At 30.8% G+C, this 288,358-nt stretch overlaps 5 protein-coding genes across 6 annotated transcripts; 1 reads left to right on the forward strand and 4 right to left on the reverse strand.

The window, feature by feature from the left end:
• Positions 1–16,161: 16,161 nt before the first annotated feature.
• LOC132937884 (muscle-specific protein 20-like) lies at positions 16,162–25,516 on the forward strand. Its single transcript, XM_061004471.1, has 5 exons — positions 16,162–16,321; positions 21,589–21,670; positions 21,768–21,897; positions 24,074–24,194; positions 24,757–25,516. The coding sequence occupies exons 1-5, from the start codon at positions 16,295–16,297 to the stop codon at positions 24,946–24,948; spliced, it is 552 nt and encodes a 183-aa protein (XP_060860454.1). The 5' UTR covers positions 16,162–16,294; the 3' UTR covers positions 24,949–25,516.
• Positions 25,220–183,148, reverse strand: LOC132937883 (C3 and PZP-like alpha-2-macroglobulin domain-containing protein 8). 2 transcript variants are annotated; one of them, XM_061004470.1, is made up of 25 exons: positions 183,052–183,148; positions 126,648–126,743; positions 81,363–81,547; positions 43,805–43,993; positions 35,225–35,580; positions 34,854–35,009; positions 34,459–34,587; positions 34,174–34,340; positions 33,969–34,086; positions 33,763–33,896; positions 33,526–33,696; positions 32,042–32,270; positions 31,778–31,928; positions 31,493–31,669; positions 31,212–31,418; positions 30,751–31,120; positions 30,512–30,682; positions 30,239–30,449; positions 29,864–30,101; positions 29,655–29,785; positions 29,378–29,590; positions 28,361–28,515; positions 28,154–28,295; positions 27,853–28,063; positions 25,220–27,761 (listed from the first exon to the last, which is right to left on the reverse strand). In XM_061004470.1, exons 2-25 carry the CDS (start codon positions 126,734–126,736, stop codon positions 26,674–26,676), a joined length of 5,388 nt encoding a protein of 1,795 aa, XP_060860453.1. In that variant the 5' UTR covers positions 126,737–126,743; positions 183,052–183,148; the 3' UTR covers positions 25,220–26,673. The 2 variants fall into 2 exon arrangements, with proteins under 2 accessions (XP_060860453.1, XP_060860452.1); XM_061004469.1 differs by having other exon boundaries at positions 29,855–30,101.
• Positions 183,149–212,995: 29,847 nt separating this feature from the next.
• Positions 212,996–230,070, reverse strand: LOC132939891 (uncharacterized). Its single transcript, XM_061007302.1, has 5 exons — positions 229,858–230,070; positions 217,982–218,057; positions 217,411–217,558; positions 213,746–213,842; positions 212,996–213,658 (listed from the first exon to the last, which is right to left on the reverse strand). The coding sequence occupies exons 1-5, from the start codon at positions 229,958–229,960 to the stop codon at positions 213,513–213,515; spliced, it is 570 nt and encodes a 189-aa protein (XP_060863285.1). The 5' UTR covers positions 229,961–230,070; the 3' UTR covers positions 212,996–213,512.
• Positions 230,071–250,987: 20,917 nt separating this feature from the next.
• Positions 250,988–259,851, reverse strand: LOC132939298 (maltase 1-like). Its single transcript, XM_061006389.1, has 9 exons — positions 259,605–259,851; positions 259,355–259,534; positions 259,069–259,244; positions 257,183–257,547; positions 255,940–256,123; positions 255,257–255,449; positions 253,151–253,349; positions 251,505–251,651; positions 250,988–251,363 (listed from the first exon to the last, which is right to left on the reverse strand). Exons 1-9 carry the CDS (start codon positions 259,780–259,782, stop codon positions 251,198–251,200), a joined length of 1,788 nt encoding a protein of 595 aa, XP_060862372.1. The 5' UTR covers positions 259,783–259,851; the 3' UTR covers positions 250,988–251,197.
• A 10,527-nt stretch (positions 259,852–270,378) lies between these two features.
• LOC132939299 (maltase 1-like) lies at positions 270,379–279,589 on the reverse strand. The gene is made up of 9 exons (XM_061006390.1): positions 279,306–279,589; positions 279,056–279,235; positions 278,770–278,945; positions 277,126–277,490; positions 275,953–276,136; positions 275,286–275,478; positions 272,831–273,029; positions 270,894–271,040; positions 270,379–270,753 (listed from the first exon to the last, which is right to left on the reverse strand). Exons 1-9 carry the CDS (start codon positions 279,481–279,483, stop codon positions 270,588–270,590), a joined length of 1,788 nt encoding a protein of 595 aa, XP_060862373.1. The 5' UTR covers positions 279,484–279,589; the 3' UTR covers positions 270,379–270,587.
• Positions 279,590–288,358: the final 8,769 nt, after the last annotated feature.

Raw genomic sequence — 288,358 nt, forward strand, 5'->3', positions numbered from 1 at the left:
CTTAATAAAGTTTTTACAAAGTACCTATAGTTAGGGTTCCGCACGGTAAAACGGGACCAGCTATTACTAAGGCTTCGATGTCCGTCTGTCACCTGGCTGTATCTCATGAACCATGAAAGTTATAAAGTTAAAATGTTCACAGATTATGTATTTCTGTTGCCGCTATAACAACAAATACTAAAAATCCTAGAATATATAATATAAGAAGTGTTGCCAACATGTTTATGGTGATGGTGCGGAACCCTTAGTGCGCGAGTCCTACTCGCACTTGGCTGGTTTTTTAAAATAATAATATATGAGAAATAAAGTAGATTAATCATTATAAGGATTTAAATAAATATATATTTCACATATTATGTCAATAACCGGTTACGTATAGCGATCTCCGCACACTATAGTTCAATGTCTGACTAGATTTGACTGTATACGACAACAGACGACAACACAACTTTGAACGTCCGCTCGCCCTCGATATCTTTAAGTTTTTGTTTGATAGTTGTGCCGTCAACCTAATATTCAATATAATTAAAAAAAAATATAGAATTTTTGATTTCGACAACATGTTATGTGGTAATTTAAATTTACTACTAACTTTTGTTATGTTCTTTAAATTCGATATAATATACTTCTTTAATTGTAAAAAAAGTTTAAAAAAATATTAAATTTTAGATTTTGCGTTGTATACTTAATCGAAATCTGAAAATGTTTGTGCCTATAATTGCTGCAGTGGTTCCCAATGATCTATAGAGTTTGAATACACGGGCTCCTGGCCATAGCACTAAACTGTACGTATAGTTCGCAGTGACCCCTAGCCGTATTCTCAATTATTGGGAACCACTGGCTTATAGAATATACTAATACATTTGGATCTATAGGTGAATGGATTAATCTGGATTAATTATTGATGTTTTGTAATGATATTATACATTTTTCCTTTTTAAAAATTACGTCGAAACTGCAATCGTTTTTTTTCTTCTTCACACTAACGTTGTCATTTCAGGTACTCTACGAGCCTAGTTTTGTGCATACATTTTTAATGAAATTTGAAACGCGTCCACGCAAAAACGGTTGCAGTCCGAGTTGGAGTCCGTCTTATGTTTTCTGAAAATGTACGTCGGTGTTGCTAAATTGCCTGTATAAGTCCCCGTGATAGAATTTTGATTGTTCAAATCACCGACAGTCGAGTAGTGTAGAAAAGTGGCAGACAATATATTTTGATCCGAATGTGTCGTTATAACACGCGATACTTATAATATATAACCTATAATATTTTATTTATTTTGAAGTGGTTCGTTCAAACCATAGTTAGTGGAGGAGGTAGGTAAATTAAAAGTGGTGTGTTGACGGGTGAAGCGAGGGGGGACATTTAAAGAAATGAGAGGGGGAAGGTGTGGTGAGTCAATCTGCCCATTTAATAATTTGGACAGAAATATAAGGTTAGAAGCACGCCTACGATCAGCTAGTGAATTTAGTTTGAGATATTCGCGTACTGGTAAATAATTATGAGCAGGAAATCCAATGCTGACTACATGACTGGCATATTTTAAGAATTTATTTTGGACTAGCTCAAGCACTATCGCGTTTTGTGCAGCATTGGGATCCCAAATGACAGAGCCGTATTCAAGAATAGGCCTAACAAGTGAACAGTATACCAATGCCTTAAGAGTAGATGTTAATTTAAACTCTGATGTTGTGCGCTTAATAAAACCTAAGATTTTAAGAGATTTGCCGCAGACACGCCCAAATTTGGGCTAAGCGTAGGACAGAGAACAGAACCAAGATCGGTGACAGATTTATCAAGTGATTGCAGATATTATCGTTTGTCCGAGACACCACCTATACGCAGCGTGTTGGTTATTATTCTTTGCGACGACGACGACGACGACTACGACGACGGCGACGATAATAATAACAACGACCGTGATGAGCACACATAATATTATAATGCCCTCGCAGTCGTCCTCTCCGCGACCGTTGCAGTCTCCCGCGGACGGACTTAAATACGCGACAACAACCATGTCACCATGGGTCGTGTGTGTGTGATCCTAATAATACTACGCAGCGTCGTCTCGTATGCGGGACAAAGCGGGGCCGCCGGGCTGCACCGGTGCGGCGCGTGATGTGGAAAGCGGACGCGAGCTGATGACGTCCCTCGCAACTATAAATATATAATAATATTATACTTAATATGTTGCGTTCATCTCGGAAGAATTTAGGTGGTCCCTCCGCCATAACCCCCCCCCCCCCCTTCCAACCACGCCGCTGCCCCTGGTGTACGTGTCCGTCGTGCGGTTTTATTTATAAAATCATAATTGACTATAGCGTAGCATATTATTATATTTTCTGTGTACGTACTCGTATATATATATATATATATTACGTATGTAATAATATAATGCGGCGCACGCGCTGGCCAGCGCTTGCGAGTTTGTGTTCACGGTGTGTAGGTACCTACAGTTATATTATAATAATTATAATATTATTATCGCCGTGTCGTGCGCGTTCATCATTTGTTCACCACGGCGTAATTTTGTTTACGAAACATATTATCATCTTTGGCCGCGCGTGGGCATCGGGAAATTCGGATTTCGGGCACGTTCCCGTTTTCGATTGAGTTTTTACCTTTTTACTTTTTCGATAGCTCGTGTCGACAGCGATCATGTTATTATAATCGTAATTTTTACAACGACTGTGGAAACGGAGGCTAACAGAATTTTATTCAACTCCGAGTTGAACCTAACCTAACCGATAACACCTGAGCTGCACGGTATGGGCGCCACATTGGGTGTGACTTTAGGGGTTGCCGGAATCACTTATGCGGTACACACGGATCCGTGCGGGGATTTTCCCCCCACACCTCCTTTACATTACGATAAACTGGATTGCCATCATTTTAGATTTGTGTAAAAATATAATAAATCAAAACTTTTATTCATCATATACCTATAATAGGTATTCAATACTCGTATATAGACAAATCAATAGCAAATAATAAAGTCGAAATCGTATAAATGTATTGATATAATAATCCCTATATTCTCTTTATTCGTGTAATTACTATTAAGCAATTATACACTGTTCATATATTATTATAGTGTTTTACGTATTCAAAATATTTAAAAACAATTATTATATTATAATAATATGTATTCACTAGTTTATAAAATGTCACATACAATATTTAATTGTCTGTTTGGATTATACCACGACTGCGAACGACTTGCCCCACACTTCGAGTGTATGTGCATCGTCCTTCCGCCGGTCGGCCGCGGTTTTCATGAGCCAGAGGGTCGTACTCGTTGGTGGGGGGGGGAGGGGAGGTGCGTTTTATCACCTGCGACGTGTGTATATCCACCGCCGGGAAAATGGCGGCGCTTCAATCGAACGGTTAGTCGCAAATATCGCTATAGCCTGGGAAGGGTTTCTCTTCACGCGTGTCCTCCGGCTTAGGGCTGCAGGTAAGGTCGTCGGTTGTTCGTTGGTTTTAATCGTAAACTTTCGACGACGTTTCACTTGTATTATATCCGAAATCTTAAAATAATCTATCAATAGTTACACCGACGACCGATTAAAAAGGATTTAGACAATCGACTTTATTCGTTGATATCATTTCGCGAATGCATAATATTCATTTGAATCGTTCGTTCGTATGATGGTACGTGGTCGCTATAGATTATTCTGTTTGTCTATGGTCGATCAGTATTTACTGTCATCGCCAATTTTTCTCCATAGATGGTATTATATAGGTATACATGAATGGGACGCACCGCTGTATTCAAGTGTGATCGAAGAACACACTAACTATTAGTTACCAAAATGGTTACATGGCGTAATATTATTAAGGTGTGGTTTCATGACCACTGTGATAGATGATAATGCAAACACAATTCAGAATTCGTTATTACCACCTACCGAAATCGACAATTTAGAAAATAATATTATTATTTGCAATTTACATTCCAATAAAATTGAATGAAAACACATGGACACATTATTTTTTGAAGTGTCTCCAGAGACATGGTCGGGGGTGGGTGCCAAGTCATAATTTTCAGAGAATTTCAATATTATAGTATTATGATTTTTTTTTGTCATTTTATTTTTACAGTGTACAATTCTTTAAAGATACAGGTTGGTGGGGAGGGTTGTGGCCAAACCATATCCATGTTAAAAAATAATAGTATTGATATTGATTATGTAATTCAAAAATTGGGAGATAACGGATTGATAAACATAATTATCTATAACCGTATAATATAACTATTATGGCCATGAACTACTCAGTGTAATAATTCATGATTATGGTAGTCATTGCGCCATTGCGGCAACTAGTAGTAGGCTCGTCTAAATATTGTATATTAGGTATTTAGGTGTATGCGTGGCCTTTTCATGTACCATTATTATTATCTACGGTTTTTTAGCCAGCGCCTATTTGTAGTTGCACTATACGAATTACAATTCATGGCTATTAAAAAAATAATATGGAATATAAGATAATATAACCTATATTATATTATATAATATGATGGTTAAAATATATGTGTTTATTATAATATTATGTTCTTGGTAAAAACTTGAACGATTAGGCCGAACAGGTAGGTAAGTGGGTTTATTTCCGGGACCCAACTTACAAACTACTTTTTTTGGGCATGAACCGGTTGCACCTAAAACAAAATTTGTGTTTTAGTGTCAGTGCATACCAATTGCGCTGCTTAAATTTTAGGTGAGTATACCAAATATTAACAGGCAAATTGTTGCTAATTCTTTAAAAAGAAAATCTGCAATAGATCAAATAACAACACGACCACTGAGATTAATTCGAAACGAGTGCAATCAAGTGCGGTTGATTTAACGTTGAACGATGTGATTATTCCTTAAGACGAAGTGTTTATGGAACAAGGGAATATGAAGTGTTTAAAGTACACTAGGTGTAATGTAGAATAACATTGTAATTGAAATTTATTAAATTGTAATCATATTATATAATAACATGTACGTGTATTATTAGGCATGGATTTATAATGTATACTAATCGTAATGTTAATATTGACGTTCGTTGTATATTTTTTATGTGTTTGTGTGTAATTTTTTTTATTTACCGAAAAAATATATTTATTCATTATACATTTCAAAAAGGTATAGGTAGTAGATGCTGTATTATCAACCATATAACACTATAAACCCTGCAAATAACTGAGCGCAATTCGTCAATCGACCCAGAAAATACCGAGCCCAAATAAATTCGTATATCGACCCGGAAATAACCGGGCGCAATATTGGTACGTTAAAAGGTAATTTTAAGCGCAATTGGTAAACTCCCCCTTTTTTTTAGCCGTTATTCAACTTACCGCTTTTGAAACCTACCCAAATTATCGCAGACCCAATTGGGGTTTCATCGATTCCGCCAGACCTTTTTATACCTGGGAATAAGGTTTATCGATTCCGCCAGGGAAAAAATAATGTTCCCGAACAAAAATTTTGGTTTAATTTTATTTATATAGCTATATTATAAATATTATATGAAATACCTGTATAAAAATGTTATCGATAATTTATTGATGACTTGTATGCGCGTAATGATGCGAAAAACGACTATAATAGTATTGTCCAACACTAATCTGCAGGTTGTTCTCGATTGATCTTCGTGTCGTTATACTTTATAATAATGAATTTCGAAATCGTAGCTGGTGAACGAGAAAATAACTTAGTTATTTATCAAAATGAAAAATTTTTTAAAACAAACTTTGTGAAATATTTATGTACGTATAAGTGGAAATGTGTTAATAAAAAGTGTAACTTAAAACTATATTTGACTAAATTAATTTATATTTAAATGAACTATTGAATTATTTTGTAGATACCTATAATATTATTATTATAACATTTTATTTATTTAACTGTATTGCATTATTTTTTATATATTATATTGTATTGTATTAATTATTATACTGATTATTAATTTATTTTTAATATTTAAATGAATTATCGAATTATTTTTATAATAGAAACAGGCCGACAGCAGCAGTTGCCAGGTTGAGGTGAAAATTGGTGGGTGGTGGAACCGATAGGTTGTTTTTAGACTACCTGCACTGGCGGAATCGATGCTGGTGGAATCGATGAAACCCCAATTGGGTCTGCGATAATTTGGGTACGTTTCGAAAGCGGTAAGTTGAGTAACGGGTAAAAAAAAAAAGGGGAGTTTACCAATTGCGCTTAAAATTACGTTTTAACGTACCAATATTGCGCTCGGTATTTTCTGGGTCGATGTACCAACTTATTGCGCCCGGTTATTTCCGGGTCGATATACCAATTTATTTGGGCTCGGTATTTTCTGGGTCGATTGACGAATTGCGCTCAGTTATTTGCAGGGTTCATAGTGTTATATGGTTGATAATACAGCATCTACTACCTATACTTACCTTTTTGAAAATGTATAGTTAATAAATATATTTTTTCGGTAAATAAAAAAAACCGACGGTGTCGATACTGGCGGAATCGATAGGCCCCCCACCCGATTTACCTGCAGGGTGCGTTACGATTGCGTATGGACCTTTTTCATTATTACGATTCTACCTACCAAAATACTTAGTGCGACGTTGCCGTTGTTCAAAATCGTGAAAATTTGTAACATAACTTATTTTAGGAAACGATCGCTTATATTCGATACAATTTCATAAACGTTACTGTGACGTTATTACGTCCAGGCCAATTGGTACTTTTTGGTAATCTATAAAACACTATGACAGATGAGATTAAATACCGATTATTATATCGGATTTCCTGGCGCGTGTCACACTTAAGCATAATATTAGTATACGCGGCCAACTTGTCATTGGATAAGTGACCGGTTTTAGTTTTAGTATTAGTGCGGTGACTATGGAGAATTCTTTAGAAATTATAATGTCAGAACGTGGGAAAGAGTTAGCTGTGGTTTCTTCACATAAATATCGTTTTATAAGAAAACGCCAAGACGAATTGTTAAAATGGATGTGTTATAACAAGAGTTGTTATGCCAGTATTTTAATTGATTTGTGTTCTGAAACATAAAAATAAAGGGTCATAAAATGTTTAGATTATTACGTATTTATTGTTATTATTATTATTATTAATTTTTACGTATTTTAATGTCAGAACAACAAATGGTCCAGAGAGTTTCTACAGAACTTTTAACGCTCAATTCTATAACGTACGTCCACCAATATACTTTGTGCTTGAGGCATTGAAAGAAATGCAGACTAAAACCAATATAAAAATATCCACTATACAAAAAAATATATCTAAAGATATGCAAAAAATTAACCATGTAATAAAACTATACGACCAATTTAAAATAGATGGTATTACATTTTTTTCAGGGACCGGTTATCGATACCAAGGTTTATAATTTAAATTTTTAGTTGACTATAATAATGGTTTTTTTAAATTATATTATTATTATTGTTTTAAATTTAATTAATTTTATTTTTATCAGGGACTAGTTATTGATGCCAACGTTTTAATTTATAACTTATAATGGGTATTTTTATTGTATTTTATATACCTAAATATTTTATATTGTTTTTAATTAACTATAATAATATAATAATGATTTTTTAAAATTATATTGTTATTAAATTTAATTAAATTTAATAGTACATTTTGGCAACGTTGCACTTATTTTCGTACGCAATCGTAATGTTTTTAAGGCCTATATAGGTAGAGAAATTGTACGCAATCGTATATCACCGATTTACCTAGCCCCCATCCATGACTCTAGGGTCCAAGGGTTGAAGGGCCTAACCGTCGTTATTATACGTAATATTATTTATTTCGATTTAATTCTTCAAATTTCTTATTCAATATTGATTTTATAATAACTGCGTATTATATGCAATGATGATACAGTAGTGCTTAAAAAGTAGCAATCGAAAAAAAATATGTTTTATTCATCCATGATTACCTATACCTACCTAAATCTAGTATCAGTAGTATCACTTGCTTATTGCACAAAAAACCCTAAGTTTAGTTTGTATATAGAGTTTAAAAAATATGATATGAATTTTGAACGACATGCAATTTCATTTTTCTAATCCGTACATTAGACCACATATTTTATCTATTTTCTATGTATCAGACGTACGTTTTAAACTTTGTCCGAGAGCTCTTTGATAACGCTTCGCTCCACTTAAACTATGTGTGTACACACAGATAATAATAATTTATTAATTACATACAAATTTCCATTTGCCAACATTTTGTCGTAACGAATTACACGCGAAGTTCCGAAGACTCAAAGAACCTCACGACACGGTATCGCGGTAAAGCTTTGGTATCACACCGATGTATAATATTTTACAGCCGTTACGGCTGAACTAGTCGAATTACATTATAGGCTATTCGTACGTTATATTATTTACTTACATATATAATCATATGCAGGTAACCTACCTTCTACATAACGTCATAATATAATATGTTTTTATATTTCTACATTTTTCACTGTTGCATATTTTGTTACAATGCAGTTCTCTGATTGTTGTAACGCAACATGTGTGTTGGACAATGTAGTTAAATTCTATTTGAATAGTTTGAGATGAGTACTCATCTGCACGTGAGCGGATAACACATATTGGCACAGATGGGGAAACATCGTTGTAGAAATGCGTATTTGCTATAATAAGCAGTTCCTACGTATAGTATTTTGCAGACTTGGTGGCTCGTATTCTCGAGTATTTTTTGTTTATATCATAACAATATAACGTGCACTTATTTCTAGAGGCCTATCACTTATGAAATATCACGAAAATTTAAGATATAACTGTTTAAAAAACGCACATAGGTGTACGTAGGTACTTGATAAAATATATTACATATTTATTATGAGTTTCCGTTGAAGGGTATACACTATACAGTAAATATATAATACCACATTATCTACAATAATTAAAGGAAGTGCTTCTTTTTCGGAAATTAATATCATCGTTTTGTTTCAAATTAACTACTAGTGTACATACAGTAGTATAGTGATGCATTTTTTTAAGTTTAGCCACAATTTCTGAACGTAGTAAAATAATAATCTACGTTTGTATAACATTTATATTTTTGTATCTTTTTGCTTGAAATCCTACAAAGTTTTTGTTTTTACAAATTAGTAACAATACCTAGTTAAACCGTTAAACTATACATAATATACTGTTATATACATTTATTGTAATTCATAGTCAAGTATTATCAATAGTTGATTATATTATTACTCGTAAACTACCTGCCTATTTAAGGTTTTAAACATATTTCATGTATGCGTTTGCATTTTGCATTTTTAATTTTTGTTGAAAATGTCTTATGTATTTTACGTGCATTAATTAACATATTTTTTACTTTTATTTTACATTTTATCGGTAAACACGTGTATTTTGTTTTATGCCAAATAAACGTGTAGTACGTTCTACGGCGTGGCATTACTCCAAGAGTCGTCGGATTTCCAACGAAGGACGTTATGTTGTCATAAAAAAATACGAAAACGACAGATTTACTGAAAATAATGATGGCACTGTATACAGAACGCTCTAAAAATACTGACCTATTCGCAATATACGAATTCTAAAAGTAGATCACATTTTTGTGTTGTATTGTTTCATAATACTTAAGCTTATCATACTATGAAATAAAATTATGAAACAATATCTTTTCCCCTAATTCATACATTTAAATGCGTAGTCATAAAAAATGATGTTTGATTTGCGCTGAATAATTTTGAATGGGTCAAAATATTATGTTGGGCATACTGTATATAATAATTAAAGAAACAATAATATGTATATAATATAGTAAACTTTTTACTAAACCATGTGGTTGAACAGCGATGTAGCCATGTAGGTAGTAATCTTTTTGATGTTATTAATTTTTGTCATTAATGTATTCGCTGAGATTTATTTATTTTTTCAGACTATTTTTTTGGCTGAAATCACTTTTGCTGAGTTGCAATCGTCAAACATATTTCAATGAATCAATTGTGAGCTAACCGTAAACACGATTCAGTGGCCCACTGCTGGCCCGTTAAATTTTAATGAATCATTAAACGAAGCAAACCGGTATTAATGAGGTAATTAAAAAAAAAAAAAAAAAACGAAAAATATTGTTTAACTGGATACTGCGTTCTAAATAGGTAACTTTATATAATATTATATATATTATAATGTAGATATAAAAAAGAAAGATATTATAATACACATTGGGTTGATCAGGATGAGAATAAAATAATGACATTTTTTTTTAGGCGTTTGCCTATATAGGTCCTATTTCGATTGGACACCGCCCCCGCCACAGCTGGCATGACAAGCATAATAACATTACTCTCGGCGATATAATTACTCTCCTCTTAAAAATATACTTGAGTAAAAATAGTTTAGAGTAAACACAATTTATTACGTAGATTATACTGTGGATTTCACTCTCGGAAATTCTTACTCACGAAATCAAAAATAGATTAGATAATATAGTACACCTATAAATATTAAACGAGAGGATTAAGTATAGTTATATTCTTATATTGTAACAATAAATTTTCATAAAAAATATTAATATGACGTCACGTATATTGTGTTAAGTTTGTGGTTTGTAGTATAAAAAAGACACATTTTTAGGAAATGATTATACAGAGGTTACAACTTGACATAATTGACTGTTGAAGTATTAACGAAGGATAGATAATAATATAGCTTTATAATTTATCTACTAATCGATGGACGATTGATTGTGTACCAACATCGAAAAAATAAAATATGATCTAATATGTTTCCAAACAGTGGCGGTTAAATAATTTAGAGACGGAAAGATAGTTGATTATTTTTGACATAATGTCTATTGGCTATTGTAGAATTATTTTGAATACCTATACCTACTATATTACACGGAGTACTGATTTATACATTGTTTGAATTCCAATAATGGGGCCCATACACGGTCAGTTATGAATGTCAGTTTTTATGATTGTCACTTTTATGAATGACATACATTGTCAATCATGGTTAGAAATACATGGTCAATCATGAATATTGGAGCAGTTCAATGGCAAAATAATATATTTAATTGATACAATTTAAATAAGCAATACTTTTTAAAAATAAATTACAATTAACTACCTAGTATAAATATTAATTCATTTTAAATATGAACACAGTTCGATTTTGTTTTTATTGTTTTAATAAAGGTATTTATAGTTAGGTACTTAGATATATAAGGTTTATTTTATGTAATAAGAAAATCAGAAATCTTGAAATGTTTAAAATAAAATTAATTGAATGTGTTCATAAAGATTTAGAGCAATAAAAGTTTATGTTTAACTACTTATGTAACTTCATATCAGGCATCAACTAACCTAATATATATTACATAATATAATATACAATATATGCAATATACATATATACATATAATAAAAAAAACTTACAAAATTAAGCATGTCTACTTCTATGGATGACCTTCCAATATCCTGACATTCTTGATCTCTTAGCAACTCCATACCAAACAGTGGGCTCATACATATCGTCAGCACCAGCTCCAGATTTTCTACTATTGATTTGTTTCTTCAACTCTCTTCGAAAATTGGACCTTAATGTGTTAATTTTTCTTTTTGTACAATTTATATCTGCAGTTGGTTGAAGTTCTTTTAGTTTGTCTGTTAACTTTACATAACATTCAGACTTTAAATCACGATTTTTATAATCATTACTTTTTATTTTCCAAACTGCGGGTAGTTCGCGATATAGGTGTATAAATTCACGCCAGAATTCTATGTTTTTAGTAGTAGCCATAATTATCCCAGGTACATACAAAAAAAAAAAAAATTAAAAAAATATTATAACTTTATATTAATACTTAAAATAACAATATGTTTAGTTAAAATATACTTACTTTATTAATGAATAACGATTTTGAAAGTGAAAAGTATTGCGCGTATAAGCACGTGGTACAACTGTGATAATGTTTTTGTTATTGTTTTGAATGATAACGAGTATAAATCATTACCACACATGGTCAATCACTCTGATTGACAACAAAAAATCTAACTTGTTTGAAATTCATCAGTCACAAAAAATGATTGACATTCGTCATATACACGGTTCAATCACGAGTGACAATCACAAAAACTGACCGCGTATGGGGCCCTAATAAATATTTAGCATGCAATACAATTGAAAACCAGCTAGCAATGAACAATAGAAATGTATGGGCACCTAAGAATTCTATGTCACCATAATTTTTAATTATACAATACATTTATTTTTTATTACTGATGTTTTGCAAGACATCAACATAATATAGTGTATCAAATAACTAGCGAGAATTAGTGGAGCACACGAGCTTACCACCTATCTTTATAATTAATAATTTTCCGTATACCAGATACGAGCTTAGCTCGGTTGGTAAACGTATCGGCTCTTAATATTATTATAGTTGTTACTGTATCATAATTGAATTACGCTGAAATAAATAAATATTTATATATTCATTCCGGCATCGTCCGTGTGCAGTTTTTTTTTTTTTTTAGCAAGTCCTAGAGAAAACCTTATATAGCATAGGTTTGAGCGTATCTCAGTTTTAGTGTACTTCAGTTCACGGACAAATAGGAGTCAGTGTACCTAGCTTTGTGCAATACTTCGACCTAGATGGGCAACCGCAAGTCGTGGATTGGATTTAGCACTTGGTATATTATTTGACGTAGTTTAAATTATTTACTCTCTAAACTTTTCTAACATCTCTAAAAAAATATCTGTGGTTTTCGTAAAATTTCAATTGAGTAGTTGTTGAATATATAAGTTACACATATACATTTGGTTTTAAGATATACCCACCTATAGTTTCTTTATTCGAGGCCATAAGTGCGTCAATTTGAAGCATGCTTGTTGTAACCCCCTGTAACCATTTATACCAAAAAAAAAAATAATAATAATAATTCTAATTTCTACTATAATACTATTATATAATGGCAACCACTTATGAACAAAAAAAAATTTTCATTTCCACCTTGAATCTCATGTACCACGTTTGACCACCTCTTTAAAATGCGAATATCGGAAAATCCTTTCTTATTTCACATCTAGATCATTAGAGGGACCCCTATCCAAAATTCGTACGATTTGTAGTTTTTGAGATGTAGCGATGAATGAGTGAGTATGGTATTTGGTATGTTAGAGACGTATCTAACCGTTTAAAAAATAATATATTTTGTTAATATTACTTCATACTCGTGAGCATATTATTATATTGTTATAGTACATAAATGAACGTAATAATATTTGGCGAAATAGTTATAAAATATCTACCTGCACAGTATGTCAGTACGACTGTATTGAATGAAAAGAACATCGATGCGCTGTAAAATTGGTAAAATAGACATTCGACGAGAAAATTAATCAACATTTTCTTCCTTCACAGAATTATTATTTTTTTTTGACGTTCAAATTCCAAGAATATAGATGGAATATTGTATCCATTTGTCACTGTTCAGACATAAAATATTGTATTACCTACCTTTAGTCTATACTCTGTTCAGCGAGAGAACATGCCTGGACCGACGACATTCGGTTCTTTCGCGACATCCTGTCTTAGGTGAACCGGTTTCGATGGAAACGTGACGTGGGGGGACGCTCAGAATCGGTGTGTTTTCCCGTCGAACAAAGTATACTTACATTTTTTGTCCATCATCTGTAGTTATATTTATTATTTTTAAGGCCGACGCATGTCCATTAGGTCAGGCCATGGCCTATCCGGTTAGACCCGTAGTCTTACCTAAGGTTAGTTAATTATTATAGATATACCGAGTTCTGGGCATTAACAATATAACAAGTTTAAGTTAAGATGCTTTTGACTAAGTTACCTACGTAAAGGCAATATTATATTTAAATATAAAAATAAAATGGCGATCGTAACGTAGCACGTTACTCGATATTTTCCACTTCGGAGAAAATGTATGAATATGTACTATTAAGTAACCATTAATTGTATATTATATACCTATAGTGGGAATCAGGTCATTTTTACAATTAATTGTTTCTATAGTGATAAACAAAGAGTTAGAAAAATAAAATCTTTGAAAATCTATGAATCATAAATATTAAGTATTTGTTTATAAGTATCCATGACAACAAAAACCTTATGAAAAATCGGTCAGAAACAAAAGCGCGTATCCAGCCAAAAAGTATATTTATATTAATACTTAACTTGTAACTAATTAAACGGGTTACATTAATATATATATATATGTTTTTGGGCTGGGTGCATATTTTTTTTGCTTACCAATTTAACGAGGCTGATTTTCGTAACGCTTTGTATGTTGCCATAGAAACGCAATCAATTAAATTCCTAACAAAATGTAGCATATGGTACTAAATATTTTCCTACTGCAGCACTATACCAAAAAACACATCTATGATTCCTATAATTTCCTTCCAGAGGAAATGTACCTAGTAACATTCTCCATAATGCAGGGGCGGTTCCAGAGGGGGAGAGGGCTAGGAGCAGCGCCCCCCCCCCCAAGGCCCAAAACCCGCATTTCTAAAAAATTGTACATTGCTAACAAAAAATTACAAACAAATAAACATGTTGTAGTACCGACTATTATAGACACGTAAAAGTATGTAATTATTGGAGGTACGTCGGTATATGACTTGTATCATGTATCTGGTATCTGACTTGAATTTGTGTTGTAAAATGTGTTGTTTTGTATTTGTTACTATATGTTTTGTGAAAATTATAGGTATTATGCCCCCCTGCCCCCCAACCAAGTCTCTGGAACCGCCTTAATGTAATATATTTAAATGATCTTTTTTTTTCACGATAATACCACGATATTACCACAGTTATCTACACAGATCGGGGTACGACTATACATGTATATGTATCCAATTGAACTACTAATGCTTTAAAGTTTATACACCGTTCCAAATAAGAAGACACCAAATTTACGTAGCAAAACCGGTTTTGCCCGTGGCTTCTTATTCGGATCAGGCTACAGATATCATCGGTCTGACTTAAACACCCTAAATAATGCGGAAAATTAAACTGTTTTGCGCGGGATAGAATCACCCCCTCGGTATTTATAGTAGAACTACCAAAATTCCACAACGCATAGGGAACAACGTAATCTGTGTCGCAGCGTTGTTATTTTTTTGATATAGCATTTACCAATGATTTTCAGTAATTGAATGAAAAAAACAAAATAAATCCTTATGTTCGCAAACCGATAACTTTGATTTTAATTATGTTATCCAAACAATAAAAACGCTACGGCACAGACAAAGTTGTTCCCTGTGCGTTGTGGAACCTCGGTAATTCTACTAAAAAATACCGAGGAAGTGGTTCTATCCCGAGCAGTATAAATATTTAACGATCTTTTTTAACTATGCAATAATTAGTACCTACCTGCAGATATTACATACATGGTCGTACCATGAAAAAACCCGAACTAATATTGGCAGTATTACTTTAAAAATGAAAGACTCGACTTGTAATGACCACTATTCATGGTCTTGTTTTAAATGATTCATATTGAGCGATAAGGAATAAAAAAAATCATAGATCAAAGAATTAATTGAATAGATTTTGCGATATTTTTTAATGTTATTATAATAATATGTGCCTATAAGGTATACCTAATTCAATACTATATAGACATATTTAAACGTAGTTATTATTTTATTCATGAAGATTGTGTTTTTCCATTTGGACGATTCTTCAATTCAATTATCCATCCTATTACATTATAATACTCTGTTATATTGTTTATTTGTGTGTAACAAATTTTATAAATAATAAAAAAATAAAAATTGTATTATAAATTGTCCAGTTTATCTATCAGTTATAAAAACTTTTAAAACTTTTATTGTATTACTCATATCGGAATTATTATTGATTGAATCTACCGAATTTTACTGGTCTAAATTGCTAAAATAAGGGTATGACTATTAAATAATTGGATCCATGCCCTAAACTGTTCGAAAGTGTATTTATATAATATTTTATTAATGCTTGTTTATTTTATTCATATACCATTTAATTTTTTAGTCGTTCTATTATTATTGTTATTACTATTACTATTATTATTATTAGTTTGGTTGTAAGGTGTATGCGTGTGCGTGGGACAAGGATTCTAGCGTGAACGCGCCCTTCTTAAAACCCAGAAAAGCTTCATTGGCATGACAGTGTAATCGCCTATTCCGCACACAAACAGTTCAGCTATCCAACAGACACGATTCGTTAGAAGCTACTTCAAATATATCTTTTTTTCTCTTCGTTTTCATTAAACCAAACAAATAAAATGCCTAGTGGACGTCCTTTGTGGCAGGTAAAGTAAAATATTTAATGATTTACCTAACAATCATAAAATATATATATATATATATATATATATATTTTTTTATAATATTAACGAACTTTAAGTTTATTAACAATATTTTATATGATCAAAATGATTTAATATTATTACACATAGTATTTAAATCGTGGAATAGTTATTTGAATGACATAATTTATTAATTTACTAGTAGGTAGGTAAGTAGTTGATAAGAGTTTTAATTATAATATTTTAAGAAATATTCATTTAATTCAGTTTAATTTAAAAACCATATTGGTTATAGATATACTGCCGTTTTTGTTATAAGTACAAGTTTGTTTTGGTTGACGGCTAGATTTTTAAGAAGTTTGAATTCTTTTATATTTAATAGATTTTCAAACAATTTACTAGGTACCTATTATAACAAAGTTGTATAATATAGTTTAGCAGACTATCGTTACAAATTATTTTATAGTTATAATTTAAATTAAAAGAACAGTTTTACTATTGAAATAGTTTTGTTGAGTATTTAGGTTTTCTTTCTTAATTGAACATTATAGCTTCGGCAGCATAGGCCATTAGCTTTTGAGGTTTATAAAAATTACATATATACTTTTGAAGAGAAAAAAAAGAAGTTAATACAATATTGGTGATTTATTTCTATTTAATTATCATATGCTCTTTTCTAATTTTAATGACTTGAGGAATGATGTGATGTTTTCTGGTTGGCAGTCGTGACCTATTTAGGTTTTGGTGAAGTATGGGTTATTATATTCATTACATCATATCATATAATAATGTTTTTAATACATATTATACTAGCTGATCCCGTGCACTGCGCAGCCCGTTAAAAATACTTACTCTATATGATTTAAAATTTATGTTCAATTCGTCATTTAATACCATGCGTAGTGATGTTCAAAACTTCTTGTGACAAGTTTCCGTGGATTTACCACATCTTAATCTCCATTAAAGATTTTTAACACAGTCATGCATGTCTAAAATTATATTCAATCATGATAATTGTTTTAATTTTTGTAATCAATATCAACCCTTTAATGAACGAAAATATATTATTTTTGACAATAACCTTAGCAGTTGGGGAGTATATTGTATAAATTTAAAAAAAATGAATAAATAAAAATATTATTATTATAGAATTTTCAAATTTGCAATAAAAAAAATTAAGGGTCACTTATCGAGATAAAATATAGCCTATATATCTTTGGAATAGTGTAGCTTTCTGATGATACGAACATTTTTTAAATCGGTTGAGTAGTTCCGGAGATTACCTCGAACAAACAATTTTTCTTCTTTACATATTAGGTATATAGATAATAATATTATATATACAACCAATTTTAATATATTATGTAATATTGATAAATCTTAAATGTACTATAGTAATTTATCAGCTACCTAGTACGGTACCTATACACTTGCCTATTAGTTTTATATTATTCTAATACGATTTTTATGATATTTGTGGAATAATGCTGATTAAAACAGTGTTATTAGAAAGCGCATTAAAATATATAGGCACTTGGGTATATTTGTGTAATATATATAACTATCTTTAGGATCAGTAATAATTCAGAAGTACATATTATCTAGGTATTCATACAATTACTATTATTGTGCTATTGACGCATTCATCAAAATTTCTCTAAAATATTTTAAAATAATAAAGTCTGTAGTACTGATATTTAATAAAATGTGTACAACTGAATTCGTATTGGACTAGCATTACTGAACAAATTAGTTTCAAGAGATAAAGTAGGCGGTATATCTAATTGTTGGAGATGTTGCAAAATATGATGGAATTGGTACATGTTAAAATATAATAATATGTCATTAAATAGGTATTTACTATTTATTACTTTAATCAATGGTTTTAATAATAACTAATAAAGAAATAATTAATAAGTTCGTTTTAGTCAATGTTAGTTTAAACTTAACGCCTACTATGATAGTTAAGTTTGTATTTTGTTCAGTTAATGATTATCATACGTCATAATATATGTGTATTAATTTCCAATTTTAACAAACCATTGTTATGCATTTTTATATTTCTCAAGGAATACATTTAAATTAAAATTAAAACATTTTAACATAATATCTATTTAATATATTAAAAAAACACATTTTAAGTTTTTATAAAGTTAATTTAATTGTTTGAATAACTGATTATAAAAACTTACAACGATGCTATTGATTACCTATACAATGGAATTGTCATGAACTTTAATTCTAATTTATTATTAAAATATATAAAAGCGCGATCAATCATAATAATATGTAAACCATACAAATGGTTTAATTGACAGCTAAAATGTATTGAATACTTGCCTTTTATTTAGGTGGAATTAATCTTTATTCTATATCATATTTTAATTTTGACAAATGTATTTATAGTTTAAAGTTTTACTTTTTTTAATTCAAGGTCACGTTCGCTAGACTACTTTATCATACTCATCACGTCTAATAAAGTGTCTAAGGAACACCATAACATCATGAAAATATCTTTTCATAGTCATCGTTAGAGGGGAGAGCCAGTCGGTTAGTCTGATGTAGTCGACTTGTCATTAACGATCTAAATATAAAAATCAAGTATATTCCTCATTTTAATTCAGTTCAAGGTGTTGATAAATCAACCGAAGTATAATTTTAGGATTTTTGTTTCGTTGTTATCTCAAAGTTTATGTTTCCAGCTGTAGTGATAATACGTGTTTACGAACAACCACAATTTACGTTTTACATGATAATATCATGTACAGCGTGGGATAAGTGATAACTTGCATTATAGTTAGTTTCTTGATTTTCATTACACGTGTTATTTATAAATAATAATGTTTTAATCCGAGTACACACAGTATGCGTGGTGTAACCTGAGGTGATGCAATGCAGGCCAGTCGTTGATTTATGCGACTCCCTGTTGTATATAAAGATACAAATGTGTGTGAGTGTGCCAATTGAGTGTGCGTATTCAATGCATTTTTCTTCCGATATTATCGGATTTTATTTATATGAAATAAATAAACCCTCGGTTGGCAAGGAATCAAATACGTAGGTAGGTATATAATAATATTATATATGTGCCACGTCGAAGGTCCTCCGCAAAGAAAAGGGGGTTCAGGTTTTATTAAACGTTTCCCTGCAAATAGAACTTGGATCTTAGTCAACTTTTGATAACCATTAAAATTATGATTTAAAAGTTTTTGATTACGTGTGACCGTTGACTATAAAAAGAATAATAACAATAAAAAAATATGTTGATACGATATAAGGTTCACATTGTACCGAACTTCTTCGTGAACGCGTAAGATGTAACTTAAAGCGATCATTAAACCATTTTGAAACTATTTTTGTGTAGGGTACTTACCCAACTGCATAGGTAATATATTATAAGACACACGATTGCGACATTTTCATTTTTATTTAAATACAGTTGAATGTCTGTTTAAAGATCTCATATTTAACAAAAAAATCTATCTGCAATGATTTTTTTAAAAAACGTTTCTATTTAATGAATTAATTTTGAATCATTGTTATAAAATACATTTTAAACTATACTCGTACACAACTGTATACGAACGCGTCCATTCAACATACAGCCTTTGTTAAATTTATTACCTTAGTTTTATACTTGAAATCTGCAATGATAAAAAAAGTCCAACAGTCTTATCAGACAATTCTTATTTATTTAATATTTTATAGACGTTATGATGTAATTTGTAAAATATTTTGTGCATTTTTTGAAAGTTACATAAGATTTAGTATTTTAGATGATATTTTATTTTTCTGTTTTCATTTTACACTTAAAACTACATTTGAAATACTTTTTATTTATTTTTTATTTGCAATTTAAAAATCTTAAGACTTAATTTTATAAATATTAATTTAGTTATTTTAATTTTACATTATTAAATTATAAATCTCAAATAAAAAAATTAAATTTAAAGTGCTAAAATAGTAGACAAATATCTTTATATTTCTAAGTGACTTTAGTTTTTAGACATCTTGTAATTATGACGTAATAATTATATTCACTATGATCGTGAAATATAATATAATGTATTATGATATAGTAACATAACATTGGATAAGTAATACTTTATGCTTTTATATTTTGTGTTGACGTTTAATTTACGTGGGTATCGGCTATACCTACTATTAAGGTCCGGTTGGCTATTGTCACCTTGACAAGATATTTTATTTCTCTGTACCATATACGTTCAGAAACATCAGAACCCAATATGGTAGTAAAGATACAAACCTCAACTACACATACTTGTTTTTAATTGAAACGGGATATTTATATTTTAATCCTTTCTAAATAAAACAGTATTATACGTTCACGGCGAGTTTAATACTCAACAACATTCGATGTTTATATTTTTTGCATATGACATTAAAAATAATACAAATATGTCTCTGTGTTTGGAAATTAGTTAATAGGATTGCAAACGAACAGCTTTAATGAGCTCAATAAGGAAACTAATTGTTGGTCTTGTAAGTCTGCTAAAGATATATGCGTAGTAATAAGTACCAATTAGTGTGTGTGACTGTAATATAAAATAAATGGTGGAGCGCTCCATATAAATTATATTATACAAATAATATGTTTATCGGAATGATTCTATCATAGGCCATAATAAAAATATTCAGAGTTAGGTACTGTATATTTTTCATTCTGACCATTTCAAAACTGAGTTCTTCATTATTTTTTTTTGTCCTTGGGGGGATTTGTACGCCACTGCGCTAAACCTAACGTACAAGTTCCCACCGCGTGAACGATTAAGAATATAATATAATATCGTATTATGCTCATTATTTGTATATTTGAAGTGTACTTTTTGTCAATCCTACTCAAGTGAAGGACCTAACCTAACCTAACCAAATACTCAGGAAAAATACTTCTGAAAACTGATTCGTTGATATGTCTATACTCTTGACATTGAACAGTCCAAATTTAAGGATTTTTAATTTAAATGTTGAATAGTCACCGTTTATAATGCCATGAGTTTTAAATATTCAAACCATATTTAAAGGAGTGAATGAATGAAATTCGATAAAATTGCCTGACTGATCTCAATTAGACATCATAAACAATTCATATCAGTTTTAATGGGTATCTAAAATCGCATGACTGTATCTATCGGTATGGTTGACTTGATATTGGTATATTTTGATTGAAATAAATCACCGGTTGCAAGCAACAGTGTACCACGAAGACTAGTCGAAATCCTATTGAATTTAGTGTGGTAATTTGATTTCAGGTTGCCGGTAAAAGAGACCTGGATCAAGAAGTCGAAGCTCAACAATGGATCGAAGCCGTGACTGGTGAAAAGTTTGCACCGGGTAAATATTATATAATATTATATTGTTATATTGCAAAAATATATTGATACCTTGATAAACACATACCTAACCCGGTCGTACTTGATCAATGGTTTAGGTTTGCCATTCGAGCTAGCACTCAGGGACGGAGTTTTATTATGCAAGCTGATGAACAAACTGGCACCGGGTATTATACCCAAAATTAACACTTCAGGTGGCGATTATAAGATGATGGACAACATAAGCCAGTACGTATAATAATATTATTATAAATTATTGTCGCGGTGCTAAATGATTTTCTATTCGTCATGAAATAAATATTATTTTCTAGTAAAATATCCAGCTGGGATCAACTAGAGGTTTTTATGTTTTATTTAAAACCTCTTATAGTTTACCGACACATCATAGAGCCTATAGACTATAGAGGTATATAATATTATAAAAATTAACTGATTTCTTTACTTCTTTCAAATCGGCTGAAATGTGTTTTAATAAAAATACAAATGCAAAATAGGTATTCAAATTACAATCATTAGACTGTTTTAAATTATTTTTATTATACTATTGTATAGTTATACCACTTATACCATATTGTTTAAATCTCGATTATTTGCATATGATGAGAATTTTTAAAATGGCGTATATACTACATGGTATACAGGAAAACCATTCTAATAATCTTAGCTCAATCTTTTGGCACAACCGTTCGATTGAAAATTCGTCGAATTCTATTTTTGTTTTTAGCAAAAATATTGCAGTTTTTTTTATTGTTATTCCCTCTGTAGTTTATTTAATGCGTTATAGTTTTATGGATTAATTTTTGTCCATCTTGAGCTTAAACTGGTGACATATTTTTTATATTTTTTATATTTACAGTATAGTTATAGACTATATTTATTTATTAACTTGAAATATTTGTTTTACTTACAAAACTGTTATTATTATTATTATGTATTTATTTATATATAGACACGGATTTTTAATTACCTACTTTAGCATAGTAAATATTAAAAAGCTGTGGAGGATGGATTATAAAATAAATTATGAAGAGTGAATACGTATGTTTGAGAATTTGCCAAAAAGAACTAAAAACTGCTTAAAATCGAATAATGAGTAAATCATTCAGATTATTGAAAATTTATTATTAGGTTGTCAATAAATGTTGAGGATAAGATAGGATTTTGCGTTTATATATTAAATTTTTTTGCTGCTCTTGTTCTAAAATGTACCTACGTCTAATAACAGCAATTACAATAATATTAATAATAAAGTAGGTACTTGTTAGTGATTTCTAGAATACAATATCATTTTTATTTTAAGATTAGGGAGGAAGGATTTGGGTTGTAATAATATTATTCTTGAGTATAGTACCTATATTTGGTAATAAAATATCGCAATTATTGGCCTTAAACTATTTTTAATATTGTATACCAGGGGTCTCCAAACTACGGCCCGCGAACAAATTTTAAACGGCCCGCAGCACCCATAAGACGGTAAATAAAATATAGATATCTAAATATATGTGTAATTTAAAAAGTCGTTATCGCGGGCACGTATCATAATTTATGACGACAGACATTGCAATTTCCTTTTATATTTTTAGTTTTAACGTCGATAACGTAGAGATTAGTCACATAGACGAGCGGTACGACGAAATCATTTCATAACGTTTGTACAGTTACATGTCTAAGTTTGCAGTGCCTTTATTATAAATATTATTATTTACACTGAAAATCAAACATCGTGAAGAGACTTTAGTTGATTTTTATAAATTTCTCCCAGATATTATACAGTATCCAAATTTAAAAAAATTTGCAATTGAATATATATCTGTATTTGCTACGACTTATTTGTGCGAACAAACTTTTTCTAAAATGAAATACATCAAATCGAAATATAGATCGGCCATGACTGACAAATACTTGGATAAAAATTATTAAAATTACAATGTATATATTATTATAATTTAAATTTATACCAATTATATTTAAGTATATTGTAGACAATATTTTATAAAAAGATTTAAAGTTAACTTATATTTGTATACCTATATTTTCATAAAATTAAAAATTATGTGTTAATAAACTTTTGGCCCGCTAAGAGCATTTGATATTTTTTGTGGCCCTTCAATAAAAAAGTTTGAAGACCCCTGTTGTATACGAATTAAAAATACATAAACCTAATTACATACTATTCGGTTATTATACAAATTTATTGCAATCATTGTATACCAATAAATTCTGTAAACCTAATGGTTACTATAAAGTGGTTTTAACAGCCGTACACATGAATATTAGGTATATGCCGTAAATGTCTGCTGTTTTTAAACAAATATAATATATTATATACATATATGTACTTGTATAGTGAGTACGTATTAATTAACGATGATGCTTATTAAATCTGTCGTACGTCTTTTTGTAGATTTCAAAAGGCTTGCATTCAATACGGTGTCCCGGACGTCGATCTGTTCCAGTCTGTTGACTTGTTCGAACAAAAGAACGTATACAGAGTGACCATGACGATATTCGCCATCGGCAGGACGGTACGTGACCATAGACCTAATAAGATATTAAATGGTAGGAGGGAGAAAGAGAGATATAGAGAGGGTGAGAGAGGGGTCCGGGGGCTGACGTTGTTAGAAAAACATGTCACACAACTTAGTCCATCTCTACCCATTAATGGTGTGAGATAGAACGAAGTCGAATAACAACAAAGATAGCTAATACACATACGAGCGATCATGTGTACAGGCCATAGGCGTAAATCGGGGGGGGGGAATTAGGGGGACCACCCCCAACTCTTTAAGACCCCCAAAAATATTTCCTGACTTAACCTCGTAAACCATATAATATATTATGGTAATACGACGTGTTAATTGATATTATTGTAGCCCCCATCCAGATTTTTAACCATATTTACGCCCATGTAACGGGTATAGTTGGCTGTCTCTTTCTAATAATGTTGGGAACTATTTCACTGGGGGGAGGAGGGGGTTGCATTCCATAAATTGATATTGATATGTCTGTAACGTGCATGCAACGAACATATTATTAACAAAAAACGGTGACCGGAAGCGGAGTATTTATACCGATCGATGGTTTTAGGCACACAAACACCCAGAATGGAGAGGCCCATCGTTGGGACCAAGGCCGTCCGAGGAGAACAAGCGTGATTTTACTGAAATGCAATTGAGGGCCGGAGAGGGAGTCATCGGACTGCAAGCCGGACAGAACAAAGGTGCCACACAAGCCGGCCAGAACTTTGGAAACACCAGAAAGATATTGCTCGGAAAATGAGAGCGTAAACTCACAATTACGTCCTATACTATACGTTTTCGTTATGTTTTAAAATTGATCTAACATTATTCTTTTGTATGCGTTTTTGTTAATGTCGTTGTGCGGCCTCGTGCACAACAATGACGATATTGTATAACATAATTATGCCATTTGTTTCGCTATCGATGCTAAGAGAGAAGATGAAAATATTGTGTTTATAATTATTTAATAATAAGAAAAAAGAAAAATAATAATTATTATTATAATATGTAATACAACATACTCAATGCTCTTATAGAATCTGAGCATCACTACAACTTTATTGCAACAATATAAGTACAAAAGTCGTAACAGCCAACGACAGCACACTACATATTATATTCATTATGTGTTGAGGTAAAAGAATACAATTTTTAATGGAAAATAATATACATATTACATAGTTTAAATATCTAAAAACTGTTTAGATTAAAAAAATAAATATTGTAATGTTGACACGGAAAATAAAATAAGTGTTTTCGTTGTGACAATAATTTATATAATAATGTTATTATACTATATTATATTAATTATTATATATACGTTAAAAGGTTTGGTTTATTTTAGTTATCCACATTCATAGTATAATTATACTGAAAACGAACTTATTAACTACGAGGTTGAGGCTACACACAACACATGCATACATTAAAAATAATTTTACACTTATAGTAAGTTTCATAACAATAAAAGTTGGAAATAATAATACCTAAAAATAGTATTATTGTTGCGGAAACGTCATGTGTACCAGAATATACGCGTGCATTAATAAAATGTATTTAATAACGTTGTATATTACATTAGAAATATAGTTGTGTCGGATAGTTACCGTGGGTGCAATATTATTGAAATATGAAAAATTCTATTATTATTTTACAATATTACTATAGTAGACAATTCTTAATAGTAACGAATTATGAAATTTATAAAAGCAAAATGTTTTTACGTTACTTCATTCGTTTATTCTACTTGAACTATTTATTTATTTTTATTTTGATATCCGTTTTAGTTTTTCACAAAATCTAATCAAAACGGACGTATTTCGAACGGAAAAACGAATTGACTAGCCAAAAAGCACCAAAATGTGTCTCTAAAAATTGGCATATTACATCTATAATAGTATAATATATTATATATATTATATATTATTTTGAGCATTTTTATGAAATTTAATAATACTTTTGTCGTGAAAATAAAAACAGAACGGCATAAATGTTTACAATACTAAGGTAACATCTGAAACTCATATCTATTGATTGTCACTCAATGTCAAAAACTGTATGTCTACTTGAAGATGTATTATTAGTAAGTTTTTTTTTATTTCGATACCTTATTATGTGTATTTTTATCATTATTTCGATAACACTTAAAAACGTTCTAAGTTAACTCATATCAATATGGACGACGATATGGTTTGTAGTTCACACGTTGTACATAAATATTATCATGTTATGTCATTATGCCCTTGTATATCTAAATAAAAACCAACTCTGCTTGTATAACTAAGTAAATAAATATTTGATAAAATCCCATATCTAAAGCGGTAATGCGCCCAAATTATGTACATCGCAGATTATTATTGCTGTACTGTTAATCTGCAGATAGTGGGTGGTAATAATAATAGTAATAATAATAATAATAATAAAATACATTTTGGAGCAATTCATATTTTAGTTTCGAGCAGCAACCAAACATCAATTACGAGTATTATTCAGAGCCGTTCTTCTTCTGGTCATCGGCAGCGATCTTTTTGTTTCGATTTGCTTCAAGTATCAGGTCGGCGACCGGAGTCGTGGATGGCGCCAGCTGTTTGGCCGTCATGGGTGTCGTGTGATTTCTAGCCACAGTGGTTGTGGTCGCCGCTGAAGGGGGTGTAGCCGTGGTCACAGTAGGTTTTACTGCTGTTGTCGCTGTAGTGGTCAGTGACGTCTTGGCCGTCGTTGCCGGTGACACGGAAGTCGTGGCCGATATTGACGACTTTGATGAAGTTTCTTGCACGGGTTTGACTGTTGAGGGTGTCACAACGGTGGTGGTGGTGGTGGTGGTGGTGGTGGTGGTGATGGAAGCGGCCGTGGTCGTGGATGATCGAGAAGTAACTGTCGTAGCCGAGCTGCTGGGTGTTGATGTTTTAGATGCCTGCAAAGTAGTTAGAGCCATTGGCGTGATGGTTGAAGGCTTCGTAGAAGTTGGCGTGGTCACCGCGGTATAAGTGGTAGTTCGTGCCGTCGTCACGTTTGAGTCGCGCGCAGTTGTGACTTTTGTCGTCGTCGTCGGTTTTGTTGTCGAGCCGCCAACAACCGACGGCCTACCGTTTCTCATCGTATTCATTTGGCCCATATTGGTCATCGTATTCATTTGAGCCATTTTGGTCATCGTCGCGTGGTCGGTATTGACGGTATCTTTCAACGGCGAGGAGTCGCGAATGCCCGAGTCGGGCCCGTTGTCATTCGCCCTGTGCTTGGAATTGGAATCCTTGTCCTTATCGGTTTTCTTGTTGGGTTTTTTCATGTTGCGCACCACATTGCCGGACGACTTCACCGGCGCTCGTTTGATCTTCGTCGGGATCGTCGCGATCCTTGGTTTCGACAGCACTTCCTCCGCCTTTGTCGACCTAGTCGCAGCTGGTGTTCCGTCCGTCGTCACGTCTCCGGTAAATGCGGAAGTAGTGGCCGCAAAAGTCGACGGTCTCCGATTAGGAGTGCTCAATGTAGTCGGCACAACTGTCGTTTTCTCCGTCGTAGGTGGTTCGCAGTGATTGTTACACTTGCACGGGTTGTTGTTATCAACGGGAAAGCCTAAACGTAAAATTAATTGAAAAACATAAAATTAATACATAATATTATAATAGGTGTTACCGTAGGTCATTTTATATTGACGTGTAATTACCGTTAGAATCGTTAGTTATCCAGTCTGCAATTTGCATGTCTGTCAACCCTTCGGCCAGCGGGTTCTGTTCTTCATCTACATGGAACAGTTTATACGAGCTCTGGTCCGGCCTGGACACGACGTACACTTTTGCCACAGCCGGTCGTAGACCAGTCACTTTTTGAATGCTCTTGGCCGTATACGATACGCAAACGATACAGCTACTTTTTACCTACGATTGAATATTAATTTGAATTTAGTTTCAACTTATACGCACACTCTCCGTCGGCGATTAAGTATTTTAAGCAAGTATTGTACCTACCTTAGCGAAAACAAACCAAATATGATTTGAATGCGAGTCGTGATGGACATCCGATACGCTAGCAGACGAAATCTTATCAAAGTAATACCCCGAGAAGAGTTTCACTTCTAGTCTTATAGCATCTTCCGTCTCGTTGTTCATCCTACACAATAGTATGACAAATAAAACAATTATAAGTCATCGGTGTTGAATAATTGTATAATATACCTAAAGCATGTTTTTAGTCTTAATGTTATCGCATGGCCGTATATTTCATCTGTAAAACCTTTACTTGGTTGAATGACGTCAGTGACCCCTGACCATAGATCAAAAGGTTTTTTATCATTTTCTGCAGTAGTATAGGTAGAATACAAAACTCTTCCCTGAAAAATAAATAAAAACTTTTAAAACCGATATCTTTTGTCTTAAATTAAAGGTCTAAATAAATATAAACCTTGTTGTAGTATGATTTAACTACAAACATTTCAATATTACGTATCGATATAATTATATCCGTAAATATAATTTTTACTTATGGGTAAAGGAAATAACAAATCTATCATATTAAGTCTAGTTAATTTACTTAAATGTGTAATATGATGAAATTATACTAGATTATTTATTCATTGTAAATTAATACTAAGATGATATAATGCTTATTAAACTTTTAAAATAAAAAAACACTCATTAAAACTAATAATAGATTCTTAAAAGAAATACGTATTAGTGCTTAACTCAAAGTAGCGGGCTATTTGATATGTTTCCTTTGCAAGAAAAATTAGGAATCATAGATATATTTTTGGGTAGCCTGCTAAATTTTGTTTTTAATTTAATTTAATTTAATTTAATTATTATTATTATTATTATTGTTGTTGATTTGAGTTTCTATAGCAACAAACAAAGAGTTACGAAAATAAGCCTCGCAAAAATCGGTTAAAAAAATGTTGTACCCAGCCCAAAAGGTAAAAACATATCTATGTTTGAAAAAAATGTAACTGTCAACTGTATTATATTGACCATTGACGTATAATAGGTAATAGCTGTTTAAAAATGTTAATATTTTCTTTGGAAAAATATTAAATCTACTGGGTGGATACAAGAAAAATTAAGTAGTATTTAAAGTTATTTTGAGAAAATTGAAAATAACATTTTTGGGTTTATTGATATGTAATTGTAATGTAATTTATAACTTAAACTAAAATATTAATATATTTTATGTTATGTAAGAAACTTAAAAGTACGAACTTGTATTGTTGAGCATCCAGCACCGGTAGCGTAGACAAATACTTTAGTCGGCAAAGAAGGTAAATGTAAGTATTGTGATTTTGTACTGGGGTCAAGTTCTAACGTATCGGTCAATTCCATACCGGAAGTAGCCAGGGAAATTGTTAATTTCCGGTGAGGGTCCGATCCAATTTTATCATACATAGCGAATGCTTTCACAGCTAGATACGCTAACTATAATGGAAAAAGGATAGTTAACCACGTGATATATTTTTAAATTTCACACTGTGATGCATACCTCTGGGTATGTATCCAAGATTTTAGTTCTATAGTATAGATAACGGACTATAGGTTCGGATGATTTCAATTCTCGTTTTGCCGAGTAGATCATTAAACAATACAATGAAGCTTTGAATTCGTCGATCGAAACTATAACACGGTATATGGTTTTAATAAGGTGCTAGTAGTTAAAAACTCAATACTATTTATATCACTCACTGTTTTCACCTTTTTTTTGTGGCACTACGTCGTCGTACCAATCGGACGTAGGATGTACTTTGGGCCATCCAAATTCACTTTCTTGGTTTGTCGAAAGAGATTGTAATTTTGTTAGAGCTTTTTTGGTGAAATAGCTATTCGAAACCATCAACGCATAGGTCGTTATAGCAAGTGGGTATGGTTTGACAACACTATCTAAATGTTGTTCGAGATATGATTTGGTATGATTTGCAATTTTTGAATCAATCTGTTGAAATTAAGTTTAAAAAAAAAATGAATTATTGTTCGGATAGTTGTATAGGTTAGGTACATCAACATTAATAAATTAAAGTTAGTTCATTAGATATTAATATGCTAATAGTTAGTTTTTTACACTGAACATACTTCAGATTCTATGCCTAATTCCATTAGAGTGGCCAAAGTATCAGCGGCGCATATTATTTGGTTCATTTCCATGTCAGATTGACCAGCAACAGTTGAAAAATCTTCGAAAACCTGCTTTTGGATCCACGTTTTCAGCCCTTTGATTAGATCTGAGTCCACACCAACGTGAGACTGACTTCTCCATAATATTTCGAGTACTCGAATGTCACACCTAAAAGTTTACAACAATAAAATATAACGTATGGTGAGCTAGGTACTTTTATAATTTATTACCAGTAACACGGTACGTTTGGATGATCTCCGAACGACCCATCGGGGTTCTGATACGAAAGTAGTACTGGTATGCTCTTCGATAATAAATCTACGAGTGATTTTTCTTCGGTGCCGTTATTATTGTGTTCAGACATGAGAAGTGGCGTGAAAGTTGAAAGGAACGATACCAAACTAAACGAATAATAGTCCCAACGTAAATAATGCGCTGATCAGAAATATATCATGTATTTATTGCGTACCTCGTGGAAAATTTGGGCTCATTCTGCACGAAAAATGGGAAATTTAAACCTCCAGTTACGACCAAAGTGCCAGATTCGGATCCCGATATCATCGTATTGGGCGTTTCTAAATGCAGTACTTGCGAGAAGCCAGCTTCGTCGTTGTAATTCCACACTCTGAACTGCCCTGTAGTCCCAAGAATGGTGGCGAAACCGATATGGTTTATTTTTATTTTTTTGTCCATATTCCATTTCAGCAACGGATACTGATGGATTTCCTGACCGTAACCAAACGCCAACACTCCTTTCTCCCAGCTGATCCAAAACGTGCGTGGCTCTTCTTCAGATAGAATCCCGGGAGTGTTGCGACTCGTTAAATGTACACCATTTCCTGAAATTAAAAAAAGGAGCCGTATGATTAAATACGGTTTAAATTATTACGATCGCTGATCGAGTAAGTTTCAAGAAGAAAATGTGTTCACCGTGTTTTCCGCGACCTATCCACGAAATAGTATTATCCAAGTCACCGAGTACGATCTGGTACATCAACGTGGTCGGTTTGCGTTCTTGACTTAGTAAAATATGAGCACTTTTTTTCGCTTGTATTTCGAATACAATACCGTCTCGGTTTTTAGGCGCGTTTATGTGTTGGTACCGGAAATCTGATGTCGTCGACACGATGAGTTGTTCTACAGATCGATTGAAACATTTAGCAAACGATTGTTATAATAAATAATTATTTAAAAAAGAAAACGGTCGTCACCATTGGCGCAGAAATAAGCGTTGTCGGTGGTCTGATGTTGAATGCCTTCTGGGTGCACGTAGATGGGTACGGATTTTACGACGATACTGGCGGTTGAATTGCTCAATTCAAGATCTTCTGATTTTTTATTATCGTTTATTAAGTGACATTTTTCGCTCACGTAACCCGAGATATCCACTGAAAAAAATTACGGTTTTAAATAATATGTACACCTACCCATACATGATTGTATACAATTGAGTGGAATAAATTATTTCGCTCGACGGAAACATTTGGTTTAATTACCGGTAAGATTTTTTAATCCTTCTTTCAGCGCTGTAATTCTAACGATTAACGACGTGGCACCGTAAGCACCTAATCTCATTTTTTCTGCGACAAACGGCTGATTGGAACTGCTAAATACAGCGCCTTCGCTCAAAGACAGGAGTGCATTCACCTACAAGAAACCGTTTTTTAAACATTTTTATTTATACTATTCATTATTTTATCAAAATAATATGACCATAATATTATGCTCATGATTCGTGTATAAATGTATGTATATCTTACATCCATGCAAGAATTGACGTTATTAGCAACGTAAATATCTGTTTGGACTGTCTCGCCGACGTTTATCTCGACTGGTGTACGAACATCTACTTCCAAAGTGCTAGTGACTTTGATGTCTAATGTGTCTGTTAGTTTAAGTCCAGTGCTACCAACAGTTAACATGCGCAATTTCCAATGGCCTGCTTTGGACGGTGCATGAATATTCATGCCTTTTTTCATGACATCGCTCCTGTTACGTTAAAATAGTTGACTGTTAACAATTGATTTATGGAAAAAGACATGGTTCCTTAAAACAAAGTTTTATAGTTACCTCTATATTTAATTTTTAAAATGATTTATCGGTGTCAAATCACATTTTTAACATTTTGAATTTACGGTGGTGTTCTTCGTAAATAGAGTTTGAAAATTAGGTACATTTTTATAATATTAATAAACTTATAGAGATCTTTATTTTAAACTACTACCAAAGTCTGTTGATATGATTAAATTAAATATTTCATTCAATCTTTTAAAGTTCACTTAAGTGGCTGTTGTGTACGGCTATATTAATCGCGGCCACCTGGTTATTCTCGAAAGCATTTTAAACTTAAAAATGTCTCTAATGAAAGTTTTCCTAGCATCTCATCTTAAAACTGACTGCTGTGGTTTTAAACACTTTGCAAACAACAATATTCATATTTTGCTCTTCGGAAGTTGGAACATTGTTTTTTTTGTTACTTTTTTTTTGCATTTAAAATTAGTAACAGAACATTTTTCATTATAATTAAGCGTTGATACTGTATATATATATATATATATTAATATATACTTTTTTTGTATGTCAATTAATTATTTAAAAATGTTAACATAATTATAATTTTTTGTCATCAGTTTAACAGTACCTAGTAATAATCAGGACTAGGATTTTATTAAATTTTTAACTATTATAGGCTACAGATTAAAAATAAAAGAGTTTATTCATCAACAATTCAAATTATAAAATTTTATATTACATATGATTATAAGAATTTTTAGATTTTAAGCGATATTTTCTCAATTTTGTACTATTTTGTTATAGCATTATATTAAATTAAATTAATTTTGTATTTTTCATAAACCTCGTAACTTTAATAAAAATAGTAGAAACATGTTTGTGAAGAATAATATTTACATTTCATTACATTGAATAAATTAATTCATCCAAATAAAATTTAGTATTTTTAATTTTTTTATCATTCATATTGGATAATATTATAAATAAGTTTTACATTTTGAATACAAGATAATTGAAATTGAGCAATAAAAACATTTTTATATTTTTTGCTATTTTATTATGTGTTTTTGTGCATATTGTATCGCTAATTTTAAGAATTTTTTAGTTAATATTATAGGTAGTGAATATTTCATTAATTTTTAGCGGTTATAAAATGCAAGCCCTATCTTATAGTACACTATATTCATTTTATTTGTCAAATATTTCTATAGTAAATAGGTATAGTACTCACGTAAAGTTTACGCATTTCCATGTCCATAGTTGATCCATCGAAAATGTATCCAAAAAGCTATGATGCCTTGGATATAGGTCACTTTGTCTGGAAGTTGTCACTTTACCGTCTAAACGTTTTTCAAGGAATAACAATCCGGATTCAAGAAGATCAGTGTCATCGTCCATGTTCCTATTGTCGAGAATGTTGCGTGAATAAGAATACATTTTTACAGCAGACAACTATTGTAAGACTAACCTTGACGGAGATATATTTTCCGTCCCTCTGCCTCCAATTAAGCACACCAATGAGTTTTCTTCGGCCATTAAATTTAGTTCCATCAGTTCTTCCGGATACCAATTGTTTTTATTATCCTTCAAACTAATTTTCACCTAATTCAAACGAACCTCTTTGGATTATGATTGTTTATTATTCAATATTTTTCAATTAATACAATATTGTACCTTTGGATCGGTTTGTTTGACGTTGAAACTAATTACATCATTTATTGTTTCTCCTTTTTCGGTGGTATAGTAAACCAATAAGTGACTAGTGGGTGCCATCACGGGGTCTACGTTGAATCTACATTACAATAATATTGATAATTAAATAAATAACGAGTCAATTAAATGTGTTAGGTCTTGATTTCATTTTCTCAAAGTGACATACGTTAAATTGAATCGACAAATGTCCACTTGGTCCATGATTTTTGTCATGTGGACCACTGGCTTATATTTTTGCCAAATAGCCACGTGCCCCTCGGTGGTCACAACATAGTTAACGTATCGGTTACAAGGACACGACGATAGCACAACCACTTCTGCTTCTTCGTTTGCCTAATGACAATCATATTATAGTGTAACCAAACAGCATATATATTTTGTTAGTTTATATTAATATTTAAAACCTCTTAAACTTTAATATTATCGTATTAATTTGGTAACTAGTTATTACCGTTAAAGTATGTTCGACTCCTTCGACCAATAAGTAACAGTCTGATGTAGAGTTCCATTTTTGTATAAATTCTTTGGCTAATACATAGTGTCCTTCGATTTCTTTTCCTTCGACGGATACTAATTCAGCCTGTTTTAAAATTATATAAAATATATTATAATGTTGTAATCAATAATGAATTTGTGTATTTTTTGTTTTGTTCTTTTCGACATTTTTTAATATATATTTTAGAAGTAAATGTTATTTGATATAATATATATTAACAATTTATTTTCAGTTGTAAATTGACTCAACATTATTATGTGCGGTAGAGCGTATAATATAAAATCGTTGAAAAAATAAGGATAAACGAATCATAAAAAATAAACTTATAATACTTAAATTATTTTACTCACTTGAAGTACAATTATTTCATTGTCAGATAAAATTGCTGGGACAACGAATGTTCCTTCGCCTTGAATTATTTCAACGTCTTGGCTATAGATTGTAGTGGAGTTGTCAAATACCTTAACGCGGACCCGTAGATTCTTTTCCGAACTCATAGCTTCTACCTGTAAAATACATAAAATACTTTTAAAACTAAAAACAAAACGCAAATTTTATTACTTGACCTATAACCGTATTGATTAAAATACAACACTTCGGAGTTCAATCGATATTTATTAAGCGTTTCAGAGATACGAGCTTATTTTTATCAATCTCGATAGAAAATTACTCTATACCTATTATACAACTAAAACGGAAAAATTGTGTTCACAATACTAACTTTTCCGAGGAAAGGTAACCCAGGCTTGTATTTGTGTCTCATCTCGTGTCCAAATCGTAATTCCACGAAGTGTTCTTCAGTTATCGTCTGTTCCCGTTTCGGCGGATCAGTGGAACCTCTTGCATTGCTCACGTTCACAGCCGTCTTGAATGTCACCCCTTCGGAGGCCACCTCAACAGTCCATTCTCCGACGACAGCCAACTCGGACAACATAAAGCGGAATGGAGTGTTGCGGCTCGACGGGACGTCATCCCAAAGTGCGACACGTGTCCCCTTAGGGTTTTTGATGTAAACGTCCATGGTGACATCCTCGGCAATACGAAGGTAATGGTCCAGTGGAAGGAGCCAAAATTCAACTGAAATTAAAAATTTTAAAAAAATAATTAAAACACGTGCACGGTGCGTCCAATTAAATACGACATCATACACGTATATAAAACCCGATACACAAATTGTTAAATCGTTTTTCACTACATAGGTACATTGAATTATAATTGTTAATGTTATATTAATAATCCACCTAACATTTGTTTTAGTTTAGTTTTGTTTCGAGTTTTAAACGTCTGTGATATATAATATAGAATATGAGGTTTGAATTAAATTATTTTTCTTAAGGTTGTTGAAAAGAGGGTAGTTTTTCCGTGCATTTAGACAAGTGTTTCCCAACCATTTTTTACTCAAAGCCTCTTTTAGATTTTAAAAATCTCACACCGCCCCCCCCTGCCATCAATTTTTAAAATGATAAACGTTTTATTTTTAATAAGCTATTTAATTTAAGACAAAATATCATTTAACATTCTAACGCTAAAATTTAGTTAATTTTAAATTTAAATACCTACTAATAATATGAATTATATAATTTTATTTCGAATTTGCTAATATAAAATTATAACACAAAAAATAATAACGTCAAGTACCTGCCTAGTATCTAGAATCTATAGTCCGATAATATAATTATTTTGATGTTATTTTAGTGTTTATACTCTATACATTTGATTACATTTGGTATTTTAAATTAGTTTTTACTCTACGCAGTTATACATTTCATTACAATCAGTTATAAACAAAAAAAAATTAAATGATAGATGAGCGCCCCCTTTAGCGCCCCCTCATAAAAACGCCCCCTTCAAAATAAAAAATGCCCACAAGGGGGCGGTAGTGCCCACGTTGGGAATCACTGATTTAGACCAATAAGCGGAAGAAAAATTCACCCAGCATGAAAAGTCCGATTTTAATTTTGAAAACATACTTGAATTCCTTATTCATTTGTCTAGGTTATGTAAGAAATGGATTTTCGATTTTTTTTTATTAACATTAAAGTATAGGTAAATTTTGAGAAAAAAAATATATATAATTAATTTAGTACTATACTAACTAAACGATACAAAAAAATCGAAAATCAATTTCCTACATAACCTTGAAAATAGAATGAAGAATTGAAATAGGTTTTCAAAATTTAAATCGGGCTTTTGGTACTGGGTGAATTTTTCTTCCGCTTTTTAGGACTTTTTTTTTTTTTGATCGCAAAATTTAGTGACGTGTGACAGTTACTGATTCCCAAGAATCTTAGCCGTAGTTTATTTTCAATTGCATAAATCGTTCGGGGAACTCACGCTCACTAATGATCAGTCACTACACACACAGTCACACATGACAATCAAGATGGATATAGAATATTGCCTTGACCCCTTAAAAATGGTTCGCTTTCAACAGCCTTAAACTTGTATTTAAATGTTCGTAGCTAAATAATATGTATTGGTGGTTCATTTCAATTTATTTAAAACGATTTATATGTTATCACACGATTGCAGGATGGGTAATAGATAACTACATTTTGTGCGTTCATATATCTTACTGACCTATTTAATTTTATCTCAAAATTGCTTCTCCCCCTGATCAATTACACGTTTAGTTAATGTATATTCTAATCATGTTTAGATTTATGCTTTAAGAGTAAATTTATTGTTTTTTTTTTTAATACATATGAAATATTGATTACTACTTATTGGTGGCCAGTCATTTTTAGCTGATATGAGTTGCAACGTTTATGATTTAATGCATTGATAGATTATTAATTCGTATGTATTTATATATATAATATCATTGGGCATATTATACAATTTGTAAGCAATGAAAATATATTTGATATTACAAATTACAATGTGTTATGTTAACTTTATTTAGAAATCAAAAGTTTGCAATTGTGTAAATATTTAAATAGTGAAAAAGTTCCTAAAATGTTTTTAAACACGGTATCGTAAATAAATATTTTTTGTATGTAAAATATATTTTTATTCAATTTGATTTATCAACAATTTTATACACAATTTGCATTGTTTAACTATGGTGTAAACAGACTTTGTAGTGAAATAACTCAAAGACATTTGTCTTGAATAAAACATAGTATAATTAATTATATGAACTTTGGCACTGATTAGTGAATTTGTAGTTGTTAAAGATACCATGTATGTACTTAGAAAACTTGTTCATTACGTTACCGTACTGACAAGTTTATGAAATTAGTAATATAGCGAACACCCAAAACACGTAGATGTAGATAACATACATATATAAATTATAAAATAATTATTTAATTTACACGATCTTTTGTGTTCTCATTATGTTCTAATACGTATTACACCCATAATAATATTATTTAGCTACCTACTATACTATGTTTTCATGTATAAATGAAAATATTGGAACACGGCAATAGCATAGAGATAGGAGACACTTCTATAATTCTTGTATGTCGTTTTTGTCTTGTTTAGTGAACCAGAACAGATGCTTACATAATTTTCGTGCCTGCAGGTGATAATTTAATTGTTACCCCTCCTCTCCTAACCATATTGGTAAATGTTAATTTTTGAAAGTAAAAGTTAAATTTATACATGTCACATAACTAAATAGGAAAAACAAAATAAACAATAAAAGCTAAACACATTTTATCGCACATTTTACTATCAAGGAAAACGATTACAGCCCTCGGGACACAGTGCTTTTCAGTTGGTTGTTACATGACCGGTGCATAGTCACGAGATTAATAATAAAAAAAAAACTTTTTCAACAAGATAATAATATCTATCACGGCAAATTATAAACACAAATAGTATGTTCATATAGAAAATGTCCAACCAGCTAGGGAAATGGTGTGGCCTGATTGTTACTATTATTTGAGACAGAGTACACCTTTGCACTCACGAATGGCGAGGTAAAAATGATTTTATATAAGAGTCGTTAAGAAGAAGACGGTTCCACGAAGACTGACCGAAGGAAAATTTTCATGGTTACTAGCTAGCGGTCTGCCACCTAAACCTCGGTATAAAGTGGCTCCGTCCTGACCGTAGTTTAAATTCGGCGACTGCAATCCACTTTGTATATGTATAATATCGAACCACGGGCAGCTTTGATATTTTCTGTCGTTGGTAAGTTTTAACGGAAAACTTTGGCCACCGAATGTTTTTTCCGCGTTCACGAGAGAATTTAATTATGCAATGAGAAAAGTCCTAGGAAAACGCGTACCGTGACCGGCCTTTTGCTTCACGTTCGTTGTGCCATTGATTCTCGATAAGACCGTTTTCGTGTCGTCTTTCACAAGCAGCAGTTGTCTGAACTCAAATTTTAAATAATCCGATTTCATATTCAAGCATTTACTACCACCACCATTACTCACGTAAATTAAATGTGGCTGAAAGGTCAGGCCGCGTGACTGGACTTTAGCATAGATTTTGGCACCACCTTCGACTACCCCTTTGAAAGATGACGCAGCTTATTCAAAATCGAGGTTTTTGGCCCACCACTGTCCTTAAGTACACGTATGATTAATGGTGGAGTGCAGAACGATGTAACACTAGCAAAACGATTCTTGTAAGTATTAAAATTGAAATATTTATACCCAATATAGTATTTTACTAGCGAGCTGCTTCATTTCCGGTCTGACAAAACGACTGGCTTATTTCCCGAGGATTACGAGACGATGGCATCACGCTTCAGGGTAAGACGCACATATCACGTATGTTCATTTATATTAATCAAAGGTTCATTGCAGATATATAAAGTGGGTTCATACGCTTTTACAGTTCTGCGACCATGATTGACATTATTTAGTGTATTTGCATAATATTAAACAATATGCACGTAGACATTTTTTAAGCCTAGCTGTCTGTTATAGTTATAACTTATAACCTTATAGTGGATATTATGTACCATAAGTAGATTTTTAGAATAATATACAATAAATAACACGAAGTATTATATACGATATTACTTCCCCCCCCCTCCCGGAAATTTTCCTTAGAGGTTTATCATATAAAATATAATTTAATACTAGAACAATAAATAATTATAACAATCTTTATTTAGGCTATTTCCAAACTTGCTCCAGTTATTCCGCAAAGTGAAATTTCGGTCAGTCTAATGAATTTGCGTGGGATGCAAACTAAAAATAACCATTTTATTTCGTCTAAACTATAAATTATTCAGGGAAAAAATGCCCGAATTCGCGCATGAATACTGATTACTGAGGCTTCGGCAGTTTTCTTTATTCATTGGTAATAGTATGAATATATACAAGCTAGTATATATTGTACTATAGTATTTACTAACCTTATCCAAGATATACTGCTCAGTGGTAATTCATCCCCAAATTTGGCCATTCTTATCCTGAATAGAGTTTAACTTAGAGAGTATTTTTATATTTATACACGGCTATTATATTACAAGGTAATCATTGATCGACGTTTTTCCACATAAAAATATGTTTTGTGCATACAGCATTTTATTACGACGGGAGTAAATTTCCTTATCACTATTATTTGGTTTTCTTTGATTAAATTTCGTTTCTATAAATTATTTTTAATCAAATTTCTAACTCTGGGTTCGATATTCATGCAAAATAAATACGGTGTAATTGTGTAAGCAGTAATGCAATATAGTTATTTTCAGTCGAAAATATAATGATAAATTATAATAAGTATTATGTTTGGATAATGTTATAAAATATTTGTTTTTGTATGTTGTCATGTACATTTTATAAATACATAATAATTACGTATAGACGTATAATTTTCATCATAACATATTATAGTTATGGATATAGGTCATTCTAGAGGGACATTTCACCTAATTAGTAATTACAAACAAAATAAATGCATTATCTCTTTAAATTTAATTTAATAGAAGCCAAATAGTAATTAATCACACAAATGAACCAAACTAAAACAAAAATTATGTTTGGCAAAAAGTTATGATAAAACTATTAGTTTTCTCTTACCATTCTCCCATAAAATTCGAATGAATTACATTCGTAAAATCACAGTGTAAAATGGATTTTATATAAATTACACGTACTTTTTACTGTTAATATAAAGTATTATTAATGAGAATTTTTTTAAAATTTATTTGATGACCAGAATATTTTATATAATTATTCTTCAGTGTTATTATAAAAATGTCTTGAATTTTGTGTGTGATAGAAACTATATTTTGGAACTAAATCATCAATATCAGTGCAGCTTATCTAGAGTCAGAGAGTCCTACAGAGTTTATAACTTATAGTATAAGTGATGGCCAATATGTGATTTAATTAAGAGATCTAAGAGAAAACCATTTTTTAAGTCTGCATAGAATTTTCTGTTGAATACGATTAAAGCTGATAAAAGATAAAATAAACGTCTCCATTACGCCCATTAAAAACGGACTCACGCATAGCGTTCTCATTTATTTGGGGCTTATACAATTGGCACCCCACGGGCATAGGACAAACAAATGTCAGATGCTTTTGAACATTGTGCCCAGGGCCAGCTCTTATTTACAAAAGCCGCTTTAATAATCTTTAAGGCTATCCACGATACCCGTTTGCTGTTTTCTTTATTTAACATGGTAAACGTTTTTGTTTTTATATCTGGGAATTGGGCCAAAAGTGAGCGAGAAAGAGAGAGAGAGAGAGAGAGAGAGAGAGAGAGAGTGACACGAATGAATGAACGATTATTTGAATTCAAATAAACAGTGGATTATATAAAGATCCTATGAGGAAGTTAAAAAAAATATTATCGTTTGAAAAAAATATTTCTTTCTTTCTTTTAGATTACAGTAGTTACCTTCATGTAACACACTTTGTAGGATTTAACTGGACGTTATAAAATAAGGTCACAATATGAAAAAAAAATACATTTTACTTCATGTGGAATTTACAACATGAGATGGGATTTTTAGACCCCCACACACACAAATACACTTTACGATAGAAATTATATAAAGACCGTATTGTTTAAGTGTATGTAGGGTAATTCAGAGTTATTTTGTTTTACTTACATTGTGTTTCAAGCGAGCTTATATATTTTTTACAAAAGTATTTTAAATGCTGAACGAAGTTTACATTGTTACCACGGAAGTATTTCTTGGTATTTCACCATCAGCCAGTCTTTGATTAATATAATATAACCACATTCGTAATTGTAATTCAATTTTGATTCAGATAATATTATAATAAGAAGGTAATTTCATGTTTATAAATCTAAATAATTTTGTACCATTGTGTACATTTTAATAATTCATATTTTTTCATTCTTAAAAATATAACTAACTATATTTGTGTTTTTAATTTAGCTTGATGATTGAATGGAACAGAAGTTCATAGGAAATAATTACAATTTTTTAATTTTAGATTAAAATATACAAATATCTAGTTGTGGCGCAAAAAAGATTATATTGTTTTCTGAATTACAGTGATACAATCATATTATATATATTATTTAACTCGGCGAAAATGTAAATATATTTTATTTTTACACACAACTACTATGCATTATTCATTCCTATCAGAATGTAAAATAGGTAGGCAGCTATAATATTATACTGGTAGAACACAATATGTACTTCTCCAATTCCGAGAAAAGTAGTATTAGTGTGTTTTATACCTGGTATAGTGGTATGGTATGCTGGATTCCAAATATATTGTGTAGTCGTTTAATATTTTTAGTGCAACACGAGACTACGCGTTACTATTGTATAGGTACGTAATAGAAGTAGGTACAATCGAGGAATTCGTAATTTACGCGACTATATGGTCCCAGAAGTTAACAAAATAATCAGTTTTGGGGAATTGTGCTCAGTCCCTAAATAAAGCACCTACGAGTGGCGACCAGGGTTTATTAGAAGGACATACGAATACTGTGACCACATAATAATTACTAATTACCACTTCATGTCAGCCTATTGGCGATACTCAAGAGACACCATGTGGTGGTTGGCTGAGTAGTCTCTTAAAAACATGTTATTTTTTTGTTTGTATTATTGTTCTAAAAAGTTGAGTAAAGTTTTTGGCACAGCTTTTGAACTTCCCATCAACATACATTTTCTATACGTCACTATACAGTACTTTTATGTTTTGTTGCGAAGATACACCAATTATAAATGAAAAAAAAATAACTATTATATGATAATAAGTAGCTTCGATTTATCACTATTAATAAACTCCATTATGAATTACCTATTAAAATATTATGTATACAGTATATTATATTAATTTAATACAAACTCAGAACTTATACGAATAAAGCTGAACGACAGTTTAAATAGTATGTAGAATAAAATGAAATGGTCCGAAATATCATGTGCCTAATTATTGAATAATCTTATTGGTAACGAATTTTGCTACGAAAGTTTCTAGATAAAACCGGCGTTTTTATGTGGCTTATTTAAACGTAATAAATAAAAAGTATGGCAACTATATCATCGATAATTAGTGATAGTTAACCAACTAACTACTAGGTAACTGCTATGTTGTAGGTACCACCTACAGTATAGGAGTAGTGTGTACCTCATCATTATTGAGTAGGAACTGTGATAGATGACGTGTTAAATTTGAATTCTTTGATAAATAATTGTAAACGATGAAAAAAGTCTAAATGTCTGATTATCAGGGTTACAAAACAATTATTGAGATAATATTTTTTTTTCTCGAATATTTTAAAGATTGTTGAAGATTTCTATTGTTGACCTGTGAAAAGTGCCAACTAGATCAAATTTGATACAATAAACTTCCATCGAAGTTGATGATCAAAGCATTAATTTTTCTATCAGAAAAAGTATCTCCAAACACAAAAACAGTGTAGCATTATGCTTAGATATTTTTCCAATACAAGGAAAATAATTGAAGAATCATGGGATGTTTTTTTTTTTTTATTGTTGATTTGAGTTTCTATTGAAATAAACAAAGTGTGCCAAAAATCGGTTAGAAAAAAAAAGTTGTATCCAGCCCAAAAACATTTTTATTTAAAAAAAAAAAAAAACACAAACACACCATTGCATGTACCTACTTTGCTTGACTCGGAATCTAAAATTTAAAGTTTGAATGGATTTAGATAGGGTACAAACGAATAATAAAATAAATGAACGAGTTAAGTTAATAGGTATATAATTATGGTAGCATAGTTGCACAGTACGCGTTTATTTGACCTGTTAATTACATAGGTAATGTGTTTTTTTTTTCTAATAGTTTTGTCAACGCGTGTAGTCTAGAGAAAAATGTTCGAGTAAAATAATATTACGTTATGATGTTGCTATAAATAAGCCACTCACTGGTCTCTCCGGGCTTGTAGAACTTGCTGGAAGTCTGCACGACTACGTCACGCACCGATCCGACCAATCGCAATCGAGACGTGGTCTGGAGCGTGCAATTTGTCGTGCCGTTCACGCAATCGGTCAGCGTTTGCAGGTAACACGTGTCCGGCGTCTGCGTGGGCACCGTCAGTGGGATGATTCCGTCACCTGTAACATGCAACACTTGGCGATTAAAATGACGGTCGTCATAATATTTCGTATTTTATCAAATTTTTACTGGATAAACCTGTATAGGTACTCTATAAAGTGTCAAAGCTCATGTTTTTGTGAACTAAATGTACCCAGTTTTGATAAATTGTTTTATATCAATGTAGGTAGGAACATTTTTTAATATTTAGACATAATAATTTAATGCCTTTGACAGCGAACCACAGTTCTACAGTTCTAATACAATGTATAAACATAATAGAATACGTTAACGAATAGTAACACCACTTTTGGATCACAATGTTCAACTATAATTGTATAGAATCCGTCTTATATAAAAAATTGAATAATAATTTGTATAATTTTAAAATAATGATTTCAAATTATTTTGAATTATTTTTTTCTTATTATTTATGTAATTTAAAATTTGACAAAATTTGTTAATATTATAATGCTAATTTTATAATTACTTTGGCTTGGTTTTTATTTATAAAATAGATAAAACAATCACTAGATTATATTATTAGAATGTATATTGTATAATTTTAACATAAATCTCGATTCTATTTAGGAATTATCTCTTCCTGTACAACCGTAGCTTACGGAAAGTGGTATAGCTATATATCTGTTATTGAATTATTATGTATTTTTGTGATATAAATAAAGTCTTATTAATTATTATTATTGTTATTGTAGTGTCATAGTTTTATGGAAATCATTGGCGTGGCTTGGCAACCTATATAATAGTGACGAAATCAACGGGGTGTTACAAAAACGGATCTATAACCATCGTGAAACCGTTATTATTTGATAATATAAATTATTCATTTAATATTCTAGATTGAATAATAAAATATCGTTTTATTCGGTCCCAGTTGATCCACCTTCTCCCTGGTTGCACAATGGTATTTACTATCTACTTATAAATTCATACGGTTCATAGGTCATTATAGTCATTACTGATAACGACCGCACGTGTAAGACATATTTTATGTGGAATGCTAGATTTATGTATATTATTATATCGTAATATTATATGTCAATAATAGTTGACAAGAAGTATAACGATATAGTAGGTTTAATAATTCGAAGCCAATGAAAAATACGAGCCGACAAAAGACCTTTTTCGAATCAACTTTTCTCGATCGAGCTGATTTTGCGAGGACTACCGAAAACGTAAGATGTGTTTATCAATTCTAAAAACGTTCAAACGCTTCTAGTATTTTTTATAAATTTGAATAATTCAATCGAAATTTAAGGTACATTTTCTGTTAAAACCTGGTTCGAATGCTAAGTAAGATTTTGTCTTATTGTACACACTATTGAAGTTGTTTTATCTAATTTTAATCAGTTCAAATTTGATTAATTATGAATTAAATATTGGTTTTTAATTTTAATTTCATAGTAAAAAATTTAATTTATTACCATTGTTTGATTATTGAACACTCTAAAAATGCTTTAGGAAATTCTAACAGATCAAATATAAAATGTGTAGTTTTATTTTCTGAAAATTAAAGTTTAATTTGTCAACCATGTCATATTATTTCTGAGTATAAATATTCACTGCAATGTATTAATTTTATTTTATACTTCACGTAGAATGATAATACAATCTTTTGTGTCTAGGTCAGGGGTTTTCAACCAGCCCGCCTCGACTTAGATTGAGGCCCACGAACACATTTAAGCGTTGCTTGTATTTTTAACAGATTTTTAATAATTTGTTACATTTTGTCATTACAAATTTGGGCCGTGAGATGTTTTAAAAATTATAGGAGGCCCACTGCCTTAAAAGATTATGTCCCAGTTAAATATTCCACGAACGGCCTTTACTCGTATGACATAATTTGGTTTTTGTTAAAATCTCCAAAATCTCGTACGTGAAAATTGGGTTTTTCATCGTATCTGCAACTTTTTATTCAATGATTTGAATATTCGTACATGATTCGCAACAACTATGTGAACATAATTTTATGGACGATATTTTCGATTTGTAAATTAAATTATCGACGGTTTGGAACAATTTACTTTCGTATATAGTCATCTACCGCGATAAAATGTACTTGCAGATAATATAATGACGTGTAGGTATACCAACAATATGTTATACATAATACCACCGATCACCAATCCGATGTAATAATATTATATCAGGTAGGTATCGTGGTGTACAGTACACGTTTTATTATTAAATTATATAAAATCGACGGCGGCGGGGAAGGCGAACGGGCGACGGATTAAATCGCGGTGGTATAGCACGAAAACTTTCTCTCCGCGCGATTCCGTTTCAAAACCGCGTTTAACCGGTGCGCCTCGCGAGACGTCGCTGCACCGAACGTTTCATATAACTCTAAGGATTAATATAATATCCGGCTCCGTCGCCGTCGTTGATCCCGACCAAACAGCCCACCAAAAGGGGAAAAAAATGGCAAAACAAAAAAGAGTATTTCCACGGCGGTGGCGGGCGGCACGCGAACTAATCATAAAGTTTCTCCACAAAACACATCTCTCTCTCCTCCCACGCCTCGATCACTCTCTCTCTCTCTCTCTCCTCCCACGCCTCGATCACTCTCTCTCAACCCCCTATCCCCCCTTTTCTCTCTCTTGTTAACCCTTCAGGGGCGGGTGATGGGAGTGTAGCGGTAGTTTGCCGGAGGGCGACGCCGGGCGAACGAGGAGTGGTGGCGTTTTGACGTCTGACAAACTCTCGTGAGTGTAAGTTTAACTATCTGTGCCAATTGGGCGTAAAGCGCTTTTTGTCATTAATTTCCCGGCGCACGGCCGTGGCATACGACCATATATATGTTATATACATATATTTGTACATTATATCGTAACACCTTCTCTCTCTCTCTAAATACTCTCTTTTACTCGCGCGCACACGGTGCACCATTCGTTCTCGCACAGGTATCGAAGGTTTCGTACTTGTGTGTGTGTGTGCATTTACAATATATCGCCGTCGTCGCCGACGTCTTTTCGGCGTTTTAGGGTTTGCACTATACTCGTACAATCAGAGATCATTAATCCAGTTCGTCTTTTCAGCGGTCTATCGTTTCGCACCGGCCGCTACACGGGTAGGTGAAAAACATACACACGCACACACACACACACACACACACACAAAATATAATGTCAACCCGCTAACGTGGTTGTAAATCGTGTACCGCATTGCGTGTGCGGTCGGTACCCGGTATTCAGGTATTGTATGTCATGTATGTTATAGTGGTTGTATTGAAGGTACCGCAAGCAATACGCATAGGTACTTCTCGCATAACGCGCTTATATTATTATGGCGCGGTGTTCAAGACTTACGCATTTCGGTTCATTATACTATTATTATTATTATCATCATCATGAGTGAAGTTATGCCTGGGGAACGGAGAAAAAGAATAGGCTGCGTGCGCAGTGAGGGAAACGTGCGGTATCTAGAACGAGGGGTGGTGAAAACGAAAGGGGTGTGTGTGAGTCAGAGTAATGGTGAGTGGCGACACATACACACACTGTATTATTGCATGCGCTAGAGGTTATTTTATAATAATATCACAGTTGTATGAGCCAAGAACAAAAGGAATACGAGGACCACGCGAGCACTTGAAGACACGCGAGCAATTCGAATAATATAATATATTATTATGTGAATAGTGAGGACACTACCACGTGTGCACTAGGGAGAGAGAGGCAGAAAGCAAGAAATGATGATATTCGACCTTTATATTATATACGCTGGTCCCGTCCCTATCGTTTTTCACTCTGTCCTTAGGTATACTATATTATAAATTAGTACCATATTATAATATATCGCATATACGCGTAAAAGAACGCATATATCCACAAGAGATATGCAGAACTCTGAAGGGGTTGAACGGAACGATATTCGACCTTTGCCCTACCCACCACCGCCACTGCCTATATTATATTATACACCTGCACAGACCTGAGATTCACTCTCTCTCTCTTTCTCTCTCTCTTCCGCTCATCGCCAATAGTCCGTGCTCTTCTCCCCGCGCACCACTCTCCACCCATCAGCAGATATAACTGTTTGGATTTTTGTTTCGTGACACGTAGCCTCATCATCGGATGTATATATATATATTGTTGTTACCGTCGTATTGTTATTACCTATTGTTATTAATATTGTACGTGTGTCCGTCGCAGGTGCACTTGACGACGACTCTGCCCGCTTGGCGTTTTCCTCGGAAACACATTGTACATACAAGTTATATATTATATACATAGTTTATGATATTGTCGGTGTCACGTCAACTATTTACTCAGCAGCTTTTGTTTCGTTGGGTTTTTATCGAAAAGCATGCAATATGCGAAGGCGCGTAGTTACGACAAAGGCGTAGTATATTTCGAAAAAAATAAAAAACAGTTACGCCGATTAACCTGTTTTTCACGTTTGGCGCCAATTCGTAAAAACAATAGAGCGAAAAGAGGTAGACATAATATTTTATTGTCGATATATTTATATTCAGTAATAGTCTGACAGTATACGATATAATAAAATCAGATTAATTCCATTTTCACGGTAGAACATAATATTATTAATACACATTCGTTGATTTTTTTTTTTATTCTTATAATATCTATAATGACTGACTTAAATATTTTCAAAACATGTATAGTCTATGCGCATTTTCTTTTTTTCATATTTTTGATTCAGCCACCATTGGGGTTATTTCTATATAGTTAGGGACTCCTTTTAAGATGTATAATAATATTATGTATATGAATTTAAAATTATTGTAACACGGCGTCATCAATAGGCAATTTAGCTACATTTCTGACACGGAATTCGTTTTTCCGGTATCTCAAATTATTATACTGTCTCATTGTTAATAAATTATGATATTATTTTTTAATATATGCGAAAATGGCAAACATAATAACTAATAAGTAATAACTACTAGACACATCCGAAACAGGTTATAACTTATAACGCGATGACAATTAAACCGATAAATAGACATAAAATATAATCATAACTTTATAATATTATACTTCCATAATAATTCGAAACTCATTTGAATGACAACATACATTATTAATTACATATTCCAAAGCAGAATATTGATTTAAGTACTACGATTTATGAAAATATAATTTTGTATAAGTATAGTTTATTTGTTATAAATATTCAAAGATTAGACCGGTGAATTAGTTGTAGACCAAAATTTTTTCTACTCCATTTGTCTAAACTTTAAATACTTAACCCATACACCACTAGTCCAAAATGTTTGTTTTTATATATTGAAGTACTCCAAAAAAATATTCTGCTTTGGAATAAGGTATTATAATTACGTCATGTTGTCAATAAAAGTAAAATATTTAAGAAATAGTAAAAAATATATTTTTTAAAGAAAAATGTTGTTTTTAACAACGAAAAATTATGTAAAAAATATTTTCAAATACGACAATAGTTTTTGAAAGAACTGGTGTCTCACGTTAGATGGATCATCTGGTATAATATGAGCTTATACATTTTGATTTTGTTTTCTGGATTGATTTTAAGATATAATGCGATTGTATTTTTCATTGTTGTTATATAATCATAAACTTTTTGGAAACAATAACGACAAAAGTTTCTCATTGACCGAGTAATTTTGTTTTGACTAACTTATCAGATTGGTCCGATTTGTTTTTTTTTTAAACTCTTATAGAGGTCAACGGAGCGTCTGCGCCTATACATATATAATATATATAAAGAAGTATATTATAACGATCGGTTGTTACGTGCGAAAAAAAGGTATTTTAAAGGGGAAAAAATATAATAATATACGAGATAGAATCTCGGGGAAACGGCTTTTTTATCCGGACCACAAGTCGACGGCGTGGACATATCAATTTCTCAGAGGGAGCTCTTCTAGAAATCCAATTGCCTTTTTATCGTGTGCCGTACGTCCATATATATATATAATATTAAAGCGTGTCTGGGCCCTTCTGTCCTGCACCACTGCATTCGTTCCAATATACCGTTGAGTGATTCGTATATATTGTAATAATAGTAATAGTAATAATAATACGCACACGAATCGCACTGTCTCCTGCTTCTCGCTCCCAACGTTTATAATAACAATAATATGTGAGTAATAATATTTTACTCGGTAGATTTTAAGCTAGTTACTGGGTAATTGAATGTCGCGTGGTAGTCCACCGCCGCTACCGCTGACGTATATTCCACTGCAGCGGGCGACGTCGTCGGCGCGGCCCGAGAGCTCTGCCACCCCTCGCCGGAGCACACATTATTCCGTTTATGGTGGGGGGGGGGGAAGGGAGTGGAGATGGTTAAATCGGGGATGGACGTGACGATGGACGGTGGGAGAGTTAAGTTCATCCCCCGAGCAGCCGCGCCAAAATCCCATTAAACGGCTGACTGACCGACGTACGCGGTCATAATCTCCATACACTCTATATCTCTCACGTATATTATATGCGTGGGCCGGTGAGGGGGAGGGGGTAGGGGGTTGATCGGTGGCCGCGGTTCTTGTAAGCCCTAAAGTGCACTGTCCATAATAATATATACCGTATAATATTATTACGGTAATATGCATACATTAAAGTTTATTATAATATTATATATAATATTATTATGATATGATAACATTTTAATTGCTTATATAAATGTAAATGTGCATACGTTTTATGTAATAGGTGTGTTTATAGGTTATGGCGTTCGCTTATGCGCATATAATTTTAATATACCCGGAAGCATAACGACTAACGAATATAATAATATGGAAATCGTGTATTATTATAATATGTTCTGAAACATTAACATTTTGACTGAAATTTAATATCATAATATATTTTATGTTTGATATAACACACAAAACGTTTACCTGCAATCGTTTAAAATTGTATTTAACACTAGATATACGTTATTAAATTATTTTAATCTATAATATCTATAATCTATGTAGGTTTTTAATGTCTCAACAATTTTTTTTTGATTTTTTCTTTTTATTGTATTATAATCTATCTCTTTCAAACTCGATACAAACAATATTGGTTCGTTTAAAACGACTTAAGGAGATAGTTGAACTATTTGGAATTTTTCTAACAACTACACAATTAATACATTATTTTGGACCTTTCAGTGATCTTTATAATTCATGTATAATCATATAATATAAATGAATCTATTAAGTATTGATTTCATTAATTTTAGATCTTTAAGCCTTAAATACAGGCATATCGTTATGCCTGGACAAAGTTACAATTTAATTTATGTCAAAGTTGGACTACCTTTGAATTTATTGGTAAGTGTTTTTACCTTATAATCTGGTAATCTACAACAATGCATTTACTGTTTTTTCCAAGTTATAATAATTAATAATTATATAGGTACATTTGTTTTTTCGTTATAAAATTTTTCCCAACAATTAGGTATCTAAACTTAATGCTTGCATTATGGATCAAAAGATAAAACAATTGTTAATAACAATAAAATGTGGTGATGGTTTTATGAACAGTTTATGTTAACACATACATATCTTGAAACATAAATAACATTTAAAAACACACATTTAAGTAAAGGCTTTGTATTGAGTTTCATCAATAATGTTCAGTTATATTTTAAGCGTATGGCAACTATTAATAATAAATTTGGCATGGATAATTTTTTTTTTGTCAAGATACTAGCCAATATTACAGATATCACATAATAATACAAGAATAAATTTAATACCCCATTCAACCATGTATTGTGAAAGTTTTGATTATTAATTATTAATTATTAGTCCCTACTTATTGTTCTAAAAACTGTACTATATCAATTTCAATATTAATTATTAATGAAATTTAAATACTTCAGAAAATATGAATATTATTCGAAAAACTTTTTTTTGTGCAAAACTGTGAAATATGTTTATAGGTGTGGTGGGAATACTACAACATTTTTTTTATATATTTCTAGGTGTGTAAAAAATATATTTTTCAACAAAAAAAACATGCAACATAGGTACTCCATCAGCTAGGCATTTCAGTGACCTATAATATTATGTCGATAGAAAATGTATTTTATATCTGATATATATCGTGGACAACAAGGGTAATTTCAAGGAAAGCATAAATATATCGAAGATTATAAAACTTTGATGATACTTTGAAAGGGAGTTTGGTGTTGTTCATTTGGACTTAGGACATAATACTAAAATAGTAAAATCCTAACTTAGGTATTACTTATCTGGTATAAAATCATCCCAGATCTTACCCAGGTATATAATACTCTTGTGTAATTTGTATCTCGGTTTATATTGGAATTGTAATAATTTTAATCAAGTTACAAAGATTACAAAAGATTATACTGCAAAAATTAAGTTAATGAATAAAAAAACTGTTTTATTTATACAATTTAACAAAATGTATTACATTGTGTTTCTCCCCGAGTTTACTATAGGTTATAAAATATATACATGTGTTTTATACGAACTGATTAACAAAGCAACATTTGTTAACGTAATATATCAATTCGTTACATTTGTATTTATTTATTTATTAATTGATTAACATACAATATCATAAGGTTTTAATGTAGGTATTCATTAATTGTTTATAATCTATAAACACTAAATACTTCAAACGAAATTATTTTTAATTAAGTTGATGAAAACATATACTAATATTTTTAATTTGGATACTTGTATACAATTTACTGTAAGCTCTAAAAGTAGTTAAAAATATTGTAAATATTTAAATGATTAATCTTTAATCGTACAACAGAAATATTATTATCAGTTTAAATAATTTACTTCTTAATATTCATAATTATTAGACTAATTATGTTAACTTGCATAACATTTTACGTAAGTAGTTCATTTTTCATATTTTTGAAAATATTTTTAAAAAAATGGACTTTAATCGATTTAATTGGTACTATAGGTAGGTACCTTACAATGAATTATGAAACACAAAAGATTATTTTATATAAGGGAGTAGTTTTTACTGAAGTTTTTTTAATTTAATTTAATTTCAACAAATTAACATTATTTATCATAATTTTAAGAAAAATAAAAATTATTATTCAACATTATATTATCTAAGTACAAAAAAGTAAATACGTTTTTCGTAATAACAAATTCCCCGTACCTTCGAGTTATCTTCAAGGTATTCAATTAAAGTTGGTCATCGACTACTTAATTTTAATTAATCGGACTACTCTTTTATTTTTTTTGCGGTATTCAGATTATTATTTGAAATGTGCGTTCTATAAGTTGTAGGCTCATTGTTAATGATATCTATCACAACTTAAAACATTTTATTGGCTATTGATTTTAAATATTAGTCACTTGAATAAAAGTATCGAATAACATAGTTTAGTTAAAATTATATCATAAATCATAATATATCATTTATCGCTTTAGTTTTTTGGTATGCATTATAGTTTAATATACAATAGTGTGTTGAAATAGATTATAAATTAAAAATAAATATTTATTTTTTTTGTTTTACTAAATAATGGTGTTTACGATAAATGTTCACGTTGACACACGCTGAGAAATGTATTTATACTTTTTTATGCATTTGTTGTGTGGAGGTTTATCAGTGCTGGTCTGCCTCGTGGTAAACGATGAAACACACAGCCACATAGTAACAGTCGTGTACAATTTCCACAAGTTTGGTTAAGCTTAAAAACTCGATTGTTTGGGAGGTGAATATTTCTCTCACAAATAAACTATACGTCATAGGACATAGAGATTATTTTAGTATACTGCAAAAGTTAGAGTTTTATGTGTAGATTATATTTTATATTTTTCGTAGAATTATTATTCTAATATTGTGCTAGACACGATTTATTTACCGAGGATTTCGTTCTCATATATTTTATCGAATTACGGGTTGGGTTATGTTTTTATAAAAATGTGTTTTACACTTTTACATGTACGAATAATACCGCTCAACACCACGGTGTTCTGAATACCTATTCGAAAACTTAAGCCAATCGTTACAGTTATGATTATAATATTATTTCTGAAGGATAAAAGGAAATGTATTTTTCGAGCGTGATGGTATATAAGATGTATAATATATAATATATTATTTAACAACATTATGATATCAATTTGTTTATTATATTAATCTATTTTTAATATTATATATGGAATAATTTGCCTCGGTTTATAATGCGTATTCATGCAGATGTACATGCAGATAGTACGTGACGACATGAAAAAAAGACCATCCGTAGCGATAAAAAAAAAAAAAAAAAACCATGTCAAACGTACACACGACACACGTCGGATGATTATTTTCCGAAACATTGTCGTCGTCATTACGCGCGGCGGGAATTATATATTATTATATACGTCTGTGGTCTGAACTCCGCACCTGTAGCAAATGGTGGCAGAGTGAGGCTGCCATTACGGCGAAGGGCGTGGGGTGTGTGTGGGTGGTGGGGGAGATGGGGTGCGGGCTCGGAACGTAAGGCCGTGGTGGAAGGGATGGTTGACAATCGGTGGTTGAATAATGATCTGTCGGTACGTGAAATATGACCTGTCACCGCAGAGAACCGACGGGATTCGTCGCTGAGCTGTATAGTCGCATCTAGAGAGGATCGAGTATGACCCCGCGGCTACGCCATGGGCCATGGCGTATTTATAACTCGTCTTAGCGCGCGGGGTGCAAGTGGATGATAGGGTTTAAATGTACTGTGGCGATAGTATATAGACGAGACGTATTTAATTTCGTCACATTATTATGAACAATATTACACTAAAACGTCACGCAATATTAATAATATCATATGCGATTAATATACTCCTCTGCTCTCCAGCACTATAGCAGTGGACTAGGGCGCGACATTTCTCATAACTACCGTGTCGCGAGATGGATACAAATGTATCCTAAGTGTGTCACAAAGTATATTATTAAATTACGAAAACATATTATTGACGTTGAAAATAATATATGTTATATAAGCGGTGTATCGAATATCAATGTTAAAATTAAAATGGGATAAAACCAATGCGGCGATAACTTAAAACAGGTTATCTGCATGATCGTTATTTTTGATTGTTAGATTTAAAACATTATCCAGATAGGTGATTTAGCTAATGACTATACCCGAGATCTGTATTGAGAAACAATTAACGATGCATTCTGGTATTCATAGGAATTCATTAAAATTTCAAAGGGCCGGTGGACAAAATTAACAACAATTGGAGTGTGGGGGGGGGGGGGGGGGGGCTTTGATACCTTATACAGTAAAAAAGTTATTTGTTTTTTTGGGGGCTAAGCCCGTGAATTCTACCTATCATGTATTTCAAACACAATTTATCGAGTTAGAAATAAGTGAATTTTCGATATTCATGAAAGGAAAATTATAAAATGTATCAAAATTAGTTATTTCAGTTTAATTTCATTAATTCAACACTTTACTCATATTATGAGGTTTCTTTTACAGTATCGAATTTAATAAAAAACTAAAAACGGTAAAAATGATATAATATTGAAGAAGGCCTCACCAGAAATGTCGTCAAATATGAGTAGACTATGTATGATACATCAGTCAGAAGTTTCTCATTAAACATTCTTTAGAAAAAAAAAATATTAACATTGTATACTACTTAAGTAGTCACTAGTCAGGGCTTCCCAATATTTTTGTTTTTTAACTCACAAATTTACTTAAAAAAAATAAAAAAAAATGATTCCATGTTATAGTAATATTAATAATCTATTTAATTTAATTTAAATAATATAATGCAATACTGAATAGTTAATATTTAATTTTGTTAGATATATAATATATATATATATATATATATATATTACAGTAATTTTGCTAAGCCTATATTTGTGAAAAAGTTGTATACAGTTGTTTGGAGTTCTCTTCGTCAAGTGCTTGTTGCATCGTTAATGGGTTTCCGAGAATTTGTCTGGAGCTGTTGTGGAACATGATGTACAGTCGTAGAAGAGTGGAGGAGACTAGGACGATTAGGAGAGGGATGGATATGTCTGGTTTTCGTCGGGAAGGATGATTTGGAAAAAGATTTTAGCAAGTTCGTGTTATATATTCTAAAGATTATTTTTAAATTTCAATTAGTTTTTCATTTTTCTTATTGTTATTAGCTTACAACTACAGTGACCTGTCAAAAATATTTTCCAGACATAGGTCGCGGCCGATACACTCGGTCTACACCGTAACCATTTCTAAAGGAGTGCTATTATTTTTCGATAGGTAACTATTGCGTTTGGAGACTGTGTTGATTTAACGAGGTTATTGCAGGAATTAGTTCTGTATCGTGTACGTATATATGGCATGTACGCCAGAAAATGCGTGCATAATAATAATAATTGTTATAACATTGCGTGTTATTATTCACAGATAATGCATAAGTTGCGAAGTAGGCAGTGTTTTTGATGAATACTGCAGAGATGGACTTTCGATAACGGTGTGGTGGAAGTTTCGGGTTGTACAACATAATATGCGTATACAAACCGGATGATTTATATCGTGGCGCGCACGTATATATAGCGGAGATCGGTGGAAAAAGCTTCGGAAATCAAATTATATTCCCAGTGCGGGTGGTAAAGTGTACGGAGCGGGAATGTGTGCTGGCACATACATAGGCGTTTTAATTGTCTGCACGACCGAATACGATGAGCTCGAATAATAATAATAATAATAACGCGCATAAAGCAAAATATCGGTCGCGGATACACGACGACGTATATGTGTAATAATAATAATATAGCAGTGCGATGTGACGTTTGTTTGTAAACACCGTGTTGGTTTTGGCATTCAAACGAGGTCAGTTTTATTTATAATCGTTCTTCTCTCTCTCTCTATCCCTTACTCTCTCTCACTCTCTCTCTGTCACACACACACACACACACACACACACACACACACACATTTCCCGCGAACGATTCGATATAATTTATGACGGAGTGAAAATGTTTTGTTTGTCAAATAAACGCTGATTTTCTAGAATAAAGCGCTCACCCGCCGCGCTTGTTTTAATATCATAATATACGACCGATTGGCGATTATTATATTATTCATAATAATAATAATAATAATAATATTATTATAATATGCATTATTATTATTATATTATGCTGGAGGCATTTTCATCGCCTCTCGTTCATTGTTGCGCGCGTGATATTTATGCACGCCAATTGTCTCATTACTATTATTATTTTCATGTTTATATAATTTAGACATGATAATATATTATAGGCATCGAGATCTGTATTATTTTCAGTGGCGTATGGTGGCTGCAGGTGGCAAAGGAATTTTTTTTATTAAAGCGCCTAAATCTATACGTGAATGCCAAATACAGATTTTTATATAATTTTTGACATGATGATTGGACTCTGACGTTAAAATTTATTTTCGAGTTTTAGAGTCGATAAAATATTATCATAGGTATTTAAGAAACATTTAATAATGTTCAGAAGTTTTTAATTCTCAAAGGTTATAATAATATTATGCTCCATAATAAGTAATTTCGGAAGTTTTCAATTTAAAAATTTAATAGCCCATTTCATAACATCATATTCACAACATTCCCAAATGATTATTTTTTTTTATTAAATTGGTGTTATGCATTGAATATTTTAGAAATTTTGATTGTATTATGGAAATATTTAAAAAAAATTGTTGCATACTATAATAATTATAAGTTATAATACCTGGTAAACATTTGGTGGAAACAAACCATGACGTGTAACTACGTAAGAAAATACTGTACTCGTATCGTGTTGTATTATCAATATTATGATAAACTTATACAACTTTTTAGACTCTAAACTATTGTATAACGATATTAGGTTTATAAATTATATTATATCCGGGCATAGGTACCTAATATATTATGACGAGGGTTGATGGTTTTCGAATTATTGACCTCTTGCTCAATCTATGGGACTGGTCACTGGTGTCATAGCTACGCCACTAATATTATTGTTATACAATTTATATCATTTAATAATAATATAATAATATTATGTGGACTTAAGCCGGTTACAAGAACGAAAACTGATTAAACTCGACAACACTCGACTGACCTCCGGTTCGACACTTCGACACTCGTGGGTGCTTGAAAAGAAATAACTTTTTGATTAACACGATAAATGGATCGCTTCCGGATAGAGTTATTCGACGATGAAATGCAAATTTCCATGTTTATACATATAGCGTAATAAGCACAAGCAAATGAAACGTCACGAATTAATCACAATCCAAAGACCGCGGTTTCGGCCAACTTAACCCTACCGTGACGCACTATAGTGCAGGACGGTAATAAATAAATTTTTAATATAATAGTGTAATACACCTACACTGTGTTCTTTTGTTTAATTTTGTATTACAATAATTGTTTAAATATTAAGTGAAATAATAATAATATTATATAATGCAACGTTTCACTTCCGCGCAAAGTACAAACAATAATCAACAAATTAAGAATTGGCCACATATTATACACCCTGCACGAGCACATGAAATGAATAATTATTAAGAACGCATCACGTGCAATACCTTAACTGCAGTCAACTACCTACAGCTTTAATCGGATGATTCTAGACGAAGAACTCTGTGGTAGACATGATTTCTGAAGGGGGGGGGGGGATCAAAAAAAAGAAAACGTCCTAGCTAAATGGGAGGGGAAAATGGGAAAATCCCCCACCTTTTCAAAACTTTTTACTTAGGTAGTAAAATATTTAACAATAAGGAACAATGAATATAATTTGAATTGATACAAAATTCACATCAAACACAACATGAAGAATATCCACTCCAAAGCCAATGAGAGGGGATCTGACCCCCCACGCCCCCCTTGTATACGTCACCGACGCAGATGCTCCCCTACAATCTATGTAAAATATTACCCCCTACCCAGAGGGCCATAGATGGCCGTTCTTCAATTCCTCTGCAAAGAGACAGAATTATTCTAAAAAATCTTTTATATATGTACATTTTTTAATCACAATATGTAAAATGTAAATGGCATACACATGACACAATGTATTATATTTTAATTTAATCGGTGACTCACTATAATACGCTACATAATCTGCTCTGCACCGGGAAATTAATTATGAATTAGCCATGACGTACATGAACCTATCCAACTGAGGGTTGTCTGTGAATACTAGAAGCGAATCTCTCATATTAATTGTAATTTGGGCATTTGCCCATTTATAAATTTATAATATTATAATAAATAAAGATCGTTTGTATAATATAATCCAACTATTAATTTTATTTATGATGGTTATTTATATTATTTTTTTTACGTTCTGTACTTGCCGAAGTCTTCTGCGATAATTATAATGATATTAACACTGTGTAAGCAGTAAGCACTGGTAAGGTTCATACCAATATAATATGAGGTGATTCATTTAACAAATAAGACATTATAAAAACAATAACGTTTTATTAAATTGTTACAACAGAACGTATTTGAGAAAAAAATTATATTTTTACTATTTTTAATTGTTATAATTTTTTCATGATTTTTTACTCTTTTGAATGACTCTATATATTTTTAATTTCATACTTTAAAGCAGAATATTGTTTGGAGTATTTCGCTGTATAAAAATCAAGTTTTGAACAAGAAGTTGATTAGTTATAACTTATAATTTATAAGATATGATAATCTATCTATTTAAAGTAGGTATAGATGGGCGGGGTGGAGGGGTACATGGGCGACCCGCAGTTATAAAGTATTTCAAATTTAGATAAGCGGAATAGTGGCACAAAATGTTTGCGGGTCACCCCTATACCCCCCTACACTCCGTTCATGTATACTTTAAAATATGTTTATAACTCGAAAACTAGTAGTCCAAAATTTGATTAAATAAATAATATTCTACGTTGGGATTAGGGCATTAAAAATGCAGGTTGTCATTAAAAAAAAAGTAAAAATAAAAAGTGATAACACTAAACATGTTGTTTTTTAACCACTTAAAACTGTGTATAACAAATAATTTTAAAAACGTCAATGGTTTCTTTTAAACGTATCGCTCGGTATAGTCTTGTAAATTGGTATCACATAACATAATTTGTACTATTATTGTTACTAAATATTATATTGGCGGTGCACGGCGCGTGTATAAAATAAATAATAAAACTATATGGACCTCGAGGCTGTGGGGCTGTCCGACACGTAAAGTTTCAAATATCAATCAAATCTCAAACCACGGTAGTAAATAGGTAATTGACTTTGGCAAACGTATAACAGCGGCTGTTTTAATAGTCAGGTCATATTTTTACGGCCGTATTTCGCCGCGGCCCTCGGCGTATATATATTATTATAGTAAGTACGTGTGCAATACATCAAACGCGTATTTTATTTTTCCATTATATAATAATATACATCATACACATTATTCCTCCTTCGTAATGGCCAGCCATCATAAAATGTCCGTTATCAACGCATACACCGACACTGTGCGGTGTAGACGTATCCGAATATCCGATACATGCGCCGTTTTTGATACTCGACCGGTCTTTTAGATAATCAATTGAAGCACTGTACCCGTAGATTATTATGTATGATAAGAAACAGGATGAGTTGATGACTTTTGCATTTTCCCGCTTTAATATTATCCTATACACAATGCTAACCGAGCTATAAATTTGTTTCACTTTTCGTTGATCCAGAATACACATATTATATATTATACATATATTATATTTGAATTTTGCAATTTTTATTTTTAGCGAAATTTTTTTATACTTTTATGCCATTGTTCGTGTTGTATGCAATTTTTCTTAAGAGGACGTTACACCTGCACGTGTTGTCTACGTCTTACGCGCGTACGACGTAGACAAAACGCGTTTACGCAGTCTGAGTTGAGATGTTTTGAAAAGTTGAAGGTATTTTAAAAATGTTGAAATTTTTGCTATTTCTAAACGTTATATGAACGTCATATTGGGTATAGTGGAAAAGAACGTAACGATTTTCCCTCAGAATATTGCCACAATTCAATTTTATAATAGGTTATTTTATTCTGGAACCAAAATTGAGCGATTTATACTCAGACTGCGTAAACGCGTTTTGTCTGCATCGTACGTATGTAAAACGGAGACAACACATGCGGGTGTGACGTTCTCTTAAATCTTGGATAAAAAAAAAAAATTTTTTACATTTTTTAAAATATTTCTATTGTTATTATTGAAGGTTGTGATTTGATTTACAGCGTGCAGGTACACATGCTTTTACCAGACATACGCGTTCTGATTTGTATGATCCTGTGTTTCAATTTCCCACTTCATATTGTTTCGACATAATATAGGTAGGTAGTTTCTGCTCAGTATTTTTCTTATAAATACAATTACCGTTTATTATAATTCCGAGTGTATATTTTACAGTAAACTACCATCTCGGAAAACCAAGTCTTGTGATTTATTTATCTTTTAATATATAGGTATTGTTCTTTAAAATTATGAGTCCAGGTCATTATTTTACTATTTTATACTTTCCGTAGTTTAAACTGTTCGAAAAAATAACATTATAAAAAAATATTATTCCGTAAAAATACCATTAATTTATTATAATGCAATTCTTTTAAATTATTATTCCTAAATAGATTTATATTTTGAAATATTATTTTCCTGAAAGTTACAGTTCCATTTGGATATTTTCCAGAATTATAATATGTGTATGGGCGCTTATCGAATATTATATTTTTTATAATATTATATCATACAATCATTTTGATAAGTTATTTTTTAAATACTAAATACATTTTTGATGATTTTTAAAAGTTAGGTTATTTAAGAATTTTTTTTAGGTCATCAACATCTATGTTATAATAATATAATATTATATAGTGCCACAGTACGATATCGTTTATTCGGAGGTGTACTATATATTAAACTAAAATTCTCAAATATTAAACTCGATCCGACCATTCCGTAGAACTTATAATTAATATTAATTTTGCTCGAAAATTTCATGAGTGCGTGTCAAACGATATATTTACCTACGTTTAACGTTATTATAATTCATCTAATTTAGAAATAAACATAAATTAATATTTGTAATTTGTATACTGTTATTTTGCATTTTTAGCTATTTATTAATTAAAATAAAATAACTCATTATTATATTATTGTTTATTAATTTTGAATTTTTAGTAATATTTTAAGTATGCTACTATTATTACAGTAAAACTTTATCTTAGACATAAACAAATACAAATTATTTTTCCAACACATTCAACTTACTGTTATTCATTGATAATTTACAGGTTTTGAGTAATGATTTGAACTAGTGCATTACGAACATTACTTTCTTCTATCCCAAGTTCACTTTGACAAAAATAAGTGCGTTCTTGTTCGTTTGGTTATTATAAGTATTAACCGGGTTGCGTACTATTAATTACTAGGTTGCGATACCGTCAAGCTCTATATGAAGTGAATGGTAAAAGTATTCACGGATTTAAGAAAAATAGATCGTCACAAACATGTACAATATTATTATTGATAACTAATAAAAAGTTATACTTTATTCGATCATGTTTCGACGAAATATTTTGAATATCAGTAGTCTGCATATTTAAAAATGTAAATTAAACGTACAACGAACGTATAACTGTATCCGAATGTAACCCCATAAAGTCATAAAATGTTTTTAAATAAAATAATATGCACTTAAAGTCGTGCGCATTATTGTAAGGTTTTCTCTTTTTATTTTCATACAAATACAAATTGGATTCCTGATTTTCTGATTCCTCTGTGTTTTGTGTTATAAGTGCACACAAATATATGGTATTGATTTTGTGTTTAATATTTCCTGGGAGTTTCTACATTTGCTCAACTGTACTATTAAAAATGATTTACTTTTAATGTGCGATTATAGCTTATTTGTTCTGTGAACATTTTAAAGAAATAACCTAATACGATGTCCCATTGTAATGTGATTTATTATAACACAAGGAATCTTTATTTATTTAAACATATTTAATATAGTGATGGCACACAAATAATGAAATCATTAATCGTATGACTTTTATAAACTATAAAGTATAACTCTCGGAGAATCAATTATATTGATAACAGTTACCAAAGTTTAATCGTAAAACTATATTAAAAAAAAAATGAATGTATAGGAAATACATAATATTATATAGACACCTTATGATATTATAAAGGACATTAATTTCATTCAACAAGCACTTTAAACCGTTTATTAATACTATTTGTATTTGCGTAAATTTAATTTAAATTTAATCATAATATTTATGAAATTTTTAAAGAAGTCCAGTAAAAATTACCGGTATTAAACCGAACAATGGACATAATATTTATTGCATCACAATTAATATACTTGTTATAAATACAGATTAATAAATAATTAATATTAATGGATATTTATATATTATAATGTATAACACATAGGTAGGTAACAGTATAATATATTATATTATTATTTTAGTGATGGTATCTAGAAATCTAAAATTGAGAAGGGGGAGAACTATATATTTTTTTTTTATTGGTCTAGAGTCCGGCAACTATTGCCATTAGCTATTATGGGGGTTACGGTTGTAACGGTACACTTAGGCCATTGAGTGGTTTTTCAACTGTGAAGGAGGGTACCTGTAGGTTTTTGGTAAACACGTGTGTTTGGTTTTTGGCAGAATTTCAAATTAGGCACCCGTAGGTTTCTGCCATGCCCGGTCCGGGGATGGCGGCCTCTCTCTCTAGACAGTTGCCTGCCCAGGGAGAGGAGCCGCCCGTGGTCGAGATTCGAACCGGTGACTGTACGCGTCGAAACCGACGCCGTAGTCCGCTCGGCCACTCCGTCCCCCGATAATAGTTTTAGTCACAATAGTTTATTGAATATAAGATTTAATAACAGTATTAACAATTTTATTTATATTTCAAATTTATGGATTTTAATGCGTATGAACTACCTTTTATTATATAAATAAATACATGATATAATTCAAAATATCCAAAGGTGAGTGCTAAAGTCTCTTTGCCCTCCTCATATCCACGCTTGTACACAATGTATAATGTATAATTATATTTGTTATAAGTTGTTGCAAGTTATTATACTAATAACCAAGCTGTTCCCACATATATATTTATATATATATATATATCTGTGGCTGTACCTACCTGAAAACTGGTTATCATTGATTACAGTTTTGTCGCAAACCTTAAAGCTGTCATATGATTCGACAAAACATTCATAATATGTGCGCCGACGAGTCTCCACCCAATTATAATAAATTCGTACAACTAATAATTATTTTACATTTTGGATAGTTGTATGGATATATTGATAAAATAGTGTGGTAACTCCATCTATAATGCCGCAGATGACGAATGGTCTCTCGCATCATCGGCGATTTATTATAGTTCAGTTGTTATTGTGACAATACGTACATCAGTGATTGAATTTAGAAGTATATCGATGTCTAACGGATCCCCCCCCCTCAATTTCCAATTAATACACCTATATAAGACAGAGTCCGATTCCGACTATGTATAATTTTTGAACTAGCGTAAGGAAACGGCCAATGAAAAAAAATCGCGTTTCACGGATGGGCGGTCTCCCGGCGGCGGCGTTATCACCGCTCCTTACCACTTTTGACGATTTTTTTTCAAAATTTCTTCAGATTTTTCGTCTTTACTCCGTCTGAGGCTTTCCGTGTCCCCGCTCGGACCCTATTCGCGTTTCCCGCTAAATTTACATGCCACTCGGAGCCGTACTTTTATCCCGGCGGGCCCGCCGCGGCGGTGATTACGTGCAAACCGAGTATCGCCGTCACGTGGTTTTTTTGCCGTTTTTGACAAGCCTGCCCTCCCCGTCGACGACTTATTCGCGTTCCCCGTTAAATTTATAGGCCGCACTTCCTTCCGGACGAGTCCCGTGGCGGACGAGTGGATCGCGGAGAGTGCTGCGGCGTCGTCACGATTTTAACGACATTTTCGACTCGAGTCGCCTCCAACCCCTTTTTAAGTTGTCGGACCTTCCCGTCGAAGACTAGCTTATTCGCGTTCCCCGCTAAATGTATAGGCCGCGCTCGGCCGTACTTCCTTCAGGACAAGTCCCGGGGCGGAGCGGCGGTGCGGAAAGCATACCGGCTTATATCGCCGCCGTCGCGTAGGTATTACTATATACGGGCATAAATACATGCGTCGGAAGGTTCGATTTCGTTCGCGAATCTCGCGTTTTCGACGTCTTAGGGCGGCGGAGTCGGTCGTCCGCGGTCCGAACTGGTCGCAACGGCCTTCACAACGCCCTTTGAAGGACGTCTAAACCGCGTTCGTAATTGGTCGGGACGCCGAAACGGTTTAAGAGTCTTAGATTTGACTCCAGTTTTCAACTCAGTAGGTAGGTTAGGGCGTCGGTGCGGATGACCTGCCGGTTGTTGTTTCGAAGCCGGCCGCCGCGCCGGGATTGTCGTTAATTTGCGGCGGTCGTGTAAAACCGAATTTTTTTTTCGTGTTTTTATTTTTTTCGGCATTTACCTTTGTTATCACTTCTGCCTTATCATATTTAACGGAAATTCGAGTTTCACCGCCTTTACGGATTTCGTACGACCCTGTTCGGATTGTATTCGCGTTCCCGGCTAAATGTATAGGCTGCGCGCGACACCAAAAAAATAGCGGCGGCTATATGATATTTTTACGGAATTTCAAATTTCCGGCGGCGTTTTCGAAAAGCTTCTGTCAAAGATTTTGTCCGCTACGCCGCAATATAAATATCTACCAACCCATTAAATCCAAAATAAATTTTCAGGTGCAGCGAAAGCAGCATTCGCTGCATCCGTGCGCACGCCTATGGATTTAATGGTTCAAACCTAAACCGGAAAGTTTTCAAACGATATTATTTGTCGACATGCAGCAATTATATATTATATAAAAATTATACTATTATTTTACCTATGTAAAATTCAATTTTGAATTTTTTTTAAATATTATTTTGTATTAACTATTCGACTATATTGACGTTCACACGTTCTACATAATACATATTATATTATTATTATTATTTACAATTCTTGTTTTGGTTTTGGTCGGTTATGTCGTATCCGCCGGTGTAATGCGTTAGGTATTATATGATTTATTCAGCAGTTTTCGTCGCCTTTAGTGTTTGATGGCTTAAATTGGAACATATTATAATATCCGTCTAGCGTATATACTGCAGGTCCACGGTCATTATACTTTGCATAATCGACTTACGAGTTTTTTTATTTAAAATATATATTTTAACGATTTTTTTAGTCGTTAAATTTGTAACAATTGATTACACTCGACAAAACAAAAAAAAAAATATTTTTTTGTTCACATCAAAATATTTTTATTAATTATTGACCAAAAATAGTAAAAAAATGTATGAACAACAATAATTTTCAAAAAAATTAGCACATTGGCTAAAAAAAAATATGAATATAATATTTTACACAATAGAAAAAGAAAAAAAAACCGAAATTTACAATAATATGAGAACAATTTAAGAATTTGAAATAATTTAATGGAATTTAAAAAAAAAAAAATACGACGGACAGGATAGACACAATAAACAAGGGGGGGGGGGGAGAATGCGAGATGGCGATTGGTGCCGAAATGCAGTGTTGCTGGCCACTGGTCACCTCTGCACGTTCTCCGACCTGTCCCGCGGGTTGACGAGTTTCGCTGGCGCGTTTGCTCGGCCGCTTGACGACCTTGCCCAGCCGGCGAGGCCAGACCGAGACGGCCATGGGAGCGACTACGGTTGGCTAAAGCACGATGTCGTGCGCGTCGACGGTCGACGACGCGACGACTCGGCCGACGGACGGCGAAGACCAAGACACGGAGCGAGCGAAGTGAGATTTTGTGCCGCGGAACCGGTGGAGACGTGCGAAACGGCCGATGTGGGATTGCCGCGCTGGGCGAAAATGCGAAAGTCAGCGGACCACAGCGCGATCCTCGACTCTCGGTAATTTTCGCCCTGGCGTTGTCCCTTCGGCCGCGTCTTCGTTCCGCCGCCTCGGCGAAGTCGCGCACCGCCAGACCCTGTGAAACAGTTGAGTTTCCGCGAGTCCGGCGCCGCTGACGTCCCCGTGTTCCTAGCACGCAAATCTCCATTCCACTCACCCCGGTGCCGAAGTCTCCGCCGCCGCCGTCGTACCGAGTCGCCATCGCCGTCGTACCGAGTCGGTGTACCGTCGGGGCGGAATCGTTGCCCGCGCCGGTACCTCTACTATATAGCCGCCGTGCCGTCGCCGTCTCCCGTCGCCGCCGCTCCGCGTGACCGTAACTGCAGCCGGGCGCTCGCCGAGCCGCCAGCGGGTCTCGCGCGTCAGCGACGACCGAGCGCGCTACGCCAGCGGAACCCGTCGCGCCGCGGGTGGTCGGTGAACGTGCGCGGGTGACTTACCGCCGCGCACCGTCCGTGCTCTTTCTCGCATCCTCCCCCCTCCATTCCGTCGCCGTCATCCTGTCCGTCGTCTTCGGCCCAGGGGGGGGCGAGCTGCGGACGGCTTCTCATCGGCGGCCGCGCGGACCGCGGGAAAAGCGTCTGGCGCCTTTCCGCCTCGTACGACGAAGTGGATCGCAGTTACCGGGTGTGCTGCCGCCGGGTATCCAGTCGTCCGAACAGCTCGCCAAAGCTATTACCCCCTGGCCGGCTCGATGTTCTCATCATCCAACACGTCGTCCGGTCGCAAAACGTCGTCGAGCGGTCCGCCCTCGGGAGTCGGAGTGGGATCGACAGGCCCCGACTCCGTGGACGGCGCGACGACGACGCACAGATGTTCGCCAGCAAAACGGAATGATCCTCTTCTGCTTCCGGAATTTCCGAAACGCCTCGACGTTTTCGTCGCGCTCCTTCCCATCTGCGCCTCCAAGAATCGGATTTTCTCCGTCCGACTCCGGGGTCTGATCGTCGCCACTTGCAGTAGTGCGACCGAATCAATGGCAGACGGCAGAAGGGCGACTAGGCGCACGAGGTATTCGTGGCTTCCGTCAGCGTAAAAGTCGCCTTCCGTTTTGTTGACTGGCGACGTCTTCTAAGGCTTCGAGTAATGTTGTGACGTTTGCCGCGTAGCGTGCGATGTTGTAATCGTTGTTAGTTGTCACGTTTTATTTTCCGGGTGAAGACAATTTGCGCGTGCACGTTCGGATGGTTGAGAATTGGTATTGAGCTAAATACAATTAATATTTCAACGCGGAGACCAATCTCCGAGAAAATCTCCCGGACGACGTGCATTACCTACTAGCCAGCCATAGTTTGTTTATATCTCTCGTCGGCCTGCAGCATTAGAAGAATTTCGAGCGCGTTAATTTTTTTAAACACCATTATTGTTAGGTATTGATCTCATAGATATAAAAAAGAAAAAATGTTATGAATTTACAACTCAAAATAATTTTCTCAACCTTCCAACTTTAGACGCTCATAATCTACTATTGTGGATTTACGCCCAACTTTTTTTTTAACTTCCACTAACAGCAACCTACGAGTACCCTTGTATTACATTTTCAGATTTTTGACCGTACATCTCCTGTATAATATAATTAGTAATCAATAATTATACAATATATGTAGGTTGTAGGTATAGGTATAATACTATAAATTATTTAATTTTAACATTTAATATTGGTCATAGCTATTAAATGTTTTGACTCGATTAAGAGCTGAGACGGTGTGTCGTCGGCCTAGGATATTTTATATTAAGAGGATGTGAGCGCAGCTATATTTCGGTATAAAAATATGTTTTCGAAAAATAGATTTTATTCCGAAAGTAATATACTTAGCGTAGTACAACCTATTATTAAAATTAAAAAACACAACATTATTTAGGGAATGACATATCCGTTTGGATTTTTATAAGTTTTTAACAGAAATACGATCTTTTTATGTTGTCAAAAATTGTAATTTTTTAATCTTAAATACCTATCGTTTCAGTTGTTTAATCTACAAACGGATATGTCATGACCTAGATAATGTTGTGTTCTTTAATTTCGATAATTCGGTATTTTTCTCTAAAATCACTCTAAACCTTTGTATTTGTCATGTTTCGTAGGCATGTTTTTTGTTGTCGAATTTAATTTTTCATCCGTAATGTGCTGCCACCTAAGGACGGCGACGACGTATACGGTTCCTTCTCCCACCACTACTACAAATGGCGGATTCGGTCATGTCTAGCACCCACGATCTTAATTTAAACTAATTAAATTTTTAGGAATAAATCCCAATTACGATATTACCAAAATATTATGAAACAGTCATAATAATTATTATTTGATGTTTCCAGTCTAGTTTATATCTAATGAATGATAATATTATTATTATAAATATTTACCACTTCCAGTAACTAAACCAAACCACCTATGTGATTAATATTAGAAGAATAAATTATAATGTTTATTTAAAGTACAAAATATAATATAATATTCTGAATTTCTAATACTTGTGCCTTATCCACAATTAAAAATTTAAAAACTCGTCATTTATCGTTTGACCGTTTGACAAGAAACACGAGAGTTAAATTTTTAACTATGGTGAATAAAAAATCGATGGTAAAGCGTACCATCAGAAAAAAAAATTACTAGGTCCTTAGTTAAAAATCGGTGGTCCATCCGTACAGAAAGGTATAATATTGATTTTATTACTACTTTAGAATTTGAATTTATACTTGTTGAAATGTAATATAAGTTCCTAATACCTATAATATAGTAAACTAGCATCTCTAAAAATATTTTACCCAAAAACAAAAGCACTGAAAGCATCTGTACCTTTATTGACAGATTTTTCTATTAAACTTAGGTTTAAATAATAATACCTTATACTATTATATTATATTTTCATTATTATAATATTATCTTAGTTAATGGTTAATAAAAATGATTTGTTTGTTTGTTTGTTAATTTAGATAAACTGTTCCTATGTATATTAAAATATTATATAATGTGTAGATATATATTATATAATTATTATAATTATATTATAAACGATAAAACGTTATTCTACAATATTGAAAAAGGTTAAACCGATAAATAGGTTAAGTTAGGTTAGTTATACATCAATGCATACTAATATGTTAGTACGTTTTCATATTTACATCTATTTGAATTATTAGTTTACTTATACAGATTAAAAACTAATTAATTATCGTGGCGTAATAATTTTAATATTTTTTTATTGTGTTATAGCTCATTAATTTAAAATCATTTTGATTGATGAGGTATTATAATTTTTTTTATAACATCACGTGGTTTTTCGTTAACGTAACATAATAATCATATTATATTTTATTTGACATGCAATACGTACAACCACAAATTTTAGATTATCGCCGTCGTCGAACTGGAATCGCGAAATGCCGCTGAACTTAATATCACACTCGACAACGGAGATCAAACTAAAAATAAATTTGCATGAATAAACGCACATGACTTCATGACAGCCGCTGCAGCTCCGTCGGGGAATCGAGCGTGAACCGCGGCGCGCCGGTCCGACAAATTTCGCGGAAATGTTTAAAAAAAAATACAAGAAAAGAAGGGATGAGGGAAAAAATGAAAACAGAAATATATATATATATTATTACGCTGGCCGCGCGCGTAAAAAAACCGATTCCTTTGATTGGTGGTCGCGTTTAGCGTTCGTGTAGAGAATTCAAGCATGGGCTTAGGCATCAAGTACACCTGTCGTTCATAGCGTTCGTTTGTAAATAGAGGGGTCTTACAACCGGGCGAGGAGCGCTCGCGCACACAATAAAATATTCGAACGAAAAGAGAGGAGCATTTTTGAAGGGAAACTAAACTAAAAACGCCGCTCGCGCACACGCGGGAGCCGATTTGTTAAGAACTCTAGTGGTGCCGCGTACGTGATCGGAATTTCCGGGAATTGCGACGTCGTCGGGCGTCCCGAATAGGCAATTTCGCTACAGCAGTGCGTCGCGCGGTCGGCCGCGCGTTCGCGAATAATAATAATAATAATATTATGTTATGACCTATGATAATATTATTGTCCGCGGACGATCGCCAACGAGAACGCGGATGGACCAGCCATCATATGATGATGATGATAATAATAACAATAACGATGATAATGATAATGATAATGATGATGATAGGATACACAAACGCCGGGTCCCGTGCGTCAAGTCGTACTGAAAAAACCATGTAGGTACCTATGTATTATAACAACATTATACGCGCCGTGCTCACAATAATATTTTGCCGTCCGGCCAATATCATATACGGAATCATATGATTTCTGCCACCGCAAAAATATAAGTACATTGCATTGTTCGCCATCGACCGGCCGAACGGTTATCAACCCGATGATTGTTATGACGGCGACAACCCGGCACGGGAAATGTATTTTTTCAAGTCCTGGAAGGGTCTAATCGCGCGGAAACAGTCGTACTGGATATCGCTGGGGCGGGAACCGGGTGATGGTACTCGTCGTCGCTAAAACAATACGCAGAACTCTCTACGTTCCCACCGGCTCAATGTGACACAGTATCCACGTGGTGTATGATAATTGTTATGTAACAATATTATGTGGCACGATGTGGATTGTGTAATATAATCGAAAAAATGTCATCGAGCACTTAGGGTAATCCAATAAAGAGTGTTTTATCGTTTGAACAAAAATATATAATTTTATTACGAATTTTTACCGTACAGAGTGGGTGATACATCAAGCATGCTCACGCCCGTTTTCCCTTTAACAGTGAATATATATTTAAATTCAGATTTTTAGAATTTGTAAGTGTACGAACATAAATATCATACTTTCAAATGGTTGAATTTTTTTGTACTACTTAAGGAGTGTCCTGTGGTTATACAATCTTCTGCCACTCCACTTTTGTTACTGTAAATTATCAGTGGATATTTTTTTTGAAAATTTTTACGTAGCTACCTAATTTAAAATTAAAACGATTTGTTTGTCAGTTGTTAAAATGTTTGTACTAAGGATGATAATAATATAGTCATTGAAACTGATTTCGCAAAAATATAAAATAGATAATGTTGGAACTAGTATTTATTACATTTACTATATATGATATTACATATTATATTTTCTATTTATTTTATTTACTTGGATCATTCTTACAAATTATAAATGTTATAGATTAGGTAATATATATATTTTTAAAACCACCATAGCCTCCATATCTTCAAGACCTATTACCATTATCATGAAAACACAAACTTAAGTTACTTAAAATATACTCGTTCCAGGCTTGATTCTTATACTTCAAAATTTTCAGAAAATTTATCCGCTAAATAATTAAGAGTAAAAAAGAGGGTTCTCATTAGTTTCATTTGAAAAACAGTTGTTTGTATCTTCATTGAACGGTCTTTAATAAGAAGTAAAAATAAATTTAAACAACTTAAAAACAATATGGCGTTTAAGTATATTATTTAAAAATGTCTAAAATCAGATTTCGAATAACTGCATTGTTGAAGAAAACAGCGAGTGAGCACGGTTAGTGAATCACCCTGTGGCCCGTACGACAATGATAATAATACGAATTTGACGATTATTGACCAATTATTGCTTCTAATTCGAGACGCATGTTGTATTATCTCCGTTCGCAGAGGCTGACTTAAAATATGCTGGACGCATATCGACGCACTTCCGGGATGAAAATTACTCCCGAAAAGGTAAGTTGTACGCGGGACGCGAGTAGTGTTCTCCTCCCGTTTCCGGAGTACAAATCATCGCGGTGGGGACATGCAGGGCAGCCGGACAAATCAGTTTAATCGAGTTCAGTTAGTTCGCCTTGGAAACGAACGCTCGCCCTCGAGCACGCGAAGGAAGACGTGCGTGCGGCGGCGGTGGTGGCGGAGTATATAGACGAGCGCGCATATCGAGGAATTAATATTATTATTCAACAAAGAGCTTTGTGGTTGGAGAATACTGAATTAGCGACACGTCCGTGAATCGTGTCTGGAAATTCATTAAGCTCTCTCTCGGCAGGCGCAGAGACACGACGGAGGCGCGTGTATACGATTGTTGTGCGCCCTGGCAACCGCCCACCCATTTAATACCGCTCCAAAGCTCGATCGGTCTCCCCCCCCCCCCCTCCCCAAACTTTCTCACCGCACCACCGTTCACCCAGTACTTGGATCTTATGTACGCGCGTGCGCACGCGAGTGTGTGTGTCTACAAATATACACGTGTACGCATACCTACAGGGTGTTTCCGGGGTTTCCATTCAAACTTCGAGAACACGATAATTTTATTAGGTACCTACCAGCTATGTATCGTGCCGGAAGCGAGCGGAATCGAAAACATATTTTGCGTTTGGCCAAAGCGAGATCTATCACGAGGGCACTCACGGTGCGATTAAAATAATAACACTAACATGTTATCTACCATGAATTATTTGGATTTCAGTGAAAAACGAATTGCCGAAAACCGCGATTTCCATTGCGCGACACACGGTTTTCGCGACTTTCAGACACCGACATAACGCCTTGTAGGGACGACGACAATAATATATTATATTAATATTCTCGCGTCGTATTATACTCTGTGCTCGGGATTGCGACGTGTTCAAAACTAAACCAGATAATATGGCTATCGTGAGTGTCTTGAAAAATATCGCGTTCGCAAAACGCATAATAGGTTTTCCATTCCATTCACTAACAACGCACCAGATCGCTATCTAATAAGTCTGCACGGAAAACCCCGGATGACACCCTATATTTATAGTATAATATAATATAGATGGTGCGTTATGTATATGCGCAGTCAAAGAGGACGAGCTCGCACCAGCTACTGCTAAGGGGTTTATATTGTGCGAAATAATCCATGGGCATACACGACCCAAATCCTATCCGTATCAATATATTATGTTTGTGGGTGTGTGTGTGTGTGTGTGTGTGTGTGTTTTGACGGATAGAGCGATTACGAAAGATATCACAACAACAAAAACAACAACAACAACAATGTAAACGATGGCCAAAAATAAATTTTAATATTAAAATATTAAAAATGATTATGTCCTTGCTATCTGTCCGAGCTATACAACCATTATCACGTGTGATTATACGATTTTGATGCGTTTTATGAACTATCAACTATTTTTGTTTTTTTTTTATTTTTTCTGCAAATAACAATAAAAAAAAAATGTTCTGCCGGGCGAGAAGCTTAAAAATGTCATACAAGGTCCATTCATAAGTTGTTATTAAAACTATTTAAAAATATTTATGATATCAAAGATAATTTTACGTGACTCAATTATTAGTTCCAAAACGTATTACTGGGATTTAGTGTGCGTATATGCACTATGCAACCGACCAAACGGCACCTACATAATTAATATAATATATACATTTTTGATCACAAACATTAATATGCACTATCACAGTAACTTCCGTTTTTATAGTCCATAAATCGAATTATACGATTAACATGCATACAATAAGTGACGGACAATCTCATCGCACAACAGCACACAGGCATAGTATATGCATGTTGTATATTATTATGTACGTTATAAAAAAAATGCGAAATTCATTATTTTTTTTTTTACATCGTTCAACTGTGGTTTAATTTTATTATTATCATCAGTAAATCGACGAGAAATGCAGTAATGACGATCGTTAATTTTTTTTTTTTTTTTTTGTAATCATATAAAAGTAGATTACGAACGATACGAACCCTTTTAGGGTTGACATTACATTTGTTTATTATGTTTTGGAGCCGGGGATTCGTATATTTAAGTAGTGTACGTTAATGAAAATATTTTTAATAATATTGCACTGCGTCATATACCTATATTATTAATAACTAAGGTCAGATCCAATAAAAATCTCATAGATATTATTTACGGATAAAATATGATATTGTATTGGGTCACGAGATGAACGAAACGGACAAACATTTTTTTCTTATAAATTGTTTTTGCAGTTGTAGCCTGGATTTTGTCGGTTTTTACCTCAATTTTTGAAATTGATAGCTCTTTAGATTTGATTAAATCTATTGTGGACGTTTTCAAATTTACTTGTCATCCATATTGAATTGTAACGTTTTTTTCATAGTATTATTATTTACCACGCATATAACAAAGGTTATTTTTAGCAATTTTTTTGAACCGTTTGTAATTTTTATTTATTTTTTGGGGATGCTATTCATACGGGAGTATACAAGTAGTTTTTTATTTTTTATACAATTCGTAGAGTATACGGATTTCATTGTTTTCTAAAAAATAAAAATAAATGTATATTTATATAATATATATATCTAAGTGTCACATATGGTACGGGGAATACGTTTTCGTATTTGGGTGCGTGTTTTCGACGGTCACGGTGGTCAGACCCCACGGTATACGAGTGAAGTGACCGGAGTGACCGGCGGCGTAGGGGTTGAATAGTACGAGTTTGTGGGTCAGGAGCCTGTGGGTAGGGGATCATCGTGAAGGGTTTAAAGTCACGTCCAGCCGAAGGCATGCGGCAGCACACTGGTGTGGGTGGTATCACGGCGGGCCTGCATGAGTCTTCCTATGGGACTGGGAGGCATCACTCGCGAAAGGTGGAAGTAATAAGGGGCACTGTGGGAACGGGATAGTGGGTAGGGTTGGGGTGGCGTTGGAAGGGGGTGGGGGATACTTTGAGGGCGGTAGGTCGGTCGCGAATTTCCGCTTCGTTTATTTACCCGCCGCCGACGTTCAAACACCACTTAGTTAGCGGTTATCGTCGACAAATTTCGTACCGTCGCCAGCACCACACCACCATCACCACCACCACCACCACCACTGCCACCACCACCACCACCACCACCACCATCACCACCATCGCTGCCAACACATCTCACCGCAATAAAACGCAATAATTAATGACACGGGCTCTCGCAAATATTTGACGACTCCGCTGGGACGTGATATCCTCCGCAGCGGTGACCACTCAAGTCCTGTACTCCTGTGTCATAATGTATATTTATATGATATACTATAGATACAGAGGTTCTCGCGTGGGTTTCCATTTCCGGGCTGAATGGTTCCCGAGACTCTACCCCATTGGTCGAATCGGTTCCCTTGTCCTATTTACTTTCATATCGCATTCATCCGTGAGCCGAATCGGTGCATTCAAATAATATATTACTATTCACAATGTACAATATTGTATTATAATATATCTTAGTATAAACCGATAGTTTCAAATTTTTATTAAGATAGGGAATTCATATTTTCGAATCATGTTTCAGCTTACTCCAGAACGTGAATTTCAAAACAGCTTTATACAATTCAATAGCATTGCAGTGACCGAAGGTTGGAGTTTGAGGTTTAGATTCCATTCATGTCATTCATAGTAGAGAAAATCCAACAGATTGACCCCTCCACAGAATTCAAAGAAAACGATTCAGATGGGTACCTATCGGATAACTCAGCACGCATCCAGCCGTCTATATTAACGGGGGGGGGGGGGGGGGGAGGAGAAGGGGCTGATTATAAATATTTATAGGTACATCTTTACAATTTACCTACTGGTAAATACGAGTATATAATATAATATATATACATACAATAGTACTTGATGCAATAATTCTTTATTAATTATAATGAATACTTTTTAACACTTTTCTTAAGTTTGGTTTCACGTCTGTCTGTGATCAAATCTTGCGCGCTCGATTTGAGGCACTTTTTGAAGATGAAAAATTCTGAAAATTGGTATAGACCTTGGTCTTGGATGACAATACAATAATCCGTTGTCATTTTGGGACATGGACCAAAAAAAAAAAAAGGATTGTCCCCACGACGTCGCCGTAATATCTCTCGCAGATATTGAACTTTCTCTCTTCCCCGAAAAAAACCGCAACCTCTTACGAAGCAAGTATAGGCGTGTCCTATCCATTATTATAATATCTATGGTAACAACGGTAATTATTACCAAATAACATTATACCGGTATTCTGATATAGGTACCGAAAACACCGGATACCGATATTCTTTAAACACTACAGTCAGCAGTGAAAATAAGAGCAACAGACTGTTCGTAACTTCATGTTCTTAATTATTTACTTTCAACTAAAAAGTAGAAAATAAAAAATAAAAAAAAAAATTTTAAAAACACACTTTTCCATAAAAACATTTAAAAAAAAATTTTAAAAATTGCACTAAAAAGACAAAAATAATTCTCTGTACTTAAAAATAATGAAAAATTTATTGATGAAAAATTTAAAAGTGTGTGGTGCATCATACAAAACATTAAAAGCCGAGCTAAGTCTCACATACACTTCTTTGTTCAATCCTGTTTATAAGATAGTGACTGGCAGTATATGTCAAGTATAAGAGCAAAATAATGAAAAATTTACTGATGAAAAATTTAAAAGCCAAGGAAAGTCTCACATACACTTCTTTGTTCAATCATGTTTATAAGATAGTGACTGGGAATATATGTCAAGTGTATGAGCACCACACACTTTTAAATTTTTCATCAATAAATTTTTCATTATTTTTCGTAAGCTGCATTGAATGTCTGAGTTGTAGCAATGAACAGATAACCAATAAATACAGTGCACGGCGGCTGGCAGTTGACGGTCGTCGTCATTCAGTCGGTCACAATAATAATATTTTCATCAAAAAATTTATAAATGTATGCTATAAAAATAAAAGACTAAGTTTTGTGACTGAATAATATTATAACAATACATTTACACGGGATAACACAAAATATTAAATTTAAATAAATTAAATCATAGGTAATACATTTTAATACAGCCAATGGGAGCGTGGTCAGCCGCCACTACCACCTCCACTGAATCCACGCATGGGATAACTTCTGAAACTATCTTTTGGACAGTGGCGTGTATAGTATTTAATTTCATGGGGGGGGGGGGGGGGTATAAAAAAAATGTATTTAATTATCATTATGAATTAACTTTATTTTAATAATAAATTATAAAAACTAGAATATTATATAAATTAAATTAAACCAAAAAGTCCTATTTTCGAGGCAGGTTTGTAAAATTATTAATCACTTCTTCAGTGTCTATTGAAATACTGCGATGAATTGACATGAGGGCTAATCCTGTTAGTCGGTTTTCACTTGTACTATTTCTTAAGTACGACTTTAATCTTTTTAGCGTTGAAAATGATCTTTCGAATGATGCTGCTGATACCGGTAAAGTTACTAATATTGACATCAAGCACCATATATTTGGAAAAAAATCAACAGCAGACTTTGGACACTCATTCTGAGAAACTTTATTCCATTTTTCTATCCATACTTTTAATTCCGATTCAAATGTATTGTAACTGGGTAAAACATGTTTATAAAAGTCTATACATTTTGAATGAGCTCTTATTAAATACAATTCGGACAAGTTACTACAGACCGATCGCACTGCCCATGCACATATTACCTGTCGAACGTGATGGGAGATAACATTATTGTTCTAACTCTATAACATTCCGTGATACTGTAATGATATTAAATTGTGTCGTATACGTGACTTGAGGTTTTTTACCATCGTGGAGCGATTGGTACAGGGGGGGGGGGTACATGCTATATAATGTACTCGGAAAATGCTGTTTGGTTTCCGGTAAGATTTTTTCCGGATTAAAAAATATTATTCTCCACAATTACCGAACTCGGGGCGTGATGAGATTACACTGAAAATGTTGTGTGTACGCATCACGAGCGAGGGAAAAACAAATAGGTAGAATTTTAAAGGATATTTTTACAGCCAGCGTGTGTATTAATCACTGTTTACGTGCACACATCCCCAGGGGGGGGGGGGGGTGAAAGCGTGCAAAGAGGTGAAAAAAATTACAATGATATTCAACCGATGCATTACTACAGTATTATAATATATTATTATCGTTGTTATTGCGTTTCGGTAAATACGCCTCGCTAATTACTGTTATACATCACACCCATACCGTGATTAATTATTATTAATCGGTTATTGTAATTGTATTTCAAACTATTGAGGTAATCGGGTTATATGTGTAATTTTTGGTATACTATGATTGGAAAAAAGTATTCAAGTACCTAAAATGTATATTATAACGATATAAAATCTCAATGAGAACGTAAATTACAAATAAAACGTATGTCGCCTAAAATAACATATTTGAATCATATACTAATTTCATGACTTGTATATTGAGTTGGGTTCTTTTCAAAAAAAAAAAAAATATTTTTTTATTTTAGCTTCTTTCATTTACACAAACAATAAAATTATTTTCAATTTAATTAATTGAAAACTATAAGCTAAAAACTTTTTTTATATTTATTTGGCTATTAACTTGTGTTCCCACAACAGTACATCACAATACAATTATTCAAAATTAATAACGACTTAGTAACTTACATTTTATTCAAGAATAATTATTATTACATTTTACACTATAAGCACGCTACATCATATATAATATATATATATATATTTATATATATATATATACATACCGGCTTTGTTTGTGACCACAAATTATTATATAATCAAAACAAGATTAATTATTATGAAACAAATTTATTATAATAGTACGTTGATGAAAACGCTTTTGAACACGGACTTCGAATTATGCAATTTTCCTTTTCGGCGTGTATATATAATAATTATTAGAGGAAGATTATTGACTTATGCGGGCATCGCTCATTAAGCTTATGGATAAACGGTCGCGCGTTAATTCGTTACATTTATTCGGGCACTTGTCGGAGGGAATTAATATATAAGTTGTGAAAAAAAACACGTATAGTGTTCACCTCCACACCATTCTTTATGGTCCTTAATCCACCCTGCAGGATCATATTACATGCGCGTGTATAATTCTTTGCCTCCACTATAATAATATCTTCACCAACAACTCCACCACCACCACCACCACCACCACCGCCGCCACCACGACCATCCACCTCCTCCACCACATCCAACCATATCTATATCCCGACTAATTGGTAGCGTTAAATTCGGTTGTATGTTGGCGGGGTAGGGGGCGCCGCGTGACTACCTTTTGCTTGTACCCAGAGCCAGTGGAGCTCGCACGAGAATCCTTTCTTTATCGTCATGTTAATTTGGGTGTTTAAAGGAGGTACACGCGTATAAAATATTATATTATTATTATTATATTGTATTTTGCGTGCGTCCATTGTACGCCATTGTACCGGCAATGCACCGTGATAATCGTGTTTCGGTTCGTGTTTTAATAACAGCCGGCACTTAATCCGCATTAACGAAGGTCGACGATGTTTTTCGATTGTCTTCGAACAATTCGTTAACAGAATAGCGGTTGATGTACGCCGACTCGTTGTAGGGGTGATGGGGGGGGGGGGGGGGGGTAGAGAGTATTCGGCTCACGCACACAAACCCACGTACTCCTCGACGAAAAAAATTCACAAAAGCCGTTGGCGGAACTATTTATAATAAGTACCTATTATAAATGAGGGTGTTTCGGGGAACGTATATGCAAATGTCCAAATAAAGTTGAAAATGTATAAACGGTTTCTTTTTATATTGGGCGTTTCATGGACAAAATATGCCTAAGGTGTATAATATAGCGGACAGTTTATATTTTATGAAGTTTACAGTATTTACCGCCTTCCTATGAAAATAGAGCGCACCGTTTATAAAATATAAATACACTTTATTGTGATGGAATTTACAATTTTAATAAAACAAGATGGAAAAAAAATCCATAACACGATATTTTCTATTATAATATTGTTTTTACAAATACGGGTCTTCTTATTTTTTCTTAGTAATAACTTCATATGCTTGTTTTGCGATCAAAATTTGATCGAGTTGACATTTTTACTGTACATACACTGAGAAATATTAAAAATTTAGAAATGATGAGTTTCGGAGAAAAAAACAACTAATTTTGTTACTGTTGAAGCATAAACAGGTTTTGAAGTTTCTAATAGTTCATCGAATGCACTGTCAAACAACAAAAAATCTTTTGGAAAATAAATTCGAGTAAAATAGACGGGGAGCCAAGCTATAGTTGTTTCTTGGAATTTGGTAAATACCTAATTTAGTACTACTAAAATATTTAATATTAATTTCCCGTCGAATCTATATTGTCTACGAGTTACAAACATAATGTTCCGATTACCGCGTTTGGTAAAACAATTTGGACCTGCAACGTACAGACTCAACTAAACACTTGAATACAAATTACGAGTATACCTAAGTATAATATTGTTTTTTCAAAATGTTGGTGGATTATTCGATCACCCTAAAATTACGGTCTCGCAAATATAATATATAGAACGCCTGTAATTTAATTTCCAAGGGGATATATTATTATACGCTTCAACGCTTGTGGAGTTGATGGGTGGACCACAAACAAGACTCCCCATTGATTATCTCTGGTTCATCCAATGCTCCCTTTCTCGTGAGCCGAGTGAGAACCCATCGTCATGACTGCTGTATACGATTATTAGGTTTTTCTCGAGTCGTAAATTATGATAATGCGATAGGTACCTAAGTATATTTTTAACATGCATTTTACTGACCATGTATGGTAACGGTGTTGTGCGACAATACGTCGTCGTCAGCCGCTCGCTGTTGCTCGGTCACTGGTATCTGACGCAAGAGCCGTAAAGTCACGTCTTTGGGACTGCACGCGGGATTCCAGCTAACCAGTACCGCGGTTCTCTGACCAGGGACGGCCACTTTGGGTGCCACCACGTTGAATGTCCTGTACAACAAGTGAAACGTAAACACATCGGCTTTACAATAGGTATGTCTAGTAATTGTATACTACCATGTATACATATTATATTATTAGGGTCACTATTTTGTATAATGAAAAAAAGACGAGCACGGGGGATATGAGAAGTCATTTAGGGGAATGATTGAATATAAGGCCACTAAATATATATCAATACATATTTTATTGTACATAATATTAATAGGTAGGTATAATATTATGTTTATGATAAGTATATATGTATTAATTATATAAAATATTAAAATTACAAAACTCAGAAACTACTGGATCATCAATTTAAACAAAAATTGTATCAATAGATTCCTAGAGACTTGGAAACGGTGGGGTGTTTTTAGCTTCTTTGTTCAACCCCTGTAAGGTTGGCGCGCATGAATTTAATTTCGGATCACGAATATCGAATTATTTTTAGCTGATATTATATTATACTATATGGTCATATAGAGTAAGTTATCATTGGTTACAAAAAAAAAAAGAATTAAATAAAAAAAAAAAGTGAATACCACACTGATACACTGTACAGTATAGGTCACTATTGGGTCACTATAATGGATGGTGCTAAATTTTAATTCAATGCGATATAGTATTCCATATTGTATACAAAAAACGAATTTGACAAAGACATCCTGTCAGTCGGTAGGTATTATAATTATATTTTTAAACTATAATAAACGAAAAATCGGTTGAGAGCAAAAAACGTGTATTTAGCCCAAAAACATATTTATGTTAAAGAGACTAATAAAAAAATTCGAAAAATTTCATACGCCTATAAATAGCTCAAAATGAGTAAAAACATTTTGAAAATGTAATGGTTATTAGAATATGGTAATACAAACATCGGTGAAAATTTAAAGTATCCATAGTTCACAAACAAACTAAATCAATTTTGTCGAAAACTGTTTTTGCGTAAATATCCCTGTTTTTCCCTATTTTTTTTTTTCGTTTTTCCCAACGCTTTTGAAAACTTCTGGGAATATAATATTTTGACGTTTTTAATGTACCAACTACATTCGCTTTACTACCAAAAAAAAATATTGAAAATTAAAATCGAAGCATTACTTTTATACTATTGCCGTGTAAGCATACAGAAAAAAAACCATAATTGTGAAATCAATACATTCATCGCTCCGCTTAGAATCTAAAATTGGTATGGACTAGTGTGGAATGCCGACACCATATGTGTTGTCATGGGATTTTTTTTAAATCAAATAAAATATTATTATTTATATGTACTGTTTCTTATTAAAATGTACATCAAAAAGCAATGGTTCTCATGTGTGTTGTAGCTTATAGACTTAAAAACTGCTCAACCGATTTTAATGAAAGTTTCAGAAATTGTTCTAAGAGATATAAAGAAAATGTAGAGAGTAGTTTGAACAACGTTCAGAAATTCACTAAGCGCTATATCTCATCTCGGTTGAATTATTTCACAAATAAGTGAGGTACACAGATGCCGATTTGCCCGTGCTTTAAGGTACCTATATCAATAGATTCACCAATATAGCAACGTATTTTATGTTTGTTCATTTTTTTGCTGGTGAAGTTGGATCATACAGAAAGTATGTACAAAGCAAGATTCATGCGTTTATTATATTTAATTTTTGTTTTCAGATATTTTTTTTTATGCCAATACTAGATTTCTGTCATGTTTTCAATCTCATAAAAAAAATAAAATCTCCAATTAAACTTTTTACATAATAATATACTAAAGAGTAAAGACAGCAGTCATAATTAAGACTGATATTGGGAAATAAATTATTCGTGATATAAATAAGAAGTTATATTCCAGTCTTTTGGATACACACTTCCAAAATGATGCGGGAAAAGCATAGTGAATAAATATACTACAATATTGTTGTCTATTGTTATTTCATTATTATTATTTTTTTTTTATACAACCTGCAGATTTATCCACAATAGTAAACTTCTCTAGAATCCAACTGACTTCTGTGGTAGTGGGTTTCTACGGATGACTAAGTGCAATGGTTTACCGAGATTTAACCAGTTATGATAGTTATGATAATAATGCGCAGGAAAAAAGGGTCATTGTGCGCTAGACTATGAAAATATCGGTTGTATAAATTATGTAGCAGATCTCAATCGATATATCGCTACGATTTATGTCTTAAAGTTTCTATATCGTTTTACTAAGACAAACTCGTTGTATATGATTTACGTTCTAAGCTGTATAGTGGTATTTTATGGTAATAATCATCTCGTAAACAATATATTATACATATTTATGGATGCGAATATTTTAAATACGGTAACGCCATTAACAATATTTGTCTTTGCGCATCTAGATAATTCAGTTTTAGATAGTTTATCAAGTTGATACGTTTGCAGAGTATGGATAGTATAATATAATATCGATTAATAAGCGTATGAAAAAAGTATCTCTCAAAATAATTACATTTTACGTGAAATAGGGCATTGAAATATTTTATTTATGTTTTTATTGTACTCGTCGAGAAGTGTATACATTATTTTATATTTACATTTACATAATATTAAAATGTTACAATCACATCGGTGACCTATTTGTTTCGTTTATTCTTATGGCTAGTCTTCTACTTTTCGTCTTTAGGCACTGAATCTACAGTTAATGATGATTTACATTTCACTATTTTGAGTTTCTACTTATTAGCTTTTTCAGACATTGTTTACCTATTGGTTTTCGAAAAACATTTTAGTTTGTAAAATAAATCGTAGATCAGATTTAAATAAATTTCCAGTACCATTATCAAATTATGCCTTCTCTTATGCTCGTTTTAAATACTATTTCAAAATACACACTGAAAATTGCAATTTGAAGAATTTGCAGTGAATCTGTTTTCCTTCATTTCTCTTCCATACATTGGAATACCAAATTACCCCCTGATATTTGTATACTTAAGGAATCCGTATGTTTGATTTACCCATCAAAATTAATTACTTCAGTTTTAACGTTGTGGTCCAAGGATTAAATTATTAGTATGACGTATGTACCATCGTCCCTGATGGACTTACTGGAGAGTTTCTGCTTCAATTAAGGTTAATTATATCGTATCATTTGTGAATCTTAGTCAGGCATTTCTAAGATAAGGAAATTTTATTTCTAAGGTAAAATTTAGTTTCATCACATCTATTCTTCTGAAATTGGTAGTCCCACTCACGTCTTCAATCAATGTCATATGGTCTATGCTTCAGTACTCAATCTGTTTTGAAGCATGGGTTTCACCCTGGTTACTTTACCATAACGTGTAATATAGTAATAAATAATTTTTATTTTGATGCAATTAAACATCATTAACAGGTATGTTTATGTTATCTGTATAGACTTCAATATGGCATTCTACTCAGTTTATCACTGTTTTATTATACTAATTCTCGAAGGCTCAGGTATCACTATACTTCTTTTGAAGCAGATATCATTCCGTAAAAGTATTCGTCACAAAATCAACTGTTTTTGAAACATTGTTTGTCTAATGTGGTCATGTTTCGCCTATCTTGTTTTCTCAATTAATTGTTAAAAGTGGTTATAATGCTTTGCACCATTCGCTATTTCACTGACGACATGAAACTATTCGTGTTAGTTGAAGCCTACGACGATTGCAGAGCAATCGTTTTGTTGTTGAAGTCGTTTGACTGTTATTAAATATAATTTAATGTCGGGCAATGACTTTCACGATAAGATGTTATAGTCAAAATATCTCATATAATAAATAAACCTTGGTTTTGAACTAATTAATAGTCTTTATCCAGGGCCCTAGATTTAAATTGTATGTTGTAAAGCGATAAAACCTCTTGATTTTAACATCTCATTCTTTCAAAAATGGATTATCCTTGAAATTGCTTTAGTGATCATTGGTTTGTAGTACCTTAGAAAATGATAGTGTTATGTAGGACTCTTACAGTTGGGGGGACTTTCCAAATTGAACGTGTTTACCGATGGTGTTTTATGTTCACAGAATCTTTACAAAGTATCTCTCATGCACGCATGACTATAATCCAGTAGCCACACTATTTGGATTTTGGATTAGGTTCCTTGGTTGAACGCAGACGTGCACACAATCTCAAGTTCTTAAACAATCATTTATCTGTTAAAACCAATTCACTACCCTTCTGTCTTTAAAACATTTTAAAGTTCTTTAACGGTCAGTAAGATATTGGGTCGAATTTTTCACTCAACTATCCACTAAAAGCTTTAATATGTCGAATGAACTTATTATAGATACATATTGGTAATAACCAACCTTAACATTTCTTTCACAAATTTCACCATGTCATAATATTAGTATACTATCTTTATCTTATTCTATTATATTATAATGTGTCATCGTGTGTGAATTTATATTTGTATCCAAAGCAGGGTTTGCAAACGTTATTGATAAAAAACGATTGAAATTTGTAAACGTAATTACAACAAAAATCGAAAATCAAAAATAATTAAATACCACAAAACAAAACATAACGATTAACAAAATATATTTTATATCATTAAACAAAAAATAACGCAAAACGTATTTTATAGAATATCATTGAACATAAAATAACGCAAAACGAAATATTTTAAAATCTATTTATTTAAAAGGTCTATTGGTTTTGTAGAAACATTTATTTCATGCAAATAATCTAAGAATTGATTAGGTATATCATATTCCGAATCTGAGCCATTACCTACCCGCATTAGTTATTATTTTTAAATTTAATAGGTATTAACACTATTTCAAATAACGATAAACGCAAAACTTGTGTAACGTTTTAGTTCTAAATAACGATAAACGCAAAAATTGTGAAACGTTTTAATTGTAAATAACATAAATCGGAATTTTTTTTTTCAAATGCAAGCCCTGAATTCCAAAGGCATAAGCTCAAAACACTTATAATAATATCGTCTAAAAAGTATAAATAGAATAAAATAAATAATATATAACATACACAGTGAAAGATGAAATAATCACGGTTGTCATTCCTATTTAATATTATACACAAAAAGTGTGTGACGTGTAGGTACCATATTATTTCCTCGTTTTTTTTTTTTCATTTTTTAGCTAATGCCTACCTATGTACTGGTAAACGTAGAGGGCCATTCAGTACGATTCAAGTAATTATATGTGTGTTAGCTGATATTTATAGTGTAATACATCGGAACACCAACATATTATAATATATACATTTATCGTGCAGCCATGTTTATAAATGGAAGCTTTGAAAAAAATAACAATAAAAATCATACGCAAGCAAACGAAAAACCTGCATTTCAACAAAATATAACAAGCCGATTACAACTAAGCCGACAAACAAAAAACAATACAACTACGTGTGTGATTATTGAACATAATATTTTAGGCTATTAATATATATATAATATATTATAACTTTCAACGCGTCCAGATAAGTTTTACAACTACAATTTTAGATCATCAAAACACACATATTATTACTCCTACGCGGTCGGAACAAAATCCTATTATTTTGATGTTGTTTCCAAACAGCAGTTACAAATCTTTGTACAGTGTTTTATTATTGAAACGTGTAAGTTTGTCTTATATGTCTAATTCCGTTACCATACTTTATGAATTAAGACGTACAGTTGTTGTAAATGTATTGTGTTTATCTTAACAATGTGATTCCACTGTCACTCGTATCGATATTATCAACGCGTGTACATCTGAATTATATTTGAATTCAAATACCCATCACCGCCCCCAATGAAGTGTTCATCTTGCTGTGTTTTTTTTAACGAAACACTGAAATATATCTTACATATTTTTTTATTTACTTCAGCAAATCAAATTTCGTGATCGGTACCTATGTAATATTTTATTTTATTTTTATTTATTCTTCAAGAAGATAACGGGCCCCACTGAATATGTACAATCTATATATATATATTATAATACAATTATAGATAATATCTATAGTGCACAATTATGGTGCATAATAATTTTTAAAACAATAAAACGCCCTCGATGATGACATATCATTTCAAATATCTTCATCTTTTGTTTTCAAATGTGAATTTTTATATTACTACGTTTGCTGATTTATATGATGACGTACGTTCTATCGTAGATTTCAAAGGAATGCGCATCTATTCGTTTTCGAAAATAGTATATTTCGCCATGATGCCATCTAAGACATAAACGTAGGAACGAAATAAATTGTTTTTGATTATCTATAGGCGCCCACAATATACGATCATTAATTGTATTTTGCATAAAATTATATAAGTTTAGGTACTAGATGGGACGAACTCGACATTGGCCGGTTTCCGATATATATATATATTATATATATATATCGCATGGCTTCTCCCAAACTTCCCAATATCACATCCTAACCTACCTTCGTACATGATTTATTATTATTATTAATTATTATACTGCGTACCTAGCTGCTGTGGTACACGGCGAAAGTACTGCGAGGAGATATTATCGATCGTGGTGGAGTGCTAACGGTGGAATTAGAGCAACGCCTCCGGGTAAACTCTAATGGATCTGCCACTAATAAAAATGGCTTAAGTTGTATGTATGTGCTTGCGTATTTGGTATAGAGCCGAGGGAAAAACCACCACCTATTATACCACCGTTATAAATGAATGTCTCCGATAATAACAAAAACCCTGTTGGGGTCGCTAAGCAATTCGGTCGGGTAATCGATGATCGACGCCCCGACAATGGGCCTAATCGTGTGTGATACGAAATTATTATTATTGGGGTAGGTATTCATGACAATAATAATTACATTATTAATATTTTATCGCGTCGCCAAGTCTAATCGAAAGCAACTTTGATGGATTTTTTTCCTCTTTACTCCGAAGATAAAATATTTAAAAAATATATTATTTTTTTAGTGAACATCTCACACCAATAAATAATATTATCCGTACAAATGTTACCCACTGGACAATGCCGTCATTTTTCTCGTCGAGTTCAGCAGTTATCCGTCTGGAAAAGTTAACAGCGGCTGCAGTCGTATGATTTACTATTGGTACTTAATTTATATAGTTATTTTAAATTATGCTAGAGGTATCGTAAAGTAGCTGTGATACTCTCTGTCATAAATTATTTTTATACTATCAAACACGTGTTATCGGTACAATTTTATATTTCAATTAAAACGAAAAGTATATTATTTGCAAATATATTATGTTTATTACATAAACAAAATTGATTAACTTAGGCATTCCATTTCTTATCACTTAATTAATGAGTTCCTTGTGGGTGATTTAAATATTATTATTTTTCTAACGAGAACCTATTTTGTGACTGTAAATTGTCGAGCAAATATTTTTTTTTGTAAACATCGATTTAAAATCTAATTTAAAATTTAAAAGACTAGGTTTCGATTTATTAAACTTTGTGAGCTAAAAGTATCATAGTCCATATCATAATAGGTTTAAAGATATAGTGATTATTAATTATACTCAGATGATTTTCACAAATATTATAATGAGGTAATATTATAAATATATGAAGATAAAAAACATTTCTTCTATGCTTATATACTATCCTTAGTATCTATCAACATTTAAACACAGTACATCTGCATAACAGTTAATTGTATAAAATAGAGAGGTTATCATTTTCAATAAGAAGCTTGTATCGCCTCATATCTTAAATAGCTAAATTATATATAATCTAAGTATTTTGGTCATAGTAAAATTATGGTATTTAAATGCAAAGATTTAAAATGTCCAAAAATTAGAATCTAAATATGTCCATAATAAAGAACGGTGTGAGCATATGCTTACTGTTCCACTCTGTATCTATATTTAATACACCAGGTAATTAATTTAACGTAAGACATTCATTATTCAAAAAGTATCAATGTTTTTAAAAATTTTTTTTTTTTTACTAGGTTTCAAGTCGTTATAAAACAACGTTTTTATTAAAAAACTATATTTTAAATATTTTTTATCATTATAGGTTTTTAAGATTTTTAGTTTATTGAATTACATTGAAATACATGTTGTCATTAAAAAAAGTAAAAAACTTAAAACAAATGTCAAGGATACGATATATTTAAAAAAATCGTTTTTTAACGACTAGAAAGTATCATGGAAACAATTTTTTTTTCAAAAACATGTATACTTTTTGAAAAAATAATAAGTGTTTGATGATAAAAGTATCTTCTCGTATATTATATAGTATACATATATACCTATGACCTATGCATGTACTAAAAACTTACGAAATTCTATTTTGCGTACTTTTATAATCTTATTTTGTTTTAATATAATAATTATTATTTATACTGAAATCCATACCATGGTCTTTAAAAAACATAAACATTTGGTTACATCTTATATTCCTACGCTTAAAATAAATAAAATAAAATCGTTTCTTTCGTGAAATATTGTTTTTGTAGAATAGTTTAGTTGTTGCGTAGATCTCTGATATACTTTTCCCGCGTTCGATGAGTGCCGAGGCGTGACACAAAATAGTATGTGTGGCTTGTGCGGGAAGGCAATTTCAGTCTTGTGCGATATGCAACATTAGTCTGCGGCTCGTGCCACACACGTCGCCCGCGATTGAAATAGCTCACTCCCCGCCTATATGCTACATAGAATTTGAAATTTTAATAATTCATGTGATGATTGTAATTGTTTTTCAGAAGCCGATTTTTGAATCACGTTTATTGTTTTTTCGATCACACTCATAAACACTTTAAAATTATTAAATATATTTTTTACAAAAGATTATGTCTTCTAAGAGCGGCCAAAAAATAAAAAGAAGACTTTGAGGGCCGCGGGTTCGACCACTCTGATTTAGACTATCCATCAGACTAATATAATATATTATAGGCACTAACCGAGTTCGTGAAATATATTGTACCTATGCGTTTATGTGATCATGGCGAGAGATACGGCTACAATACGACGTCGGAGTACATTCATTTTTCGTTATATTTATATTTAATTTAATAACTGTTTTGGCTCGATTGTGTTCACAGTTATAACCAATGTTTTAGTATGGTTCAAACGTGGTAAAATGCGCAGTACAGAATAAAAAATATAATAAGTTCGAAAAGTTAAATTATTTCGTAGAAAGCATTGTACCGACCCAATTATTATTTTAAATTTATATTTTCAAAATGGCTTGTTAATGTTAATCGAAAATAAAAAAACGAATTGGGCGTATTTATTATACACAGTTCAGTCAAATACAATAAGTAATACGTAATAACCAACAAAAGACTATAATAATGTATACCTCATAATGAGACGCGCCCTTCTATATTGCTTTTTTTCAATTCATTCAAATTGTATTTATTTTTTAACAGTATACATTTCTTCGATTAAAATAACAGAAAAGGAAATGAAAGTTTTATTAGAAGGACTTAATTTAAAAATAAAATAACGATTCAGTCGTTCAGGTGTGGTAAAATATTTTAGCCGTAACTTTTGAATGTCAATTAGTAATATTCACAGTTTATCGTGTAAATTAAACCGGATATTATATTTTCATTATAATGTTATATTATTGTTTCTATTTTTAAAAATATCATCTTGTATTTTCTATTACATCGTGGAACACGCCGAGTCTGGGTCTACTCGGCACAGAAACTAATAATAATAAAAAATAATATGTGCTAGATAGGTGGCGTTATAGGTTGGATTAGGTTAGGTACACATTGTCTACTCCGATAAGCTAAACATAAAAAATGGTGGTCGATAAAATTTTTCTGGTGAATTTGAAATTTCAACATGTGCGCTACGAAAAGATAAAACCTTATTTGAAAATAATACTCTTTTACTTACGTTGGAAATATTATTAATAATTCATTTCGAGTCTTATGAGTTTTATTTGCAACGCGTTTCTTTTTACTTTTTCGCGAAATATGTGTCTGTCTACTTTATTTTCGGCTCGCAGTTCAATTTGCAATTTCTCTGCTCTGCAGCTCTTCAAGTCGACAAGAGATTCTATTACACGATGGAAACAATTCATATTTAAACGTCATAATAATATTATCATACCTGCTAGCCTTATCTCGCTACCGTCACGCGACAAACGCGACTTCTCCGAGAAAAATAAATTGAAAATTTAATCTTTTTGAAGCATTTCATCACGTGTGCCGCGTGGTTCACAATAATATTAGTACCTATGTATAAGTGTGGCACGGTAAACAATATTGTAATATTCACACCATTATAGCGTTATTATTATATTCCAGACATGACGTGTCTCATGTATCATACGTTCTGTACGTATTATCACGGAGTACCACCATAATGATGTAACTATTTCGATAACTTTACAAAATATTGTATAATAGTAATTATACCTATTAATATTATGATCGTTCGGCCCGTTGGACGATATGCTTGTGCCGAACTAGACAGTGTCGTTTTATCGCTCGCACCGTGTACTGTTACCAGGTCATCGTGGTAAAGTAAAATAACGCACCTACCTATGTTATTGGTATTTTATTTTCAACGTACGCCTTAAAATTTACTCGGTATTGTACAGTACTGTAATAATAGTGTCTCGCGTGCCCTCGTCTGGCATCTAAATCCACTCATATCTCCCCCCCCCCCCCCGTTTTTTGGTATTTATCTGTCGCCGATACACCGTACCACGGAGAAGTATAACGTTTTAATAGTTATAACGCATACCGGTACCACCGGTCCCTGCCCAAACAAAATCTTACGACGAAAAAATAATGATAAAATATCATGTTTCAGTGATAGCAGTTGTATTCACGTTTTCGTTTCCGACCAATGGCCTGCAGGTGATTGCGAGTTGATGCGCGTGTGTGATACCTGTGCGTATAAATTTCGATTACGTCTAATCGAATTATTTTGATCAATAACCGCGCGCGGTCACAGTTTATAATATACCTAATAGCTGGTATGCGCCGTACGGTTGGCGCGGAAACCGTGAAATACGACCACACGGAGTCTGCTGCTGCTGCTGCTGCTGCTGGAGGAAAGTCATAAATAAATATACGCGTGTGTGTGTATGTGCGTGTTCATGTGTGTGTGTGTGTGTGTGTGTGTGCGTGTGTATGGGTGTGCGTGTGTATGTGTGTGCGTGTGCGTGTGCCTGTGACGTGTGTTCACTTATATCGAACTGAATAATTAAATTCTTACTGTAGGCTCCAACATTACGGCTGCGCTTGGGTTTAATTTAACTTTACTGTCTCTGAAGTTCGAATTTGTACCATTACGTGCTATATAAATTATTGTACGGTAGAAATTTGTCATACATTAGACTTTCCGTCCATCAATCGTCGCCCCCTATTTACCGGACAAATGGTTTTAATGGCGCAAAATCACGAGCACACACACACACACACACACACACACACACATCATACTACAGCCTATTGTCTAATATATAGATAATATTATTATTATGTTACTGGCATGACTCGATTATAATATTATTATTATTATTATATGTCAACGGTCGTTTATGTGTTGATAATAATAATAATAATAATAAATATTATTATCATTATTATGTCGTCACGGGCACAGGGATAGAGAGTAAAACGAGATTATGAATAATAATAATCATTATTATGATCATTATATACGTTCGAGGGCTCGTTTTGAAAATTAAGCGACGAAAGAGCGCAGTTTCGCACTTTATAATTGGATGTCAGCCATTTTGCGCGCGGCCAATTAAACCATTTTAGCTGATAAATTAATATAACGAGTCGATATAATTTACATAAATTTGATACGTTCGGCTTGGCCAATTTCACGGTACACGAGAAAATTAATGTCGGTGGCGCGTAATTGAAATGTCTCAATTAATTCTAGTTGCGTGTGGGCGGGGGGGGGGGGGGGTGGTGTAGGTCTGTATGTGTGCATGATAGTGGTGGTGTTAGAGATGCGTTGGTCACGAGAAACGTAGCTATTATATAATTTAGTAACCGTGGACGTATGCAGTCAAAATAATATCATAATAATAGTCTTTTTACGATTATGCCGCGATCGGCTTATAATCGCAATTTCGATATATCGATATATCAAGAATTATTATTTACGCGCGTTTTGTAAGGACGGTTTTTTCTCCAAGCCTATGACCTCACGCTTCCGCTAAATACGATTTAATAATACATCGGAAGTACTCGATATCCACATGTTTTATTCGTGAAATATGCATCATTACTCGTCGCGGCAATAGAAGATTGATATCGATCGAATATATAATATGCATATTATACAATATATCGCCATATCGAAAAATAAAGCACAACGTTCATCGATTGAATTTGTTTTTACTTCAGAAATAAAACAAAATGTATACGTACATATTACATATAGGGCTGTAAACCTGTAAATACATCTAACTTTCTTTCTTTTTGATATAATTTTGTTTATTTAGTTTGGCACGTGTTTCTTTGAAAACTAATCAATGGATTCGCCTAAAAGTTACACTTTAAAGTATAAAACTTTTTCCAAACTTTTTTTATTCATTATGGACGATAAAAATAAAATTGGACGCTGGCTTATATATTTTCTCTAAAATACAAGTGACAAATTAAACAAAAGACTTACTAGGTGTATGCTATAGTAAACCAAGTTTTGTGTGGAACGGTTTTTGAATGACTACTGTTAACACTGTTTTCGAAGTATAAAAAGGCAGCCACCTCGGCGGTCCACCCCACAACTTACTCTAGTACCTAAGATATTTTAGACTGAATAAAACACGGACGGTTTTATAACAACAACATGTTTTACTGTAGACACGTAAACTAATGTCGGGTAGTAAAATGTCACCAAAAAGTTTTACGTATTACCTGAAATAAATCAGAAATTGTATAAAGTATAAAGATAGTAGGCACTTCGAACAGAATGCGTTTCGATTTCCACAGGAAAAACCATAATATAGTGCGATGTAATCGGGTTTCGATCTGAATAGTTTTTTGAATTTCCGTCGATCATTTCGCTGATATAAATGTTTGTTTTTACTTAACGTCCATCAGGACGATCAACAAGGAAACCGGAATATAACTCCAATGTTCGCTTATACTAACGCGTGGGACATCTGTCAGTCCATCGGAAAAGGGTAATATTATGCCAAAGATTTATAGCTAATACCTGCTACAGGCCATTCACAAACGACGATCCGCTTTAATTAGCCGTCCATGAGCAGTGATTTATGCTTTGATCTCGACTCCATTTGTTTTCAATTTGCTCGCCGTACCTTTTTGCCTACGCTTATTGGAGAAACATAACTGTCTAAGGGCGGTACAGGGGGTGGTACAAGGGATGACGGGGTAATGAGCAATCGCCTGCAGCTGCAGTAGTGTACCAAACAAATTGCGTCGAGATTGGAATGCTTAATAAGTTTATTATATTTAATCACCACTGTAGGTATTATGCGATATTTACTACAGAGTTAAGAAAAGTTTGGTTTTAGAGATAATGTTTTTGAAAAATGTTCGTTTCGTTAGCTCATTAGATGCGGTAGACGGTAGGTATGTATAAAATATGCATATTTGAAAATTCCCCCTCCCCCTACTCTACGAACTCGAGCAGGCCTTTTAACGATAGGTATTAGGTAAACTCGTAAGTATAGTGGCTAGTTATGTAGATGGCCGGAGAAGTGTGTCGGTTATCCTTATCCTTATACAATATTATTAAATTAAGTTGTATTTTATTTTAGCATAAAGAAAACGGAAAGTCTACGGATATAATTTTGAGGAATAATGATGTACCTATACTAATAAATATGCCAGGTGATTCATTAAACGTAGGATACTCATTTTTCAAAAAGTATTAATGTTTTCGAAAATATTTTTTTACATGGTTTCAAGTCGTTTCAATACGAAGTTTTTATTAAAAATTATACTTTTAATCCTTATTATTTTTTAAGTTTTAATTTTTTTTTGAATTACAGCATACAGTTTTAATTTCATCTGTGAAAGCAGAATATTTTTCTGGGTATTTCGGTACATAAAAATCGAATTTAGGACGAGTAGATTATGAGTTATATTATAAGTATTTAAAGCTTAGATGAGTGCACCAATATTCTGCGGGGTAACCGCGTACTACTACACTCGTCTAAACTTTAAATAATCACAACTAGGACCGATGGCTTCTAGTATTCAAAAACTTCAAAATGTGTATGCACTTTCATGCATTTAAAAAATAAATAATATGTTCTAAAAAATGTAATGTCATATAAGATATGGAACCTAAATTATAATATTTATGCAAAAAAAAATATAAAAAACATAATTTTAATTAATTGATAAAAACTTTGAAAACTAATTGCACGATAATCAAACAACAGTATGCTATAAATTATGACGGACAACTGAAATTTACTTTCTGCACCCCGTCGTGATGTTATCGGCCAAATAGTGAATATCATGTTACCGTTAATATTTATATTATACATTGGTATTCAGGTAGACATTAGGAAAATAATATTGTTGTATAGATATTTATATGTTATATTATAATAAATTTTAATATAAACATTTTCTAAATTCGTAACTATAATAATATAATATGCTCTTCATTTTTTTAATATACAATAACGACAGAATATGCAGAAATATGCAAAGTACAATTTCAAATAAAACTTTTTTGCGTTATGAAACATATTTATACATCACTCACATCGGTCTGCGACTTTTATAGACAAATTTGAAAAAAACTAGAAATCCACAGCCCTAAATATGACTCATAATCTACTCATCCTAAATTCGATTTTTATGTATCGAAATACTCAGAAAAATATTCTGCTTTGGAAAATGCATTTAAAACAACATATTGTTATTCAAAAAAGAAAAAAAATTAAAAAATGTCAAGGATAAAAAACGTAAATATTTTTTTAAATGTTGTTTTTAACTATTTACTAGAAACCATGTATAATTTTTTTGAAATGAAATTCATATTTTTTGAAATGATAAAAGAATCATATGGTATTAATAGGGTGATTTATCAAGTATGCTCACCCCTAATTTTTTTTTAATAATAAATTTAATACGATTCTGATTTATAGAATTTTTAAATATACTCAAAAGCCATATTTCCAAATTCTTGAGATGTGTTACACTACTTAAGGACTTGCCTGTCGTGATACAAACTCCTGTTTTTCAAAGAGCGATCATCTATTTTTAACTGTATATTATTTAGTGTATAACTTTCTTGAAACTTTTGATGTATCTAATTCAAAATTCAAACGAGTGGCTTATGAGTTATTTAACTTTGTGTACTAAGGATAATAGGTTTATGTTGATGAGTTTGGAAGATATGAGGGCTATAATAATTTGAAAATTTAAGTAATTTATATTAATCTATAAATTTTAACAATTTAAGAAAATTGTCCGAGTACAATAAATACTAGACACAATATTATATATATATTTTATTTTTTGTAAGACAATTTTGAAGGGCTCATATTTTTTACATAATCAATTAACTGGAATACAAGTCGTTAAAATTTTTAACTAGATACATCACAAAAAAAAAAAAATTATAAACGTAATAATGTATCATTATAACGATGAGTTCACATTTTAAAAACAGATATTTCTATCACCACAGACAACTCCTTAAGCAATAAAACTAAATCTCAAGAAATTCCAAAAATCGGAATTTGAATAAATTCATTATTCTATGTAACATGTGGGGTGATCATGCTTGGTGAATCACCCTGTGTATAATGAAATCGACTTTAAATATCACCGGATAATTCAACCATAAATATTTATAACGCAAACAAATGAGCTGTATCTTCAAAACGTTAAGTGCAGTTTTGCCCTACATTATAATAATATGATTGATAAAAATATTATACACCTAGTTCTATATGGCAATAAACGTATACACCAACACATAACCTATATACCTATAATACGTATAGGTGCGAGAATCGATTTTAATAATACTTTAGTTGACTTTAACTTTTTTTTAGTGTCTTACGCTGAAGCGTTTTTAATATAGTATAATATTACGTTCAACGAAGCGTAGGTATAGTGTGTGTGTTCATATAATATTTAAAATTTCACGACGAGTACAACAATAATAGTATATTATTATTACCAAATGATAGTTGGCTTAAATATTAAAATTAATTAATGTTATTTCGTTGGTATAATCATCGCTGGTTCGGGTTTAGATGAATATTATTGCGTTATATTTTTGTCACGCCAAGTTTTGATGTCTTACCATTTGCGAGTGTGCGTATAATGTTTAAGTTTTAAAAACGATCGTTTGAGTATAATGTCTAAAACACAGAAGTCTTGTATCGACATGTATTACTATTATTACTATTTTTTTTTTTACGAAACATTAGAACGTTCAGACATTTCACTTTAAATCGATCCTCGATTGCAGTCTTGGTTTTCTCTACGAAATTCACACAGGCACACACACAAAATATAAAGGGTTCTCAAAAATCTAAAATCCTATGTAAACTTTTCACGTTAAAAGCTTTTTCCCGATCGAATTCCTATTCAACTGTCCAATTTCGTCTATCTGTCCTTTTGTTTTTCGTCTGATGTGGGTTTTTGACTCGCCCAAATATATTTCAGGGCACTCAGTAAATATTATGGTATGCGACAATTCACGGGCAGGACTATAGTTTCGGATACAAGACAAACATGATTTATTTTTATCACTATGCTATACTGTTTAGGAAATAATTGAATAAATAACTAAACAAAACAATTCAATTCAATTTAAAAGTTTCTTTTTATAAACAAACCAAATTGTTTTTGGAAAAAAATGCATTCATCAATCATGATTATATAATATGACGTCAATCAGATAGTGTATGAAAAAAAGAAGAAATATAATATATTATTATAAAAACCAAATAAAAAATATACGATCAATTCATATAACTATTATGGTTTTGGATAGATTTGTATAGCATATTATTAATCTATGTATAGCATACAACATAAAGTCTTATGCGGTTTCATTATTTCAATCATTTTAGCTACACCATTACCTCAGCGTTCCCACACCACTGGAGGGAAAATTATGCGGAAAAACTTATTTCAACTAAACTGCGTATTTCGCCTTTTAAACCACCCGTCAGCTTCTTTCCCATGTATATAATTTAAAAAGCCGTATTGTTTTCTTTTGAACACTTCACCGAGCCTTTTGTGCGTATCCCGTTATTTCGTTCATTTTTTTCACGTTGTTTTGCAACCTTTTTCCCTCGTGTTATACATGTAGGTCATGTATTCCACCTATGTCAAAGGGGCTGAAAACATCGCATATTGTGTATTATATTAAATGCGCGTATATAATAGTATTATAATGTGAACTGAAACACCTGTGTGCTGGATGAAAAAAAAAAATAAAAAAAATAAAAACGTATAAAATAATAATAATAATAATAATAATATCGTTCAACGTCAACGACAACCGGCTAAAATATTATCATCGACAGTGCGGGTATATTCATGGGAAGGGTGAAGGTTCAGGTCCAGACTATCTAACCCCCCCCCCTCCCCTGCTTCCTGGAAACATCATCACGCTAATTTAAAAAAAAAATAAAGATTTAAATTCACAATCAAAACATTGAACAACCTTTCATAATAATATATGGTGGCGACGGTATTTATTTGACTCACGATAAATCATAAGACTGCAATTATACATAGTATTTCTGTAACATAAAGAGATACAACTCTACAAGTATATAATATTATGTAGAATTAAATTCACACACGATGTGAAAGAACAGCCGGAAATACGCCTGGAACACGCATAGGGCAACTAGGGTCATGTTTTTTTTTTTCAGGGGGGGGGGTTGTAGCCCTCATATTAATTGGTGTGGACTTACATCCCTACACGCTTCTTCAAATTTGGGATGTATATTTCAAATGGCCTGTAATAATTAGTATTAATAGTAAATACATAAATATTTATCCATTATCCAGTATGAATAACCAAACATGCATACACCTACGACCTACTTTGGTGTATTTCTTCAAATTCTGTTTGAAAAAAAAAATTGGTGTCACCACACTCTTTAAACGGTAGGTAGGTACAAAAATCTAAGCATTTTATAAATTTCGTAAACAGTCTTGCAGCGTACTCGTTCTCGGCCATTTGTATGCCTCATCGAAGGAAACGTTTTTTTGAGACTAATTATTATCCAACATATATTTGTGGGGACGGATGGCTTCAAACCCCCATCCCGGTATTCGCCTACGCGGTACTGCAGGTACCTAACATTACTATGGTATTTAATTGCGTTTCGTGGTTTCGAAATTTTGGGTCGGGCAATAAGTCGGAATGTCGAATCGACATGCGCGCTCCTTCTCCTAGGGCCGTTGAAGCCACCACAGTACAGCGATCGAATACGCGTATAATGACTTTCACGAAATCACAATAATATACACAATGATACACACATTTCTATGTCTCGCTCGTCTATATAAGCTTATACCACACGATACCATATCGGATGTACGACGACATTCTGTGTGTGTGTTGCTCGTGGTAAATATATACTCAAGCTGCAAGATTGATGATGTTTATGCAACCGATCGGCCGTGGTTGACTGACTTTCGAGGCAGACGCAGCACTATATATTATGTATATCGTATAACGATAACAATAATAATATATTGTCGGTGTTTGCGTTGTTTACTGTTTAGTGTGTTTAACTGAGAATTCATTGTGCATGTACAATGTTCATCGAATCCTCCTAAGACATATAAACGGTCTATATAGGATTCGAAACGCGATTTCCGTCCGAGAAATAAATTATTGGGTACCGGTGTCATAAAGAAAGAAAACATAACGATACGATTCGGCATAGCTACACGGAGCCGTTCGATTGACCTATTTATTATTGTATTCGCAGATATTATTATTCCGTCATAATCAGGGAAGATATTTGAAAAAAGCATCTTACACATCGATTATTACCTATAGAGTATAGGTACATATACATTCAACATATTTTTAGTAAAGATACGAGATACGTTTTTTAAATGATTATAGTAAGTGAAATTGTTAAAATGTGAAACTCTACAATATTATTTACTGAACTTAGCGGAAAGAAATGGGTACTAAGATCTTAGTGCCCAAGAACCAATGAAAAACCCACCTAAAAATATGGTTTTTTTTTTGTAAAATATTCACAAATTATTTTTTTTGCAGGCCCTTTCAGATTTGTTTTACGATTATTATTTTAATTCTATCAATCGGCTAGGTATAAATAACATGACATAAAATTTTAACTTTCTTGAATAAATTAGAACATTTTTTTTTTATTTTTAAAGAAACACCAGGTACTAAATACAATTAAAAAATACTAAAAGATACGAGATGCAAGGTATAAAAGTATCTAAGATAAAGTTATCCTTATCATAAAATGTATTATTTAAGATTATTATCTATGTTCACGTTTTTTGTGGCATTATATAACACGTACGGTTCTAACTATATTTTTAAAATGAATTGCTGATATGTGTAATTAGAAAAATGTATACCATATTACCTCACCACTATTCTACTAATCTAACCTAATCCCACCCTGTCACTGATAAACGGAGACGAGTATGAAAGTATACGAGTATTTATATTTTATACCAACATTTATGCTCACAAGTCACAACAATGATAGTACTATTATTATTAATAATATTAATTAGAAGTCCTTGCGGTTTTTCTAAAAGTCGTGATAAAATCGTTTTAGGAACATCGTTAGATATTGTTTGAAACCATGCTATCTCGAAGTGTACTTAAGTTCTAAGATACGCGACCCTAGAAAACTTTTGGTTTCAAGTAGATGTGCACTTAGAAGTTTCTGACTTTCAAAATTATCTGTTAAAGAAGCTACGAGATTAACTTATGGCCGTATAATTTAAAAGTCTCCCGTTTAATGGATTTAACAAAAAATAATTAAATAATTAAATATTGATATACATCGATGGTTAATTCGATAAAGTGTTTAATTATGGACTTGCAATAGTTTTTTTCCAATACTTTCTCCGCATTGTACGCAGTAATAAATATAGTATTTAACCGTAGCTCCAAGTAAGACAGTCGGAGTAATTTGTGTTAAACGGACAAATAGACAGATCGAATAGTATTAAAAGTAACCGAACACAATAAATTATTATAATATCTGTCTTTGCTTCAGTAGATCGCTATAATAATATTATACAAAGTTGTAGCCACGGGTTTCATCGTTTTGATTTAATTTAATTTGAGAAACTTGTACGATACAGTTATATGTCTGAACCCCACGCAGACTATATTACGCAATTAATACGGTGCCGCTGTCTAATAAAATCGTTGAGGTGGCACATAAAACCTGACTAGTGACTACGGTGGGTTTATGGTGGAGCAGAACGAAGTGAATATCTACCCACAAGTGAAAAATTAAAGTCTTAAAGTCGTTTCAAAAGATATGTTCGTGATTGGAAGTCCCACTAGAGATCAGTGGGGTTGTGTGGTGCTATAGATGTTGATGCGAATACAACACAAAGCATTACACGTTTATGAAAACGTTAATTTGAATGTTTTTATGTTTGAAGTTCATTTTGTGGATTATAACTTTTATTTTTAAATAATTAAAATATACAACTCGGTATAACAGTAACTATATTATATTATATCGTTCGCTGGAACTCGATTTAGCTGGCTGTGTAGGTGGTAGGCAATGTGCGCAGAAAAATAAATAGAATATAATATAGCTATTGAATTTTCAATGTCGGTGAATTTAGCTTTTTATCTTTTTCTTTATTTTTTATACCATTACGGTTTATAATATTATTTACTCGTACAAACAAAGCGTATGTCCATGATGGATTTTTATCATTTTCATAAATATATAATATGACAATCATTATTATTATATTTACAAAAATAAAAATATAAATAGATCCAAATATGAGGGAATTATTGCCGATGATAGTAATATTAAAATCAAAACCCGCATGAAACCAATGATGTATACATTCTGCCAATTTATTGTATGATGGGTATTCTTCAGCTGATTGATGGAAAAAAATAATTAACGATATTCAATTGTTTGCTGTTAATCAAAAGTTCGCACGATGGAATAAAAAAATCCATTTTTATCCCTATCGTTTATTGTATATTATTGTATTATTCGAAAATGGTATTTTATTTGTTTGGTTGTATCATCAAATTGATGCATCATAATATTATTATATTGTGTGTATAATACTCTTACAACATGGTCGAAACTCTTAAACCACCATTGTAATTTTTCAAAACGCTTCACGTGCTTATTTATATTCCAGTCGAACAATAAAGTGCCCATCTCGATTAAAATGAAATAAATGGAGTGCCTATACATAAATTGGAATTAGCAGTAACCAGGTACTATTACGCGGGACTCGAGTTGAAAATTTGTCATTATCAAATTAAAAAAAAAAAAAAAAAAAAAACGGTATTACCTGCGCAAATATTTTATACGCACGTTAAAAAAAATGGTCATGTGCAGGGAAAAAATTACGTTCGCCCGTACGGCCGCAGTTAATTTTAATTATATCCTCTTTCGCGTACAGGTACCCATAGGTATAAAGGGTGCACACGAATTACACATAATATGTTGTGTTACTCGAACAGTGCCTATACAGTGTAGGCACAACAGTCCATGGTCGGCATGCCCATGTGTCGCGGTGTTGTACCGGACACGTACAATATACCTAATATTGTATATATATATATGTGTGTGTACATTATATTGTACCAGCTCGGCTCGAATAAATCACGGTGACCCGGTATGGCATCGTTTTTTTTTTCCATTTTAATGGACGTGTTGCCAACAAGTTTCAAATCCTGACTTATGTTTTACCAAATCCGAGTTTTCATTTCCGAATTTTCTGCTACGGAAACAACGCAAAACGCGCGCGTGCTATAAATAATAATATAATCCCGCGTGACCTAAAAGTTTTTCTCTCCGGGGTAAAACAACTGCATAATAATAATAATAATAATATATAATATAATATACATGTTATAATAATATTATGTATTACGTTATACTGTGGCGTATTGTGCTGTACAGTACTAAACCGTCAAACGTATTCGAGACCTGTGCAATAAACGTTTTTTGTGCATTTTCATATTTTGTTCGCGGAAAGTCGAGACAGCGAAATATATAATTATGTCGACGGAGCGTAAACATAAGAAAATAAGTTTTGAACATCTGCGAATGCGTTTTTTTTTTTTTTGCCGATCGTCCGCAGCGTTGCCGAGTGTCTTGGAATAATAATATCATTTCAGGTTTATGTATATAGGTATATAATGTGCATTGCAACACTTAATTTAAATCTAATTTCAATTTTTCATTCAACCTATAATCATATTATTATTCCTCGTTAATTTTCATTTCGGGTCGAATGAGAATATACGCATACCGTTATGGCAAATGCAGAGAGGGTAGATAATTGTAAATTATTAAATATCCAAACATAATACAAATAAGTAAAAATACTGTTGTAAATTCCTTAATATTGTATGTTCATTTTTTTTTATTTTATTTGGTTTTTATATAACCATAATATAATGTTTAGGCTCCATTAAATATGGTTTTTCAATTAAAGATTTAAAAGGCTAACTTGCTTATTTATGTAAATCAATTTAAAATTACTCAATATAAGAAAAATACAGGTTATGAGTTATGACATTATTTTAAAATATACAACATAATTGATGGTAAAAAAAAATCATGTGAAATTTAAAAATAATGAACATTGTTATTAATTAAACATTTTCATAAAACACAATCGTTTATTTTTAAAAAAATAAATATATTACATATTTGTTATTAGTAGGTAATAACTATTATTACTCTATAATATAGTGCACAGCCACATAGTTTATTTACATTTTCATGTTTTGTGATGGTATAAAAATGCAATATAATATATTTTAATCAGTAAATCAAATATTATATTATTGCGATTACCATTATATTATATTTTACGGTAGGATAATATTATAATTAATATTGTTAGAGCCGAGCCGGCCCTTCATATAAATATAAAATATATATATCTAAACATTGAAGAAAAACATTTGTTATGCAGCGTCGCGCCCCGCGTGCTGTATAATATTATTATTGTGTACATAATTTCTTATTTATTTTTTTCTTACGACGATAATAATAATAATAATAAGTCTCGTGCGTTTTGGATTCGGGTTTAGATTTATTGCTGGAGATTTCCGAGGGGAAAAAAAACCCAAACTTTTTACTCAGGTTTGGCGGCGGCACCGAGACTAATATTAATGACGACGATAAGTCACGGCCAGCACATAATTGCCGTGTGTACACCGCGCCGTTGACAAATCTGACCATGGTTCGAAATCGTCTTGTCGTCACCCCATGTGGCGCGTCGTTGCCAAAACAAATACAATGCCACCGGATATCCACTCAAACAGCGTCTAGACGTCTTGTCGCAGTGATAAAAACCCTAACGGTGAGTTATTGTTAGGTATAACTAATAACTGTATACATATTATATTTTATCTCCTCAGAAGTGCGCACGAGATCTCATACAGATGGCTCTTGCAGGTATCCCGCTTACACGTTTGTACATCGTTTCGTCGTCGTGATTAATAAGTTCAATAAATATTTTCGGTGAGATGGTGGAAGGCGCGGGGCTGAGAAATTAAAAAGCACATCGAGACGTCTGCACGGAAAACATAAACATGTTATTATATGTATTTCAGTCTACACGAGTTGGGTGTACAAGGCAGTACCGATATACATACGAATTGCGCCGTGATTATTGTTTAACTAAAAACTAGTAGTTCCTAAACGTATGGATTTAAGTTTTAGTATTATTATACAGCAAGGCTGGGCATTAACGAGTTAAAATGTTAAAGTTAAGTTAAAAAGTTAATTTTTTTTTAATTTTATATTATTTCACTATTCAGTCTATTTTGTTTTCATGTCAAAAAATTTGTATCGTAAATTATTTAAAGTTAAAAATGTATTCGAATCTAACTTATATGGAAATACTGTATGAAGTATTAACACTATATCCTATAATTTAGTTTTGGGTTGGAAAAAAATTAACTACACTAGCGTTGTATAAACAAATTAACTTTTTTTAACTTTTTGTTATTGGTGCATATTAACTTAACTTAACCGAGTTAAAAAAAATCATTAACTTGCCCAGCCTTGTTATATAGGTAAATGCGTAGGAAAAAAATAACCATTATTGAAAAATTAAAAAATAACGTTCTTGGTACAAATGTGCAGTATCGACTATTTTTAATTTAAAGTATTATTAATATAATAGGCGTAGGTATGTTATATTAATATCGGTTTTGTATAATAAAGGTTATTAGATTAATATAATATTATCCACATGAAAAAAACTTTTAAGCTATTTTTTTTTTAAATAGAGTATTTACAATCTGCAATATTTATATAGAAGAGAATGAGTAAATTTGATAGCTAATAAAAAGTACATAACATGAAATGACGTGAGGAGAGAGGGTATCTATACCCTCTAACTTGGAAACTTATTTTAAAATATAAAACTAATACTTATAGAACGTTTATTGTATATTATTTAATATTTAAAATAAAAAGGTACTTGTGAGCAAAAGTTTTTGTGCTTTTGAATATTATCTTTTGATCGTTTAATTTTTCAATTTTATTCTCAATAAATAATATTTTTTTCCTTCGTTTATTTTTTATGGAATTCCTACGCGTATTGTTGATTACAACTTATAATTATTAATATGGCGGTTTCTTATTACTGGATCGCAACTCGAGCGTACCCTCTAAAATTACTGGTTAAATATGCAAAAAACAAAAATAATCAAGATTCTTACAAGTCCCGGTTGCGTTCTACGTGATTATATTGCATTAACAGTTTTGTAAATATTAATCGTAAAGTCAAGGCGAGTTTCTCCGATTAACGAAACTTTCACATAATATTTCGGTTCTTTTGAAATTGTAATAATTTGGCGAAAAGTGGGACGGCTCTTACTCGCGACGCAATCGGTTCTTACAATTATATTATATACGTCTTATCGTTGTAATACGTTGTCGTACTTAGCCTGCAGATTCTCGCTGGGCGTTCGTTCCGTTTGGGGGCGCCGTAGCATCGGAAATAAGATACTCCGGAATTAGATCACTAAAAGACTGCAAAGTATATAACATAATACAAGTCCGGCCGAGATATGATGCTTACAATAGGATTTGTACAAACATAACGCGATAAGGAGCTTATTTTCCACCATTAGGCCGTTAAATCCTATTCAAATAAATATATATATATAGGCGTGCGTGTGTGTGTGTGTGTGTGTGTGTGTGTGTGTGTGTGTGTGTGTGTGTGTGTGTGTGTGTGTGTGTGTGTGTGTGTGCGTGTGTGTGCGTGCGTCTGGTATGTGCGTGTGTTTTTGGGTCCATTTCGCCTTTGGCGTGTATGTAAGCTCCGAAGCGGAGGCGGCCAGCAGTGTGCGTAAAAGTAAAAATCCGACGATAAATATTGATTTACGATTGAAACTTATATATAGAGTACCAGCTTCCAATGGGTATGATATATTAAATTATGAACTTCACGGAGTATTATTATAGATCCGTATAAACACGTTGAAGTTTTCTGGGCCGATGAGATACGATGTTTTATTTGTTTGTCATCGTTGTCCCGCGGTTTGATACTACAGCTCGTGTGAACGTACCGCAAGTTTAGAAACGACTTGGCCCACTTTGGTCGGCTTGGGGTTGAAAATTGTGACATATAAACAACGTATTATCGTAATAGCGAGCAGAAAAATGTACACTATTACATTTTACACTGCTGATAATATCATGATACTTTATGATAGTCTTGAACACAATAAATTCAATAATACGTCATGAACGCCGCAATTATTGTCAATTTAAAAATTAACCTAACCGATGCGACTGTAACATGTTATTATAATATTCGCCTACATAGAATTTCATAGTTTTCACTATTATTATTTTGGCTGTATAAATGTCTCGTGATATATAATACATCTGTCTTGTATGAAATACTCGGCGTTTAGTTTAATACATTTCTAGTTTATTAATACAAGTATGCAAAGTTAATTTTTTGATTATGAATAATATAAAATTGTAAAGTCGCAATATATACCTGAGTATTATTAGAACTTTTTACTTCCAGCAACATCGGTTTATATTGAAAATAAATAGGTGGACGATTAATCAATAAAACCTTTAAAATTTGTTCTCGTTACAAATGCGCTAGGTAGGTATTGATGATATCCGCTATTCCACCGACACGGATTCGGTTAAATTAAAATCCGACGCAGTGATCACGCGGGCGTGGATCGCTAACCCAATTTTTTTTTCCATATCGGTTCACTATACCCAAGGCGTGTCGGCCTGCAAGAAGTACAATATTCACATATATATGCATATTTTTTCCCGACCACCGAGCACGCCCCCACATAAGTTTATGGATATCTGTGTATTCCGCTCGCGTACATTTACATGAATAATATATTGGATCTTTGCAGAGCGGACATCGAACAATATTATGCGCACCGCAATATCAACTGCGACAGACGGGCACCGAGTATTATATTTGCGTTGGATAAATTTAATATGTGTGGAGATCCTCTGTCTTGGAAGTCAAATAACTACACGCATCGTAATTAAACAGTGCGCGCGAAAAAATAAATGTTTAGTACTTATTCGATATGATATACCTATGATAATATTTGTATATTATATCATCGACATTTTTCGAAAATCATTCTGATTCCAAACATGAAATTAAAAACATGCGAACCACTATAATACGATAGAAAAGTGTAAACATTTTAGACATTTTTTTGCGCGTATAATTTTATGTTCTTCAAACAATACAAAACATTTTTTTCTTCTTCAAAAATACAAAAGTAGACAATGTTATATTATACATTAGGTAGCCTTGTAATAGGATCACACTGGATTATAGTAACATTACAAAGTACATTAATATAGCGACGAATTGATAATATATTCATAACATAAATATTATTATAATGTGGACGTGAGTCCGAATGTTTCATAGTTTGTTCGTCTGTTATTCCGACGTGGTTGAAAACGGGCTGTGTAAGTATTTAGGGTTTACTCTCGAAAGGGGAGGGGGAAACTACGGTATACGAAAATAATGCGAAAATCTTCATCTTGGTGAAACGCTAACACGCCGCTGGTCGGGATGGCTATAAAAGCGGTGCTTACCGTAAATAAATTATTCACGTTGAAAATAAATTACTGCTGAAAAGTTCTCGATTTGAAAAGTTGAAAACGTCTTTATGACCCAGAATCAGAAATGCTACTACTTTACTCTTTTAACGCATAAACAAACCTTGCAAGTTATAAAAGTAATAAATCGCAGTGCGGTAGGTACCTATAGTATATGCCGGCGTCCGGCACACATATAATATTTGTTTAAACATTATTAATTTTCATTTTATTTATATTTATCTTCGTTAACGACTAGTCGTCTCTATTACGGATATCTTTTCCACCTCTAAAACAGCTTGTTCATTATTCTAATGTAACACTAGTCGACGATATGACGAGCAAATAAATGGAATTTGTACAAACCAACCACCATTCATACAATATAATAAAATATATCCTTGCCCGTCACCTGTGTAGCTCCGTTTTTTTAATGATTTAAAAAAAAAACTGTAACTACATTTGAACTAAGTTGAATACTTGACTGGAATTCAGTATTAGTAACATTATTTAAATATTAATCAATACAATATAAGATTTAATCTGTGACATTTTGTTTAACTAAATATTCTATATAACAGGTATGAAAGAACATTTTAAATCACATATTTTATTATTAAATAATACAAAACGCAACTTAAATTTGATATTTTTGGTAGGTTGAAGTAAAATCTATGAACACAAAATAATATAAAATAAAATAATCGGAAATACATTGAATTCCTTTAAAAGTTATTATTTCCTTCGATACCTACCGATAAAATACGAATACAAGTTGTATTATACAACTTTTATTGCTGTTATAAAAGTTAAGACGATAATTTTGATATAGTGAATTCTAATTTTAATTTTAATAATATTATTCACGTTTATTTTTTGTACACACGTTTCTGTTATTTTTTCGTAATTGACAATGATGAAAATTAATTATAAGTATAAAATTTGTTGACAATATTGCTAAAATGTGTCAAACTAATATTGTAATATTGATCTCACCACAATACTGATCATTAAAGAACAGAGATGATATTATTCTTGGATTGGGTCTTTGAAGTTTAATATCAAATGCATAATATTATTCAAGTACACAACAATAATAGAGTTATCTTGACGCATCTTACACGATCATGCGAAATACACAACGAATCGCAGCTAATCATGTAAATGTTTTCTTTTAATTCATTTTAAAAATATGCTAATATATTGTTTCATTTTGACAGTTCGTAAACCCTGCTAAATCTAGATTTATTTTGTTTCGGTATAGTGTATGGTCTAACAAATATTATTTTGCCAACAGTAAATCAAAGGTTTTTGCTACATTTTTTCACTCGGGTTTTGGCCAGACGACCGCAGACTTCTCAACCCTTATTTAGGCGTAGCTACTGACCATACGTACATCATCTCACAATGGGAATCAATTTGTCGACGCGGGGTTTTCTGTACCCTTTTTTCACTTATTCGTCGCGGGAAAAAAAATCATATCCTTGGATATTTATTCTGGCTACATGCGAGTTGGTCTCAAATGAGATTTTCACTTCTTGCATTTTAGATGCTAATGAAAAATATTTTTTTGACCCTCAATATTGAATATAATAGATGATAGTGTACGGAAGTTGGGTCATCTACAAATGCGTCCATTGTGCACTTTAACGGGTATCATCGCTGTTATTATATTATTATTATTATTATTATTATTATTATTATTATTATTATTATTATTACTATTACTATTATTATTATTATCATTATTATTATTATTAAACACATCCAACCATGTGGGCGATCGAAAAACTAAGGTAAAAAATATAAATAAATTTTAACAAAACCTCATTGTTTACGATTAAAACAACATTTACAAAAAAATAAAATAAAAATGAGACAATGATCGATTCATATTCATTATAATAAAAAGCCGGAAAGCTAAATGAACGTAACGATAAAATGCATAATGACTTTTTAAAACAGATCAAAATGACAATTTGGTAAATTTATTCTTTTCGAAAAGCCAATTTAACGTCCCGGTTTTTATCCGCTCATTTGCATTACGTGCCACAAATACGAATACAAAGAATATGCATACAATTTTTTCCCATTTTAATTCCATTAATTGTCTTCATGGGCGGAATTATAGAAAGAAAAAAAAAGATATGGTCTTAGAAGACCTTCTGACTTTTGGAAATTTATTTATCCCATTGTTTATACTCACTTACGGACTCAGAACAATAATAACAATTATGTGCCTACCTAATTCAGAAGTATTAATGGTCTTCATAATAGGTAATAGCTTAAGTTGATATCTGATAAATCGGATTCTACTACTTTATTATTTTTAACAACCACTATTGAATTATGTAGCAAATAATAATATTATTATACTTTAGCGTCGAACCCGTAACACAACGTAAATAATAATGAAAATAATATGGCCCCCGTTATGGAAATATTTCGTAAACACGACAAATATGTAAATTATTACTCCGAAGTCAGAATAATGTAAATTATTGTAAATTTTTTCTCTCTTCCCGGGCGAACAACGCCAGGACGGTTTTTTTTTCCTGTGTGCATCGAAATAAATTAAATTCGATCTCACATATTATTATTATTTAACGTGGTTACAGGCGTGGCTTGTCTCTTGTGTTTATTTTTGTGTTTGTATCACAAATTGTGAAAACGTTTTCCTATACGCTTACTAAACATTCTATAAACTTCTATAATTATGAGACATTCAAAATGTCACATGGCGATAAGTATTGCATGTTGTATTGAATTCAACGTTATGTGATATTTAAATTCAGTTGTGTAGGCTTTTCCAACTTATTTGCGATCACTGTAAATTGCCAAAGACGTATTTAAGACGTATATTTAAACATAATACGGGGTACTTAGTTTTTTAAACGTGCCATATTATACTCCTAATAAAACACGTTTTCGAAATTCGGGTAAATTCCATTAGGATCGTTTACGAGCGTAACGCAATATTCTCTCGTGTAGACAATTTGGTAAACTTATTTCGGAATCGAACCCATTTAATATAATACGAAGAAATGGTTTGTGAATGAAATAAATTAAAGCACCGTGCCATCAGAATAATTGAAGTAATGTCGTTACAATGTGAAAATAAAGCTCTGAATGGTAACGTTTATAAAAAAAAATGGAAAAATTACATAGGAACACGGATTGATGAAAATTAAACCAATAATAATTAGTATCATAATAATATTATATTTGTATTGGAACAAAAAATAAGTGAAACTATTAGCGTCTTCTGTTACGCATTAATCAACTGTAATTTAATGCATTTTCCATTAGTTTATAAAATATTATTAAATTCAAAAAGCATTCTTCTATTAAATTACAAAAATTGTATATTGAGTTTATCGAAAACAGTGACAGTGCCATTAGCAATCGTCTGGTGATCGGTGGTAGTAATAGGAAACACTACTGCTATGAATGATTATTTTTTGTGTTTGAATTCAAATAAAAACGTATTATAGCACTATAGTCATAATGTTAGCATGTAAAATGAACATTGAATATTTTCGCAAACACTCAAGTGCGGAACTCTTTCGTTTAAGAGTGCGTGAAAACACGACGGTTTTCTTGCCAAACAGTTTATTGTATTGAAACGATTGGGCTTGTTCCACGAGTTATCAGACGCAGTACTGACGGTCTTACATGCGACTATCGAAATGATTTCAGAAATCGAACTATAGCTTTTTTTCTCCACGTCCAAATTGACGCCGAGTTTCATCGGCGTACTCGCGTGGAATGTTTGTCGCCCCGTAAAAAAAGAACAAGAAGATTATTATAAAAAAAAAAAACCGAACAAACTAGCCATTAAAAAACGGTCGCACGTATTCGAACCTCCGCCGCTGCTACCACTACCACGGTCGCGGGTACTCCGACGTTTGTGAATCCGGTCTGCGCGCGTGTGCTTTGTGCGTTAATGGAAGTCCCGGGAAGTTTAACGTTCGGGTTTATGATAATAATAATAATTGTAAAACATGGCGTCGTCGCCGCCGAGTGTTGTCGCGGCAGCAAAACTCGTCTCCCGAGAGTGTCATAAAAAAACGCAAAAAAAAAAACCTCTCCCCTACCGGTCGTGACCGCTCGCCATCCGCCGCCCGGCACAAGTACGACCTGTCCGTTGAAAAACGTGTAAAACAAATACTAAAACAAACCCTGAGCCAACGTCGCCACGCGACCGCTCCGACGAGGAGGTAAAATTGACCGGAGAGAATAATAATATTATTAAACTAATTTGCCAGTTCTGTCGGGGCTCGCCGTGCCGGGTCGATGGACATCGATTTGCTACCGCCGACGACGCCGCCCAGGACACTGCCTCGTTGTCGTTCTAAAATACAACCGTACTTTTCCCGACGCTGAAAAGTTTTAATGTTTTCGTCGCGGTGTGGAAAACTCCGGTGTGAGACGAATCGAAATCGATGGATCGCGATCGACGATTTTTCATCGGACTTTGCTGGACACATACATAGGCGCGAACCGAAAACGTGGGAAACGCACGAAAACGATTGACTCGAGTAAAGCTGCTGCTGCTGATTGTCAAGTTAACACAAGATCGCTGAGTTGTATAGAAGTCAATAAATAACAAATAATATTATGTTATACTAGTTAAATTTAAATGTATTGCCAAAAATAAAATACTAACCTAAATCAGTTTAAAAAAAAGGTTGATCTACTAATTTAATTATTACCTGCGTTAATCACGAAAATATTGATCGTGTTCTTACTAATTTGTCAAGTTATAATAAACTATTTTATTGAACTATTATCATCACCGTCATCATTTATTTCGTTATAATATATTCTATGACAGCCCATGGTTTTGTGTGTATCAACAATGTATAATAATTGACGCGTTTATAAATTTATGGAATAATTTAATTTGCAAGTTATTTTTCGTACTTTTTTTCCAATTTCAAGAATCTGGTTAGTGGTTATACTTTTTTAAAACCGTGTTTACAGTAGTAATTAATGAATGTATAAAACAACCATTAAAACTAAGTATTTTAAATAGGTTTTAATTAGCTATAGCTTGATGGAATATTGTTGAATCGACTGAAAAAAGCTAAGTTATTCCAACAGTAAATTAAACTAGTTCTTAAGTTAATTAGAAAATTAACTAACTAGGTAGTTAAATAATTATAAAGTTTTTTAAAAAAATTAATTCATCTTTTTATACGAACGTCACACACATAATAATAATATATATATTAATTCGTCGTTGCCGTTAATGACATTTCAGACTGTCTTACTTCTTAGTCAATGTTGAATAAATAGTTAAAGTTTATTGACACTGATCCCGCATCAATGTTTATGGTTAATAAATGAAAAAAAAAAAAACTAAAAATGCATGTGCCACTGTCTAGATACTCCACTGGTGGAATTTGTGCTAAGAAAAATGTCACCAAATTGTAGCTAAATATGTGAAAACAAAACACGCGTGCAAATAAAATATATTTCTTTGTTATTATATAAAATGTACGTTGCCTGAAATGCTTGTTGTAGTTAACCATGTAAAAGCGCATACTGAAATAGTCTAAAAATTGACAGCTTTGGTTAGGTATTATTGATAATGACTGATTTTCATCCTCGACGGTAACTTAATTTATATATCTCGTTGACGTAAATGTATATTATTAACTCGTGGTTTATGTACGGAGCTTTTTTTTTTTTTTTTTATCGGTCTCGTACTCTGAGATAAATATATAAAAAAATCCAAACTCACATAAATCTGGGGATTTTCTCTGGCGGTTCCGGAGTGATCATTTATCCTCCTCTACTTTAGCAACCGAGCGGCGCAGCAGTCGAAACCGCGATATCGATAGCAGCAGGCCTTGCCGAGATGCACGGTCGTAATGGCCACACGTATGGCGATATAAAATATTATTCTATTACAGAACGTACGCAATATATTATTATATAACACGCGGCCGTGTCGACAATGGAAACGGAATAATAATATATTATATTCGTTTGGATGTGACAAATTTGTATCCGATGTCTTGTATACGAATAATGATGATAATATGTATGATATGCGCGAGCTCATTGACGTTGATGATACGCCCTATATAATGATATGGCTACGGAAATGCCAGTCGACGATGAATGATAATGTATTATATTATTATATCGAGAGTTGTGATTACATGGTATCGTTATTAGAGTTTCAAAATATTAATCTTTTGTAATTATTATATTGTTATGTTATAATAACACATCTCAAATTGTCTACATTGCACACTGTATCACTGACGATACTATGTATAAGATGGGTGTATACGTCATAATATTATTATAGGTACATGAATTAAAACGTTATGATTTTATATATTTTGCATGACGGTTCATTTTGTGTAACCTTCATATTACGCAATAATATTATAACTCATTCAACTATGTTACATACTGTTGGTATTAAAACAAATTGTTATTTTCTGATTGAAGGACTTTGTTCTATTAAAATGCACTGTCTCTTTAATGATAATAGGTATATAATATGTATTTTGTGATCACATAAAAACCAAACACGACAACACGGCGCTTTGTATATGCAAAATAGGTACATATTATGTCTGAAGAAGAGTATTAATTTTTAAAAATAATATATTTTTGACGATAGTATTATTATGACGTTACGTACGAAATTTTATTAATTTACTAAATATGTAGGTACTGTTTTTAAAAGTCAGATTAATTTTTGTTCGATGTCACGTCTTTTACGTGTTCATATAAATATGTGTACTTAAAAATAGTACGTACTTATCTAACAGATAAATAACCTAAGACAATTAACTAGTTATGGTTGCCATGGTTGTTATTACCATGGTGTTGGTACCACTAGAAACAATTTGATTATACAACTACTAACCGTTAGAAACGTTTTCTTTTTTTTTTTTGGTCGATTGATCGAAAAGCAGCCCTTAATCATATTCTATGCGCGACGACGTTGTCAGAACTCAGAATAATGGAAGCGATTAGATTTTTTTTTATTTTAACCTGTCCGTGCCCAAGTTTGAAGTTTTGTAAAGTACTGATTTGAAATGACCATAAAGTAAAGTGGTGTCAAATCTGACGGGCCGTTCAATAGAGCGTTACGCCCGAACCACTTGACCGGAAATTTATGAGTAATTCACGGCTCAGCTGATCAAAGTTTTGTAATGCGCTGGAGCATCATCTTGTTGGAATATATTATATATTATTTTCTTTGTACGATATTCCGTGCGATTTTCAGTGTTTTTGATAGGTTAGATGGTATGAATTAATGGCCTAACGTCGAAGTACTTTATCATCGGATGGGTTGCTTTAAAAATACCGCCACAATCAGACGGTACCTATAATAAATGTAAATGTCAACCATCATCATAACATTATTTTTTGTTTTTCTACTGATAACGATATTTAGTCGTGCAAAATTCAAAAATACATATTATACCCTGATAGTTTTTAAAATAGTTGAAACATGCGTTGTATCAGAGTTTAATAGGCATATTGTACGTTTTCAGTAGGTATATTAAAATATAATATATTATATCCAAATTAAATGGCTTTTTAATATTAAAAAATAATAAAAAGTTAAATGCACGTTATATCGTTTAATTAAAAATTATCTTTGAATGAGTTTTTATTAACCTTAAGTTGGTATTTAGTGTTTATATGAGCGGATTAGTGTTTCATACTCGTCAAAATGTTGGTTCACTACTCCAATAAGCTATTAACTAAATAATATAACTATTATAAGTAAAGTGTATAACTTAAATACTTATAACTAATTAAATAGCAGCTAAAAGAATGATTTTTATGTAACAAAGTACACCGAAAAATATTCTGTTTTGGAATATGAAATTTAAAATGTATATTTTAAGTATTCAAATAAGTAAAAAAATATTATATCGACTAAATATTGCGATAAACATGATTTTATTTTTACGATCTTATGTAATGGCATGCTATCATAATTAAACTAATAATTAAAACGAACTCTAAATTTTTTTGAAAATGAAGTATAGGCTATAGGCACTTAAAGTGATCACTTTCTATTATTTTTGTGGTTAATATAATTATTGGAAAAAAAATTGTCGTAAGTTATGTACTTATGTGGTTATACTTGGATAATGCCACGCCAACGGTGGCTAGGTAATCAAAACATTACTTCTGCGGTTAAATTGTCTCACGAAATCAGAACTACTATACTCACAGTCTGTATTATTATCTTTATGTGGGTTCAGTATTTTATCCATATTATGATGGACCGTAAATCAATTACAATCAGATTTCGGTGATTAGTCATGTTTTGGGTTTTAACATGATATGATAATGGTAGTGTAAAATCTGGAAAAGTGTGTATCCCCGCTTTAAAACCATCACGTGCACAGAGTAAAATATAAACTTTTTTATTATGCAGTTATATTATGATAATGACTTATATTATATCACATAATTACCTATAATTAATAATTATAGCGTAAAAATTATTATTATTAATCGATAAAAAAGGTTATAATATTCTTTTTTATTGTTACAAGACAAGTAAAGTTAAGACTTTCAATGCAATTTGTTCTTCGTGCTATTTCGGTTGCGATGTTGAATCAAATATATTAAATAGTTATTTAAATTAATTACAAACTTATATAGCAATAATACGATAAATATTGTATGCAGTGTACCTATACACATAACCCATAAACTAGTTATTGAACAACTGAAGTACCTACAAGTGCAATAATTATTAAATACTCATATTATAATTTATAAGTATTATTATGAACTTGTATTTATTTTTAAAATCATTACAGTAAACACTATCGTGTTAATAATAAATAATTAAAAAAGTTACAATTTAATTTTGAAAAGTTTCAGTTTAAAAAAAAAGTTGTTTTATTTTTAAATCAGCTTGGTATTAAGTTTACATTGTACTATTTTATATAATAAATGTTATTAGAGTATTTAATTAAGTTTAACAACATTTATTATTTGTTGAAAATGTTTTAAGAGTTTGTATCGATGGCTTACAGACGGTAATTTATTATAATATGAAATAATTACAAATTCAATAATTTACAACTCTCGATGACATGACGTTACAATATATCAACCAATAATCGATGTACCTAAAATATAATATTATTTATATTTGAAAAGTCATATTTGAAACGCAACTGAGAGGTCTATTGCTTGATTGAATGCACACGTTGTAAATATTTGATAAACATCAAGTACTACACTACACAATATATCGTATACTTCAATAACATGTTTATTTAATATTTACTACATAAGTGTGTACATATTTGATAATTTAGTTTCCACTGTACCTCTTTATTGTTAAAAATCATAGAGATGTAAGTTTGTCTTATAAGAGGTATTATATGGACATGGTATAAGATTATGTTATTTAGATTGTATATAAAAAAAAGATACTACCTAGTTAATATTATTAGTACATTTGTATGATATTAAGGATATGATATACTATGAATTGTAACACAATTGTTTTAAATTTAAACTATTTCTAGTCACCATAGTACACCAGAGCGGCTGACATGACTGTAACTATTAATTTACACTAAAATAATATTCTTCTATTGTGGTTTATAAAATGTTTTCTGAAGTTATTAATCCATTTTAAAATTGGTCATAATACACAATAGTTTTATAACCTGTGTTCAATATCCGATAATTTAAGGTTCTATACGGTATAATATAGTATTATATAAAAAAATTCATATTTTTACATCTTTATAGTTAAACTTAAACTAATTGTTTTCGATAATAACATGAATATTTATCGTTTAATGTTTAATATTATAGCTTAACCTAGTTTCTCAAGTCTATTTTAATTTAACAAACACATTTTTTATTTCACAACCGTTATTGAATGGAAAATAATCAGAAAACTTGTAAGTTGGATTATGAAATTTTTATAAGTGAACGTTTCGGTTTAGTATAACATAATTTCATTATTTAATTGGTAATTATGTATGCATTCAATAATGTTATTTAGTTTAACCACTTGCAAAATAAAAACATTTTATGTTTCTTAAACATAATTGGAAAATCTTTGATTCTTGTATGTAAAAAGGACTTGTTCCGTGAATGCCTTTGGGTTAAAAATTAATAAACAATTATTTAGGAAGTATATTGTAAAAAAAAAAAAACATTAGTGGACAAAATTAATTTAAAATTGAACACAAGAATACGAAATGAAAAAAATATGTAAACAACAACAATAATAATAATAAAAAAAACAGAGATTGAAAACAATTTTAAATTAAATTAATCCTCTAAATATCTTATGAGTCGTGAAAATGTAAAATTTACTGGTAAAATGGTAGGTCAATATGTATTCAAAATACTAAATCATTATTAGCAATAAATACAAATTCACCGAAAACTTGTATGATTCATCGTTAGCAGTTAAGGCTGAAGCTTAATAAATTTTTATTTCATTTATGAAAAGAAATTATTATACAATATTCCAATACGAAGAAATAATATAAATTAAACGATGACTATGTTTTCTTGATAAGTTAAAACTTAACTCGATTTATATTTGAAACGATAATAATATAATTATTTGTTTGCTTAATTTAGGATTTATAATAACAAAACAGTTGTATTTTAATATTTAAAATTACTTAAGCCAAAATACCTTTTAACACGAATATAGCGCTTAAACATTTCAAATTTTTCTCTTATTATTATATTAAATTTTCACCTGGTCGAATTCCAATGTTGTTTAATTTATGTGCTACAAGTTTTTATATTCTGGTTTTAAAAACTATTTTAAACTAAAAAAAATCTGAGAAAAGTTGTTTTGTTATCTTCGAAAAAAAGTGTTGAGGGACATTTTTTCTCGTAAAAAACTCATGTTGTCACAAATTTGATGGCATAACAGTGAAAGTTTGATGTATAAAAGTTGTTTGGGATTTAAAACTCTTAGAACATAGTTTTGTGAAACGGTCGTCAAGATGTATTTTTTTTCTATAGCGAGTCTGATGCTAGGTTTGAATAATTTAGAAAGTTCGAAATACTAGTAATGCTCAAACATCAATTCTAATTTCGAATAAACGCCGTCAATGCATTTTCAAGCAGAATTTGAATTTTAAATTGAAACCTGAGCAATGCGTGTGCTACAAGAAGGAATTGTAGAAAAGAAAGACGAATTGTTAGGTAAAAATCCTCCTACTACGATGACGGCCGTATGGATTGTGTTCGGATGAATCACAAAAAAGGGAGAAATAAACAAAGAATAAAAAAAAATATAAAATATTGTGTTAGCGTTATGATAAATTAAGTCGAAACAAATAAAAAATAAATGCGATTAAATAAAGATAACAGTTTATGAACAATGTGAAACCAAACTAAATAAATTGACTATAAAACCGTGCAATATAAATATGATATAATGACGATGTGTATATTATTATAATATAACGGTGGTGTGTCGATCATTCTTACTATTTATATTATATTACTATAATTGAAATGCATCCGGTAATGTTGATAATAATATATTCAAAAACATTTCCAGCGTATTTAGTAAACAGTTCGTTGGTTAGACAAAGCCAGACGTTAAATATTTGTATTTATATATATATATATATATTGTGTTTGAGCAGTATACTCCGACGAACTATCGTGGCGTGCTGTCCGTGGGCACGATACGCTATCAATTTTAAATTATAATGAAGGGAGCATTCAAATTATTCTGATAAAATTATCATCAAATCGAAATTATTAAGTTTGCTTAAATTAAACCGATCGGCTTCCGCACAATATACATATTCATTAATTTACATAAGATCTAACTTTGATATGAACCTGAACGATATTGTTATTGCCGTTTCATTGTCTCGGTTGTATGGACGAAGAGGATATTCAATGTTATAATTATAACGCATAATTTATTCACGGAAATTGATCCAATTTCCCCTTGGCTTACAGACTATAAGAGTGATTCCAAATGGTCATCGGCGCGAGTGTGTATTCAATACCTAATAATTATAATAATAATAGAATAAAAATGATTCGAACTACGTTTTTTTGAATATCATTATAGGTAGTACGTATCGCGCGAATGTGGTTTAAGTAGTCGTGGTATATATTATTATTGTTATTATAATAAGTCCACGATAGTAATATATGCAAATTGATTTTAATTAATCAATTATCTTACCGATGTCTGGAAACAACGGATAGATTGTCTGTTGGTCGAGACCCTTTCGTGTACAATCACTATATTATTTACATAGAAATACGAAACGTGCAGTGTTTGGTTGTGTAAGTTCTGAAAATCGATGGCCACATATTAATATTACGGACAAAATGTTTACTGTAAATTGTAATACGTCATTTTGTTTAATGGTTGTCTGTAGAAAATGGAAATTAAGATCCAGTGCTGCGAATTGAGCACCACGAGTAAAATAAGTTATGAAACTATATACATATTATATTCTTCGGAAAATGGTCGAAAATCTCTTAAAAATAAACGAACAACAGTACCTAATTGATTTGCGTCAGGAACGTATTCTAAAAATATCGTATATAATGGGAAATAGTGAAAGTTGGCCGAGAGAGAGAGAGAGAGAGAGAGAGGGGGGGGGGAGAGATGATGATAGAGAGAAAGACGAAACCGAACGCTAAAAGCAAAATAATATATCTTATATTATATAATATATATGAAAAATCGTTCTTTATTTTTATTTTATTTTTTCCAAATAGAATTCTTAAATAGAGGAAAGAGTATTACATAAATTATGAAGTCATGCTTTATTTAAAAAAAAATAACTATTTCTTCGTCCTCCATTATCGCAGCCCATTGAACTGAAGCTCTTAAAATGTTGCATAGTGCATTCATTATACTATTATAATGACGCCGTCGGCCACAGAGTGCACGGGAAACTCTCCACTCATACACTGTAATATTATATACTGGGTGATTCTTTTAAGAGTTTACATTTATTTTCTCAAAAAGTACTCACGTTTTGGATAATATATTTTTTTTACATGGTTTGACGTCATTATAAAATTATATTTTTGTATAAGTATAATAAGTATTATTTTATCGTTCAATCATTTTTAAGTTTTTTATTTGTTTGATAGACTTCATACTTTTAAGTTTAATATTACTAAGTGAGATGACTTTTCGATAATTTCGGTAGATAACAACCTAATATTGAACGATTATATTATAATTATTTATAACTTATAAGTACCTTTTTAAAGTTTTGTTGAGGAAAGTGGAATGACACAGGGGATGACCCTTAAAATGCTGGTATACTATTCCGCTTATTAAGACTCTAAACATTTTATACTTATAAAGATAATTATTCATAATATTGATTTTTATTTCGCTTTGGAATACGAGGCTGAAATGTATATTATAATATAGTCTTTCAAAAAGTAAAGACATAAAAGTTATAACGATAAAAAAAATAAAAAACACACAAATATATTTTGTTAACATACGAACAATTTAAAACCTTAAATACTTTTTGATATAATGTGATTATAGCCTATAGGTACCTACTATTAAAATAATCACCCTGTAAATGTGTTTATATGCTCTATGGCCATACAAACGTTGAACGCAATTTTCGAATATGGAAATTTAATTTTACTCGAACAATGTTCCCAGTGAAAAGAAAAAAAATATTAATAATTTTTTTCATTTAAAAAACATATCACATATAATATTATATTCGTAAGAAATTTAACGTCAGTCGACGTTCATATATTATAATATTTTATCGCTTTCGTCTTAACTCTTTACTTTTTTTTTTTTTTACTGCGTATAGGTAGTATGTTTACCTTTCAGCTGTACAGAAAGCATATATTTTTCCATACCTACGCATTTTCCACGTGATATAGGACTGAAACAAATGGAGTGCGCGGCTCTGCGAAAGAGCAGCAGATACGATGTGAAACAAATACAAGGATCGCAGACACATCTGACGTAATAATAATGTATGTATGAGATATTCAACCCTTCGGTGAAATCTTTGAACGAAGTGGGTTGTTTGGTCGGGTAAAGGAAACCCCTTTGACAGTGATCAAACGAGAAATCTAAACCGTCATCGCGATGAGCACGACATTAATATACGTATTGCGCGTGTGTATATTATTATCACGGTGCGTATTTCTAGGATTAATTTAAACAACTCATCGCGGATGTGCACACGGGTATACTTACTGTAAACGTGCGTATTATAATATTACATATTATAATTAATATCGTTATGTAAAGAGTGATTCGGATTTCAAACGGACACCGGCTGTTTGAAATACAATATTATATATTATTATAACTGTTCAGCAAACAACGTTGCACAGCGTTGGAATTTGATTTCCAATAGATTATGTGTACATTCGGGGCACACGTGTTAGGTGTATTTTATTTTTGAGTAAATGTATAATGTGTGTATAGTATGCAACGAACGCGGGACATCCAGCGTGTTCCTATCATGTTTTATTTACTGATAACATCATCGGCATTAATCTTTGATAAGAGTACTATAATGTCTTATTGTACCGCGCAGTGTATAACATTAGAGCTTAGCCCGTGTTCGGCTTTTCAAAAGTTATAATACAATATTTCTTTGAATAATTTTTTTTATATATAATATATTCTCTTCATTTTTCTATATTTTTGTTTATAGCGAAACAAAAATATTGATGCTTTATAATATAATAACGATCAAACTCGTGGTGAGTTAAAAAAAATCAAGGAATTTCAGACCAATTTTAGTCAATCTGAAATCATTCAAGTCGTCTGGATTTTCCAAGAAAAGCGTTTCATCGTCATCATTTATTTGTCGACGATTGTCGTCTACATTATAATTAGAATAGTCACTAGTTTGATTATTCAATCTTTCTTTCAACTCTATATTGAGCGAGTGTGACGTGGATTTTCTTGTGGTAAAAGCACTACCCAACTGCTTTTTATTTTACTCGAGAAAAAGCGACGTACAACATTCCGTGCATAAAAACTGGTGTTCATAAGTCTAAACCAAAATATTCAAATGTTTGACCTTGAACCTTGTTTGCTGTCATAGAAAATGCTGGTCTAACAGGAAATTGATGTATTTGCATGGTATACGGCCAAGTTGACCTTTGTTAGAGTCTAACATAATTCATGGAATGTGTATTTCTTTCCCGAATTTTCTCCAGTATAATATAGTGTTATCGATAATAATTGTTTAATATTCGTATAATATTTTTAAATTATTTATTTTAGTTTTTTACGTAGGTACCGGGTTCGTCACGAAAATACCACGTAGCTAACATTATTTTAAAAATCTATTTTTTTCATATTACTTTATAGAACACATGTTCTGAATATTTTATGTTATTTAGAAATACCTATAAATAATATTATTAATATTAATAAATATTATTAATATTTCAGTTATAAATTGTAACTTTTTCAAAATGTTAATTAGGTATAGCTAAAAAATGCAAATTTGCTCGGAGATGAGGCAATGACCGATGAATTCCTTTGATCAAACAAACTTAAGTGACGAAATTAGTGTGGTCGTTTTCGAAAACAAATTTATAGACGGACACACACACTTAATTATAATTTATTTAATTAAATAGTACAGAGGATAAGTCTTAACTGGGAAAAAATAAATGATTAAAATTATATTTCGTTGGATTCTTTCTGACTATATTAAAAAATTTTACATTAGTGTAATTTTTCCAAAATGAACGTTTGTAGGTTGTTCCGATTTTCGTAAAATCATTGTGTCTGCTGTGCATATTTTCTTATTACTTACTAAACTACGATTTTTTTATAGTTAGATTGGTGTCTACCTTTTAAGCTTAAAATGAATTCACTGGCACAAACATCTAACAAATATAATTTTAAACAGTTACCTAGCCTGTAGGAATGAGGTATTACGATCCATTGGTCATATTTTATAAAAAAAAACAAATATTCATATTTTTAGTCATAAACTCATAATCGATATTTGAATCATATTCATGGAACTTAAAATATTTTTAGTATCAATAAATAATATTAGATCGGTAATTATGTAACGATTACGATTTTGTTTTTTGTTATTGTTATCAACGGAACATGATGAAAGACTTCTTGGACTTCTGTGGTAGTGTGGTTGCATATTATGGTTATAAAAAACGTGGTGTTAGATAACTTAATTTCAAAACTTCGATGATTTAGTATCATCATTTCAGACCAGTGACCAATTGAGAAATTTATAATATATTATAATATATTCTGTGACCATCGACCGTGTGCATTATTTACTTTTTCTTTTGATACTATTATAATACAAATTACAAAATTACGTCATAACTATCAATTTCTTCAATTTAGTTTATAACTGATAGCTTAGATTTTATTTTATTTATTTGTAGTTTCTTGTTCTATTTAAATTTTCAGTTCGCAACTCCTTTGTTGTTAATGTTATACTGCTTGTAAAATTATCAAATTTATATGTGACTAAGACAGAAAAAAAAGGTGGAAGGTTGTTTACAATTTTTTAAGTTACTAATCAAAATTTGAATGAATCAGATACAAACATAGTCAGTCGATACAATTTATACAAAGAAATGTCATCATATAACTAGCTGTATTACCCAGCGTTACCCGGAGATAATTAAAACAGAGATGGGCAATCCACCTGAGGCCGATAGTAATAAGTAACTTTTTTTACGTAAAAACCGATTTCAAGCAGAAATAAACGAATTTGAGGTTATTATTTTAATATATTACTATTATAAATAGCGAATATGCCACCATGTCACCCTTAAATAACTGATTTAATCTATTCTCTAAACCTTCCTGGAATCTCCAAAATCGGTTGAGTATCTCAATACACTTTGCTTTTTATAAATTTATTTGTTATTTGTTTCCCGTGGCTGATTTTCTAATATTCTTACAACCCGTCCGAGATCCTAAATAATATATGTGTACAGAATTTACTGCCAATTGGACAAAAACTATAAATTTGCATTTGTATCGTTTACATTTAACCCGACTGTATTAGTCGACTATCTATTATAATCTATTTATCTGTCGTTTTTATTTTTCTTCTTTTGATATATTCGCAATTGGTTTTTTGCCAAAACGTTTTTTAGTAACGAACCCCAACCATACACGTTTCGTCTTATATATAGGTAATAGCTGTTATACTCAATTTTATATCTATTTGAACAGCTTTATAAGCCTAAATCATAAAATTTAATATAATACAATTAAGATAATTAAATCTGATCATACCTATTACTATGTTATTATCTGTTACCAATGAAAGCCCTATTTACACATAAGCAAAAAAAAATAAATATTTTCATGAGCCACCCTCAATTGATCTATACGGGTTGAAAAACGAAGCTACAAACCCTTCCCGAGTATCAAGGAATCTATTGATTTACAATTTATTAAAGACGGTCCAGTATTTTTTGCGCCTATAGCGGACAAATAAAGAAACATTAATTTTTATATACAAAGGTAGATATTATATTATACAGACGTGTAGTAGGTATAATATTATATATGTTTAGATCTTGAACGTGATAAAAAAATTATATTCTCCCCCCACCTATTAAGAAATCTGGGCCACCTCATTGATTCAGATGGTTCAAAATATTCGGTAAAGTATATTGACGAGCATCCATCAATTATTCATGAGCGCAAATCCCTCAAACTTTCGCAACCCCCTCCCCCTTCTCAATCCCCTAAAAAAAAAAAATTAGAAAATTAAATATTCATGCATAATTTACTCAATATTTTTAGGGGTTTTGTAATGCAATTGAAAAGCCCCACAAGAGTCTGTTACGGATCTGAACTTCAGCCCTGTGGGGGAGGGTGGTGGACAAAATCTCAAACACTATTTGATAGACTATATATAGTAGGCGATTGTTTAAATATGTGTTACCTGGTGCAGTTGTTTGTTGTTCCGGACACCGCGCACACGTACAACGCTGCCAATAACGCCAACGCCGATGCCATTTTCTTTTTATCCATTGTTCACCTATACGAAACAAATAATAAGACGACATTTTCATTTGACATGTTTATAGTGGATGACACTGTGTACCGCATATATATATATATATATATATATTATATATACTCGTATATACACAATAAAATGAAATGTACGTTGAATCATGGTCGAGGGGTTTTTATTTCCTATGCGACAATATAATATTATATTATACTCGAAACGAACTAAACGCACTTACGTTCGCACACACGCGTATCGCACACGACATAATATATTATTTGGAATATTATACTGTGGCATAAAACGATATATTATATTTTTGATATTATGTCCTTTTTCTTTACATTCCTACACGAACATACGCGCGTGAATGTATTATTCTGTTATATTGTATCGTGTTTAAATATCGGTGTCATAAACGTACAGGTAAATTATTTCGTTTCCCTCTGCAACAACGGTCTTGTGCGTTAGGTTTTTAGGTCTTACATGTTTTTGGATCGCCATGACCGTTACGTGTAATCGGAACTCGGGAGTACCTATACAAAAATAAATTATAGATAATCTTAACACGATTCAATCGCATTCGAAAAAACGACTCGCTGACGAGTAGAGTTGAGCTTGTTTAGCACAAAGTAAAAAAAAAAAAAACTATATTCAAAACGGTCGTAGATATTCAATAACTGTGTTATTTTTTTTTCTGTTTTTTTTCAAAGTCTAGTGCAAAATACCGTTTTCCCTCCACTCAATATTATCTAAAAATGGATCAATATTTCGTACATTAACACTTGATGGGTACTCGATTAAATCGAATGTCCGTTTGGTGTTGTGTTTCAGAATAAAAAAAAAATACATCGATCTCTAATATATGATTAATATTTATTCTAGTCTAATACTAAAATCGATTACGCCACTGCTGCAGCAGTACACGCGTGGCCAGCTACAGACGCAGTTATTTTACAATTATAGCTTATTATTCTATTGAAATTCAGTGTCGTTTTGTTTAACTACAACACTTGTACTGATATTATATTTGTTACGTCCTTAATATTATAAGGCCCACGAAAAAAACCAATGTTCGCTGCACAACAGGATCCAATAAGATGACGCTGACGTCTGATGTTTTTAAAACGATTATATATAGTTTTTTGATTACCTTCTCATAGAGTTCTGTCGTAGGATCTCTTAGTGCCGTATCTACCTTACGTATAATTTATAAGCAGTAAAACTGCGGTTGTCTGACAGTATTCGTACGTCTACATGAGAGAACGCCGCGCACGCCTTAATTGTTTTAATTCGAAGTCGGAGACGGAAAAAGCAATCAAAAAGTGGTATTGATATGTCCGAGGCGTATCTGGCAGCAAAGAACAACCTCATTCTATGTCGGGAAAACACATTTTATTATCTTTTCTTTTTTTCTTTTCCCCCCATGTAGCGGGAAACAACCGTTATCCTTGGCCAGTCGCTGGCAAAAGTCCCGGTCCAAATAAACACATTTCTCATTCCCTACTTGTTTTCGTCGTCCAAACACCGCCCGACCCTCGAAAAGAGTCTGAAACGTAATATATAAATTAAACGCGAAAACCCGAGAAATGGTTTATATTAAAAAAAGATGATAGATAAGTTCATGGGACTTTCATAAGTTATGGTCATATTATTTTTTTAAATTAAATTTTTTTGCTTCAAAATCATAATTTATTTAAAAATGTACCTTATAATATTTCATTGGAAATGTTAACTTTTTCTGAACTGCATTGAAATTGGTTTGAGAATTATTATCTACGGTATTATTCGTAGAAGGGTTTCGACCTAGACAAAATTATTTATAAATACCTATTCCATTCTAAGAGTATACAACGATTTTTTTTTTTAATACTATATAAACAGATTTTATTTTCTTTAATATTCTATAATTGAACATTATTTGAAAATAACATTGTTAATAATCATTATAAATTCTAATAGTCCTTAACAATAAATTTTTGTAAACATATTTATGCATAAAAACGAAAATTATATAATACCATTAGATCTCGAATATTGTATTAGGAAATGAATGATGAATTTAGTAAATTAAGTTACATAAATCAATATATTAGGGCCGTTTTTAAGTGGTTGTAACCAAGTATTATCATTTATCGTATTGTTCGTAGAAAAATAACTAAACTATATATTTGACTTTAGGAAAAAGTTTCGTAATATTATATTTTGTACTATTTAAGACCAGAGTATTGGGCGAAACGACGAGATCAACAATTTTACGCAATAACAATAAATACGCGAGTTATCAATATTTGGAAAAAAAAATTTTAAGTCACAAAATATTGCGTTCTGGCAGTACGGTAACTGGTAATCGGTTGAAACAAGACATACTATAATCATACTATGTAATTCGTTAGTGGCCGAACACCGACAACCTGAAGTGTAATTAGAGCGAAACATACCTAAAACTACTAAACAACCGCATCTGGCGGGGAACGGGACGGTGCGAGCGGTTTCCAAATTCGTTACGATATTATATAATAATTACGAAGGGTTTTAGACAATTTACGATACAGCTTGCCCGTTCGGGAAGGAGAAAAAAAAACAGTTGTACGCATATAGAGTTGACTGCGCAGAGTGCTGCGCGGGCGGTCATAATTTTCATGCACAGCATTTTCGCGATTAAAATATTATTACGACCGCGTCCCGACATTTGTTTTCCGAAGTTTCACGCGATAGTGCACGAAGACGCGGCGGTGGAATCATTTCGCCAGGAATTCGCCGAGGATCATCTCGTATTATACACACCCACAAGTGCACGGAATTCGATTTGACGTGCATCCGGTATAGTCAACGAACCGAGTGCTTTCGGTCTCGAAACCGGAATTTACATGCACCGTAAATTAGTCACCAAAACGGGCCGGAAAACAACCGCCAGCTGCAGCTGTGGTATCACGCAAGTGTAGTGATACCAGCGATTTCGGGAACGCGTTCGGGACAAAATAATGTACGACTCGAGTGTTGAAAAATGTGCTCTCCGGTACTTGATAAATCGAAAAAACTGATCGGTTTCTACGAGATTCGCGGTGTAACGTAATATTATAATGTCAGCTCAAAACGAATATAATATTAATATCGTTTAAAGCGTGCACCATTGCACACGGTTTCGCCCGTAACAGTATACCGCGCGGGAATTCCGAAAAGGGGAGACCGATGCTTGTCGCACCTATAGCGAATAACTTCTGGAACACAATAAAACGGGCTTGGCAACACTGTAATAATTGTTCGTGGTGGATTTCATTTCTCGATTCGCGGTTAAGTTAGGTTAGGAAGAACGGTTCGAAATTTGGGTCGAAAAACCATGTAAACACACATGAACGCACGACGGAATTCTCCCGCAAAGAGTTTTAGTACCGATCGTAGGGCGCGCGGGGTTCGGGCAACGAAATCTACAACCATTGTGAATGCGGTTTTTCATTTTAAAAATTGCGCTGGAAATTTAATAAAATATATCAAACTCTTGTTAGATGACGACGTTGTGTACAGAATAGACCGAAATAGACTGTTATAATGTATAATACGCGCAACCCCCTTCAAAACCATTTAATTAATTTAACTCGAAAGCGGTCTATTATAATGTATATACATAAATTTCGCTGTTTTTAACCTTTATTATTATTACCATTGTTTACATAATATAACATCATAAAATATAGGTCTTGGTAACAAATCTGAAAAATAAAAATAAGTAATAATAGTACAACTGTATTATTGTAATAAATTTTAATCATAATAATAACAAGATTTCGGAATTTGAAAGTTTTAACAATAAAACTGCAGCGTTTTATAATAGTATACGAACGACGCGATGATAAATTACCGGTGGCGTTTGCGATTACGATGTAAATAAGGCATGAACTTAAAAATGTATAACGGTGAGAGCAAAGTCCCGACGCGGCGGCGGGAATCCAGAATATATAGCGTGCGTATATTATACGTTGTTCATGAATTTTTTAATTTTCAACCCAAAGGTTGGCCCCAAAGCCAATATTATTATAATACAACGCACTGTATAGCACCGTAGCTTTGGCATTTCAATCGCTGCAGTCAGTCAGTCGTTCATTCGTGCGTTCTGGAAAGGCGTTTGTTATTATTACTATTTTTTTCCACATCACTAATTAGGGCGCGACGGACAACAAAAGCGGGTCGAAAACGGCGTCGACGGCGGCGGTATAGAGATAACAATTAACGTCGGGCGAGACAAAAAAAATCGTTATATACGTCCGGCGATGTGCGCGGTCTTTCGTAATATCATATAATGCGAATTTAGTAGATGTGTGTGTGTGTGTGTGTGTGTGTGTGTGTGTGTGTGTGTGTGTGTGTGCAAATGGACGATTACCACGACACGACGATGAACATCCGATGTACATGCAAGAATATTTATTATTATAATAACATTTTGTACTGGGCAAACGCGTTGTTATTACAACGTGGCGGGGCCGGTTAAGTGGGAAAAAAAATTACGACAACGCGTATACCATACGGGGTGATATTTGTCAAGCAGACTCACCCCCTTTTTTCTTTAATAATGTAGTTCAATCTGGAATCTTTTGGAATTTTCAAATATGCTAAAAGACCATATTTTCGAATTATAGACATAGCTCGTACTTCCAACTTATAAAGAACGACCTGTGGAGATATACTTATACATCTGTTTTTCAACCGTAAATTATTTAGCAGATAATTTTTCTGAACATTGTGACGCATCATAATCAAAATTCAAACCAGTATAGTTAGCTCATGAGTTGTTTATCTCTGTGTACTATAAAGATAATGTGTAGGATTATGATAATGGTTTTGAAAGATAAGGTGACGCGGCAACGATTGCACGACAGTATCACTCGGTAGTATGGTGGTAAGTATCGCCGCCTGTCACGTGGGTTCGATTTCGCACCGGGGAGCCATTTGATGCGGCCACAAGTGCTGTGACCGGTCTAGGGAGAGATATCGAGAATTAAATGAAAAAAATACGCAACGTACGGGTTTTAAGCCAGCGACTCACACGCCGGACGCGTATCAGTGAGCCACTACTCATATCAACCTCGATATCCTCTCTCCCTCTTGGGACAGAGTGGCAGTGTGTACAGTTGAGGAGAGAATGCAAGCGCTAGGGCCGTGTCAAACGAGGCTATGGTGATTCGAACATCTTAGTGATCAGTATCAATCCATCAAGGATAGGTGGGGAGGAGGGTCTCATTTGAAAAATCAAAGTTTGCTTCATCACAGTCCCCACTCATCGAGTAGTACAAAAGTCTTTAGAATGATTACGTTCGTAAAATCATAATTTCAATAGATGAATAGCCAAAGGAAAATATAACGGTAAGCATGCTTGACGAATCGTCCTGTATACATTATTACGGCGACCTGTGTACTGCGTCGTAACTATTATCACTGTAAAATAATATATCACATTATGTGCGTCGCATAGTATGGCGGCGGAAGAGGCGCAGACCGGGACGGGTACGGTTTTCGAAAGGGGAAAAGAGATAGGAAGTGAGCGAGTGCGTGTGACCTATATGAAAGAGTAAGACACGGTACACGCGGTCCAAGGGCCTGGATGAAAAATCTTCGACCTCCGCCGTAATATATTATTATCGCAGCGCACCCTCCCTGACAGCCTCCCCCCCCATCCCCCTCCCCGAAAAAGCGACGTAATGGGTTTACACGACGGCCGCTACTGTGTAAACGGGGTCGTGTCCGCCGCCACAGCCGTTGCCCGTTCTTTAATTGCGAACGATTTCTTATCGGAGACCACCGATGTATATATATATATATAACTGCATTGTGCGAGGGTGTTACTGACGACGGCGGCGGTGGCGACTACGACGAGAACTTCGAACCACTTCTGCGCCACTCGTACAATTATTGTTGTACACTATATTTTAATGAATTACAACTACTCCGAGCTCCACGGAATTCCAAGAATCTGCTAACGCGATAGTCATCGTCGTTATCGCATTACGCGGTCGTGCGCGACCGACGACACAGCAGTCGACGAATAGACGCGGAGACCGAGCACACTTTACAGTGGTATACTATTGTTGTGCAGCGTTACAGTATTATTTCAGACAATAGGAAAAGTCGTGCATTTTCCTATACAAAAAAAAAAAAATAAAATTACTCGTAAGAGTCGTTACCGTTTTTTGAAAAATACAATTATTTGGCTTTTAGGTGAATTCGGTAAATATTATCATATGATATTGTATATTTTCGTGTACGCGATTTTTTAAGATAATTATTAACATGTATAAATATTCAACAGAAAATTAACAATTTTAATAGAATGTCCGTCAAACCGTTGCGACGACCAAAAAGTAATAAGCATAAAAATGCCACAAGTCGGATGAAAAAATGTTTGAAATGCATAAAAATGTACTCTGAAAGCCGACGACGGTACATAGTCTATGAATCTGCACATATTATGTTATTTTATAATCTAATTAGTTCAGAGAATGTGAAAAAAATAAGCAATAAGCAGGAGATTTAGTGACATTTAAAAAAGCTCTTTTGGCGTTTGTGACCAACAGATTTTGTTGTCTCTGCAGTTGATTTAAAATATCATACGATTGTACGATCTAACTACATCCTCTTTTATCAATTTTTTTTCTCTAAAATTGTCATACACGTGTAACCATCTTAAAACGTAGACATATCAAAGGTAAAATGAAAATGTATTACTGAGAACATAAAAAGTTCAGCCATACATACAACTTAAAAATAATTATTCTGCACACGGCCATCTTCATAAATAATAATATGATACGTTCTCAATAAGAAACGCTGGAGATTTACATTATTATATATTATATATTGTACAAAACACTCTCGGATTTCAACGGCATCAAAGGAAAATCTAGGGTTAAAGCGAGCTTTCCACGGTGGCTTACGAATATTATAATAATAATAACAACGGCGAGCGTTTTGTTGAGGGATGTGCGCGTCTGCGTTCATCGACGTGATCATTGCAAGACCGACCTTTCTACTTTTTCGTGTTCAGTTCGCTGATGTTGTGCATCGTAAATACTAAATGATAAAAGTCGAGTTCTCGTTATGACATCGGCACGACAGACGTAGTCATTATCATAATTTTTCGACGGGGATTTGAATTTCATAACGATATTTTTGTTATGTTCACCGTTTGAAAATATCTTTTGCTAAGACTGGTACAATTGCGGACAACAAAATTCTGCATTGACTGTCGCAGTTCCATTGTTTGGGTACCCATATTTTTTTTTCAACCATATTATACATTATCACGAAAAATTACTACGCAAGAGCAAAGAGTTTGCGCCATTCCTATAAAACATCACCAATTGATTCATACACTTCAATATTGGACGGAACTGAACCAGTTCGGTGGCTCTCGTTTGACCTTCATTTGCATATTTTCAGAATGATAAAGACAAATTGACACTAGATCGATGACTGGTGGAGATGCCCGATTTAGGCTTAAATTCCGATGGGCCTATTGCGTTCCAAATATATGTATCCCGATTAAGTCCGAGTTCGATTCTCGACCACCGGGCGGCATTTTTCTCCGTGCAAGTCACGGTGTCCGGAGAACAAGTGCCGCCATCCCCCACCCGGGCATGGCAGATACCTACGGGTGCCCAATCAAAAATTCTGCCAAACCCAACACACACGTGTTCCTCCCCCTACCGACTTAATAACCTACAGTAAAACTAAAAATAGCTAATGGCCTCAGCTGCCGGGCTCAAGATCAATTAAAAAAAAAAAAAAAAATTAAAATAATATGAAGTTAAACACATTTCAATGCATGAATGTATTTTACAAAAAAAAAAAAAATTAAATTTCCCAAGAATAATTTGTATTTGTTAACAATTTAAAATATATGTTTTTATTCAGACATGAGTTAAATAAAAAATTTAAATATTATATATATTTTAAGTTTATTTGTATAGGAATAATACGTGTTAGTCACGGGTGAACCTTGCGGTACACGATGAGATATTTATAAAACTACGTATTCCAGCCAACGGGTTTCATTGATTTTATTAAAATTAATTTTTTTTTTATTATTATTTGTAAAATATTTAATACATTATCACAGTTTGTATGATATTATAATATAATACACATTATACAAAATAAATAAACTAATTTTTCTATTTCATCGTACTTGTAAGGTTTATTTTTGTAGTAAAGCTTACGTTTCAACAACTGTTTAGGAAAATATTAATATTGTCGGATTATACCATCTTGCTAGTCATCATCACAGGCTATATAATATTATACGAGGACTCGTATAGTAATATATTATATTATACATAGTATTTTTACTCAACATAATTGCATTTATTTTATGTATAGTTATTACTACTGTATAGTGTAATTATTGCATTCAGTTATTGTTCATAAGGAGTGTCTAATATTTTTGTGTTTCACTAAAAATCTGTTAACAGCCGGTTAAAAATAAGTGAATAATTTAAACTTTAAATAACGGCTATTTTCTTTTGTTTTATATAAATGTTATTAATGTATAGCTCGTGTAGACGACTGTACGAAACGAACACAATTATAATGGGTCATTAATAAAAATATATCATAATACTGTCTATAAAATATTGTGTGTACGGTATAGCGCCCGTCGTTTAAACGGGCATGCGCAATTCGGATTTCATAATATGCAGCCCATATCTCAGCCCATTTCTTATAATGGAATGACATAAAACTGATTGACTTCTTGTACGCCTATTATATTATTTTGTCGATCGCACGTGTACGAGTGCCGATTTAGATGTCGTTGTGTTTGGCGCGGCCTAGAACGGTCGGCATCGGACAATGTCGCCACTACGCGACCGAATGGTCGATATGATATTGCAGTCTTGTGATATTATTATAATCGAGTGCGTCGGGTCAACCACACGAGGCATTGGGCAGGCTTTGAGCGTTCGGTTATTCAATTATAGACGCGTTTGTATGGAAATAATAATAATTATTATTATTGTGTGGCAATAATCATGTAATACGCGGGGCACGTGTGGCGTGACGAGGCGCAACGCTCGTGCAATAATTAAAAGCCATCAAACAGAAAAAGGGCACACCCTTGACGTTTTCAAAACGCGCCGCTGCAATGACTTAATATCATGACGTGTGTGTGTGTGTGTGTGTGTGTGTGTGTGTGTGCGCGTGTATATGTATATATTGAATGTCTTTAATTAAACTGACTTGCTGTAAAGACGGACTGTTCTACGTCAAAAAGGGGTTGCTCGAATTCAGGAAACGGGTCATTCGGTTGATTAAGCGGACGAACTCTTGCGAATAATTAATACAAAGCCGGCTGCAGTCATGAGAATGGGGAAAAGATGTCCGTGTAGAGCACCGTCGATCGGCTTAATTATATTCTTACCGAACTGACCAATACGACGTTTTGCGCGGGAAATTAAAATATTATTTAAACGTTTAAACGATTTTGATAAGTCATTTGATTTTTGTCAATATTAATCTATAATGTAGCACAATATTATGTAAATTAATAATAATTGTAGTGTTTCCAACTAAACAAATTGACACTCCATTCCAATAATGTGAATGGAATTATACCTTACAGGTATGTTAGACATTAGTTATAATAATAACCTTCTAAGAAGTGATCAAATATAAATTATTAATAATAATTTAATTGGGTCTCATTGCATGAAAAAAGTAATATAATATTCTGTATATTATGTACCTAGTGTTAATAATAGAATGAAAAACGAACAATCAGCTTAAAGATTTAGTAAGCCTTGAGATAAAAATAAATAAAGAACACGTAATAAAATAATAAAAATAAATGTACTATGTATGTTCACGGTGTGTACCAAAAAAAAAAATCACTCAAGTAGAATTTATACGTGTTATTTGATTCCTGAATTAACGCCCACAGATTTTTTTCATAGTTATAATCTATATAAATACACAATATACATGTTAACGTTTTGAATGCATTGGGACGACTATCTGATCTGTGATTAATTCAAGTCTGAGAAATGTTTTCCTAAAAATGTCTAAATAAAATATAATATAATATTGTACTGGTTCACGACGTGTCTCAGGGTTTAATTTTTTGATAATTTGATTCACCACATAATTATGACTAAATTCAAATTTATTATAATTACATGATGCTCATTATGATCGTATTATTACTCTTCTGTACAGTTAATATATTTATGCTTATCATAGTTAAACGATGAATCTGAGGAAACATTAACTACCGCTACCTGACTACCTATATATAACTATAATTGTTGTAATGATTTATTATCTTATAATTTTCTTCTTTTAGGTAACCTAAACTCAATACACGAACATCTTTCGTGAATTTGTTTTATAACGAATTTATTTCGAACTATTTCTTCAATTAATATATTATATCAATAATTCAATTTTATATAAAGTAAACTTAGTTTTTATTATTAAGCTCTTGAGTTTTGATAGAAAAATTAACATATGAACTTAAATAATATCCATAGAAACATAAATTATATATTGCAGTTCTATAGAAAGAGTTCAGTCACAGGAGTATAAGAAGTCAAAACAAACTTCAGTAAAGGATCGAAGGATCGCTTCATTTATGCGTTATGCAACAATAGTCCAACCTTAAAAAAAAATTGTTATGCTCTTGCCCGACAATCAAATCTTAATTGACTATAGGGAACCTTAGTCTTAGAGAGAAAAAAGAGGAAAATATTTTAAATCGTTCAAAACTACAGTACCTACTTATTATGACTATTTTAATTTAATTTTTAAACATAAAATACAAGTTTATTAATAATTTATGATTGAGTGATAATAGTATTTTGTTTTATACCATATAGTATACTAACACATTTAATGTAGAGGAGTTACACAAGTAATAAAATATAGAGGCAATCCATAAAAATGTAATTTTCCATATCGATAAAAACTTTCGATGAACGCACTCGTACACGTCATATTATTTTATTTTTGTAATTGTATCATATAATACGTTTAGTCGTAAAATATCTGCAAACTTATCATTATACTTTTTATTATACCTATACAATATCAAATTCAAAAATCTGCTAGAGGGAAACGGTGGTTGTTTCTAGAGGTCAATGCCCTCTCTCGTGGCTACTGCTTAGCAGTCCCGTACAGAAATCTGGTTATATATTCTTAAATACAAAATTCGTATACATCTTAGAATTTCGAAAAAAAAAGTCTCGGGAAGCAATCACCAGTCGATTCCAACATCAGAGCTCAAGTTTACTCTCAATAATATTGTTTATAGTCCCCAATACTTAAACACTGATTGTATTCAACTACATAGAGTAATTTATACAAGCAGAATAATACGCGGTCAGTCATTATAATATTATGTCACTCGTGTGCTTTTGTTTTGTAATACACATACGTACGTACGTATACATGTATAGTATTTCAGGCTTATCCGCATTATGAGATAAAATAGCTTCATCACATGGATATAATAATTTATACACCCAATCCCGACGACAAACCCTTGTGTAGGATGACGATGGACGTCGAGAGTTTTTCTTTATAGCATTTTTACGGTGTACGGTTTAGAGTTTAGAATAGTTGAACAAAAAAAATTCGCCACCGTCCGCAAAGTTTATCCATAGGTCAATATAGGTTAGGTTATAGGTATGAACTCTAATTTTCGTCGGGAATATCAATATAGTTTATATGGCTTAAAACCAACATGTTATTATTACGCCAGCTTGTATTATAATAGTTTAAGACGTTTAGTGAATTTATTTTATAACATGGTGCATAACAATATATTATTGTATTATAAAAATTAATTTACCAAAAATATTTTACATATTTTGTTTTAGCTAGGTATACGAACACAATGTCACCATGATTTATCGTAATAATTTATTTATGCTAATAAGGCGATATAATAACTTTTGAACAAGAAAACTATCCCGAGCAAAGTTTCATGTTAAAGTCATATTATATACATGTGTAACACTAAATTCTGAACGTAATAATATATTATATAGTTAACGAATCATTGAAGAATTATGAACAGTGTTATTTTAAGGGGTTGTGTAGGACGTAGGTTCAATATGAATGTATATTTTATATTGCGCGCGTAAATAGTTTTCGAAAAAATACTTAACGAAATGTTTTATATCTTCTCGAGTAACACTGGGATTTACTCTAAAGGGTAGTTCATACGTCAGATTTTGGACTTCATAAGATTACCAGAGATTTCCAATGATTTCCAGAGACTTATAGACATCTGCAAAAATAACCATAAATCACCAGAGATTTCTAAACGTTTCCACGCTGATTATAAATAGTTATTTACTCTAGATTAATTTAAGACTTGCTAAGAACGTTATACATTAATTATTCATGTTAGGTATATATTTTTTAACTTAATCTGATATTTCTGCGTTATTATCGGAGGTCAAGTTGTAATGCATTTCCTAATATATTTGTCTTAATAGGTATAGCTCTGAGTATTACTTAATTCAAACACAAATATAAAGCATATAAAATAAGTAAAATAAGGTATACATTTTTCAATTAAATAATATTATATGAAGTACTATAATGTATAGTATAATATTGTCTATAATCAATTTATTATACCTGTAATTGAGTGTAATTTGTTAACAAAATTAATTTCTAGGTATCACAAATTAGAAATATTTTGGACAATCCAAAATTTAAATAGTACACAAGTCAAAATACAACAATTTAGTATGTAGATTATTCATGAAAATGAACTAGGTAATCAATTAAGGCATTAAGATGAATATCGATAGCTTAAAATCAAATTTATATGTAATTCACCTAAGCATATAATGAATTGTTCACTATTTTGAGTATTGTAACATAAACGTTTGCATAATATTTGTATATTTTATAAATTTCGGTAGATTTCCAAATATCAGGTTACATATATATTACTAGAACCAATTCCCAAATATTATCTGAGATTTTTAAAGATTTATACACTGGTGCCGATCACCCCGAATCACCGGTGATTTATTAAACACCTGATTTTGTTTTTATGCTAATTTTTTTTATAAATCACTGTTTTACAATTATATTGAGAACACGAGGTTTCAAATCTTTAAATATAATATATTTTTTTAAAAGTCTACTTGCCTAGTTTATACTGGTAAATAAACAACTCCACTGCAAATCGTTCTTAAATCAACTATAACAATATGCCGTATTGCCGTGGGCCAATAATAATAATTGTTATGTACAATCATAATATTATATTCTTACGTTACGACATTACGTATAGTTATTATTAAACGTCGATGGCAAAAATTGAATCTGAAATTTTTCCGATCGAAATATCACGGTAGGTGTATATATTTCACGTGATAAATTTGTTTTCCAATATTATACTCAATGACGTGTCGCCGTTTTAAAAAAAGTTACTCATAGTAAAATTATGTACTGGCGGACCATCGACTGGCCGTCCATCAACAGCCATATTATTATGTACGAACATTGTCTACGAACACATTGATTGGAATCGGATAAAAACCATTTCGCTCGACTCGGTTGTACTATTCCGTCTGTTCGTGACGTAGGCCACTGCAGAAGCTGCCTAGCCTCAAACGAATTTCACCCCCCCCCCCCCCCCATACCCGCCACTGTATATGTGCGTACATTTCCATTGACGTCGGTGCATTTTTTTTTTGTTGCACTTCACCTCCCCTCGCCACCGCGCTCATCTGCTAGCATATTATCATTTATCGTACCGTATAGTAATTAATCACTATATGTACATCAACACTCGGCATGTTATACCGGAACCCATCATTGCCTCCACGTTATGTATAATATATAATAATATATATAGTGTAGGCATATACCTGCACAGCTATTAATGACCTACGCACGCTCGTGATTAGTTTTGCAACCCAATGGAAAAATAATAATATTTATATTTGCGCAATATATATATGTGTATATATTTATTATGTACTCGCGTATATACCATCCGCGTGTACAGTAAAAATAATAATCATAATAATAATAATAATAATAATAAAAAAAACGCACACAATACAGGGCAGGAGTGTTTGCAGCCACGTGGATTATCGAGTGGAAAAATAACCCCTTCGTCACGGACGTTAAAAAAACTATCAATTTAACAAGGCCGTATAATTCAGAGCCACCGCCGCGTGTGAGCTGTCAATATTTTAGTATGAAGACCTGTGACATATTAAAATACAAGTTGGCCAAAGCGTGCAGAGTTTTCTTTGTTAAACCGTCGTTTGTTTACTAATTGTATTTGTTCCATATTTTATATATACATATATATATATAGGTTCTGAGCGGAGTGAGGTGCTAATTTTTCAACCGAAACAATGGCATCAATGGAAAACATCGTTGAAGTGTTAAAGGCACTCTAACTAATGTTGATTGTTTCTCTAGAGAGTTAATCATAAAAAACTACCAATGCTCCTGAGTTTCAAACGCAAACAACACCGAAAACTGAAAAGACGGTGGAAAGCTACGGGATTTACCAAATAGAATCCGAATAAAAATAATATACAACTTCAATATTTTACGTATTTAACATAATATGTCTTTAGAGTGCGTAAAATAGCCCTTCGTCACGTGTGTAATTTGTTTTATTTTTTTTTTGTCCATCCGCTGAGCTGCAATTTACTGTTCAGAAATTTGTTGCGAATACTGCAGCGCAAAGCCGATATAGTAAACTTCTTATTTATGGACGACGCTCGATGAAACTTTTAAACTGTTCATTTGGTATATACGTTATTATTTTTTATAACGTAAATATGATTTTAAAAGCTTAACGATCTTGATGGAATGATATTTTACAACACAACAATAATATGTTTAATACGTGTATGTGATAATAATACACACATAATATTATATATATATATATGTTTTTATATTATAATTTTACCTAAAAATAGAGTGTATTTGTAATGTAATATTTTTTTTACTCATGCTGCTGTTACACTTTACAGACTGGAATTTCATCTCAGGCAGGAAGTGTTGATTGAATACAAAATAATGGTCCAATACATTACGCTAGCTATTTTATGGACCATATGAGATAAATAATATAATATCACAACACTATACGTATTGTGTTTATCTAATGTGACAAAAAGTTTTATTGAAAAATATTTTCGATTATTTTGAACGTATAAAGAAAAAGTATTCCTGTATAAAAATAATAATAATAATAGTAATAATAGATTATTCGCTTATTGTTGAAAAAATTGAACAAAGTGAATACACAATGTTGGTAAAGCTAAACAAAGTACATACCTTGGTATGAAAAAACCGAAGTTTACCCGATACGGGGTTAAAAAAAAAAAAGGTAATATTATATGTATATAAATATGTAACTATACACGAAAGGATCTTACAGGCCTGTGGCATCAAAAAGGTTTATGGTATGTATGTTTAACGTTTTCTCGAAATTGTTCTGATGAAAAACACTGAAATTTATGTATTATGCAACGGTTAGTGGCATTTAAAATATTAGCACAGGTATACATCACACTGAAACTGAACACATAATATTTTGGTGGATAAATCTCATGATTTTCAATAACTACTTAAAGTTATATCAGATATTTTATAGTGGGACATTTTTTTTTGAATAGGTTCGTTATTAAGATAATATATAATATGTGCCGTGCGTTTGTTATATTATATTTCAAAACGGTTTTTATTTTCGTTCCAAATTAATGTATTGAATAATTAATTATACACGGTAATAATTATTTATGTCTACTAGTTTAAAATTAAACTTTTATAAAATAATACGCAACAAATATTTTACATTAATTTTACCATTTAAATTAAAAATGTAATCATAAGATAAAAAAAAAATAAAATACATATCAAGTGATTAAAAAAGTTTTGTAATATATAATCATATACTCACACGCTAGCTCTCGTTTACACGTATAAACACAGGCATTTAAACTAAATGGTAAAATTATGTTTCCGACAAAATGTATGTGACATTAAAAATTTAGTGTACCTACTAAAAAAAAATTCTAAAGAAGAGGGAGCTATAAAAATAATCGTGCCATTTTATATTATCATCTAAATTTAGTATTTCGGTTTCGATGTACCTAAATAATAATTTATTCAACCCGTTCCACTCGAGTCAAATGAGTTTCTCGTTGGTTAAGCGTTTTCAAGCCAAGTTTCAGGGTGAACGAGAAAAAAATATCAAACTAACCGAATGTTTTCAAACCAAAAGTATAACTAATTTATTTCCAAATCGCTGTCGTAAGATCGACCGCTTCTACGTATAAACACACACACACACACATTAGTATCACCACGAACAATATTTTCTCCTCTTCCACGACTCACCGACAAAATTCTTTGCGCTCCGAGATTCACGTGATTGATGAGTTATTAAACTTCAGCAAGTTTTTGGGCAAGTTCAAGAATCAATAACAAGGGATGGCTATATTATGGGGGGAGAAGAGACCTTCTGGCGACACACTTAACACAATCGTCTCGCAGCTGAAAAGAAGAAATCCGCACCGGATAAACTTATAATAAAGTTATATGGCATTGCCTCTAAACTTGAAGCCCCGACGTGATCCTGACGTTTAAATATCATTAGCACTCGAACCTTCCGACCTTGCCACCATATTTCCCAATCCCTTTGATTTTAGCATTCTCACCCTCACCCATTCTCACTCGCTTTCTCCCCCTCTCTCACTCTGACTCTTTCTTTCTCTCCCTCCCTCTCTCTCTTTCGTTCTCTCTCTCTCTCTTTCTCTCTCTCCCTCGCACCCCTCTCTTTCTCTATATGCGTCTATCTTTGTATATGAAATCAAAACGAGAAGACGTGACTGAGAAAAAAACCGGCTGTTGCCTAAGAGACAAATCAAAATATACGAACTAACATTATTATTCGACGCTTGATTCGATTCCGTGAAAAAGTTATTTTACACAATCTCGATAAATATATTTCTGACTTGAAATTAACGTTCAACGCAATCTTATTCGTTTTAAATCTATTTATTCGTAGCTTTACTACGTATACGTATTCTTATATATATATAGATACGTACACACAAAATCTTTAAAGAGAAATAAAAATCGTTATTTTCAATAAAATATTTATATTAGTCTTAAGCAAAAAAATATTGATAGCCTACTCGTTTAATGCGTTACACGTTTCACTATGTCCATATCAATTTTAAACATTTTGTTTTTCTGTACCAGAGTTGTATGCATGTATTAATATCATGATAATGATGAAAATATTAATCCTTGCCACGAACTACGTAAATATAGAAAATGTTCAGTTCACGTCGTCATTTCTTTTTTCACTATTATTTTTGGTTTATTTAAATATATCTATATGCTGGCACAGATTCGCCTTATGTTTTAGTACAGGCATGTTTAATGGTCCTATGTTATTATTAAACAACTTCGACAGTCAACACTTACGAATAACCCAAATGTACACAGACACCTAGGGGGTAATAATAATATTCATAAAATGACACATGTCGATACCGACATGAGACACACACTTACCCCATCACCGAACGTAACTGATTATAAATATAAAATATTTTGTAGTGTTCAGCAAGCACAACAATTAAGGTTTCCTTATCTTCGATTTATGTGAGTTTTAGGATTTAATAAAATATTCGTTAAGAAAATGTTCCCCGTGCCATTATCGCTTGAGCCGATGACATTGTTAAGGTGAGTGATTCGATCAAGTGGATTAGGATAATTTTAAGTGTTCTTATGATTTTTACTTTCTTGTAATAGCATGATGGTGTGCGTGTAAAGTGGAGTTACTAATGTATTAAACAGCATTGGTGATAATGAGAAGGTATATTCATTTGAAAGACCAAAAGCTGATACTGATGAAGAGATGTTTGATTTTTTTAGTTAAATTACATTCCAAAAGGGTGGACTAAATGTTCTAATAAACAAGAAAAACGATAATATTGTTGAACTAAAATAAAAACTAAACAAAAATAAGTTTACAATTTAAAAACCATTTGGAAGTCTGTATTTGACGGTTTCGTTTACAGTGTTTAGATACATCTCATTTCACAACTGAAGATAAATCGTTGTAGTAATTTTGGAATTCAAATGTCAGAATATGCCTTCTCGGTTGCATATGACTGATCCAATAGTATCAAAATATTGTAATATTCTTTAGATATATTTTAATGTAACACAATATAATTATATTATTAGACGTTTCATTTTAGTATATTCAAATGGTTTTCGTTTAAAATAATAACAATATCATTTTAAGTTGAATGCATTTTTATACTTATTTGGTTTTTATATTTTTATTTGAAATGAAACATTAAGTATAAAATTAAAAATAATAATATGCTGAATTTCTAACAAAATAATTATTATTTTATATTCTAATTTAGCGTAGGTACCTACCTATACGTGTTAAATGTTAATATGTCTGACGTTAAAAAGGGAAACTACGTTAATTAAGATTCAGAGTTGCTAAAATTTACATTAATGTACCCTTTCTCTGTTAGTATATTACTTTTGTGGTAATTTGACTGTTCAAATCAACTTCTTCTGTTTTGTTATTATCATTATTTTTGTTGTAAATTTTCGAAAAGTTTACTTGCATTTACAAAGTTCAGTCAATTCTAAAGAGTGAAAAGTCATAGTTCAAAATTTACATCAAGTAAAAAATATAGCTCTCGAAGAGCATGAACACGGCATGTTTTTGAGTCAAAACGATGAGTTTTCGTTGAATACGCCGACGCAGAGCATTTGTGGACAACATTCGGGATACTATGGGTTCGAATTCTATTAATAAATATTATTTTACACAGTAAACAGATAAAGTTTCAACTAACCGTTGAAAAAAAATAGATAAACAGAAAGTGCACTTTTTATTCAATCCAGTACATTATAATAGACAGTAGCTGCATACATAATAACACTGGGTAACAATATTAAAAATCGTATTCCTGATTGTAAATATAACGATTATTGTATCATTACGTTACACACCCATATCAATCATAAATATCATTATCAACTTTTATGTTTTTGGATTTGAGGCGCAGTGCATCGCTCCCGTTCCCCTGTGTCCCCGCGACTGTTTCGTCGGAACACGGAAAATATATTGTAATTTAATTTCTGTCCACGATGCGGTTTTTTCGATCGGTCAACGGTCTCGCATATAATATTGTTTCGACGGACACGATCTGTCAACGCAACGAATGGTAACGCGAGTATAATAATACAATATAATATTATTATTTATTATAATATTATACTGATGGCACGCACCTACACGTCTGAACAGATTAGGTATAGGTATATACGCATACAACGTGGAAGTATTATAGTGACAACGGTCACGAAGCTCACAGTCGACCTCAACCACATGTCACACCCACTGTGGGTTCTTACGTCCCATCGGGTCATGACTATTAAAATATTACCGTTTTTCCTCGTCCGTGTATGGCGTACTATATGTCAGTGTCTTTCCGGTCATTCTTTGTCGTCGGAATCCTGAATTATGTCGTATGAACATCGTTACAGCGACGGTAGGAGGGTTGCCCAATTGAAAAAAAATATTACTTTTTTGGACAGCCCCGGTTCGGACCAATAACTTGGTTGCACTTTCCTCGTTATAAAACCATGTTTATACACAACAAATGTATACTTTACTAAGTGCCCGAAATAAATTCAAATATGTATTCATAGTATGGTTCTATTTCTGCATATTATTATTGGATTGACGACTACGACGGAGAGTGTGCGCACCAGCCACAAGTAAGTTATATTATGTAAATTTAAGTTTAAAAATCCAGGCCACGCGACTACTACATTACTACATACATACATATGATAAATTAATAAACACAATAATTTTCTTTTTTTTTATTATTAATTTGGTTCATTGATACCTAATCAACTATCTAGTTTACAGCGGTTTGTGGGTTATTCGGTCGGGTTGCGTGCCTTTGGACGAATGCATTTCTGCAATAATCACATCGGAAATAAATACCCTTTGAAGTTTTCTCGGAATACATTTGAATCGGATATGCCGCAAACCAAATGTTATTGAATGTTAATTACTGTTTATTCGTACAGTGACATACTGCGCATTACAGTCGCATTTCACCAAAATGTGCATATCATAATAATATGTCGCATTGTCGTTGGCTTATGGAACCGACCGGCTATAAAAATACTGATCAATGGTAATAATATTGTAAAAGTCGTCACAAAGCTCGTTACACGATTATTTTTCAAAGGTTATTCTCGGATTTGACAAACATATCCCCATACCGCCGATATTAAAAATGTATTACGCTTACTTTGTAAAATCAATAATTTCTGATTTCTAAATAACGTTCGGTAAACGATAATATTATATTCCTCCCATGAAACCTGTGAATAATATAGACGAATTTGTACAATCCTCACCCTGACTATCGCTCTCCGGCACGTACCTACCTAATCCTCGGGAAACGGGCGACACATGTCGTTGAGCCAGAGGTGATTAAGACACGTTTTGCGACTGCTCGGCGTCATACATTACACGCACTCGCTGACGGCGACGCAAAAACGTCTGTAGATAGATTCGTAGTCGGAATATAGTCGAAATCCACTACACTGTAACTGCAGTAGTGCCTAACGAACTCGCGGACGTGAAAAGTGAAAATGGAATGCAGGAAACCGAGATTTTGGGGGGGGGGGGCGGAGACGGATGCTGTGAAAACGTCTACCGTACACTGACCAACGGGATGCAACATTGCGGTAACCCGGTCGCCACGAGTATACCGTAAACTATATTGTCGGGCGGTGCTCCACACGGCTGCAGCAGTACTGCGTTGCGACTTTGCACCAGATTTTTCCGACGGATTCGGCCACTCTCCGAACACGTCCGTCCGCGAATTTCACAGTCGTGTGTTGTATCTATCATACCCAAGCACGTGGGATTCTTCGTCTCTCTGGTAGCCATACGGTTGTACGCTTTCCGGTATATACAACCGATGCCCGTAGAGCGGCAACCACGGCAGTTTCGGTTGATAACGTTTTTCGGTTTTACAACATCGTCGTTCTGCTGGTTGAGATAGTGGTTGCCCGGATAGGACGAGTGCACATGCAGTTTGCAGATTTATCAAAGCAGAGTTTATTGTGATGTGTTTACTTAAAGTGTGCTCACGCCGCACGGGTCAATTCATTTTTTCCAACCGGTTCAAACGTGCTTTTCCAACAATTTCTGCACAATAATAGTTATACGGTGTGGTGGGATTATCATATACACTTTTTAGAAATCGGAAGGCATTTACATATATGATAAACTACAGAGCTACACATATTTTTTAAATTATACTCGAGCTATTTTGTACCGAACACTGAACTCACGATTATAAATAGTGGCAGAAAGGCGGCTCTACATATAATTATGAGCAGCTATTACCTTTTCTTCTAGACTTTGTAGACTAGGGTTTTTCCGTGGCACGAGGTACGGAGCTTTGGTGGCCAAAAAAATCCTCATTAAAATGTTGAAGTTTTTCCTAGAAATACTCTGCTAAACGAAACCCATAAGGCTCTTGCCTCGTTCCCCATGCCCACTTACACGTACGACACCAAACTACATTTTATTATACTGGACAGGTCATAATGTAATATTAATATATGTTGTCATAATATTATGTCGTCATCATACAACCACGAATGTGTCTACGAAACTTTGCTGAGAACGCGCGGAACAACTGCACCAAGATGACTTACTGCAAAATTCAAGAACTTCATTGATTTGAATATTTTATAAGAACTTCGTGTAGCAAATACAACCAGTGGCAATATTATATTATTTATTCGTATGTGCAAAATACCTAAACCTTACAGCAGAAGGTGACAATTGACAAATACTATACTTTTGCGTCGACAACGTGCTCACTCGACGAAATATTTTTAACGGTTTAAATGTAAAATGTTAAATTTGAAATACTTACTTATTCAAAATTCAAAAACTCAAATCGATTCACCGCGGTTTCGTTGAAAACATATGATTACAATAGCAGGCAAAAATCAATTGTTCGTAGTAAATAAATACAACTTTTTGGCCTAGTTGATACCATCTAGTTCTAATTTTTTTTTTATTCATCAAGTAGAATAAACTAATAATATTATATAGATAATACCTTAGTTAAATTCATGCTTTATTTTCACTATACTGCATTCGGTTGTAATTCGTCAATATTAAATTAATGTTTTGTTTATTTTTGATATAAACCTTCATAAGTCATAACATACCATGTAAATATATTATATTACTACGCAGTCTAAAACTAGTCTTATGTGTTCTACTTTCATGACATCAAATAGAAACCAATTATTAAATATTCATAACATAACAGGACGTGAACACGTATGATCACATGTTTCATTAATATAAATACTGTATAGTATATTAATTGTTAATTGTTTACATCTGTGTTATATCTAATAATATTGCACTACTATCAAATTTTAATTTCTATCAGGAAACCCCTTTATTTATTAATGCATTTTATCCATCCATAAAATGTATGTAAATTGGAATTATTCAGAAAATTTTAAAAATTATTATTATTTATTATGTTCATAATTCGTAAATTTTATTCTATTAATAATAATATATTGTTATTACTTTTTTGTTTCTTTTCCTGTTATACTTTTATATGGTATTCCAACGCTAATCTTTGTACACGATTACTTCGTTTTGAACTCAACAATATTTTTGTTTTTTAAAAACATGATCAGTGATTTAAACAAATTCTTTGTTTTTTTTTTTTTGATCAACCTCAGAATATATTATTATATAATTTCGTTGTTCGGTCATATTGGTGAATAATAGGCATTCGTAGAGAGCATATTGCATTTTATGATCATCTGTCCACTGCAGTTCAATATAATATTATACATTAATAGGTACAGTGTACTACCTACGCTGATGGAAAAATTGTTTGTTTAAAAATAAAAAAATAAACCAGACGCGCATTATAATACTATAACCAATCATCGTCGAAGTAACGAAAAAGTGGTACATATACTATATTGTAATATTATACAATCCGTGGCCCAATATGAAAAAAATAATAATAATATAGCATCACCCAAAAGTTCGACGGTATAATATTGTAATGTATAATATAATGTATAGAAAATAAGAGTGAAAAACTTGTAAGCGAAACTTGTACTCGGGCGTGGAGAATGAAAATAAGTGGATCCGTGTCATATAGAAGCGGCCGCTGTATAGCGAAGCAGTAGCTCACGAGGAAATCGATAATAATATGTTTACCCGACACGGTAATGTATATGTATTATACGCATTATATGGCGTAGAAAAAGATTTCGTTCCTTTTTTTAGTTGATAAAAAATAAAACCGCAACCTTTCGCCATCACACGTCGTTCGGATATAGAGAATAACGCCTCGGGAACGAAAATAAATCATCATCCGGTTGGCGACGGGAGGAAAAAAATATGTAAGACATTCCGCGGCGAGGCACGTAACCCTACCACCTCCACTCCGACCTGCCGGCAACCATATTTCCATACGCGGTATCCGCAAGGGCCGACCGTGTTCGTATGATAATAATAATACTTATCAATATGCAGCCACCAGCTACGGTGTGTGTTGTACCTCCTCCATACGAAATAAATGGCACGCTGCACCTTAATATTATATATTATGCAAAAGTATATTGGCCGGAATACGTGTGCTCGTACAACCCAATTATGTCTGGGTACTTATCGCGTTAGTAGTATGATGGCAGGGTCGATTAGATTACATTTTAAATTGTTTAAAATACGTGTAACGGAGCACACTATCGTTCTCCGATTGCACACGTCACCTCGCGAAATATGTCCCAAAAGACGTCCACACACGTCGCATTGTGCCATCGCGAGTACGGTTCACGTTAAGTTATTGTAGAAAATTGTCGTGACCAAAATTAAAAAATTTAGTTAGGTAGTACCTATATTGAAACCCATTGCATTTTATCTCGAGCCATACAGGAACTGCAGTGGCTCGTGAACATACTCTTTTTGGATGCTCTATTGTGTACCTACATTCATATATTATACATCCGTTATAATTATTATCGTCAGTTCGGATAATATTTTTTACTAATAAGCGACCACTATAAAAATGGATTACTTAATTAATTTGGAATTTGTGACCTAAATTTGTAATACAGTAACCATAAAATTAAATATAAATTATACCATTAAATTATTTTTCTAATCCTATAGTAGGCATTATAATTGTATACTATTACATCAAATAAAACATCTAACAAATATAAAAACTTTTAAAACTTAGAGAACAAATTAAAACATATCTCACCTTTGTATGTTATATGATTAAAAATATAATAAGAGAGTAATAAATATTATATTTATAATGAAAAAATAACTAATCACAAGACATACTTATCTAAAATATGATTAAATTAATATAAAAATTACAGTACATTTTAACACAGTTTAATTCTTCTATCCTCTAATCAAACGTTTTCCAGTTCAGAAAAGTCTTATGAATTTTGTACGGATAATCTAAACGTTTAGATTTTACTTTAAAATTATTTTACTTCAATTGTACAGCATCAAGGCTGCTGTGTTATTATATTTATAATTTTCTGGATTAATTTATTAGGTAATTCAAACTACCAACAAATGAAAAAATACAAATATTAAAAAGTGATATAGCATTCAAATTGAAATAAATAATTTTTCAAAATATGTAAGAAATATTAAAATTAAATATATTTATATTTTTCTTTCCATTTTAATTATTATACAGATGGAACTGTGCTTCACTTGACTTACTCAGTGAGTAGCTACTGAAAAGGCATCGCATAAAAGCTACCAAGTCACAGAACCCAAAAATGAAAGATAAAAGTGATTTATAAAAATAAAAAAAAAAGTATGTAAGTAAAAATTATGAGCAATCAACGATCAAACTAGGATTTTTGAATATTTATTTAATCCTAATCTGTATATTATTTTAAAATTAAGCATGGTGCCGTAAGTTGTACCTAAACTATAATTTAATTTTATGTGTAAACATGCAAAGCTAATACAAATTTGGAGTTTATAGTAATTGTAGTCAGATTAAATTTCACATAACTGAAAGAAACTTCATTTTTTATAGTTATTAAACGATTAAAATCGTTTGTATATCTATATACATAAATATATATATTACCCATTTGAGTTGTTAAGCAATTTTTTTTCTAACTTTGAACGATAAAAATATTTTTTTAGTCAGTATAATATAGTCGTTTAACAAACAGACATTTAAAATACAAAACTGAAGATAGTTTTATACATCTCTAAAATAAAAATAAAACAGTATTATCCCAATGGATAATTTAAACGCGTAATACAAGTTTTTTATACACTTTTTTTATTGCACATACGTTAAAAGGGTGGTGTTTTTACAGACCACACTTTAATAATAATTCTAAAAAAAAAAAATGTTATTTAAAAAAGTTTTATTATTTATTAATTTTAATTGCATCATATTGTACTATATTACAGCCAATGTAGCAACCCATGTTTCATATATTTCTCAGTCCATCCGATATTTTATACAAAATTTAACCATCTTGTAATTTATTATATTATACTTTTGCAATTATTTTTGTACACGTATGTGTATTCTAGCTGTGACGTGCGAATAAGTATAATAGGTATGTATTATAAAAAAAAGCTGATTAGTACAAATTATGTTTCTGATCCCAACTATCATAATAATTAGTAATTAGTATACAATTATTACTGCAGTTATTATTTTCAGTTTGTATTTTATGGTGTTTGTTAACAGTTAACCATGTATTAAAAGATACACGTCGGCTTAATTAAGAATAAAAAAGTTTTCCAAAATAGGCAATTATTCTGATTCAATCGCGTGGTTATGACGTATTGTAAATTATTATATGTACAGTGTTGTATGTGATACATATTGTTCTTAAACAAATAATGTTAATATCAATAGAATAAAAAAAAAATTTGTTTAATATTTGTATTGACTATTATAATAAATTCTATAATAAATATATTTTTATAAACATTATATTATTCACATCCATTATGACTGTCAGTTGTTGATAACTAGTATTATTAATTAATTAATAATTGAAAACGCTTATTAAAAAATAATACGAAGTACTAATCTCTAGATACGAAGTTACTTATTCAACTGATTTCCACGTTTTAATAATACTATTATTACACTAATCTGTGTAGTTATATTGTCTATACAACATGCCGTGTAATATATTATGTTAAAATGAAAGGCTGATACTACCAGTATAACATATTATTAGTATAACTACTATTATTATAACATATTATAATAATACAAAATATATGTTTGAAACCTTGAATTTTCATAAAGGTTAACCACTTCAGTTATACATTTTTCAGCGAATTTTGCACATTTAATAAAAATGTATTATTATTTTTTTTTTCATATTAATGTTCTTACATTTTTCACGTACATTGTCAACAAGTTTTTCTTCATCATATTAGAATCAAAATGATTTTAAAATTACAAAATTAAATAATAAATTACTGTACATCATGGTTTTAATTTTTTTAATGTACGTTAAAATGCTAAACTCAACTATATATACTATTCTGCTCATCAACAGCTATTTATCGGATATACAATAATATTTTCTACAGATCACCAAATCTCTTTAGTAATAGTAGTTGATAAAATTCTAGTGATGATATTGGTGGTTCAAATAAATTTAATAATTTACAATATATTTATCACATTGAAAAAAGTATACTATATTATGTCGTCTGAAATCAAGAAACAAACGTATTCGAATATTGTCAGTTTCAAAACAACTAGAAAACTTCACGTACAAATAATTATAAAACACATAGATATTACATGGTAATGCTATCGGAGGCGTACAGGGAATAAAAATTAGGCAAGGTTGATTATAACTGTTAACAATTGCATTATGTGTGAGTTATGTCTTGTCGAAAACGTTTGGAATTTTTCTGGTGGTGTCCACTTCCACAATAATTTCCTCATCGATATTTGACCGAAAATATCGCGATCGGTAAGCCAAATAATAATTGTTTTTAAAAGTAGGTAATTATCGAATAAAAACATAAACGAAAAAACTTTTTACAGCTCTTGTCATCTCGGTCAGCTGTTACCAACGTTCGTCAGAAAGTGTATTACACATATTAAGCTGCAATATAACGCGGCGCACGTCTTCTAGCGCATGTGTGCAATATATGGAACATAATATTACTATAATGCTCTTACATTTAAGCATCAGCGCAAACAAAGGATAAATTTGTGTCGTTTTTTTAAAATATCGTTTTTGCATGAATTGAATGAGTCATTGTACAACTAGACGTTTTTGAAAAAAAAAATACTAAGTACCCAGGTGAAAATGACTGTCTGCTGAAAAAATAACTACTCGGTGCAAAATAATATGATATATTTTACTTTTGGAAATTAAATTGCTGTTTTCGGCGCAAACGGTTGGGCCGGCCGACCTTTGGGGTTTAGCTCACGTTATGTATCTCTATATACCTGCCTATATATTGTATGTATGGTGCGCGCGCAGACACACATACACGCACACACACGCACACACACACACACACACATACATACATACATACATACGTACATACATACAAACATACATACGCGTATTATTTTCGAATGCAATTATATATAATATACCTTTATGAGAGAATTCTAATATACGTGCGAATTTCGGAGAAAAAATAACAGGTGCGACTGTAGTAGTAGGTGTAGTAGTACGCGGGAAGAACGACGGAAATAATAAACGCGCGTGTGCTGTAGCGGACCCTCCCCTCCTACCACGACGGCGACGGCGATGGGATCTCCAGTGTCGGGCACCGGAAATTCGAACACGCACACCAGCCCGAGCTTTCACACGCGTTACGGGCACACCGTTACACCATTACACCGGCCGGTCGCGGTGTACGGTACGTAATATACCGTGCACACGTATGGCAGTGTAGCGGTGCACCGGACTTTTGCTCGGGGGAGCGCGCGTGGGCGGATGTTCTCTCGTCGTCGTCCGGTCTCGTCCCCGGCGATATGACGGTGGTCGAGTGGGGGGGGGGGGGGGGGGGGTGCGAGGTCCGCCGCACCTATAGGTATACATAACGCCGGTCGGGCATCTCTCGGACCCGATGAAATACGAACGGCATTTTGCACCGACAAATTGGACCTGGCGCCGTGCAGCCGACGCGAAGCCACAGCCTGCCGCAGTCTCTGTGTTGTGTGTAGTACGCCATTATATTCTCGTATTATATTATAATATGTCTGCTCTGCTGCAGCCGTATATATCCACGACCGACTACTATATCCTTTATCCTGTTTGTCCTGTTCCTCCTGTTTTCTCTTGTATTGCAGCTCTCCACTTCGCTCCTCCCCGTCTCGTCGTCGTCGTAGTTTACATAACATAGATTTCTCCGGACTGAAATCGTTATAACGGTACGCTCAGCTGTCTTGTATAACAATATCATACCGCGGTAGACGAAACTGGCCGGAAAAAAAAACATGTTATTTGTTTTCCCGATCCGAGCGTCTTTTTATAAATACACGAGCATAGTAATATAATATTTATTAAAATATATTTACACAATATTATATAACATTATCGTCTTCCCCCCCTATTTTGCCACGTGACTGGTAGAAATGAAAAAAATGAATAAATCACGTCGACGTTTTATAAGACGTCAACACCTCGAGTTGGTTGATGAATTCAATCCGCACTAAACGACGTCCGTCACCAAGGTACTCACTTTATTCTCCAGAGATGTCAAGTACATTTTTTATGCTCAACTCTATACTTGCCTACTGAAAGTAAGACAAAAAAAGTCTATCGTTGTTATGATAAAATATACAAGCATCGCGGTCCAGGACACATTTTCTACCACAACTACCACCATCGGTTCTCGTTGTTTTGGTGGGGTATTGGCTGACACCTTGATATCTTTATCATTTGTGTGTGCCACCGCCGCCGACCATCATATTTTAATATTATAATACAATGTTGAATTGCATTGTTCTGCAGCATGTTTTAGAAAGTTTTTTTTTTTGTTCATTTTCAGTGTGTATCATCATTAAAATACGTTTATGGCTTTTTTGAATCCAGAGCAAGTCGCATACGTATAATACTTATTAGGGATTAATTATAGAGCTCTAATATTAGTTCCGTTCGTCGGTTTTAAAACGCGCAAAGCTGAATTTTTAGTGACTTTTTTTTTCTGCCACCATAATATTTTCATAACAAATTGGTGAAAATTAATGTTTTTTATTGATGTATTCTTTTAATCAATAACAAGTGCAAAATATTATACTATACACGTATGTTGGAATTGTGCATACATTATGGGAAATACATCACTCTGCCAAATTGACGTTTTTCAAATTGGAAGTTGAAATAAACGACCATTGAGGGACGTTGTTTATTAAAATTTGTCTGACATATTTCGAAATGGTAATTAACTAAAATTGCTTTGTCTGGAATGAACATAAATAATATTATATTTGTGAGGATATTTCATTCAATTGAATGATTACTATTTATTACATCATATTATTATTATGTATTATTGTTTTTCTGTTTTGTTATTTTTAATTTAAAATGAATGACATATTTCTTCTTTGTAGAATTCATGAAAAAAGTTTTCAATAATATTTTATAATATCCATATTATATTCATACATATAACATTTGATAAACATTTTTAAAATGTTAATTTATTTTGCTGTGTATTTTTTTTATTTGTTGTTTTCTTGAATAGCTCAATGTAAACTGTTTTTTATTTTCTATTTAAGCATAAAATATTTTTATGGTACTATAATACGAATTGTAGAGTTTTTGACAGCTCGTCCTATATAATTTTTTTTTAGTCTCGCAAACATTTTACCTTTCTGAAATGTTCTTGACATTTTTTCCTGCCAACTTTTTTGTACTGTCTTGTGTATGATCGATATACGCATATCACCTATACAGTGCCCGTTGGCTATTTATTCAAAAATTTAAACTTTTGATTTACAAAAAAAAAAAAAAATAAATAAATAAAAACGATTATAATGTACACCATAATAATAGTGATTTATAATATTATGAACGCGTCAGTTGCAATGATAACACCAGTATATTATAATACAATGTGTATATAGAATATAGTTACTCTCGTGTTTTATTAGAACGATTACGCATATTATTATAATCATTACGTCAGTGATGGTCTTAGAATATCATTTCAATAAATAATTTCAAAAATAACAGGATAAAAGAAAACCAAGGGGAGGGGAATTCATTTTCACTGGATCGGGCACTGCAGAACACACTACCGCGTCGTAACTTATTTTTATTTCCATCGTTTCGCAGGCCGTGGCCGCGTCGACAAAATTTCATTTTTTCAACGAGTTTTATTAAAAACGTCTATTGTTAAATGTAAAATACTGTTATGGCATGCTACAATGAAACACCGTAATATCAACTATATTATGATATAATGATTTCGGTTGTCATTCAGCCACACACACGCTGATAATATGCACGGTGTACCGAAATACTTTAAAAATGAAAATTGATAGCATCTGTCTAGTTAAACGTATAAAAAAAAATTACGAAAACTATGTGGATCGTGGGCGCTCCGTAGTCCGTATGCGGACTAATAAAAAAAAAAAAAAAAACGATTTTGAAATCAATTATTATTATTATTATTATTGTTATTATTCTGTTCCATGTCTGCAAACACGTCATACGATCGTTACGATTCTTCTTCCCCGTGTGTTATCATTAGCGTCGTGCATATACGTACCTACTTACTCTGAACGGGGAACGGTAAAGCCTTTGTGTTTCAGGACTTTTCGTTATACCGCGTAAACCACACGAATCGGTGGTGTACCTATAGGTATAGGGAAAGATAGAGGTTTATCCTTTTTTTTTATACACCCTACTCACGCTGTTTTTCAAACAGAAATCAAAGTAAATTTTGTATCATTCATATCATAGTATACAAAAATAATATCACTTCAACTATTAAATAATTCAAGTACAGTCATAACTTATAATATTATTTTAGGTACGTAATAATACTTTTAAATTACATTAAATAAAATGTTTGTAATTTTTCCAACTTTTACCATTTCTATGGCATTTATATAACCATATACGAAGCACAATATTATGGTAACTTAATTTATTATTTTAATAAACTATAAAAAATGTTATTTTAAACGTATATAAATTAATATAAATAACTGTCAAAGTTGCCTTAAAGAAAGGCTTCTTAAATCCGTTTTTTCAAACCATTAAACTGTCCATATTTTTTACTTATTGTTCTATATATTGTAACAGATTGTAAATTGTATTAGGGAAAAAAAAAACTTTAAAAAGTCGTGAAAAATATAATATCTTGCAGTCTATATATTTGGACACAATATACATTGATAGTAACGCTTAAGTTATTGTCTAAAGAATTTGATTTTAGTCTTAACTTATGTCAGACATAAAATGTAAGTAATCAGTAAAAGTATTTATAAATATATTTTAACGTTATTATTTTTTTTTTTAAGTTTTTACTTTTCAGAATTCTGAAGTACCTTTTAATTAATGTTAAACGATTTTCGAAAAATATTAATTTATATTTTAATCAGCAGAGCGTAGATCAGACTTCCGATTGGTTTTGCTTAATTTATTAGTCTAAAGCTTAGTTCATCCTTGCACCCCCTCAAATAAATTAAGTTTCGTAACTACAAACGCCGTCAGTGGCGGTGACTCGTCATTCGCGTGAACGACGACGACGACGCCACTGCAGTTTGTTTTGTGCGAGTGAGATTTTAAATATAACTAAGGGTGCGAAGACAAAAAAATACGTTTTCCGGAGAAAAGCTATTAACCATTAATTATCACACCGCTTGCCCGTGACGATTAGTGTTCGGAAAAATTGCTCGTTTTTTTTATTATTATTATCATTATTATTATAATTTATTTTTTTCGCTCACTGCCTACCTATTATTTTCGCGCATTTTACCCGTCGACGCGCTGGCGTTATATATGCCGATGATGAAGATTATAATAATATGACGCCCTCCGCCGCCACCGCCGCCGCTAGCGAAATGATCTAATACACTTTTCATCTCCGCCGACAATAAGGTCGTACCCTCGTATATACAACAATAATGGAACCGTTAACGCGGGTATTAATCCCACACTGTCGGAAAATAATTCTCTTTAATTCTGCCCCCCTCCCCCCAAGTTAAAAAGCTAGGAACGTCGGGGTAATGAAGAGTAAAGAAAAAAACAATGATGAGTCGCCGTGAATACGGCGTGTATAATTATAATATATTTTGCCAACTCTGCTTTTTCACGCGCGGGAACTATCTCAACTTTAAACGTATTATATTATTATTATCATTGCCGTCGTCGTTTATGCGCACTTATTGCAGGATTCGGAGACGCCGAGAATAATTTTCATCTGTCCGATATTCGCTTTCTCTCCATCTCCGTCTCACTCTCTCTCTCTCTCTCTCTCTCTCTCTCTCTCACACACACTGATAGCTTCCCTCCGAATTTTGATTCGACTACAATAAATTAATTTCATTGTATGCATGGTAGGAAAAAAATTCAAATACTAGAACAAATATATAGGATGATTCGCTAAGCATCCTCGTCGGCCCTCTTTTTCCATTTAATAACAGTTTAGTTCAAATCCTGATTTTTGAATTTTCAAATAAAATTACTTACTTAAAATATTATATCCATCAAAACGAGTCAATAACTCAGAAATGGTTATCGAGTCTATTAAATGTTAATTCTTAGGAGCGTAATAAATTCTTATTTATAAATGTAACTATTCATGAGAACTTTAACTGAACAAAATAAAACTTGAGTTAAAGAAGTTTTAATGCCAACACTTTATGGTTGACATTGTCAGAGATACATTAGTTATTTTGGAATTTTTGGATGTTGTAGACGGAGAATAATGTGTTGTTTTTTTTTAAATTTATAACCCTAAGATAATTTACACAAATGTAAACTTGAAGTTCTCACAAAAACAGTACTTACAATTGTATCTTAATCTAAAACAACTAGTTTTTTTCTTATATAAATATTTGAGGTGTAATAAACTTGTTATTAAAATAATATATTATCTAATAAATCTATCTTAAAAAAAAAAAAAAAAAAATAATTATATTTTATATGATATAGGTTTCATCGAGTAACGGAACATTTTGTCATTTAATCCAGTACGTAGGGTTTCAATGTATTGTTTTTTAAACTAAGTTTTCACAAAAACTAACAAATTAAATAATCTCGTGTGTAAAATATTACCTTATAATATAGTGTAACTTAATTTATTTCAAGTCTGTCTACATGTATTCCCATTAAAAATTTAAACTGCTGTAATATTTATTGGTACGTGAGTTGATATTTCTGTCTCTCAGTTTTTATAACATTTCCGTAGATAATATAATATGATACATGAATATTGAATGGGTAGATTTACTTGACATAAAATATAACACATATTATGTTTTGCTGATTGCGACGGATAGAACTAACAAAGGTAATTCAAGAACTTTGTTACTAACTTTTATTCCGATAACTATTTGAAAAAAAAAAAAATAGAATAATTATTATTTATTAATAACCATAAGAATAAGCACAGATCGAAAATATAACTAATAAAAACAAAAAAAAAAAACGAACTGTATTCAAAATAATTTACTTTAAAAACATAGATGAAAAAAAATGATTTAGTTAGCCTTTTCTGTTACACTCTGTATACATACTATATTGATATAAGGTGCAGCATGAAATAGTAAGTTGTTTTGTATATCATGCTATACGTCGTATAAAAAAACTATTGAAAAGAATACGATGGGAACGGTTTTATTGAAAATACCTAATAAAAACAATAGGCCACAGCTACCGGTGCTCCGTTGTAGTAGTGCAGCCGTTATTTCGACGGCGGCGCGGGGCTCGACAGCCATAAAATAATAATATATATCGTTGTCATAAAAAACGAGTTATAATTTCTCGTTTTTTTACCGGCGGCGCGGCGTTCGTGCGGCGTATACAGTTTTTACACACACAATGCACATGGATAGAATGGGCTGTAAAAACGCGCCCGATAAAGGGAGTTCGCTTTTCGTAATGGCTTTTGATAATAGCAATGTAAAGCCGGAAACACCGTGGTGGCGGCGTGGCGATGCGATAGCGAGAGAGAGAGAGATGGACACATCGTACGCATTACACATATACCCGCGATCACAGAGGGAGAGATAGAGTGTCAGAGATGGAGTGTGAGAGAGAGGGAGAGAGAGGGAGAGAGAGAGGGTGAGAGAGGGTGAGAGACGGACGAGAGAGTGTGACATAGGGGCCATAGGGCGGAAAAGTGTCGGGGATAATATTATAGGGATAGGTGCCTCGGCGTCGCATATAAAACGAGTTAATTAAAATGCGACCTGTGCGGCGGAAGGAAACAGCGAACGACGCACTGTGTAACATGTATATAATATTATACACAATTTGCGTACAGTAACAGTCGCGTGTGGGCGTCGGCGTGGGCGGGTGTGACGATGGTCGCGATATCCACGTCCGTAATACGTTATTTACACTCATAACGCGTATGCAGATATAGGTAATAATAATAATGATATCGTTATTATAATCGTATAGGTATACCAGCTATCTCTACTGTTGTTAAAGCAGTTTTAAAATTATGATTATTATTATCATATAACACTACAACTGCTGGATATGAGTCATATCGTATGACGTTTATTGTCATACACATTCGCCATTAACCATTTAACACGTTCGTAACGGTCTATTTTTGTCCGATGCTCGCGTGGTGTTAATTAAGCGGAAAACATAGATAATATTATATGCGCCAATATAGAACTGGAATTGGGAAAAAAAATTCAGTTGTGGAACTCTGCGCCAATTGACAATTCAAAGCATGTAACATTATTATTAATTAACACTGAGCCGTGGAGCAGTGGCAATAATTAACTACATATTATGGCCTAGGAGACAGTATACCTTTTTATTTAAATACAAGATATTTCTAAACTATATGATCGTGTTTGCACATTATAGGCCCCTAAATTTTACCTAGTTCCATAACGGAAATGCTTTTTATCTAATTAAATAATGCTTATTATTTTTTTGGTTTTGTAAGATTTAAATTTAAACAGTTAAATTATATTGTAATGATAGTTATGGAAAACAACGTTGATGATAATAATAAATCCATTTATGAATTTATAAATGGTCTTATTTATTTAGTTTCGTTATTATAGTAATAATAGTTTATGATCATAATAATATTATCATTTAATTTGAATATGTTTTTTTAAATAAAATTTCGCGAAATACCAAATACAAAAATAATTTATGTTTATGTTAAAGAAATATTTTACAAAAAATACGATGTCCAAATATTAGCGATTAATGGCGGTACTCTCGAAGCAGTTTAAGATAATAGTGTAATAGTATATCGTCTCTCCACCCCCTACCCACTATTGGAGCTCTAATCACTCCCACCACAATATCAATATGTAATTACTACTAACCACCGTTGACTAAAATATACCAAAATAATAAATATCATATGAGTGTAGTATATATCTTATTATTGTACTTTTAGCAATTAAGTAGATTTATCATAATTAATAGTTATACAAAATTCAGCTCGCCAATGTGGCATCCCATGTGTTTAAGTTGTATACTAATTACTGATCGTCGGTGGATGTACATATTATACTGATTCTGATTTTACTAGGACAGTATTATATTATTTTTTGTATTATACATTCATTGTTGTTGTTATGTTATGATCTAATACATAAAATATTATATTGCCTAACCTAACCTTACGTGCCTATATTTTACACTGCCCTTAAAGTATACAATTTTCAGTACTACGATAATCCGTTTTAAAGTATATTGCAGGATGACGTATATTTACGATTCATAAACGGGGGACTTCAACTTCGTCGTATAAAACTAAAAATATTATCATAAGATTAAGCAAATAATACCGCATTGTATTATACTAATAATTGTATGTAAATAAAAACAATGTCGGTCGAGTATCAAAATTGCCTATACAAGACGCCGTGTGAAATATAATACGTGTGGTATAATAATAATAATGACATTGTGATACATCAACATTATTAATTTATTCACTGATGTTACATCATATTTTATGTGAATGCATCAATTTGAGACAATTTCGATGTGTATTAGCTTAAAAACAAACTACGTCAGTATATTTTACTATACTTTATAATATAGTTGTAATAAAACGTTATCAAATGAATATTTTTATAGTAATATTACCTACAATAGGTATTACCTATATTTTTTGTATCTAATAACTATTATCAAACAAAAACTTTGCGAAAAAAATCACAAATATTATTAAATTGTAGGCACACACATCTAATGTTGTTCTAATGTTATGCAAATATTTAACACGATAAAAATAATAAAATTCATCTATGTAGTGAAAAAATAATTTCCAACGGCGATGGCATTTGATTCATTTAAATATTTGATTTTGTTTCAGAATAAATATCAAACTCGAAGTAAAAAAGAAAATCAAGGTAAATCAATATATTTTTAGTTATTCATAAACGTTTAAAACATTTTAGTGGCTTTGGTATATCCCGTACATGTATGCATTATACACAACCCGACGTCGAGTTAACACGGCGGTTGACAAAATAAACACGTGCAAACATTACGTGATGGTGTAAGGTGGACGGGACTAAGTAGAGCTTAAACGCGCTGCTTGGTACGTGCACGATTTTTTATTAGAAACCGTAATGCAGTCCAATCAAAATTATTCAGATTTCACACCTTTTTTAAAACATATTTTTCTTCGTTTTCATTTTAAGTCTTAAGCTTTTTTTCTTCTCAAATGTTTCAGGTCGATCCACATATTGTAATTAGTAGCGCGACGTTTTCAACCAATTCCCACCGAACCCACGGAGCCAGGATAAAATTAATAACCGTGTACCTATTAATGTCTAATATTCCGCCTGGAATTTTCCAAGATCTACACGACTAGAACTTATTAATTATCAAATTATTTGTTTTTGAAATAATATATTATACTATTCATAATAAAAATTATGAACATTTGTAATACGTTACTGTTATTTACTTATTTATCTTAAGGGCGCCGGAGCCAGTGCATTTTTTCGTACAAAAACATGTCTTACAGGAAAAACTCTCACGCCTTGTAGAATAGTCGGATTTCGTTAATTCTTTTTTTTTATTTAAAAGAAAAGAATATTTTACAAGTCCGATTTTTAAAATTATAATTATAGAAGCTAAAATATCCATTTGAATAATGCACAATTTTTGTTCTTTTACAAACGTATTTTTCTACCATTATTTAAAATGAAAATTCAGCGTTTGATCCGACCTGAAAAATATTCTCTTTTTTGATATAAAAAAACAGTTCCACTATTCTACAAGGCGTGAGAGTTTTTCCTGTGAAGTAATTTTCATTGATATAATGATCCTTATCAACCACCTTTATATAGGTATTGATCTGTAGATTAATGGAAAAGTATTATAATTAAAGTAGTAACTAAAATATGAAATAGAGTTTTAAAATTGAATAGCATTTCGGAAAATTGGCAAAACTGCCACCGACATACATCCTTAACGTAGTACGCATACTCATTATATGATAATATTAAATAAACACAAAACAATAATTTATTAAATTGAATTATACATAATATTATACCTATCTGTAGTAAAAACAATATAGGTAGGTACCTAAATATTATACATAAATGAAATTGGTTTATTATATAAGTACTTCTAATAAATGATATACCTATAGTTAATTATTTATAAATTTAAACAACAGAATTTCTAGAACAAAAATATCTCTTGGGTTTCACTAAACAAAATAAAGATGTTTTGTTTTTGTTTATAGTCAACGTATAGAAATTCGTTTCGAAATTTCAACGACTGCCTTGTTAACAACACAAACACTACGCTTTAAAATTATTGTTCAAACAATGTCTCACTTCATCGAGCATCTTATAGTTTTATTAGTTTTGTAGTAAACTTTATCATTGTATTTCCTGACGATCACTAAAAACATTTGTCTAATTTTCTATATTTCATTAGGTGGCAGAAAGTACAAATATTAAAATAATGGCAAAATGTTGTACATAATTTGAATTTTTTGAAAATTTAGCAGCCTATCAGAGACAAATGAATTTCAAAGGACTAAATTAGACGATGGGGTGGCTAATTGAAAATGTTTTAACCAATCAGACTTTCAAACGTGACGGTACACAAGTGCAATCAAATGCCTGCAAGAACATTTTGATGAAATTATTCATCAATGTATATATCTATTTGAATAAACATCCAAATACAATTAGAGCTTAAATTAATAAACGTTACAGGATTTGACTTGTTTGATCAATGGAATGAGCCAAGACAATTATTGGCCGAGAATATTATATACTATTATATTATTAGAGAAAAAATCAACTCAAAAAATGTAGGTAATCCAATAATATTACTAATTGCCTACGAATACTTAAATTAAATATATTTCATATAATATTATCTTCGATACCAACCGGGAAAAAACAATTAAATAATATAATATGCCATATTCAAAAGTCTCGCATGCGAAAACGTCATTCAAGACTTTAAAGCGATCCTAATAAATGTAAAAACAATTGATGTATTTTTGAAACGAGCAATAATATACGTCATAATAGTAATATTATATTATGTGTTTAATAATCGTTTAACACAAATGTACGTAATTATGCGTATACGATTTAAACTGGAGAACGTGAAAAATTGAATTCATAATGTTATTGATATATGTATTATTTTTGTTTCGTTTTCGTATCGAACGAATACAATAACAAATAATTGTGTGTTTAAAATACAAACACTATTTGCATGCAAGTCTAAAGTGTATGTATAATGTATAAGCAGCACGTCAGTGCAGTAGTTGTCTATTGAATAAAAATAGTGTATACACTAAGGATTTGTGTTTGAATAAATATATATTTTCCGAAGTTCTATATATGCGGACGTTTGAAAAAAAGATCACGATTTGACTCTTCAAACACGAGCAAAAAAAAAAAAAATAAAATAAATAAAGTAAAATCCTAGACGCGAGTGCGTACTCATAAAATAATCGAGAGGGTACTTATTTTCCGTATAGCAGTTAATTTTCCAGTTTATTATTCGAGTTCATCTAATAAAAGAAATAAAATAATAAAAATAAAAAAAAAAAATACCAACGTGATTTAACCTCTCGCCGCGTTACCCTCTCGTGCGCACACACACACACACACACACACACACACACACACACACACACACACACACACACACACACACACGTACAATGCATACGTGAACCACTCGAAACAAAGGAGTCGGGACCATTTAATACCGATGCATCCGAATTGCATTTATAAAAAAAATGAAAACCAGAGAGAAATAAGTGTGTTAAAATGGCACGCCATTATTTTTAAAAGGAAATTTCTCCGAATTTCATATCATGGTCATCACGGGTCTATAATATTATGATATTATAAATTATATTATTATATTAAATCTTTATTCGTCCTATAACCGTGTTAATACGTTATATACTTTTTATTAAGTAATCAAATTCAAAGCTTAAAAAATTTTTAATTATTTTAACTGTCGACTGCAAAATCTATAGAAAAAGAAAATCTACTTTATTTTTATTCTTATATAGGTAATCATTTAAAATATAATAATACTTTTTTTTCTATCAAATATTAAGTAGTTGCTGTGGTTTTCATTAAAATGTTTAACTTTTGTGTATCGAAAAAAAATTTTTGTAAAAGTTGGATGAAAAATAAGTAAATTTAAGTAGAACTTATTAAAAAAATATTGATTTTGATCTATTTTTTCAATTCAAGAACAATCAAACCAATAGGTACCTTTTGATTACTTCAAATCTTTATTTTGAGTTTCAGTATCAATATACAAAATAAATCGAATTAATTGGAGCTAAAACCTACCGGTAGGTATATAAGCATGGGCCGTGACATAATTTTCGCATCCTAATCCTTTTAAGAGATGACACGCAATTTGGACGTGGGCTTTTGGATAGGATTTCTGGATATCAGCTATGCCCGAAGTTCGAGATGTTTCGGAATTAAAACTGGGGTATTCTGGTGAGGGTTATTGCGAAAACGAGGGGGAAAGGCTATCCTCGCCACACTGTGGTTTATCTCCGGCGAAACGACTCACGGCGAAGAACGGACGACATGCAATAAGGGTGGACAAAGCGATTTGATAAACATCTCGGACCCTCTGCTTTTTTTTCACACTCACACTGGCACGAATTCGGTTTGATTTCTACATACATATATACCTACAGACGGTTCTTTATACCTACAGACGCGTTGTATTCTTCGATTCCGGACGTGGCAATAAAATAACATTCAATGGGGGGGGGGGTATAGGGGTGGTGACAACGATGGAACAATTGGACTGTGGGTTGGGTTCTGTTGAGTGTGCGGAGGGGAAGTGAGGGCAGTCGCACAGTCTCGCAAGATGGAAATCGATTTGATCGAACGAAAAACGTGCGAACCACGACAACAAACGTTTTGTCGTCCGTAAAAGTTCCTTGTCGGTGCAAAACTCGTCGCACTCTCTCTCGTGACCGAAATACGCGCGCGGAACACATATTTTCCAGGCCGTTTGGAGTACCTATACCGTTTTCGTGTTATCCCTCGGCGGTCCCCGCGGAAATACGTCATTATTTTGACTTTGAATTCCAATACTCCCGTAGTCCCGTGCCGTACTTTATTTACTCTTTTGTGGGACTTTCGCCGGGAGGCGGTGGCGGGGAGAAGAGGCCTGTTGTACCCTGGTGACGTCCCCGACTTGATTAGCCCGAGCGTTATAACTACTACGGGGAGATATGTAGGTAATCGAAAAGTTTTCCGAAAAAATCGCGAGTACTGCGCGGCGGCGTACCCGCGAGACGCCAACGAGTTTTTTTTATTTTTAGTAATCGAGTTTCTGCTTCATTAAACTCTATTAAATTCCCGGCCTTTCGGTACGTTTTGTCTCTCCGAGTACGCTGCAGTTTCGGTGGTCCAGAAGTTTAAAAAAAAAAAAACACCACCGAGTGGTTACACTACCACCATATAAATACCATGGTATATTTTTTTGTCTCTACGTCATCGTCTGTATCCATGTGTGTTTAATAGAAATACATTTATAATTGAAAATGTAATATGATACACCTTCGAAAGCGATAGATAATAATAACAATAGTAATAATAGTCATAAAAAAAAGATCGGATCGCTTGAATAGTATAATATAATTTACCGTGATGTTGAGTTTATAAAAAATGTGAATGAATAGGAACAAACCGTTGGCAAAAGCTCGATGAACGTGTTGTAATTCATTAAATGTACATAATATTATATTATTATTATTATTATTATTAAGTCCTTCGTTCTTCGTTCTTGAACATTTGACATATTTTCTCGAGACTTTGAACATGATATACATCTTATTGTTCTTGGGATGGAAATGTAATGTAATAGAATTGTGTAATAATAATTTGATATTGAAGAATGTCTGAAATATATGATAAAAAAATTGAATTGGAATTTCCCCCCCCCCCCTACCACTGGTAATTTAAGAACTTGTGTCCCAATTTTAATAACCATTAAAATTTGTTATACAAAAACAGCACACAATATTATATTCTGTTGTTTTAATGTAATAGAAATATTGTTAGTTATAATATTATAAAAATGTACATCGCAATAATCCATCAAACTAATGAGAACAATAACACCTACATGACTACATATTGTGAACAAAACATTTAAAATGTATCAATGAAACAAAAGTCATGTTTGAAGTAATGCAAACCAAATACCGATATAATAGAAATACCTACCTCCATGCGACAGTGGTGTTAATATTTAAAATCCATCGTATTATTGTCAATAATGATCAATTAAATTATTTTTTTTTTGTATTATTTTAATAGTAGGAAAATGAAATAATAAAATAAAACCGAACCATGATAGCTTTGTAAACAAAAAAAATTACTAGATAAAACATCGATGGTATCGTAAACAAATAATATGTATTATTATTTATAGAAACTGATATATAATATTTCAACTAGATAAACATACAAATAAATAATTATAATATTTTTAAATTAATAACAGCTTATACGTGAGTGGGTATATACTACGTGCAACTTTCTTAGATTTATATAGATGTGCCAATAGTTAGTATTTTATCTTCAGCTTTATACCTCTTTAAACTCCTACGAGATTATACTTATAACCCATAAATGTAGTGTATTTTATATACAAGCAAAATAATTAATATGAATAACAATTATTTTCATCAACTATAAACCGCGAGGAATACGGGTAGTTGCGAAATTTTGAGTTTTAAACATAAAAATATAAACATGTATACATATTTTACATAGTGGGTTTAATAAACAATAATATTTTATTTGAAGCTGATACACTAAGGTTTGTCTTACGGAATTCAAAGCAATAAAAAAATTAATCCAAATTATAGCTTTTCAGAGAATAACGTGATTTTATGCGTCTAGATAATATAATATTTAGTGTTTACATACAGATGCGTCCATATATTGTTTTCATCTCGGATGACAATATTATATAGGTACTCTTTCTCGTTGGTCTAAAACGAGATGAAGATAAAAATTAAAAGTTGTTATTCAGACAGTACTGCTTGTCCTGGACAGAGTATGGACACCGCTGGACGCGGTTTATTATAATATTTCGTCGTACAAAGATATTAACGAGTGTATACGTACAATATTATTAATAGCGATGATAATAATATAATGTTTTTATCGAAATGATATGCCACGTGACCCACGGCGGCGGTACGAATAGGAAATAACCCGAAACACGCGCACACTGGAAACAACCAAAAGGAATTCGTCGGTTGGGTCGGATGAAACGGTCCCATTCGTATATTATGATTTTACATGTTGTGCGCAGAGAATGGGAAAAAAAACCGATTTTCGACAACAGCTACGGTTGTACTCCTAAAAAGTTTACGTTGCGCCGCTCCGTATTGGATTCATCACGTATAAATCTAAATACATTTTATACATTTTTTCGGAGAGATAATAAATCGGTATATTTTTTTCCAGCTGCACAGCTATTTCAAAACTAATTTTTGGTATTTTTTAATATACCTGGAGACCACTTTTTTAAATTCCTTGAGTGTATTCTCCTCGAGTGTATTTCTTGTACACCTTAAGAAATGATCTGTGAAGATACAAACTTTCGTATTTTTTTTCCTCGAATAGGAAATAACCCGAAACACGCGCACACTCAAAACAACCAAAAGGAATTCGTCGGTTGTGTCGGATGAAACGGTTCCGTTCGTATATTATGATTTTAAATGTTGTTCGCAGAGAATGGGAAAAAAATCGATTTTCGACAACAGCGTTCGCGAATTCTTCGAGTCCATTTTGCCGATATTCCAAGACGGCTGATTACACACGTAATACGTATATTATACACAATATTCCACGACTTGTATTGCGGACAAGCGGTATGTCGACCAGATGACCGTTTTCGGAAATACTTTCACATACATCATATATACACCACATTGGCATATTATATATACGTATATTATAATAGTGTGTGTTATACCGTATGTCTTGTCGTCGTCAGATCCATTTTATTGGAAAACCTCCGCCGGGAAAGTGTTTTTTCTTTTGTTTTTTGAGCTACGGTTGTACTCCTAAAAAGTTTACCGTTGCGCCGCTCCGTATTGGATTCATCACGTATAAATCTAAATACATTTTATACATTTTTTCGGAGAGATAATAAAACTTCCGTATATTTTTTTCAAATGAGAACCCTCATTATTTACTGAAAATTATTGAGCAGATCATTTTAAGGTATCTGTAAATTTAAGGGCATTGAAATCAAAATTCTAACAAGTAATTTTTGAGTTATTACTTATTTAACTCGAGTTTGGAAAATATGAGTACTATCATGGTAGTTTGAAAATTTTAGTAATTTATTATTATCCATCAATATTTATAATTTATAAAAATCATCAAAACCAAGTAAGTATAGTAAATAATAGATCCAAAATAACATATATTTTTTATTTTTGCAAAACCATTTTTATGATCTATTATATTTTAAGTTCTTAACGTACATTCTTACCGTATAACAACCGTACAGATTGTTTATCCCAATTAAAAATGTAGAAAAGAAGGTAAGTGGAGTCGAGTAGTATAGAAGTATTATAGATATATAGCCAGAAGTATAATATTAATGGAATAATCAGCTCATCAAAACTGTTATAGTTCTAATAGCTAATTAACTCTACGTTGACGTAGAGTTATGACAGTATATTATGAGTTATGACGTAATAATAATACAATACTATAATGTTATAGCCATGGTTCGACCATAGACTTCATAGTGCACACACACATATATATATATCATTAATATTTTATATAGGACATCAGTAATGTACAGTATTGCAATAAAAGTGTCACGGCGTCTATAAAACAAACGTACACCTCGGGTTAGTCACATACACACACGTGATGCCGTCGTTTTACAGTAAACGCAGTATACGACGTTTTCGATTGCGTTTATTAAGGAAAATATAAAATTTTTCCATTCAGTTTTTACGATGCAACGCTCTATAATAATAATAATAATAATAGATATATATATTATTACATCACGAGCGTATTACAGTATTGTATTACACGATGGATTGTGATGCGGAGACGACGGGGTCGAATTTGTCGTTTATTGCCGGCGGCACAAAATGTTCAAACGCTTATAATATTATTACCGCGAACGATATACACGCGGTGACAACTGCCGAATCGAACACTAAGAATATTAATATATTATATTATCAGTCATATCGATTTCGAATGCAATGCGAAAATGTATGCTGCGTGTCGAACGACCGATGTTCTGTGCGCGTGCGAAGTATATATTGTGAGCTCTTTTTGTTTGCTCCGGACTGTAAATATTAATTTTCACATCAAATATTATACCGATCACTGAATCACAACGGACGGTCCAGTGCAAACATCCGGACGGCGTGGCGCGGAATGGAGCAACTTTACTACGGAAATATTATTATCGGAACTCGCGCAGTGTAGTCGCGTGTGTCATGTCGCGCGCGATCACGCGCTCGCGTGTGTGGGAACACTGCTGTAAGACCGATCGTCGTCGCTGATCGATGTGTACAATTTTTTTTTTATTTTTCCATCGGTCGTCTACGCGGAACGGACGAAATGTGTTGGCCAAAATAAATCAGGAAACGCTTCGTCAACAGAAACGGGCCGGACAGTGCTGTATATGATATAATATATATATATATGTATGTAATACCTATACGTATATTTCAACTGTGTATACGAAATGAACGAATTTTCTCACACGCGGAAGAGAAAAAAAAAAAAAAAAAAACGTCACCGAAGAGCCATAAGCAAGCACTCGAGGGATTTCGGTTGGGTTCTTTTTTCCACCCGTGACGGAAAAAACCCACAAGCACGCAGCGTGCGCACGTATACAGGGTGGGTCGCCGCGTGCTCTCGTAGGGTCAACTCGCGGGGAAATGCTGCAAAACGCGGTATGCCGCTCTGTATATAATATGTATATATATTGTATGTCTGCTCGCGTTGTTTTCGGACGGTTCGATGGAAAACGTTTTTATTTACGTTTTATTTTTATTTTCCGCGTTCAATCGATATACCGCCCCGGAAACAATATAATAATAATAATAATATACAATATCATACGTATCATATACAGTTGAAAAAATGCGTTTCGACTGCATTGAACTCGACTTTGAATATTATCCGATTCCGCGATGGTATCTGTACCTACATAATAATACTCATCTATCTGACCCCCAATGCGATATTTTATTGTTACACATTGTTTTATTTCAACGACCTCGCCGTTGCGTTTACACCGAAATATCACATCGCATATCGGCCGTGCAAAACATAATAATATAGTCAGTCATTAGGTCAAAGTTTAGGGATAGGACTTAAATTTTTATTTTTTTAGGAAAGTTTAAATTTAAATAAGAAAACGAGATCAAACTATACTCAATTCATTTTTCAAATATTTTTCTTCCCTTAACCGTAACATTATACCCTTATAACTACAATATTATACATTATACAATAATATAATTTATTATAATATATAATTGTATAATATATATTTAATGCTATTACATATAGGTAGGTAATATAAATAACCGCTCGTTAGGTGCGTATTACGTAACAGTAATCAAACATAATGTTTATAGAACCACAAAAAATCAAAAATATGATTAACATTTCATTGAATATCTTTTATGAAAAAAATATTTTATTTTTAAAATGTAACGGATTGCGGGCTAAAGATAATACAGCTTTTTAATTTTAAAACATACCAAAATATAAGCTAATTTCCAATTAATAACAAACTGTTCCAATTATCATATTATTACAAGCTATGAAATAATAATACTCGTCAAACTTTAACAAGGTTAAATAATTATTTTAGGTTGCCAAGCTCCCGTATGAACCCTCCTGATAATCCTGTGGTGCGACACCGATAATACGACGAGATAAGTAAGTACATTAATACATTATATTATAATGATTTATACTTGGACGGCTGAAACTAATTGTACATGGGATTCCGCATACCTGCTCCGAACATAAATTTGCGAACGGCAATTAAAAACAGAATGTTAAAAAATGTTTTTTTTTCTCGATTTTATTCACGAACAGAAGGGGTGCTATATAGTATGAGTTCGTGCATAATTCACTGAGTTTGGAAACTCGATAAATTTCGAACAAGAACGAACACTAATAATTATTGTTAGTCGTCAAACAATAATTAATGATAATTGTTATCCCTCGTTACAATAATTATTATAAGGCAAACGGATTAAAATTTTTTTTAGAAATAATTTAAATAGTGTAGTCTTACTGGACAGAATCAAATAGATGTATTATATAATTATAATAATTATAGCTTGTTAATTATATCTTAATAGCTTGTTTGTCGTATAACAAATCGTCTGTGGTATATATCGTATATATAATATAATATAATATACTATGTTGTAGGTATACATCATTAATTTATCCTTTTTTACATCATGTATACTTAACTTACAACGGTTCGACATAACTATACATAGACATAATATACGATACTATATTATTTGTCTCAGGCATCTTGTGAATAATTTATTGAGAGTATACATATTTTTCTCGATCGTATATTATGGTAAGCAAATTTCTTTTCATAACGATGGTTTTTATATTTTTAATTTTATAGTTAGATAGGAACAAACTGAATTAATATAAAGTATACGCAACGTAACACACACTCGACACAGACGTTGTTTTAAATAAAACGTTTACCATCATTAATGGACGAATACCCACCCAGGCATCTGTCGATAATCGTTTATTTTTCCGTATGCAAATTACGCAATGATTTATAATTAATATCGAATAAATAACGCTGCGCCGTTCAGTCTTCTCGTCGGGGCGGTCGTCAAATGTTTGCTTTATAAAATATTTATAATAGTTTCGTTTGTAATTTGTCAATCAGAAAATATAACATTCGACCACCATATTCACAGGCGCCCGCATAATATACGAGAGCTGCAATTTATTATAAACATGACGCGTAATAGGAAACATGGAGTAAAAAAATGTGGGATAAACGATGACTATATCTATATTCTGTGACTATATTGTGTGGCCAAGTGTTGTAGCTAAAATATACCTGCGTAGGGATATTCACAATAATATATTATTATTTTCCAGACACGAAACTCGCCTTCTAGATATTCCCGGACACCGCCAGCCGTCGCTTTATAACCCACTCGCATTATATTTCTATATTTTAACCGTTTACGCCGTCCCAACGGCTTTTCCGTTTAAAGTGTTATATTTTACGAAAGCGGCGTAGGTATATAGTTATTAAAACATCTTCTTCGACTGTTTCGTCGAACTGTTGATGTCGGTGCATATAAAATGACACCGTGCCGTGTATAATGTGTCGAGCTGAGCGATTCGTAAATAAAAATATGAAAATATTTTTATTCCGCGAATAAAGGGTTTATAATATGAAAAATGGAAAAAAAAAAACAATAATGGTAATAATGAAGCGTACTACGACACGTATTGTCTTCGCGTCATTGTTTTCGTCCTTTGCACTACATAACACCGTATTTTATTTTTCTGAAAACTCGATGTTTGTATAATATAACACTTATATATTACTCAAACCGAGCATAGTACATACACACTCACTCCTCGGTGTAATTTCCGAAGTAAGGCCGTCGTTTAATGCACCGACCGGCCGGCCAATCGACCGAGAGAGAGAAAATATAGGTAGAGCCTTACCGACTGCAGAAAAATGACTGTGCTGCACACTGTTTGGGACATTTTTTATACGCTCGACGTCATAATAATAATAATAATAAACGTACACCGCACACTGCACTGCACTGCAGCAGTAAGTCGATGATTATAATAATATTATTATTATTATTATTATACACTTTTCGTGTACCTATATACGCGATATTCACACGCGTCATGTTGTCCATTGATTTTCCGCCGAGACGCGTCGCGATACGAATCAAACGGTGTTTTTTTTTTTTTATATATCCACGCCGATAATCGTACGCATTTCTCCACTCGACCGACGAGTCCCCTCGACCGTCGCAATATTTCATAATAATACACATTCATGATTTATTATGGACAATATGAAATGCACGGGGCTTCGTCGTCATCGCTGTTCGTATATTATAATTATCTCATCCTAGTATAGGTATATTATGATATACGCCGTGTTGATTAAACGACCACATGCTGCTTATTCCGCCCCTTCTTCCCATTGTATCATTTAAACAATATGCACGCGTCTGGTAAATTTCTGAATTTGAAAGTATCAAATAATATACTCAATGACCATATTTTGTTTTCAAAAAGGAATGTCCTATGCGACGATTTCAATTAATTGTTATTCAAATTAGACTAAAGCCTTCCTTCCTTCGCCGTTCATTTTTGATAACAATTTGACTTGATTCGAAACACTTATAAAATTAAGACAATATTATGCAATGCTAAATGGCTTTAGATATATTATACAAAATACAAAATAGATGTAATATTAAGACTGGTGCTTATTATACTATGACAGTTAAACAAAATATTAAATATTAATAATGGTAAAGTACTACAACTTTCAAACCACCAACCACCCATAAATCTTCTTTACCTATAACCTATAATGGGCTATTTCCCACTGTCCTTAGTTTAATAACTCATAAACTCTTATTTGATTTTTATGTGTAGTAAGAAAGGAGGTTCATATTTGAAAAATCGAAGCTTATAATATCACATCTGAATAGCATTTTTAAATACCATAAATAATAAATATGTTATTTAAATATATTGTTTCAACTTTTTACTCGACTTTTTATCAATATGTTTTTTCCCATTATTATTTACTTAATAAAGCTCAATACTTTATAATTATTTAAACGTGATAAGATTCAGATATCGAATTAATATCTAAAATATTTATAAATGTTGATGATTGTGTAAAAATGTCATGTAATAAATAAAATCGAATAGCTTAAATATATACGTTAATCCTTATTCCTTATTATTGAATTAAGAAGACCCTCATTATAAAATCTTCTGACAAGATAATTTTTATTTCAATAAGAATATTAAATTTACTATAGTAAAGTAATTCATGTTGTAAATGTAGTAATGACTTCATTAGTACAACAATTATTGTGGTTTGTTTATGTAATAATAACGTTATCATTTAAACAATGAAACTGTTGTTTGTTATTATGAAAACGACGATAAGAATATTGTCACTATTACAAGAGTATTATATTTTACTTAGAAAATAGAGTATATCAATATAACAAGGTTTCTATTAATAATACAAGATGGTCATTTACAATAATTATTATCACAACTATTAAACATCTGTTGGTTGTTGGTTTGGCAAATATCTTGTCGGCTGAATAGCAACGAGGTTATTGTCTAACTAACAAAGTTTTTATAAATATAAATCCTTTATAATATCATTGTGCAATGTAATCATTCGAATATATCATGGTATTTATAATGATTGATAAGTAACTATACTATGAATTAAAAACCAAAAATAAGCATCAAAATTAGGTTCATTCGTTTATGATAATATGGAAACGAGCATCCAAGGTTAATCATCCTGTAGTATACAGTCTACTGTGGAGGAACGCCGTTACTGCAGTGTACGGAGGGGTAGGGAGTTGAGTTATTATTATTATTATCATCATTATAACAATATACGTGTGTATTTACGTGGAAAAATAAACCTCTGCGCCCGCCGCGAGTTGCCGTAGTTTTAACCATCGGTATGTATTGCATTATATATAACGTATATGATAATATATAACCGTATGTACTTTTAGGCTCCACCGGGAACAACCCAAAAATTAGAACAACGAACACAAAAGGCATGTGCGCGGTATAGTATAGTATTATAATCATAATAATAATATATACAATACAGGTGTATAATAGTACGGAAACTACGTGCGTGTGTGCCCCGTGCACACGAGACGCGCGGTCCGAAACGCTACTGCTTCTGCCGTGTAGGTGTACGCCTCGAGGTGAGTTATTGTTCTGTTGATTTATTATCGAAAAACCTGTCGGGAGGCTTTTCGTATAATATGCGAAAACTGAAACCGCCACGGTTGTTCGAGACGAGAAAAGAGGAGATTTACGATAATAAAAAAAAAAAAAATCAAAAGCGAAATAAAATAATACGAACAAACGATGCCTGTGTCTGAGGGAAGAGAAGGGAAACGAGGTGTTGAATCTCGGGATCCGGTCCTATCAAACCGTTTTCCGACGAAACGCAAGAGAGAAACGGAGTCGAGCGGCAAAAAAAATTACGAGAATAATACAGCTCTTTATAATACACCTCATCTCGCGTCGAGTGTGTCGGACACGACAAACACTATACGAACGATAAGACGGCGACGGCGGCCGTATCCACCCTTATCGCCACCCCTGCAACATTCCACTCAGAACTTACTGTCGCGTTTTCGACACGGTCAACCCTCTGCGGCACACATCCGTGGTCCGACACAATAGTAACACTCGATACTTTATTTTACGGTAGCACACCGTAAGCACTGGGCACATTGTATGAGTATGGCGTGTTTATGAAGTCAATAAAAATATCATCATAATTTTCGTGGTGCATAGTCGCTGTGCAAGGCAGGACGACACGAATATAAATAATAATAATAATTTAACAACATCAATGACAATACGCGTAGTACCCATGATTATGACTGTGATGACGATCGAAAATAAATATGGATTATCGTCATAATATTCAGTTATTCAGATAATAATTTGTTATGACGGTATACAGTATCAGAGAACTCTAATTAACTGTTTGACGTTCATTATTTACCGTTGTTCAGAGTAGATGGTATAAATTAAGATCGTATACCTCTTTGTACTTTTTTAAAGAAAAAATCAACAATAATCTTTAACAGTTTTTATAATACAATATATTGATCCTTCCGTGTCCTCTAAAAAGGTTGTTTTTTTTTTTTTAATGCAACTTCTATCTTTAGTAATTAGATTTTAAACTCAATAATATTTAATATTTAATATTGCAACATTATTTTTTCCCAACGGAATTTACGAATTAATTATAATAATTCTTTTAAGTACCTAATTAATTTTTTTTCTATTCTTAAGTTAATATTGATTCGTTAAGTTTTCATTAAGATAAAAAAGCTGCACGGATAAAAAATGAACCAATAATTCGTTTCGTTTATAATAAATGATCAGTCACTTGCCACCATTGTGAACCGGTCAGTATAATATTGACGAGTGTCTAGTTATTTATAATTGTGTTTAGTTTATGAGGGATTGTTTATAACAAAGCATATTAAAAACATTAATATTATTTTGGTTTGTCCACCCAACAACAGCTCTTATTATTAGCTGTCGTTACAATAATAATATAATGATATTTATGTTTGAGATGCAAACCTACTTAACCTTTTATATAATATTAAAAAAATATATTCCCGGTAACTAGGGTCCGGAGACGTTGGGATGACTTTTACCTGCCGTTATTTCAGATAAAAAATTAAAACAAAAATAAACTCATTCAATAATGTTCATGAAACAAGTAGTATGTATGCAAAACAAACCCACGACGAATGTGTAGCGAAATAGCCTATCCGAATCGCCGTGTTAAACAAAAAGAAGAAAATGTCACGTTGAAGGTAACGGTTATAAGTCGGTTGTCACGAAGTTAAGCAGTTTTTACTATTAAATAAAAAATACGAAGGTATGTGGATATTTTATTTAAACAGCAGGTAAGATTTACATTAACTAAGTACAATTTGTTTTCAATATAGTAGACAATATACTGAAAATCGTTTTAAAACCGTCGGAACCAAAGAAACGATCTTGAATATTTTATCAAATATTCGATATGATATAATATACAACTACTGATGAGATATTTTCCGGTATACATATATATATATATTATATATTATGTCGAAAGGGTATTATTAAGGGTATATCTTTAATTTAATTCTGTTAGCTGTTCACAGTACTTAGCACGGTTTATCCCGATGTGCAGAGGAGGACTCGGGTTGGGTGCGGCAAAAAATCTGTAATGTTAAATATCTGTACGTCGTAAAAAAAATACTAAAAACACGAAAAATACGAAAAAAAACGAACTCAAACGATAACATTGAAAACTAATAAACTGTAAACATTCCGAACGAGATTACTAAGAGTCAAAAAGATGCGATACGAGTGTGGCTCGGCGCGCAGACAACAGTGGATGTGTGGGTGGGTGGGTGTGATAAAGTGTGATAGTTTAAGACGGTGTAGTGACACTGCTGCTACTGCAGGGGGCCGAGGTATACGTACACGAGATGACGAGTGGTAAACATGACGTGACAAGGCAATTTGCAGCGAAGAAATTGATATACAAGCCTCTATTTATTTTTTTTTCGGCTCCCGAAAACCACGTCTGCATTATATATTGTGGTCAAAACGACTTGTTTTCATTATAACGCGTAGTTACACAATCTATATTAAAATATATAGGTCTGCGGTGCACGTCCGTAGAGTAATCGAACGGTGAATTTTGTATTCCTCTTTTACTGCGCAAACTAACCTATAGGTGATGTGATTATTTACTACAAGAATTATACGCGAGGGATCCCTCTCTCTTTCTCTGTTTTTCTTTATTATTTTGTCTTGTACTATATTATTGAGTTTGACCATAATCCATAACTATAAGTACATGGGCGCCAAAGTTATTTAGCACTATGAACGGCTGAGCGTGCATCATAATCCCTGCATTATAATAGTAATAGTTTATTAGTTTAAGATTATTATTTAATATTATTATAACTTATAGTTATTCTTTTACTCAGTTATCTCGAATAATTCGTTTTTATATAATTCAGTTTACGTTAGACAATATTTAAAAAAATATAATCTATAGAAATGATTATTCTAACTGAACCTATTTACTCGCTATTCAAAAAAAAGTACTAACGTTTTTTGGAAAATTAAAGTTACGTGCACGTCTAAAATGTTATAGCCAGGTCAACTTCCCGTAAATAAGCCTCTATTGCGACCACGTCTGAACTAATTCTAAAACAATTAATGACGGCCATTGTAGTCGTAACATGGCCTATTGAAAGAATTGTAATTATTATTTTTGCACGTGATTCGCTCCAAGCCTTACACACCATTGACATCATAATATACTCATGATACGAACCTGTACTATACATATATAAATACTCAAAATATTATTCAGTATGATAATTTCAACTCGTGTTTACCTAACAAGTTGTATACTTGAACTGTTATTGAAAACAAAGTACCTGCCACGTATAAACACAAAATGTTTGTGCTGTTCAAAATATTTAATTTGGTATTCCTATAAATATTATTTGAACGCCATTATAATTACGTTAAGACCGAAGTTAAACGCATTAACAATACTAAATTGATTTTAATCAATTTTAGACGGTTTAATACAATTCGTTATTCCAATAGAATTTTTTTCATTATTATAACATAAATATATTTTTGGATTGAGTGCCTGGGTACAGCTATTTTTGTGTATCATCAAATGAAACAAATAAAATATAAATTTACCTAATTCACATCAGGTTTATATACAATAATTAATGGGGTTACCTAATTAGTACATATTTATGATTCATATATTTTCTTAGAAGTGGAAGATATCAAGTAACGTGCTACGTTTATGTCACACGATCACCACTTTTTTTTATTGATCCCTAAACGTGCCTTCTTTAATTATTTATTTGGTGCACATTTACGTGTATAACTTCATAGAAAAAAAAATATTTGTGAAATTCTTACTTAGATGTAAGATATCTAATTTCAATGACTGCAGAAATATCAAATTCTATTTGATAATAATCCATATTTATTTTCAATGCACTTTTACTTGGAAATATTTAACTTTAAGATAGAAATATAATTCAGTTAGACATTGTAAAAAATATAAATAAGCATCGTAATATATTATAAAATTTCATATTATCGATTTTAAAGAATTCAATCCGACAGAAGAATAATCTGTATAAATAAAACAATAAAAGAAAAAGAAATTCTAAAGATCCCTTATAATATATTTTAATCTTTACTTTGTCAAATGTATGTTTGTTAAACCAAGTGACATATTATAATATAAAATCAAACGATGTTACATAATATATGTAATAGGTACTTATACCTACTCCAACTATTAACATATACACTTGGCTTGAATAATTGAATAATATTTCAATATTTTACTTATAAATTTATTCTGCTGTACAAATTTATGTATCAAAAAGAGACTATACATTTTGTAAATGGAAATTATATTATTAGAAACAAATAAGTATCTTATAATTTATTCAATTAAAATATACCATATTATATTATACACTTTTCAAATGTTAAACACAACTGCGAATTGATAACGATATACCTAATATAGTTTCTTTGCAACTGATCAACGAGATACAATTAGTTATCACTTATCAATTAATGTGTCTTGAGTTAATGAGCAAATCGTATAAAATGTATACTATTTAATAGTAAATTTGGTATTATGCACGTGTTTGAATACAACGTTAACGTTACTGTAGATAAGAGTCTTTAACAAACGTCAAAATGCCGATTTCCACGCAATTATAATGATTATTATGTTATCTGTAAAACACTTTCGATTTATATAGTCACTAGTCACTGCTCAATATTATTAGTAATCGTCCGCTTTGTGCATACTACCTATGTACTTAGATACCCATAGGCCATAGTGATCATCAGTCTTTCGTGAAGTCACCAAACGTTATCATTATACGATAAATACTTATTATAACATAATAATTAACGCCTAACAATATAAATATAATATTATGATATTGCGTGGTACTACACTACTCATCCATTGAACGGATTATCCTCATTATTTCAAAAATAATCAACATTTTTGAAAATATTTTTTTGAACATTATTTCTATCGTTATAATTTTTATAATATTATCTGCTTTTTCAATGAGAACATGACTTATTAATTACTTATTCCAAAGCAGTACTTTGGAGTACATACACATTTATAAGGAGAAATTTAAGTATTTTGGATGAATAGTTTATGAGTTATAAGTATTTAAAATTTAGATGAGTGGAGTGGTACAGGGGTACCCCGCAAAATGTTGGTCTACTACTGTATTTGTTTATACTTTGAACGCATATAGCTAACAAACCGCTAGTCAATAATTTGATTTGCACAGATCTAAATACTCCAAATACTATTATGCTTCTTAATATTTAATAAAAAATGACGTATGTTCTCTTTCGAAAAAGTATATAACAATATAAACAACTATTCCCGCAGTAGCTAGTTGATAACAATTTATTATAGTAACATTATAATTATATTTTTACTATATTTATTAATATCGTCGAGACAACTTTTGCGTATGCTGCGCACCCATAATAATTCATCATAATATTATCTTGTGAGTTATTTGCGTGATAATTATTAATAATAATATTATCGTACTCACGGTATCGCAAAGTCGTATCAACGGAGATGAGTTTGCAGCTGGACGCGCGCCGGTGTACCAAAAGTCATTCCGTCACAGACTCCGAGAGCGGTGTGTGATTTTGGTGGCGGGCTGCATCGCGTTTTACCACCCCACACGGATGGGTGGCGGTGCGGTGGTGGTGGAGCGGTGGCGGCGCTGGAGGTGGAGGACGCGATCGCCGCCGCCGCCGTCGTCGTCGTCGTTGGCGTCGTCGTCGGTGGTGGCGGCGATCGCACGCAGACGCAACCCTTTTGCTCTCCACCACTCACTGCCAGCCGCGCGCCATCCCCCCCTTAACCCCGCCACGCCACCCGTTGGCACCGTGTACCGTTTCCCCGTTATCGTCATACTTGTATACAAAATATATTATTATTATTATTTTCTGCCACCATACGTCCCCTCCGCAATATAATTATATTAAATGTATATAAATATATTTATATATAAAGTGTGATTCACCAAGCATGCTCCCCCCCCCCCCCCATTTTTCCATTTATTAAACAAATTTATACAAATTCTGAATTTGTAATTTTTGAATATATCCATATTTAACGACCATATCATCAAATTCTGGAAATTTGTTGTACTACTCCTGTCTACTTGAGGAGTGTCCTGTGGCGATACAAACTTCTGTTTTTCAAATGAGAACATCCCATTTATTTTAAATTATTTATCGCATAATTTTTTAGAAAATGTGATGTATCTTATTCAAAATACAAACGAGTAGTTTTTCAGATATTAAAATATTTATATTAAGGATAATAGTCTATAAAAATGGATTTTAAAAAAGTAAGATATATTATTTTATTGCAGCTATATCGTATTTATTATAATTGAACCATTTTTATAAATTAAAAATATTGATAAATTTATATAAATAAGTAAAAATTTCAAATTATTATAACCTTCATAATAGTTATATTCCGGACTCATTATCCTTTGAAAACAAACTTAAATTACTCAATAACTACTCGTTCAAACTTGATATTAATACCTTAATTTTCAGAAAAAATACTCACAAAATAATTTACGATGGAAAAGGGAGCCTTTAATTTATAGTTATAAGGGACACTTCTTAAGCAGTACGAAAAATCACAAGAATTTAAAAATACGGTTTTTAAGTATATTTATTTTGAAAATTCCAATAAATCAGTTTATAAGGGATTAGAATTAGATATGATTTGGTGAATCACCCTGTATATATATACTTTTTTGTCACCATGAGACACCATAATGTCATAATAAAATTTATGTAGGTTATTATTATACACATGTGATTTTCTCAGTGTTTTTTATGTGTATATTATGGTCGTATATATTTCGATCAAATTCCAATAGTTTCTATATTATAGTACCTATGCGCTCCATATACACTGAATTCCATACATTTAAATTTTTTGGTAATCATGGACTAAAGCCTTAATCTATCAAACATCGAACCTATTATTGTTAATTGGTATATAGTTAGTAATAATTATAGTATGCCCTATATGTGTATAAAAACGTTCCATGTTTAGATGAGTAACGGCTATAAATTACGTGTCACTCCTAATGAATCAACGACGCTCCACGACTTTCGACTATAAGCATATGGGGATGACATTTAAAAAAATAAAAAGGTTAATTAAATACCTACTCTAAATAAACAGCGGAGCACTTTATTTTCTGCAAAAATTTAACCTTACGACTTCTGCGATTTGCACCGAGAAAACCAAAAAAATAAAGTTACTTGAAAAGCACCTTGCAGTACATTATATTATATTAGGTGATTTTTGGGGATTTTATGCCTTATTGTCTAAATAAGCGTTTCACCAAACTAAAGGGACTATATAGGTAGGTACTAAAAAAGGATTTCGTTAAAAGTGTCGTACTATATATAGTGTATAGTACTATATGTAGTGCACGTATATGGGCGAACAGCCAATGACTAGGTGACAATTTCCCGCTTCATTTCATAATAATAAATAATAATGTATGTATTTTCACTCTGCGCGCTCTCGGCAGTCGCTAACTCACTTACCTGGGGGTTTAGACTAGTTACCCGTTGCGTCGGCCATAACCATATGTCTATAATATAAATATGCAATCACAATGTTCGTAGTTTTTTTTTTATTTCACTCACGACTTTATTCATATAATAATTTTAATATAAATATATCTAGCCGTAGGTACCTAACACAGCACTGACTATCCATTTCCTCGCACATGTTGTGTGTACGTATACCTACTCTATAATTATAGTATAAAGTATTACGCTGAAAAAAAATTTCATTAATTCTATACAAAAAGCATTTTTTTTTTATGAATTTCAATGACATAACTCCAATGTTCATCAACGATTATTTTTGATAGGCTTCAACTATAGTTTGCCGTTTCACTGGACATAATACCTTGTATATAATATCTATAGTATAAATATGCAATTATAGTGCCTATAGTGTTTTTTTTTTTTTTTAATTTGCTCACGACTTCATTCATATTATATTAATAAAAATATATCTAGTCGTACCTATATATATATATATAAATTATTATAAAAAATTTAATTAACTCTATAAAAAATGAATTTTGATGAAATAATTCCAACGTTTATCCCTGACTATTTTTCAGGTAAACATACGACGGAATGTATGTTTATGAAATATATAAATATTTATTTATTGAGACCTGCATAACTTGATATTATACACGTGGGGTATTATTATTATCATGTTATATCTAATAATATGTTTTTATAAGCATCACAGTTATGAAGGTATTTTTAAATAATGTTTACATTTCCGCCCTTTTTTTTCTAACTACCAATGACATTTTATTTACTGCTATAGTATATTATTATATTATTACAATATGACACACATAATTCACAAAATTACTTAACAAATTAAACGATACAATCCCATTATTCGGAATAATATTTTCTATTACATGTTTGAGTTACGAATTCACTGATATGGCTCAATATTATATCTTAGTAAAATTGCGAACTCATACAAATCAACAAATACAAGTCCAATGACAATTATAATTCTAAGAGGAATGTAAACTGCGATAAATACCTTACGAAAAAAACACTAATCCGTGTCGTAACGTTTTGAAGTACTCATCATACGACAGATTTAGAGGTTTTTTTTAATTTTCTTAATTTTTTGATAAAATTTGCATAATCTGTATAAAGGTGGCTTAAAAAGAGATGCGTTACGTGAATACCTAAGAAGTAAGATGAAAGAAGTATATCTAAGACAATTTTAATGGTTTAAATTTTTACTATATCTATGCATGTAGTGTGTATACCTATATATTATAAAACATATAATATGACAAGTCTTAGTCCTCATTAAGTATAGTCACTTACTCACTTACATGTTGTTCCTCTTGAGCGTTTGATACTCTGACGACGCGGCGTTAAGTGTCGTTGAATAGATAGATGGCGGTAATGTCGTTGACACGTGATTAACTGTAGCTATCATAGGGTTCTGTTGCCTGTACAAATCGATTGATTTGTTTTTGAACAATTGTCAATAATTTCATGTCACGGTGGGTACCATTATTTTGTTCGTGTTGATAATAATACTATGCTTTGGACGAAGGACGAAATACGACAAAAAATCGTATGATATTGATAACCAGCACCACAATAAACACTTGCAGCAGTTGTGTTTCGTATGAAACATCAGTTTTCTTATATTGTCCCACGTAAAACTACAAGAGACGTTTCTTTTTTATTGTTAAATTAGATGTGATATTTTAAAAGTAAATAAAAAAAGGTGGATAAGTGGATGTCGCTCTGCTGTACAGTAGATTACAAGTGGGTCACTGTAATGGATGGTGTTAAATTTGAATTCAATGATATAATATCATTGTATAAGAAAAACGATTCTGAGCGAAAACGGTCAGTCAGTCATAAATTTTTAACCACAAAATAATTAATAAATTATAAATTTGATAAATGTCAAAATTTGAACTTTAAATGCTTATAAAAAAAAATTGTGCCTATGTATTTTTAATATTTTTCAACTGCTATTAGAACAATATATCAGGAGCCTTATATTAAATTTTCACGCTTTTTTACCCAACAAATAAAAATTTATTGATATTTATAGAAAAAAAAACTAAAAAAATTTAAAACTGACAACGTCCGTAAACAGCTCAAAAAGAGTCAAAATATTTTCAACATTTTATGGTGTATAGAAAATGCTAATATAAACATTCAGTGAAATTTTCAAGTATCTACAGTCATTCGTTTTTTAATTACAATAAAATAAGAAAATTGTTACATGAGAAATCGAGTAAATATCAAATATTGTAAAAATATAAATTTCAGACGCTCATAAAAATTTAATTTAAGTTTCTTCTAGACATTTTTTTTTTGATAAAGGTAGACAAACTTATGAGTAATCTTATATTACATTTTCAAATCTTAGATTTAAAAAGAAAAATTTTTATGAATTCTCATCAAAATAATTTGCTATTTTTCGTGATTTTTCCGTATTTTGTCAAAATTTGAACTTTAAATGCTTATAATTAAAAACTGTGACTAAGGATTTTTAATTTTTTTCATCTGCTTTTGAAACAATAACCTAGGAGCCTTCTATTAAATTTTCAAGCTTTTTTACTCAACAGATAAAATTTTATTGATATTTATAGAAAAAAAAACTAAAAAAATTGAAAACTGACAATGGCCGTAAACAGCTCAAAAAGAGTCAAAATATTTTATAATTTTATGGTGTATAGAAAATGCTAATATAAACATTCAGTCAAAATTTCATGTCCCTACGGTCATTTGTTTTAGAGTTACACCAAAAACCAAAATCGATTTTCTCGAAAACAGATTTTGCGTAAAAATTCCCGTTTTTCCTTAATTTTTCTTTTGTTTTTCACGTCGCTTGTGAAAACTACTGGGAAATTTTTACTTTTGACCCCCCAAAGTACCAACTAGATTCACTTTCCTATCAGAAAAGTTACTATTGAAGAAAATCCAAGCACTTTTACTGTCCTAAAAGGTGATGACAGACACAAAAATAAAAAAAACAAAAAAAAAATAAAAAAAAAACACACATCATTGTAAAATCAATACATTCATCGCTTCGCTCAGAATCTAAAAGGGTGATTCACGATTTTCGATATTTTTTAAAATCATTTATTACAAGATAATATGATAGGTTTAAATGTATAATATAAATTATCAAAAGTTACATATACATATTTTAAATCTCCACGTAGTATAAATCACGACGTTTATGATTGTTTGTTTTAATAAAATATTAAAGTAGTGAATGTAATAAAATAAAATCTGAAATAAAGTGAGTTTAATTCAAATTCAATTTCTGAAAGTAGTAGAAAAATTGTCATAATATCTTACAAATAGTACGTTCGTCTATAAAATACTAAAATAAATATTTCGTAAAAATACTAATACTTATAGTAGGCTATATATATATATAGAGTAGGCTCTACCAGTATCGAAAAGTTGTAAAATGATAGAAAAAGTTTTTTTTTCCCGTAGAGATTTGAACTTGGTGACTTCGCTGACTACAGCATCTTAGGTGGTTTTTCTAAATTTTTGGATAATATTGATTCGAAATAGAAAAACTACTATAATACATGTCTAATAATTTGTAATCTATAGTTTCGCTGTATGAAACAACAATTTAATAAAACTTTCCACTCAAAAAAGTAGTCTTGTACACTCGCAGTGTAATAATATCAAACAATTCTGAAATAACCAATATACTAGATACTATTATGACAATGGTAATTAAAAACTAATAATCTTACGACAAAACATATTATAACCTAACATATTTAATATTAACAATAACTCGTTATAAGTATAAGTTATATAAGTGATAAAGACAGTAAAATGTATATTCTATGAATTATTAATTGATTTTATTTATCTTATTTAATCGTAATAAATTTAAATTCCTTGGATTTAAACTAATATTCATGATTGAGACAGTGGAGATTCTGGGTTACATGATAATGCTAAATACAGTTTTAATTCTGTCTGTATAGGATTAAATTCTCCACATTAAAAGTGTAATTACTTTCAATTTCAAGAATGAAAAAAATTAAATTATTTATAATTACAATTAATATAACATAAATATATATAATGTATACCTATGTATAGTGTATACCTTATACAGATATGAGACAAATCCTTTTTTCGTAGTTTAATAATGAACTTGATAAAATATATTTGGTTTAATATGTATTAGCTAATGACAAATTAAACTTAACACTGACGAGGTTAATGTTGCAACCGATCGGTATTAATATTATATTATATCAGCTATATTTGGTAGGTATTCATTATCTTATCTTGTTCAAACGAACAGACTTTAAAGTTTCACTTGTTTATGGTTAACTTTTTAACTTAGAATGAATTATCATCTTAACAGCCATTATTTTTAGAACTTGTTTCTTGGAAATGAAACTTTTTTTATCATAAATGTTAATGATAATGAAGCAATATTTAACTTGTATAAGTGTGCAAACAAAGTGATTAATTTGTATAGCTCTTAAACTCTCTTTTTTCCAAAAGGTATCTCATTTGTATGGAGTTCCAACTGTTCTAAGACAAGAAATGTAGTAGATTCTTAAGACTATTGCATTTTAAATATAAAACCTCGTCCTGCTGTAAAGTTTATTAGTAGGTTTTCAGTGCACCTCGTCATTGAGTATATGACACAGCCATCGTCACTGTAACAGACATTGGACGAGTTAAATTAAATTATAATTCATTGTATACGAATAACAATCTGAGTGGAGACGAGTCTCGAATTGGAGTCAGCCTCCATTACAAATAAGACATTTTATATTATTCGTATATTTGAGTAATTTATTTTTCTATAAATATTAATAGAATAGAATTAAAATATTGATGTGTTTGTTTTATAATCGATGTTTATAAGGTAGGTTGAACTATTTTTTGAAAAAAAAAACATCGCGCGTACATTATAATTTTTTAAATGTTCAATTTCATTTTAGTGTTATGGTATTATGTACCAACAAAATAATTTTTATATAGGTAAAACTTATTTTAATATTTTTGTAAAAAAGAAAGAAAAAAATTATAATAAATTAAATGATAATTATAAGTTGATAAATTAATAAAAAGGTTCAATGTACTGTGCTTTCTGCAAGAAAACAGACAAAACTAAAATTAGTCTACAACTTTGTACAACCAAATGCTTCTTCTTCTATACAAAATTTTAAAAACACAATTAAACCGTTTAAAACAATAATAATACCTAATTGTTTGTTGATAAGATAATTCACAGTGATAATATTTGTAATAAATGGTAATCTAGTGTTCCAAATGTTACAATTCCAAATGTTTGTTAATTTTAAAAATCACATATAAAATGCAATGCGTATTCGTTATGAACTGATTATCGATGATTGATACATTTATAGCATAATTTATTGGTAAATTACAATTTAGTTGTAGCACGTAGGTACGATAAACATGGTTACACATACCATGTTAGAGAATATGAACTTATTAAAATATACTATAGTATAATATATTAAACAATTATTTAAAAACCGTTAAACTGACTTTGAGTGCCGGGCCAAAAATGACAAAACTGACCATTCTGACCGGGATATTATTTTGTGTGTATCATTATCAGTACACACGGCACAAATAAACATATTAGTTGTGTATTAAAATTGATACACATGGCATTCAAAGTGTTAACTAAAATTGTCAACTAAGCTTTTAGTTTTTACTAATGTATAAAGAACGGCATGGTAATAACTAATAATAGTATATTTAGTTCTGTTTTTTATTTTATTATTATTATTATTATTTTTTTTTTTAATTGATCATTATTTCACTTCAATGAGTTGGTAGCGCTACAGAAATGTATATTATTGTAATTACACACACACAACAGATATATATATATATATATATATTTACAGTATATATATTAAAAATACTTGTAAACAGTAGGTACTAAAAAGTATAAACTTAATATTTAGAATGAAATTACGTATTTTAAGATGGATATTTTTAAGTAGAAAAATATAAATACACAGAGTGGTACTATGGTTGAATATAACATCGTGATATTATTAATGATAATTATAATAATGGTAAGAAAGGCAGGGAATTAAGGAGTTAAAAAAATAAGTTATTCTCAACTAAATGACATAACGAGTTACTTTGTTTTTAAAAGTAATTGCTAACATATCAAGTAAGATTTATTAGCCAACACAACCCTATAGACTTAAAATACATTTTGTTTTAAACAAATTATTGTTTTATATTTTTAAAAAAAATAATAACAACCTTGTATAATTTATTATTATTTATATGTTAATAAATTATAATAATTAATGTATTTTAAATTTGTAAATATTGGTTATAAATTAAAAATGTTTTGTTAAGTTCACGCTATTTGTGAATTTTATAGGAATCAGAATAATGCATACAAATGCAAAGACAACTGAATACACATTTCCATAGAAAATTAATATACCACCAAACACATTAATGAATTGACGTTTAAAGAGAAATTGGTGCCTTGATATCTGAAATATTTAACCTAAATAATAATTTTTAACTTTTATCAAACGGATCATATAATATCATTGAGGCGCATACATTTATGTTAGATATTCTTATATGAATCATTTTCATCACTTATTTATGTTTTTGTATACATTTTCATCAAAATAATATGCTTTTTGGTTCTTTTGCACAGAATTCCATAGATTGACATAGTGTAAATAATAAAAAAGTGGGTAATATCGCTCCATAATGTACAATATATTACAAGTGGGTTACTGTAATAGATGGTATTAAATTTGCATTCAATTATATATGAAAAACGACTATGAGCAAAGACGGTTTGTCAGATTAGGATATTTTAAATTATATTTATATTGTTATAACTTATTATTTTTTAACTTTTCGGTAATAGAATTAACTTCTTACGTTCAACTTAGATTTGAATTTTCAATCCTGAGATATAAAAATTGAACATTTTATGCATTTTCAGCAACAAGAAAATTTGTAAATTTTTGATTTGATAAATTATGTAAATATTTGAACTTTGAAAGCTTAAAAAAAATTGTGTATATAAATTTTTAATGTTTTTCAATTGCCATTGTAACTATATATCAGGGGCCTTGTATTAAACTTTCAAGATTTTTGATCCAACGAATACAATTTAATTGACATTTCGGAAAAAATCTAAAAATCGGAAACTGAAAATGTCTGTTAACAGCTCAAAACAAATCAAAATATTTCGAAAATTGTATGGTGTATAGAAAATGCTATTATAATCATTCAGTAAAAAGGCACTTAGCATTTAAATTTAAATTTTTGACAACATTTATCAAATTTAAAATTCAAAAACGACTTTGAAGTTAAAATTTATAAAATGTTCAACGTGAGTAGAAAAAAAAAAAACCAGATCTAGATGGATGTAACTTGTAACAATGATACCAGAATAATATTTTATATGCGTATTGCGTATTAAGTATATAATTTTTATAACAATTATTATACTCTTAGACTACAGCTATAGTTTTAATAATTTTTTTGTGATTTATAATTATTTATTCATCAAGTATTTAGATCCTTTTAAAAATCTGGATTATAATTTTATATTCGTTTTGAGGATTGAGAGTTAAGACCTAGACTTTCTGCTATTTAATAATGCCTTATTTTGAGTTTTAATCTGTACACTTTGAATTATCTGCATAATTTGAGGGTTCAATTTTTATTTATAAAACACAATATAAACGCAATTATAATAATGGGATCTTGTTCAATTTGCTATAAGCGGGCTAAGTTTACTTCATCTGACGTATGAACGTAACGTTTTATAGGTTTCAATTTGCCGGTAGGTGCTCTGCTTCAAAGAGAAGTCAGACAATTTAATTTCCTCGTTTTCAGCCTTTTAATAAAGTATATGGTATTTTATTGAAAGTTTCTGTACCTACCTAATATTATATATACCAAAGATTAATTTACATAAACTAACTTTTAACAAATTCATATTTAATTTTGTGGGCGTAAGAACCACAATTATTTGCTCATACCAAATAAGAGATATCCGTAATAAGGGCTTTACATGTTTCTATAGTTAATGGATAACATAAATATAATACATGCATACATACATTTATATTATGTTAATTTTTTAGTTCGACTAACAATTTTGTATTATGTTGACTTGTAAAGCTACCAATAAATATCGGCGTATCAAACTTTTTCTCAGTTATAAATTAATACCGAAGTAAGACTTTATAAAATATTACAGAAACAATGTTCATTAATTGTATGTGTAAAATAATATTACCACTTATGACTAATAACAATGACATATTAAAATTCAATGGTATAATAATTTATCCAATATTTTTTGTACTAATAAACATTTATTTTTTTCGTTTCGTAGAATTTTGTATTTCAAGAAGTCCATGTGAGTGTATATATTATATACGTCATAAGGGTCAAAGTAAATAGTACTTGATAAAAAAAATATTTATGTCTCAGTGAGGTTTAAATTATTGTACTTTTTGAGTTTGTTACATTGTTGTTTTTATTGCTTATGCCCGTGTTAAATTGTCGTTAAAATTTGTAGAATAATGAAAGACCGTCCAAGTTTGACGACTAAAAGCTATACAAAAATGTGAACCTGAAGAAAAAAGCAAGTAGCGGGTCAAGTATATTTTTAAAGTTAAGTGTCATGAACGTTGAATAGGCGAACTCACCATAGGATTTATTTTGTTTTAATTCTATAGATTTTTTAAAAAAAGTAGCACTCGCGTTCCAATTATTATAATTACTGGTTTGTATTAGTTTCTGCGGATAACCAATATTTTAGAAAAACTAAAATAGGTAATCACTCTAAAATTAATTTAAGTGTATAAACAATAAACATAATATTATAGCTATTATGACGTCACGGCGTTTAAATACAAATAATAATAATTTAAATTCTACGTGATAGTATTATGTCATAATGGTTAAAATTATTATATTATTCTTATTCAATACAAATAATAATTGTTCAAACATTTTTTCTTTAAGACAATTTTTTTTTTTTTTTATTAAAAATAAAGTATATTTACACTCTATACATAAGTGTATAATGAGTAAGTGTGGTGACAGAGTAAGTAAGTATTATAAGAAAAAAAAATAACAAGAGAAGGAAGGCTCCCAGCAGTGCCACCTGACCAGAAATAAGACAATTTACATTTTAGTATTTTACTATATTAAAAACAATAATAATTGTTTTCAGTACGCGACTTCGACGTAATTTGAATAATGTTGAGGGCATAATAATATATTGTGCACACAATTAAAAAAAAAAAAACATTGCATATCGTTTGTGCACTGTGAAGTAACCGTTTTGGCTCGAGCTACGCTTGCATATGATATATTTTATTCAGTTTACAATACTTATATATAATATTATTTTTTCCTTTATACATCAAATATGCGTTTAATAATTAAAAGTGCACGTCGTACGCCAGCAAACTTCGTGTTTAATGACGCTGAACAGATTGCATTGTAATTTATTTAGCCGGTGGTACATAATGATGAAACTTGGGTTTTCCCCGAGGAATAGTTATAGTTCTACGGTGGGTAAGCCACGATTGTGTTTGCTTAGGCGTTCTCGTGTATGTATATATAAGTATAATACCTAAAACCATACGGGAGTTACACTTAGATATCTGATACCATTGTAAATGGGTAGATACGTACGAGATGCGCGTAACTTCGGCAAACAATAACTGTTTTGTGTGAAATACAATAATATTATACTTAGCAGGTAAGTAATAGGTATACCTACCATATAATAACATTGTGTATAGGTAGTGACATTTGTAACCGATAGTAATCGAGTGAAATTGTATAATATTAATGCGATATGATGTGTATCGGCGCGTAAATTATGATATATATCAATTTAAGGCCACGACTTCAAAGATGATTGTATTATTATACATATTATAAAGAGAAAGAACAATCAATTAAGGTACAAGACGCATAAAAATTAGATTAGATAAAGTTGTACAATATTTAGAAAGTTTTAAGAAATAAAAGATGTTTAATATAATATTGTACCTACTCATCCGGTCCCTCAGTGCTCCGTAATAATATATTGTTTGAACATTTTTGGATCTCTATTATGTTCTCATCATTCATTTTGAGCAAACGAATTTAAATATAATTAGAGGTGAAGTCTTCCCCTAAATCAAAAGTGTTTCAACCCTGATGTTATAGTATACTACTATGATAATAGTCTATAGATTATAATATTCAAAAGTCAACTAAATAATTTGACCTAAGAATGAACTTATTGCCAAGAACTTACTCACGCACTCCAGTTGCACATATCGATATAAACAATATTCCAAACACCCAATCATTATAAGATTTCTAACCAAAAAAAAATACATATATATTTAAGTTTCGCTCAATAATATAAACGTAGTCACGAGTTAAATTACTCAATTTATTATTGTTGTTATTATATATTTTTTTAAAAATCTGTTTCCCGAATAAAATCTAAATATCTAAAGTTTTTCTTATATTATTCAAACTCTAAAACTTTAAATGATGATCAGTAACAAACCCTGCTTGTGTTGTAATGCATTATAAGATTGCTATGTCTATTTTACATGCATGTAATACGAATTTTCCACCCAAACTTACATAATTAAAAATAAAGTCTATTTCACTGAGTATAGGGACTAAGTTATAATGATATAATAATATAATAGGTATAGGTGTATAACATAAACAATATAATTAAGAAAATTGTTTTAAGTACAAGAGTACAACACGTCTCACTGATGGTACCTACATTAATAAATAATTGTATATTATGTATATTGTACAAGTAAATATACGAGAATAAAGTATTATAATAGCGTTGAAGAAATGTTTGTCAACAATCTTCTGTTAAAAAAAAAAAAAAATAATAAAGTCAAATTAAAAACGCACTAACTGAGTAATATAATATATTATTAATTTATGAAGTCACGGAGCCATTGTGGGATTGAACCATTCTTCTAACCAAACTAGGTAGGTAGTTCATCGAAATTATTATTACCGTACGCTGTTAAATGTAAAACAAAGGAGTTTCCATTTCGGTTTGTAAAACAATGTTAGATAGTTATATTCCGTTTCTTTTTCTGCATAGATATCTTCGTGGTGATTATAATTGCGCGGGGTTTTGCGAGAACAGCGAAAATGTGTGTTTTAAGTTTTTCTACAAACAAATAACCCAACTTGCTTCTATTATTCTATTGTGTACGATATGAATAATTCTAGTATCTAGATACCTACTTTTGGTTTTACGTTTCAAATATAAAGCAGCTTTTTTAAATAAAAAATAAATAATTAATCTCCCAGTACACGGATATTGCAAAGAGAGTGAGTAATATTAATACATTACTATTTCACTGAGGATTTTTATAGAATAACGCATATTACGTATATTTACGGTTCATTTTATTATTTTGTTACAACATTTTAATGGAATATGGAAAACATAATAAACTTATAATAAACATAAATTGTAAAATGCTTTATACCATTTATATTTAATGCCAGATAATTGCGTTATATTCAATTATGTTAATACGTCATACTAATCATAATTTGTACTATATTTTAATCATTTGTTTGCCAAATCCACAAATATAATATTATTATCCTATTACTTTTGTGTCCAATCATGAAAATATGTTGTAATATAAAAATAATTGTGTAAGTATTACCCATATTAATTATCACAGTGCAGTATTTATAAGTTTTTTTTGTTTTGAAAAAAATATTTGTAATAAAACTAATAATAATATCAGTAATTTCTATCTCGATGTTTTCTTATATTCCTGACACGATTTATGAGTTAAGTAACATTAGGGTGCAAGTTACTAAAACAGTAAGTTTTAAATGCCACAAAAAATATGTCAGTTTAACTTTTTGTTTGTATATTATATACTCAAGTGTTAATAATTTGTTAAATTATATCTTGCAGTATTGTATCTAAAAAGAAAAAGAAAAAGAAAAAGTTATTTTTATATTTATGTAGGTACGTATAAATATTTGTTATTTAAAAATAATATCTATACAGCGAAAAACGTAATGATTCTCGTTGAACAACGGCTTTCTCAAAGGGGCAGAAAATAACACCCTTGAGGCAACAACAATAAAAATATTAAAATAAATTATTTTATAGGTTTTCCGTTGCTGCATCATAGTACGTTTTTGAATAGAAAAACACCCCAAAAACCAATGGCCAAAAAATGTTTGTTAAAAATATTATTTTACAAGGTAAATTATATGCAGTAAATGTAAAAAATGCATCGTTCCATTGTTTTTTAAATCATTTTATATATATTTTTTTAGGATTAAAGTAACAAATAGACAAAATCCATATTTTGTGGTTATTTTTAATATGCACGTAGATTGGAATCCATTGAAAAAACAAATTAAATTCGTCAACTATGACTTCCGCGTCCGTTGTCAGAAAATTAGATTAATATTATTGTATCTCACTTATCAAAATAAAGATTTTAGGACAAAAAATAAAATGTTCAAAATTAAATGAGATTGCTATATTGTAAACACTATAATATGTAATACGTAAATAATAATAAAATATTATATGTATTTTTAAATAATTTATGTAATATATTTGTGTTGTATTGAACAAGTTAAGCTTTTGGGGCGGCGTCATTAATTGTATTATTTTAGTCTTTGTTATCTTTTTGTAAAATATTATATTTACAATATACAGTGAATAACTGAAGTTACAATTTACTGTATCGAAATTACTTTTCAATCACAATTTTTTGTTCAGTAATGTAATTGTAATTCAAGTTACTTTTAGATTCTGAGCAGAGGAATGAATTTATTGATTTTACAACAATCAAATCATTATGATTTGTTTTTCCTTTTTTGTGTGTGGGAGTCATCGCCTTAACATTGTGTGTAGTTTATGTTAGCGAAATTGTATTTATGTAACTGGACCAAAAATAAAAAAAAGTGACTTGAGAACAATTTAATTACAATTCATTTTTAAAGGTAATTCGTAATGTGATTTTAATTACCAAAAAACAGTTACTTTCCCAACACCGGTATTAAGACGTATACTGTTTGGAAACTATAGCATTTACCAAAACGAAACATAACTCATAAGTTTTCGATCCCGATCACTAAAATCCAACAATTCCGAAAGCTTGTACATTAAAACACCCTGTACATAGTGTGTATAACATGTGCATCCGGTACGTGTGTCGAGGTACAACCCGTGTGTTTATTCGCGTACAAACTAATGTTATTACACGTGAGTGCGGACAATTTGTAGTGTTGTTCTCCATTATAATATTATTATTATAATGCCATGCCCGATGATTGTCGAGTGCCATTGAAAAATATTATCAGACGTCGCGGTGCACATTCCGCCGAACGTGTATCGCATCCGTGTGCATTATAATATTATTATATTATACAATAATATTATATTGAAATAATATACGCACGGTACGATCGAATATACATTAATAATAATCATAACAATAATATGCGTAGGACGTAATTTTATTCGTGTTTTCAATCGATACACATTCTCGGCATATCCGTAGTAGGTACGATTTGTAATAGTATTTAGTACACGCGATTTTGGATATCGTACGGTGTTATACCAACTGTAACGTCGTGTACATACAATAACGAGCCGGAAAGAGCAAACGGAATATTTGATTTGGATTTTTTTTTTTTTGGGAAAACATAAAATCGTTCTCGTTCTGTTTTGTTAACGGCACTACCTGTTTTACAACAACGATAATATTGTACGATAGGTTATTTTTAATTTTTTTGTGTCTAGGGTGACACCCCCCCCCCCCCACACTCTGACACGATGTTTGTCAGAAAACGACGTACTCGAGTATGAAATATTGCGCAGATGATAATGAATTATAATTATTTGCTGTTGCACCGCCTCAAACAATTTTGTAACATAATTTATTGTTGTGACCGACGTGGAAAATTAACTAAACGCTTTGTTTATCGTGTACATAATAATATTACCAATAAACACGATCATTTTTGCAACCAAATTGGAGTAAGTTATTTAAATCACATGTTTATATTTTTTATTATAGAACAATCACTTTTGGTCTCTACGCATGACTAATATATGATAATATATTAATGTTTTTTATAATCATATTTTTTTTTCATCGTTGTGATAATATTTAAGATTTTGTACAATGTTTTTTTAAAAACACTCCAGCATAATGTTTTTCTGAAAATGACGCAGTAAAAGTTATGAGACACTAAATCAATAAATTAGTATTTATAAGAAATAATTATTAACGTTCAAAGCGAAACGTGAAGTTAATAGCATATGAAAAACATTCATAAAAAAACAGTACTGTTCCGTCTACACCAATAGCTAGTATAGTTTACAAGGTGATTCACCAAGAATACTCAACTTCTTTTTTCTTCAACAATTCTAGTTATACAAAATCTGTTTTTTGAACTTTTTAAATATACCTAAAAACCCTATTTTTTAATTCTTAAGATTTTGTACACTACTTAAGGAGTCCTGTGGAGATACAAACTTTTGTTTCTCAAATGAGAACCCCTCACCCTTTTTACTAAAAAATTGTTTAGTGCATAATTTGTCTGAACACTTTGGTGTATCAAAATAAAAATTCAATAATGATGGGTTTGAAATATATGGAGGCTATGGTACATAAATATTTTATTAAATATACTAATCTATCAACATATTATATAATTTGTAAAAATGGTCCAAGCATAATAACTACAATATTTAATATTGCAAGTAATTTATATTTTTCACTATTTTTGTATAACTATTTTTAAGGAATATTATCCTTATTGTATATATTTTATTAACTCAAAAACTACTCGTTGGAATTTTTAATTAGTTACTCACATCTTAATTTTCAAATAAATTTTCACTAAATGACTTGTAGAAAAAAGAAGGGGGGGTTGGTATTCCTCACAAGAAAAGTAAAAGTTTGTATAGCTTGGACACTCCTAAAGTGTAGGTATAATAATTACAACAAAATCTCAAAAGTTTGAAAATATGATATTTAAAAATTCAAAGAATCTGAATTTAAATAAATGTATTATTAAAAAAAAAATAGGGGTTAGCATGCACGGTGAATCATCCTGTATAATACACGCTCGTTATGATAATATAGATTAGTCATCTTGGAGGATTTGACAATATTTTACTGAAGTAATTGCGCATAATATCGCATTTGCGACAGTTAAAATCTCTTAGAAATACCCTATATTATTATTATTATTATAAAATGTGGGTTGTCCGCATGCCATTGGCTTTTGGTTGAGTTCAACACCGAAGGGTACACCCACAGGGAATAGTAAAACACTGACGGTACCTATCTGATGCTAATCCATCGCATTCGTTGAGAGAAGTTCGTCGCTAACGCAATAGTAGAATAAATTATTTTATTATTAGTGTACAGCCCTGGGACCAGGAGGTTTAAGAGTGATGGTGAGAGGGGTTAAGCGCGAGAGACGATCGGAAAGGCGCATTGATCTCGCGGCCGATATTGTCATTTTATTGCTCTCGTGATTTATATCCTCGAGTTACTTTTTATTTTTATATTTTTTCGGGCCTTTTTTCCGTTGTAAAAACTCAATATAATAATCCGCTGGCAAGAAGCCGAAAAGTTTGAACTTATCGTTAAAAACATCCGTTGTGCTCGTGAGTCACCCTCGTGGTGTGTTTATATATATTAAAATTTAAAATATATTATTGTACCTTCCTACTCTGCAGTAGTGCAGTATAATATTATAGTATACAGCGTATTGATACCTGTACGGCAGTTTGTGCGAGCATAACAAATGAGTTTATTTACTTTTACGGGTCGTAAAGAAAAAAACAATTTAATGTAAATCATATTTTTAGACATCGCGCGAAACGAAAAATGAATTTTTTAACAGTATCGATCGCCGTAGAGAAGGTTACACCTCTTGAGGAATTAGATTGCAACCTCAATATACGCAAGACCATATAGTCTAAGGGGAGGGGTGAAAGGGAGGTAATCTACCCTTCTTTGACCCAGCCATTGTCCCACCCAACTGATTTTTTAACTCAAAAAATACATCTTCTTATATTATAATAAAATCAGTTCTTACTATGTGATTTTACTTATGACCAAAATATGTATTATGTGATAAGATTTTTAAAATAAAATATCACGACATGAACGAGGAGTGCTTTCTTGTTTCTATATGTGTTTTTAACGATGCAAGAAATTACAACATGATTAGCATTGTATTATTTAACTACACTTCTTATATTAAATATTTTTTATTATGTTCTATCGAAAATTATAGTAATACATTTATAAAGTTGTCTCAAACTTCCATCTGATGTGTAACAATAAAATAGGATAGGTTATAATATAATATAGATAATAATTATATGGTTGCACGTAATCCACAGACATGTAGTTTGTTGTACCTATACCTACTACGACTCGTTTTTGGTCTATACATTTTTCAGTTATTCACCGCAGTTAAAAAAAAATAGTTGTCATAATATACCTATTATAATTTATAAGTGGGCAAGTGCCAACTAGCATACAAAATATTACATTTAGCTATTTGTTTTTGTTACTATAAAAGTGTTCTAGGTTTAAAGTATAAAACCATTATTTTTGAAACTTGTGATTTTATATTTTATAATGATAATAAATCAATATGATTTTTGAAAATGTTTGTAAAACAACTAATTTAAGTGCTGACATTTGCGTCTGCTCAGTGGTGTGGCACAATGTCGTACAGCTATGAACAGGCAGACATTTTTAAATAAAACTAAAAACTTGTTAGACCAAAGTTATTTTTACAAAACAATGTCGCAACTAATTAGTTTTACAAATATTAAAATTTTTTTTTTGAAGTTTATCTAGAAGAGTGCTGCGAGTAATTTAACAAAAAATGTCAACAAAAAGTCAACAAAAAGTCATTTGGTCAAGTACTTTTTTGTTTAAAAAAAAGAGATTTGAAAAACATCACGTTTAAAGCTTAAAATACGGAAAAGTAAAAGATAATGGTTTTTTCAGACACTTCGAAGCTTATACAAACCAATATGAATCAAGCTTTCTACTCGATCATAAAAGTTTTTTTTATATAGGTACCTATTTATTTATGATAGGTATATAAAAAATACGAAACTGAGAAAATTATTACAATACCGATATATTATACTGGTGGTACTTAATAATTAGTACATTCATTATTTACCTAAAGTACTTATAAAATTTAAGAATACATGTTTGTTAATTTAATTGTTTAATATTTAAAAATCAATAAACCACTTAAAACAACTTTAAATATTATCTATATTAATTTAACCGCAATTTTTAACTTTTAATTTTTCAATCATATGGTTTTATTAAAAACAATAATAATAATAATAATAATAATAATAATAATAATAATAATAATATAATATGTGGCTTGGCGTGGTGACTACAATCAATCACGCAATGTGGTTGAGACTAAGTCACGCCCGCTGTCACTAGTTCCCGGATGGGTGACCACTCGGGTTCGTAGTGGCAATAACCTTGCCACACATACACATGTTGTTACCTACTTCCTAACCAGCCGTACCAACCCTACCAGAATTACAGGTTAATGACCTCAGTCATCGAAGCCTTAATCTAATTAAAAAAAAAAATAATATGATATAGTATACACTAGCGTTTCTTACATTTTTTTATCCATGGAACCTTTTTTATGTCCACTTTTATATAGGAGCCCCTACTTTTTTTTTTTTTAGCTTCTTGGCTTTTTTATTTAGCTTTCAACAGTAAGTTATTAATTATTATAGCTCGACAATTAGAACCCATACTTAACTATTGTTTCAATAGTTTCAATGTGTCATTTTATGTAAGGATTATTTGCAATAAAAATTATAATAATTTAATTTAATAATAATGTGTACACACTATCCTGTATTTAATTCAAAAAATATTTTAAATAACAGGCAATAACAGGACTTCTAAATTTAAATTTTAATGAAATGAGTGAAATTACTTTTTATTATACTAATATTCTTATAATATTGGGCTTTATTGATAAAAGTTGTATTCTCATATAAGGTTCGGCATCAAGTCTATTGCGGTATTTTGTTTTTGTTGGTACATAGGTGGGGAACCTCATTTCACACATATAAGTGGTTGCAAATGGTAAAAATGCCAACACGGTCTTTTGTGAAAATTAAGGATATTCATCTTTTGAAATGCACCAACATTTAACACAGATATCGATTTAAAATTTTGGAAAAAAGCACTTAAGTTTCGTGGAACCCTGAAGTGATCTTTGCGTATCATAGAGTTCCGAGGAACACAGTTTAAGAAACGCTGGTATACACCTAGCTCCAAGGTAATATTAAACAAAAAATAAGTATATACTAGCTGAATTACCCGTCGCTGCCGGGGTACGGTGGGAAAAAACAAATCTTTGAATAATTGTATATTATAAATAAATATAAAGATGTATCATACTTTTATGTATACATCGTTAGAATAATGTGCAATTAATGTAAAGGAAAAACATATAATGGACAATAATTTAATTTCTTAAGATTTAATTACATTTATAGATAGGTATACGCAAGATATTTATACACGGGAAAACTGTAAATATTCCACCCAAAACAAAACAATTGATAAACAAATGATTTTCAACGATGTATTGATATTGTTATAGAATTTCTTTATAAACTATATTCATTGTATCTTTTTTGTTGTTTGGTAGTATTTGTATAGTTATGGATTTATTTTAGATAATACATTGTGTAATTTATCAAGTAAATAACTTTTAAGTAATATATTTTGTGATTTGTTTAATCTAACTTTGTTTGCTTCAGCAAAGTCTAAAATATATAATTGACCATACGATGGATTTTGGCCTGAGCTAGGATAAAGGGAACTAATACGATGATATATATCACCATGTATTTTAAAACAATAAGGCCCATAGTCCATACCCCGATGGTAATGTTATGTGAGAACCAAAAGAGACAAATGACATCGCACTGTTATATTGACGTACATGTTCTCTAAAATGTTTGGACTCATCATTTTCACCAACAAACAAATCAAATATTTCATTAGGCAAACGGCTCTCCGGTAAAGATTTTTGCCATTACCACAACATAAACTGAAATGCCCTCTAGTCGTTTTTTCACACTCAAAGTGCAACGAATGACAATGCTCGCATTCAAATGTTAAATTACCCAAATTATAAGGAGTAACGTGAACTATATTATGTGATAAAGCGCATTTATAAAATAATTTAAACAATAATACACTGTGATTCTTTATGTTTTTTTCTTTCTCGTCTACCAGTTAAAGAATGTGTTTTACGCTTACTATTAGTGTTTGCAGTTATTTCTTTAGGTAGGATAAATTAATTTTGAATATTCATATTATTACCAAAAACTAAAACACTATAACGTCACCATTGCCAGAAAAAAATTAATTACACATTGTAACACCAGAACCATAATCTACAAATTCATTAAGATCATTAGATCTATACACACGAAATGTATGATTTGAATAAAGTCGACTAATGCATTCAAGTTCGACGTGACCAGCAGTATCGCCATCTAGGCTCATCACCTGTTCATAATCATTAGAATTATAAATAGGTAGTCTATACGAAAGATCACCAATGGCAAATTCTTTGTACACATCCCAATTATTTACCACCAAGTTAACCACTCTTAATCGAATATTTCGATGTTCTTCTTGCGTGCCGAATATTAAATGTGACACGGAACGAAATAAACAATTTTCATCGCCTGGTATTGGAATTAATTGATATTCCATTTTAAATAATAATAATAAAATAAAATAATAATAATATTTTTGTTTGGGTTTTTCGACGACGATAACACAACAGTAACAGTGCACAATGCGTCAATGCCAAATATGAAATAATACATCGCTACCGACGCGCGACGACGACACTACGACAGTACTGCAGCAGACGTAGGAGTAGTGGGGGTTCTAAAGATGTGTGTGTGTGCACGGCAAGCAACGCACATCGCTATGTAACAATACGGCAAACTTTATGCTTCTAATATCTATTTAAATAATTATTTTTTTGGAATTTTCTCTTTTGATGGCTTATCTACACACCGAGTACTTTCGTTTAAAAAAAAAATTGTGAAAATCGGCCGGGTAGAACTTCAGATATAACTGTCACAAGAAATCGCCTCACGTTTTAATAATATATAAAGATAATATAATAAACTATGTATATATATTTTTTTAAATGGTTATATAAATTCACTTTAGCTACCCGGTATTTTTTTCGTGGAACAAGTATTTCAACAAGTTAAAAAAGATGGTGCAAACATATTCAGAAATCATTATTTTGGAAATTATATCTTTCTAAAGATTGTCATTTTAAGTTTTGATACACACATAATATGCACAATACTGTACTTTACTGTTGAGCGCAGTGCCTATAACAAATTTTGATTTTTTTGAAATTTATTTTAACGAGCTATACATGGTTACAGTGCGATACATGTTCCTGATATTATTATTTCTTAATAGTGTTTAATAAATTATAAAGGTAGTCCAATATTATAATGTAAAAACATGAATGTATTTTGTTTTCCATTAATCAATGTGTATTGTCGGCCAATGAAGGCACGACCAATTTGGACCAAATATCAGGCTTCTAGAACTGATAGTAAATCGGGCTCGATGATGATATACTCAGATACGGTTTCTGTGCAAATGTGCAACACGAAAGCATAATATTCTTTAACCGCGTTTACCACTATTGGGTCTTTTCCGTTTTAGTTACCAACCAACAAAATCATATATGATGTTGTAACATTCCTCACCGCCGAGCGTTGTGTCGGAGGTTAATTATTCGTTACGTCTATATCCAGGCAGCACGTTATTCCCAGAATAATAATTATTCATAGACGTATTTAAAACATAAATTCAAATCACGTATTCCACGTGTTATCTACCTAGTGAAGTGATATACTTAAATATTATTATTTAACTCATTCGAGAATTTCGGATTCCAATGTTTTTAACCGGAGTCGACCGTGAGACGCTGTTTTGGTATAAGTGCGAAGCTAACTATATAATTATAAGACCGGCTTATCAAAACTATTATTTTCTTACTAACCTTCGTGATTCACTCGCATCCGACACGATTGGCTCAATTCTCGAAAATTAAAAACGACAATGTATTTGTCTTATATTATTCTATAGCTGCGGATAATATTATGGCAAACAATTTATAGAATTTATTAGTTGAAAATGTCAACCAGTTTTCGACGCGGTTGCATATTATCTTAAATTTGATTGAATATAATAAATTGGTCATTAGTTTTATAACCTGTGTTCAATTATTGATAATTTAAAACATTATATCGTTTTATACACTATACCATATTATTATAATCTATACTGATATATAAAATGATAGCATTTGTTTGTATGTTCGGGATAAACTCCGAAACTACTGAACCGATTTCGAAAATTCTTTCACCAATTGAAAGCCACATTCTTTGTTAGTGTCATAGGCTAATTTAAAAAGGGAATTGATCACCCCCGGTAGGTGCTCAAACAGGAATTTCGAGATTTACGATAGAAATTTTTGTTTATTAATGGTTGCTATGGGTTACATTTATTATATATATAAATTAATGTTTGTGTATAGATTAGACCTCTGGGAAGAAGATGGGCAAATTTAAAAAGGGTTGAATTTGTTTTTTATATTCATCGGATTTTAGTACGGTTATAGGTTAGGTTAATATTTTTTATTAATTGATTATATTAATCCATCGTAAGTGGAATCAAGTAAAAACGACAAACTTGGTATAACTATGATCCTTTAGAGTTAAATCCATACAGTTACGTACAAACAGCACGGGGTCCGCAATCTACCGCAGGTAGATTGCCTACCTGATAATATACTGCTGCGAATCAGAATTTTTATTCTGGTCAACAGAAAAGTTAAGATAAATTTTGAACACCATACACCGAATATTAAATAACGAATTGAACAAAGTTTGAGGGATACAGAGTGTGTACATTTAACGGGCAACCAAGTGCACGGGATCAGCTGGTACAGTATAATACAATACACAAATTAAATACCGAAACTTAACCAGATACGCTATGTCTATAATATGGATTAAGGCCATTTTCGTTTAGAAATTGATCAAATTGGTTTTTTTATTTTTTACGGATTGTATAGACTATGGCATTACGTTTAATATTACTCTATACAATCTATAAAAAATAAAAAACAATTTGATCGGTTTCTAAACGAATTACACGGAAAACAAATAATTTCGTACTTTAGGAATTTAGTGGCTCATTTTGAAGTACTGCTACACAATGGGTTATTCTGCACTGCGCAATAGTTCATACGGAACTACTGAAGGAGACATTTATAATGTCACAACATAATATATTAGAGAACCATAAGATGCCAATGATGAGGAGTAAATAATGCATCGAAAACGGGTAGAAATGTGGTCATGGGTGCTTGTCACGTGTAGCAGTTAACTGCGTAGTAATGTTATGTTGCATTATTATTATACGTATAGGTAAAATATCGATCGTAAAAATGAATCGCTGAAAAACACAATTATAAAACTAAGCCGGCGAACGTTGTGATTCGGATATAAAATATTTACAGTATTTACATTTATTAAACGTATTCGTGTATTAAATGTACATTTTAAGGCACATGATGTAAACCAAAACAAAAGCCTGCATTAAGCCCTTTTCTGCAAACATGTTGTTATAATATTTAGTCGATGGTATTGTACGATACATACTTACGTCCTAACCTAGGCTGAACATCGTATATAATCTGTTGCATTTTAACGCGAAAAATATAAATTACTAAAATTCCACCGACGATTGAACAATTTTCGTAATAATGATAAAATATGAAAACGTGAAAAATATTACATAAAAAAAGACAAGATTGTCAGAAAGAGATCATAGATATATTAATATGTATATGAAAGAAATAGAGAATACTTAAATAAAATCATAAAAGAAAAAAACAATATATCATGGAATAATAAGCAAATGTTGGGTACGGTGATCAATCGAAAATTATTTGTTCTTCTATGATATCTTCTTTTATGCTTTATTTCCTTCTAACAATGTGTTGGATTCAGTATCTGTCTTTCTACTAGCAGTCCATTTTTTTTTATAGGTCTAAGGAAATAACTGACAAATATAATGAACCAATTATGAATTTATTAATTTTCGTACTTTTGTAAAAAAATTATTAGATCAACAGTTATTGCATTATTAGTTGATACCATCTGAAGGTTATTACCTACTATTTACTCGTTACATTATGTATAATAATAATACCTAATAACTAATTTACAAGGTGTACTTTACAATAATTAATAGATAATATTATTATATAGACGTGTGATCCATTCTAGGTTATGTGGAAATCAAAAATAATTACTTACTTGTTGCAACCAGTTATGTATTGGTAAATAACGTTTTGATTCTACGACACATATACCAAAAATGAGGATAAAAAAAAATTTTGATATTACACACAATCGACATACCTTTGTTACTTACGACTATTAATTTTAGAAATTTTAAAAACGTTTTTAATTAAGCAAGCAAAGTAAAAAAGTAATTCAATATTTTAATATTTAACTACACAGAAATAATAATTGGGTCCATACGTATAGTGTTTTTGGGTAAAGGTATACATGTCATTGGTAAAAAATAAAAAAATTGGGACTGAGGCGAAGGCACCCGCTGCAGCTGTTTGTATACCTGTTTGTTTTTTATGATATCGTGTCTGTGATGTGTACATTCGAATCCATAGTAATAATAGACCTATAATACTACAACAACTCCAGTCTGTATACAATAACTTTGGAGCACTACTACAACTAATAAGGCACTTTTGGTGTCATCATATTTTCGTTTTAGAGAAAAAAAAAATAACACGAATTTATTTACCACGAGAGGTTATGAGCCCATAAGCATCCGTCGAGGATAATATTTTACAAAGTCGTAATAAATGATCGGTAGGTAATAGTGTTTCATATTTCTTTAACGTTAAAACAGAATAGAAATTTACTAGGTCACTAATTCACATAGTCAACATTTGTCCACAGGGAGTGCACTATTTGTATCAGAATATAATTTACGTTGGGATGTAATTATTATGTTGGCCGTGGGTAGAAAATCCACTAAAATGTCTCCGGTTACTTTTGATATATATGTACATGCCAAGAGACCCATTTAACCCGCAACACTCATTTTCTCAGTCAAGTTTTGCAGTGATCCAGAATAAAAACCTTCTTATGACTTTGAAGTAGGTATAGGTTCTACATTTTCCCCACAGTTATGTTAATGTTTTTTTTTTCTCATAGCTTATAACTTAGTTTTCTTAGGGTTTTTATTTTACTTAAATAGTAACCCATGATTTAAATTTAATATTTTGAAGCACAATAAGATTGTTGAATTTAACAAATAAACAAATCATATTTTACTATATTACACGCATTGTCAGCTAAATATTAGTGACAAACCGTACACTACCACTTCACACGTCGTGTTCTCTTAACAAAAATGTATCAACTTTTTTCTTAAAACCCGCTTCCTTGTATACATGGGTTTAGATATAAATGTTCTATAATTCAAGCCCATACACGACCAAATTAGCACATTCTTTAAAAAGTTATCGAGAACCAAAATATTATAAATTAAAACAATTTACAAATTAGTTATATTTTAATAATGAAATATTTAGAAAATGTGGGTTCTTTCCAAATTAAAGCGGTAAAACCAACAGGTTCAATCTACATAATAAAACAAATTAGCAATAACCAAAAAGTATTTTCTCATAGTCATTATGTTAATTACATATACAATAATTGTATTATATGATAATACAATATTATAATGAGCTACAGTAAATTTATCAGCAAAATACAAAATTCTATAAATCATATTATACGTCACATTCTCTCTTGTTAACCCGAGTTTCGTTTCCAGGAAAACATTTAATTCTGAACAAAAAAGTACTAACTAAGTGAAAATAATATATTCACGACCAAAAGGTTGAACATCTGTAGAACTTTTTGGTTCTTAACTGTCACTTTTTAGTGTATCGGTTTTTAACATGCTATTATGATTAGCAAAAACTCAAATTACTAGACTTAGCGCAGAACAACTTTGTTAATTTTTATACATAAATATCATCAAAATCCATTTATTACAAAAGAAGATTTAATATTTTTTGAAGTTAAAAATTTCTCTCCTGAACAATTTGATATTATTAATTAGAACCTTTTGATTCTGAGAATGATTTCATGTCTACAATAGTCAATAATTATGTTAAATATAAATAAAAAATGGTTTTTAATTCGTTGAACTTCCCTGAAAATCACAAAATTAATCAAAGAAATAAGTATAATAGGTTATATCTATCATTCAAAACAATATAATATTAATTTATGGTATACAATTGAAATATTATTGCCTTAAAAATAAATATGTACAGTATATAATTTAATAATGATCATAACAAATCATAAAAGTTAACGGATTACCATCCTGTAGCTTTGTTTGACATTTAATGTAATTTAACTGTGCCTTAAATATTCAATATTTTCTTTCTTACGACATTATTGAAGCTTTTAAATGGTATCCAAGTTATGGATATCCATTTTAAAAATATACCTAATTGGTAACTGATAAAGTGCAAACAATTTTACTAAATCGCTGAGAACTGGAATTGAATTATTTAATTAAAAGTTTGTGATTGCGGTGTACTCGATGATTTGTTGTTCATAAATTTTACAAATTTTAAATAATTTTAATGGACAATTAGTAGCTGCACTAAATTTGATTAAAGTATTTAACAATAGGTAGGTACCAATTTATAAAAAATATCTTCAAATTGTTTATACATAAGTATTCAATATATTATTATATTATTAAATAGGCATATTAAATATAATAATTTATAACTAAATATATAAGATATATTAATACCCCGACAACATGATGAAACCCGCGTATTTTTTCTGTAGTGAAAAAAAATATATTACCTAAATACCTATATGTCTTTATTTTATATATACATATATATAAATGAATGTTTGTCTGTCTGTCCTCCATGCATTCCTAAGCCGTTCATCCGACTGCGATGAAATTTGGTGCATAGATAGATTATACCTTGGAGAAGAAGATGAGCTACATTTTGTCACGAAAAAATGTAAATCAGAGGTGCACAAACAATAAATTTGAGATTAACTGTGGGAATTGAAACTTTTTATTTGTTTATAAATGGTTGTCATTGGTTGTAGATTATAATTAATGGTAATAGTAGAAATTATTATTATTATTATTATTATTTTGTATATTATAATATAATATTGGTTGCCATTGGTTAGTCGGTTAGATCAGTACAAGTGTGCATAAAATCGAATTTTCACGCATTGCCAACCAGGGCGGCTGACTTGCACTTATAGCTCATATCAGCGGGTGTGGTGGATTGCCTACTTGATATTATGCTGTCTCAAATTGTCCGCGATCCGACGTAGTCGGATTACCTACTAGGGTGGCTGAATTGCACTTACTGCAGCGAGTTACACCCAAAAGGAGTTGAACAATCACAATTTTTTTTTTAAAGTTGTCATTTTTACGGGCAACGAAGTGCGCGGGACCAGCTATTATACATAAAATAAAATATACAATAGAAACAGGAATTTAGTTTGCTCAAAAACTGAGGGCTCTCCTCACTATTGTCATAGTATTGTTATGAACGTTGTACAACACAAAACAATAACAATATAATTTTAAGAAACGGAAGTTTCTAGTCAACAATTTGTTTATGATTCCTAAAATTCGTTGCATATAAACTTGTCAATGTATATATATTATTATTATTAAGTTTACATTTTTCAACATATTGAATGTGTTGATACAGCTCGATAAAGTGTTTAAATTAGGTATATCGTATATGTATATAATATGTATTGTAATTTTACTATCTGTTGATAACTAGTTGTCCAATTCATATCTAAACTAATCTAATAGTGCAAAGCTATAATTACATTTCTTAATTAAGATTTAATTATGTCTGAATAATATCATTCGTCGTTTCTCAGTGTGATAATTGAATCTTAAATATATCTGAATGTTAAATAACTTAAGTAAGTCTACTTATAAAATATAAATTTTGATTCCACAACAAAATTATATACTCTTCGTAAGACTACTCAGAAAAATTACTTTTTATCCAATTTCACGGTTGGGTAAAGTTAATTTAAATATTACTCCCGCAACCGATTATTACATAAAATTAAATACTTATAATAGTTATACTTTATGGCTTATACATATTATTCTAAGTAGTAAATATGAAAAATAATATAACAATGTAATAGTTTGTTATATTATATTCAATTTCATTATTTTCTATACATTTGAATAATAATGTATATTATATATTTAGATACATTATAAAGTTACAATGATCATAATAATACAAATTGAAATTTAGTTGACTTATAAGAAAATAACAGCCAAAAATATTTTTGGTGTTCTCAATTATTTGTTGTCTTTCAACGAGAATTTTAGAAACAATATTATTATAATTAATGACCGTATTTTGCTTAAAATGCATGTTGCTATTTTCAACATCATATACACGAGTGTCCATAAATCATTACATAATTGATTAAATTTCAACTTTTTATGCTGCATATTTTTGCATATTTTAATAAAAAAGTATACAAGCATACACATTTCGGTCAAAAAAAGTGTTGAGAAAAAAAAAGATTATAGGTACACTGTATAAGTACGTTTATATATCAAATATTGTACAGTTCAAAGAATTAAATTTGTCATCCTTATTAAAATGTTATTTACTTGGTTTTCAATCTATTAACGATTAAAAATTAAATTTAAATTTAACAAATTATATTTGTTTACTGCATATCTCAATCTGTGCTAGGTACTCGTATAATATATTATATATTATACATTTTACTTTTTGTTTATAAAAATTTTAATAAAATTAATAAATAATTACACATTGCAAAATTAAAATTAAACACAACACGTTGAATTCTCCTATATTTAATTTTTTGATACCATAATTATACTCAGCAGATACTAGATATATAAACAGATAATATATACATTTTACAATTATAAGCTCCTCCTAGTGGTCAAAATTGTTTATTTATCTAATGAATTTATTTTAAAATTTGCTTACTAAATAAAAATCAATAACTGTTTGTTTTTATAAATTTAAATTAAAAATGTAATAACTATCAAAACGTTTCTATCAAAATGTTTAATCTGTAAAACAGTACCCCTCACTAAGCATAGCCGATCTTCTTTCTACTTAATATCATCTTTCGCGATTTGATAATTCGATTCGATAAGTCCTGCACTAAATCGTCGGCATCTCGAACGTTGTGACACTCGTTCCTCCATTTCTGAGCCCACTCTTCTGGTGTTTCCTCTAGCGAATAAGCGAAAAAATAAAACCAATCAATATATATATATATAAAGGGAACGAAGAAAAACATGTATATAACTTTAGCTGAACCTTTTTTATGCGCTTGACTTGGCGTCCAATTTATATAGCTCTCTTGGTACAAAGATCTTTCGTATGTATTGGAATAATTTAAATCCTCGTCTTGACACTGTAGTTGATGATTGTTGATTAAATTTTGTTTTAGAGTGAATAATAAAAATAATTATTTAGCATGACAAGTGTCAGAACTACCAATAACTGCACGATTTTGTAAATCTAGTTTTATTGGTCGTTACTGATTATTTGATTCAATTTCATTTGGGATACTTTATTATATATTTCTCTTTATAGTTCGTCATTTTGAAATAAGAATTTATAATAATTATGGCCAGAGGGAAAGAAACCCAAATTGTTATTCTGGACAAACAAAAAAATGTCGAATGACTGTTTTTTTGAATAAAATGTAACACCAGCGGTGACAGACTGAAAGTTAATAAAGAATAAATATTTTTTCTTTGACACAATATTTCTTTATACTTATATTGGCTATATACCACATTTTACATTTAAAAAGTTAGTTCTTTAAATTCAGTACTATTTCATGTGTCATATTAATATTTTTTATATTAATTACAATAATAAGTTATGTTTTCATTAATTTTTAATAACTTTAAATAAGTTTAAATCTAAAATTAAAATTAGGTTTTATAACCAACTTTAAATTAGATAAATATTAATAATAATATATAAAATATATAATATAATGTTTTATTAAGGAGCTGGTATTAATCAACTTTACTTAAAATTTAATTATACTTGATTAAGAGTTTCAAAATTTAAAATAATATTTTTCTTGATGGGCAGTAATCACTTATTTTATACATGAACTATTTTTTATGCTGGTTTTCACTAATTAAATTTTGTACTTATCCAATTTAAATAAAAACTTATATAGTACCTATATATTTTTAGTTTTATTATATATTTTATTTTATATACCTACATAGGTACCTAATCATCATAAAAAAATTAATTTTATGTATTTATACTTTTTACACTAACAAACTGCGTAGAAAGGTAAGATTACATATATATTATTTATATGCTTAGTACAATAAATTTTAATTAAATTCAAAATCCAAGGATAAGAACAATAAATGGCATACCTGTGTTTAAGTTTATTTTAACAGATTTAAATGTTAATGGCATCGTACAGCCTCGAGAAATGTATGGAACAAATATTTTTGAGTACTTATTTAAAATTTAAGTACGGTGCAATTAATTTGAATAGACACTATAATATTACGATTTATTTCTATGAGTTTAATAGTATTTTAAATTCAAGCAATGACAATCTTATTACTCTGTTTGCCCCCATCTGCATGTTGTAAGTCCGAAAAAAATATATTATATATATATATATATATATATATATATATGTATTGGATACCAATAGAAATAGCAGGGTATAGTTTTTAAATAAAATATCAAAATATAGCATCGTAAATCATAATACTATATAATAATAAGCTGAGATGCACACAATATTGAAGATAGATAAATACAAACAATTACCTAAATAAAAAACTATAAGTCAGCTTGATAATTAATATGTATTATACTATACATAATATAATGAATTCAAGGCGAACCGTTTATAAATAGTTTTCAGTGCATTCGAGATTATCAACAATATAGGTTACTAGGTCGATTATTTGAAATAATGCATTTTTTATTGTTTGTTTAAAGTTCGAATGCTGTTTCTAAATAATATGTAATAATATTATGTTCATTCATATTTTTTTTTATTAATGCATGTACACGAAACAATGAACGATGGATTAATTATATTCCACATTCAAACACATGTCGTATCATACTTTTTTTTTTTAAATTTTATCTCACCCATATTGTATTGAAGTTTACGATTATAGTTATTGAATTTATTTTTTTTTTAAGTATTCTCAAACTAAGTCTGCATAACTTTCATAATATATTATATATAAAAAAAAAAAACATAATTACATTTTTTCTGGAATATAATAATATATAATATACCGGACTCTTGTAGTATATTTTATTTATAGCTGACTTTTGAATTACGACCCGTGTATGCACGTTACACAAAACCGAAATACTGCAGAAACCTTTGTATTTCATCTAAATCGGACCGTCGGAACGTTAATGTTTGTCGAACCGTTCAAAGTCCACGCTACTTCAGTCGGTCTATTGTTCGGGAGAGTAAAACGAAAACACATGAACCGAAATTCGCCAAAAAGTGTATTTAAATAGAGATTTCCGACCCCTCGTTATTGTACGCTGCGAGCTGCTTTTTGAAATAAATTCAACATTTGAATAATTTATAGCGTTTCTAAACTTAAATATACACTTAGATTATTATATATTAGGAATGATATGATCCATTTAACGTAAGACACTCATTATTTCCAGAAAACTCTGACGTCTTGGAAAATATTATGTTTACATAACTGTAAGTCATTACAAAACAACAATATTTTTATAAAAAAAATTAAATATTTTTTGCTATTTTTTATCCTCATAATTAAATCTTAAGTTCTTTTTTACTTTTTTGAATCAAATTACGTTTTTAATTCATATTATATTATTTAGAGTATTTTGATCTATATAAATCAAATTTCGAACACTTAGTTTTTGAGTTAAATATTTTAAGTTTAGACGAGCGGAATAGTGGACCAACATTTTTCTGGTACCCTGAACCACTCTGCTCATCACAGCTTTAAATACTTATAAGTTATAACTCATAAGCAACCCATCCAAAAAACTATATTTTTGTATTGAAGTATCTCAAAAAATATTCTGCTATTGAAAAAAGCATAGTTAAAAATGTATTTTGCCATTCAACAATTTTAAAAATGATAACGATAAAAATGAGTGAAAAATATTTATATATTTATTTAGAAAAATGTCGTTTTTAATGATTTAAAATAATGTAAAAAAACATATTTTTAATAACTTTAATAGTTTTTTAAAATAATGAGTGTCTTGCGTAAAATGGATCTCCCTATTATATATTCTATTATATTTTTCACATGAATGGGTAGACGATATTTTAAACCTAAACACAGGAAGTACCTATTTGATGTGTACGCAATTATTGGTTTTTTGTTTCAGTCTGTTTCGGTAGGTAGGTTGGTGTTTATTAAAATGTTCCTTAATTTGTTTGAACCAATCGTTTACATTCATCGATTAATTTACTTTAATTTTGACAGAGATATATAATGCATATCGTTCACCACATGTTGTATAGTTTAATAGTTTTATAGAACATAGACCTATAAATCGGACAAGATCATACAATATTATTCGTTTCATACGCCGTTAAATATAACCTTTCAGCGAGATTCACTATAAAAGTTTTAATCAACAGAATCAAACGGAAACAAAACTATTCCGTTCCAACGCGATGTAATTAAATAAAGCTCAGTGTACTTGAAATTATTGACACTAATACACATACGCGGTTTCATATGATTTATCTAATACTAAAAATCTAGACCATGAATATATTATAGGTATAAAATATGTATGATAAATAATATAATATATTAAAATTAGGTACATGAAAATTAATTACTTTTATTCATAATCTTTAAAAAAATATATTAAATTGTTTATAGAAGTTAAAGGTTTTCTAGTTATATTGAAAATATTATTAGTTATTACATTCAATGGTAAAATATCAGTTAGATACATACTTTTGGCGGTGCACTAGACGAGTATTCCAAAGGTGGTACAATTCTTTTATTTTCACTTAGCTTTCTGTGTATCAAAATTTTAGGCATGTACAGCTGTTTGTACTCATCTTCATTTGGCTTTGGTATCATGGTGAACCCAGGTTCGACCCTTTAATAAAATAATTTTTTTTCAATTTTAACTGTACACATCAAAATAAAATATGAAAAACTTCAATGAACCATTAATATAATTTTACATAATTTTAATTATATATATTTTGGTCCCATACGCGAATACGCCTATCTCGTATAGTAAGTTATATTGTGCCTAACCCTTAGAACTCAATATAAAAGTCAAACAATTAAGTATATGTATTTATTTTTATAAATGAGTAGCTTTCGTTTATAAAACGTCTTTTAACTAGAAGCTAATGAATTTGTGATGAACATATTACATATTATAATGTACAAATATAATCTAATAATATTGCGTATGGTGAGTAAATGCAGTCTGCGTTGGAATTAAAAAATGAAATATTTGTGAGAATGTGTCCAACAATATTTATAAATATTTAAAAATGTTAATACTAACTGATGAACATTGGATTTGGGTATATGTTCCGGCCAATAGAACGATTTTTTATACGTCGTCTTGTACATCGCGATTCCTAAAAATAATAAAGAATAATTGTTTAATATTACAGTTTAAATATAATATTCTATTATCACGTTGTTATATATTTTGTTATTTACGTCGATTTATAACTATGGTATGTTTCATGTATGATTGTTTATAATATTATTAATACAGCTATTATATAAATTTGCACAAAATTATTGACTGGACTGTTATATAATAATGTCCATAAAAAAATAAGATTTGAGTATTAAAAAAAAAAAAGGATTGTGAAATATATAAAATTGATTTTTAATCCTTATAACAAAACAATTCGAAATTCCTAGAATACATAACAAATATAGTTAAAAATATATAAACGATGTAAATATACAGACAAATAAAATTTAAATAAGAAATAGCAATCGGGGTTATAAAAATTGCTTTTAGTACTAGTACATAAACCTTGTTACAGAAAATTTTCAAGACCACCTAAAAAATCTACAAGAATAGTACAGTTTATGGAGGAGAAATTATCGAAAATAATTAATCTACTTGCATTACTTTTACTCCCCCCCCCTTTATATATATATAACCAACAAATCCCAATAAATAACTCGGTAAAATATATAGAATTCCATTTTGCTAAGAGATTAACCTGGGATACTTACATTAACTATCATTCATTACAGACCTATGGATTATGGAATGGATGTAGCAGAACCATGTAACTTACAATTATTCCATTCATTACAATCCATTCGTTGTATATAGCTAACGCTCCCTAGTATTCAATCGCTACTCAACGACCTCGACGTACAAATATTACTTGTAATAGGTAATATAAGTTTTAGTTTGAAAATTATTTTTCTACTCCATCAGTAATTGCAGGCATCGTAATACAAATAACGCAAGTACTTAATAAAACGTCTGGAAAACTACTTGAAAAATTGTTATTTATAATATTTTAAATCTATAACTACTCAAAATATGTTTTATTAGGTATTTGTAACTTAGTATCTTTCATAACAGTTTTTATAGATACTTTTTGCTGTGGGAACTTAGAATTTATATAATCTATATAGTTTGAATAAAAATATTATGTTCCTTTCCTCGGTTTGTGTTGAAAAAATAAATATGGTTTTAAAAAAAAGGGAAAGCAGGTGAACGCTGTACAGTAAGTGTCAAGACGTGTACAGTGCTTTTTAACCGAGCAAAACAATTTTTATTAACATTTATAGAAAAAAATCTAAATAAAATTCTAAATTTCAAACCCAAAATCTGAAAACACTATTCGAAAAAAAACTACCCATGCATATACTTACTATTTTAGTTTATAGTATTTTGATATCCATATTATTGGGGGCCACAAACATTTCAACGTTTCGGGGCCCTAGTGGAATGCATCGCTTGCACCGGCGATGTATCCAGCGCAGGAGGAGCCTCACTTTTAAAAAATTGCACAAGGCTTCAAAAATCAAAGCACTGGCTTTGCAAGGGGTCTTCAACCCGTAGCCCACTTTATGTTTGAGGCAAACGAACAGATTTTACGCATATGGTGTATTTTGTAATACTTTATCAATCATTAAATATATGTTGTTTTTTTAAAAGAATGCTGCTCACGAGATTTTTAATAATAATGGGTCACTAGTCACTACTTAAAAATTTTAAAAGCCCTGCTCTAACACATGACGAGAATATCCTCCTCGTCGTCTTAATAAACGTCATATTCCCTCTATTTAAATTTAAAAAAAAAATCAAAAACAAATCTTGAGTTTGTATGATAGAAGTAGTTTTAATTTTACTGGACACTCCCTTCTATTACACCACTATTGTCATTTCTTTTTTCATCAGATTTATTATAGTTATTTTATATTTTCAATAATCTTAAAAAAATTATATCTATATTATCGTCTTTAGAGATATGTGGTCGGCAAAATATCGATGTATACCAAAATTTAGAGTTGATTTAATGTTGACGTACCAACTATAAATGCTGAGAAATAATTAATTGTTTTTAAAAACATTATATTAGTTGATAATATGAACAATAATATTAGAAAAATACATTATCGTAAATAGATTGAAGTTTTCTTTATATTAAAATGGAGGAAAAACAAACCAGAAATATTGTTTTGCGTTTAAGAGAGATTATGTGTTTAGATTATTTACTACAACATATTAGTATTGCGCGTAGTTTATAATTATGAAATGTAATTTATCCTTGTATGTCTTCTCCAGATATTATTCGTAAAATATCATATTATGTTTTATAATAATATGCGTATATTAAGAATAATAATATATCATACACATATTATGTCAAACGCTCTACTTACGTTAATTGGTATGTATGTAAAACTAAAAACAAACCTCGTACATTTTATATACATAATAATAATAATAGTAATAATAATAATAATAATAATAATAATAATAGTAATAATAATAATAATAATAATAATACATAATATTATTATTATACCGGTGTAACGCGTATAGGTATACAAAAGCATAAATGGTTATTATGTATATTTTACATATTATATTATACGTACAACGTAAAAGGCTCGTGTGGTATTAGACATTTTTAGAGTCTGAGCCAGACGACGAAGTTATTAATTTTACAATGATGTCTGTGAGTGTTTTTTCTTCTCTCAAAATACAATTGTTCAATTGTAATATAATTCTTGGTATCAATCCTTCGACCTTTCACATGGGTATGTATGATTGAACGAACGCATATGAAATTTAGATAGAGCGTAGTATTGTATACACTACAGATTTGTCAAAATAACGAAATGGTTTTTTCTTTTTTTATTCAAAATTCATTCATATATAGTTCGTATAATCATTCAAATTACATTTTCTATTCATTATTTATTTATACTTTTATAAGTCGAGAGTTCCGCCTCTAAAGTTCAGTTGTTTACATATTGAATATTATTAGTTCTTAACGTTATTACTGCAGGAAAGCGAGTTTTTATTTTTCCAAAAATTGTAGTTTCAACGACTGTTGAATGTTATCCTAACTTCTTTTTCTTTTTTTTTTAGATTTTATAATAATACAATATATTAATCAAATTTATAATGATACATTAAAAAAAAAAAAAAAATTAACAATAACTCCCACAGTTCTAGTTAATGACTCTCGCAATTATTCAGAAATTATTTCTGTAATTAGAATACGTCTCTTACTGTCTTAGTAAATATAAAATTAATTTTGTTTGAATAAAAACAATATTTTCTCCTTAGTAGTTAAAATAAAATAAAATTATCAATATTAAAATACAAATTGAATCAAAATAAAATGTATAAACTACAAGGTTAAAGCTTCGGCTCAAGCGATTAAACAAAAAAAATGTTATATTCTAAGTGAGTAACTGTATTCAAAAGTGTTTGTTTATTATTATGTTCACTTATCGATTTTGAGTATATTTATGTAGGTGCCTATATTATATAATAATGATCATAAAATAAATGGTATTAAATAGTTAATCAAATATTATATTAGCAACTCCAGCGAAAGTTCTTATTTTTCAAACTTTCATGAGTTATAAGTACCTAGAAATATAATATGTAACATCAATATGATAATTAAATATCTTTCGGTAGAAAAGCTTTAATGTAAAAATAAATTATGGATCATCGTACGATAATAATGTTTACATTATACAACTAATAAATCAACACATAAATATACAAGATTATAGTACAAACAAATATTAAAACAATTATTGTAATATTATATCGTATACAATAGTCAATTGACATAACTACTATATTATCATGTCACACATTTTTTCTCTGCTGACTACCCATCTACCGACCCTTCACTTTCAAATCTCGTTCAATTAAGATGAAATATATTTGTAGATATATCATATTATAATATGAACAGATTTAACAATAACTATATAAAATTGATGTACAATCAAACGATGGTAAGGTTAGATTCTAAACGATTGGGTAATTGTGTGTCCAACGTGCATCCATGAAATATCATACAAATTAAAAAATAATGTGATATCTGTATTTTATACACGATCTATATTAATTTATTCCAACGGCCATTTTCTAGTCATCGATTCATCTGTAGTGACTTACTGTTCCCGATCAATTCTACCCTCAATTCCCTTCAATTTAAAAAATTTATATGCACATAAAACTCGCATGAGTTGCGAGATAACGATACAAATCTTTTTTCTTTTTATTTAATGCTCACGCGAGGATCTCAATTGTGTTTTAATGGCTGCTTTCAAACTATATAAAATATTTTTTACTATTCCAAAAAGGTACCTATACCTGAAATAAGTCGTAAAATCAGATTTTTACGAGACAGTAACGATGGTAAAACGTTTACACGTTTATTAAACATGGGGATTCTTTTATCACTTTACGGTCACTCGGTACCTATTTATGTGTGTTTAAACAATATTCATCACCTAAATTACAATTGCAATATTTACAAAATTACGAATTTTCCGGGTTAGGAAATATACATAATAATATTTTATTCTATTGAGTGTTAAAAGAATATTTTAAATAATTTTTGAAAATTTGAAATACCTATACGTCATATTATATAACTACAATATTATATACATGTGTTAGGCGTATTTCTTGGATCGATGCTATGATAACACGAAGACGTAAATACTCTGATAACATAACATAACAGTTACTGTCACAGTGTTTGATAGAAATAATATAAATTTTAAATTTATTAGGTTAGGTTATAATAACACATATCTTTACAGTGGATGTTTAAAATATAACATAATATGGAGGTATCTATTACACAATAATATTATGTAATAATCAAATACTTCATGACGTTTAAAAAATAAAATAAAAAATAATTATGTTCCAAAAAAAGTGTAATACACATGTGTCTTAATCAGGGCTTGAAACCGGTAATTTCCCGGAATTTTGGGGAACCTATAATCGGTTACCGTTATTATAAACCTATTTGTACTCCCGGTTATCGGTTACCGGTTACCGCGACAATTTTTCAGCCAACATAAAACGTTATAATAACGTTATATGTTAAGAACCGATTACCGGTATTTATAAATACTTACTATGTTACGTATGAACTATAATAATATCATGTTTTATTTATTTTAGCTACATAAATGATTGTACACGCTCGTAGCTACTAATGGTTTTTGTAAATAATAACTTCTTAAAACAATTCTTAAATCATAATATTATATCTTTGTTTTTTTCCCTAGTCTAAATTCTCGTAATAATAATATTCAAATAATTGGTATTCTACATTTCTATTTCCTACCTACCTATAACATAAAATATCGTTGGTTGGTAATGACGGTACTCGATAGTCCCGGTCTCCCTCATCGTATATTGTACTGGGAAATCTAAAAATAGCTTGATTCCTATAACAACACGAATATTGTATTAAGTATACGGGTACAAAGGTGCAGTACAATTTTTTTTTTAGAAAACCGGTATTCAATCGGTTTCCGGTAACCGACATATTTTGGAAGCGGTTATCACCTAACGGTAACCTGTAATTTTGAATATAGTACCGGTAATTGGTTACCACTAGCAACAGGACCGGTATAAAATCGGTAACCGGTATCCAAAAAAATTTCGGATTAATTACCGGTTAGCGGTAACCTAATCGATTAAATGCCCTGGTTTTAATATAACTTTGCTTCGTCAGATTCCACCTAAAATAAATATAATTAGTTGAATTGAATTAGCCTTCAATTTTTTAATTAATTATGTATATTGCCCGAGTGGCTAAATTATTCACTTATTAGTATTTTAAAAGTACTCAGAACTAAAAAAAAAAATTGATAGCTACTTCATGTGGTGGCAGTCTATAGGTACTCTACCCTAGTCCCTGGGTAGTTCTGCAAAGGATCCAAATGTATTTTTCTGTTGATGTGGGTCACGCTACGTTATATTAAAACGTAATTTTTAATTTTCTAATAGAATAAAACTAAAAACTAGGTAAAACCACTTAAGTAACTCATATGAACATTAAAATCAAATCCATAACTATTAAGACAATTAAAACTACTAACTATATAAACAACATGTCTTAACTTTTAGATCAATATTAATTAAAATTATACCTACCCACGTAAAATAAATTACAAAAAATAAACAGTTAAAATTGTGTATTAATTTTACAACTAGGAATTAAGTAGATAATAATAAAAGTTTTACCAAAAAAAATTTTTAATCAAAACCTTTGTATAGTGATAAATTATTAAAAAAATTATACCAAGTAAAATACTTAAAATCGTAAACACAAAAAAATCTAAAAACCAAATAAATTACTGTAATAAATATTTTTTTATTAAATGAAAATCTATTTTTAAATTATCATAACAGTCATATTATATTAGACAATGTAATTTTCCATACAATAATAAATGCGTAAAACAATAAATTTGATGTTATAAAAAATATAGGTAATTACTTTTAGTCTATTGGACTATAATATGATGTAATTTAAATAGGTGATACATAAATGCATACATATTCCATAGTATATACTATAGTATTATGGTGTTATAGACTTATAGAATAATAGTTTTAAAGCTATGACTAAAAATTATTATAATAAAATAAAAACTAATATACACTTAGGTACCTAATTATTATTTTAGTATAAAAATATCATCATATCCTTATAGATTTGTTATTTTTTTTTTTTAATCTACTATAATAATATTATGGCGTGTACTCCGCCCCGTGTAGTATAATAATATACAGTTACTAAATATGTTACTAAAATTTAATTTAATTGAAAATATTTTCCTTTACGATAGTAAATTATGTCACCAACAATTCTTTGATATACTGTGGTACATATTATATTGGTCTTGATATTTGTACCTATATTTATATTATTTAGTATTAATAGCCAAGAATCCACGTTACAAGAATGTTGAAAAAACGCAAATAAGCATTAGTCATGTAAGTTAGTTACACATCATTAGGAATAATATAAAAAAAACGTTGTCATGTTTAAGATTTAACTTTTTTTAAAACGTATTGTGAACGTGAATAACTCCCAGTAATACGATTTGCTAATGATATTGGTATCCATATTATTATGGAATATAACTATACAATATAAATGTACCTACATAATTCGATTGACGCGAATTTAGTCAATATAGTTTTTAGCTGGAGGTAAAAACGTGAATGGATTGTAATAATAATAAAAAATATATAAAACTATATAACTGAATACGAAATAATGTGATTTGTACACCGTATAATGATGGTAAAGAACGAGTTGGAATGGAATGGGCGAACGGTTACAAAAGTAAGATAAGAAATTAGCATAAAAGATAACATTTACGACGAATTAAGAGGAACGGATGGCCTAGGGCGAATTGGAGGCAATTGGAATGGATTTAAAACCGGTATAAATTATTTGGGTAATCTGCAATAAAATATTACAAACGCAACGAAGATAATACGTAGAACCACCACGAGCCGGGAGCAGTAAGTTGTATACGAGTAAAGTGTTTCAGACTTAATTAAAACGACAAAGATTTTTGCTGAACAAAATATTATATCTGTGTAAGATTTATAAAATTATACTTTATAGCTAACCCGGAATTAATATATCTATAGAGTGTTTAGACTAAAATGTAAACGTCGCGGTATGGTCTATTTCGGGATTTACGGGATTGATTAATAAATTGTCGTAAATTCATTAGACGATAAAAATGTTCAATATTTTAATCTTATGTCTTTTACACATTGGAGAATTGGGTGATTATCGGTTCGTATGTTATTCTATCAGTCTACAGTGATTAAATCCATCCTGTATAGAATAATTTATTTTTACTCGAAGCGTACATTGTATTGATTTGACTAATTTTGACTGTCAATACGATTTTTAACAAAGTAATTAAAACCGTATACGATTTGTTTAAGAAACGTCTGAATACATGTATAGCCAAAGTGAATGGCCATTGTATTTAATTAAACGGTTGATTGACTTGTAGAACAATAATCAAAAATCAATTGAGATATAAAAAAGGTGGATAAGTGGATGTCGCTCTGCTGTACGGTAGGTTACAAGTGGGTCGCTGTAATGGATGGTGTTAAATTTGAATTCAATGATATAATATCATTGTATAAGAAAAACGATTCTGAGCGAAAACGGTCAGTCAGCCTATGATTTTACCAAGTATATTTGATGATATTATTGTGAATAAAGTAATTTAAATATAACCTATTTACGTGGAGCCTTGTTTTAAATTTTCAATCCTTAGCCATAAAAGTTAAAAATTTATAAATTTTTAACTACAAAATAATTAATAAATTATAAATTTGATAAATGTTGTCAAAATTTGAACTTTAAATGCTTATAAAAAAAAATTGTGCCTATGTATTTTTAATATTTTTCAACTGCTATTAGAACGATATATCAGGAGCCTTATATTAAATTTTCACGCTTTTTTACCCAACAAATAAAAATTTATTGATATTTATAGAAAAAAAACTAAAAAAATTGAAAACTGACAATGTCCGTAAACAGCTCAAAAAGAGTCAAAATATTTTCAACATTTTATGGTGTATAGAAAATGCTAATATAAACATTCAGTGAAATTTTCAAGTATCTACAGTCATTCGTTTTTTAATTACAATAAAATAAGAAAATTGTTACATGAGAAATCGAGTAAATATCAAATGTTGTAAAAATATAAATTTCAGACGCTCATAAAAATTTAATTTAAGTTTCTTCTAGACATTTTTTTTTTGATAAAGGTAGACAAACTTATGAGTAATCTTATATTACATTTTCAAATCTTAGATTTGAAAAGAAAAATTTTTATGAATTCTCATCAAAATAATTTGCTATTTTTCGTGATTTTTCCGTATTTTGTCAAAATTTGAACTTTAAATGCTTATAATTAAAAACTGTGACTAAGGATTTTTAATTTTTTTCATCTGCCTTTGAAACAATAACCTAGGAGCCTTCTATTAAATTTTCAAGCTTTTTTACTCAACAGATAAAATTTTATTGATATTTATAGAAAAAAAAAACTAAGAAAATTGAAAACTGACAATGGCCGTAAAGAGCTCAAAAAGAGTCAAAATATTTTGTAAATTTTATGGTGTATAGAAAATGCAAATATAAACAACCAGTGAAAATGTCATGCATCTACGGTCATTTGTTTTAGAGTTACACCAAAAACCAAAATCGATTTTGTTAAAAATCGATTTTGCGTAAAAATTCCCGTTTTTCCTTAATTTTTCTTTTGTTTTTCACATCGCTTTTGAAAACTACTGGGAAATTAAAATTTTGACCTCCCCAATGCACCAACGATATTCACTTTCCCATCGAACAAGATACTGAAGTCGAAAATCGAAGCATTATTTCGACTACTTATCGTGTACACAGACACAAAAATAAAAAAATAAAAAAAAAAATAAAAAAAAAAACACACATCATTGTAAAATCAATACATTCATCGTTTCACTCAGAATCTAAAAATGGACATACATAGTGATTAATAGCAGGTAAATATTATAGTAAGAACACGCACACAGTAAACATAATGAAGAATCTCTATTATTATGATAATAATAGAAAATAATAATGAAAAGTGATAGCTTTTATTTGGATTAATATTTGAAAATAGGAATTTATTAGAAATCGGGGCCAATATTTTCAAGTTACCTGAGGTGTGTAAAGATACATTAGAAAAATTATTTGTTGAGGTGAATATTAAATAAAAAGAAAAGTTTGATATTGTTTTTTGGGAAGAAATCCTAAAATGTATTTGTGACAATACCAACCTCAGGTTTGTCAATTCTATCCGACGAAAGTTTGGAGAGGAACCAGAGGTTTGTAGTTTTTCCGCGGTCAAATAAGTTGGATAAATTAAAACTACCAAGGACAGGAGTATAACCGTGGGGGGGGGGGAATTCCAAGAATAAAACAAGCAAAGTGCAGAAATCTGCGACGAACTCTCCTCAAGCACAAAGGAGTAAGTTACTGTGGGAACGTCTCAAAATAACAGATCCATATTCATGAATTCGACGAACCAATGAACAGCTTTAGAATATTAAAAAAATAAAAACCATCGTGGACTGTAAGAGCTCAAAGATAACTTGTACCTACGTGATGGAATTAACAAAAATACATAGATATCTATTAACCATATCTGTATGCGATCATGGACTCATAACATATACAAATTTAATTTAATTAGGTATAGACTTTGTTACAATATATTATTCACTTATGTAAAGTATAATACCATTTGTTAACAACATTTAGTTGATACTTTAATTACCAGAAAACGACGTGTAATGAAAAAATAATATGTATTTATAATTAAATCAATTAGGCCATTACCTATTGGACTTATTATTTTAACGAAATGAATCTGCGGGTAGAATGCAGTCGGTGAGCCTTCAGTTAGGGAGGTTTGCATAACCTAGTTAATAGTTACACACAATATAATTGATTAATTATTGTTATCCCTAAACATTTTAGTGTCTGAAAAATCCATCATAACTTTTAGATATTTAAAGGAAAACTTTAAAATTATAATCTAGAGCAATGTTTTTTTTTCGTGCAATATAGGTAACACTAGTTGGTTAAAATTAAATTGAATTGTAAAAGTTTTAAATTTAAACTCATATTATACAGGCCTCTCTGCCTCAGAACAGTCAGAACGTAATAATCTAAAAGAGTATACCTACTAAAAATGAATACAAATGACGTGTTCGTAAAAATTAAAAATTATGCTCTCGAAATGTACACATTTAATATAATTATTATTTATTTAAATTATAAAAATATTTTCCTATATTTATTATATCTTAGCGTTGAAAAAACCTTGGCAATAAATTAATGAAATTAAATTGAAAAAATTTAACTAAGTTATATTTTTAAAAATATAAAAAAATGTACATTAAAACTAATTTCAGTACATTTTTATAAGCTTTAATTTTAAGTTTTTAACAATTTAATTTTATCGTTGTATTTAGTTTCGAATACTGGAAATACTAAATACGAGGCAAGTATGGTATAGTATCATACAGAATAGTGGACAACATATTGATTTTTTTTTTTAATTGATATAGTTTTGCACGATTATCAATATTATGCATAAACATGGAGCAATTTGAAAATATCCACTCTAAGCTTGTTATTTTACTCGTGTCCTAAAATGTATTAATCCTTACCCTTGCTTATTATTATAGGAGTGTACCTATTTAATATGCTGAGAAAAAAAACTGAAAATGCAATAATTGCTCTCACATTCGTACAGCGAACATATTATTATCGGTATAATAAACGTTTTTTTCCAAAAACATATTATACTATAATATACCAAATACGATTTAACGGTAACCTTCGCAAAATCAATTAAGATATCGGTGACACCCAGTGTTCGGACTTATCTAGATAAGTAGATAGGTAAAATTCTACCCGTACAGCAGTATAATATACAATAATAAGACTCCGTGGAATGTTTTGAGGAAATTGCAGGTGGAAGTTATTCCGTCTTGGCCCGTACAAACGTGAGCCGCACGAAAACTTTTTGGCTTTCGACGATGCTCCCCGGGACACATGACCCGCAGCAATAACGAAGAAATAACATTCCACATAACTTTTGCGTTTGCAAGACAAGCAGACGAATTTTTGAATTACTGAAAAACTCGTCCGATTATTATTTTCATTTTTTTCTCGTATCCCGTGTAAAACGGCACATTACGTATATTCGATCATGGCCGCTGGCATCAGACCGCGCGCATCGTTATCAAAAGTGTGCGGACAATTTCCTCGAAAAAATAAGCATCAGTTAGGTAGGTTATCATTATAAAATACTTACTCAAGTCGTAGATCTTTCTTCGGAAATCGGCATCGGTGCGACGGGTATGTTCAAAAAATTCGCTAGCTATTGACCCGTGATCGTATTTCACGAAACTGTTCATTTCTTGGCGAGTGTGGCGCGATAAAATCAATAGGAAGGATCGTTAAGCCCGACACACGAATGAGGAGATATGCGTAAAACTGTCAAAACATAAATATATATAATATAATATTATGTACGAATGTACACTTAATTAATCTAAAATTTAAAACAATAAGAACCACAACTCTAACATAATATTAATATATTTTTATAATATTTCACGTTATATTTCTGATCGAACAAACGCGATTTCGCAAACGTGTTGCCATGGTTGGTTGAACGTTACAAAATATTTGTCATAATGACGAGTAAAACCGTAAAATGATACCATACCATAGGTAGGTAACCTATTATATATTTTAAACTGTAGTGGTCGTGCAACAGGCAGCTTACGATAGTATTCTGCCATTACATGTTGTGTACACATCGATCCATATTATTAAAATCACTTTGACGGTTTTCATTATGTTACTACAAATATGGCTAATCAAATATGATTCAGATTGTAATGTAAACAAATATTATGATTTATCAATTACCTACAATTTCCTACATTTTTCTAAACTACGTATCAAGACATTCTAAAAAAAAAATAAGCTTTAGTTTTGTATTGGATATTTTTTCTGTATATTTTGCTATTTTCCATAATAATATAGTTATATTGTACGAACTCTAATTGAATGGTACAAAATAATCATCAAATCAAACGATACATTTGTATGTCAAAACATTGATATTAGCACTTCTGTTTAAGTACACACCTTATGTCCTTAATCCGTTAGGGTACATACGAATATATTATTTTTATTATCATTTTTTCATCGCTTTTCCCTGACAAAAGTGTCTCTGATGAGTGATATTTTGTTTTTTTCTCACAAAATATAATAGAATTTAAGTGTGTGTTTGAATTAGTATCTTTAATCTGTGGTTGATTTTCCATTGATTTTCATTTTTTATTCGTTTTGATACATTTTATATTTTTTAATCATTATAAAACTTACTGTTTACATATTTTGCATCTTTCAATACGTGTTTAAGCGATTTAGAATATTTTTTAATGCATCTCAATAATTTATTTTTGGGAATTAAATACATAAATCTGAACCTCGATTATAAAACTATATATTAATATATTATACGTTCTTCGAAATAGGAATGACCGGTCGTTTAAACGATCTACGAATCTGCAGATTATATATTTTATTTTATGCCAAAAATTTAATAACCAATCAACAGTTATATTTCAAATAAAACATTAGAAACTATATTGGCCTTTCCAATGTAAACTTTGGTGATTAATAGGTATATATAATATTATATTGTGTTTAATATTTACCTTATTCCATAACACAATAATAATTTATATGCAACAGTTATTTTTTAATTTCACGGGTTACATTGTTTGCACTAAAAAAGTTTCCAATTTTTGAACATACAAATATACAATAACAATAACTTTATACAAAACAGCCTACAGGTGTACCTATAATTAATAATCTCTAAATTTTAATTTTCAAAATTAAATCGAATAATTATTAATTATTTGAAAGATGTAGCGTTCTAAATAATGTCACGAGTATTAAAATTTATCGTAAAAAATCAAACATTTTTTTTTAACAATCTGGACTGATTGTATTGTACCGACAAATTCATCGTGAACTGTCAAAAAAGTAATGTCTTGTTTCGTGAATTCCAACAGTCATTCAATATTTATTGAGAGAATCGAAAAAACTAATCAAAATTTGGCAATCTGCAATTGGGAGTGAACAATAATTATAATATAATATATACTAATTAGTAATTACCAATGTACTTAATACAATATGCGATGTACGCATACGTGCCAATTTATCTCGTCCACAATATTTCTATGGTTAACTGTTTAAAGCGTATGCGTTCTATATAAACTATATTATTTTAAGCGTTATATTTAAATAACGTACAATTGGTCACTCAAATGATGCCAGTGACTCCTTATACCTAACACCTACTTAACGATATGACGTAGAAATAAAATTACATTTTTTAATGAGGGTACAGTGATAAATCTAAATTTCACCGAAAAAAATCGGTTCTCTAGCAGTAAAAACAAACCCAACAAAAACACTCCACCAAACTCCGGTAAAAAAAAAAAAACACCAAGTATAAAAAAAAAAGGCTCTAAAAGTTGTGATTTAATTTTATAGCTAAGTCTTTGAACTATAGATATGTATCATTTATGTTAAAATAGTTTGCTAAATAATTTAACTTAGCTTGGCGGCTTAAAAACACTTGGTTATAGTGGTACACTATACCTATTTCAATGAAATTTGACTATATTATTAAGTACAGATTCTGTCATAGTATTTTAAAATGTTTAACTTAAGTCGCCAAGCTAAGATCAATTATTTAACAGACTATTTTAACATAAATGATATCTATATTTCAAAGGTTTAGCTATAAAATTAAATCACAACTTTTAGAGCAGTTTTTTTTTTTATACTTAGCGTTTTGTTTACACGGAGTTTGACGGAGTGTTTTTGTTTGAATATCACTCATTTTTTGCAGATACCTTATTATTTGTAAATCATTGTTACTTGACTGAAAATAAGTAATAACGTCCTTTAAGACAGAATATTATTAATTAATGTCTTTTTTTTTTAAAAATTAACGTAAACTTACTATAGTTATTACAGTCGAGTACACGACAAGAAATACGTGGTTTTTACATTTTAATAATAACATGATATCGTGATTGACAGTGAATGTGTAACGACGGGGAGGGGCGAACACCGTGGCGACATCATAGATTTTACAGAATATATAATATCTATGGCGACACGCGCGTAAGATATCGGTAACACCATGATAAAAAAAAAACCACGGTATCACGGTGACTTTATGATAACTTCACCCCTTACTCCGCAAATCTTAAAATAAAGCTGTATCTGGTTCGCTGCTTTTCATTGTCACGATCAGTACATAATATAGTGCATTATGAGGCGGACATCGGATACAATTATAACTGCGCAAACTACGACGGTATTCGGTTCGATGTCATCGTGTTGTTTTATCACGGGTAACACTATCATATTATTATTGTGTGGTGGGTGTCGTTCGCCGATCGTCGTTTCGGGTGGTCCAGTTGTAATGTGGGCCGCGGGAAATATTATCCAATAAAATGTCGAAAATTCTTAACAATAATTGGCCATGGTTATGTTGGTATTGTTCAAAATGATTTTAAAAATACCGCATGCACTTCTACGTACAATTTCCAGTTAAACAATGACCGTCTTAAAATACAACCACCTAACTACAGATTTGCTATGCTTTCTCAAGAAATCTTTTCCGTGAATCGTCTTGTTTCTAGTAATATTATAGTTCGGCCGTATTCGCGTTCGTTTTCCTATTATGTGTGCATTTTAAGGTGCCCTTTTATTTTCATACTTAGCGCGACCCCCTGCTAGGTCATTGGATACCACACATAACCTAATTAGGTGTTAACTATAATATTATCAGCTCGTTGGTAACATTTATTATTTATGATATTAATTTTGTAATTATATACATTTTTAACTACCGATAAAATATCCTATACCTATTTAAAAGATAATCTAACGCCTACTCGCCCTATAGAGTACACAACACCTGCGCACAAAATAAAACTAACCCAACTGATTTTCAAAATGTCATTGTTTTACATTTCGTTGCACAATTTTGCACCACAGCAATTGTGGCACTGTATATTAAATAAATGTAAAATTGCTTATAAAATTATTTATAATAAATAACGTTAACAAAATACAACAACAATTATAATGTCTGATGAAAATAAATATAATTCATGTAATTCGAGTAGTAATAGTTTACTTTATTCAAAGCGAGCGTTCCATAAAATTGATAAATTACTAAAACCAAATAAAAACAAACTATAAATAATACACAAAGGGATGTTTTTACGATAAATTACATTAAGTATTTTTAATAATAAAAAAAAAACAAAACGATAAATTCTATAAGGAATTTAGTTTAATTCCACGAATTACAATCTTTCGCTAAAAACATAGAGCTTTTCAAGTAGTAATTGTTATTATTCGAGGCACGACATGGAATTCATGGTCCCTGCTTCTACTAACACCATATTTTTACTTCAGATACCATACCATCTTACGATGTAAAAAAAAATACGCATATCTACTCGTTTTCGTATAACTTATAGTATGTTTTATTGTTTGTCAGATTGTATGAATACCTTAAGGCAGAGGTATTCAAACTTTTTCATCCCTCGGCGCCTTTGTGTGCTCACAATATTTTACGTCTCCCAAATTATTATGAAAAAATTGATACAATACGGATACAATATTATAGCCAATATGTGTGGTAATAACACTGACTTTAGTACTAGAAATATTACTTTAAATAGTTCGGCAATGTGTTTCATTATTGTTTCCATAATCTCTTTAATGGTTATAAATAATATTTATATTAATTATACTTGACCTATATTAATTTTGGTTTCCAGTGCTTTGACCCGACTCCCTTCGATACCTCTCGCAACGCCCCTGGGACCCGCGATGGACAGTTTGAATACCTCTGCATTAAGGTATAATAATCACCAATAACATACTATAAATTATTATTTTCATATCCAATATTATAAGCAAACCCTTCAAATGTCACTATATAATAGCATATCAGGATATGCGACGTCAAAACAAACTCTCATTTGTGGCAAACATCTATTATCAGCATCTGATTTTCTCAGTCCGGACTCGATTGGATGCACCCTGAAATTGTTGTTAACAAACAATTAGTTATCAATGTTTACCAATATTAAGATAACATCCCTTCTTCTCCATCTTAATGTCAGTATTTCATATTTTTAAATTCTTTCATGCACAAAGAAACCCACTATTATTTGTTTATTGTACAATGTACACGATCATTAACTTCAAAATACGTATTGTTTAATCATATTTTGTCTTTATATTTTTCCAAGTCTTGTTAGGCAACGGGTCACTGCGTGTAAGTTGACATCCCATCAAGACACATTACACCAACTTGAAATTTATGACAAGTGATAACTGAAACTAAAAATGCATCGTTGCAGTAAAATTATAAATTAATTTGACTTCACTGAGAAATATTGTAATAACTCTTGAGTTAATTTTTTCCTTATAATTTATTAGTTGACAATGATGGTAACTGAATTAATGGGAAAAACGTAAACTGTTTAATGATCAAATAACAATCTTATAAATTCATTAAAATTTAAAAAATAATTATTATATCGAGTTTATTTTCTCGTACAAGATGGAAAAATGTAATAATAAAATACGAGAGAAACATATTATTATTATTCCATTAATGTTACTATTTCGAGTAGATTCTATAGAATTCTCTCAGAATAATGTAAATTAATGACTTTGAAAAATAAATATTCGAAACATTTGTTACGCGAACAAATATTATATGCGTTTTTATAATAATTGTATTCGCTAATGGTCCAAGTAGAGTGAATGCACCAATCTGATTCGAAAACCTGACTAATAATTACAGATGTCGTTTTATTTATATATTATACAATATGTGTTACCAAGTATGCTAATAGCTCTTTGCTCACCCACGCTGTATCCTGTAATAAAATTAGGTGTGCACTTGTTCAAATTCTTTTTTTTGGAATTCCGAATTATAATTTATAACTAGGTATTCGCAGTACATATTTTCATATATCTGGATTTAATAATATTTGGCGGAATATTTTGACAATAATATATAAACTTTACTACTTATTTTTTTCAATGTGAACCCGTTTTATACTGTGAACTTTCAAGCAGTTATTTCTTTAAGTTAATTTTAGTTTAGTTGAAATTTTTGAAATAATAATATATCTAAATCAAAATGTTGACAAGCATATAGTTTCTAAATTATTAAACTGAATGAACTGAAAATAACCACATTATAGGTATACCTAGATGTTATGGGGGCGATGGTGATTCATAAAATATTATATTTTATAGACTAAGTGATAATAGTAACCATACGTCCTTCGCATTATAAAAAACTTTTTTTTTTTTACAAATATTAAAATATATTATACCTACATATAGTATTATGATAACTTGTGATTTTGAAATCATCATTATTATAGGCCTCGTATACTAACATAATATCATGGGTCGTTTTCCTTAGTCAAAAAAGTTCAATAAGTAACAACTCTGAAATTGCTCTAACAAATGTGTTTGATTTGGATACATGTGCATGGCTGACCCGAGGTGCCGCTAGCCCGCAGCAGCAGTTTTCCCGAGATTTCCATAGCGGCAAGTCCATAATATATAAGCAGTCAATTGCGGAGAGTAAAACCGATAGAAGTTTGCAGCCAAAGTTCCAAGAGGTCCCCGTAGAGCGCACTAATGGTGGTAAATATTCGGAAACATATTGTGTAGTAAAACATCCAAATTTATGTACAAACATAATAATAATATCATAATATTATACATAGATACACAGACAGCGTGTCTGCCGTGTGTCTTCCCGTTTTCGCATTTAACTCGAACAAGGAAAAATGGTAAATCGCGGCCCCCCCTCCACCCTGTTTACAGTACACAATAATATGATATCTATGTACATATTATCATATATGTATATTATGAACAAAGAGTATATCCAACATTATATGCGCATGGTGTATATATTATTACGACGTATACCTACCTATAAAACAAAGGTACCTACTAACTGTTAAAACATTTATTATTTTTCTTTTCTCTTTTTTACACAGTGCGTAGGTAATATTTACGATGATGTGTATACATTTGCGCGTGTGTTTAAACATACTGTGTTTGCGTTGTAACAATAATATTATGTTCGAATGTATTTTTTTCCGCCTTTAATAAGTTAATGGTGCCTCGCTTCGTGGAATTATATGAACGCATGGTATTTGTTTTCCCATTTTTCTTCATCATTTAAGATCACAATTATTTGCTTTCGTAATAATATTATAAATACATCGATAAATGAATTATGCACTCTAGTGAACATTTTTAAACAGTGAAAATGCAATATTAATTTTCTCGTAAATTTGATGCATTGTGCAATCGAACATAAAAGCTATTTTAATTCTACTTCATTTGTCGGAACCAATACGTTAATTTACTCGGTAATTAAAAAAAAAATCACGAATCACTTAAACAGATTGTAAAATAGAAACTGTTTGAGTTATTGTTATTAATAATAACATATTACGAATAAAATTCTTATAAAATAATAAATGATAATTTAATTTTAGGTATGGTAAAGTTTAAACGATTCATTAAGGCGCGTCCACGCAGCGCTGCATTTATCTCCCGATTATCTTCCAGTAGACAATAATTTGGACTTAATCAGTTAGTGCCAAAATCTCATCGGAGGAGGATGTAATTTATGCGCTTGCGTTGTTGCATGCGTTCAAAAATCATGCGAAAACGTGAAAAAAAAATTGTGGGTTTGCCCAATTTTGCAGAGCAGAAAAGTTGAAAATGGATCATCACGATTGTTAAACGAATTAAGAGAAGAAGACGAATTCAATTTTGAATTACAAAGTTCATTTAGTTTTTTTTTTAAGAATATCAAGTTCAGATTGTGCAAAATAAAGCCAATAATAAAAAAATCTGATACTTTTATGAGGAAAGCTATACCAGTGCAAGACAGGTTCGCAGAAACGCTAAGATTTTTAGCTTCCGGTGACTCATATATTATGAGCTTATCATATTTATTTAAAATGAACAGCCAATTTCCGAAATCGTTTCCGAAGTTTGTACCGCTATCGTTGATGTAATAAAATAATTTATTAAAGTAAGTCCAATATATTATTAATTATATTTTAATAAATAATCAGATTACAAACAAGAGCAAACTCAGTACTATAGCTACCATGACAACCTAATCTAAATTTAAATGTTCCTTGTATTTTATTATTGTCTAAAAACCAATTTTAAAAGGCAAACTTTAAACAAAACTACAAGTTATGGCTATTATGATCTATGAACGTTGAATAATATATACATTTTAGATTCTGATGTATTGGTTTTATAATGATGTGTTTTTTATTTGTGTCTGTCATCAATTTACAATTTAAACAATTTTTAAGATTTACAATTACTTACATAGTTATATAATAATATTATAATATCATACATAAAAATATAAAGATATAATGGGGGACGGAGTGGCTGAGCGGGCTAAGGCGTCGGTTGCGACGCGCACCGTCACCGGTTCGAACCTCGGCCACATGCGGCACTTCTCTTCGGGCAGTCACGGTGTCTGGAGAAAAAGGCCGCCATCTCCCACCCGGGTATGGCAGATACTTAGGGTGCCCACTTGAAAATGTTGCCAAACCAAAACACACGTTTTCAAGACCTACAATGCCCTCCCCCACAGTTAAAAACCACCCAATGGCCTAAGTTGCCGCGGGATAATTAATGAAAAAAATATATATATAAAGATATAATATTTATGATCTTAATATGACAGTATTTTACTTGTAAGTCTGTCAATTGCATAGCGTACTTATTTTTTTATAATTATCATACTTAAAATAATAAATATATAACTCATTTTACTAAACATTTAAAACCACTTTAATGCAATATCGCACACGAAATACACTCGTACAAAGGATGTTTTCAAATTGTGTCTAACTATTGTGTACAGTATTTTATAGAAAAACAATAACCATTCAGCCATCTAACGCCGCATATTTTATGAAAAACTAATATTGGAAGAAGACCAAATAATACAATACAATTTTCAACATTATAATAAAAATGTTGATAAGTTAAGCGAAAAAATATTGCAATTATAATCGAATGCAATAGAAAAATAATTGTATCGTTTTGTAATAACACTTTAATGTTTGATGCGTTAACAAAATAAATAATAATATTTCCGGGTCGTTGGAGATGATTGCGTTCCGTAGAAAATGTATTAAGATGACTATAATATTAAACGTCATTAATATTACGCTATTATAAAACGAATGACGGTGAGTTTTTAAGTCAAGAAAGAGGATATAATAATATATACTGCATTCATAATAATATTTAATCTACTTTATGTTTTAATAAATGGATTATAAGCATGAGCTTTTTTTATCATCGAACTAAATAATTGCTACGTCCGAGAATTCATACTTTGAGCTGCAGCGTTCAAAGAACGGTTTACGCGCAATTAAAGAATCTGCGAGGAGAATATTGGATATAAAATTGAGTTGCATAATAAAACTACGTCATATCGATACGATGTTTTAATATACAATTTAAGCATTGCGATTGGGTGTAGTATTTTTTTTTAAATTTTTTTTTAAACTATTAAATTTCGTTTTGTAAAAAAGTATTCTAGAGGATGACATAGCGTCTCCACTCAGAATCGTTATTCGTATGCAATGGTTTATCATCGAATTCAAATATAACACATAATCCATTACTATGACATACTCCAAAACTACAGTACAGCAGAGTGGTACTCACTATGTCTCACTTGTCCACCTATTTTAGTATTATTTTGAATTTTATATTTGATTTCTTAAGATAATGACACATCACTGTTTTTTTTTCCGAGACTCCCTGCCGATCCATTCTTCAAACACCAAATTTATGATTGGAAAAATTAACTCTGTGTTGTCATTACAGTCATACACTCCTTACAAACGTTAAAATAACGTTATATTTAACAAAAAAAAAAACGATTTAAATTTGTAAACGTAATTACAACAGAAAGCCATAATCAAAAATAATTAAATGCCGCAAAGCAAAACATAACGATTAACAAAATATAACAAAATATATTATATATCATTAAACAAAACATAACGCAAAACGTAATTTATAGAATATTATTAAACGAAAAATTACGCAAAACGTAATTTATAGAATATCATTGACCAAAAAATAAGGCAATACGAAATATTTTAAAATCTATTTATTTAAAAAATAAATCGGTTTCGTAGAAACATTTATTTCATGCAAACAATCTAAAAATTTATAATATTATAATTCGTATCAGAGCCATTACCTACCCGCATTAGTTATTATTTTTGAATTGTATAGGTATTAACACTATTCTAAATAACAATAAATACAAAAATAATTGTGTAACGTTTTAATAATTGTAAATAACGTAAAACGGATTTTTTTTTTTCAAATTCAAGTCTTGCATTAGTGTGAGTTTACCTTAACAGGTTTATCGTGAATATAACAAAAAAATATGGGTACATTTGAAAAAAAAATTGTAAATAGGACAATAATTAGAAAAAATCCATAAAACATTCAAAAACCCAGGAAATATGCTAAAATATGTCAAATATAAAATGTTGCACATTACATGTAATATATTTAAACGTATAATAATCCTCTGCTGTGTTTTAATCGCTGTAAGACTAGACCTCGATAATATCGATATTAATAACAATAATATCCATTCCGTTTACATTTAATACAAATGTGCAGCCAGATTAATAATTCATATTTGTCCCGTCGATTTATGTACTCAGTATAAAATATATAGTACTACAATAATAATAATATTATTAGAGGTACGTGTACACGTCATACACGCATTTAATGAAATAGCACGATATATTATCATCAATAATAATGCGAATACCTGATATTAGTTATTAACTGAAAACATTCGTTCGTTCGGTACTCGCCGTTCATCACTTTAATAATATAATATATATATATATATATATATATATATATATATATAATGTATTAATGTGCGCAATGTGCACGCGGACATAGCTACATTCATCCGTTTGAATTATGGCGGTTAATAGTGTCGTCGAAATTATAATGTTCTATATGGTACAATTAATGTTTTTTTTTTTTTTTTTATATCCGATATAACGAAATCGAGCGTATAACATAATACTTTTTAGCGATGACGTCGCCCTAATTTTTATGCGGACAAGTTACTGAAATTCACTTCGGCAAAGTTATAGCAATTTCGCACAATTATTTTTAGTTTGATAACAATACTGACGACGCTTAGGTACGGTCGTTGTCAATTCAGTTATTGTGATTTAATCACTTTTTATAATGGGTGGTCTTTTTTTCAACTTTGACCTATTCGCATGCGGACATGTGGTACATACAACCGATGGTACCGAAAGTTTTCGTCGTTCTGTAGTAATGCAAAATTTTCTAGCTGTGGGTCAGCTGCACCCCAAAATCATATATCCACAGATACGTTTAAGTTCAATCGAAACATAAGCATCAACTTAACAAAACGTGGGCTCAGAACCAAAATGTGCTATCTCAAAGTATCAAGTTGTTCAGGAGAGCCATTTTAAACTATTTTCCACTTGGAAGTGTATTATCTTTTTTCGTAATGTATGATTTTTAATGATTGGCACATCTAAAAATTCACAAAGTTGTTCTACGTTAACAACAGTCATTTGTCTTATTTTTAAATCAAAGCGTAACGTAAAATAAAACAAAATTGTAAGGAATTTCCTATAAGAACCAAAAAGTTCTTCAAATAGAACCTTTTGGTTGTTGATACATATAATTTTTTTCACTTAATTAGAACAGTTTCGTTCTGAATTAAATGTATGTTTTTACTAAGTCATTACCAACCACAAAACACTAAATAATGTGACATTGGCTTTTTGTTTATAGATCCCTATTTCAAGCAGTAATTTGGGAGGGGGTCAAGGGTTAAGGGTTCAACATTTCCATTGATCGCCTGCGTTTTGGTACGCCAACGTGCATCGTGATTCATCCTTTAATAATTTTGTTGATGCATAGCCCTATTATTTAATCAGTAATAACCACAACATTTGTACCAGGATCTCAGTATATCCATGTCGTTTAAGCTCGGTTTAATAGTCGATTTTGTTATGTGCGTAACATTCATTATACTATAATAATTTATCGTTATCACCAGAAAGTGCTTATTGTCATCAAGAAATAAGTATTCGCTTAGACAATTTTTTACACAATGTACCATGTTACAGCAAGAAACCGGCCCAGATAGGACAGTTTTGCATATTATCGATACACATTGGCACAAATAGTGGAGGGACTTAGTGGGAGAACTAAGATCAGCTAAGTCCCTAAAAAAATTTGGGTTATTTGTGCCTAGGCCGATACATTCCCCAGCATGCACAATTGGTGGGAGGTTCGTAACCTGTTTGTACATCTCGCGACGTATATTTTTGAGGGATAGCAATGACTAAATAATTAACACATACGTAGAGGGATACCTAAATACATATATTACCTATTAGCTACAACATGGAGGCCCAAAACTAGCCCTTACCCGGCCCGCTAGTTACAAGTGAGGGGAGACAAATGCCCACCCTCCCCCCCAAATGATACCACTTTGGTTTATAGGTTAGCGCAGTTTACAATAGATGCACGCTTTATCGAGTGGAGTAAACACCAATATTTACATTTTAAACTAACTGCGCTTCTGTTATCGGTATTAATCAATAGTTACGGAATTCGTGCTTACTCGCCAAACACGTTATTGGTGGAAACAAATGTGGTTGAAAGTTGTAGGTAACCTAATAGGTTATGACCAGGGCTGAGATTGGGACGGACTTTGCATTGTTTTCAAAAACTAGCTACGCGGTGCTCGTTTTACAACATGATGAAAACACGACTTGCTCGTGTTGCCAACGGAAAAGAGACCCATCTACTTGGGAGCTCGGAATGCACGGACAACTGTTCCAAAACAGACACGAAACAAGCAAATCAAAATGCCACTGTCGTAGTCCAATACTGGGCGTAGATTGTACGCCATATAAACTACTACTACACTACCAACACTGCTATGGCGTTACGCGAACATATTATAATTTATAATATTTTTAATTACCTATACTCATATAGTTATTATATTCACAATTGATATATATATATATATATTATTTAGTTAATTATCATTCTTCTGATATTTTACTCGAACTCTGAAAAAATATTTTATATTTCATATTTGATCTGCTGTTTTTTGAAACAGTTGCCAGACACACGCCAGACATCAAGACATTAAGCTGACGCTATAAGATGCTAATTACTATGGTACGGAGACCCAAACCCATGGACATCTGGAGGACGTCATCGTGAATACAATTTTAAATTAATAACTGGAGTAATGGAACGAACAAAGTAAATTCAGTATATTAGCTTTTATGCCAGAATATCGTTACATGACCTATAAAATAGTTATTATTAATTTAACAGTTCAAAATATTTGCAAGGCGGCGTCCTGTGTATGCAATTTTAATACAATCAACGATTAAAAAGACTACGTTATATTATTATATTTTTACTTATTAGTAATAAGTAATAACTAATAATATTATAAATTATAATATTACTTATCTTGTGCAATTTGAAACGTCTATGATTGATAGTTCCCCTATTATAAAAATAAATAGCTAAAAATAATATGACGTGGAGTAGGTTTAATGTATAATCAAATATAATTTCATCTAAATAATTATTTGTAGGTATAGATTATACCATTATAATATTAACTTACCTGTAATATTTAGGTTGATTTCAAACGTTTGCTAAAATATTATCAAGCTCTAAAATTGTATAAGAAAACAATATATTTCAATTAATATTCTATCTATTAATATAATTAAAAGTTATTTATTTAAAACTATGTTACTTCAGCGGGTATCAAATATCATTTTCTTTATTTAATAATACATCATTCATAATATGATAGTTATTAAAGATAGATAGTTATTTCTTATCAATAAATAGATAAACAATATTAAACAGGTGATAGTTTAATAGTCATAACAAGGTGTTAGCGATAAACGAATACTACAATTTAAAAACAATCAATTTTTAATATGAATATACAATATACATAACATAAAATTGAAATATTTTTAAAGTTACATTTTTTTAAATAAATAAACAGCACTTCAATACATTACAGTAGTTGTTTAAATATTAAGCACGTAATAGAAAAACTAATTTTTATATTTAAAGGCAAAAGTGTTAAATGGTTTAAAAACTAAATACATTTTATATTGAATATATTTTCTTCTTGTAGTAGCCAGGAATGATTTTAAATGCTTTTAATTTTTATAGAAATTCGTAATCAACCCTAATAAAAAAAATGTTGCGTTATATTTAAAGATTACCAAAAAAGTCTTATTTTGTATTCAATTTAGTAAATAATAATAAAGATTTTTAGTAACTAATAATTACAATAATACATTTTAAACTTATTTTAAGTTAAAATATTTATTTGATCCTTAATTTCATATGAAGTATATAGTAGGTATAGGTAATAAATAATAATAAATAATATTACATGACTATAAATTCCTATTTTACTCTATTAAATAATTTGTATTTATAGACGTTTAGTCGTTATATTTTACTATATTATATTTAAAAAATAGCATTTCAGCGTTTTGGACAACGACGTATTACAATCGTTTTACTTTTCAGCCATTCAAATTCAAAAATGTCTAAAAAATTGTATTATTAAAAAAGTTTAAAAATAAATATGAGTTGAGAAAATAGTTTTAAAATGTGTTACTATATTTGAACGTTTTGAATTTAAATGTTGATTGTAAATATACTAAAACTTTACAATAACAAAACTGAAAATAAAAAATGAATAAAATATTTTACCAGAAACCATCAGCATGAACTTTATATATTTAAATAAATGTTTTAAAGTTTTATAATATATTGTTTATTAGCTGTCAGGCTGATATGCGAGCTATTATTATATCATGATGTATTATTGTAACATTTTTACACAAAAAATAATTTATAACGTTTCTACAATCTATAATAATATTTAAAAATATTTATTCACCTTTTTTATATAAGTACCTAAATTAAAAAATTTAAATTCTACTTCATTTTCATTTTTGTTAAATAATTATTGATTGAATTTATTAATCTAGTAGAAATTTGCTTCATAAACTTGACCCTGCATCTAAAAACTTAGAAAATTTAAATTCTTGATTGATACATTTTGTTTTTTTTATCTATAATCGTATCTGTATCAACCGAAGATAAACCATTAATGTTTCTTTTCGTAACAACAATCGCATATGAATTCTATACATAACATTATACATGTACGGTGTTATAACTATGTAACCACGTGATCTAAAACTATAGTATAGTATATCCAATTTAATCTCTCGGCGTATGAACTTCAGCAAAATATAAGCTCTAGAACTATAACAATTATCAAGAAATTAATAATGTTATTTCAAGGTAATAAAGTTATCAGAGTGATTAGGTAATCTCCAAACCAATTAATATAAATTATGTTATCACAGTACTACAGTCGTAATGCATGCGACTGATGCAATATATTAATATTTATATTATGTTGTTAAAATCGTCGTTATCTTCGCAGTCTTTTTCGTTGTTTAATCTCGAATAGGAATTAGGGCCAATCATCATCAGACCAAAAGACACTTAAGTAAAATGAACCCGGAATTGCCTTTGATATTTAGTGTGTAATATATTAAACAAACGGTTTTCCATTTCTAAAACCTTGGTAATTCCTGGTCGGATTATAACCGTTGAATGTACTACTATTATTATCATTAACCGGATTAACCGACTCCGTGAAATTTTGCCTGAAAATTGGATTTTATGGTTAGTGAAAAACCTTTTTACATAATGCATGTAGCACAAAAGCATAATAATTTAATGACATAACTAATTGTCAATTGCTTATAAGACCGCACATTTTTTCTGTATAATATTAGGTATTTTATTTATTAAACTCTATTCGTTGTTAGAATATGTATTGTAGGCATATTGAAAATAATAACAATGTCGTATGACAAAATCACCGTTAGCACTTGTGTTATGATTGATAAAAAAAAAATAATATCAACAGAAAATATAACTGTTATACTTATGTACATATTACCTATATATGAAATTTGATATTATTACACGTTATCCTATAAAACCATAACTAAAATATCAACTCATATATGGTTATAAGTTGTCGAGCTATATAATTCACGAGTGTCATCCAAATAACTAACTAACTATATTGTGTGATTTATGGTATTTGCGTGAAGACAGAACAAACGTAACTACCTACATGTAATTATCGATACAACATAATGCATATGGTAATATAATGGGCACCAGGCGTGGATATAGAAATCTGAAATGGGAGAGTGCACAATTTTATTCAGAAAAAAATACAATTACAATTTTAGTACATACAAGATTATAGCTGAGATTTAATAACAAAAATTGTAACGATTTAATTTATGGAATTTGAGACGTTCTAACTATTTGTACATTGTACAAATAAATACATATTATATAACGTTTCCAAAAAGAGGACAGAGCACATTAACACCCTCCTAGATCCACGACTGGCGGGTAGGTACCTAAGATACGTTTTTACTGCCTTTCAATAGCCCAACAAATTGGAGTCCGACCAGTAAACTAATGGCATAAAAACCAAATATTTTATCGGTATAACATTATCACGCAATATATAGGTATAATATCATAATATATCTACCTAGGTAAGTTTATACATGGATTACATCACACGAGTCAAGTACTCGACTCGTGTGATGTAATGTCCACATACATACAATAAGGTATTATCTACACGGTCCTTTATCGCCAGTGCAGCGTCGACTGTGATAATAATATACTAGTGCGTGGTGCCGTGGTAGTGATGACGAAGGTCGCGCAATGGATGAGTCCGTGCGGCGCCAAAATGAATACTTGATTTACGAGCCCACTCGATCATTCACGTATTGGATCTTGGGGCGTTTCCGGGTGAAACGCGAGTTCGGTTTGATATATTATCGTACCAAATACGACGTTCACGACGACAAACCGGACGCCACATCGAGATATATAGATATGAGAGAGAAAGAGAGAGAGAGATAAGAGAGCGATAAGGAGGGAGAGAGAAAGGTTTGTTGTGAAAAAAGCAACAATTCGCAAAAACTGAAACCCCGACCTCAATTTATATATTTCTTATTGAAAATGGGTCACATCACTCCTGTCAGCTGCATTTCTGTCGTCTAATACTGCATCCTGTCACTGGCCATGACGGAGAATATCACATGCAAATACGCCCATCGTGATTTGAGGGGCGGTGGAAACAAGACCTACAGTAGAACACGTCTAATCATCCCCTATTTTTATGTGCAGTTCGAAATTTCATATTATGTGTGACACGAATTATAATATTATGTGTAAAAAAATGCGTTTTAATTCCTCAAAATGTACCAAAATGCCCCACACCGAAGTTAAAACAATGTACTCAAAATGTGAAATATTTTTTTTTATATAGTGGCCGCATTCAAGTTCCTCAAATAAAGATTCTGCATATTTCTAAATGTACAGTTAAGACATTCTGAAAGTTTTGATATACGTTGCGTTTTTTTTTTTGTGTCTGAGATCGACACCACATCAGTAACTCAAAAAACTAACAGACTTTTCAAAACAGAAAAGAATCATACCACCATGTTTTTGGGGGTACAACCACTAAATTGTAAAAAAGTATACATACGTACATAATTTTGCAAGACTCTACAATCTCTCAAAGACCGATGTGGTCGAAATTTATTTTTCTTTAAAAAACATCGATATATTAAATGGTATAAACTAAAAATTATGTATTATATAATATATACATGATAGTTAAATAAAAATAAAAAAACGCTTATAGGAGAAAAAAAAGTAATTCTAACCTTACTAAGAATAGTACATATCCTCGTTACCCACATGGCTACCTACCTAATGAGCAAATGAGATCAAACCAAGTTCACAGCCGGTTGAGTCCAATTAACAATCAAACATATTACCCTCGTCGAATGCAGATGAACAGAGGCTGCCAGAATCAAACACAATATTAAAGAGTTTCTCTACTAAACCATATTTTTGACCGAAACATCAACCAAACAAATACTAATTCCATAAAGGAAATCTATATTGAAAATATATTATAGCAAAATAGTATCAAAAGGACGTGACAAACAATTTACAATTTTAAAATACTCATAACTCATTTTAAAATTAAAATATAATAAAAATCCATCGGGTTGCTTAGATAATAATCTTACCTTTATAAGAGGTTTTATAAGAGGTCAATTCACTCTAATTTTTAAACTAACTAAGCTACACGTGTTCTGCTAAGCGTAAAATTTACTATGTTACACACTTATGAGACGGATACAACACATGCGGAGACGGAGACAACACACGTCCTTTTAAACATGTAGAAATATTATTGTTAATATTTTAAGTAAAATTATTACTATGTAAAAATAACAATATATAATGTCAAATGTCAGCCATTGGCTATATTATTCTAATAATAAAAATAAAAATAAACGTTGTACTTTTTAGTACTTTTTAGTACACATTTTGTAACAAAGTCAAAATATTTCAGTAATTAGAAAATTCATTTGTTATTCATGTATTTGATATACATTTATTTGATAATTGATGACAATGTCATTGATATTTATCAAAGTTGGAATATAAGCTATCCACTCCGTCCCAATTTTTCAAATTACACAGGACAAACTGTTACTTGTATTTTAAATTATTTTCTGTCGAATTTTAGAATTTCTATTTTCTAAGTTCGTCTAATTGAAGCTATGGTTAATATTAACTATGTGAGTTAAGTTCACACTAGCCTCCCCCCCTTGATCAAATTACGCTGGAACACTGATTTACAATTTATAACAAATTAAGCTTTACACCTTTCTGGTTTAATTCGGACAGTAAGTATAATATTATGTAATCTACAATATAGTATGAAAAATAACGATGACTACGGCAACCAGTCCTCCGACATCACAGCCTCGTCGATGATTTTTCACATCGGTATTCAGTGGCGGATCTAGGATATTTTTTTTTTGGGGGGGGGGGGGAACATGTTTTTACTATGTTATTATAATATTACTCAAAAGATTACGTCACACCATATTATATTCTAACACATCTGATTGGCCCGGGGGCGCAGGCCTCTCTGCGACCCCTCAAATCCACCACTGAAAGTACTTACGTCTGATGTAATAATATAACTATAAAACGTTTTGATAATCAGCTGAATACATGCATTGTGTGTGTCATCTATAGACCTCTGCCACGGCCAACAATGGAACCGCACGTGTTTTTACAATATTTATGCTTCGAGGTAGAACTTTGGAAGTCCTAAAAACTTTCACCCCGCTTGTTGTGTGTATAATATTTAAGTATAACGTATATTATATTATGACGTGTACAGTGAACAATATAGGTGAGTCGAGTGGCGTTTTGGTGTTTTTCGTTTTCAAGTTTCGTCCACTAACTTTGAAGCTCAACTATTCACCATTATCGTTACTTCAAATAAGCAGTTAGTGGATGTTATTAATATTGTTAGTCTAGAATCATCCGCGAAAGCCTGTGCGTGCACATTAAATTCATTGTAACAAAATAATAGTCTTATTATACTCATCTGCTAATACAATTTAGTTGACTCGCTGGACACACGTGTCCATATCATGGATAATGTGTCATCACAAAATACAGTAGTGGATGGGCCGAGAGGGGTATAGAATAGTATTGCCGACATAACTGTGTCAAAATCGTATTTAAAATAAATGTTTCAAAGAGATTTGAAGTAGTTCGAAAAAAATAATATATTACAAACGGAGTATACAAATATTGTATGAAGTAAGTACACGAAAAATCGCGTGAAAAATATTTTAAATTATTTCATTTTGAATTCAACTGGGTTATACAAAGAACGAAACTCAAATCGTTACGCTCTAAGAATATATAAAACGGAAGACATTTGCATTGTATAGTCAAACAAATTGTGTGTTTATATATATATGTATATTGTATGGCGATCTCGAGATGATCATATTTGCTCATAAATATTTATCTTTGACACAACACAGAAATTAATTTAAATAGAAAGAAGAATACACTTTACTGTCGTCGTTGATTATTTGAGAAAATATGTCCTTAAAGCGACATAGTTTTATTTAAATCTGTCAATATTACTATAGTACTATTTGTCGTTTTAAATGCGTCTGGATTTTAAATTACGATTAAAAAAAAAGTGGGTAAGTGGATGTTGCCCTGCTATACAGTAGGTTACAAGTGGGTCAATGTATAATGGATTGTATTTAACATGAATTCAATGATATAATATCATTGTATAAGAAAAACGATTCTGAGCGGAGACGGTTTGTCGGTCTGGATATTTTTTATATTGTTATTATTTATTATAACCTGTAAATTGAATTAATATTAAGATATTATAAACAAAAAGCGTTAGAAATTAAAATCTCATTTTTAGCAGTTTTTCGTAATTTGTGGGTGGTTTTTACCGTGGCATTAAACAGCTATTGAGAAAATCGAAAAACGACCTCCCTAAAGTACCATCTTGATCCAATTTTCTAGAAGAGAAGGTACCATAATATGTTGAAATCGAAGCACTCCTTCTGGTAAACAATTTGTATACAGGATATAAAAAAAAAATAAACACAATTGTAAAACCACTGGGTCCACAGATTAGTAGTAAATCTTAAATGTACGTATTTTTCGTGGACGAAATATAATCAATTATACATTGGGAAACCATGAATTTTTTTTTTTTTTTGGGGGGCGGGGATTTAAATATGCGGTCACAGGGAATAACATATATGAGTCGAAAGAAAACTATAACCACCGATGTGCCATAAATTATAACATGCTAGGTAAGCACTCAATTCACTGTGTGTGGAATGTGGATATTGTAGGTACAGTTAATTTATCACATAAATTTGTCACGTGATTACGCAAAACGTTGAGTGACTAAAATCCAATAGCGTACAGGTAATGAAAGCTATATTGTAATATAATATTATAATGCACGATAGTTCACTTTAGATGATTGATAATTTGAAATTGATAAATATGACTAGCTCAATAAATTTTTCAGAAACTTATCTGTTACCGAACGATGAGTGATATTTACTATCGTTATTGTATGAGACTCACATAATATCTTATTCCGTTCGATTAACTTTTTACATAAATAAAATCATCCGAGGTTGAATGTGTCCATACATTTTGTATTTTTCAATGATTATAACAATATATCCTATTAAATTATTATTTTATTCTTTTAACTAACAATTACAATCATAGCAGATATACCTAACACATGTTTACAATACACCTATAAAGTTATGATTGATTTTTTTTTTCACAATTTAATAGCTTTTTTAACTAATTATTTATTTTATTGCAAAATCTAAGAACTATTTATTACACATTTTAATGAAAAATAAGCAAAGTAGTAGTGCTTTTAATGTTATGAACAACCGAGTACCGGATGATTGTGTTGATCCTGTTTCGGTCGTTTCAGTTAGTATAATTGTGGCACCGGGACTTAGATCAATCCACTCTGCTGTTAATATTGATTTTCTAAAAATTAAACATTACATGAATATGCATATTGTATATTGTTGTATATTATATTAGATTGCTAATATTATTTGTTTAATGCAACAATCTTCCACAGTGGAATATTCTCTACTAATTTTTACAAAATTATTATGTACTAACCCGGTGTCAAAATTCGAGTTTACTGATCCAACAACAACAGTTAGAGATTCACACAAATTTGATATTTTGTCTGATAAACGTACACGCTGTGTATAATTTGAATCCATGTTGATAATTAACGTGTAATTCTCATGTCCTGGTAAAAATCTGGAAAATTGTATAAAATCATTTTTAATACTCGTTTATTTCTAAAAACTCATACGTTATTATTTTTTTTATAGATAAATATATATTTGTCATGTTTATATAACTAATAAAAATTTGCTCTCCGTGAACTTTCATAATTGAAAAGATTAAAAATGTCCAGACCAAAATGAATACTCTATAGCATTACGGTAGGATTTTCATTTTTTCTCTCAAACAACCAATAATTAATAAACAATAATATATAAAATATATGCAAAGTAATAAACAATTTATTTATCTTTCATCTATAAGCAAACTTTTTGTTGATGACAGAGTGTTATTACTTAAATAGTATAAATGCGATATTAAATTAATTAATATGATATTAATACAATGATGAGACAAGTCAGTTTCATATTATTATTACATTTCAGATAAAAGAAAATTGCTTAGCGTCTTATTAATTTTACAATTTATTATAGGATATTTCTTTATGTTATTATTCAAACAATCGAATTAGGTATTTAAGTAAATTTTTATTTTTATCCCTTGTAAAAAACTAACTGAATTTTACCGTTAATTATAATATTATGGACGATAGTGAAAAGTTTGGTGCTCTAAAAAATATATTGCTGTAATATTATACTTTAAAACTGAAATGGTATTCACGATCATTTGTTGGCTTCCTGACTAAAATTTAGTTTTTGTTTTTGTTATTCTCGTGGTACATATATAAATTAACTTATTTATTAGTAATTTACGTTAAAAAACCGGCTTAGATGATGGTCGGGGGTGTAGGTATATCATTTTGGGTAAACTATTTGACTCACTATGTAAAAAAAAAACATTATTGTTAAACCAATATATTGTTTGCTTAGCTCAGAATCTAAAATACCTGATGGTAGGGGTAATATGTGTAGGTAGGTTCCCACAGGTTATTTAATATTCTAAGTCAACATTTTTTATGTGGGCAGTATGTAGTTATTCACAATTACAAACCTTTTTACTCCAGTGTGTATATTGTTAATTAACTACTAGAAAGACATTTCTGCATAGGAATATCAAATTTAAAATGTATAATATTATATTGTCATTCAAAAAAGAAAAAAGAAATTTCTCTATTTTGAGAAAAATATAAGATTTATAATAATATGGTCTTATGGCAGGTCAAATTTAAAAAAAATTACCGTTCTACTTTTCACAATCGAGATTGTTGAGAACATTTTGTAAATGTCATTGCTTTATTTTGCCTAACCATTTTATATTTTCATATACCCTTAGACCTCTTAAACCTATTAGCTATAAACAAACAATTTATCATATTCATTTTAACAAATATATTTTTAACTTATGAATTAATATTAAAAATTATTTTTTTTTTAAATATTGTCTTATAATAACTTCAAAGTTATATAAAAATAATAAAATCAATAACGTAAATTGTTGTCGAGATAACACGAATAAGTACATTTTTAGATTAGTTTTGAAGCTAAGCTACATAATAATCATTGGATATTTACCTGTTTAAAACAAACACTTTATCGTTAAAAATTTCAGTCGCCAAACCGCCTTTTTTAAACGTTTCAGTCTGCCGTAATTTCGATACTGATTTGAAAAAGTTCAAATAACTTTTAGGATCGTAGCTTTCAGACCGCACATTTCTCGTGACATAATCTGCGTGTACCGCGACCCATGGTTCATGTGTACCATCAGAGAATCCTAAATAATATAAAGTATTATTTCATTATTAATTCATAAAAAGTGACATAATGTCAAAACTAACAATTTTTTTCAGTATCATTATTGTTTGTTATTATAGACAGTCTCATCTCTTGATCTATGTATTTCTTACATATTAAGCATAATATTATACAATGTGTCCTGTGAAGAAGTGATCGGCCGGCGTCATGTTATGATTGTATACCTTAAGGCTTAAAGCTTAAGTTATGGAAAAAAAATCCATTAAAGAGTCTAACTTTTTTTAGTTATGGGTAATTCAACTTTTTTTATACAAAACTGAACCAACCTAGCACATTTGCTGACGTACCTTCAACAATTTTAAATTTTTCAAAATCTTTATTTTTTTAATCTATTTTATTATGTTATCGTCTAACATACACAGTTAAACCAGAAATGTACAAATTATTTTTATTAAATTAAAAACAGTAAAAAAAATTAGCAAATATTAGCATTTTTAAAAGGAAATTGCGTAGGTATAACTCCAAAATAACAGAGTATTTACTACAGTTTTTATTTTTATTTTATTATTCAAAAGAATTATACTATTTTTAATTTAATGAAAATAATTTGTACTTTTTAGTTTAACTGTGTATGTTAGATAATACAAGACAGTGGGGGTTATACATGTGATTTAATGGGGGGGGGACGGAAATAAAATCAACACTCCCCCACCCCATAGCATTTTTATATTTATAGTATATACATATAATATAAAATATACACACGGATTATAGGTATAAAACATAAATGTATAATAATGTTTATATATTAATAATATTAAGTTATTAACACACTTTAACATTAATCTTTAAAAAAATAATATATAAATGTATTGATTTGCAAAATATAATTATAATTTTTTTTTTTTGCTTAGCAAAACGTATAATAATAATATCTATATTAACTTCACAAGTTGTTAACTTCAACCATGCCTTCAATCTAAATAAATAAAGCAAATCATATATAGCATTGAAATATTTTAAATAAAAAAATATTAATCAAGCAATTACTTAAAAGCATTCAACTATGCAAAACTATTACATATTTTTAATGAAAATACTTATAAAGGAATATTATGAAAAGCATAAGCGAAGACAATTAAGTAGGTACTAATTTTTCCATAATATAAGCAAATAATATTTTTAATTTTAGTAGAGTGAAGTAAACAAGAAAAGTAAATTTTTTAATCATTTGTATTGTATGATATACACTATACATTTAGTAAATATTAAACTTAATATAATAAAATATACTAATTTACCTTGAAATTCGAGTTTTTTTTTAAAAATATTTATTGAGCAATACCTAATACTCAAGAATAGGTAAGTAAGTATACATTACTTATAATAGGTACCTTCTAAGCGTAGAAAAGCGTCGTTCTACTGAATACTATGTTAAAATATTATTCGTGGTTAAAACGAAAAAATACGTCCCAGTTCCTTACGTTAATAGTTTGACCTGGTTTCTGGAATATCTTTGTCATATTATGAGGATTTTGATAAGTACCAGAAATATAAATTACTATAATAATATAAGTTAAGTACTACATTTCATAAATATAAATTCTTGTAAGTAGCATAAAAACCAAAATATCGTTAAAAACTGACGTAGGTACAATGATATTGTTTTTATCTTAAAATTGTATAGTGGGTGTATAGTGGGTTGTATATTCACTGGAATATTAAAGCAAACATTGTAACAACACATTGTTTCTGCTGAATGCAAATTTTATATTTCGTACGTTTACTAGGCCGAGACAACACTTATGGGTGTGACTTACACTTTTAAATAATAAACTGATATATGACTACAATGATACGTAGATATAAGGTGTTTGAAATCGTAGTGAGTATTTTTGACACGTTTTGACTATAATAGGTACCTACCAGCGTATTTCGTATCATCCCACTGCATAGGTCCTCTTGCATAATTAATTTTATCTGGTATGCTTTCCATTCCGATTTCTCCTCCATACAGAACTATGGATACACCCGGTAGAAATAAAGACATAGCGTTCAATCCATCAATTAATTCTGTACCATAATAAGTAGGAAATCTTGGATGGTCGTGGTTTTGGATCTAAATTTTTATGTTGAATTATGATCAAAATAATATTAAGAGCCGTAATAATAACCTATTCAATGTGATATTATATTTAAAAAAACCATACATTTTTGTATACCTGGGTATTAAAAATAATTCAAATTTAAAGATCTTTAAATAATTTTTAATATATATATATTATTTACTACTATTGTAAGAATAGTATATATTACAAGAAGATACCGACACTCCTTAGAACGTGAATTGAATAAAATCACGATACAATTAAAAGCTTAAAATACAGATTTTTCGAAAATTAAAATTAATCAATTACAAATATATAACTAATGATGATATCGAAAAAGTCCACAAGACATCACTATACTAAATGTCATTATGAATAGAAATGTATAGACCTATTATAATTTTAAAAATGTCAAATATTGAACAATAAAAGTATAATGTTATATCTTATATGCAATTATTATAATTAGTATAATATATTATAACTCATAATATAAATTACCACTGAATTAAATGTTGATCCAAATGGCATACTAGTTATCCAATTTTCTATTTTTCTCGCAAAATCATTCGGAATAATACTTATTGAATCTTCCATTAAATCAAAATTTGTCGGTACTTCAACTCCAATAGTGTAATATTTATATAAAACACTGTGATTGGTAAATGATTCAGTCATTATTATCCTGAAAGAAGATCTTAATTAAAGTTATAATGCCATTATTAACGATTAGACCCTAAATGTAAAATACGTTATTTGTAGCAATAACTAATCATACATAGCCACATATAGGTAGCTTGCAAATTTTAGGATCCATTGCAAATATTGTGTAATGCCTATTAAGTTTGTTTATATACATTTTAAGATTTCTTTAATTAAGGTGGATGCTGTATTCATGTTGACACTCTGTAAAATACCCATCGTACACATTATATACCTTACGGATTTAGTACACAGTGATAGTGACTTGATAAAATATGTTTTACTTAGCGAATAATTGCCTCAATCTATACGATAATAAGGAAACAAATTGCACATTGGGTAATCCACATTTAACATACGAAAATCATCAAATATTATTAAAATTTTCAAATTTATAGTTTTTACATAATTTTAATATATTAAAAAAAAAAATTTCACAATTTAAAATTGATGTATAAAATTCGAATTTTTAAATAGTATTTTATGAGTTATTAGTAGGTATTTAAAGTTTAGATGATCCAAGTGGAGTGATACATGAGTACACTGTAAAATATTGGTCCACTACTCAACTCATCTAACCATTAAAGTTTAAATAATATTAATTGATCACCTTGCCCGAATTTTGATTTTTATAGATTGAAATACTCTGAATAACATCTTGCGTGGAAATATAAAAATTAAAAAATATATATTGTCATTCGAAAGATTACGAAAAAACCACATGACAAGGATTAAAAATAGTAAAATATCATTTTTTTCCAGACTTGTTGATTTGTAATGTTTAAAAGAATCATTTTCAAAAACGTTAGCGTTTTCTGAAATAATGAGTGTATTAAGTAGATTAAATTGATCATCTCGGATATAATTCATTAATATCCTTATTTAATAATATTTTGTATTAGCCTATACTACATGATTTAATTAAAACATATGTCCATATACCCCAATATAAAAATAAATAAATATCAAACTAGAAATAGTCTAATAAAAAACCTGCTTTAAAACGAGCACTATATAAAATTAATTAGATGATTTCTCAAACCTTGTATGATGATCTTTTTGTTTGAATTCATCTAGTAATAAACGCCATTCTTTAATCAAATCATATACTTCGATTTGATCTCCTGTATACATATGATCTAAATTAAAATAATCAACCGCTGGATTACTTTTATTTAATTTTGGTTCGTCTTTCATTGATTCGCTTTCGTATACATGTTTTAACGCATCGATTCGAATACCATCAATTCCTAATTCTATCCAATAGTTCAAAATATTCTTCATTTCTTCGTGAACTTTTTCGTTACGAAAGTTTAAATCGGGTATATTACGAATGAACTGCGCGTAATAAAACTGTTTGCGAGTATCATGCCACACCCAAGAACTGTTTTTATCAGAAATCATTTGCTAAAAACAATTGAATATTAATTAATTAAACATGTATAGGTAGTACTACAGGTGGTTCAAACTGTTCGATTTTTGAAGAATCGAACCAAACTGTAGAAGTTCAAAAGTCACACTTAGATTTTAAAAAATTATCTAAATAACTATTTAAAAAAATTGGAAAATATATGTATCAAACAAAAATGTTTTATATTTTGGTATGACATAAAACTAAAAAGTGTGATTCAAAATTTAATTCAAAAGCTCTGTTCGACTTCAGTTCGGTATTAAACAAAATGTTTGGTACGAGTTCGGTTTGATGTTGAACATATCGTTTAATTCGAGTTCGACATCACACTATTGTGTGATCTAATTACGATCTAATTATTCAGTTCAACATCCGATTAAAAAGTTAGGTTCAAAACCATATATTTTAGTTCAACCCACCTCTAATATGTACATGTATTAGCCTATTTATAATTTATATATTATATTAAAACTAGCTAAATTACCCGGCTTTGTCCGGAGAAAATTGAGATTGTTCAACTCCCTTTGGGTGTAACTCACTACGGGAGCAATGTCTTTTTAAGTGTAAATTATATTATATTTTAATTTACAGCCATCCTAATCGGCGTTTTTCGTGAGTTTCACTTGTAATTATGTGAGCAGTATATTTAAAGTAGACAATCTACCTACGGTAAATTGTAGACCCCGCGAGGTGCATACGTAAGTGTATAATTTTACTCTAAAGTATTAAAGTTACACCAAGTTTGACGTTTTTACTTAATTCGACCTAAGGAGGATAGGATACAATCCGGTGGTTTTTTATCGTCCGGAAAAAATTATCAATTAACACAAAATCTAAACATAACCTAACCGTACTAATATCCGATGAATAAAAATGAACTAAACATTCATAATATGTAAAGATAAATAAGTAATCAGGAAAAATAAGAAAAAAAGTTCAACAAATTGGGCCATCGAAACCGTGGATTGAAACTCGAGACATTCTACACTAAATTACAAAGAAGTGCCACTGCGCGAACAGGTTCATCGCATTTGGTGGTATTTTCTTAGATTACGTAATGGATTTCGAATTTACGTTTAAAAAGATTGGTCGATAAAAATTATACTATATCTTAAAGTAAGCTGGTGTTTTGTTATTTGTTACCACAGAATTCTATGGGAAAATTTATCCAGAGCCAAAATTAAATTACAAATTACAAATTTGTGGTTACTATATTATAGTTAGCACTTGTGTCATTTTTTGTGGCATATTTTGACTCTTAGGTGCATGGGCAACGTACCTGATATTTTGTCGTAATTTCAAAGAATAGTGACTCTTAGAACTGTTTATATATTATTTAAGTAAATGATACGTTAACATTTAATTTTAACTATCAACATTCTGCATTTACAAGTGCTAGTCGAGCAAGAAAAAAGTAAGCTCTGGGAGAGAATGTTCTGAATATTATGTCTCTAACGTAAGTATACTATATAGTATAATAAGATACAATCCTAATCTAATTACATTTTAAACATTACCCAGTTATTTGGCACGATGGGCGTTATACTGTTATTTTTTAAAACTTCCTCTTGATTTTTTGCATCTTTCCAAATATAGTAATCTGCATAATGAGTTTCATTATTGACAGACCTTTTAAACCAAATGTGTTTATCACTGGTATGATTAGGAACAAAGTCCATGATGACTTTTAAATCTATAACATTATTATTTTGTAATATATTTAAATATAACTAAGTTAATAATTATAATGGTTTGAGTTTAGTTCAATAATATATTGTTATATAAAATACATTATTCACATACTTTTTGAATGTGCAGCGTTTAAAAGATCTTTTAAATCATCAATTGTACCAAAAACAGATTGTACTTCTAGATAATTGGTTATGTCGTAGCCACCAGATTCTAAAGGTGATTCGAAAAATGGCGTCAGCCAAATAGCGGTTACTCCTATATCGACGAGGTAATCCAATTTTTGAGTTATACCTGTTAGTGGAAAACGATTTTTTTTAACAAAATTAAAATAAATATCAGTTACAACATTAATTAAAAGTACCTTTAAAATCGCCTGATCCATCACCATCTGAATCTTTGAATGACAACGGGAATATTTCGTAAATTATAGCATTTTGCCACCAATCCAATTCAACGGCTGGTTGTAGTATTACTTTACAATGCATTAATTGTATGCTAGTAATTAACAAAAAAGTCCAACGCATTATTTTATTAGCCATTATACCATCTAAAAACTATACAGTGATTTATTATTATATGGCTGGTGTAAAAGTCTACTTTATAGTGAATAAATCATTACTTCTACTCGTATTTATATAGGCAGGCAGTGTTTAAGACTGGTTCAAGGTAGAAAATAAATATTTATTCTACTTATCTAAGTCATAAATCTAACCCATAAAATTATATAAAACTAACTTAAACTTAATGTAGAACTGGATTAAAAGTGAATGCAGACATTTATATTGCCTTATTGTTAATAGAACTATCGTATACAAATGTTAATAATTGTATCTTCTTAATATTTTACGGTTTATTCTCTGCTATAAATGCTAATAAAACTAATCATAGATTGTCAGTCCGCCGCGTGCTTGCTAACACTGAATCAATAAATTGCATTATTATTAGTTGTGCCGTGAAACATAAGATATAATACAAGATATATATTTATATTTTTGTTGTTTTTTTTTTAAAAAAAAGCTTATTAGTGGCTGATAGCTTTAAAGCATCTGACAGTTGTTTAGCTGTATATATAACTCAAACAATGTGAACTAAAAATTTAAGAATCAATAAATGATTATTAAAATCTTAGAATCAAAATAACTAATCATTGATGTGCTATATTAAATACTGATAATTTGGTACAATTTTATAGAAATTAACAATTTCCCCCCATATGCTGGCACTATAATATGAGTTTTGATTTTTTTTTTAGGTAGGTACCTACTCGATTTTGTAGAATTGTAGCTTGGTGTAAAGTTGGCATAATTTTCTAAGTAATGTCACCACTCGCATGAACGTGTTTTCCTGTATAAAGGTCTAAGCATTAATTTCCCAATCATTAAATTTTTGATTATTGCATCATCGACTAGGGTGAAAATTCTGGGCTGAGCCTCCCAGCCCCCCACCCTAGTTCAGGACCGGATTGGACAAATTCAGCCCACCGAGTTTTCCGTACTTTACCAGCATACTTACAAACTGGCAGCCCTTGGGTACGTTCTAATTCCGTGCATAGTTTTTTTTATTTTATAGTCTCCATTTCTTCAACTTTTAACTCTTAATATATTTTTAGTCAGCGCGGCCCCTCATGACTTGAACGGCCCAAAATGGTCGTGGCCCGCCGAGTTTTATTCGGTAACTCGCCGGGCTAATCCGGCCCTGCCCTAGTTACGCCAATGATCATTACTATCACCATTGGTAAAGCTGCATACATTTTTGGATTTTAAAATCGTAATACCAAACAGTTGACGTATCTATAGTAGTTTTCATAATATTTTGGCATTAGTTTGGTTAATTATAGAATATATAGTGGTATTATGGCATCCTTACTAGGCTAACAATGAATTATAATTAGGCTAGAACGTGCTCAGAATAGGTTCTTTTCGTATATGGCCCATATTTTTCATTCTAGCCATGATAAGCGGTGTGAGTTGGAAATACCAATTATATTGAAAAGTACTGGAGAATTTCTACTTTAATTTGAAAGCTATATTTTAATATGTATAAAATTATAACGCACGATAGTTCACTTTAGATGATTGATGATTTGAAATTTATAAATTTGACTAGCTCTATAAGTTTATCGAAAACTTATGTGTTACCGAACGGCGAGTGATATTTACTATCGTTATTGTATGAAACCCACATAATATCTTAATCCGTTCGATTTATTTTTTACATAAATTGTTGATGAATTATTATTAGACCATAATTATGACGATGATTGTCTGGCCAGCGATTTATTATACATTTATAATCTATATTATGTCTCTGAATTTACTTCAATAATGTTATGCTCGTTCTCGAATTTCATTGAACAGTATCGAGTAGACATTCAGATTCATTTTCGGCATAATCTGTCAATATTTTGAGTAAAACAATTACGCATTATTAAGGCGAATCGTTTTCATACGTCTTATGATTTATCTTTTCATATTTAAAACACAACTATAGTGTACTATTTCTGGAAATAAATTAATGATAATTAGCTTATATAATCAGATGTGTAGCATATATATATATATTGTATATTTCTCCAGTGTGACACACAATCAAACAAATATTATAATATTATATGGTCCAAATTTCAAACGAATTAAATCTTTATTACCACACTGTAGCGTACGTATAGCACACTCTGTGGCCTAGATCACACCATGATATGTGATAATTTAATAATATGACAGTGAAATTACTTGACAGAAGAGGCCGTACGATTTTCAGTGGCCTTAATTGTCATACCCCCCTATCACCCACATATCACCCCCACCCCACTTTTAACTCATCAAACTACTATAATAATATTCATTATTAAATATAATATTTTATGACCAATTGCTTAATGCTGGCTAAATCCTAATTTTTATTGTACATTGTCTTCCTCTTTATTTTTATTTGTTCAGTGTTATCATATTTTTAATTGCTGTCATAATATTTTTTTTTATTAAAAGCACTTGAATAAAAAATAAAATAACTACCAAAAAATTCACGTACACAGATATTTGATACATATTTCATATTTTATATAAAGTCGGCAACCTACTACTTACAAAATATCGAAAAATGAAAATATAAAAAAACTCTATTTACAATATTTCTAACAAATTCGTGTCGAGTTCACGTAGATATATCTTATTCAAATATAAAATATTATTGTATCAATATCTCTTGGCAAACATCGCGTGTTTTAAGACAAATATAAGACATGTAAAAATAAATTGACTTGTTTCATCGCGCACTACTTCACTGAAAATCTAAATGGTTTTTTTGTTGATGTTATTTCTTCTTGAAGTGTGGATATTTTGATAAATCGTGAGCATTCTATCCGGTGGATTTACTGCGGCAAAATATGTGTACGACACGCATGGATACAATATAATATTATACCAACAACTATTCTTGAGAATTTAAGATTAGGTACGTATACGAAAAATAAAAATTACTGTACCAGTTTTATAAGCTAATGAGTTTTTTATACTCGCAAACTTTCCGAAACAATATGGAGTGACGTCCCCGCGCACGTGATGTTTTTTTTGATCTACTTTGGAATGATTTTTAGGTTTCGAATCTATTTTTAATGATGAATTAAAAACCACTGCAAACGATTTCGTTAACCATATAGGCATACGTGCAATAATATTACGCAGTACCTCGGCTTCTATACCAAATCTTTGTGGATTTTATGGAGCCAAAAGTAGCAAGTAAAAATGTAATCCAAACGGGATACTTAATAAGGTAGGTAACACGCTGATTGTGCCGATCGATGTTCGGTACCCTGTGGTAAAATACTGGTAGGTATGTTTATTGATAATATTATTGCGTATGCGCCGACCAATTTCAAAACCTGTCTATTGATGTGCTATGATATTAATATCTTAAAAAGTAGCAAAATAAGTAACGTTTTCTGTTTTATTTTAATTTTTAAGTTAACATTTCCAAGTCAATAGGAAGTGTCATTACTGAGTGGCTTCTTCCAACGACTCACTCGTGTCACTGTAATTTAGTCCATATATTTTTATTGTGCCACAGGGTACAGATTGTATATTTCTTATGAAAAAAAAAAAGTTAACATTTACCTATGTTTCCTCCTTTTATCTACATTATATTATATTATTACTTATCTTAAAGACAACATATTTAATTAGTGACTTATACAAAATTAAGATTTGGGTGATCTGGATTTTGTAATGTTTCCTGGCCTAGTACGTTTCGATAGGCATTATTTCTTACAATTTATGTTTTTCTTTGAGATTATTATTATTTACACTTTATATTACCATATTTTCCATTAGTTTCGACAGTTAAATTCGATGATTTGGAGTCAAAACGGTGTTTGGAATAATATTATTACATAGTAATAAATATATTATATTTTACCCTAAACGTTTTTCCAAAATAAAGGTTTGTAATGTAATTATTTATTAGTTATTACTAAATAACTTATTCGTATAATATATTAATATCAATGTCCATTTCATAAAACATTTTGTTGATTTCAGTTTTTTTAAATTAAAGTGAATGGTATTTATTTTTTGTACCTATTTTTTTTTTAATTTTTCCGTGCACTTATTACTGAAATATGTTAATCATTTTATATAAAATTTAAATTCTACGAGTTATTTATTTGTAATTTACTATATTATATTTGATCGTTTTGCTAGATTTTGATGTTGGTACGTTTTTCATAAATACACTGGCGCAAATATTCGGTAAAAACAACAATTGATGAACACCAGAAACGATATGCATGAAACACCATTCCTATTCGAGAGATCCAACTCCCCCGCCCTCCCCCACCCCATCAAACTGTGAACTGCGCTCACAATATAACTTGGTAACAATAATAATAATAATAATAATAATAATATCTGACGGGAATAATAATTATTAATATGTAGCAGGTATAGGTTTAATACTACCTATATATGTATATTGTATACTAAATTTGTTAACACCATAATGACGACACCGCCGTTATAAATTACCGTCCGTCGGGTCGCGGTATAATAATAATAACAATAATATATTTAACAACTAACTGTTATTAAATAATATTATGCGTACACACATTATTATTGCCTCCAAATAGTGTTCGAGTGCACAGACGGGGCTCGCATTATACAGAGTGATTCACGCGGCGTTGCTCACTCCCTTTTCCCCCTCATTAATGAATTTATTCAAATTCTGATTTTTGGAATTTTCAAATATTATACTCTAAGACCGATATTTTTCCAGATCCGACATTTCGTAAAACGTCCATTGTCATGGTTACGTATTAACACAACCTAATATCCAGAATTTGTAACAAATGTATAGAATTTAATTACAAATAAAATAAAGTATTGTTTGGCTCGTCTTTGAATTATTTGCTTGATATATTTTAGAAATGTATTATGAATTCTAATGCTGGATACCAGAAAGCGTTCAAATAACGGAAACTTAATGAGTTAGAACAAAGGGAATTTATAATTAATAATTCGTTTAGCTAAAATTAAGTTTTATTTGATTATTTGTTATTAAGTAATAAATCAACCTTTAACGTAGCTTACTATTAAGTACTATACAAATTATATATTATAAAAAAATCAATAAATTAGATTATCGATTATATGCATATTATGTAAATGTCAGAATATGCCGTTGTCACACGGCTGTATCATTTGCAAAGACTATCTATATAAGTATTAACTATAAAGAACTATTGTTCTTATAATATTATTGTGTTTACTTGCGAGTAATACATTGTTAAGAGGACGTGATAACCGCATGTGTTGTCTCCGTCTTACAAGTGCGTAACATACCAAATTCTACGCGAAGCAGAACACGTGTAGCTCCGTTAGTTTAAAAATTAGAGTGAATATTTACCTCTTATAAAATCTAAAGGTAAGATTACTATCTGGACAACCTCGCGGGCTTTTTATTATCATTTAATTTTGAAGCGAGCCATGAGTATTTTAAAATTGTGAATTGTTTGTACATTTTAAAGTATTCATAACTCGCTTAAAAATTAAAATATAATTAAAAGCTCATGAGGTTGTCTAGATAATAATCTTACCTTTAGATTTAATAAGAGGTCAATTTACTCTAATTTTTATATGAACGGAACTACGCGTGTTTTGCTGAGCGTAAAATTTGCTATGTTATGCAGTTGTAAGACGGAGACAACACATGCGAGTATCACGTCCACTTAAGTTCATGCATGTTGTGAACGCTTTTATATAATCATCCGAGGTCGAATGTGTCCATACATTTTGTATTTTTCAATGATTATAACAATAATTATTTATATATTTTGAATTTACCAATTGTTTAATAACAATACAGATTGTATTCATTAATTTGTTCACATTAACCGATAAACTCACTTCATGTGCCGGGGATCCACATCAATTATTACCGATCTGGTGAAAAATAATATGATTCCGATAATATCCTGAGTGATATATTATAATATGGCTATAACAATTATTGTACATTTGTACTACTAACAAATAGATTTGTGAGATGTCCAGTTAAATGAACGAAAATGACCCCACGCTATGTTTTCTCATATGATATGTGTGTCTTTTGTAAACTAATCTTCATAAAGCTCTAAAATACAAAATAGCGCTAAAAATAAAATATAGGAGGTTACTAAGCAAATTCTGATCGATCAGTGAAAAAGAACACAAAGACATAGTTAGTTCATAATTAAATAAATCCGGTCAACCAGAAGTACCTGTACAATAGTTGATAGTTCGCTGTTCAACTATTCTTTATAATATTATATATACCTAGAAACTGTTAAATATTGAACTTGCACTAAATTTCATTTGTATTTTAAAGTTTTTGATTCATATTGAATTCAAATAAAAGAAAAACGACAGATTCGTTTTATACTTCAATATCCATACACACGTGCAATGCAATTTTAACAACGAACGTCTACAATCGTACGGACGAACGCCTGTCATGTGTATTATCGGTGTAAACAACTAAAATCTTCGGGAAACGTCTTATTTTTCTTGTACCGCACTTGATTTTTCGATCATATACAAGCATTTCGTTCCAGGTGACCTTTGTCGCCACCATCACTCTGTATATTTTATTGGAGTATCTGCCCCGCAGCCATTTGTGCGTACCACGCACACCGACTCTGACATTTCTACATCGCGCTCGGCCGTCATCTTTCCGGGTCGTCGAACGAAACTAATTGGACGTTTTCAAACTGTTTGGCCAAGACGAAATTTCCTGCTGCAGTGACCTGCTGCAGGACGCAAGACGAACACACGGGGCTCGGGGGTTGCGTAGATCGGGTGCGTGTTTACCCTCGCAGTGCACACTTGTATATAAGTCTGCTGCTGCTCTGTGTGTATATATATATATATATACTATATGATATTATACATGGCGTGAGATGGAGAATAGTAGATAGGCGGGAAGGAATAGAGTCGATAAGGTGATGGGGACAGAGAAAAATAGAGAGAGAGAGAGAGAGGGAGAGAGAAACTGCGAATGGGAAAAACCTTGTGCACATAATCGTGTATACTCGTACGGATATGGTACGTATTTCCCTCATATCCGGTACCCCACCCACCCACCCACCAACACCACCTTAACCCCGGTCCCCAACTTCTGCCACCTCACCATTTCGTCGTCTCGTTTATCATTTTTCCATGTATATATTGCACACACGCATTCTCCCGCCAGCGCGTATTACATAATGTATACACTTTTACGGACGCACGGGGAAATTACGGTTTCACGCGCGCACAAAAACTTAGAATAAGAATATCAATTCCGTAAAATGTCAAATTTATTCCAGTAGCTTGCACCGTTGTTTTGTTTTTTTTTTCAGAATTTCGCGTAACTACAGCTCGTTACATAGGTCACCGTACAGAAATTTACATTTATTTCGGCGGTTGTAATATAGTTGTATGGTATAGCGATAGCTACGATAACGGGCGGTTAACTTACTATTTTCAGCTACGTAGCTACATAGACATATACATTATCGTAATGAAAAGGCCGATAACCAAAAAATAAGTGTGCTTATTCGACTTATAACGCGGCGTTCTGTTTAATTGCATACCGGAAGTAATTATAAAACTGCTGGACGTATGCTATCGTGTTTCAACATTAATTTAAACACTTAGAAAAACTTGTTGGTACTCCAATAACGGGTAATTAACTTAAGACCACGTGGCGCCGACTCCATGAAATACTAACGGGGAAGCTTGGGATTCCCAAAGACAATGGCGCGACCTAAAACAGTAATAAATAAACATTTCATTTCATTGTGATAACATTTGAACTCGTACCTACTAGTAAAATATGGTTCGAGCATTTTGTTCTGCACAGTGTAAATATGGTTTTCAACCGCCATTTCGTACGACAGTATATTTTGTACACCGTGATGGTAATAATTCGTAGTGGAGTATTTGAGAGAGAGGAATTAGGAGGATCACCTCCACAAATCCCTGGGGTACTTATTTTTATTTTTATGTTCGTATAATTGTAAATATAGTCTATATTGTTGATAACACGATATTGTAAAATTAGTATTAAATAAAACATCAAAAAACTAATGCTAAAAAAAATTAATTTGAATATGGATGACTGATGAGAGAGTCCCAGGAGGGCTTGGGCGGGAATTCAGCACACTAAAACGTCTGTCAAGTTTCCAAATTCCAAATTCAGTAATAACTTACGTTAAAAAAAATATGATGAGGTGTGAGGAAACTACAGTTCCCTTGCAAAAAACTCTATGCCTAAATGTATGCCTTCTGTATTAATGTATTAGATTTTCTCAAACTATTTTAATATTCCCCCCTACAGAAGCTTGATTCCGATGTAACAACTGTAATGTGTTATGCATACCCATTACGTGGTTCTTTTTAAATCAGACGTCTGTCTTACCCATGTTTAACACCATAAGTGTTTTACATTTTTTAAAATTCGTACATATTTTAAGTAGATACTCACTAGTTACTATATCTCCACTTCAATATGGAACACAAAATATTGATAGTCGGTCGTAATATTTCACTTAAACGATTTAAATAGTTTATTTTCTGTGATTATTGTTTCAATAATACCATATTATAATATAGTATACCTATACGACGTATTAATACGCATGTTTTGACGCTATAAAATCATGCGTTAACCTAATACAACATGCACTTGTGTAATACTTTACTAAAATATATTACAATTTTTATTGAGAAATTCATTTAAATATATTCACATCAGGCAGGTTAGGATTTTTTACGGAATCCAAGGCATTCTATTTTTATATGGATCAAAATTATAATTAATGATTCGAGCGGAAGATCTTTGGGACAAAAACGAGGAGATTGGATATAAATATGCTACTGGAAATGGCGTACGCTAAAATGTACACAAAAAATGTTTTTTTTTTTTAACCCGCACGCGGATCAGACGAGCTCCTTATCTCCAGGGTCGGCCGAACGTGGGAAAAGCGGAGAAGTGGACATCACAACGGATGAAAAATATTAATCCAGAAACTTTTTCGCCTTTTTAATGAATGCTTATTATTTTTCGTCCAACTGGCTAAACCAATTATCCAACGCTGCTCTTTCTCGTGCTGCGTGGCTCATACTTTGTTTATGCGCACATCTATATTTTTTTTTTATCAACAAAAACTTAATTATATGTTTTTATCTTGCTGTGTGCAAGTTTTGCGCGATAATTAATGTTCTGTTATCGCTTTGTTCTCATGATTTAAATGTCTAATATACATGAAATTATCGGAAAGGAATTAATAATATAATTGAAATACTATTAAATTTAACAATAACGATTTAAGTTATATGTTTTGTGGTACGCATAGTTTATTAGCATCAAATGTTTCATTCGCTTCTTCGACGTCGATATTATTATTATGGTATTCACTTCTTCGTCTTACACTCATTAAAAATTCAATTACATTTTAACTACACAATTGTATTTCTATCTCGTGGAAAATAATTTACCACCACGAATATACAATTATATTTTGTTCATCAAATGGAAATTACAAAGTCTCTATAACATCGCAAATGTATACAAGGTGATTCACTGGCCACGCTTACACAAGTAAGACCCATTTTATTCTTAAATAATAATGCACATATCAAAATATTCTGATTTATTAGGTGTTAAATAACATAATATCATATTTTCAGATATTTGGATTTGAATACCATAATATTAATTTATGAAATGTCCTATTTTTGGTGCAAACCATTTTTCTAAAATCACATTTTTTTGTTAAAAATCTGAAAATCTTTGAAAATACTAAGTTACATCTAAATTGAAACTCAAACAGTCGATTTCTGGCTTATTAAATTTTACCAATTACGAATAATAAGCTATTAATAATGGTTTTACATAGAATATAAAACAGATATAACTTTTTAGATCAGTAGCTGATCCAGGTGAGGGACAAAGAGGACATTTGCCCCCTCCCTCCTAATATCCGTAGTTTAACTATGTTTTACACTGTGTTTAGCCAATTTTGTAGCTAATTTTAGTAAAATTATTAGCTATTTTATATTCGGAAAATATAACCACATTTGACTTCGGAAACAGCGCTCAGTCATCTACCAAAATGCATAGATCCAACAAGGCTTAACCATGTATATCAATCATTGTTCCGTCACATTTTTACTGCAAAAGATTTATGTTCAGTATATTATTTTTTAGTTTAACAATCAATAAACTTTATACGATATAAAAAATACCATTCTTTGTTTTATAATAAAATATTCACTATATTATTTTTCATATTTTGTTTAATACTTACTGATTTTATATAGTAAATATTTTATGCATTTATAAATAAAATACAACTGGCTCTCTCCGATATTACCTTATAAAGGTAAGAAACTTACAAATATTAATTTAACATACAATATTTTTCTTAAATAAAAATTATGATCCAAAGACCTTCATGTTCTCACTCCCCAATAAAATATTGCATATTATTATTACGATAAAGTGAAAAAAAAGATATATAAAAATAACAAATTAACTTATCAACATAATAATATCATATACATAATAAAAACCAGAATATGACGAAAATTAATACTATTTTATTGTCTCACCTTCGTAATAAATTATACTTAAGTATACCTACTAGGTATTTTAAATATCCTATTAAATTATTATTTTATTGTTTTAACTAATTAAAATCATTGTAGATATACCTAATGAATGTTTACAATGCACCCATAAAAATTTTTTTCAATAATTAAATGCTTTTTTTCACAATTTAAAAGCTTTTTTAACTAATTATTTATTTTATTGCAAAATCTAAGCACTATATATTACACATTTTAATGAAAAATAAGCAAAGTAGTAGTGCTTTTAATGTTATGAACAACCGAGTACCGGATGATTGTGTTGATACTGTTTCGGTCGTTTCAGTTAGTATAATTGTGGCGCCGGGACTTAGATCAATCCACTCTGCTGTTAATATTGATTTTCTAAAAATTAAACATTACATGAATATGCATATTGTATATTGTTGGATATTATATTAGATTGCTAATATTAATGTTTAATGCAACCATCTTCCACAGTGGAATATTCTCTACTTATTTTTACATAATTATTATGTACTAACCCGGTGTCAAAATTCGAGTTTACTGATCCAACCACAACAGTTAGAGATTCACACAAATTTGATATTTTGTCTGATAAACGTACACGCTGTGTATAATTTGTATCCATGTTGATAATTAACGTGTAATTCTCATGTCCTGGTAAAAATCTGGAAAATTGTATAAAATCATTTTTAATACTCGTTTTTTTCTAAAAACTCATACGTTATTATTTATTTATAGGTAAATGTATATAATATTATGTCATATTTATATAAGCAAAAAAAATTAACACTGATAACCGTCATAATTGAAAAGAAGAAAAATGTCAAGACCAAAATGAATACTCTATAGCATTACGGTAGGATTTTCTTTTTTTCTCTCAATCAACCAATTAATAAACGATATATAAAATATAATATGCAAAGTAATAAACAATTTATTTATCTTTCTTCTATAAGCAAACGTTTTGTTGATGACAGAGTGTTATTACTTAAATAGTATAAATGCGATATTAAATTAATTAATATGATATTAATACAATGACGAGACAAGTCAGTTTCATATTATTATTACATTTCAAATAAAAGAAAATTGCTTAGCGTCTTATTAATATTACGATTTATTATTGGATATTTCTTTATATTATTATTCAGACGATCGAATTAGGTATTTTAGTAAATTAATATTTAAAAATGTAAAAATAATAACTGAATTTTATCTAAATATTTTATCCCCTGCATTTTACGGTTAATTGATGATGGACGATAGTAAAAAGTTCAGTGCTCTAAAAATATTGCTGTTATATTATACTTTAAAACTGAAATGATTGGCTTCCTGTTCCTGAATAGAATTTAGTTTTGGTTTTTGTTACTCTCTTGGTACATCGCACATATCTAAATCAACTTGTTTATTAGTAATTCACGTTAAAAACCCGGCTTAGATAATGGTCAGGGGTGTTTATAATTTTGGGTATACTATTTTACTCACTTTAGACAATAGTATCATCACTCATATATATATATATATAAAAACATTATTGCTAAACCAAAAGATTGTTTGCCTAGCTCAGAATCTAAGATACCTGATGGTAGGGGTAGTATGTGGAGGTAGATTCCCACAGGTTGTTTAATATTTTATGTCAACATTTGTATGTAGTTATTATACCCCTTCACAATTACAAACATTTTTACGCCAATGTGCATATAATTAATTAACTACTAGAAAGACATTTCTGCATTGGAATATCAAATTTCAAAATATGTATAATATTAATATATTATAATGTCATTCAAATTAGAAATTTCTCTCTTTTGGGAAAAATATAAGATCTATAATAATAAGTCTTATGGCAGGTCCAATTTAAGAATAACCATTCTACTTTTCACAATCGAGATTGTTGAGAACTTTTTGTAGATGTCATTGCTTTATTTGGTTTAACCATTTTATATTTTAATACACTCTTAAACCTCTTAAACCTATGAGCTACAAACAAACAATTTATTGTATTCATCTTAACAAATATATTTTTAACTTATGACGAAACTAAGAAATCTAGAGAAACAAAAGTTTATATTTATTGGGAGGACGATTTACGAATGAGGACGATTTTAACACCTAAATGCATAATTTGCATGAGACCATTATAAGGAAATTATTGTTCAAATTCCAAGTTTCTATCACCAAGGGAAGTGCATCAAAAAGCGTTACATTTTTTTGTTACGCAATTTTTTGACGACCCATAGACCAAAGACATATTAGTGGCAAAAAACTTCAATAAAATGCTACCTAAAGATATTAATATTAAAAACTATTTTTTTTAAATATTGTCTTATAATAACTTCAAAGTTATATAAAAAAAATAAAATCACTAACGTAAATTGTTGTCGAGATAACACGAATAAGTACATTTTTAGATTAGTTTTGAAGCTAAGCTACATAATAATCATTGGATATTTACCTGTTTAAAACAAACACTTTATCGTTAAAAATTTCAGTCGCCAAACCGCCTTTTTTAAACGTTTCAGTCTGCCGTAATTTCGATACTGATTTGAAAAAGTTCAAATAACTTTTAGGATCGTAGCTTTCAGACTGCACATTTCTCGTGACATAATCTGCGTGTACCGCGACCCATGGTTCATGTGTACCATCAGAGAATCCTAAATAATATAAAGTATTATTTCATTATTAATTCATAAAAAGTGACATAATGTCAAAACTAACAATTTTTTTCATTATCATTATTGTTTGTTATTATAGACAGTCACATCTCTTGATCTATGTATTTCTTACATATTAAGCATAATTATACAATGTGTCCGGTGAAGAAGTGATCGGCCGGCGTCATATTATGACAGTATATACCTTAAAGCAGGGGTCACCAATCAATATTTTTGGAGTGTCACATTGGGAATTTTGAAAATTTTTGGGGGAGGTATAGGTATCTTAAGTTATGGAAGAAACCATTAAAGAATCTAACTTTTCTTTTTTATTCAACCTTTTTTGAAACAAAACTGAACCAACCTAGCACATTTGCTGAGGTACCTTCAACAATTTTCAATTTTTTATCATTATTTTTTTAAGCTATTTTATTATGCTATCATCTTACATGCACAGTCAAACCAGAAATGTACAAATTATTTTTATAAAATTAAAAAAAGTAAAAAAAAAATTATCAAAAATAAGCATTTTTAAAAGGAAATCGCGTGGTAACTTCAAAATAACGCAGTATTTACTACAGTTTTTATTTTTATTTTATTATTCAAAACGATTCTACTATTTTTAATATAATAAAAATAATTTTTATTTTAGATTCTGAGCGAAGCGATGAATGTATTGATTTTACAATGATGTATGTTTTTTTTTTATTTTTGTGTCTGTCATCCCCTTTAGGCCCTTTTCAGTTTTCAATTTTTTTAGTTTTTTTTTCTATAAATATCAATAAAATTTTATCTGTTGAGTAAAAAAGCTTGAAAATTTAATAGAAGGTTATTGTTTCAAAGGCAGATGAAACAAATGGGGCCGGAGAGGTGCAGTGGTCACGCAGTTGACTACGACTCACACAGTCATCGGTTCGATTCATAGCAAAGTGCAAAAAAATTGTGTGGTTCTACGCAACCACCAAAAATCACACTATCATCAAATATACTTGGTAATATCATAGGTTGACTGTGACCGTTTTCGCTCAGAATCGTTTTTCTTATACAATGATAGTATATCATTTAACACCATCCATTACAGTGACCCACTTGTAACCTACTGTACAGCAGAGCGACATCCACTTATCCACCTTCTTTTTTTTTATTTTTTTTATTTTTGTGTCTGTCATCCCCTTTTAGGACAGTAAAAGTGCTTGGATTTTCTTCAACAGTAACTTTTCTGATAGGAAAGTGAATCTAGTTGGTACTTTGCGGGTCAAAAGTAAAAATTTCCCAGTTGTTTTCAAAAGCGACGTGAAAAACAAAAGAAAAATTAAGGAAAAACGGGAATTTTTTCGCAAAATCTGTTTTCGAGAAAATCGATTTTGGTTTTTGGTGTAACTATAAAACAAAAGACCGTAGGGACATGAAATTTTGACTGAATGTTTATAATTACATTTCCTATTCACCATAACATTTTCCAAATATTTAGATTATTAAAAAACGAATGACTGTCGATCCATAACAGTAACCCACTTGTAACCTACTGTACAGCAGAGCGACATCCACTTATCCACCTTTTTTTGGTTTGATTGTATTGTATGATAGTTGATAGTACAATAAAATAGATTCAAGTAAAAAAAACAACAAATGAACAAAATATTTGTATTACATAGGTAACCTATCTCGTAATATATTAGCTCCAATGTATTTTCTTTATTCGATAACTTCTATGAATGACGACATGCAATTATACATTTCGTGTTATATCACAAATATTCTAGATGTTGCTCTAATTATGTGAACTTGGGTGTCCAGACGTCCCAGTTCCTCACGTTAATAGTTTGACCCGGTTTCCGGAATATCTTGGTCATATTATGAGGATTTTGATATGTACCAGAAATTTAAATTATTATAATAATATAAGTTAAGTACTACATTTCATAAATATAAATTCTTGTAAGTAGCATAAAAACCAAAATATCGTTAAAAACTGACGTAGGTACAATGATATTGTTTTTATCTTAAAATTGTATAGTGGGTGTATAGTGGGTTGTATATTCACTGAAATATTAAAGCCAACATTGTAACAACACATTGTTTCTGCTGAATGCAAATTTTATATTTCGTACGTATACTAGGCCGAGACAACACTTATGGGTGTGACTTACACTTTTAAATAATAAACTTATATATGACTACAATGATACATAGACATAAGACGTTTGAAGTCGTAGTGAGTATTTTTGACAAGTTTTGACTATAATAGGTACCTACCAGCGTATTTCGTATCATCCCACTGCATAGGTCCTCTTGCACAATTAGTTTTATCTGGTAAGTTTTCCATTCCAATTTCTCCTCCATACAGAACTATGGATACACCCGGTAGAAATAAAGGCAAAGCGTTCAATCCATCAATTAATTCTTTACCATAAAAAGTAGGAAATCTTGGTTGGTCATGGTTTTGGAGCTAAATTATTATGTTGAATTATGATCAAAATAATATTAAGAACCGTAATAATAAACCATTTAATGTGATATTATATTTTTTAAAAAAACACTATTTTTTTATACCTGGTTATTAAAAATTATTCAAATTTAAAGATTTTTAAATTATTTTTAATATATATAATATATATATATTATTTACTATTATTGTAAACGTATATTATAAGAAGATTCTGGCACTCCTTTAGAACGTGAAGTGAATAAGTTCACGATACAATTAATAGCTTAAAATATAAATATTTCGAAAATTAAAATTAATCATTTACAAATATATAACTAATGACGGTATCAAAAAAGTCCACAAGTCATCCTATACTAAATAGCATTATGAATATAATTATATAGGTTATGTATTTAAAAATAAAAATATAATGTTATATCTTATATGCAATTATTATAATTAGTATTATATATTATAATTTATAATACGAAATACCACTGAATTAAATGTTGCTCCAAATGGCATTTTAGTTATCCAATTTTCTATTTCCCTCTCAAAATCTTTCGGAGTATAATTACTTGAATCATTCATTAAATTAAAATTTGTTGGTATTTCAGCTCCACTAGTGTAATAGTTATATAAAACACTGTGATTGGAATATGATTCAGTCATTATTATCCTGAAAGAAAATCTTAATTAAAATTAAGAAGACATTAGTAACGATTAGACCCTAAATGTAAAATACGTTATTTGTAGCAATAATTAATCATAGCCACATAGGTAGTTTGCAAACTTTAGAATCCATTGCAAATATTGTGTAATGCATATTAAGTTTTTTTATATATTTTTTAAGATTTCTTTAATTAAGGTGGATGCTGTATTCATGTTGACACTCTGTAAAATACCCATCGTACACATTACAAACTTTACGGATTTAGTACACAGTGATAGTGACTTGGTAAAATATTTTTTAACATACGAAAATCATGATTTTAAATATTATTAAAATTTTCAAATTTATAGTTTTTACATAATTTTAATTTATTAAAAAAAAAAATTTCACAATTTAAAATTGATGTATAAAATTCGAATTTTTAAATAGTATTTTATGAGTTATTAGTAGGTATTTAAAGTTTAGATGATCCAAGTGGAGTGGTACATGAGTACACTGTAAAATATTGGTCCACTACTCAACTCATCTAAACGTTAAAGTTTAAATAATATTAATTGATCACCTTGCCCGAATTTTGATTTTTATAGATTGAAATACTCTGAATAACATCTTGCGTGGAAATATAAAAATTAAAAAATATATATTGTCATTCGAAAGATTACGAAAAAACCACATGACAAGGATTAAAAATAGTAAAATATCATTTTTTTCCAGACTTGTTGATTTGTAATGTTTAAAAGAATCGTTTTCAAAAACGTTAGCGTTTTCTGAAATAATGAGTGTATTAAGTAGATTAAATTGATCATCTCGGATATAATTCATTAATATCCTTATTTAATAATATTTTGTATTAGCCTATACTACATGATTTAATTAAAACATATGTCCACATACCCCAATATAAAAATAAATAAATATCAAACTAGAAATAGGTCTAATAAAAAACCTGCTTTAAAACGAGCACTATATAAAATTAATTAGATGATTTCTCAAACCTTGTATGATGATCTTTTTGTTTGAATTCATCTAGTAATAAACGCCATTCTTTAATCAAATCATATACTTCGATTTGATCTCCTGTAAAAATATGATCTAAACTAGAATAATCAAACTCTGGATTATTATTATTTAATTTTGGTTCGTCTTCCATTGATTCGCTTTCGTATACATGTTTTAACGCATCGATTCGAATACCATCAATTCCTAATTCTATCCAATAGTTCAAAATATTCTTCATTTCTTCGTGAACTTTTTTGTTACGAAAGTTTAAATCGGGTAAATTATAAATGAACTGCGTGTAATAAAACTGTTTGCGAGTATTATGCCAAACCCAAGAACTGGCGTTTCCATACATCGTTTGCTAAAAATAATTGAACATTAATTAATAAAACATGTATTGTTGGTAAGTACTAGAGGTAGGCCAAACTGTAACGATGTTTGAAGAATCAAACCAAACTGTATGTAGGTGTTTGGCTTGAGTTAGGTCTAAGTTAAATTTAGATTTTAAAAAGAATATCTGAAAAAAATTGGATATGTAACGAACAAAAAATGTTTTATATTTTGGATTGACATAAAACTAAAAAGTGTGATTCATAATTTAATTCAAAAGCTCGGTTCCACTTCAGTTCGCTATTAAACAGAATGTTTGGTACGAGTTCGGTTTGATGTTAAACATATCGTTGATTCGAGTTCGACGTCACACTATGAATTATTCGGATCGACATACAATTAAAAAGTTAAGTTAGGAACAATATTCTGTTAGTTCAACCCACCTCTATTTAGCTTGTTTATAATTTATGTATTATATTACAACTAGCTGAATTACCCGAAATCGAAACCGAAACCGTGGACTGAAACTCGAGACATTCTACACTAAAATACATAGTATTGCCACTGCACCAACAGGTTAACGCATTTGGTGGTATTTTCTTGGACTCTTAAATTTAGACTAAGTGGTTTGGGTAGTACATTGATCAAAATTCACCAATTTAGTTTAAGAATTTTGAAAAATTATTTCTCGGTGGGTGCCTACGTCATAAAATGAAACTACTACTGGCAAGACGATGATGGACCAGTCAGTCAGTCAGGACAAGACGTTAATTTATATAGGTACATAATAATATATAGATTACCCTTTTTTCAAGTCTAGTGACTTTCCTTTTCTACTGACATATAATTATTCAAATATTTTGGCAAAAAGGAACATCACGCACAAAAAAAAAAACGATTGTCGTTATTTTGAAAATAATAATCCCGGGATGTGTACATTCATCTAGATGAAAATTAAGTTATGGATTTTGAATTTACGTTAATAACAAATTATACCATATCTGTAATAAGCTGGTGTATTTTTACCACATCACTCTATGGGAAAATTTATCCAGAGCCAAAATTAAATTGTCGTAAATTATTTTGTCATAATTTCAAAGAACAGTGACTTTTAGAACTATTACTGTTTATATATTATTTAAGTAGATGATACGTTAACATTTAATTTCAACTATCAAAATTCTACATTTACAAGTGCTAGTCGAGCAAGAAAAAAGTAAGCTCTGGTTGTGAATATTATGTCTCTAACGTAAGTATGCTATATAGTATAATAAGATACAATCCTAATCTAATTACATTTTAAACATTACCCAGTTATTTGGCACGATGGGCGTTATACTGTTATTTTTTAACACTTCCTCTTGATTTTTTGCATCTTTCCAAATATAGTAATCTGCATAATGAGTTTCATTATTGACAGACCTTTTAAACCAAATGTGTTTATCACTGGTATGATTAGGAACAAAGTCCATGATGACTTTTAAATCTATAACATTATTATTTTGTAATATATTTAAATATAACTAAGTTAATAATTATAATGGTTTGAGTTTAGTTCAATAATATATTGTTATATAAAATACATTATTCACATACTTTTTGAATGTGCAGCATTTAAAAGATCTTTTAAATCATCAATTGTACCAAAAATAGGTTGTACTTCTAGATAATTGGTTATGTCGTAGCCACCAGATTCTAAAGGTGATTCGAAAAATGGCGTCAGCCAAATAGCGGTTACTCCTATATCGACGAGGTAATCCAATTTTTGAGTTATACCTGTTAGTGGAAAACGATTTTTTTTAACAAAATTAAAATAAATATCAGTTACAACATTAATTAAAAGTACCTTTAAAATCGCCTGATCCATCACCATCTGAATCTTTGAATGACAACGGGAATATTTCGTAAATTATAGCATTTTGCCACCAATCCAATTCAACGGCTGGTCGTAGTATTACTTTACAATGCATTAATTGTATGCTAGTAATTAACAAAAAAGTCCAACGCATTATTTTATTAGCCATTATACCATCTAAAAACTATACAGTGATTTATTATTATATGGCTGGTGTTACACTTTTACAGTAAAAGTTTGCTTTATAGTGATTTCATCATTACAAGTACTCGTGTTTAAATGGGTAGGCAGTGTTCAAGACTGATTCGGAGTAGAAAATAAAATATATTTGTTTTACTTATCTAAGTTATAAATCCAACCCGTATAAATATAACATACTAACTTAAACATACTGTAGAACTGGATTAAAAGTGAAAAATTTATATTGCCTTGTTAATAGAACTATCGTATACAAATTTTAATAATTGTATCTACTTAATTTGTTACGGTAATTCTCTGCTAAATACTAATAAAACTAATCATAGATTGTCAGTCCACTGCGTGCTCGCTAACACTGAACCAAAAAATTGCATAATACTATATCATAAAATTATAATTAGTGTACTATAAGACAGCATTATTATTTGGTCTCCAAAAGTAGTGAACTAGATATCTTGGCATAGTTCAACTGGAATTACATGCTTCATCTATATTATTATCCTAAATCTTTTTTTTTTTTCATAATACACTTCTAACGTAAGATACAATTTTAGATAGCATTGATAATAATGTAACCTTAATTCATAATAATTAGGTATTGTATTAGATTTTAGATTCTAAGCGGATCTAGTGGTTTTACAATGGTGTTTATTTTTTTATCCTGTATACAAAACGTCTACAAGAAGGATTACTTCGATTTCAACATATAGTATTTTATCTTTTAGAAAATCAGATAAAGATTGTACTTTAGAGAGATCGTTTTTCGATTTTCTCAATAGCCAAGGAAAAAATCACCTACAAATTACGGAAAACCACTAATAACAGGATTTTAATTTCTAACGATTTTTTTATCATCATAGAAACGAATAAAAAATAATAATATTATATCTAATATTAATTCAACTTAGGTACAGGCTATAATAAATAATAACAATATAAAATATCCAGACTGACAAACCGTCTCCGCTGAGAATCGTTTTTCTTATACAATGATATTATATCATTGAATTCAAGTTTAATACAATCCATTAAATATTGACCCACTTGTAACCTACTGTACATCAGAACGACATCCACTTACCCGCTTTTTATATTTTCAAATTTTGTTAAATGTGTGAATGGGTGATTGTAAACTCCGCCAGTATTAAGGTCTTCCTTTCGTAAAACTAAATGATATTTCTATACTAAGTAAACTCAAAAATTCAAAATGAAAAAATAAATGATTGTGTTAGAGAAGGCTATAAATACTAAATAGTTGTAATTTATAACATATAATGTCATAATAATATAATATACCTACATATTTTTTGATTATTAGTTATTTCAATAATTGTCTATCATTATTTTTAACATAATACTGCCCATTGCAATTTGTATGATTTGTTCGAACAATTATTATTTTTATTTTTAAGTTTTTTATATTTTACTTATTTAATAAGGATAATAATATATTATTATAAAATTATGATTTTTCGTTTAATAATAATCTGTATATTATTATATTAATTATATAGTGGATACCTACTGTTACTTGATTCTTTTCACTGAGCTTACATGAACTCAATTTTACCTGATTTTTGTCACTGTCGGAGTTTACATAAACCAAATTTTACCTGTATTATTTTTCTGGCGAAGTCAACACTAAAAAAAGGTTCTCATGGCGGAGTTTACATGTGCCCATTTAACTTCTTTACTATTGGTAAATATTTGGCAATTTTGACTTGCAGTTTGTTCGAAATAAAAAAAAAGCATTTAATTAGATTACATAGACCTCAGAACACAGGTTATTTAAAAATGATTATACCTAAACCTACAATTAGTATAGTTAGTATACATAACCCAACAGTTGGGCCAGTGGTGGTAATTTGAGGAGTTCAAGGTGGGCATTAAACCCTATCTACTTGTAAAAGCAGTCCAAGTGTTGGACCGGTTATTGGTGAAATAATATAACTATCGTTTTCTAATTTTGAGGAGTTATAATATTGTGTAGAAAAAGCTGACCTGACAGCTAAAGAAACTACAGGTACCTCCATTTTTTAAATATGTCCTCGCGTATCAGATCATGACTTAATTAAAATTAATATTATTATTAAAATTATAAAAATTAATTAAAATCATTAAAATTGTATTAAATTAAATTATATTAATGAATGGAAAAGCCTCTGGACTAATTATTACAATAATAACAAGCTCAGATAAATAAAGCGAACAATATTACCATAGCCCAAACCATACGAGATGTTCAGAAGGGACGAGGTTATTCTTGTCCACCTACGAATATGCAACACCGGTATGACACACGGATGGATACCTTATGGCCAAAGAAGACCCTCCCTCATGCACTACTTGCGGAACAATAATTACGGTCAAACACATCCTCCTCGAATGTCGTCACTCATCAGTTCAACGAAATGCGAATCCAACTACCGGAAACCCTATACGAGATACTTTCACCTACAACTCCCGATACGTCTAAGAAAATAATCAAATTCATAAATGAAACTGAACTGCGTCATCTTATTTAAAATGTACAAATCTAATAGCAATAAGTAATTAATGTAATTTAAAAAATGACCTTGCAGTTGATGCCTTTAAAAATTAATAGTAATAATAATAATAAAAAAATATTGTGTAATCACTATAGAAGACTACTATCACGATAATAATTAATATTTACAGTTTTGTATGTAAGATGGGAATTGTATTGAGATGTAAATTAGCTTGCGAGCCGTGCGATCTGTTGCTTTTTGGTTCAGTTATAATATGGACAGTAATCGATAGGTACAAAGCTATTACCAAACCACACGTGGAAAACAAAAATGTATAATATATTAAGATGAACCAGTTGAAAGCAGTGCGTTGGACATCAAGATCAAACGGCAAAAACGGAATTTACGTCTAAATCTACGATTTTTACACAAACATTAAATGATTAAATTTATCAGTAAATTTATAAAATGCCATAAACTCTACTTTACCTGTAATGTACAATTGAATATTATTTATAAAATGTTGTTTTGGTTGTTAAATTATTTATACTTATTGGCTTCCACTGCATAATAATTATAAAACTAAAATATAAAGGTCAAAATGTAATTTATATGAAAACAAAATCTCTCTAATTTTAATTTGTCTATTTAGAATTTTTCATCGAATTTTAGTTTTGAAAAACACATAACTTTACATATAGAGTCATGTTTTAGAACATAACTCATAGGTAGCAGATTGAAATAAACAGTAATTATTAGTATTTTCTTAAAAAAATATAAGTACATACTTTCTCAAACTAAATAAATTTGAGTTGTGTTATTATAAATTTGATTAATGTAAATATGTAATAATGTCAGATATAAATAAGTTTGAAATTCAAAAAAATAAGATATAAAATTGATTTCTTTACATTTATTTTGAAATAAAATACAAATATACAATTAGCATGACAAAATATCTATATTTTAATGTAGTTTCGTTTATTAAACCATTTTTTTGGAGAGAGAGAGAGAGAGAGAAAGATAAATTGTTTTCAATCAAGCAGAAAACAATGGAATCCATAATCTTCGGTAAAAAATACATTTCAAAATACATATAATATAAGGTAAGTATAACCTTATATAGATTTTCACGTTCAAAACCGCTTCTATTGTGTAGATCCACGAGAAAAATAATATTAAAGACATCATAATGAAGATACCATATAGTATTATGTAGAAGTATAGGAAAAATTGCACAAAAGAACAAAATCCAATTATAAAGGAATAAAGGAATTATATGAAATTATATTAAAATTATTATATTGTAACTAAAATTAAACTCAGATAAAATACTCGGAAAAACTATATAACATTTCATTTGTATTGAATATTTTCACATCTAACCCAGCTTCCTTAAAAAAAAATAATAATAATAATAAAATATTTATTATGGCGACAGGATACGGAAACTCAGTATTTGGCACAAGTCTCGCTTCTCTGTCTTCTCCCAGTCCGTATTTTATTATTATTTTCGATCTGAAAACAATGGTGAAACCACGCATATTTAGAAGACTGCATTAACTGTGAACCTAAAAATGTTTACAATATTGTTAGTAAGTAATTTTTTTTTAATGGTTAGTGGCTACATCGAACAATAAATTATGACGAATAATAACGTTTATTGAATATAGCGTAATAAATAATATCACATGATATTTTGTAGTTGTGACCTATTAAATTACAATTTTAAATATTTACTTAAAATTATGTTCATAAATAATATTTAAATACCATTATTTAAATGCTTAAAAGTTAATATGCGTTTATACGACCAAATATCTGATCCAACGTTTTAACTACGGTTGAATCAAGCAATTATATTAAAACTTGGACTAAATATTAGAAAAAACAATTTATTTTTTTTTAAATTTCCAATCATCCAGATTTTGGAAAGGTTTTTTGAAAGACTATTTTTCCAAAACAAAGTATAGGTAACTGAATAAATAGTATCTAACAACAAGTAATATTAAAAACCTCTAAAGGTATAAGTACAATATTAAAACTTTTTCCGATTAAAAATAATTATTTGTCAATCAATATAAATATATAATAAACTACATAAATGAACGATTTTTTGTGTTCCTATATTGAATAATTGATTAATAATATTGGGTTAGTAATATTAAATATTTTTTAAAAAAACAGCTCAGTTCAAAAGAGTTTTTTTATCATAGTATATTTTTTCAAAAAATCATTAAATTCAAATATAATTTAAATGAAATATTAATTTCGTTTTTGTAGAGGTTAAATTTTGTTCATTACTTTTAACTTTTGCATTGCGTTGAATTATATTTTGTATTTAAAAATGTGTATTTTACTACCTAATAGTTTTATAATTAATAAGGAAGAATAAAAAAAGGTCACATTAATTTTGATTTAGTCTAATCGGCTACCTATTAGTATTATTTTATTCAAACCATCGGCCGTAAACTTCGGAGAAACGTTGAAGGGACTTTAGTGTTGGTATAAAGCGTGCCTGTAAACAATAGCTATCTCAATATTAATTAGTTTGTCTGCAGTAATTTCCATTATATCACAAAAATAGTTGTTGCCGATAACAACGCCTAGGCACAGTTTCTGAAAAAAATGCTACGGTTCCAAATATTGTCCACCTCGTCCCAATTAATTTGAAATGTGTTTCGGCGCTATAATATTATAATGTCATGGCAATGTTTTTAATTTTATTTTTTTCCACGGGTTTCCGAAGGAGCCACCCATTTTAACCGGAAGTGAATATTCGTCCTGGGTAAATCGTACGCGGCATTCAAATCCTGTACACGCATGGGCGGGATGGGGTGTTGGCACGGGGATAACGGGGCGGGAGACGTAAAATAAAAACAAATGAGCAATTATTATTCATGGCTCAGGCTTAGGGGAAATCCTTATCCGGTTCACTGCTGGCTGCGCACCACCGGGTGGGCAGAAAGGTCTAGATTTATGTTTGCGGCGTTTTTTCGGTGTCAAATCCTATCCTACGCTTGTAACGTTATGTTATTATAATAATATAATATACGGAATACCAGCGGGCGCATGCGCGCCCGGGATTTATCACGAACGTTCGTTCCACCCGGACTCGGTGTGTATTTATTACACGTCATAATAACTGCGAGTCGTGCACGGCAATTATGTATTTTGCAGACTACAATGTTTTTATATTTTATATAATTGCAATTTACGATAATCACACGTGCAGTGGTTATAATCGTTGGTGAAAATACCGCGGAGAAAACGCACTTGGGTGGTCGAGATACTAACAACGGAACTAATCCTTAATCCCCCCCCAACCCACTTACAAAAGTGCTCGTCTTGAACGCAAGAGTAATATTGACATTTGTCCCATTTTCTGCAGTAGTATTTTTGGATTCTGAGCGGAGCGATGAGTGTATTAGTTTTACAATGACGTGTGTTTTTTTGTGTCTGTGTACACGATAAGTAGCCGAAATAATGCTTAGATTTTCAACTTCAGTATCTTGTTCGATGGGAAAGTGAATATTTTTGGAGCATAATTGGGGAGGTAAAAATTTAAAATTCCCAGTAATTTCAAAAGTGCCGAGAAAAACAAAAAAAAAAAAATTAAGAAAAACCGGGAATTTTGACGCAAAATCGGTTTTCGAGATAATCCATTTTAGTTTTTGGTGTAACTTTAAAACACATGACCGTTGATATATGACATTTTCACTGGTCATATTGTTTATATTACCATTTTTTATATACCATAAAATTTTCAAAAAAATTAACAAATCTTACACATGCACATCATAAACACCGTGGCACTCAACGTGTTAATAAAACATTCGTAATCACGTACGCACCTCACGGGATTTTCCAACCTGAAAATAATATATTGCTTTTATAATTAGTAATTACAAGCGTGTCTCACGGGCATCGCTGGACGGGATGGCTATGATATAATATTATAATATAATCGAACGTGTCCTGACTGATTCGCTGACTTCCATCGTAGATTCTAAACAACCATAAAATTAGGCTTGCAATTTTCACAGTACCTTTCGTACCTAAGTTTGCACTAAGCAAGCATTTTCCAAAATTCGCATTTCAAAGTAGTGCTTGCACAAGTATTTTGAGATTCAAGATTCAAGATAAAAACTTTTAAGTATTGTACGCATCATTGCACCGAATATTAAAATAACGAATCGAACAAAGTTTGAATGATATAGATTCGGCATCTTTAACGGTCAATTAAGTGTACGGGATCGGCTATATAGTTAATAATAATTTTTTTTTTAAACCTATTTATATTATATTGTCTTTGATTTATAGACCAAGTTAGTTTTAATAGAAACATTTCAAAAAAAAAATAATAATTACATAATTAAGTAACATTAAAAAATATAAGCTAATATTGTAATGAGGTGTAATAGATGGTAATACTCACTTGTATGGTTGTATATAAATGAGTAATATTTTATCATAAAAAACTTTGATTTTATTGATAATATTTTAAAATATGTAAACATTATTTATCAAGAAATTTAAAACAAAAACAATTAAATAAACATCGCTGCAGTTTCATTAAACAAACAGTGTTGTAAACAAATCGATTTAAAAATAATTAAATATTTTTATTACGGTACGTTATACTATAGCCTAGCGTATATAGGGTACTAAAATCAAATGACCGAAACTAATATTTATCAGGATTGATGTTGTATGCGAGACTGCAGAAATAATATTATTATTTATTTCCATGGTAAAAAAATATGCAAGAAGACTTTTTTTAAAACTTGACGGTTCTTATACATAATTAGATTTTAATATTTTTACGTGGAATCGATTTAATAATTAGTATTAATTCATCAAAGTCAGGGTGGTATTTTTTAGTTTTTATTTTTTTAGATTAATGAATTCGAAGCGGATACAATAGAAAAATACAATATGCACCTACTTAATAGAAAAGTACATACAAAATAAATAGTTGTGAAAAATGTTTGCACTTAAGGCTTTATATTTTTCAATAACATTAAAAACTAACTCACTGGTTTCAAAAGGTACAGCGCATCGTACATAGTAAACTGTAAAACGTTACAATTATTTATTCTTTAAAGATAAAACATAATAATATTATACTTTATGTTTAATAACATAATATTATTAATATTATTGTATCCGCACAACTGCTCGAGTTTAATTAATTTTTTTCTGTGTAGGTACCACGACGGTGAAAGACGAAATTGCTATGTTTTTATTGTTATGAGGTATCATATTAATATTATTACAATATCATGTTGAGTCGATGAAAACTGCTGTATTATTATAAATACTGCCAAACAATATTACAAGTTTATCGACGGTTGCTATTCGCTTACCGGTCACGTGCTACAGACTTTGGTTACTAAGACACGTTCGGGTGGAAACGAAATATGTAAACAATACGACGTGACGTGACACCGACGTAATGGAGTTGGTTAAACAGTGATAATTTGTTCATCCGTCGAATGCGTGTCGTAAATCATACGAACCAGCGGATATTGTTAACTTGATTACAATGGATACCGTAAGATAATATGAGCGTATTAGTGCGTTTCATTGTACGTCTTGATTTTTAAACCACACCATTTTGATATTTCCATTTATTCAAATTCCTCGGTTTGGAATATTTTTCACAGTGTGCAATATTATTGAAAATGTGTATATGAATAAATATAATATAAACCGGATGATCCATTTAACGCGTTAAATATCTCATAAATTACCTAATAACGTTTAAAAAAAAAAAAAAAAAATGTTTTTTTTTATGTAATTTTAAAACATGCATTTTTAATTCCTTAATCCAGACCAGATAGGTTAGGCTATATTATATTACCGTTTAGAGTACTTCAACATATAAAAAATTCAAATCTTGGACGAGTTGTTTAAAATTAATATGAACGTGTAGAATGTAGATAAATATCTTCACTTTAAATACATATAACTTATAAATTACTTGTCAGAAATTAGATTTTTATTAATCGAATACTCTGAATGATATTTTTATACGGAATACTTTGATACAGAATTTAAAATTAAAAATAACGACAAAAAATAGAAACATTATTGTTTTGTAACGACTTAAAAAATTTTTTTTTTTATTGGGTAACCCGCGGCAACATAGGCCATTGGGTGTGGGGGAGGGCACTGTAGGTTTTTTTTATATTGGGTAGGTTGGTACACGTGTGTGTTGTGTTTTGGCAGAATTTCTAATGGGACACCCGTAGGTTTCTGCCGTGCCCCGGGTGGGGGGATGGCGGCACTTGTTCTCCGGACACCGTGACTTGCACGGAGAAAAATGCCGCCCAGTGGTCGAGGATCGAACTC

The sequence above is a fragment of the Metopolophium dirhodum genome, chromosome 2, assembly GCF_019925205.1.
Source record: "Metopolophium dirhodum isolate CAU chromosome 2, ASM1992520v1, whole genome shotgun sequence".
NCBI lineage: Eukaryota > Metazoa > Arthropoda > Insecta > Hemiptera > Aphididae > Metopolophium > Metopolophium dirhodum.

What these genes read in the sequence shown, in the direction of transcription:
- LOC132939299 (XM_061006390.1), bottom strand. Translation starts at nt 279,483, where the DNA reads ATGGCTAATAAAATAATGCGTTGGACTTTTTTGTTAATTACTAGCATA. An exon ending in GAGCAACATTTAATTCAGTG is followed by an intron (nt 275,479 to 275,952) that starts GTATTTCGTATT and finishes ATAATAATTTAG; the next exon opens with CTCCAAAACCATGACCAACC. An exon ending in AACTCGAATTTTGACACCGG is followed by an intron (nt 270,754 to 270,893) that starts GTTAGTACATAA and finishes TTTAATTTTTAG; the next exon opens with AAAATCAATATTAACAGCAG.
- LOC132937884 (XM_061004471.1), top strand. Translation starts at nt 16,295, where the DNA reads ATGCCTAGTGGACGTCCTTTGTGGCAG. An exon ending in GTGGACGTCCTTTGTGGCAG is followed by an intron (nt 16,322 to 21,588) that starts GTAAAGTAAAAT and finishes ATTTGATTTCAG; the next exon opens with GTTGCCGGTAAAAGAGACCT. An exon ending in TATTCGCCATCGGCAGGACG is followed by an intron (nt 24,195 to 24,756) that starts GTACGTGACCAT and finishes CGATGGTTTTAG; the next exon opens with GCACACAAACACCCAGAATG.
- LOC132937883 (XM_061004469.1), bottom strand. Translation starts at nt 126,736, where the DNA reads ATGGATAAAAAGAAAATGGCATCGGCGTTGGCGTTATTGGCAGCGTTG. An exon ending in CTACAAGCCCGGAGAGACCA is followed by an intron (nt 35,581 to 43,804) that starts GTGAGTGGCTTA and finishes TTTTAATTTCAG; the next exon opens with TTGAATTTTGGCTCCTTCCA. An exon ending in ACGTCAATTCTTGCATGGAT is followed by an intron (nt 31,929 to 32,041) that starts GTAAGATATACA and finishes GGTTTCTTGTAG; the next exon opens with GTGAATGCACTCCTGTCTTT.
- LOC132939298 (XM_061006389.1), bottom strand. Translation starts at nt 259,782, where the DNA reads ATGGCTAATAAAATAATGCGTTGGACTTTTTTGTTAATTACTAGCATA. An exon ending in GATCAACATTTAATTCAGTG is followed by an intron (nt 255,450 to 255,939) that starts GTAATTTATATT and finishes ATAAAAATTTAG; the next exon opens with ATCCAAAACCACGACCATCC. An exon ending in AAAGTGTTTGTTTTAAACAG is followed by an intron (nt 251,652 to 253,150) that starts GTAAATATCCAA and finishes ACAATTTTCCAG; the next exon opens with ATTTTTACCAGGACATGAGA.
- LOC132939891 (XM_061007302.1), bottom strand. Translation starts at nt 229,960, where the DNA reads ATGAACAGTTTCGTGAAATACGATCACGGGTCAATAGCTAGCGAATTT. An exon ending in AAGAAAGATCTACGACTTGA is followed by an intron (nt 218,058 to 229,857) that starts GTAAGTATTTTA and finishes TATTATTTTTAG; the next exon opens with GAATCGCGATGTACAAGACG. An exon ending in CCCAAATCCAATGTTCATCA is followed by an intron (nt 217,559 to 217,981) that starts GTTAGTATTAAC and finishes ATTTTATTAAAG; the next exon opens with GGTCGAACCTGGGTTCACCA.